This window comes from Salmo trutta, chromosome 20 (genome assembly GCF_901001165.1).
Source record: "Salmo trutta chromosome 20, fSalTru1.1, whole genome shotgun sequence".
NCBI classification, from domain to species: domain Eukaryota; kingdom Metazoa; phylum Chordata; class Actinopteri; order Salmoniformes; family Salmonidae; genus Salmo; species Salmo trutta.
The window spans coordinates 27,982,073-28,270,430 of record NC_042976.1 but is presented as its reverse complement, the minus strand read 5'-3'; the positions used below and the strand labels follow the sequence as shown (position 1 = coordinate 28,270,430).

At 43.4% G+C, this 288,358-nt stretch overlaps 3 protein-coding genes across 4 annotated transcripts; 1 reads left to right on the top strand and 2 right to left on the bottom strand.

The window, feature by feature from the left end:
• Positions 1–25,553: 25,553 nt before the first annotated feature.
• Positions 25,554–31,621, bottom strand: tnfsf13b (TNF superfamily member 13b). Of its 2 annotated transcripts, none has more exons than XM_029702804.1 (7): positions 31,216–31,621; positions 30,546–30,829; positions 27,962–28,085; positions 27,346–27,402; positions 27,070–27,194; positions 26,846–26,996; positions 25,554–26,748 (listed from the first exon to the last, which is right to left on the bottom strand). In XM_029702804.1, the coding sequence occupies exons 2-7, from the start codon at positions 30,774–30,776 to the stop codon at positions 26,636–26,638; spliced, it is 801 nt and encodes a 266-aa protein (XP_029558664.1). In that variant the 5' UTR covers positions 30,777–30,829; positions 31,216–31,621; the 3' UTR covers positions 25,554–26,635. The 2 variants fall into 2 exon arrangements, with proteins under 2 accessions (XP_029558664.1, XP_029558665.1); XM_029702805.1 differs by having other exon boundaries at positions 30,546–30,826.
• Positions 31,622–34,159: 2,538 nt separating this feature from the next.
• On the bottom strand, positions 34,160–37,276 carry LOC115155828 (protein ABHD13). The gene is made up of 2 exons (XM_029702803.1): positions 37,077–37,276; positions 34,160–35,993 (listed from the first exon to the last, which is right to left on the bottom strand). The coding sequence occupies exon 2, from the start codon at positions 35,950–35,952 to the stop codon at positions 34,891–34,893; it is 1,062 nt and encodes a 353-aa protein (XP_029558663.1). The 5' UTR covers positions 35,953–35,993; positions 37,077–37,276; the 3' UTR covers positions 34,160–34,890.
• Positions 37,277–108,321: 71,045 nt separating this feature from the next.
• On the top strand, positions 108,322–276,730 carry LOC115155827 (transmembrane protein FAM155A-like). The gene is made up of 3 exons (XM_029702802.1): positions 108,322–109,567; positions 272,463–272,634; positions 273,924–276,730. Exons 1-3 carry the CDS (start codon positions 108,848–108,850, stop codon positions 274,238–274,240), a joined length of 1,209 nt encoding a protein of 402 aa, XP_029558662.1. The 5' UTR covers positions 108,322–108,847; the 3' UTR covers positions 274,241–276,730.
• Positions 276,731–288,358: the final 11,628 nt, after the last annotated feature.

The window sequence follows — 288,358 nt, the reverse complement described above, 5'->3', positions numbered from 1 at the left end:
CAATTACCTCGACTAACCGGTGCCCCCGCACATTGACTCTGTACCGGTACCCCCTGTATATAGCCTCGGTGTTGTTATTTTACTGCTCTTTAATTATGTTACTTTTATTTCTTTTTTTTCTTAAGGTATTTTTCTTGAAACTGCATTGTTGGTTAAGGGCTTGTAAGTAAACATTTCACTGTAAGGTCTGTTGTATTCGGCGCATTTGACAAATACAGTTTGATTTGATTTGATTAAAAAGCCCTCTGAAAAAGCCCCTTGTGAATCCAATCCATCAACATAATCATCATCATCACTCCTGGATAATGTGCTAATGTGAATTCCCAGTCCAAACACAGGGTAAGGTGCAGGTTTTCCTGGCAGTATTCCAGACACATTATTCCCCTTCTTATTTCATCTGTCTGTCTGTCCCCTCAGCTGTCAGCCCTCTGACATCAGCCACATGAAATGGATCCATCTCTCTTGTGTGTGTGTGTGTGTGCATGTGTGTCTTTGCAGAGATTCTAGACAAGCCTCTCAGGAAATCCAATAAGTAGGTTAACCCTGCCAGCCGTGTGATCTAAGAATAAACTATAGACTGGGCAGGCTTAAGATACAGTAGACCCAGACTTAGGCTTGGGTGGTATACCGCATACTGGGATATTTGGAAATAGCCACAGGATGGTTTTTCAATACTGGTAACTATCTCTTTGAAGTTTTTCAATAAATTGTCATATTTGTAGCTACTTTTTAAGTAAATACCTGCAGTCAACATGTGCAATATGTTAGGATGTAAAGCAGATCGTGTTCTTAATTTCACCTGCTACATTATTTTACATTATGAAGCTTACTGTAGTTCCCCAGAACAGTTGAGCCAGTCAAGTGTTTGTTTGGAAATAGCACAACGGAAGAAAGTGGGAGCAGGTGAGTCCAGCTGTGTATCGACAGGGGTCACATTTTAGGTTGAAAGTCAACAGTGTTTTTTTGATACAATAGAGTTATCAGGGGCGTGTAACTATAGTTTTTTTCCACAGAAAGTAAATTAGCGCAACATATTATGCAGAAAAAAGCTTAATTTACATCAGATGACAACAGAAGTGCAAAGCTATTTGGCTGGCAGCCACACAAGTAAATGAGAGTACAATGAAAAAGCAAGGTATTTTTTTGCAAAAACAATGCATGGACATCATATTTCTAATGTTTATCATAGGAAATGTAGCTGGTTACATTATTTCTAATGTTTTGCTTAAAGGTAATCTTGCATTTTACCAGAGAAAATAGTAGGCTATAGGGCTGTTACGGTGACCATATTACCACAACACCAGAGTCATGACGGCAGTCAAATTCCACGTGACCGTTTAATCACGGTAATTTGGCTTTTCCAAGCTCTGATGCTGCTGATGATCATTAGTAGCCTATCAAACTTGCTAACTGCCCACACTCTATTGTCCCTCTAACCACTCTGACATCAATTCAAATGTAATCAAAAATCTGTTTCCAGACAGGTGCATGATAATGGTCCATTCTAAATCAAAACTAATTTTACACATATACGATTTAGTACATGTAAAGACAAGATTAAATCAAGAATAGTGTGATGAGTGGCAATATTATCCTATCACTTGTGAATGATATATAATCACTTGTGAATGATGCCCAGCTTAAGAAAAACAGCGCATTCTTTTTTTGCGTTTTTTTCAAATCATAGTCTCACACCTCATGTAGCCTAGCCCGTAGGCCTATATGTTTTGATAAGGTTCATATCACAACTAAAGTGGCCAAAAAACTTCTTAAAATTATGTACATTCATCTGCTTTACAAGGTGTGTAGAGCCTAACTGGCATACATAAGCAGCGCGTGAGTTTCAAGTTTGGGGAATATTATTTACACCACAAAAATACACCTTTATAATAAAAGCAATACATGCATAATCACATTTGTGGTCACTTTTGAGAATGGTGTTTTCCTGCTAATGGAACATTCGCGCTTACAGCGTGCTGTGTGTGCATTGCTGTGCTTATAATGTGAAGAAACAGCCAAATAGCTTATCAATATTTTAAGCTAAACGTTCTCATCTGTTGAGGCCGGCTCATTGCTTAAAATAGGTTTTTTGATGCTAGTGGTTGTATTAATTTGGGATCGATTGCATCCCACAACTGTCCTAGACTATGTTTGGAATATTTATTTCTCACACAGGTCAATAGGTTAACTTTGTACTATGGGGGATAGTAGATTGACATAGAATAGTGCTTTTGCTGTTCAGTAAGCCTACTCATCTTGTTGGCTGATGAAAAGTAAATGTGGACTGTTCTTCCAATATCTTAAAAATGCACCTCAGAATTGGATAAGGAAGAGCATGTGTCTGATATGTCTGTCTTCACTTGTAGCCTGTGACAGAAAGGTGCGTCAGCACACAGCCGGGAGAATTGAAATATAATTATTATATTCAGCCCAAGGCCTCAATGGCCACTGGCCACAATAGGTATAGATCTTTTTAGGGGGCATTACGACCACACAAAGGGGATGCAGCCAGGTAATTCGAGGCATTATCAGGTGCTTGTCAAACTGTGAATGAGAGACCGATGACGTGTGTACAGAATGCGCAAACACAAAGCAGAGCTCATGCCTTTCATGCAACTTTTTTGAAATTATTATTAGTTGCATCATGCAGCCTTAGAATGTATAAAACATCTAAACATATAGCCCAACATTTGTATCACACTGAAAGATTCATAAATAACTCTAAATTAAGCATATAAAGTTGATGTCGGAAGTTTACATACACTTAGGTTGGAGTCATAAAAACTCATTTTTCAACCACTCCACACATTTCTTGTTAACAAACTATAGTTTGGCAAGTCGATTAGGACATCTACTTCGTGCATGACACAAGTCATTTTTCCAAAAATTGTTTACAGACAGATTATTTCACTTATAATTCACTGTATTACAATTCCAGTGGGTCAGAAGTTTACATACACTAAGTTGACTGTGCCTTTAAACAGCTTGAAAAATTCCAGAAAATGATGTCATGGCTTTAGAAGCTTCTGATAGGCTAATTGACATCATTTGAGTCAATTTGAGGTATAGCTGTGGATGTATTTCAAGGCCTATCTTCGAACGCAGTGCCTCTTTGCTTGACATCATGGGAAAATCTAAAGAAATCAGCCAAGACCCCAGAAAAAAAATTGTAGACCTTCACAAATCTGGTTCATCCTTGGGAGCAATTTCCAAACACCCGAAGGTACCACGTTCATCTGTACAAACGATAGTATGCAAGTATAAACACCATGGGACCATGCAGCCGTCAGACCGCTCAGGAAGGAGACGCGTTCTGTCTCCTAGAGATGAACGTACTTTGGTGAGAAAAGTGCAAATCAAACCCAGAACAACAACAAAGGACCTTGTGAAGATTCTGGAGGAAACAGGTACAAAAGTATCTACATCCACGGTTAAACGAGTCCTATATCGACATAACCTGAACGGCCCCTCAGCAAGGAAGAAGCCACTGCTCCAAAACCGCCATAAAAAAGCCAGACTACGTTTTGCAACTGCACATGGGGTCAAAGATCATACTTTTTGGAGAAATTACCTCTGGTCTGATGAAACAAAAATAGAACTGTTTGGCCATAATGACCATCGTTATGTTTGGAGGGAAAAGGGGGAGGCTTGCAAGCTGAAGAACACCATCCCAACCGTGAAGCACGGGGGTGGCAGCATCATGTTGTGGGGGTGCTTTGCTGCAGGAGGGACTGGTGCATTTCACAAAATAGATGGAAAATGATGTGGATATATTGAAGCAACATCTCAAGCCATCAGTCAGGAAGTTAAAGCTTGGTCGCAAATGGGTCTTCCATATGGACAATGACCCCAAGCATACTGTCAAAGTTCTAGCAAAATGGCTTAAGCACAACAAATTCAAGGTATTGGAGTGGCCATCACAAAGCCCTGACCTCAATCCCATACAAATATTTGTGGGCAGAACTGAAAAAGCGTGTGTGAGCAAGGAGGCCTACAAACCTGACTCAGTTACACCAGCTCTGTCAGGATTCACCCAACTTATTGTGGGAAGCTTGTGGAAGGCTTCCCGAAATGTTTGACCCAAGTTAAACAATTTAAAGGAAATGCTACCAAATACTAATTGAGTGTATGTAAACGTCTGACCCACTGGGAATGTGATGAAAGAAATAAAAGCTGAAAGAAATCATTCTCTCTACTATTATTCTGACATTTCACATTCTTAAAATAAAGTGGTGATCCTAACTGACCTAAGACGGAATTTTTATTTGGATTAAATGTCAGGAATTGTGAAAAACAGAGTTTAAATGTATTTGGCTAAGGTGTATGTAAACTTCCGACTTCAACTATAGGTGTACCTGTTTCTTTGTTAACTGTTCAAAACAGAATAGCCGCATGTGCGCACTCCCTCAAATAGTTTGGAGAAAATATCCTTTCTATTTTATTCAGCTATGTTCATTTGTATTCTTCGTACTATAAAATAATATAAAATACTGACTCAGAATTCTAAGCAAATCTTGTCTGCTAAATGAACTAGTGTAGCCCACAACCATATGGCATTGCCAAATCAGGGCCTAACATAAGGACAACTCAGAATATGCTATTTTGTTCTTTTGAAATAGACTACATTTTCTTCATATCATGTTTCTTTAGACCTGTCTAAAATAAATGTATTAATTGTGATGGTGTAGGCTATATTATATGGATTTATTAGACTTCTTAAAATGTAGATGTTCCAAAGGTCTGCATCAGTGGCTTGTAGGCTATTCACGGAAGCCAGGAGATGCTAAATGTGTTTGTGTTAATTAACGGTCAAATCCATGACACCGGCAGTTATTTGCTTGACAAAATCTGCAATGTCTGCTGAATTCCCATCTGAGTGGAGAAGTGCAACTGAAGTACAAAATGTGTCTGTGCCGAGCAGAAATTACCGCAAGAAGCATTTTAGATCTGCGTTTACAAAACGCAGAAAGACATTTCTTATGCGTTTTATCTTTTTTCTCTGCTAGTTATCTAAGTAAGTGGCTGAATTCTGGATATCACCCAACCCTACCCAGAATATCTTGACCCAGACTAGTTAGATCAGAGAAATACGCAGCAAGAGTCAGAGGCCAAATACTGTAGATCCAAGCCACATCCATCCATCCAAAAGTATCATACTTCTGAACACTTTTCTCATATCCTTCAAAAACTGCTGCCGTAATCAATCATGAAAAAAGGAGCTAATTTATACTGATCATTAACTGTGGTAGGTGAACATCTCAACATGGGAGAACTACTTTACATTAATGTCACAACGGGGGAATTATTTTAAGTGAACACCTCTGGAGTTCCAATGGCAGCCAATCCATCAAGCTTTCCTCTGGGGAACCCTTGTCACATATCCGTCCCTATCTATCCGGTTTCCAGGACAGCCAACAGCATAAATCATCCCATAATTATCATAGGGGGTTGAGACTTGGCAACATGTGTCCCAACATCTGACCTAAGCCAGGGTCTAAGAGGGCCTAGGAACAATGTGGACTGAGAGGGAGCGGTCTACAGCTCTCACCATTAGCCTCAAGCTGGCTATACTCGGACCTCATCAGTTGGCACAGACTTTTGGGCGGAAACATCTATAGAAATTCAGAATAAAAATGGAATATTAGAAGAAACGTATTAGGAAATATATGGTATGGGATCACTCAAAATGCAGACAGGGAAAAAATAAGAAGCTTTTCCCTTGCTTTCTTACCACTTCTAAAAACAAACAAACTATTCCTCTGGGGGTAGACTACACGTGACAAGGGAACAGAGAAACAAAGATGGGTGTCAAAGAGAGAGAGGAAGATAAAGAGAATGTGATGAAAAGAGAGTCAGACGGAAGGAAGGAGAGTAAGTGAGTGGAGCTGGTGATGACTCCCTGGTGACAAGGAGGCTCCATGCTGTGCTGCTAGTGCCACAAGCCCACACCCTCTACCACCCTCAACCAATCTGGACTGAGCAAGCAGCCAGATGGGTACACACACCCAACACACATGCACACAGACGCACAAGCACGCACGCACCCACATGCAAGGACACACGGACACACACACACACGGACACACACACACACACACACACACACACACACACACACACACACACACACACTGAAGAAGGGGAGTTCCCTGTTGAAAGGAGGCAACAGGGAGACAGCAGAAGGGAGCTGTCAGTGAAAGAGGACCTCTTAAATCAAGTTACCATGATGGATCAGTTACTGAAACTTCTCCAAGACCAGCCCACATTATACAGCCCATTCTAATCAGGTTAAACGCCAGCAACCTCAAATCTATACACACACAAATATGCATGCACTCGCACACATCTGAGCAAGCCCTCACACAAACTAGTGTTGTCTCAATACCAGAATTTGGACTTCAATACTGATACCAGGTTAAGTAATACAAAACTCAATACCAAAAACATAAAGATGGGAAAAAAATGTGTCTCTATATTTAGTGAGTTTTCAGACCCATCCAGAAACTTTTATTGGTAAAAGAGGCTAGTGACAAATTTAGTTACTTTTCAGGCTGCCTTTGGGGAGTTTTGACATCTATGGTTTTGATAGCATTTAGGGACTTTTCCCACTCAATTCTGCTGCAAACTAGAGTGGGAGAAGCTGTCCGTGCAACGGAAGTCACAGCAAAGGTGCACAAACAGGCAGAGAATGACAAGGGGAGATGGTGTGCGGCTGGGGAGGGGGCCAAAACGCTACTTCGGGGACCGCAGTTGTGCTGCAGCAAGCAAATTAGTGCTATGACATCATCGTGGCAATGGCAAAACGTCTTCTAGTGACAAATCAAGGAGCCAACAGCGATTCTCACTGGAATAGTTGGCAACACTGCCAGAGTGGTGTCTGAATGAGAGACAAGAATTTCAGACGTCTCTCCACTAGCAGTTGCTTCCAACTCAAACATTGAAAAACAACCTAACGTGTGAACAAAATTGTGTAAATAGCCAAGAAACATCAGGACAAAGTCACACTTCAGTAGAGTTTCGGGTTAATTTGACCAACTTCTATGCCTGTGAGCTTCTAAAAATGAATCTTTCAGCACTTCACTCATAGCGCGCAGAGCCAAGCACTGCATCCAGAGAGGGTACACACACACACACACACACACACACACACACACACACACACACACACACACACACACACACACACACACACACACACACACACACACACACACACACACACACACACACACACACTCTCAGCATCTGGGTGGGAGCAGCCCAAGGACCTCTGAAAATGGGATGATTCCCAAATGTTGTACCGCCAGAGGGGTGTGTCTGTGTGTGTGTGTGTGTGTGTGTGTGTGTGTGTGTGTGTGTGTGTGTGTGTGTGTGTGTGTGTGCCAATAAACCTGGTTTCCCTTGTGCCTGGTGCCGCGGGCATGGTCTCAGAGCAAACAACAGCACACAGCAACAACAAAACGTCTGAAACAAGAGAGAAAAACCCTCCCTTTGAAAAGAAAACAACAAAAACGGTCTCAACATACTGGAAATACTAGATGATTTTCATAGAGATATGCAGAACAACGATTAACAAATAGATTTCCTATTTCTACAAAATCATGTTCCATAAACTCTTAACAATTATGTTCACTACATTCAGGCATGATTTTCATTTTTATTTCACCTTTATTTAGCCAGGTAGGCAAGTTGACAACAAGTTCTCATTTACAACTGCGACCTGGCCAAGATAAAGCAAAGCAGTGTGACAAACAACAACACAGAGTTACACATGGGATAAACAAGCGTACAGTCAATAACACAATAGAAAAAAAAGAAAGTCTATATACAGTGTGTCCAAATGGCATGAGGAGGTAGGCAATAAATAGGCCATAGTAGCGAAGGAATTACAATTTAGCAAATTAACACTGGAGTGATAGATGAGCAGATGGTGATGTGCAAGTAGAAATACTGGTGTGCAAAAGAGCAGAAAAGTAAATTAAAAACAATATGGGGATGAGGTAGGTAGATTGGGTGGGCTATTTACAGATGGGCTATGTACAGCTGCAGCGATCGGTTAGCTGCTCAGATAGCTGATGAAGGGACCATCTAGTACACTTCATGAAGTTAACAAATGAAGTGAGCCTACATTCTTACACACACTGACACACACACACACAATCTTGAGCGGTGAACGCTGACATACCTCATAGTGACAGATCCGTGCGCTGCTCGATGCTTCTCTCCAGGTGGGAAGTACAATCCAGGAACTAGCTGGTAGCTTCTCCCAAGAGATGAACACGGTGAGAGAGCGATAGAGCTAGAGAGCAAGAGCGAGAGAGAGAGTGCGTGAGAGAGTGAGTGAAATAGAGTGTGAGTGAGTGAGAGAGCGAGAGAGCGAGAGAGAGTGCAACTCCCTCTGTAACAGCTCTCTCTGCATCTACTCCCATAGGCTAAGAACCTCCACTACTAACCCATCAGAGTCCCTCGCTCAGCAGAGAGAGAGATAGAGACAGAGCGAGAGAGAGAGCGAAGCCGTAAGCATGTGGGTGAGTGTGGAAGATGGGGGCATAGACAGAAGGAGAGAGCACCAGAAGGGTGTACCAAAGAGAGAGAGAGGCATATCATATCAAATATAAATTCATGCAGAAAATCTGAGAAATGGTTTGATGAAGAATGCAAAAACCTTAGAACGAAATCGAGCAACCTTCCCAACCAAAACACAGACACCCAGAAAACCTGAGCTTTTACTATGTGGAAACATTAAATCAATACAGGAATACAGTAAGAAAAAGAACAGAAAAAATATGGAACCGCACGTCAAAAAACAGCTCAATGTGATTGAAGAATCCATAGAATCTAATCACTTCTGAGAAAATTGGAACACAACAAACAACAACACAAAAAGATACCTGTCCAAAATGTAGATGTATGGATAAACCACTTCTCCAACATTTTTAGCCATAGAACAAAGAACCAAGAACAAAAACATATACATGATCATTTACTAAATGGGGGGCTCCCGAATGGCACAGCGGTCTAAGATACTGCATCTCAGTGCTAGATGCGTCACTACAGAACCCCATAGGGCAGCGCACAATTTGCCCAGCGTCGTTAGGGTTTGGCCGGGGTAGGCCATCAGTGTAAATAAGAATTTGTTCTTAACTGACTTGCCTTGTAAAATAATGGTTAAATCAATAAAAAACTTAAAGTCAGTTATTAAAGACTACCAGAACCCATTAGATTATCCAATTACATTGGATGAGCTTCGGAAAAAAATACAAACCCTCCATCCCAAAAAGGCCTGTGGTGTTGATGGTCATATTAAACAAAATTATAAAATATACAGACCACAAATTCAAATGGGCTATTCTTAAACTCTTCAACATTATACCTTAGCTCTACGATCTCTAGGACCCAATATTTGGAACCAAGGTCTGGTCACCCAAATCCACAAAAGTGGAGACAAACTTGACCCCAATAATTACTGTGGAATCTGTGTCAACAGCAATCTCTGGAAAATCTTCTTCAGTATCATCAACACTAGACGCCAACATTTCCTCAGTGAAAACAATGTCAAATTGAGCAAGTATCAAATTGGCTTCATAGCAAAATACCATATGAGAGACCACGTATACACCCTTATTGACAAACAAATGAATCAAAACAAAAACAGTCTTTTCATGCTTTGTTTACTTCAAAAAGCTTTTGTCTCAATTTGGCATGAGGGTCTGCTATACAAATTGATTGAAATTGGTGCTGGAGGAAAAACATTATAAAATCAATGTACACAAACAACAAGTGTGCAGTTCAAATTGGCAATAAACACAATATTTCTATCCTCAGGGCCGTGGGGTGAGACAGGGATGCAGCTTGAGCCTCACCCTCTTCAACGTTTATATCAATGAATTGGTGAGGGCCCTATAACAGTCTGCAGCACACGGCCTCACCCTACTGCACCAGAAAATAAAATGTCTACTGTTTGCTGATGATCTGGTGCTTCTGTCCCCAACCAAGCAGCACCTAGATCTTTTGTACAGATTCTGTCAGATTTGGACCCTGACAGTGCATCTCAGTAAGAAATAAAATAATGGTGTCCCAAAAAAGGTCAAGCTGCCAGAACAACAAATACAAATTCTAGACACTGTTGCCCTAGAGCACACAAATAATTATACCTATCTCGGCCTAAACATCAACACCACAGTTAATTTCCAAAAGGCTGTGAACAATCTAAGAGACAAGGCAAGAAGGGCCTTCTATGCCATCAAAAGGAACATAAAACTGGACATCTCATTTAGGATATGGCAAAAAATACTTGAATCAGTTATATAACCCATTGCCCTCTATGGTCTGGGGTCCACTCACCAACCAAGAATTCACAAAATGGAATTGAGACTCTGCATACAGAATTCTGCTAAAATATGCTTTGTGTACAATAAATTCAAAACAATACATGCAGAGCAGAATTAGGTATATACCCGCTAGTTATCAAAATCAAGAAAAGAGCTGTTAAATTCTACAACCACCTAACAGGAAGCGATGCCCAGACATTCATTTACATTACATTTACATTTACATTTTAGTCATTTAGCAGACGCTCTTATCCAGAGCGACTTACAGTAGTGAATGCATACATTTCATACATGGCCCCCTGTGGGAATCGAACCCACAACCCTGGCATTGCAAACACCATGCATTGCAAATACCATGCTCTACCAACTGAGCTACAGGGAAGGCTGTAGCTCAGCACATTCCATCATAAAGCCCTCGTTACAGAGAGATGAACCTAGAGAAGAGTCCCCTCAACCAACTGGTTCCGGGGCTCTGATCACAAACACAAACAGACCCCAAAAGCCCCAGGCCAACAACACAATTAGACCACCAAATTATGAGAAAGCAAAAAGATAACTATTTGACACACTGGAAAGAATCAACGGAGCAAATTGGAATTCTATCTGGCCCTAAACAGAGAGTACACAGTGGCAGAATACCTGACCACTGTGACTGACCCTAAATTAAGAAAATCCTTGACTATGTACAAACTCTTGAAAGAAGTCGCTATAGGCAGACATTGCTCTCAAGAGAAGACAGGATACGTGCCCACTGTCCACAAAACGAGGTGGAAACTGAGCTGCACTTCCTAACTTCCTGCCAAATATATGACCACATTAGAGAGACATATTTCCCACAGACCCACAAATAATTTGAAAACAAATCCAACATTGATAAACTCCCATATCTGTTAGGTGAAATACCACAATCTGCGATCGCAGCAAGACGTATGGCCCATTGCGATGAGAAAAGGGCAACCAATGGAGCGCAAAAAAAATTGTAAATACCACCAATACTTAACTGTTTATTCATCTTTCCCCGCTAACATACTAGAACTATTTGCATATTGCTGAAACACAGTACATACAGTTGAAGTCGGAAGTTTACTTACACCTTAGCCAAATACGTTTAAACTCAGTTTTTCACATTTCCTGACATTTAATGCTAGTAAAAATTCCCTGTCTTAGGTCAGTTAGGATGACCACTTCATTTTAAGAATGTGAAATGTTAAAATAATAGTAGAGAGAATTATTTATTTCAGCTTTTATTTCTTTCATCACATTCCCAGTGGGTCAGAAGTTTACATACACTCAATTAGTATTTGGTAGCATTGCCTTTAAATTGTTTAACTTGGGTCAAATGTTTCAAGTAGCCTTCCACAAGGTTCCCACAATAAGTTGGGTGAAATTTGGCCCATTCCTGACAGAGCTGGTGTAACTGAGTCAGGTTTGTAGGCCTCCTTGCTTACACACGCCTTTTCAGTTCTGCCTACACATTTTCTATAGGATTGACAGCCGAGGCTTTGTGATGGCCACTCCAATACCTTGACTTTGTTGTCCTTAAGCCATTTTGCCACAACTTTGGAAGTATGCTTGGGGTCATTGTCCATTTGGAAGACCCATTTGCAACCAAGCTTTAACTTCCTAACTGATGTCTTGAGATGTTGCTTCAATATATCCACATAATTGTCTTCCCTCATGATGCCATCTATTTTGTGAAGTACACCAGTCCCTCCTGCAGCAAAGCACCCCCACAACATGATGCTGCCACCCCCGTGCTTCACGGTTGGGATGGTGTTCTTCGGCTTGCAAGCATCCCCCTTTTTCCTCCGAACATAAAGATGGTCATTATGGCCAAACAGTTTCATCAGACCAGAGGACATTTCTCCAAAAAGTATGATCTTTGTCCCCATGTGCAGTTGCAAACCGTAGTTTGGCTTTTTTAATGGCGGTTTTGGAGCAGTGGCTTCTTCCTTACTGAGCGGCCTTTCAGGTTATGTCGACATAGGACAAATTTTACTGTGGATATAGATACTTTTGTACCTGTTTCCTCCAGCATCTTCACAATGTCCTTTGCTGTTGTTCTGGGATTGATTTTCACTTTTCGCACAAGAGTATGTTCATCTCTAGGAGACAGAACGCGTCTCCTTCCTGAGCGGTATGACGGCTGCGTGGTCTGATGGTGTTTATACTTGCGTACTATTGCTTGTACAGATGAACGTGGTACCTTCAGGCGTTTGGAAATTGCTCCCAAGGATGAACCAGACTTGTGGAGGTCTACAATTTTTTTTCTGAAATCTTGGCTGATTTCTTTTGATTTTCCCATGATGTCAAGCAAAGAGGCACTGAGTTTGAAGGTAGGCCTTGAAATACATCCACAGGTACACCTCCAATTGACTCAAATTATGTCAATTAGCCAATCAGAAGCTTCTAAAGCCATGACATCATTTTCTGGAATTTTCCAAGCTGTTTAAAGGCACAGTCAACTTAGTGTATTTAAACTTCTGACCCACTGGAATTGTGATACAGTGAATTATAAGTGAAATAATTTGTCTGTAAACAATTGTTGGATGTTGTCATGCACAAAGTAGATGTCCTAACCGACTTGCCAAAACTATAGTTTGTTAACAAGAAATTTGTGGAGTGGTTGAAAAACGAGTTTTAATGACTCCAACCTAAGTGTATGTAAACTTCCGACTTCAACTGCAGCTAATAACATAAAACTTGGAACAGTCTTTATCTTTTTGAAACCTTTGAGTGCAATGTTTACTGTTCATTTCTGATAGTTTTTGTTGATTTCACTTGCTTTGGCAATGTAAACATATGTTTCCCATGCCAATAAAGCCTCTTTGAATTGACTTGAATGAGAGAGAGAGAGCTAAATAGAGAGTGTCTGTTTGAGTCTGTGTGAGTCTGTGTGTGAGAGACAGAAAAACAGGAGTCTAAATCTAAAGCCCACAAGCAGCTGGTGAGAGTGAGTGACACAGAACTTCCCGACATTCTGTGTTTGTGTGAGTGTGTGAGCGTGTGTGTGTATGCTTAAGTACGTCTGGAGGCTCAGGGGTTGTCATTAATATTGCGTCTCTGATCTGCCTCTAACACTCTCAGAAAATCTTCATACAAAATAACACACACATACGCACACACACAGCAATAGACACAGGAACTGAGGCAGTTAGGGACTGAACTAATGATGAAAAGCACAACATAGGAGAACAAAAGGTGTGTGCAACAGAGGTAATGAGCCAAAGGAACCTTCATCATGCCATCCTCCCCTCACGCTCTCCTCCCTTCTGCTCTCTCCCCTCCTCTTTTTACTCCCTCCTTTCAGGGGCCTTGTCTCTTTCTCCTCCTCTCTCTGTTGGTTCTGCCCTCCCTGGTCTTCATCAACATGACAAAGACTGCTGGCTGACCTGCAGAGAGAGAGGGGGGGGGGGGGGTTAAATAGAGAGAAGGCAGGAGTGAGAGAGCGGGGGGTTAAGAGAGAGAGATGACGGAAGGAGGAGAGGAGTTTGGAGGAGGAGAGGAGAGAGATATACACCAGTTTAAAACTTGTGTGAGTAAAACTAAACATAGCAACATCAATTCAATCTAAGTACCAAACACAACGTTTGTGAACTATCTCCAGCTGTCTCTCTCAGAATGTTCAGTTTGAGCTGGTCAGACACTGCCCTATTATCGACTCTACCATGAAAAATCCAACCCCAGTTCCTCTCAGGGGGGAACTCTTTCAATGTGACACCAGCAACTAAACTATACACAGACCACTAGCTTTTATGTGTTTACTGTATATCTGCCAGTTCTCTAGTGTAGACCCTTAAAACAGAACTACAGAAACCAGAGGATGTAGAGAGGGGAGAGAGGGAAAGAGAGGGGAGAGGAAGAGAGGGGGATTGAGGGATACAGCTAGAAGGGGGGAAGAGAGGGAGAGAAGGTATGAGCGGGGAAGAGAGCAGACGAGAAGAAGGAGGAGGAGCAGATAGAAGAAGAGAAGAGAGGGATGGGGGAGCAGATGTGGAGATGTTCATACCACAAAAAAAGCTGAGGGCCTTGAAGGAAGGCCAGAATATAAAGCATTATTTATCAAACGGACATAATCTGGTTCCACTTTTCTGTCACACACACACACAGTCGCAGACAGAGACACACACAGCTTGTCTTGTTTCTCCAGCTCCACAGTTGGATTCCAGGCAAATGCAGCTAGCGCCATATGAATTATAGATCACCTTATTTGAACAGATCCCAACATGCAGTTAGTCTGGAGAAAAAAACGACTCTATGAAATGGTAATGTTACAAATAGCTCCTAAATAAACAAACAACCATATCAGTCACATGCTGTGGCGAGTATCAATTAGTATCCATACTATCAAATTAAATCACAACAGAAGAGGCAATGTTAATGGCACTATAATGATGATAGTAAGAGTTGCCGGACAGTCCCACAGTGTTTAGACTTGCAATCAGACTAGTTCTAACCGGTCTGGTTGGTAACAAGTCAAAGCCCCACTTGCATCAAAAATCCACACTCCACTCTGCCAGTTCTGCTAGAGGCTCTTTGGATCAACCTGATTATGGTGATTTGCTTCGGATCAAAGTAAAGCTGCCTAAATACAAGTGTAGTGCAGATTGAGTGTGTGTGGTGTTGTAGGGAGGCGTTTGTGTACTGTAGGTGTGTAGATCTATGTGTGTGTGCATGCTTGCGTGCGCTTGTATGTCATGCATGATGCATGGTGGAGTGTGTGTGATAGCATGATGGCGAAAGAGAGAGCGTGCTGGAGTATGATCCAGATTCAGGAATCAACTTTAGCCCCTATCATCAGCCAGACATGACCAATAGGAGAAGGGGGGGAATTAGAGGGGGAGTGGTGGGTGGGAAACATGGAAATGGTGGTAGAGAGGGAGATGGAATTGGAAAGACCATAGATAGATTGGGTACGGAAGGGGCTGTGGAAGAGAATTTGGCCAATCTCAGACACTTGTGTTTTTGAAACTGTGTGAGATTAGATGATTAGTCACATCAGCAGGGTAGCAGATGTAGTCGCAGATGTAGTCGCAGGGTACATCAGTGAGATTCTTATGCTCCGAGCTGCAACAGTGGAGGTCAAAAAGAGAAGTGAATTAGAATGTCCCGAAGGAAATGTCCATAGGGGGAGCAGCAGGGGGGAGAAATGGATGAATAATACATATTTACAACTTTAGCAATTATAAATATCTCCACGGCAGGGGGCGTGTCCAGGCTGGTTCCTCCTGAAATCCACAATCGGCTCCTTTGTTTTGTTGACGTTGAGGGAGAGGATCGGTGTGGAGGTGGTAAATTTGCCTACCTTCACCACCTGGGGACGACCCGTCGGTAAGTCCAGGATCCAGATGCATAGGAAAGAGTTCAGTCCCTTGGCTGTGAGCTTTGTGGTGAGCTTGGAGGGCACTATGGTATTGAGCTGTAGTCAATGAACAGCATTCTCACGTAGGTGTTATTTTTTTCCAAGTGGGAAAGGGCAGTGCAATAGATATTGCATCATCTGTGGCTCTGTTGGGGTGGTATTCGATTTGGAGTGGGTCCAGGGTGTTTGGGATGATGATAACCAGCCTTTCAAAGCATAGAAGGCATTTAGCTGGTATGGTAGGCTAGTGTCACTAGACAGCTTGTGGCTGGATTTCCCTTTGTAATCTGTGATAGTTGCCACATCCGACGAGAGTCAGAGCCGGTGTAGTAGGATTGGTCCCGTATTGACACTTTGTCTTTTTGATGGTTCGTCGGAGGGTGTAGCAGGATTTCTTATAAGTGTCCGGATTGGTGTCCCGCTCCTTGAAAGTGGCAGCTCTAGCCTTTAGCTCAGTGCGGATATTGCCTGTAATCCATGGTTTCTGGTTGGGATATGTACGTACAGTCACTGTGGGGACAATGTAGTCGATGGACTTACTAATGAAGCCATTGACTGAATGCCATCGGATGAATCCTGGAACATATTCCAGTCTGTGCTAGCAAAACAGCCCTGTAGCTTAGCATCATCTTCATCTGGCCACTTCCGAATTGAGCGTGACACTGATACTTCCTGTTTGAGTTTTGCTTGTAAGCAGGAAGATAGAGTTATGGTCAGATTTGCCAAATGGAGGGTGAGGGAAAGCTTTTGTATGCGTCTCTGTGTTTGGGGTAAAGGTGATCTAGAGTTTTTTCCCCTCTAGTTGCACAGGTAACATGCTATTAGAAATTAGGTAAAACTGATTTCAATGTATGTGTTTGTGTACACAGTCTCAGCAAGTACACAGCAGGTTTCATTTCCTGATTTCCACCCTGCCACTCATTTCTCTTTGAAAATCGGCTTCCGCCAACACACCAGCCGTTGCCATGGCGCTACAGAAATATATTTTTGGGGAGAGGGAGGGGGAGCATCTTGCTTGACACATTCGCCCATTAGGAGGACCGATCCCCCTCTCCCCTTCTCTTCCTCCTCCATTGGTGTTTGCACAGCCGGTTGGTGTTTGTAAAGCCATCAAAGAGCTTTAGCTCTCCTTATTTGTTTGAGCTTTGCCTCCACCACTCTCTCTCTAGCTCTCCCTCTCGCACACTCCTTACTAACCGCCATTGCTCTGTTTATCTAAAATGGTGAATCTCTCTCTCAGTAGTAGTAGCTGGGCGCGATGCCAATGGTCTGATGGGGAGGGGAGCGGGAGACACAGGGCCCAGACTCTAGGGGCAGGACGCCCAGTTAAAAAGTGACTAACCAGGGTGCTTTGTGTCTCTCTCCCTGGTGCCCTCACAGACAGAGGGAGGGCAACATTAGTTGGAACTGGAAAGGGACAAAATCATTGCAGATATATCACGGTTACAACACAAATCCAAAACACTATGATACAATGCTAGAACCAGGGAAGAGAACACAGTTATACAACCCGTGTGTCCCTTTTTCTGATCCCTGAGGAGGACTTAGTGAGCCGTGTTTGTTACAATGGCTTCTACAATCAACACGTAAAACAACAATACAGCACATTCTGTAAGTATAATTCTGACACGTCTCTTTGCTTCTGTATTTCTCTCTCTTTCTCTCTCTGTGGCCATCTGCCACACAGAAAATGATGTCACTGTCCTCTTCTCTACCTGTAATATCCTAACTCTCAACCCTCTCCTCTCCCTAGGGGTATGTCTCCTCTCTCTCCTCTCTCTCAGACACTGGAACCGAGTTTACGATTTGCCTGGCAGGCACGCACGCTGCACATCTCTCCTTCTCCAGACAGTCTGTGAAAGTGAAAAATAATGACTCTGAGAAACATTATACTGAGAAAAAGATATATATATATTTTGCATACAGAGGAAACAGATAAGGTCAGTTAGATTAATCTAAACCAGTAAAAGTATTGACTCTATAACAACCAGAAATGACCAATATCATACTGATATTACTAATGATACATGGCGCATGACTCATCATCACACCATCATTATCAGTATAATCAGGCCAGTTGGCCCAAACCATTGACATAATTCCTGTCACATATATCTGGCTGAGGGTATAAGGAAGAGAAGAGTTTAAATGTCACCCAATTCTTCTGACAAACCAGGGTGGCGTATAAAGTATGATGATACAGTCTCAGAGGAGAAAACTGTGGCATTTTGATACTTCTATGAGAGAAAACCATTGAACGCTTTAGGGCTGTGGCGGTCACGAAATTTCGTCAGCAAATAACTGCTGGTCTCAAGGTAATTTACTGCAAATTAACACAAACACATTTAGCATCTGCTGGCTTCCACACACAGGCTACAAGCCACTGATGCTGACCTTTGGAACATCTACATTTTAAAAAGCATAATAAATCCATGTAATATAGCCTACACCTTCACAATAAATCCAGTATTTATTTTAGACAGGTCTAAAGAAGCATGATATGAAGAAAATGTAGTCTATTTCAGAAGCAAAGAATAGCATACTCTGAGTTGTCCTTATGTTAGGTCCTGATCTGGCTATGCCACATGGCTGTGAGCTACACTAGGTCATTTAGCAAACAAGATTTGCTTAGAATTCCATGGCATTATTTTATAGTATGAAGAACAGAATTGAACAAAGCTGAAAAAATATAATTTTCTCAAAACAATGAGGGAGTGTACACATGCGGATATTCTGTGTTGAGCAGTTGACAAAGAAATAGGTATTCCTATATGCTTAATTTAGAGTTATTAATGTAACTTTAGTTGTTCTACAAACGTTGGGCTATATATGTTTTGGTATTTAATACAGTATCTCACAAAGGTGAGTACACGCCTCACATTTATGTAAATATTTGAGTATATCTTTTCATGTGACAACACTGAAGAAATGACACTTTGCTACAATGTAAAGTAGTGAGTGTACAGTTTGTGTAACAGTGTAAATTTGCTGTCCCCCCAAAATAACACAACACACAGCCATTAATGTCTAAACCGCTGGCAACAAAAGTGAGTACACCCCTAAGTGGAAAAATCCAAATTGGGCCCAAAGTGTCAATATTTTGTGTGGCCACCATCCTTTTCCAGCACTGCCTTAACCCCCTTGGGCATGGAGTTCACCAGAGCCTCACAGGTTGCCACTGGAGTCCTCTTCCACTCCCCCTATACGACATCACGGAGCTGGTGGATGTTAGAGACCTTGCGCTCCCCCACCTTCCGTTTGAGGATGCCCCACAGATGCTCAATAGGGTTTAGGTCTGGAAACATGATTGGCCAGTCCATCACTTTACCCTCAGCTTCTTTAGCAAGGCAGTTGTTGTCTTGGAGGTGTGTTCGGGGTCGTTATCATGTTGGAATACTGCCCTGCGGCCCAGTCTCTGAAGGGAGGGGATCATGCTCTGCTTCAGTATGTCACAGTACAAGTTGGCAGTCATGGTACCCTCAATGAACTGTAGCTCCCCAATGCCGGCAGCACTCATGCAGCCCCAGACCATGACACTCCCACCAACATGCTTGACTGTAGGCAAGACACACTTGTCTTTGTACTCCTCACCTGGTTGCCGCCACACACGCTTGACACCATCTGAACCAAATACGTTTATCTTGGTCTCATCAGACCACAGGACATGGTTCCAGTAATCCATGTTCATAGTCTGCTTGTCTTCAGCAAACTATTTGCAGGCTTTCTTGTACATCATCTTTAGAAAAGGCTTCCTTCTGGGACGACAGCCATGCAGACCAATTTGGTGCAGTGTGCGGCATATGGTCTGAGCACTGACAGGCTGACCCCCCACCCCTTCAACCTCTGCAGCAATGCTGGCAGCACTCATACGTCTATTTCCCAAAGACAACATCTGGATATGACGCTGAGCACGTGCACTCAACTTCTTTGGTCGACCATGGCGAGGCCTGTTCTGAGTGGAACCTGTCCTGTTAAACCGCTGTATGGTCTTGGCCACCGTGCTGCAGCTCAGTTTCAGGGTCTTGGCAATCTTCTTATAGCCCAGGCCATCTTTATGTAGAGCAACAATTATTTTTTTCAGATCCTCAGAGAGTTCTTTGCCATGAGGTGCCATGTTGAACTTCCAGTGACCAGTCAGTATGAGGGAGTGTGAGAGCGATTACACCAAATTTAACACACCTGCTCCCCATTCACACCTGAGACCTTGTAACACTAACGAGTCACATGACACCGGGGTGGGAAAATGGCTAATTGGGCACAATTTGGACATTTTCACTTAGGGGTGTACTCACTTTTGTTGCCAGCGGTTTAGACATTAATGGCTGTATGTTGTGTTATTTTGAGGGGACAGCAAATTTACACTGTTATACAAGCTGTACACGCACTACTTTACATTGTAGCAAAGTGCCATTTCTTCAGTGTTGTCACATGAAAAGATATACTCAAATATTTACAAAAATGTGAGGGGTGTACTCACTTTTGTGAGATACGGTACATTGTAAGGATGCATGATGCAACTCTAATGATGATTTGAAAAAAGCTGCTTGAAAGGCATGAGCTCTGCTTTGTTTTTTGCGCAGGCTGTACACAGTTTATTAGTCTCTGATTCACAATTTGACAAGTACTTGATAATCCCTCAAATTTCCCAGTGGCATCCCCTTTGTGGCCGTAATGCATCCTAAAAACAATCCATGTCTTTTTCCATTCCTTTTGCGGCCGTTGGTCATTATGCCCTGGGCCCGGATTGCTGCGTTGTGATCTTCTCCCAGAGTGCTGCACGCTTCTAAGCACCTCTCACTCACTCTCCATCACTTCTCACTCACATGGCTCTCCATCACGTGATCGGGTCTTTCTCACAGGCTACAAGTGAAGTCAGACACACCAGGGACGCAACTGCCCGCCTCCTTATCCAATTCCCAGGTGCATATTGAAAATATTGAAAGAACTGCCCACATTTACTTTTCTTCAGCCAACAAGATGAGTAGGCCTTAACAAACAGCAAAAACAATAGCCTATGTCAATCTACTATCCCCCATAGTAAAAAAGTTTACCTATTCTATTCTGTGCAATAAATAAATATTCCAAACAGTCTGGGACAGTGGTGGGATGCAATAGATCCCAAACTAATACAACCACTAGCATCAAAAAAACATTTTTATGCGATGTGGCTGACACAACAGATCAGAACATTTAAAATTTTGATAAACTATTAGGCTATTTCTTCACATTATAAGCAGAGTAATGCGCACATGGTAGTAGGTTAGGAGCGCGAATGTTCCATTAGTGGGAAAATGCCATTATAAAAAGTGACCGTAAATGCAATTATGCATGTAATGTTTTTATTATAAAGGTGCAGTTTTATGGTGAAAATTATCTTCCCCAAACTCGAAACTCACACGCTGATTATGTTAGGCTGTAAATCCCTTGTAAAGCGGATTAATGTGCTTCATTTGAAGAAGTTATTTGGTCACTTCAGTTGTGATACAACCGCCTAGTGGTTAGAGTGTTGGACTAGTAACCGAAAGGTTACAAGTTCAAATCCCGAGCTGACAAGGTACAAATCTGTTGTTCTGCCCCTGAACAAGGCAGTTAACCCACTGTTCCTAGGCCATCATTGAAAACAAGAATATGTTCTTAACTCACTTGCTTAGTTAAATAAAATGTAAAAAAATATAAACATACAGGCCTATAAGTGATAATATATCATTCACAAGTGATAGGCTAATATTGTCACCCATCACACTATTCTTGATGTAATCTTGTCTTTAAATATACTAAATAATATATTCATGACATTTATTTATTTAGAATGGACCATTATCATGCACCTGTCTGGAAACAGGGGCAGCGGGAAAAAATACATGTCATCTATGCACTTAAATAGCGAATGGAGGATGCTTTTCCCGTGGTTCATTTTCATGCCAGCCAGGTAGGCTATACTCCTGTTGTAAATATAAAGAATGTGCTTAACATTAGGAAAGTTACAAAATAAATGTAGTAGGCCTAACATCAGAGCTTGGAGAAGCCTAATTACCGTGACTAAACGGTCAAGTGGAATTTGACTGCCTTCATGACCGCTGTTGTGGCGGTAATACGGTCACCACAACAGCCCTATGTATGATCGATAGATAATGCTACAAGGGCCTATATTTTACAGAAAGTTTAACATTTTATAAGTGGCCGATATTAAAAGAAAATGCCTCGACACATCTCCAGTGACTGAAGATGATAGTGCAGCTATTCAGACTGCAACACTGTTAATATGTTTGAAATTGCAATTTTTTTGCATAGTGAACTTACACACAGCACTGACACACACACTTATGCCACCAGTGGTCTTTTCACATTCCCAGGTCCAGAACAAATTCAAGGAAATGAACAGTATTATACAGAGAAACGAGAGCTTGGAACTCCCATCTTATACAGTGCATTCGGAAAGTATTCAGACCCCTTGATTATTTCCACATTTTGTTACGTTACAGCCTTATTCTAAAATCCTCAATCTACACACAATACCCCATAATGATGAAGTGAAAACAGGTTTTTAGAAATTCGTTGCAAATGTATTAAAAATAAAAAACAGAAATAGCTTATTTACATCAGTGTTCAGACCGTTTGCTCTGAGACTCGAAATTGAGCTCAGGTGCATCCTGTCTTCATTGATCATCCTGAGACGTTTCTACAACTTGGAGTTCAACTGTGGTAAATTCAATTGATTGGACATGATTTGGAAAGGCACACACCTGTCTATATAAGATCCCACAGTTAAAGTGCATGTCAGAGCAAAAACCAAGCCGAGGTCGAAGGAATTGTCCGTAGAGAGCCGAGACAGAATTGTGTCAAGGCAGCATTGAAGGTCCCCAAGAACACAGTGGCCTACATCATTCTTAAATGGAACAAGTTTGGAACCACCAAAACGTTTCCTAAAGCTGGCTGCCTGGCCAAACTGAGCAATCGGGTGAGAAGAGCCGTCAGGGAGGTGACCAAGAACCTGATGGTCACTAAGAGAGCTCCAGAGTTCCTCTGTGGAGATGGGAGAAACTTCCAGAAGGACAACCATCTCTGCAGCATTCCACCAATCAGGCCTTTATGGTAGAGTGGCCAGACGGAAGCCACTCCTCAGTAAAAGGCACATGACAGCCCGCTTGGAGTTTGCCAAAAGGCCCCTAAAGGACTCTCAGACCATGAGAAGCAACATTCTCTGGTCTGATGAAATCAAGATTGAAGTCTCTGGCCAGAATGCCAAGCGTCACGTCTGGAAGAAACTTGTCTAAACCTGTTTTTGCTTCGTCATTATGTGGTATTGTGTGTAGATTGATGAGGGGGGAAAGCTATTTTAATCAATTTTAGAATAAGGCTGTAACATAACAAAATGTGGAAAAAGTCAAGGGGTCTGAATACTTTCCAAATGCACTGTATTGCACAAGTGAACAGCAAACCTGGTTTCAAAACAAATAAAGCAACACCTCACTGCACAACACCTCTCACCCAGGTGACCTACTTGTTGTGTGGATGTACTGCGTGTGTAACTAATAGATGCGCGCACACACACTACATGTTTTTAAATGTATGGGAATTGTAAAGCCTTTTATCTGTAATGTATTTTTGTTGTGTCGGATCCCAGTAAGACTAGTTGTCGCCATTGGCGTCGGCTAATGGGGATCCAAAAAAATCCAAATGAAATCTCTCAAGGTCTTTTCAGAGGCTTTTCAGACACATACTGTAACTTACAGACATTAATTAATGAGTCACTCAGTGTCACAATCCTCTGTTAGGAATTGCGTTATCTGAACAAACAACTTTATCATACACTAGCTGTATACATGGTAGTTCAGTGGTAGATACAGGATGTCCTATCCAAATGACTGTATGAATTATGGGGGGTGAAAGACTCCCTCTCTTATTTGGAAAGGGTAGCCTCATGTCTGTTTGGGCTGTTTAGCTAGACCCACATTATTTATTTGCAAACAGGTACAAACAGGTGCTGTGAATGAAACAAATAGGCATACCACTGTATCCTCTGAACATAACATTCCACCAACAGGTCCAGTCTTTCCTGTGCATCTTGTGTATCTTATTCTCCCACTCTCAGGATGTCCTGACAACATTCTCTCTTTTAGAATAAGACTACAACTCCCCCTGTTTTCAACAGAACCTGTGGTGCTTTGGGATTTCACAGCAGCCATTTCCCTTCCTGTACAGCTACAGTCATTCAGTTTCTATTGAGAGTCAAAACTATTTTTACACCTGTACAAAAATTCAGACTTCATCAGAATTAAGGCCAGTCCAATTCAACATAAAGCAGTATGGATATTCCAAAGATAATGTGATGTTTGTGAATCAAGTCTCCCCAAAGACCGCAGAACTAGGCCACATGGAAACGCCTAGGAGCATTGTGTTGTGTAATCCACTAGGGGGCACAACAGCACAGTGAGCAAGCGTCTCCTTCCCTCCTGGTTCTAGGATGTTGTTATTCCTTATCGTTGTGTGTATGTCAGATTATGTAAAACACCAAATGAGGTTCCTCATCTCTTATACACTGCAGCATAATTATAAATTTTTTTTTACATTATTATAGACACACTGCTGCTACATCTAGAGGGTATAACCTTGCCCCCATCTTTTTCTATATTGATCTGATAGCTATTTTAAATGGTAATCTCTCCATCTGTGTCTTGCCATTGCAGTTGAGGAAATTGCTAGCTAGATTGAAGGTTATTGGAGTGTGGTAGCCTACCTCTACATTCATAGTTAAAGTGCTTTAGTTTCTCCTTGCACATCATAATACAGCCATAGCGGGCTAACATAACTGGCAGCACCATGTGCAGGCATACGTCCTTTCATGTCAATTTGTTTCACTCTAACTACACACGGTGGATACAGCACTACTTTTGGGAGTGTTCTATTAGATACAGACCTGCATCCTGCCTACACGTGTCAAAGAAGTGCCCTATAAGCTAATTACAAAGCTCACGGCCCTGGGTCTGAACTCCTCCCTATGCAACTGGGTCCTGGACTTCCTGACGGGCCGCCCCCAGGGGGGGAATGTAAACAACATCACCTCCTCGACACTAATCCTCAACACGGAGCACCCACAACGGTGCTTCCTCAGTCCCCTCCTTTATTCCCACAACTGCGTGGCCTCACATAGTTCCAAATCCATCATCAAGTTCGCTGACGACAGTACAGTAGTAGGCCTGATTACCAACAACGAGACAGCCTACAGAGAGGAGGTGGCGTCGAGAGCATACTGTCGGGCTGCATCACAGCCTGGTACGGCAACTCCCTCAACAGTCTTTACTCTGCCTCCACCCCAATGGAAATGTATTTAATCATCACTGCCTCAGTTAATATGCATATACATATTTTTTTATTTATTTAACTAGGCAAGTCAGAACAAATTCTTATTTACATGAACGGCCTACTCCGGCCAAACCCAAACGATGCTGGGCCAATTGTGCGCCGCCCTATGGGACTACCAATCACAGCCGGATGTGATACAGCCTGGATTCGAACCAGGGACTGTAGTGACGCCTCTTGCACTGAGATGCAGTGCCTTGACCGCTGCGCCTCTCGGGAGCGCTAGAATATAGTGCTGTTTCTAGTTTTTTTATTACAATTTTAGTTATTTTATTTCACTTAGGCTTGGAGCTCCAACATGCAGGACTAAGACAATCACAACTGCAACCCTGTACATGTGACTATTAAACACTGAATCTGAGCGAGAAGCACCATAGAAGCACCAGTACTGTACTGTGCTACACTGCTGTTTCCTGTGGGAACGTTTCCCTCTGGTGGTCACAAGGGGTACAACTAACCCCATCTCAGGATGGGATAATATCACTATCATTACCACCAGCCATAGTGATTAACTGCATTTATTGTAATACATGGTCAGGTGCTGCTTGGGAAACCAATTAATTGAGTGTTGCTGCTCCCTTCTGGTAGAATGATGACAACTCACTCTGCACCATTCAATAACATTGTTATAGACAGGATACAACACAATGAAATACAACAGGGCCTATTTTACTAGTATGCAGGTGGTCAAAATGATCATCAAGGCATCAAAGTGTAGTCATGGCTGGGGACTGTGTAGTCATGGCTGGGGACTGTGTAGTCATGGCTGGGGACTGTGTAGTCATGGCTGGGGACTGTGTAGTCATGGCTGGGGACTGTGTAGTCATGGCTGGGGACTGTGTAGTCATGGCTGGGGACTGTGTAGTCATGGCTGGGGACTGTGTAGTCATGGCTGGGGACTGTGTAGTCATGGCTGGGGCCTGTGTAGTCATGGCTGGGGCCTGTGTAGTCATGGCTGGGGCCTGTGTAGTCATGGCTGGGGCTGTGTAGTCATGGCTGGGGCTGTGTAGTCATGGCTGGGGCTGTGTAGTCATGGCTGGGGCTGTGTAGTCATGGCTGGGACTGTGTAGTCATGGCTGGGACTGTGTAGTCATGGCTGGGACTGTGTAGTCATGGCTGGGACTGTGTAGTCATGGCTGGGACTGTATAGTCATGGCTGGGACTGTGTCTTGACTGTATGTATTGTATATGATCATAACATTTAAGAAGTTTATAAGTGAATGGTGAGACATCTGACAGTATAAGCATCAAACATTTCAGATCACACACACAGTGACAGAGGCTGACACTGCCGTCATCATCATCATCATCATCACTGGCATCATCAGCCAGGCTCTCCAGTAATAGGCCATGATTCTGAGTCTGTCTGTCCATCCCTCAGTCTCACTGTAAAGCAGATGGCATCATAGTAGAATAGATCATGCAGCTATCAGACCCACAAGCCATAGTTCATTTAAAATAATTATCTTGTACACCACCACCAGTATCTCCAAGATCAAAACTTCTAGTACCAGCAGTGTCCATTTCCACATGATGGCAATTGTATCTCCTAGTCCCCCCAGTCCAACTCCCCTGGTCAGGGTCAGGCCAGTCTGACAGCGCCCAGGAAAGTGGAGTCTCCATCCAGAGAAACTTTGGCTGTAGAGCGAGGGATCAACAGCTCCACACTGTCCCCGACCTCCAGCTTCACTATACCTACAGAGAACACAGTTAACACACTCAGAAACAGCACACCATCACACGCATGCACACACACACACACATGTGCATGCACCCACAAAGACAGACTCACCCCCTGTGTAACAGGTGTTGTATGGGTAGACAGGGTTCATGTTCTGGATACAGCGGAACAATGTGACATGCTGAGCTTCATCTCCCACCACGTTCCTCTTCTTCCTGATCACCACATGACCCATGGCAAAGGTCGTATCCATGTAGTACACCTGCATGGGGGGGGGGGGCTTGTGAGCTGTCTGTGATACACCTATTTTCCACGTGAAAGAAACTAGCTCTCACCTGACTGTAGACAAAGTAGTATCCCTCCTCTCTGACCAGGATGCTGTCGCTCTCTGCCTCCAGGGCGGAGCCTCTTCTAAGCCCCGCCTGCCAGGGGATCCCTGTGTAAGGCTCCAACGCAAACTCTGCACAACACCAGAACACACACACCATGCATCAGTCAATCTTAACATGATGAACTACCTAGCCTCAGACTGTATGTCCTTCAATCAACTTAAGTATTTCTGGTAAAAAACATAAAAAAAATGTGTCTGACTGCATTTCCAGGTTCAGTACCTTTCTGGAATGTTTTCCTGTTGCTATCTGCCAGCATCTGTAGACAAGGCTGAGACACTAGCGGGAAGGGAGGACAGAGGGATAGTTTTGCATTGATTCAATAACCTCACCACGTACAAGATTAGTTATTTCTAGTCAGAGAGAGAGAGGAAAGAAGAGAGGAGAGGAGAGAAGGGAGGAGAGAGTGAGCGAGAGAGTGCACAAGATTATAAACATGAAACTTTGCAGCTTGCCAGAAATAACTCAGTTCAGTGTTCAAATGTTCAAAGCAACAGACCCGTTTCACAGAATATGAGCTAAAAATAGCACAGCATTGACACTGACAAAGTGTTATATGAGAGAAAAGTAATATCCACAACTCTAGTATGGTCCCATGGTGATCTAATCAAACGCACAATAAGACAACGTTTTGATACGAGGTGGATCTTCGTCAGGTTAAATCACCATGGGATCATACCAGAGTTGCGGACATTACTTTTTTATTTGAGATGTTCTTCTGTCATGCACCAGATAAGTTTGATGTGCATATTTTTCTTTTTTCTAACGTGCTATATGACCCACTTCAACATGTCAAACAGACACAAACAGTCCCACTGAATAGTATTGGAAGTCTTGCCTGAGTTCTCAGTTCCTGTGCCCACACTCCTCTTCCTGACGAAAGACAGCCCAGGCTGGGGGTCAGGGGGGTGTGGAGGGTCTGGGCTGCTCCTTCTGGCTCTGCTGCTCATCTGCTGCAGTGTCTGGGTAATGCATCAGAAACTGAAGGTTACTTTCGTAACCCGGGATCTCTGATAATGAGTGATATGTCTTACAATGAGGGAGTTCGATTAAATGCAACAAGCTATCGGCCTGTGACAAAAACAAGCAAAAGCAGTGAGGGAGGAACACCCTTCTCAAATCACAACAAGCTCGTACAGTCTCATGTCAGAAGACATTTATCCATGTTTCTAAAAGTCAAATTTCGAAGTTTCTCCAGTCAAATTTCTAAATGTTTGGATACTTCTCTGTATCGTTCCAAGGTTAAGTTTAGGCATTAACTCAGAATTCTTACGGTTAGGCATGAACTCTGATTGGTAAGGGTAATGGTTAAGGTTTGGGATAAGCTTAAAACAAAATTATCAAAAACAACTCTCTAGCACTGGATTCAAACATGCAACCTTTGGAACCAAAGATAGATGCTTGCAATCATCCACAACACCCAGGCCAGGGCAATTCCAGTCCTCGGGGGCCCGATTGGTGTCACACTTTCCCCCCACACCCAGCAAACACACCTGATTTAAGCTAATTGCATTTTTTAACTGAAGATCAGTGCAGTTAACTCTAATGAACTCATCCTCTGCAACAGAGGTAACTCTGGGTGTTCCTTCCCTGTGGCGGTCCTCTTGAAAGCCAGTTTCATCATAGCACTTAATGGTTTTTGCGACTGAACTTGAAGAAACTTTCAAAGTTTTTGAAATTTTCCGCATCGAAATACCTTCATGTCTTGACGTAATGATGGACTGTCGTTTCTCTTTGCTTATTTGAGCTGTTCTTGCCATAATATGGATTTGGTCTTTTACCAAAAAGGCTATCTTCTGCATACCACCCCTACCTTGTCACAACACAACTGATTGGCTGAAAAGCATTACGAAGCAAATAAATTCCACAAATTAACTTTTAACAAGGCACACCTGTTAATTTAAATGCATTCCAGGTTACTACCTCATGTAGCTGGTTGAGATAATGCTAAGAGTCGTACAAAGTGTCATCAAGGCAAAGGGTGGCTAATTTGAAGAATCTCAAATATAAAATATATTTTAATTTGTTTAACAGTTTTTGGGGTGAATTTTGGCCCATTCCTCCTTACAGAGCTGGTGTAACCGAGTCAAGTTTGTAGGCCTCCTTGCTCGCACACGCTTTTTCAGTTCTGCCCACACATTTTCTATGGGATTGAGGTCAGGGCTTAGTGATGGCCACTCCAATACCTTTACTTTGTTGTCCTTTAGCCATTTTGCCACAACTTTGGAAGTATGCCACAACTTTGGAAGACCCATTTGCGACCAAGCTTTAACTTCCTGACTGATGTCTTGAGATGTTGCTTCAATATATCCTCATAATTTTCCTACCTCATGATGCCATCTATTTTGTGAAGTGCACCAGTCCCTCCTGCAGCAAAGCACCCCAACAACATGACACTGCCAACCCATGCTTCACGGTTGGGATGGTGTTCTTCGGCTTGCAAGCGTCCCCCTTTTTCCTCCAAACATAACGATGGTCATTATGGCCAAACAGTTCTATTTTTGTTTCATCAGACCAGAGGACATTTCTCCAAAAAGTATGATCTTTGTCCCCATGTGCAGTTGCAAACCGTAGTCTGGCTTTTTTTAATGGCGGTTTTGAAGCAGCGGCTTCTTCCTTGCCGAACGGCCTTTCAGGTTATGTCGATATAGAACATGTTTTACTGTGGATATAGATACTTTTGTACCTGTTTCCTCCAGTATCTTCACAAGGTCCTTTGCTGTTGTTCTGGGATTTGATTTGCACTTTTCACACCAAAGTTCTTTCATCTCTAGGAGACAGAACGCGTCTCCTTCCTGAGCGGTATGACGGCTGCGTGGTCCCATGGTGTTTATACTTGCGTATCATTGTTTGTACAGACGAATGTGGTACCTTCAGGCGTTTGTAAATTGCACCCAAGGATGAGCCAGAATTGTGGAGGTCTACAATTTTTTTTATGAGGTCTTGGCTGATTTCTTTAGATTTTCCCATGATGTCAAGCAAAGAGGCACTGAGTTTGAAGGTAGGCCTTGAAATACATCCACAGGTACACCTCCAATTGACTCAAATTATGTTAATTAGCCTATCAGAAGCTTCTAAAGCCATTACATAATTTTCTGGAATTTTCCAAGCTGTTTAAAGGCACAGTCAACTTAGTGTTTGTAAACTTCTGACCCACTGGAATTGTGATACAGTGAATTATAAGTGAAATAATCTGTCAATTGTTGGAAAAATGACTTGTGTCATGCACAAAGTAGATGTACTAACCGACTTGCCAAAACTATAGTTTGTTAAAAATACATTTGTGGAGTGGTTGAAAAACTAGTTTTAACGACTCCAAACTAAGTGTATGTAAACTTCCGACTTCAACTGTATATTATGTATGTATATATGCATGTATGTTACAGACCACAGCATCAGATATGAACATGTAAACATCTTACCTCTCCATGCCTAGCCTCTTGTTGCTCCTCTCTCCTGCGGAAGACCTCTGACCGGAGCTCCTCAACCTCGGCCCTAAGGGCCAGCAGGTGGTACAGAGACAGAGCAGAGAGAGACGAGGAGGTGACCGCTGCCAGAGTCAGCAGCAGGACCAGCCAGGACAGCCTCCGACCCCCAGACTCCTGCCCAGAAGCAGGTCCACCACCCTCGGGATTTGGACCTGCAGACGCCATCACAGGGCCCAGACAGCCTCCTCTGTAGTCAAACAGGCTGCATGACCTGCCTTCTGAATCAAATCACATTTATTTGTCACATGTGCTGAATAGAACAGATGTAGACCTTACCGTGAAATGCTTACTTACAAGCCCTTAACCAACAATGTAGTTGAAGAAATAAGACAGAAAAAAATATTTACTAAATAAACGAAAGTAAAAAAACGTATAAAAAAGTAACAAGAACATTACCTAACAATAACGAGGCTATATACAGGGGGTACTGGTACCGAGTCAATGTACGGGGGTACAGGTTAGTCGAGGTCATTTGTAAAGTGACTACGCATATATAAACAGCGAGTAGCAGCAATGTAAAAACAAAAAGGGGGGGGGGCTCCTCTTGGGTTAGTAATGCTGGATCTTTAGCCTTTAGTTAATGTTACTCTCTCTCCGGTCTTACCTTCTCTCCTGTCTCAGTGTCTGCACCCTGTACTGTAATGTTGTATAAGGAAGGGTAGATCAGCAGCTTCCCTCCTCTGTTCCGCTTGATTAACCACACTCAGAACTTCCTGCTCTGATGACGGCCCAGCCAAACAACTCTCCCTCACTTTTTACCCGTCTACGCGCTGTCCATCCTCCTCACTCTAAACGACAAACTCTGCTTGCTCCATCCACATTAGTCTGAAAGGGCACAGCAGGGGAGAGACATCTGATCCAGATTAAAGTCACAGCTGATATGCCAAGCTTTTAAACGTGTCAAATCACACAATGTGGCGTGGAAGAGGAAAGGGTACAAATATGATGACTCTTAGACGGCTAAGTAAAAAAGGAAGTGCAGAAATCACCCTTGCCTCTTAAAAACCTGCATAGCAAAACTAAACTGCATTACCAAAAAGTATTTGCAGCCAACTTCTTTCAGGGAATATGGAACCATAAATTTTACAGACAAAATAATTTGTCTAAACATTACACAGACAGTTTAGCAGAATCTTGGGTTTATTCAGTTATTGCACGTTACTGTACAGAGAATAGAAAGTGAGATTGTGTACTTAGAAAAGATGAATGAATATAAAAAAAAACATCAACACTAGAGTAGGGAAATGAGTGCAATGGTTATTTTCCTAAACAGAATGGATGAACAGTACAAATTCACTTAATGAAAAGGTACAGAGCGCTCAACTACAATACCCATAAGCCTCCGGTTCAGAGAAGAGTGAACATTCATCATCACCATCATGCATTTAGTGCTTCAACATATCAGTATGTTAACATATGAACACTTCAGTTCATCAATAATACCCATGCATCCTTCTCTCCTGCATATTGTCAGCTCCCACAACATTCTGAGAAGCATTAATAATCAAATAACTGTACAAAGGCTATTTTACACAATGCCAGTGCAAACATGTAGAATAGAAATTGCTTTGAGACAAAACATTCAGTTCGATTTTAAATGATTTCACATTGGGACCTCGTCGGTGGTTGGTAATTGGGCAGGGCCAAAGATTCTATCAGCAAAGTATTTGGAAAAAAAGTCCCGCACCTATCAACTCGATCAACAACTTTGGTGGGAGTCTGAGCCAATTCCAGCCAATTCAGAAATTGCATTGCACTCTTCGAATGTCTAACCATGTCCAAGTTATCTTACAGTAATTTAAATGAAATGGGTATTGACTCCCACTGTTTATGGCACATTGCCAGGTCATTGTCTACAGGTAGTGGTGTGTGTAACTGACAGGGTCTGATTGTGACAGCACAGCACACACTCCACTCACACACACTTTGATATGGCAGCAAGCCAGTCAGTTCCTGCCATTGAAATATTTTGGCAGTCTACTCTCAGAGAGGGTAGACTGGTACTATGAGGTCTATAAACACGAATGCATCAACACAGACTCAGTAAAAGTGTATGTCCATCATACACACACAAGCCAACCACTGCAGACAAAGCATGCACCCCTTGTTGGGTTACAAAATGTCCCACATAACGCTGTATAATGCTGGGGATCTCACTGTACAGAGCTTCTCTTCATGTAAAGCACACTGGTCAACTCACATCCACACTGACTGCACATTCAGTAGGTAATTGCCAATATATTGTAAAATAAGTGCGCTATATAAAAGTTAAAACAGTTAAAAACAGAAACGTCACCAACACTGAGACTGTTTCATCTCACGGTGATGGAAAGAGTTGTCTGAAGTTAGACTCTAGAGCCAACATGTCTGCTGATGCTGAGTGTGTCTCTGTTTGGTGTGTCAGAATGGCTTTGATACTGTACAACTGCACTGCAGCATGCTGCACTGAGGCTGAGAGCAGGGTCATATTCATTAGGGCACACCGTAGCAAAACATTTTACAATGGACAACTAAACATTAGCATTTCTTTTTGGACATGTTTCATTACCTTTCCTTTTGTTTGGTGCCTAATGAACAGTACCCAGCACAGTAAGAGTTTATTTTTGTCGAGCTCACAAGCACACCTGATTCAACTTGTCAACTAATCATGAAGCCCTCAATGAGCAGTGTTTTCCAAGGCTACAACAAAAATGTGTACTGTTGGGGGTACTCAAGGACCAGGGTTGGAAACACCGGTCTAGCTCACCTTCAGTCCCTGGGAGACATGCCAGAAAGGTTAATTAGCTTGTGGAAAGCACTCCAAGAGGATAAAGCCATTTCTCCACAAGAGCCATGGGGTGAGATGAGACAATGGCCTACTTGACATAACAATTATGTTGAGAAGAATAGATTAACAAAAATAATAATACAACTTAGTCCCACTCAAGTCTCAAGGCAATAACACAGGGATCAGAATTCAATCATTACATACCCAACACACACTCCATCTAACCAAAGCCTGTGTGTACCTGGCTCACAGGAAGTATAAAGTACAGCCAGGTGTTTTTTCAGGCCATGGTATTTGGGAGAGTACTTTGATTTTTAATAGTGTGCGGAACATTGCAGATAGATGTGTATTGTACAGACAGACACGGCTCACGTCAGAACCTGAAGTTTACATCCAACTGAAAGCCCTAGTGTTGCCGAACAAGATAAACGGTCATGGGTAAACTATGCAGAGTTGACAAACAGTTCCGGCCACATCTGAGTTTATATTTTTTGTCAGAGAACATAAGAACGGGACCTTTGCGAAAAAGGAATATAATCTGGGGATTTATAACAATAAAACAGTTTGGGAGTGAAACTTGCAGTTTGTGCATGCAGCTTTTCAATGTGCCACACAGTCTACAGAGAACCAATATGATACAGCCCATATGGTAATCTACCGGCTGATATGAACATGATTTTATATTACAAAGCCTTTAAGAGCCTCACACATTTAACTTCAAACAGCGTGTCCTGAAATAGCATAGATTATATCATTTAAAAAAATGCCAAGATCTGGGGTCTTACGTCCTTACAACAGGCAAAACTTTTATTGAATTAGTGAAAAGCTATCATATTTGTCAAACATTTCTTATTGAGTTACTGAAATGCTATTACGCTTATCAAACATTTGTATTGATTTACTGAAATTCTGTTATGTTCTTTGTAAAAACTGTGGTTGTGTTGTGTCTGACAGTATGAACATGGTTGTGTGTATAAGCCATTCAAAGAAGGCCATAACAAGTACATATTCACCCATGCATTCATAGTTAAAACACAAAAGCATATCCATGTTAATCATCCCCCCACATCAAACACGGTCCCCCTCTAAAAAAACTCCCCAATTGTTTGATCTGGTACAATTACACCAACGGAAAAAGATAATAAAAACCAAACCCCCAAAAAACATAGAAATGTACATTCTCTCCAACCTGACCCTAGTAGTTGAGCCCAGTTTAGTTACTCCTGTTCATTCAAATGGAGGAGTCAATACCCACTCTCCTGTATCCTACTAATCACACTAACTCCATGACCTGGTCCAGGAACAACCCATAACCCACCATAGGTACTTAAAGTAGATCATACAGAACTGGACAGGTATAAGCAATATGGTAGTGGTTGGCTGCACTTTGCCCTAGCTTTTCCATTTTGCTTATTACACTTATTCAATCGTTTTCGATCTACACAACTGCCTAGGGAGTATGGAATGCAGGGGTTTCTCTAGACCAGACAGTCTTCCTCCCTCCCCACTAGACTAGATGATGGTAACGCTGGCAGTGGACTGGACGCTCTCCTCGTGGGCGTGGCTCTTCATCAGGTCCTTGACAAACTGCTCAAGGGCGGCGAAGTAGCCCTGGCACTGCCATGTGTCGTTGTGCGTGCCCTCTGGGAAGATGGCCAGCCGTTTAGTCCGCGCCGGCGACAGCTCGTACAGCTGCTTCATCATGACGGGTGGGATGAGCTGGTCTGACAGGCCTGACACGAACAGCGAGGGCATCCGGCACAGCGCCACCTGTCTGTAGGACAAGAACTGGTTCCGGTAGCACAATAGAGGCAGTAGCCTCATGGGCAAGAAGGAGAAGAGTGTGGCGGCCATGTGGGGGATGCTGAGGAAGGTGTTCTCCACCACGATGGCCGCCACGCGGTGAGGGTTGGCTGAGGCCAGGCGTACCGCCACCGCCCCCCCCAGAGAGCGGCCGAACAGCATCACCTTGGTCTTGTCTAGGTCGGGCCGGGTCATCACGTAGTCCAGAGTCGCCTGGGCGTCCAGGTACAGGCCATCCTCACTGGGCTCACCTTCGCTCTTCCCATACCCCCGGTAGTCCACCAGCACCACATTGGCCTTCAGGTTCACCAGCATCAGGAGCGCGTTGGGCACCCGGTGCCCAATGTTGCCCGCATTGCCGTGGAAATAGAGGATGGTGGGTGGAGCCGTGGAGCAGGGGTTAGATGCATTGCCGGGGGCGACCCCAGGGTTGCCCAGGCTGTCTCCACCGGTGTAGCGGAGCAGGATCAGATTGAGCCGCACGCCGTCCTTGGTGTGGATGTAGACGTTCTCATGGGGGATGCCTGTAGGCATGGGCACGTATAGACGGGAGGAGGAGGGCTGGTCAGGGAAGTAGAGCAGCACATCCTGGAACTTGTAAAGGATGCCAGCCACCGAGGCCAGGATGAGAGCCAGGAGGAAGAAGCCTCCATAGAGGTGGAAGGTGAGGATGAGGGCCAGGAGGGAGATGCGACAGGCACCCCAGGACCAGGAGGCCAAGGCCAGGGCACAGCGCTCCACTGAGCCCCACAGCCTCCACGGCTTCTCCATGGCACAGAGAAGACACACAGGATCACACCACCACACACACTCTGTGCAGAGAGAGAGGAGGAAGTGGATTGGGGGAGAAGAGATTGAAAGTCGTGACACATGCACTGCACTAGACGACACCACTTGAGGTTCTTCACCTTCTCTCACAATTTACAGCTCAGCCAGCCTACCACAGGTGGTAACAAAGTCGTTAAATAAATAATGTAAACCTTAGAGATGAGAGACACCAGTAGAGAAAAACACACAAAAAAATGGCACTATCAATCAGCCGATATGCTGCCTGGCCTCAATGTTAAAGTATTCGTGTCTTTGGAATAACTCCAGTCTCAGTGGTGGTTAAACTGGAGAATTAGGCTGACGGCTTTTCGCCCTTGGGTCATTAACATTGGACTATATGAGAGCAGAGAGTACTTTCCCTGCATCATTCCAACGTTTGGCCTTAATCTGCCAGGCCATTAAACGGATTAGAACCAAACATGCCTCAGTTACACAAAACCTGGTTGCTACTGCGAATCATCACCACTGTGAATTGGTTAGCAAATCTTTCACCATACAAAATATGGTATGGATGGTTCTAATGCACATCTGAATAAATAATTGTAATAGAACATAGATTTGCTGATAAATTCCCTCCATGTCACATAACAGATGGTGTTTTAGAGCTGAAAACACTCGAGGCATGACATGCCAAACTGCCAAATAGATCAAATAAGGAATGCAGCTTTGTCAACATCATCATTGTCAGACAAGTTGTCAACATAAACAATTCATGACATGTAGTTGTCAACAACAAAGATTATTTGAACAATTAGTTAACTATTTACTACACTAAGTTAACTTGAAAAGGGGTGGCTAGTGGTAGCCAGGCAGTGCATGCAGAAACATTAGCTAACGCGTTAGCTAGCTAACATTAACTATGTAAAAGTCACCATGTTGACAAGTTTGCAAATGTGTATGCACCGAAATGCTACATTACCTTGGCTAGCAAGCAAGCATGCAGCTCATCTCTGTGTGAACATCAATTTGCAATTCACAGTGGAAAATGCCAGTTAGCTAGCCACCTTGTTGTTGGCTAACAAGCTAGCAACAATTTCGCACGTATAGCTGTCGAGTTACACACTTACCTCTCTCTCATAATTTTTCGATTCAACTGCATGCAGCGAGGTAAGCAATTTGCACAGTAAACGCAGTCAATATCATTCGGTCCAGAAGCTCACACAAAATGTATATTCAGATATGAGCAGCTATAAATAAACAACCCGGCAGACAACCTAATGCAGCTATGTAGCTAGCTACTTCCTGTATAGTGTTTCTTCACTCATGTCACTTTGATAAATTCCGTGTAGAACGTGGCAAACAAAGAACAGGGTTCCACATTAACTTAAACGTGTAAAAAACAGATGTATCTCCACTGGTCTCCACTAGATGGTAATGTGTGAATATGGCTTTTGCTGGCCAAGGCCCCCTGAGTGATGCAAAACTGGAGCGTCTCACAATAATCCATGGTCCATTGTAACAGGCATAAGAAGAACAAATGAGCAGACATGTATTTAGAAAAATGCAAAACCTCTAAATTATGGCAAAGTAAGTGAAAACCTCTGTTCAGTTATTCTTTTCATAAAACATTGTAGAAAAGCAGTAGTGCTATCAACTGCAAGGTTGAGAAACAATTAAAATATCTAGTGACTGATGGTGATAAAGCAGAATCATGGGACCCCCGTGGAAGTTGAAAATATTTTAAGCAGAATGTGTCAGCACTAAAACGTTGTCAGAATATCTCATGATAGAACAGCATACAGTGAAAGGTTTTAACACACCTACTCATTGCAGGGTTTTTCTTTATTTGTACAATTTTCTACATTGTAGAAAAATAGTGAAGACATCAAAACGATGAAATAACACATATAGAATCATGTAGTAACCAAAGAAGTGTTAAACAATTTAAAATATATTTTATATTTGAGATTCTTCAAAGTACACGGTCTTTGCCTTGACGACAGCTTTGCACACGCTTGACATTCTCTCAATCAGCTTCATGAGGTAGTCACCTGGAATTCATTTAAATTAACAGGTGTGCCTTGTCAAAAGTGAATTTGTGGAATTTCTTTCCTTCTTAATGCATTTGAGCCAATCAGTTGTGTTGTGACAAAGTAGGAGTAGTATACAGAAGATAGCCCTATTTGGTAAAAGACCATGTCCATACTATGACAAGAACAGCTCAAATAAGCAAAGAATAATGATAGTCCATCATTACATGGAAAATCTCAAGAACTTTGAAAGTTTCTTCAAGTGCAGTCACAAAAACCATCAAGCACTATGATGAAACTGGCTCTCATGAGGACCGCCACAGGAAAGGAAGACCCAGAGTTACTTCTGCTGCAGAGGATACGTTCATTAGAGTTAACTGCATGTCAGATTGCTACCCAAATAAATGCTTCACAGAGTTCAAGTAACAGACACATCTCAACGTCAACTGTTCAGAGGAGACTGCATGGTCGAATTACTGCAAAGAAACCCCTACTAAAAGACACCAATAATAAGAAGAGACTTGCTTGGGCCAAGAAACACAAGCAATGGACATTTTTTATAAAAAAAACAACATTTAACCTTATAGGCAAGTCAGTTAAGAAGAAATTCTTATTTACAATGACGGCCTAGGAACAGTGGGTTAACTGCATTGTTCAGGGGCAGAACGACAGATTTTTACCTAGAACGGTGGAAATCTGTCCTTTGGTATGATGAGTCCAAATTTGAAATTTTTGGTTCCAACTGCAGTGTCTTTGTGAGACGCAGAGTAGGTGAATGGATGATCTCTGCATGTGTGGTTCCCACCGTGAAGCATGGAGGAGGTGCTTTGCTGGTGACACTGTCTGTGATTTATTTAGAATTCAAGGCACACTTAACCAGCATGGCAACCACAACATTCTGCAGCGATACGCCATCCCATCTGGTTTGAGCTTAGTCGGACTATCATTTGTTTTTCAACAGGACAATGACCCAAACCACACCACCAGGCTGTCTAAGGGCTATTTGACCAGAAGGAGAGTGATGGAGTGCTGCATCAGATGACTTGGCCTCCACAATCACCCGACCTCAACCCAATTGAGATGGTTTGGGATGAGTTGGACTGCAGAGTGAAGGAAAGCAGACAAATAGTGCACAGCATATGTGAGAACTCCTTCAAGACTGTTGGAAAATCATTCCTCAGAAGCTGGTTGAAAGAATGCCAAGTGTGCAAAGGGTGGCTACTTTGAAGAATCTCAAATATAAAATATATTTTGATTTGTTTAACACTTTTTTGGTTACTACATGATTCAAGATGTGTTATTTCATAGTTTTGATGTCTTCACTATTATTCTACAATTTAGAAAATAGTAAAAATAAAGAAAAACCCTTGAATGAGTAGGTGTGTCCAAACTTTTGACTGGTAGTGTACATCATGACCACTTAATTCTCAATCCACCTCAAAAACAGTGACACTGAGGAAATTCGATAGGGTCGCGGTGTGTGTGTGTGTCTAACGACATATACTGTACAAACAAAAACAAACATGCAACTACATGGTTATGTCAGCACGTATTTGAGTACACAAACAGCGGTATCATACACAGGGTATCAATTTCTATCCAACATAATTATTTAAAATGATGGTGATGGATGAGAAACAGCACAGTGTTGTTTACTGCTGACATCAATTGCTCCATCTCTCGACTCCCACCCCAGTGACCTTGTAATGAAAGGCAGAGCTACAGAAGAATAAACTGCATCCCCACAGCATACACATCTCACCCCATATTCCGCTGATCAACAAGAACGCTAGCGAGAGTGACTCTGCTGCTTTTATACCAGAGGTTTAGGTTAGCCACAGAGAGCTCAATAAACCAAACATATAAATAGGCTACCGTTCTACAGCTGAATGTATGTAACAATAAAAGCAGGACTTATAATAAAACAACCATACAGCATTTTGTTTCCCCCCCCAAAAAACACACAGGGTGACTCTGAGGGTAGGTTCTGGTGTGTTTAATGTTACTAACTTGTCCTCCTCCGCAGGAGGACCTTGATAGGAAGGAACAGACAGACAGACAGACAGACAGACAGACAGACAGACAGACAGACAGACAGACAGACAGACAGACAGACAGACAGACAGACAGACAGACAGAGACAGACAGAGACAGACAGACAGACAGACAGACAGACAGACAGACAGACAGACAGACAGACAGACAGACAGACAGACAGACAGACAGACAGACAGACAGACAGATAGACAGACAGAGACTGAGACACAGCTCTTGACCACTCTGCTCCTCAGTCCTTCAACTTGATTTATCTGATTATCTGATTCACAGATGTTAACTCACAACAGAATCCTTGAGAAGGAGTCGGTTTTCTCTGGATCTTGTAAGACAAATTGAATAGAATGTGAGACAGAAAGAGAGAAATTTAAGGTATAGTATTGAGTAAATCAATAAAACAGGTAAATTAGATATGTGCATGTTCAATAACACGTGACATTGTTGATACTGAGGTGTGTGAAGAGCATGATACCAGACAGTCATAGAAGTTAATCATAGAGAGACAGACAATCACCCCTGTCAACAAGATTCCCTGCTGTCGTTCACGCTCTATAGGCCCCAGCTGTGTCTAAGAGGTGGGGTCACCAGTGGTCAGGAGCTGTCACTCCAGGATGACAGCTAGGGGGTCAAAGATCAGTGTTCACAGCAACATTAACTTCCTGGAAACGGTGTGTCTGTTCATGTCGACATTACCCTATTGGAAGTCCTTTATCCACAGGACTGAAAGACAGTCTCATGTCTAGATCGTTTACTGAAATGGACTCGTGGGAAGAGCTAAGCTGCTTGCTGTGTGTTTCTGCCCGATCGGCATCAAGGGTAGAGTAGCGATGGATCCAAGCATATCTTCACTTCTGTCAATGGGTAATGAGTAATGTATAAGCTATAAAGATATATTCAAGATAGCCCTCACTGTTAGGCAAAGAAAAGTAATTAACATGAGTAAGCCAACAATACAACATAAATGCATATGAGGACACACCCAATCCCAGCGAAGTATGCGCAGGCTTGCACATGCACGCATGCATGCACGCTCAAGCGCATATATGCACAACACACACATGTTTGTCTTGGGTTATAGGAGACTGACATTGTGTTGGGTGCAGTTTATAAAAGATTGACAGCTGGCAAGTTTACTTTTTCTACCTACGACTCAATTACCTTAATCATGCCAGTCAAAACAGCTATTATACGTACGTACGCATGCACGCACGCACGCGCACACGCACACACACACACACACACACACACACACACACACACACACACACACACACTCTCTCTCTCTTCTGGGCACTTTCCCCAATCCCACGACTCAATTACTTTAGATGTGGCAGCAGTCTAAACAGCCGGCGGCCCCCTGCTCAATAACAGTTAATATAACACAGAGGCACTGGGACGGGCTGGCTGGGGATATGATAGCATCACACCAAGAGACACGCTTGTCATTCACCTCACGTCACTCAGAGGAGTGCTTGGACCATACAGTAGGACGCAATGAATGAGATAAAATGTCAGCCTCTTGAATCAAGTGAGTGAAAAATATTTCAAGCAAAGAAATACTCTCTATTTCTTTTCAAGTAATGGAATGTGCTTAGCATCCCCTCTATCCATTTTTGTCACACGTCACACAATTTCGGCTTAAATTTTATGGTATTGGTCTTGATTGCTGTTGCTTATTTGTATAGATGACTATATGTTGAATATTGTGTTATTGATGTGATACTGCCCAGCCATTGGTTGTGATACTCAAGGTGACAGATTTGAAGTCTGTGACTCTAGTACAGTAGACAAGTGGTCACCTTGGAGACGAGCATGGCATTGAGTCAGAGAGTACAGCTATAGCAACAACTCATTTAGAAATTTCATCCACTACTGCCCACACCTAGCCCCAGGCCCAGTACGTGTGTGTGAGACAACCTGCGGATGACACAGAACTCACCTGACAGAGACATCAGAGCGGTAAAGTGCGTCCTCCATTTTCTCCAGATTCATAATTAACAGAAGCTGCTGCTCAACTCTGCTCTGATGTCTTTGTTCTCAACGCCAATCACTGAGGGCTAACGCCAGTGTGTCCAGTACAGTGAGGGCCTAATAGCTAAGAGTAATAGCTGGTCCTATCTGGGCCCACTAGGCTGCTCCACACCATGCCTGCCAGGAATAAATTGGGTGGAAATTGCTGCATGTCTCAGGCGGCAATTAGAGGGCCTCCTGTGGCGAAGAGGCAGACATTAACTAATAAAGGCTACATTTCCCTTGCAAATGAGCATCCCAGCATCCAGCTCTCTCTCTCGCCCGCCTCACCCACCCGAGCAGATGAATGCATATCATTCCCTTAACCCGAGGATGGGGGAAGGAGAGATGGGGGGGCATGGGTGACCTCAAGGTAGATAAAAGGGACGCCCCATACCGAACCTTTAAAGTCATCTGAAGAATAACATAGAAAGTCTAAGTCGCAGCACACTACACTCTCTGTGTGATCCATACACAGCACCATCATCATCCTCTCCATCTAACTAAATCCTCTCTGTGTTACTGTAACTGCACCTGATTGTAACTATGGTGATGGCTAATGTGGTAATAGCTCAGTGCTGAAAATGCGTCACAACAGGTAGGCGGTGGGCCAGAGCCTTGTATCTGCTTTAGTTTTCGAGATGAGCGGTCTCTGGTGAGGGAAATTCAAAAAGCCTGTTTTTGCTTTGTCATTATGGGGTATTGTGTGTAGATTGATGAGTACAAAGAAATGTGTAATACATTTTAAAATAAGGCTGTAACGTTACAAAATTTGGAAAAGGTCAAGGGGTCTGAATACTTTAGATGGTAAAGCTCTCATTTATAGACTACAACATTGTACGATTTTCCGACCCACGGCACTTCTCTCTATACAGTGCATTCGGAAAGTATTCAGACCCTTAGACTTTTTCCACATTTTGTTAATATATATGCATGAAACATACATTATGGGAAACGTCTCACTCAGTCAGTAGTAGAATAATGGATTGACAATCATTTGGCACTGTCAACTTTTAGAATGTTAGTAGGAAAGTTAGCCTGTTCTTTAAACCACCTAAATATATCACATTCACTGAACATTTAGTATTTTGAAACTCAAACATGAATTTCTATAATTCTGCAGGCTCTTTATCATTCTCCTTATATTCCAATGCATCCAACATTATACATGCCCACCATGGTATTGGGCAGCTGCTAACATTTGAGAACTCATCTGGTTTAGAAATCAAACTGTGGTCATCTTATTGCAGAGCACATTGTATACATTTTGCCCAGCTGTTTTTAGAGAATATTGTATTTCAAGGTACAGTATATGTGTAGGATATGCCGTGCCAGCTAATACGTATATGCAGCTGTAGTTTTTAAACCTCCATTGTAGCATACATTCACATATTACCATCTACAAGCTTTTGTTTGGGTTTCTACGCCAATTATATGATTGAATGTTTACTTTATGCCTGCAGCTAGTTACTTGAAATGAGACATATAACCATGCTAAGACATGATTCAAAAATGTATTTATACAACAAATTGTATGCTAATGAAACACTAGTTTTCTGAGCAAGCAAATTTACATTTACAGTAGCTGGCTAGCCTAGTCAAACTGTAACATTGGCTAGCTTTCAATAAATTGGCTAAGTGGTCAATGGAGTTACCGCTTCATAGTTAAGGCTGTGTTAACATCTTAGATAGAAGCAGGCCATTGGCTGCCTTCATCATGAGGTTTATGTAGGGTAGTTCTGATTGGTTCCAAGTTTAGTAGTTCGGCAATTGAAGGTACCAACAAATGTTATAGCCATCATTAGAATGTTTTACTGTCATATACAAAAAAATCAGCTCTTCCCTCGATGGGGATCAATCAACTTCACATTCTTCAGATTCGGCCTACCACTTAAATAAATATGGAATTCACAAGAGCATGCATGTGCGGTCTGGTACTTTTCAGTCACTAAACATCTTGGACTCAGTCCCACTCTCGTCTGGACTGGAGCCTAGCTTTGTTTACATTCCCAAGCATCATTATCAATAGTGCCATCACAGTTGTTGTCATTACCATCATTATCATCTCTTTACTCCCATGCACTATTAGAGATGACCTCGTTACACGTTGACCTTTCGAGTCGTGATCGCTCCGGTGCTCTATAGTCCACACTAGAGTTTAGGATGTTTATTAAAGGATAAGATATGGTACTGTTTTGTAGGTTTTTGTGATACTCTCTTTTTGAAGGGGACACTCAGTGTGCTAAGGGCATTGTTAATTACTGTGTGGAGAGTGGACTCTGTGGAGAATTATACTCACTCTAATAAGAGTGTTTGGAGGACACTGTACTTGCGAAGGGCACATCCACTCACTTCATGAAAGGTATGCACTTTGTGAAAAATCCATACGCTTTTGTAAAATCCATACTGTTTTTATGGTATACTGTACTTATGATTAGCTTTGTGTTACAAAGTTAACACTTTCATTCTGTAGAACATAATCTCTTTGTGTGTAGTTGGGATGGTAATCTCATACAATGCACAGTCTACTGTCATGTAAATGGAACATAGAGTCACTTTGTTGAGGACACAGTGGCTGTGGCCACGTCTGTCTTGCCTACTACTTATTAAAACTACATACTGTGTACTAATCATACTACATACTATTTAGAACGTACTGTTTAGTAAAAAATAATGCAGTAAGCAGCACATATCAACATAGTAGGCTTAACCATACTTAGAATGTGTTATCTAATAAACAATTGCATTGATTCCCACCATTCTTTCATTTTGATACAGTGCATCTGTAACTGCTGTCTGAGGAAGTGGACCAAAATGCGGCGGAGTTAGTGTTCAACATGTTTTAATAAACGGAACACTATGCAATTTACAAAAACAAGAAAAAACTGACAGCCAACACAGTCCTGTCAGGTGCAACCACAATGACAAGAACAATTACCCACGAAACACAAAGGAAACGTAGGCAACTTATGTGTGACTCCCAATCAACCACAACCCTCTACAGCTGTGCCTGATTGGAAGTCACACGGCCAAAATCAATGAAACAATAAAAAAGACACACTCCCTTCTGCCATGTCCTGACCCAACTACACCCTCTACTGGTCAGGACGTGACAGTACCCTCCCCCCTCAAAGGTGCATACCCCGAAATGCACCTACACAAAACACAGAAACCCCCCCCCCCAAAACGACAAAAAATAATAAAAATCCCCTAAACAAAAAGGGAGGGAAGGGAGGGTGGCTGCCGTCAACGACGGCACAGTGCTACACCCTCCCTCCCCAACCCACCTATCCTGGAGGTGGCTCAGGTGCAGGACGTGGACCTCGCTCCACCTTCGGCGTCGCCCACTTTGGTGGCGCCGATAGCTGCGCCGGGCAGACGGGCCACTCGGGCTGGGCCGGAGGACAGGCGGGCCACTCGGGCTGGGCCGGAGGACAAGCGGGCCACTCGGGCTGGGCCGGAGGACAGGCGGGCCACTCGGGCTGGGCCGGAGGACAGGCGGGCCACTCGGGCTGGGCCGGAGGACAGGCGGGCCACTCGGGCTGGACCGGAGGACAGGCGGGCCACTCGGGCTGGACCGGAGGACAAGCGGGCCACTCGGGCTGGACCGGAGGACAGGCGGGCCACTCGGGCCACTCGGGCTGGACCGGAGGACAGGCGGGCCACTCAGGCCACTCGGGCTGGGCCGGAGGACAGGCGGGCCACTCGGGCTGGGCCGGAGGACAGGCAGGCCACTCGGGCTGGGCCGGAGGACATGCGGGCCACTCGGGCTGGGCCGGAGGACAGGCGGGCCACTCGGGCTGGGCCGGAGGACAGGAGGGCCACTCGGGCTGGGCCGGAGGACATGCGGGGCACTCTGGCAGCTCCGGGCAGTCGGGCCACTCTGGCAGCTCCGGGCAGTCGGGCCACTCTGGCAGCTCCGGGCAGTCGGGCCGCTCTGGCAGCTCCTGACTAGCGGGCGGCTCTGGCAGCTCCTGACTAGCGGGCGGCTCTGGCAGCTCCTGACTAGCGGGCGGCTCTGGCGACTCATGACTGGCGGGCTGCTCTGGCGACTCATGACTGGCGGGCAGCTCTGGCGACTCATGACTGGCGGGCAGCTCTGGCGACTCATGACTGGCGGGCAGCTCTGGCGACTCATGACTGGCGGGCAGCTCTGGCGACTCATGACTGGCGGGCAGCTCTGGCGACTCTTGACTGGCGGACAGCTCTGGCGACTCTTGACTGGCGGGCAGCTCTGTCGACTCTTGACTGGCGGGCAGCTCTGGTGACTCTTGACTGGCGAGGCTAGGCTGACGCACTAGATGCCTGATGCGTGGGGCTGGTACTGGACATGCCAGCCTGGAGACACGCACCTCCATGCTAGTGCGTATAGCGGGAAACACCGGACCTTCAAGGCGCACTGGCGGTCTTGAGCGCAGGGTTGGCATCACCCCTTCCGGCTCGATGCTCACCTCACCCTGGCACATGCGGGGCGCTGGTACAGGGCGGACTGGCCTGTGCGTCCGTATCGGCGAGATGGTGCGTACCTCAGCGTAACATGGCGCCCTCCACCTCATACGCGCCTCCCTGTAATCACGGGTAGCTGGCTTACGGCTCTTCCCTGGCCTGGCCAAACTACCCATGTGCCCCCCCCCAAAAAAATCTTGGGGCTGCCTCTCGGGTTCCCTTAGTTTGTCCTCCCAGAATCGTCTTTCGTTCAGCCAAGTCCATTCCTTTCGTTCCTCCTGGCGCTGCTCCCTCCTCTTCCGCTGCTTGGTCCTGGTTTGGTGGTGGGTAATTCTGTAACGGCTGTCTGAGGAAGTGGACCAAAATGCGGCGGAGTTAGTGTTCAACATGTTTTAATAAACGGAACACTATGCAATTTACAAAAACAAGAAAAAACTGACAACCAACACAGTCCTGTCAGGTGCAACCACAATGACAAGAACAATTACCCACAAAACACAAAGGAAACGTAGGCAACTTATGTGTGACTCCCAATCAACCACAACCCTCTACAGCTGTGCCTGATTGGAAGTCACACGGCCAAAATCAATGAAACAATAAAAAAGACATACTCCCTTCTGCCACGTCCTGACCCAACTACACCCTCTACTGGTCAGGACGTGACAGCATCACCTTCTCTCTCTCTGATTATCAGCTGTTGTCAAACACACATGGGTCTGGAAATCCTCTTCCTCAATAGTGTGCAGCGAACTATACTAGATGAAAACCCTAAATTAGTGTAACATCTTGTCATTAAACATGCACTATGCAGAAATCGCTCCGTGACTTCCTGGTGGCAAAAATGTGAATAGTTCGCAAATTTGAGTTTATGTTACAAAATCATTGTACCATCTAAACCGCTATGAAATATTTTATAATATAATATTGCATTTTCAGATGTTTGAAGCTGATGTACAAAAATGAAAGTAAAAGACGCGAAAACAAAACTTAAAAATGGGAAGAATAGAAATTGCACACATAGAACAGATCTACATCTTCTTAGATTTGCTTTCAATGAAAATGATAGCTCTATAACTCACATTTCTATGTGAATTGTGTTTGATCTCCCAAAAAGATAAATATTGCAGCTTTAAAAGCATACTACATTTTTGAAATTTCATACAACTTTTTATTTTCGAAAACCCAAAATGCCTACTACTTAGAACACAATTATGGTTATTTGGACAAAGCAAGTCACTTTGTGAAGGTCACTCAGCCCGATAATAAGTGATGGATGGAGTTGTTTTGTGTTTTTCTCCTCTGATTGACTTGATGTCTGGGGACACACAGACTCTGGTCTCCAGTAGTAACGGACAGGCCTGCAGTCCACACTAAAGGTTACTGAGCTACCCTGTGGAATAAAATGCCATCTCGCATCACTCATCACTATGTATGCGTGTGTGCGTTTGCGTGTGTGTGCGCATGTGTGCAAAATGGACGATGCCCCACAGTCTATGACATGCAAACTGTCTTGTGTCTATATGTTATATATTGTATGTGTTGCTGTACATTCTTATGAATGTGAGTTTGAGCATTTTCACCTCACATTCTGTGTTTTGTGATATTGGATTTCCCCACTCCTTTCATGTTGATGAGATATAATCCATTTATCTGAATGAAATAATTGACCACAGTATAATTGCTGTTCTGCATGTGTTCTGCGCAGTTCCACTCAAAGGCTTTTTACAGAAATTACGGAGGGAAAAAACACAGCTCAGATCATTACTCACACACACACACACACACACACACACACACACAAACACACATCAGACACATGCACAGGCAGGGAAACACTCAGACAGGCAGGGACACACACATGCACACGCATGGACACATACACAAACCCACAGACACACACAGACCATGGCATTTTGCTTTAATGGTAGAGGACAATCCAGAGCAGAGCAGCAGTGTGTGGCAGTGTGTGTGTGCATCAGAGCTGTGGTCTGTGTTCTGTGTTCTTTAGCTGATCATAGCCATTAATTCATTTAGACTGGTGCTTCATTTGGTGCCATGGGAGAGGAGAGGAGCATTTTATCACTAAGTGTTACCAGGCCACACTATAATGCAGGATGGCATTGCCCTGGCTCATGGTTTTGACTGAAAACAGATAGAAACACAGCTTGGCAAAATTCCCACCTGAAAGATGGGTTCAACCACAGTTGAAGTCGGAAGTCTACATACACTTTGGTTGGAATCATTAAAACTCATTTTTCAACCACTCCACACATTTTTTGTTAAGAAGCTATAGTTTTGCCAAGTCGGTTAGGACATCTACTTTGTGCATGACACAAGTAATTTTTCCAACAATTGTTCACAGACAGATTATTTCACGTATAATTCACTGTATCACAATTCCAGTGAGTTAGAAGTTTACATACACCAAGTTGACTGTGCCTTTAAACAGCTTGGAATATCCCAGAAAATTTTGTCATTGCTTTAGAAGCTTCTGATAGGCTAATTGACATAATTTGAGTCAATTGGAGGTGTACCTGTGGATGTATTTCAAGGTCTACATTAAAACTCAGTGCCTCTTTGCTTCACATCGTGGGAAAATCTAAATAAATCAGCCAAGACCTCAGAAAAAATATTGTAGACCTCCACAAGTCTGGTTCATCCTTGGGAGCAATTTCCAAATGCCTGAAGGTACCACGTTCATCTGTACAAGCAATATTACGCAAGTATAAACACCATGGGACCACGCAGCCGTCATACCGCTCAGGAACGAGACGCGTTCTGTCCACCTAGAGAGGAACGTACTTTGGTGCGAAAAGTACAAATCAATCCCAGAGCAACAGCAAAGGACATGTTAAGGTGTTGGAGGAAACAGGTACAAAAGTATCTACATCCACAGTAAAACGAGTCCTATATCGACATAACCTGAAAGGCCGCTCAGTGTAACCGATGTGAAATGGCTAGTTAGTTAGCGGTGGTGCGCGCTAATAGCGTTTCAATTGGGTGACGTATCTCACTCTGAGACCTGAAGTAGTTGTTCCCCGCGGCTTTTGTGGGGCGATGGGTAAAGATGCTTCATGGGTGTCAGTTGTTGATGTGTGTAGAGGGTCCCTGGTTCAAGCCCAGGTTGGGGCGAGGAGAGGGACGGAAGCTATACTGTTACATCAGCAAGGAGAAGCCACTGCTCCAAAATCGGCATAAAAAAGCAAGACTACGGTTTGCAACTGCACATGGACAAAGATCGTACTTTTTGGAGAAATGTCCTCTGGTTTGATGAAACAAAAATAGAACTGTTTGGCCAGTATGGCCATCGTTATATTTGGAGGAAAAAGGAGGAGACTTGCAAGCTGAAGAACACCCATCCCAACCGTGAAGCACGGGGGTGGCAGCATCATGTTGTGGGGGTGCTTTGCTGCAGGAGGGACTGGTGCACTTCACAAGATACATGGCATCATGAGGAAGGACAATTTTGTGGATATATTGAAGCAACATCTCAAGCGATCAGTCAGGAAGTTAAAGCTTGGTCTCAAATGGGTATTCCAAATGGACAATTACCCCAAGCATATTCACCCAACTTATTGTGGGAAGCTTGTGGATGGCTACCTGAAACGTTTGACCCAAGTTAAACTATTTAAAATGCTACCAAATTCTAATTGAGTGTATGTAAACTTCTGACCCACTGGGAATGTGATGAAAGAAATAAAAGCTGAAAGAAATAATTCTCTCTACTATTTTTCTGACATTTCACATTCTTAAAATAAAGTGGTGATCCTAACTGACTGAAGACAGGGAATTTTTACTAGGATTTAATGTCAGGAATTGTGAAAAACTGAGTTTAAATGTATTTGGCTAAGATGTTGTATTTGGCTAAATTGCTAAGAAGTTCGTAAACTTCCGACTTCAACTATATGTAATAGCATAGAATTAAGGCAGGCTATAAAGGCTATAAAGGCATACGATACCATGGTTGTTAAACTTTACTGTAAAGGACAATTCTGTCAATCACATATCTATTTGGTTAACCGTTAGCCACGTAACCGGTAAAACAAATCACTAGGGACACTAGATAAGCAATTCAAAAGTTCCCAAACCAAACTAGGGAAGCTGATTGATCAGTTACTCATCCAAACAAATCAATAAGACATTCAATCACCTGCCCAACATACCAATCACCTGCCCAACAGACCAATCACCCGACCCGCTGACCAGCGTAAACAAGTCATATCAACCATTCAATATGGCCCATTCACTACACACTACACAGAGAATGACAGAAAGCTCTTACTTACCAACTGACCAGCCAGTGAGCCACCTAGCTAGTCAACCCTGGAATACTACTCATCAGATGGGGAAGAACATGTAGTGAGGGGGTTATTCAAGTAAATATCATGTTTATGTAAAAATCTATATAGGCTAATAATGCAGGCATGATCTCATCAGAAGAGAGGGTAATATGATAAAGTCAAAGAAAGGTGTGTGGGGGGTAAAGAATGAGAAAGGGGAAGGAAAACGAGGGAAGGGAGAGGAGAGAAAAATAGAAAGAATACACAGAGAGAGAAAGAGAGAGTGTGGTAGGTCAAGAAAAAAGAGAGAGAGAGAGAGAGAGAGAGAGAGAGAGAAAGACAGAGTGGGTGTAGAGCTATGGAGACAGATCAGCATGCAGGCTTTGCGTAGCTGTTTGTCTGCCCCCCATATCTCACCACCCCCTGCAGACCCCATGACCTGGCAGTAAGTCAGTGGAATGGCTACTGCCCAGGGAGCCCTGCGATTAAAAGACAAGAATTTAAACCTATACATCAGAGTTGTATATCACTCCCCTCCCTCTGTTGCTCCCTCTCTCCCGTCTCACTCTTTCCCCTGACTCTCTCGCTCTCTCTCTCTCTCACACACACACACACACACACACACACACACACACACACACACACACACACACACACACACACACACACACACACACACACGCACACTGCCCCCTGAGGCCGGCACAGTAAGAGCTTAATGAAAAGGCACTTTACACTAGCCGATGTGAGCCAGGGAGACATCTTTTAATGTCACTGTTAAAAGGGGGGACTCAACACAGAGGACGCTGATGATGAACGAACGCTCTATGTGAAGAAGTATGTGTGTACAGTGCATTCAGAAAGTATTCAGACCCCTTAACTTTTTCCACATTTTGATACATTACAGCATTATTCTAAAATTCATACAATTATTTTTTCCCTCATCAATCTACACACAATACCCCATAATGACAATGCAAAAACAGTTTTTTTAACATTTCACATTTACATACGCATTGGGGAGAGTTGCGCTGCGAGCCGGCAACACAGCAACACAGGGCACAGTGTGTCTTTCGTTCCTGCTTGCCGACTATTGCCGAGCGCTGTCCTGCAGTAAGGAGAGGAATGTAGCTAGATTATGGAGCCAATATCAGGCCAGAGTGACCGCTACAGCACATTTATTGTAGTGATTTTCACTGAAAATGTACAACTTTGGCATTAATGTGTACATTTTTGTAAAAATGTTAAAATATCAGATAAAAAATGAATACATCTGGAGACTCTCCCAAGTCCCAGCTTCGCCAGACAAGTTTCAAATTCTCGTTGAAATATCTAGCCACAAGCATAAACTAGCTAGCTGGGAAGGGCTCATTAGGATGACGGACTGAACTGACTGAACTGACTGAACTGACTGAACCTAATCTGTTCAGCTCCACTGTTATAAACTAGCTAGCTGGGAAGGGCTTATTAGGACGACAGACTGAACTGACTGAACTGACTGAACTGACTGAACCCAATCTGTTCAGCTCCACTGTTATAAACTAGCTAGCTGGGAAGGGCTCATTAGGACGACAGACTGAACTGACTGAACCGAATCCGTTTGTCCCCACTCAACTCTCTCTACATGACATACTGTACGTCATCAATTTTGGGCACCAGGCATGTCCGTATAGCTTCTCACGTACATGTCACACTTGGGGAAAAGCGGAACTGGGCGTACGAGCTCCGTACAGGGCAGATCAACAGGCGTAACCAACGGACCGGGTGGGGGGTAGCAAACGCTTTTTTAAAAATTATACCACCACCCAAAAGGGCACTTTGGAGACATTAAGGGCAAAGGGGCATGTGTTCTGCACAGGTAGAGCCCTATCTGCGTCTGTCTGTCTGTCTGTCTGTCTGTCTGTCTGTCTGTCTGTGTGTCTGTCTGTGTGTCTGTCTGTCTGTCTGTCAGTCTGTCTGTCTGTCTGTCTGTCTGTCTGTCTGTCTGTCTGTCTGTGCTCACCTGTTTGTATCTATGTGTGTAGGACTCTCTTACTGTTCAAATCAAATCAAATCAAATCAAATGTTATTTGTCACATGCGCCGTATACAACAGGTGTACTGTAGACCTTACCGTGAAATGCTTACTTACAAGCCCTTAACCAGCAATGCTTTAAGAAGTTTTAAGAAAAAATAACCACCGGTTAGTCGAGGTAATTGAGGTAATATGTACATGTAGGTAGAGTGTATAAATAGTGTGTATGAGAAGGTACAGTATGTGTGATGGTCACTGTTGTTTAGGTGTCTCCTGAAGGTAAAAGAGAGAAGTGTGTATAGGTGTGTGTATGGTAGTGTGTGTATACCCAAGGGTGCTTACATGCATGCCTGTGTATGTGTCTGTAAACTATCACATATATTCAGCAGTATATGACTGCAAGTGGTCGATTTACATCCCCCTGCACCCCTCCCTCTGAAGGACCCTGGCTGATTAGAGTCTCTCAGCACACATAGTCATGACCCCGCCGTGACCCCATCAATCAGCACAATTGTCTGATGGAAGCTTCTAAGGTCAGATGATGGGCAACCACAGGGACAGAGGTGTGCACGTGACTCCCTCCCTGACTGCAGAGTACTGTGTCTGCCAAGTCATCTGAGGTCACCAACCCAGCTAGTCCTCGACTGATGATGTCACAGATGCAGAGGCCTGCCTGTGGTGCCTAGTACCAATGCCACTGAGGCTCGCACCAAGAACACACTCTGCATGTATATATGAGCACACACACAAATGCACATGCAGCTATACTCACACACGCCCATGTGCACACAAGCACACTCGGTCTGCATATGTGAGTGGCTAGGTATTGAGCCCCTGCGCTGTCAACACACACAGCACACACACCAAGAAGAAGAATGTTCCTGGATCATCTAAATGCTGATGTAACCTACATGCCTCCAGCCAAGGAGCTAACCGCTCTCTTCAGGTGTCAGGCCAAGAGAATGGGAACATTGAGATGTGGGGAGAGGAGATTGTGATGTGTGTTGTTGGGTAAAGTGCAGCCTTGGGGAAGATGTTTTAATTCATAGCCAGAGTCACCATATACTATTTCTACTCTGACCGAATTTGTTGTCAGCTCACGTCCACTCCTGCTCTTTTGTAGTTTAGTTGGCTTTGCGAGCAGGAATAGGAAAATGAAGAAGTTAGCGAGCGAAAGAGAAAGAGAGACAGAACAGAGAGAGATGGAGAGGGAATGGTGGTGGAGCTCTGCCAGTACCCCTGCTGGCTGCCTTGCGGGTAAAGGGAGATGCGGGAATAGGGGGCGACGGGGGAGATTGCGGGGGTAAGAGAATCGTCTGTAGTGTTCTGAAGCTCAGCAAGGCACTCCGGCTGGGACAGACATAGCATCGGAGCGGAGCTGAGCTGGCCTCTTTCCAGCCACCACAGCCCCGGGCGAGATCTGGGAATTAGTTGCGTGTTTATTCCGGTGGCAGTGACTGCCACTCTACCACTGGGACTGGATGAGAGGTGAATCCTAGTGTAGCATCCTAGTGTAGCTCGGCGGCAGCTAGCTAAGCCAGGCTAGCAACATGGGGACTTGACTGAGCTCCCAGTCCTTCGAAGACAGTGCTGTGGGGTTTCCTGTGTTGGTTCCAGGGGCAGGCAAACATCTCCCTTTCATCAGAGCAGGCTTTTCTCTGACAGAGCAGATTAGCAAGGGAGAGGGGAATGCATTTAGAACAGACTGGCCCATCATCTCTACCCACACTAAGCACTCACTCACTATACTCTGTTTAAATGGCTCATTGAATGTAATGCTATACTGCTGTTGTTGTTTTAACTTTAATTGAATCACGACGATAGAAATCTACCTCTTAATTGCTGCATTGGTAGAATCTACTGTAACAGTGATAAGGACAAGAATTCAAATTACAGCATGCTCATGGAAAAAGTAAAGACCACTGAAAAAGGTTGTGGGAAGTCAAACAAGTCTAAACATGATCAGTTGTCTTCAGCATACATTGACAAAATACTGTATTTTGTAGTTGATTACACGCTAGAAGCTGAAATACTGTTCCCCTTCCTTCCATCTCTTCCTGATTCTTGCCTCACTGGTCATGTATTGTGGATGCACTCTATTTGTATTATCCAGGTGACCTCTCCAGAGAGCCACCAGGCTAGAGGTCGGGGGATATGAGGGGGGCAGGTTGAGAGCTCTGGGCTGGGCTCCAGCTATCTCTGCTGGGGTATGGAGGCTCAGTCTCAGCCTGGGGCCCCTGGAGCGCCAGCCTTCTGCTGTTTACACTGGGGCTAACGCTACCGCTAGCAAGGGCCTGCTCCTTCCATCTGGACCTGGGAGTGGAGGTGGGAGGGGGAAGGGACGATGGGAATCAGACGTCAGACCACCGCCTCAGGGGGGCTGGCGTCCTGGGGAATATTGGCAGAGAAGGACGTGTGTTGAGTGGTATGGTGTGGTATGTGTGGGCGAATGTTGGGTGGTGGGGTGTTTGTGTTTGTGTGTGTGTGCGTGTGTGTGTGTGTGTGTGTGTGTGTGTGTGTGTGTGTGTGTGTGTGTGTGTGTGTGTGTGTGTGTGTGTGTGTGTGTGTGTGTGTGTGTGTGTATGTGTGTATGTGTGTGTGTGTGTGCGTGTGTGTGTGGTTGTTTGGGGGCTAAGGAGAGTGGGAATAGGCAGCCTTCATGTTTGTGGTCATGGTGATGTTCAAGAGACCGTTTGAATTGAAGACCTCTTCACACGAACAAAGGAAGCTCTGATCTAACTAATGGAAGATCATTGAGCTGATTAAATAACTTTTTTGATCAAGCTTTTATAATATGTTCTGAAGCCAACTCTGAAAGGAATATTCCAACGATCATTGACATCATCATTGTTCTCCTCATCATCATAATCACACGTACGTACACATTTTAGTACACCTTTGTTCTAACCTGTCTACTCCAGCTCCTGTGCTGAGGACTAGCTGAGACCGAGGGAGTGGGAGGAGGATGCACAGATTCAAGCAGTCATGATGAAACACTAAGGCAAGACCTTTGCTCGTATATTGATTGATAGAGAGAGAGAGAGAGAGAGAGAGAGAGAGAGAGAGAGAGAGAGAGAGAGAGAGAGAGAGAGAGAGAGAGAGAACATGGGCACATTTGGCTTTCAGTAGGCATTCAGTGCTGTATTTCCACATGCTTTTGCAAACATTGGTATATTGTGGATGTACATATGTGAGGGAGTAGGCCTACTTCAAAGCAGAGTGTTTTCCGAGTCTCTCTATATTCTGTGTAAGACAGTGAGCCAAGAGGCCATGATACTTCCTGACAGAAAAAAACATGAATCAATAAACACAAGGCATATCAGAACCAAACAGCACATACCCCAACACTATTAAAATAATTCAAATTACTTTCATTCAAACGTTGATAGGACTGAAATCAATATTTCGAAAAACATGACATGGAAGAATTCCCATTTTAGATACAATACTGCATTGTTTGTTGTGGGATATTAGTTGCAGTAACACAAAGCAATTCTGGTAAAATACTGGTTGGAAGATTCCAAGAATCAGAAGGGAATAAGTAGCATATCCAGGAAATCCAGGAATCCTCCAATCAGGTTACTGGAATGTTGCAAACCTTGTGCATGATTGAGTCAGAGTGTGAATTAATTAATTGACCTAAAGAATCCATGTCATACCTATAGGGCAGAGAGATTCCCACATGGATATCTACAAATCCAAATCCTTCCCGGTATTGATATTCCGGATGTTTCCTGGGAAGCAGGGGAGTCTGGTGGGAAGAGCTATAGGAGGATTGGCTCATTGTAATGGCTGGTGGAACAAATGGAACGGAATCAAACATGTGGTTTCCATATGTTTCATGTGTTTCCCACTGTTCCATTTAATTCCATTCCAGGCATTACAATAACCATATCCTTCTATAGTTCCTCCCACCAGCCTCCTCTGCTGGGAAGCTTCCCCGGAATGGGAACATGCTAATGAGATGGATTCTTGGAATTCTCGGAATGGGAACGTGGCCAGTATATCTCCTCTGAATTTCTGAATCGGATAACCATATTACAACATGCAATAAAATACAATACTAGATAGTTCATTTCACTATTATAGGAGACAAAATATTATGCATCAGCTGTCACAGACATAGCCTAGTGGGGAAAAAGGGGGAGGAAAGAGGACAGAGCATTATAGAGAGAGAAAGAGAGAGAGAAAGTGAGAGAGAGATTTGCCATCCTCCGTGGGAGCTCAGTTAATGAGGAGTCGGCCAGTAAACCCCTCTTCCATGTCGCTTCCTGACGGGAGGAGGCCGGAGGGTGTCGGCTCTCACCGACCAATCCTGAGAGAGACACTGGCAAGCCTGGTCCCGCCCCTCCAGCAATGTCAGTCAGATAAGAGGAACAGAGTGAGAGAGAGAGAGAGAGAGAGAGAGAGAGAGAGGGAGGGAGAGAGAGAGAGTCTGGTCAGGTGAGTGGGAGACAAGTAGTGAGAGAGAAAGAGTGAGCGGGGAGATAATGAGCATGAGAGAGAGGCAGTGAGAGAAATAGAGAGAGGAAAAGACAGAGACAATGGGGGTGGCATGGCTGAGAGGGGGGTTCAGGTGAAAAAAGGAGGAGAAATAGCAGAGAGAGGGAGGGGGAAATGCTGAGAAAGTGAGGCGAACAGCAGAGTGCTACCTATATCCCCCCACTAGAACCATACTTTAATGAAGACAGCTTCTCATCCTGGAGGAGGAAATCAATCATTTCCAGGCCCAGGGACATGTACATGTAATCTGTGGCGACCTAAATGCCACAACTGGACAAGAACTTAACACCCTCAGCGCACAGGGGGACAAACACCTACCTGGAGGTGACAGCATTCCCTCCCCCCAACTACGACAACATAACCAATAAAAACGGGTCACAACTGCAGCTCTGTCGCACGCTGGGTATGTGTCACGGTTCCGTAAGGCAGGAGGAAAAGGCAGAGTCAAATGCAGGAGACGTAGTCCAGTTGTGCCGTAGAACGGTATATTTATTTCACCGGAAAAAAACACTCGGCGTAACACAAGGGCATAGGGTGTGCCCAGAGACCACCCGGGAAGACAGTTAACCCCGAGAAAACAAAGATACGCACGGGGCGCAGCCCGGCAAATATAACATTCCTCTAGCGAGAAGCCGCTGGGGAAAAATGTGCAAAAAACACAAACGTTCACAGACCTGCCCGCTGACGAATAAACAATCCCGCACAAAACACAAACCACAAGGAACAAACTAAATACCCCCCCACTAATTACAGATTGGAAACAGGTGCGGACTTAAACAGACAAAACACAACGAACACAGAACATAGATCGGTGGCAGCTAGTAGACCGGCGACGACGACCGCCGAGCGCCGCCCGGCCAAGGAGGGGCACCATTTTCTGTGGATACTGTGACAGTACCCCTCCCCTGACGCGCGGCTTCCGCAGCGCGCCGACACCGGCCTTGGGGACGGCCCGGAGGGCGAGGCGCCGGCCGGTCCGGACGGAGACGATGGAACTCCTGGAGCATAGTGGGATCCAAAATGTCCCTCACCGGAACCCAGCACCTCTCCTCCAGACCGTACCCCTCCCAGTCCACGAGGTACTGCAGGCCCCCTACCCGATGCCGGGAGTCTAGGATGGCCCGGACTGTGTACGCCGGGGCCCCCCCGATGTCCAGGGGGGGCGGAGGGACCTCCCGCACCTCAGCGTCCTGTAGTGGACCAGCTACCACCGGCCTGAGGAGAGACACATGAAACGAGGGGTTAATATGGTAGTATGATGGGAGTTGCAACCTATAACACACCTCGTTTATTCTCCTCAGGACTTTGAACGGCCCCACAAATCGCGGACCCAGCTTCCGGCAGGGCAGGCGGAGGGGCAGGTTCCGGATCGAGAGCCAGACTCTGTCCCCCGGATTATAAACGGAAGCCTCACTGCGGTGGCGGTCAGCGCTCTCTTTCTGTTGACCTATCGCTCGCCTCAGGCATTCCTGGACAGCATTCCAGGTCTCTTGAGAGCGCTGTACCCATTCCTCCACCGCAGGAGCCTCCGTCTGGCTCTGCTGCCAGGGCACCAGGACCGGCTGATAACCTAACACTACTTGGAAAGGTGACAGGTTAGTAGAGGAGTGGCGCTGAGAGTTCTGGGCCATCTCGGCCCATGGCACGAACCTCGCCCACTCCCCTGGCCGGTCCTGGCAATACGACCGCAGGAACCTGCCCACATCCTGGTTAATGCGCTCCTGCCCATTACTCTCGGGGTGAAAACCCGAGGTCAGGCTGACCGAGACCCCCAGCCTCTCCATAAACGACCTCCACACCCTGGAAGTAAACTGGGGACCCCGATCAGATACGATGTCCTCGGGCACCCCGTAGTGCCGGAAGACATGGGTGAATAGGGCCTCCGCGATCTGTAGGGCCGTAGGAAGACCGGGTAATGGGAGCAGATGGCAGGACTTCGAGAACCGATCCACAACAACCAGGATGGTAGTGTTCCCCTGAGATGGTGGGAGATCCGTAAGGAAATCCACCGAGAGGTGAGACCAAGGTCGTTGTGGAACGGGGAGGGGCTGTAATTTCCCCCGAGGCAGGTGCCTAGGAGCCTTGCACTGGGCACACACCGAACAGGAAGAGACATAGTGTCTTACATCCTCAGCCAAGGTGGGCCACCAGTACTTTCCTTTCAGGCCTCGCACTGTCCGTTCCACTCCAGGATGACCCGAGGAGGGTAGAGTGTGAGCCCATCGGATCAGGCGATCGCGAACACCAAGCGGAACGAACTTCAGACCCGCGGGACATTGAGGGGGAGTGGGTTCCGCCTGAACCGCCCGCTCGATGTCCGCATCCACCTCCCATACCACCGGTGCCACTAGACAGGACGCCGGGAGTATGGGAGTCGGATCGATGGTCCGCTCCTCGGAGTCGTAGAGACGCGACAGTGAGTCGGCCTTCCGGTTCCGAGACCCCGGAATGTAGGAAAGGGTGAATTGGAACCTCATAAAGAACATGGCCCACCTGGCCTGATGAGGATTAAGTCTCCTCGCTGCTCGGATGTACTCCAGGTTACGGTGGTCGGTCCAGATGAGAAAAGGGTGACGTGCCCCCTCAAGCCAATGTCTCCACACTGTCAAAGCCTTGACCACGGCCAACAACTCCCTGTCCCCCACGTCATAGTTGCGCTCCGCCGGACTCAGCTTCTTAGAAAAGAATGCACAGGGGCAGAGCTTCGGAGGAGCGCCCGAGCGCTGCAACAGCACTGCTCCGACCCCAGCCTCGGACGCGTCCACCTCTACTATGAATGACAAAGAGGGATCCGGATGCGCCATCACCGGAGCGTCGGTAAACAGAACCTTCAGACGACGGAAGGCTCTGTCCACCTCTGCCGACCAACGCAGTCGCACCGGACCCCCCTTCATCAGTGAGGTAATGGGAGCTGCCACCTGACCAAAACCCCGGATAAACCTCCGGTAATAATTGGCGAACCCCAAGAACCGCTGCACCTCCTTCACCGTGGTAAGGGTCGGCCAATTACGCATGGCCGTAACGCGATCACATTCCATCACCACCCCTGTGGTGGAAATGCGATATCCTAGGAAAGAGACGGCTTGTTTGGAGAACTCACATTTCTCAGCCTTGACGTATAGGTTATGCTCCAGCAGCCGCCCAAGCACTTTGCGCACCAGAGCCACATGCCTTGGCGCGTGTGGCGGAGTAGATCAGAATGTCATCGATGTACACCACCACACCCTGTCCGAGCATGTCTCTGAGAACCTCGTCCACAAAGGATTGGAAGACAGCAGGAGCATTTTTCAACCCATACGGCATGACGAGGTACTCATAATGGCCAGATGTGGTACTAAATGCGGTTTTCCACTCGTCTCCCCCTCGGATACGCACCAGGTTATACGCGCTCCGGAGATCTAGTTTGGTGAAGAAGCACGCCCCGTGAAATGACTCCACCGCCGTAGCAATGAGAGGTAGCGGGTAACTGAACCCCACTGTGATCGCATTTAGACCTCTATAGTCAATGCACGGGCGCAGACCTCCCTCCTTCTTCTTCACAAAAAAGAAGCTTGAGGAGACAGGGGATTTAGATGGCCGAATGTATCCCTGTCTCAAGGACTCAGCGACATATGTTTCCATAGCCACTGTCTCCTCCTGAGACAGAGGATACACGTGGCATTTAGGAAGGACCGCCGCGTCAGCCTGGAGGTTTATCGCACAATCCCCCTGTCGATGGGGTGGTAATTGGGTCGCTTTCGTCTTACTGAAGGTGATAGCCAAATCGGCATATTCAGAGGGAATGTGCACAGTAGAGACTTGGTCTGGACTCTCCACCGTGGTTGCACCGATGGAATCTCCTATACATCTACCTGAGCACTCCCTCGACCACCCCTTAAGAGCCCTCTGTCCCCACGAAATCTGAGGGTTGTGAGTGGCTAGCCAGGGGATACCCAGTACCACTGGAAACGCCGGGGAGTCAATGAGGAAGAGGCTGATACGTTCCACATGACCCCCCACGTCGCCATAACCAGTGGTACAGTAGCCTCCCCCACTTGGCCGGACCCTAGTGGTCGACTGTCTAAGGCGTGCACAGGGAAAGGGTGGTCCAGCTGAACCAGGGGAATCCCTAACCGTTTAGCGACCCCACGGTCCATAAAACTCCCAGCTGCACCTGAATCGACTAGTGCCTTATACTGGAAGTGAGGGGAAAAATCAGGAAAACAAACTGAAATGTACAGATGGTCGACAGGGGGCTCTGGGTGTGGCTGGTGCTGACTCACCTGGGGGGTCGATGACGTGCTCTGCCTGCCATCCGAACTCCCGGGGGGATCTCTCCAGCACCGGTCCGCAGTGTGTCCTCTGCGCCCGCAGTGGGTGCAGGAGAGGCCCCTCCCCCCGGTCCTCCTTGATGCAGCTCCTCCTATCTCCATGGGCTGTGGAGCAGGAGGGCTGGGAGGTGGAACGAACAGGCCATGACTGGAACGTCCCCGGGCAGCCAGCAGGTTGTCCAGTCTGATGGATAAATCCACCAGCTGGTCCAGTGTGATGGCGTGGTCCCTGCAGGCCAGCTCCCGGCGGACATCCTCTCGGAGACTGCAGCGATAAGAATCCATCAGGGCCCGCTCATTCCACCCCGACCCCGCGGCGAGAGTCCTGAACTCCAGAGCGAAGTCCTGAGTGCTCCTCGTCCCCTGTCTTAAGTGAAACAATCGCTCACCCGCCGCCCTGCCCTCCGGGGGATGATTGAATACCGCCCGGAAGCGGCGGGTGAACTCTGGGTAGTCACCCCGAGCCGAGTCTGGGCCATCCCAAACCGCGTTGGCCCATTCCAGGGCTCTACCCGTAAGACAAGAGACGAGGGCGCTCACCTTTTCTTCGTCGGAGGGAGAGGGGCGAACGGTCGCCAGGTAGAGTTCAATCTGTAGTAAAAACCCCTTACATCTCGTGGCTGTCCCGTCAAACTCCTTGGGTGGCGTAATCCGGATGCCGCTCGCGCCCGCTTCAGGTGGGGTTTGTAGAGGCGCCGGCTGAGGAACCGGAGCTGGTCTGGTGATTGAAGTCCCTCTCTCCTAGTTCTCCAATCTGGCCAGCACTTGGTCCATCGCCGAGCCCAGGCGGTGGAGGAGGTTGGAGTGCTGTGACACCTGTTCGGCCACTGACGGTGCTTCCGCTCCTGCTGACTCCATATTTATTTTGGTGCGGGATTCTGTCACGGTTCCGTAAGGCAGGAGGAAAAGGCAGATTCAAACGTAGGAGACGTAGTCCAGTTGTTCCGTAGAACGGTATATTTATTTCACCGGAAAAACCACTCGGCGTAACACAAGGGCATAGGGTGTGCCCAGAGACCACCCGGGAACAAAGTTAACCCCGAGAAAACAAAGATACGCACGGGGCGCAGCCCAGCAAATATAACATTCCTCTAGCGAGAAGCCGCTGGGGAAAAATGTGCAAAAAACACAAACGTTCACAGACCTGCCCGCTGACGAATAAACAATCCCGCACAAAACACAAACCACAAGGAACAAACTAAATACCCCCCCACTAATTACAGAAACGGAAACAGGTGCGGACTTAAACAGACAAAACACAACGAACATAGAACATAGATCGGTGGCAGCTAGTAGACCGGCGACGACAACCGCCGAGCGCCGCCCAGCCGAGGAGGGGCACCATTTTCTGTGGATAATGTGACAGTATGTATATAGTTAATGGTAGGCTTTGAGGGGACTCCTATGGTAGGTACACCTATAGCTCATCTCTTGGCAGTGATACTGTAGACTACTTTATCACTGACCTCAACCCAGAGTCTCTCAGAGCCTTCACAGTCAGCCCACTGACACCCCTATCAGACCACAGCAAAATCAGTCTACTTGAACAGAGCAATACTCAATCGTGAGGCGTCAAAGCCAAAGGAACCTAAATGCTATAGATGTAAGGAAATTAGTGTGGAAACCTACCAAAAAACAATTAGTCAACAACAAATTCAATCCCTTTTAGACAACTTCCTGGACAAAACGTTCCACTGTAATAGTGAAAGTGTAAACTTGGCAGTAGAAAACCTAAACAGTATATTTGACCTCTCAGCTTCCCTATCAAATCTAAAAATGTGAAACAGAAAACCGAAGAAAATGAACAACAATGACAAATGGTTTGATGAAGAACGTAAAACCTAAGAAGAAAATTGAGAAACCTATCCAACCAAAAACATAGAGAGCTAGAAAACCTGAGCCTACACTTTCAATATAGTGAATCAATAAAACAATACAGAAATACACTACGGAAAAAGAAGGAACAGCACGTCAGAAATCAGCTCAATGTAATTGACGAATCAATAGACTCTAAGCACTTCTGGGAAAATTGGAAAACACTAAACAAACAACAACACGAAAAGTTATCTATCCAAAACAGAGATGTATGGGTAAGCCACTTCTCCAATTTTCTTGGCCCTATAACAAAGAACAAACAGCAAAAATATATACATGATCAAATACAAATCTTAGAATCAACTATTAAAGACTACCAGAACCCACTGGATTCTCCAATTACAATAAATTAAGTACAGGACAAAATACAAACCCTAAAACCCAAAGAGGCCTGGGGTGTTGATTGTATCCTCAATAAAATGATAAAATATACAGACCACAAATTGGCTCTACTTAAACTCTTTAACATCATCCTTAGCTCTGGCATCTTCCCCAATACTTGGATCCAAAAACTGATCACCCCAATCCACAGAAGTGTAGACAAATTTGACCCCAATCACCACCATGTGATATGTGTCAACAACAACCTTGGAAAAACATACAACATTATAAAATCCATGTACACAAACACCAAGTGTGCGGTTAAAATTGGCAAAAAACACACACATTTCTTTCCACAGGGCCGTGGGGTGAGACAGGGATGCAGCTTGAGCCCCACCCTCTTGAGCCCCACCCTCTTCAACTGTTCAAGGGCACTTGAACTCAAATGTCTCAAATGTCTACTGTTTGCTGATGACCTGGTGTCCCAAACCAAGGAGGGCCTACAGCAGCAGATAGATTTTCTGCACATATTCTGTCAGACCTGGGACCGGACAGTAAATCTCAGTGAGACAAAAAAATGGTGTTCAAAAGGTTCCAGCAGCCAGGACCCCAAATACAGACACCACAATCTATACACCGTTGCCCTAGTGCAGGTATTTCCAGGGGTACGCGCAAATGCCGGAGTAGCCTCGTTTCACTGCCAAAAATAAAATTAAACCATCTAGTGTTCAGTGAAATAACAACACAATGTCAAATACAGGTAGCCTAGTCAAATAATTAACATCCAATCACATTAACTGATACTCTCTCACGGGAATTCCACTAACGGTCTGTATGTAGCCAAACGTAGCTGCTGCTCATTCCGTTTGCTCGAAAATTGATAAATGGAAAAAAGGTAAGGCCCGCGTCTGTAGGGACGCATACCAGCTCTACTGGTAGTGCTGCTACTATCAGCAGTACTACACCTGCATCTGTCAATGACACAAGTCATTCTGCTTCCACGAGCACATCCAACGCTAGCATCAGTAATTCTTCATTTGTTGTTTGCTCAGCTAGCATGAACACTGACAGTTGTAAATGACTTAAATGTTAAATGTGAATCTGATGCAGCCGAAGAGCTACTGCCCCATTACCCAGGAAAGCACCGAACAACAGACAGGGAAGTTGGACCATCAAAGAGGCGCAAATATGATGAGAACTACATTGATTTGGGGTTCACTTAAATTGGGAGTAGTGCCTTTCCTCAGCCACAGTGTGTTATATGTGCAAAAGTACTATCTCACAACTCGATGAAACCTTCAGTCTTGCGCAGACATTTATAAACAAAACATGCCAATTTGAAAAATAAGCCACAGGAGTTTTTTGAGCAAGAATTAAGATGCCTTTCAAGTAGTAAGACATGTATAAAGCAACAGATACCATTAATAAGAAGGGGCTAGAAGCGTTTTATATGGTGAGCTATCGAGTGGCTAGCACAGGCAAGCCCCATACTATTGTGGAGGAAATTGTCCCAGCCATACCACGGATATGGCTGGGACAATGCTGGGGAAAAGGTAAAAAAAATAATACAGACAATGCCTTCATCAAACAACACTGTTTCACGACGCATTAGTGATATGGCAGAAGGTGTTTTTAAACAATTACTGCTTCGCATACAAGCCTGTGAATTCTATGCGTTACAGCTGGATGAGTCAACAGACGTGGCGGACCTGGCACAGCTCCTGGTATATGTCCGTAACATTTATGGGGGTCAATTAAGGAAGAATCCTCTTCTGCAAACCACAGGAAACCAGGACAACAGGAGAGAATATTTTTAAAGTACTGGACATCTTTGTGACATCAAATGGACTTTGGTGGTCAAGATGTGTTAGTATCTGCACTGATGGCGCAAAAGCCATGACAGGGAGACATAGTGGAGTGGTAGCGCGCATTCAAGCAGTTGCTCCCGACACCACTTGGGTACACTGCAGCATCCACCAAGAGGCTCTTACTGCCAAAGGAATGCCTGACAGCTTGAAAGACGTTTTGGACACTAGAGTGAAAATGGTCTTTAACTTTGTTAAAGCAAGACCCCAAAACTCTTGTGTATTTTCTGCACTATGCAATGATATGGGCAGCGGCCATGGAACCCTTTTTCAACACACAGAAATGCGCTGCTTATCAAGGGGCAAAGTACTGACATGTTTTTTTGTTGCGAGACGAGCTTAAAGTTTTCTTTACTGACAATAATTTTCACTTGTCTGACCGCTTGCATGATGACGAGTTTCTCACATGACTGGCCTATCTGGGGGATGTTTTTTCCAGCCTGAATGATCTGAATCTAGAATTACAGGGACTCTCTGCAACTATTTTTAATGTGCGGTACAAAACTGAGGCTATGATTAAGACGTTGGAGCTCTTCTTTGTCTGCATTAACAAGGACAACACAAAGGTCTTTCCATAATTATATGATTTTTTGTGTGAATTTGAACTCAAGCTTACAGACAATGTCAAATGTGGTATAGCGAAGCACCTGAGTGAGTTAGGTGCGCAATTACGCAGGTACTTTCCCGAAACGGATGACACAAACAACTGGATTCGTTATTCCTTTTCATGCCTGCTTCCAGTCCACTTACTGATATGTGAACAAGAGAGCCTCATCGAAATTGCAACAAGCAGTTCTGTGAAAATTTAATTTAATCAGAAGCCATTGCCAGATTTCTGGATTGGGCTGCGCTCAGAGTATCCTGCCTTGGCAAATCACGCTGTTAAGACACTGATGCCCTTTGCAACCACGTACCTATGTGAAAATTGATTCTCTGCCCTCACTAGCATGAAAACTAAATACAGGCACAGACTGTGTGTGGAAAATGATTTAAGACTGAGACTCTCCAATACAACCCAACATTGCAGAGTTATGTGCATCCTTTGACACACCATTCTCATTAACCTGTGGTGAGTTATTCACAATTTTTGATGAACAAATAAAGTTTTATATGTAAGATGGCTAAATAAAGAGCAAAATTATTGATTATTATTATATTATTATTTGTGCCCTGGTCCAATAAGAGCTCTTTGTCATTTCCCATGAGCAGGGTTGTGACAAAAACTCACTCTCATTCCTATGTTTAATAAACATATCGTATAGTGTGTGTGTGGCAAGGTTTAACATTATAGCAACGTTAAATATGCGCTGACCCTGTTTCTAGAGGGATTACACAGCTGGAGGTTGAATGTTTGAAGGGGTAGGGGACTACCCTACCCTAGAGCACACAAAAAATATACATACCTCGGCCTAAACATCAGTGCCACAGGTAACTTCCACAAAACGATGAACAATCTGAGAGACAAGGCAAGAAGGGCCTTTTACGCCATCAAAAGGAACATAGAATTCGACATACCAATTAGGATCTGGGTAAAAATAGTTGAATCATTTATGGAATGCATTGCCATTTATGGTTGTGAGGTCTGGGGTCTGCTCACCAAGCAAGAATTCACAAAATGGGACAAACACCAATTTGAGACTCCTCAAGCAGATATCTGCAAAAATATCCTCTGTGTACATCGTAAAACACAAAATAATGCATGCAAAGCAGAATTAGGCTGATACCAGCTAATGATCAAAATCCAGAAAAGAGCCGTTAAATTCCACAACCACCTAAAAGGAAGCGATTCCCAAACATTTCATAACAAAGCCATCACCTACAGAGAGATAAACCTGGAGAAGAGTCCCCTAAGCAAGCTGATCCCGGGGCTCTATTCACAAACACAAACAGACCCCACAGAGCCCCAGGACAGCAACACAATTAGACCTGTCACGTCCTGACCAGTAAAAGAGGTTTGTTTGTTATTTGTTATTATAGTTTGGTCAGGACGTGGCAGGGGTGTGTTTGTTTTGTGTTGTCGGGGTTTTTGGGTTGTGTTCTATGTTTTGTATTTCTATGTTCTATTTTCTAGTTCTTCTATTTCTATGTCTAGTTTATTGTTTTGACCTTCAATTGGAGGCAGCTGTTCCTCGTTGACTCTAATTGAAGGTCCTATTTAGTAGGGGTGTTTTTTCTATGGGATTTGTGGGTAGTTGTTTCCTGTTTAGTGTTTGTTGCACCTGACAAGACTGTTTTTGTCGTTCTTTTTGTTCAGTGTTCATTTTTGTTTAATAAAGAAGAAAATGAGCATACACATTCCCGCTGCATTTTGGTCCAATTCATACGACGCCCGTGACAAGACCCAACCAAATTATGAGAAAACTAAAAGATAACTACTTGACACATTGGAAAGAACTAACAAAAAAACTGAGCAAACTAGAATGCTATCTGGCTCTAAACAGAGAGTACACAGTGACAGAATACCTGACCACTGTGACTGACCCAAAATTAAGGAAAGCTTTGACTATATACAGACTCAGTGAGCATAGCTTTGCAATTGAGTGAGGCCACCTTAGGCAGACCTGGCTCTCAAGAGAAGACAGGCTATGTGTACACTGTCCACAAAATGAAGTGGAAACTGAGCTGCACTTCCTAACCTCCTTCCAAATGTATGACCATATCAGAGACACATATTTCCCTCAGATTACACAGACCAACAAAGAATTTGAAAACAACTCCAATTTTGATAAACTCCCATATCTATTGGGTGCCATCACAGCAGCAATATTTGTGACCTGTTACCACAAGAAAAGGGCAACCAGTGAAGAACGAACACCATTGTAAATACAACCCATATTTATGTTTATTTATTTTCCCTTTTGTACCTTAACTAAGCCCTTTGAATTTTATTTAATTGAATAGAGAGAGAGAGAGAGCTGCTGGATAGGGAGAGACAGACTGAGAGGATAGGTCTAAGTGTTGGGGCCCTAAGCTAACCATTTCCATACTGACACACTGTGTCAGAGGTGTGAAGTTTGTGGACTAACACAATTTTGCAAATGGTAATATATGCAGAGGAGTGATGTCATCTCATCCCCTCTCCCCTCCTCCACCTCCTCCCTCAGGCCAGTTGAAGGGTACAGACAGGGACACACTGAGCTGTGTGGGAGGTAGTCTACAGTAAGTGAGGCTGAGTGGAGTGTAGTGGGTAAGAGGCCATGGCAGATACATGCTGCTCTTGGCCATACCAAATAAGAGCTAAGCACCAGAAAAGCACTCTAGAGAAGTTAGCCGGACTGGTTCTAGCTAATAGGGGCAACAGCATACCTGAGATTGGGACGCAAAGACAGTGGGCTATGAAAATAGAGAAAGCCGAGGCCACAGAGACCTTCAGTGACTGAGACAGTAATGTTATGCTGTTGCCCTACAAATGTGACCTACAAATGGGAAGCTTTTGTTTGACTCACATTGTGTGGAAACGTGGCTGTTGCTATTGTATAATAATGAAGTTTTGTCACTTCCATCCTGTGCATGGGCAGAAGGCTAATGCCAGAACACGGGAGTGGTATAGAAGGAGAGATATATCCTATTATTCAGATGCACATAGACAGTGTGAAAAACCTTTCATTTAGCATCTGTCATCTTTAGGGCTGTTGAAGTGACCATATTACCACGACACTGGCAGTCATGACCGCAGTACAATTCCACGTGACTGTTGAGTCACGGTAATCTCCTATTATGCACTCTGGACATGCTTTGGTAGAACCCAACTTGCTAACGACCATCAGGTCCTAATGGCCTGGTGATCAGGACTCTATTGTCCCTCTAACCACTCTGACATCAATGCAAATGCAATCAAAAATCACAACACATCATCAGAACAGTATGATGCTTTTAAATCTCATCTCACTATGATGATCAATTTGAAGAAAGAAGTAAAACAGCAGGTTACTATAGTGTAAAACATGGTAATTGTGGATGTTGTTTCAAAGCCTAACACAACGAAATGGACAGGGCTTTCTAAGGTGATGATTAATTCCAAACACCCATACGCATATTAGAGCTTATGCATAAGCTTACGAGGCCAAACCCGGAAAAAAAACCTGAACCGAAATGATGATTGTGCAGTCATACAATACATAGCCTACCGCATATTACGCATGACAGAAAAAAACACAACAAAACTGATTTTAAATTTCTTTGGTACATCATTTGTCTAGCCTATAATGCAAAATTATACTATTTTTAGTAATCGCCTTTGAGTGTGGACTGTATTATTATGCATAATCGATGGACTGGTTACCTTGTGCGATGCTCCAAAATTTCAATCCATGAGTCTGGGAGAGAACGTATAGCCCTAGGCAATGCAGTTGGTTAATTGATTGTGCAAGGTGATTTTGAATAGTCTAGTAATAGGGAAATGTTATATTTTCATAATTAATTGGGTGACACATTACCTTTACCTATACAGAATATCTCACCACCATGTGTTTCCATCTCCTCCTCTCTCTCCTTTATTGCTTTCTGGAACACACAGAGGGGCTGTCGACAGTTTAATGAAATTGAGCTTTTTGGCCATCAAGGAAAACGCTATCTCTAGCACAAAACCCAACAAATCAAATCAAATCAAATTTATTTATATAGCCCTTCGTACATCAGCTGAAATCTCAAAGTGCTGTACAGAAACCCAGCCTAAAACCCCAAACAGCAAGCAATGCATGTGAAAGAAGCACGGTGGCTGGGAAAAACTCCCTAGGAAAAACTCCTGAGAAAGGCCAAAAACCTAGGAAGAAACCTAGAGAGGAACCAGGCTATGAGGGGTGGCCAGTCCTCTTCTGGCTGTGCCGGGTGGATATTATAACAGAACATGGTCAAGATGTTAAAATGTTCGTAAATGACCAGCATGGTCAAATAATAATAATCATAGTAATTGTCGAGGGTGCAACAAGCACGTCCGGTGAACAGGTCAGGGTTCCGTAGCCGCAGGCAGAACAGTTGAAACTGGAGCAGCAGCATGGCCAGGTGGACTGGGGACAGCAAGGAGTCATCATGCCAGGTAGTCCTAGGGCTCAGGTCCTCCGAGAGAAAGAAAGAAAGAGAGAATTAGAGAGAGCATATTTACATTCACACAGGACACCGGATAAGACAAGAGAATACTCCAGATGTAACAGACTGACCCTAGCCCCCCGACACATAAACTACTGCAGCATAAATACTGGAGGCTGAGACAGGAGGGATCAGAAGACACTGTGGCCCCATCCGATGATACCCCCGGACAGGGCCAAACAGGCAGGATATAACCCCACCCACTTTGCCAAAGCACAGCCCCCACACCACTAGAGGGATATCTACAACCACCAACTTACCGTCCGAAGACAAGGCCGAGTATAGCCCACAAAGATGTCCGCCACGGCACAACCCAAGGGGGGGGCGCCAACCCAGACAGGAAGACCACGTCAGTGGTTCAACCTACTCAAGTGACGCACCCCTCCCATGGACGGCATGGAAGAACACCAGTAAGTCAGTGACTCAGCCCCTGTAAAAGGGTTAGAGGCAGAGAATCCCAGTGGGAAGAGGGGAACCGACAAGGCAGAGACAGCAAGGGCGGTTCGTTGCTCCAGCCTTTCCGTTCACCTTCACACTCCTGGGCCAGACTATACTTAATCATAGGACCTACTGAAGAGATAAGTCTTCAGTAAAGACTTAAAGGTTGAGACTGAGTCTGCGTCTCTCACATGGGTAGGCAGACCATTCCATAAAAATGGAGCTCTATAGGAGAAAGCCCTACCTCCAGCCGTTTGCTTAGAAATTCTAGGGACAATTAGGAGGCCTGCGTCTTGTGACCGTAGCGTACGTGTAGGTATGTACGGCAGGACCAAATCGGAAAGATAGGTAGGAGCAAGCCCATGTAATGCTTTGTAGGTTAGCAGTAAAACCTTGAAATCAGCCCTTGCCTTAACAGGAAGCCAGTGTAGGGAAGCTAGCACTGGAGTAATATGATCAAATTTTTTGGTTCTAGTCAGGATTCTAGCAGCCGTATTTAGCACTAACTGAAGTTTGTTTAGTGCTTTATCCGGGTAGCCGGAAAGTAGAGCATTGCAGTAGTCGAGCCTAGAAGTAACAAAAGCATGGATTAATTTTTCTGCGTCATTTTTGGACAGAAAGTTTCTGATTTTTGCAATGTTACGTAGATGGAAAAAAGCTGTCCTTGAAGCAGTCTTGATATGTTCTTCAAAAGAGAGATCAGGGTCCAGAGTAACGCCGAGGTCCTTCACAGTTTTATTTGAGACGACTGTACAACCATCCAGATTAATTGTCAGATTCAACAGAAGATCTCTTTGTTTCTTGGGACCTAGGACAAGCATCTCTGTTTTGTCCGAGTTTAAAAGTAGAAAATTTGCAGCCATCCACTTCCTTATGTCTGAAACACAGGCTTCTAGCGAGAGCAATTTTGGGGCTTCACCATGTTTCATTGAAATGTACAGCTGTGTGTCGTCCGCATAGCAGTGAAATTTAACATTATGTTTTCGAATGACATCCCCAAGAGGTAAAATATATAGTGAAAACAATAGTGGTCCTAGAACGGAACCTTGAGGAACACCGAAATTTACAATTGATTTGTCAGAGGACGAACCATTCACAGAGACAAACTGATATCTTTCCGACAGATAAGATCTAAACCAGGCCAGAACTTGTCCATGTAGACCAATTTGGGTTTCCAATCTCTCCAAAAGAATGTGGTGATCGATGGTATCAAAAGCGGCACTAAGATCTAGGAGCATGAGGACAGATGCAGAGCCTCGGTCTGACGTCATTAAAAGGTCATTTACCACCTTCACAAGTGCAGTCTCAGTGCTATGATGGGGTCTAAAACCAGACTGAAGCGTTTCGTATACATTGTTTGTCTTCAGGAAGGCAGTGAGTTGCTGCGCAACAACTTTTTCTAAAATTTTTGAGAGGAATGGAAGATTCGATATAGGCCGATAGTTTTTTATAATTTCTGGGTCAAGATTCGGCTTTTTCAAGAGAGGCTTTATTACTGCCACTTTTAGTGAGCTTGGTACACATCCGGTGGATAGAGAGCCGTTTATTATGTTCAACATAGGAGGGCCAAGCACAGGAAGCAGCTCTTTCAGTAGTTTAGTTGGAATAGGGTCCAGTATGCAGCTTGAGGGTTTGGAGGCCATGATTATTTTCATCATTGTGTCAAGAGATATAGTACTAAAACACTTTAGTATCTCCCTTGAGCCAAGGTCCTGGCAGAGTTGTGCAGACTCTGGACAATGAAGCCCTGGAGGAATACCCAGATTTAAAGAGGAGTCCGTAATTTGCTTTCTAATGATCATGATCTTTTCCTCAAAAAAGTTCATAAATTTATTACTGCTGAAGTGAAAGCCATCCTCCATTTGCGAATGCTGCTTTTTAGTTAGCTTTGCGACAGTGTCAAAAAGAAATTTCGGATTGTTCTTATTTTCCTCAATTAAGTTGGAAAAATAGGATGATCACCTTTCATCACCCCAAGAACACCATCCCCACAGTGAAGCATGGTAGTGGCAGCAGCTGTGGGGATGTTTTTCATCGGCAGGGACTGGGAAACTGGTCAGAATTTAAGGAATGATGGATGGCACTAAGTACAGGGAAATTCTGGAGGGAAACCGGTTTCAGTCTTCCAGAGATTTGAGACTGGGATGGAGGTTCACCTTCCAGCAGGACAATGACCCTAAGCATACTGCTAAAGCAACACTTGAGTGGTTTAATGTGAAACATTCAAATGTCTTGAAGTGGCCTAGTCAAAGCCCAGAACTCAATCAATTGAGAATCTGTGGTATGACTTAATTATTGCTGTACCACAGCAGAACCCATCCAACTTGAAGGAGCTGGAGCAGTTTTGCCTTGAAGAATGGGCAAAATTCCCATTGGCTTGATGTGCCAAGCTTATAGAGACATACCCCAAGAGACTTGCAGCTGTAATTGCTGCAAAAGGTGACTCTACGAAGTATTGACTTTGGGGGGGCTGAATAGTTATGCACACTCAAGTTTTCAGTTTTTTGTCTTATTTCTTGTTTGTTTCACAATAAAAAAAATGTCATCTTCAAAGTGGTAGGCATGTTGTGTAAATCAAATGATACAAACCCCCCAAAAATCGACTTTAATTCCAGGTTGTAAGGCAACAAAATAGGAAAAATGCCAAGGAGGGTGAAAACTTTTGCAAGCCACTGTATACTTCCATTCATTTTTTCAAATGGTACAGGGGGACCTTCATACGTGTGTTGTGTTTTGTGAGAAGACCAATTTTCAGGATATCTCATGGTTTGACAAACACCGCTCTACCTCTGTCACCTTTCACCTTTAAAAAAACATATCTCTAGCTTAAACTGACAGAGTTTTATGGGGATTTTTATAATTCAATGGCGAAACATGGCATTACCTCATGAGGAGCTACGAACATGGGAGGAGGGACCATTGTACTTGGCCAATGGAGAACCTACCACCCCCTTGGGCTGGATTGGTATAACAATAAAACTGCATGATGAGACTATTAACCTGCCTGTGGCTATTCTTGCAGTGTTGAGCCTTGCATTTTCTGTAGTCCTTGGCCTGGACTTCCTGTTCTTCAGTGGACTCACCATCTCGATGTCCGAACCATCTTATCGGCTGCACTCTGACTATTCCCAGCCTCATCCATTTCAACCTGGAAATGCACTGATGTCAGGCTGGAGCCTGCTACATTATGCAGAGTCCGGACTAGGTCAAGTCGGAGACAGAGAAAATACAAAGAAACAAAGACAAAACACGTTCCCTCAGTGAAGTCAGAGAACCCAACTATCACCCTGATTACCGCCGTACCCCCCATTCTATCTGAGAGCAAAAGCAAACCTGATGCTGATTTCTACATCAAACAAGCAGTGGAACAGGCATGTCTGTCGGATGATGAAAGGTGGCAGCTCTCCCAAATGTTGGACATGAACAGTGAGGTCTGTACTCTTACACTCGGCCGTACAACCGTCTTCAAACACAAAATCTATACCCGGCATGATGTCCCCACTAAGCAGCGTCCCTACAGGCTGTCCCCCGCCAAACAGAAAATTCTCAATGAACAGCTCAAAAGCATGTTGGAGAATGGAATTGTGGAACCTTCTTTTTCCGGATGGGCTTCTCCGGTTGTCCTGATTCCAAAGAAAGATGGTGGATATCGATTCTGTGTGGACTACAGGAAGCCGAATGCCATAACAGAAAGCGATGCCTACCCTCTACCAAACATAAATGACATACTGGAATCTCTGGCAGGAGCATCCATCTTTAGTAATCTGGATCTGAACAGTGGCTATTGGCAGGTGGCAATGGATTCCGCTAGTCAGGACAAGACTGCTTTTGTCACCCCTGCTTGTTTGTACTCCTTCAAAGTCATGCCTTTTGGTTTGAAGAATGATCCAGCAACCTTCCAAAGGTTGATGGAGACTGTCCTGGGAGAACTGAGGGGTAGAAATTGTCTTGTGTATCTGGATAACATCATAATCTACTCCTCCTCTGTCACAGATCATCTGCAAGACATACAGTCCGTCTTCAACAGACTAAAGGCTGCAGGTTTGACCTTGAACTTGAAGAAGTGTTGTTTCTGTTTGCCAGAACTCAAGTTCCTTGGTCATGTGGGTAATGCTGAAGGTATCCATGCAGATATCCATGCAGAATTCCCAATTCCCACATCCCTCAAGGCTGTTCAGCGATTTCTGGGTATGGCTGGATGGTACCACAGCTTTGTGCCTTACTTTTCAAAGGTCGCCGAACCCCTCAACCAGCTTAAGAAGAAGGGTGTGAAATTCCAATGGACCCCTGCATGCCAAAGTGCATTTGAAGCACTCAAAAACAATCTCATTACTCCTCCAGTGCTTGGACATCCTAACCTGAATGCTCATTTCATTGTGTACATGGATGCAAGTCAAACAGGACTTGGAGCAGTCTTGGCTCAACAAACAGGACTTGGAACAGAAGACGTTCTTGCCTATGCAAGTCGCACCCTTATTCAGCCGAGAGGAATTATTCAACGACTGAAAGGGAGTGCCTCGCAGTGGTCTGGGCTTTGGAGAAATGGAGCTACTACTTGGAGGCGAAGGTCTTCACCATTGTTACAGACCACGCTGCTCTGCAGTGGGTTCTGGCATCAGGCAAGACCAACAGCCGTCTTATTCGCTGGTCTATCAGACTGCAGAAGTTTGACTTCGTCATTGAGTATCGCAAAGGAAAACTGAACGTTGTACCAGATGCCCTTTCTCGGATTACAGAGACTGCCAATGTTTGTCCTCCCTTTTGCAGCACTTACACTACCGCTAAGTGTCTGGATGATTCCTTTCCTCTGGAGGATGAGAGTGTATGGAGAGCACAGTAGAAGGATGCTGCCATCATGGCGATCCACAAGAGTCTGTCTGAAGAAGACTCGAAGAGTCGCTTCAATGATAAATTCAGCATAATTCAGGATAAAGTGTATCGAAAAACTCCAAGAGGAGATGGAATACACAGCACCCATTACCGAGCCTTCATTCCCTCTACATTGAGTGACCAGATAATCCAAGTTTATCATAGCAATCCCATGAGTGGCCATCTTGGAGTTTTTAAGACTTACCGAAGACTACAAGAGGTGGTTTACTGGCCTGGCATGTGGGTTGATACCCGGAAGTTTGTACAGCAGTGTGAAGTCTGCCAGAAATACAAACCAGACATTGGCAGACCTGCCGGGAAAATACAGCAGACCGTGGTGAACCATCCAAATGAAATGTTGGGAATTGACCTCATGGGACCTTTTCCTCCCAGCCGGGGGACCCGGAATGAATTTTTATTGGTGGTAGTGGACTACTACACACACTGGGTGGAGTTGTTTTCCTCCGCAAAGCCACTGCATCAGCCATTGCTCTAATTCTGCAAAGGGAGGTCTTTACCAGATTCGGGATTCCAGACCAAATCCTCTCTGACCGAGGTCCGCAGTTCATCTCAGGAATTTACAAAGAGCTTTGTACATACTGGGGTGTAGTTGCCAAGCTGACCACAGCCTACCATCCTCAGACCAACCTGACCGAGAGGGTAAACCGAACCCTAAAGGTGGGATCAGCATCTTCCTGAATTTTGCTTTGCACTGAACTCTGCGGTGCAGGAGACTTCTGGGGTCACTCCTGCCGAACTCCACCTGGGAAGACCACTAAAAGGTCCGATGGACAGAGTCTTGCAAAGTTCCAATGTTTCACCGGACTGCCCAGCGTTTGATGCCGTCCAACACCACCACACCTTGCTAGCCAGAGTGGAGGCCAGCAAAATCAAAGCCAAACAACAGCAGCTCAGTACTACTGCAAGTCAGAAGTCAACAGCTAAGATCTCTCTCTCTCTCTCTCTCTCTCTCTCTCTCTCTCTCTCTCTCTCTCTCTCTCTCTCTCTCTCTTCCCTCTATCATTCCAGTGCTTTACACTGCAGCAGACGTTCTATTTTTCAACTGCACTTCCCATTGATGTTCATTAGAGCTGGACTATTATTGCCCTGCCAGAAGTATTGGGGTGGACATTTTAGTTAAAAGGGAGGTGGTTGCTTGCAAGTTGTGTATTGTATTTGAACTGTATTGAGGTGGGGTGTACTAATGACATGTGACCGAGAAGATTGTGGACATTTTTAGGGCATTTGTTTTTTCTATGAACACCCACCACATTCATACCCTCTGCACTCCTCCACTGGAAGATAATACAGATTATTGCAAATCCTCTGATGTTGAGTGTAAAACAGGCTACACTCTAGGCAGTCTCTTCTGCTGATGTGTGTGGGTCTGGTAGCGGTACTCTCTCTATTCTACTCTTTTCCTTTCGGCATAGTTAATACCTGCCTGGCGCCCAAACAAAATCTATATATTTACCCCTCTAATAAATACCGCTACAAGTGTTTAACATTTTCTGGGTCAAGGTTTGACCTTTTCAAGAGAGGCTTTATTACTGCCACTTTTACTGAGTTTGGAACACATCCGGTGGATAGGGAGCCATTTATTATGTTCAACATAGGAAAGCCAAGCACAGGAAGTAGCTCTTTCAGTAGTTTAGTTGGAATAGGGTCAAGTACGCAGCTTAATGGTTTAGAGGCCACGACTATTTTCAGGAATGTGTCAAGAGATACAGAAAAAAAAACTTGAGTGTCTCCATTGATCTTAGGCCCTGGCAGTTCTGTGCAGACTCAGGACAACTGAGCTTTGGAAAAATAAGCAGATTCAAAGAGGAGTCAGTAATTTGCTTTCTAATGATCGTGATCTTTTCATCGAAGAAGTTCATGAATTTATCACTGCTGGTGAAAGCTATCCTCTCTTGTTGAATGCTGCTTTTTAGTTAGCTTTGCGACAGTATACATTTTTTGGGGGGGGATTGTTCTTATTCTCCTCAATTAGGTTGGAAAAATTGGATGATCGAGTAGCAGTGAGGGCTCTTCGATATTGCACAGTCTTTCCAAGCTAGTCGGAAGACTTCCAGTCCAGCGTAATTTCCGTTCCAATTTTCTGGAATCTTGCTTCAGGTCTTGGGTATTTTCTGTGTACAAGGGAGCAGATTTCTTGTGATGAATGTTTTTTTGTTTTTAGGAGTGCGACTGCATCTAGGGTAATACGCAAGGTTACATTTAGATCCTCAGTTAGGTGGTTAACTGATTTTTGTATTCTGACGGCCTTGGGTAGGTAGAGGGATTCTGATAGGGCGTCTAGGAATCTTTGGGTTGTCTGAGAATTTATAGCACGGCTTTTGATGATCCTTGGTTGGGGTCTGAGCAGATTACTTGTTGCGATTGCAAACACAATAAGATGGTGGTCCGATAGTCCAGGATTATGAGGAAAAACATTTCGATTTACAATATTTATTCTACGGGACAAGACTAGATCCTGTGTAAGACTGTGGCAATGAGTAGGTCCGGAGACATGTTGGACAAAACCCACTGAGTCGACGATGGCTCCGAAAGCCTTCTGGGGTGGGTCTGTGGACTTTTCCATGAGAATATTAAAGTCACCAAAAATGTGAATATTATCTGCCATGACTACAAGGTCCAATAGGAATTCAGGGAACTCAGTGAGGAACGCTGTATACGGCCTAGGAGCCATGTAAATAGTAGCTATAAAAAGTGATTGAGTAGGCTGCGTAGATTTCATGACTAGAAGCTCAAAAGACGAAAACACAGTCAGTTTTCTTTCTGTAAATTGAAATTTGCTGTCATAAATGTTAGCAACACCTCCGCCTTTGCGGGATGCGCGGGGGATATGATCACTAGTGATTCCAGGAGATGAGGCCTCATTTAACACAGTAAATTCATCAAGCTTAAGCCATGTTTCAATCAGGCCAATCACATCAAGATTATGATCAGTGATTAGTTCATTGACTGTCTTGGAAGTGAGGGATCTAACATTAAGTAACCCTATTTTGAGATGTGAGATATCACAATCTCTTTCAATAATGACAGGAATGGAGGTGGTCTTTATTCCAGTGAAATTGTTAAGGCGAACACTGGCATGTTTTGTTTTGCTCAACCTAGATCGAGGCACAGACAAGGTCTCAATGGAGATAGCTGAGCTGATAACACTGACTGTGCTAGTGGTAGACTCCTCTAAGCTGGCATGCTGGCTAACAGCCTGCTGCCTGGCCTGCACCCTATCTTATTGTGGAGCTAGAGGAGTTGGAGCCCTGTCCATGTTCATAGATAAGATGAGAGTCCCTCCTCAGTAGACCAGGCTTAGTCATGTTTGTGGGTGAGTCCCAGAAAGAGGAACAATTATCTACAAATTATATATTTTGGGAGGGGCAGAAAACAGTCTTCAACCATCACTCCCCCTAACTGGGATGGGGCCAGAGACAATTACTCAATACTGACACATATTTCCAGCTGATTTACATACTGAAGCACGGTCAGGTTGGATGGGAAGCGTCGCTACACAGCTATTTTCAGGTGAAGGTCAAAGATGATGGCACAAAAAAATGCTAAATAAATGTACACTGCTCAAAAAAATAAAGGGAACACTTACACAACACAATGTAACTCCAAGTCAATCACACTTCTGTGAAATCAAACTGTCCACTTAGGAAGCAACACTGATTGACAATACATTTCACATGCTGTTGTGCAAATGGAATAGACAACAGGTGGAAATTATAGGCAATTAGCAAGACACCCCCAATAAAGGAGTGGTTCTGCAGGTAGGGACCACAGACCACTTCTCAGCTCCTATGCTTCCTGGCTGATGTTTTGGTCACTTTTGAATGCTGGCGGTGCTTTCACTCTAGTGGTAGCATGAGACGAAGTCTACAACCCACACAAGTGGCTCAGGTAGTGCAGCTCATCCAGGATGGCACATCAATGCGAGCTGTGGCAAGAAGGTTTGCTGTGTCTGTCAGCGTAGTGTCCAGAGCATGGAGGTGCTACCAGGAGACAGGCCAGTACATCAGGAGACGTGGAGGAGGTCGTAGGAGGGCAACAACCCAGCAGCAGGACCGCTACCTCCGCCTTTGTGCAAGGAGGAGCCGGAGGAGCACTGCCAGAGCCCTGCAAAATGACCTCCAGCAGGCCACAAATGTGCATGTGTCTGCTCAAACGGTCAGAAACAGACTCCATGGGGGTGGTATGAGGGCCCGACATCCACAGGTGGGGGTTGTGCTTACAGCCCAACACCGTGCAGGACGTTTGGCATTTGCCAGAGAACACCAAGATTGGCAAATTCGCCACTGGCGCCCTGTGCTCTTCACAGATGAAAGCAGGTTCACACTGAGCACGTGACAGACGTGACAGAGTCTGGAGACGCCGTGGAGAACGTTCTGCTGCCGGCAACATCCTCCAGCATGACCGGTTTGGCGGTGGGTCAGTCATGGTGTGGGGTGGCATTTCTTTGGGGGGGCCGCACAGCCCTCCATGTGTTCGCCAGAGGTAGCCTGACTGCCATTAGGTACCGAGATGAGATCCTCAGACCCCTTGTGAGACTATATGCTGGTGCGGTTGGCCCTGGGTTCCTCCTAATGCAAGACAATGCTAGACCTCATGTGGCTGGAGTGTGTCAGCAGTTCCTGCAAGAGGAAGGCATTGATGCTATGGACTGGCCCGCCCGTTCCCCAGACCTGAATCCAATTGAGCACATCTGGGACATCATGTCTCGCTCCATCCACCAACGCCACGTTGCACCACAGACTGTCCAGGAGTTGGCGGATGCTTTAGTCCAGGTCTGGGAGGAGATCCCTCAGGAGACCATCCGCCACCTCATCAGGAGCATGCCCAAGCGTTGTAGGGAGGTCGTACAGGCACGTGGAGGCCACACACACTACTGAGCCTCATTTTGACTTGTTTTAAGGACATTACATCAAAGTTGGATCAGCCTGTAGTGTGGTTTTCCACTTTAATTTTGAGTGTGACTCCAAATCCAGACCTCCATGGGTTGATAAATTGGATTTCCATTGATTATTTTTGTGTGATTTTGTTGTCAGCACATTCAACTATGTAAAGAAAAAAGTATTTAATAAGATTATTTATTTCATTCAGATCTAGGATGTGTTGTTTAAGTGTTCCCTTTATTTTTTTGAGCAGTATACTTTTCTTTCTTGGTATTATCTTTTACCAGATCTATTGTGTTATATTCTCCTACATTCCTTTCACATTTCCACAAACTTCAAAGTGTTTCCTTTCAAATGGTATTAAGAATATGCATATCCTTGCTTCAGGTCCTGAGCTACATGAAGTTAGATTTGGGTATGTCATTTTAGGTGAAAATTGAAAAAAAGGGGTTAATCAATTTTATAAGAAGGTTGTATCATAAGAAAATCAGGAAAAAGTCAAGGGGTCTGCATACTTTCCGAAGGCACTGTATGTTTAGATTTTAAGACATTCTAAGGTTTGTATCATTCACCACTAACGTTGCCAAATAACTCTAAATCTAGCTTATAGGACCTGTTTCAAATGATCAGTTTTACACTCAACATAGCCACTTCTGATACAGTTGAAGTCGGAAGTTTACATACACTTAGGTTGGATTCATTAAAACTCATATTTCAACCACTCCACAAATTTCTTGTTAACAAACTATTGTTTTGGTAAGTCAGTTAGGACATCTACTTTGTGCATGACACAAGTACTTTTTCCAACAATTGTTTATAGACAGATTATTTCACTTATAATTCACTGTATCACAATTCCAGTGGGTCAGGAGATTTCCAAACGCCTGAAGGTACCACGTTCATCTGTACAAACAATAGTACGCAAGTATAAACACCATGGGCCACGCAGCCGTCATACCGCTCAGGAATGAGACACATTCTGTCTCCTAGACATGAAAGTACTTTGGTGCAAAAAGTGCAAATCAATCCCAGAACAACAGCAAAGGCCCCTCTGACGATGCTGGAGGAAACAGGTACAAAAGCATCTATATCCACAATAAAACAAGTCCTATATGGACATATCCTGAAAGGCCGCTCAGCAAGGAAGAAGCCACTGCTTCAAAACCACCATAAAAAAGCCAGACTACGGTTTGCAACTGCACATGGGGACCAAGATTGTACTTTTTCGAGAAATGTCCTCTGGTCTGATGAAACAAAAATATAACTACTTGGCCATAATGACCATCATTATGTTTGGAGGAAAAAGGGGGAGGCTTGCAAGCCGAAGAACACCATTCCATCCGGGAAGCATTGGGGTGGCAGCATCATGTTGTGGGGGTGCTTTGCTGCAGGAGGGACTGGTGCACTTCACAAAATAGATGGCATCATGAGGGAAGGAAAATTATGTGGATATATTGAAGTAACATCTCAACACATCAGTAAGGAATTTAAAGCTTGGTTGCAAATGGGTCTTCCAAATGGACAATGACCCCAAGCATACTTCCAATGACCCAAGTTAAACAATTTGAAGGCAATGCTACCAAATACTAATTGAGTGTATGTAAACTTCTGACCCACTGGGAAGGTGATGAAATAAATAAAAGCTGAAATAAATCATTCTCTCTACTATTATTCTGTCATTTACCATTCTTAAAATTAAGTGGTGATCCTAACTGACCTAAGAGAGGGGATTTGTACTAGGATTAAATGTCAGGAATTGTAAAAATGGAGTTTAAATGTATTTGGCTAAGGTGTATGTAAACTTCCGACTTCAACTGTATGCATTATTATTTTTACTGTAAAATCATATAATATGAGATATCTGGTCAGCTAAACAAACAAGTCTATTTCTTTAGACTGAAATAAATAACTGATGTATCATGATTGTGTACAGTACCAGTCAAAAGTTTGGACACACCTACTCATTCAAGGGTTTTCTTTATTTTTACTATTTTCTACATTATATACTAATAGTGAAGACATCAAAACTATGAAATAACACACATGGAATCATGTAGTATTCAAAAAAGTGTTAAACAGATCAAAATATATTTTAGATTTGAGATTCTTCAATGCAGCCACCATTTGCCTTGATGACAGCTTTGCACACTGTCGACATTCTCTCAACCAGTTCACGAGGAATGCTTTTACAACAGTCTTGAAGGAGTTCCCACATAAGCTGAGAACTTGTTGGCTGCTTTTCCTTCACTCTGCGGTCCAACTCATGCCAAACCATCTCAATTGGGTTGAGGTCGGGTGATTGTGGAGGCCAAGTCATCTGATGCAGCACACCATCACTTCCCTTCTTGGTCAAATAGCCCTTATACAGCCTGGAGGTGTGTTTTGGGTCATTGTCCCAAAAAATTATAATCACACTAAGCTCAAACCAGATGGGATGGCGAATCACTGCAGAATGCTGTGGTAGCCATGCTGGTTAAGTGTGCCTTGAATTCCAAATAAATCACAGACAGTGTCATGAGCAAAGCACCTCCTCCATGCTTCCCGGTGGGAACCACACATGCAGAGGTCATCCGTTCACCTACTCTGCATCTCACAAAAACATAGCGGTTGGAACCAAAAATCTCAAATTTGGACTCATCATACCAAAGGACAGATTTCCACCGGTCTAATGTCCATTGTTCGTGTTTCTTGGCCCAAGCAAGTCTCTTCTTATTATTGGTGTCCTTTAGTAGTGGTTTCTTTGCAGCAATTCGACCATGAAGGCATGATTCATGCACTCCTCTAAACAGTTGATTTTGAGGTGTCTGTTATTTGAACTCAATGAAGCATTCATGCCATAATATGGACTTGGTCTTTTCCATATTGGGCTATCTTCTGTATACCACCCATAACTTGTCACAACCCAACTGATTGGCTTAAACTTACTTGCTATATTGTATTTACTTTGCCACCATGGCCTTTTTTTGCCTTACCTCCCTTATCTCACCTCATTTGCTCACATTGTATATAGACTTATTTTTCTACTATATTATTGACTGTATGTTTGTTTTTCTCCATGTGTGACTCTGTGTTGTTGTATGTGTCGAACTGCTTTGCTTTATCTTGGCCAGGTCGCAATTGTAAATGAGAACTTGTTCTCAACTTGCCTACCTGGTTAAATAAAGGTGAAATAAAAAAATGTAAATAAAAAAAACGCATTAAGAAGGAAAGAAATTCCACAAATTAACTTTTAACAAGGCACACCTGTTAATTGAAATGCATTCCAGGTGACTACCTCATGAAGCTGGTTGAGAGATTGCCAAGAGTGTACAAAGCTGTCATCAAGGCAAATAGTGGCTACTTTGAAGAATCTCAAATGTAAAATATATTTTTATTTGTTTAACACTTTTTTTGTTAGTACATGATTCCATATGTGTTATTTCATAGTTTTGATGTGTTCACTATTATTCTACTATGTAGAAAATAGTAAAAGTAAAGAAAAACCCTTGAATGAGTAGGTTTGTCTAAACTTTTGACTGGTACTGTATATTCAATTGACTTATTATACTTTTTTAAATGTTGCATCGGCTTGTATGCTTGAGGCCTGGAGATACTAAATGTGTTCATATTAATTAACAGGCAATTACCGTGAGATCAGCAGTCTTTTGCATGACAATAATTGTCTTTTACAATTTCCTGACCGCCACAGTCCTCGTCCTCTCTAGGCCTGAGATTGATTTGATTTTATTTGATTTTATTAGGATATCTTTTAGTCCTCATTAGGACTAATCTTCCAAGAGTCCTTAAATATTAAAATACAATGAATAATACAATCACATTTTCACATATTACACACTGTTACAAAAAGACAGAATACAATGACATATTGACCAGATAAATACTCTAACAGTCTGAAATTATAGATTGATTCCTTCATCAACTGAAGTCCAGCACAACCTTCCAATTTATTATATTTAAATGGTTCTAAAGTTTTTTTGAATTTATATATTGAAAGGTTTCTGGTTTACCCAGATAAATTATTCAATTTCTTTATTGCTCTGAATCGAAATGTTATTTTGCCTATTTCTCTTTTCCTAGTATTGACTGAATGTCTGTCCCTTACCAACTGAATACAGTTGTGAATGGAGTTTGGCTGCTTTAAATGGTGTACATTGTGAAATAAAATAAGCATGTTTTTTTCAATTATCTTGTTGATTGATGACCAACCAAGAGCATTGTGCATGACTACAACAGAAGAATCATATCTCCACCTTAAAACAATCCTTGCTGCTTTGTTCTGTGCAATCTGCAGCCTCCTAATTTCCCTTGCTGATGCATTTCCCCAGATCACAGAACTCCCAATTAATGCTTGGGTTGTTTGCTTAAGAATATTTCCTGGTACATATTTAGCTATCCTCCTGATCATGCATGTAGTTGTAATATATTTTTTACATAAATATTTGAGACAACAATGATAAGCAGCTGCACCCCGACTAATTTGGTTTCTGCCACTTCCTCAATTTGTACTCCCCTCATACTTAATTGCATCCCATGCTGTGTTGGCCTTTTCCTGGTGGAACAGACCAACATAACCTTGGTATTCTTGGTGTTCAAAACAAGTTTGTTCCGACAAACCCACTCCCTGATATTTCCAGGATCTACTTGTAGAGCTTGTTGTACCTGTTGAACCGATTGTCTTGCTGTATAAATTGTAGTATCATCTGCAAATATAGTAGCTTGAGTTTCAGACAAGGCATAAGGAAGGTTGTTGGTATATATTAAGTACAGAAGTGGCCCAAGGCAGCTGTCCTGTGGTATTCCACAGTTTAAAGCATGAGGGGAAGAAAACAACCCACTGATATAGATGGACTGTTTCCTGTCAGTTAGATAAGACTGTCCCCAATTCAATGCTGCCTCCTTAAACCCAGAATCCAGTAATTTTGTCAAAATGATTTCATGATCCACTAAATCAAATGCTGCACTAAAAACAAAAAATAGTACACCCACCAACCTGCCATTATCCATAGCATTGAGCCACTGGTCAGTCATGTGGTAGTGGAATGTTCTTTGCGATAAACATGCTGATTGGCTGTGATCAGATCATTCTTTTCCATATACTTCCATATATATCTACTCACAATACACTCCAATATCTTACTGAGTGAAGGGAGTAGGCTAATTGTTTGACTACTGGCAGGAGTAATGGGTTCTTTGCTGTCTTTCTGGATTGGACACAGTTTAGCATGTTTCCATACATTTGGAAAGGTCCCCTTTTCCAGTGACCAATTAAATATGTATTTCAGTGGAGCTGCAATCTTGGGAGCAGCATAAATGATTAACTTCTACGGGCTAGGGGGCAGTATTGAGAATTTTGGAAAAAATATGTGCCCATTTTTAACTGCCTCCTACACCAACTCAGAAGCTAGAATATGCATATTATTGTTCAGGTTTGGATAGAAAACACCCTAAAGTTTCTAAAACTGTTTGAATGGTGTCTGTGAGTATAACAGAACTCCTATGGCAGGCAAAAACCTGAGAAGGTTTCATGCAGGAAGTACCCTGTCTGACAAGGTGTTGTTGTTCTTGCTTCTGTTTATTGAAGAGTCAGGATCTTAGCTGTAACGTGACAATTCCTAGGGCTCCAATAGGCTCTCAGAACCCGGGAAAAACCTGAACGATGACGAGGCAGCCTCAGGCTGAAACCCAGAATCCCCTTTTCCAAGTGGCCCATCAGAGGACAATGGAATTAGGCGCGTGCCCGATTCGACCCCGTGCAGTATTTTCCTTCGGCTGTTTAGCTAATTGCAGATTCCCGGTCGGAATATTATTGCTTTTCTACGAGATAAATTGCATAAAAATTGATTTTAAACAGCGGTTGACATGCTTCGAAGTACGGTAATGGAATATTTAGAATTTTTTTGTCACGTTCTGCGCCATGCTCACGACCGTGATTTACCATTCTGATAGTGTCTAGAACGCACGAACAAAACGTCGCTGATGGAACATAACGATGGATTATTTGGGACCAAACCTACATTTGTTATTGAAGTAGAAGTCCTGGGAGTGCATTCTGACGAATAACAGGAAAGGTAAGACCATTTTTCTTATAGGAAATGGGATTTTGGTGAAGGCTAAACTGGGTGGGTGTCTAAATAGCTAGCCCGTGATGGCTGGGCTATGTACTTAGAATATTGCAAAATGTGCTTCATCCGAAAAGCTATTTTAAAATCGGACATATCGAGTGCATAGAGGAGTAATGTATCTATAATTCTTAAAATAATTGTTGTGCTTTTTGTGAACATTTATCGTGAGTAATTTAGTAAATTGTTAGTAAATTCCCTGGAAGTTTGCGGGGGGTATGCTTTTTCTGAACGTCACATGCTAATGTAAAAAGCTGGTTTTTGAATCTAATGTTTTGCTTTCGTTGTAAAGCCTTTTTGAAATCGGACAGTGTGGTTAGATTAACGAGTGTCTTGTCTTTAAATAGCTGTAAAATAGTCATATGTTTGAGAAATTGAAGTAATAGCGTTTTAAAAATCGCGCCACAGGATTCAACTGGCTGTTACGTAGGTGGGACGAATTCGTCCCGCCGGTCCCATAGAGGTTAAAGAATTTACCATAAGATCATAACTTGTAGATTTACCATTGGGTAATGACTTCAATATGTTTAACCACTCCTCTACTGACACCAATTGTAGACTAAAATAGCTTTCTTTACTTATAATATGATCATCACTCCATTGAACAATAGTTTGTTTGAAAGAATGGGTGTTAAGATTATTGCTCAGTAAATTCGTTTTCTTTGTAAAAAAATCAGCAAAATGATTGGCAATATCAGCTGGTTTTGTTATTGTTCTCCTGTCAACCGCCACACTAGATGGACATGACTCGATAGATGTACCAAGTAAGCCCTTAACTGTATTCCATACCTTTTTTGAATCATTTTTACAATCAATAAACGTTTTTTTCTTAGGATTTAATTTAACGGAATAATTACATAGTGTTGAATAATTCTGTTCACCAATTTCTTGTTTTCGGCTGCTAAGACTTTTGCTATATTTCTTTGAGAAACTGCCTCACCCAGTTCCTCATCAATCCATGGTTATGGATGGTCCCCAACTGTACTCCTTCTTACTGAGAGAACAGTAGAGTTATTCAGGTACACACACAATCGCTTGCGCACACACACATATACACACACACACACATATATATACACACACACACACACACACGTTTGTTTTTCTATCCTTGTGGGGTCCAAAAAATGGACTCCCATTCAAAATCATATTTTCCCTACCCCCTAAACCTAACCCTAACCCTTAACCTAACCTTAACCCTAACCCCAAACCCCTAATCCTAACCCCTAACTCTAATTCTAACCCTAAACCTCACCCCTAAACCTAAAATAGCCTTTTTTCCTTGTGGGGACCAGCGAAATGTCCCCACTTGTCCTAATTGTCCTTGTTTTACTCTCCTTGTGAGAACTTCTGGTCCCCACAATGATAGTAAAACGAAACACACACACACTCACTATGGCTCCTGCTCATACAAATGACACAGTGTCCCATCGTGTTAGTGGCAGTACAGTGAGTATGTGTCTCAGGGAGAGTGTGAAAGGTGACAGCAGGGAGAGAGAAGTGACAGACTCACACCGTCTTTCTCCCTAGAGCTGTCTCTTTACTCTAGCCATAAGAGGTAACATGTAGTTACTGATCTCTCAGGGTTTGAGCTGATAGTGACTGCAGCACCAGGCCTGTCATTGAGTATCACAGCCCACTGAATAGTTTTCACCCAGCAGCACTGGTCTTTCCAATCAATAACACTGAGAGATGCTGGGTATGGCAATCAGCCTGCTCAACACACTGCCTAGAACTAGAAGGAGATACACTACAACATGGGAGGGAGGTAGAGGGGAGACGTGGAGAGATGGAGGAGGAAATTGGATGTAAGAGCATTAAAGCTATCATTGTTTATTCACAAGCTTATACTTATGTTCAACATTTGTTATTATTGCGCAAGGATCAGTGGACATACATGATCAATTTAAAAGTAACAAAAAATGGATGCATCAATCCAAGATCTCCCCTTTCATATCTGTTATAGGAAGCCTATAGACTTAAATGTTAATGTCATAATTCAGGTAGTTTGTTTGCTTCGAGAATAGGCCTATAAAAAACTCTGACTGTTAGAGTGACGATGTGGTGTAGTGGTGTCTGGAGAAGTGGGTATACTTAAATTATGCCCAAAAAATCCCAAACAGCTGCCCGACGAAGGAGATGCGCCCTGTGGGAAAGATTCTATGAGAAGCAGAGTGTATGTCCTAAAATCATGAATCCCATTTTGGTCTTTCACAGTCCAACCCAAGCTGTACTGTGCAAGTAGGCTAATAGTAGGCCTACTATAGAGCCCCACAGAGAAGGTGTCATAATAACCATAAAACATAGAGGTCAAACAAGGAAATGGTTCCAATCATTTTTCCACCAGAAACACTTAACCCTTGTGTAGTCTTAAAATGCTGTATACTCACTCCTCATGTCCTAAGGGTGAAAAATGACCCGCATTCACTAAACCCCTCAAATAAAGCAGCTTAATTGAATTTCAAACCCCAAATCTATTTTGCACGAAGAAACAACCTGTCATTCATCACAAACTGTGTGAATTTCTGGGTTTTCCCTCTTCACAATGCAGAAAGACTGCATTTAATGAGTGGACACCACTCCTGTCATAATTGTTTTCTTTACTAAAGTGGAGGTTTATTATTATTATTATTATTATTGCTAAAGGTACTGCATAGGTGTAAGCATAAATTTTTTAGCAAGAGATAGCACCTGTATAGCCTAAGAAAGTAGCAGAAATGTGCAGAAAGTAGTTTTGAATGCATTTTACTGAACGGAAACAATAACAATCTTTAACTTTTTTGGCAACATAGTGATATATTCTTAAATACTGTACAATGAGGAATTCAACGACAAAAATACTCGTTTTCTCACATTTTTTAACCATTGCCCCCACCCACAAGGTGTATAAACAACAACAATAAATAAGAATAAAATAAGATAATAGATACAAAACAAAAATGTGAAGAACATAAATCAATCAACTCTAATTAGCACATGTAGGACAGTATGCAAGTGTGTGTGCATGGACTTTGCAGATGTATTTCTCACATGTGCGGCACATAGTATTTCTTTTACAGTCCTTCTTTGGGGGGCAGAATTGGGATCTCTTCATCTTGCCTGCCCCAGCTGCAGCCTCAGGTGGATCAGGACAAGATTCAGCCCCCTGAACAGCTTTCACAAGCGCTGCAGAGTCTGTTGTGTGGGGCAGGCGCTCCCTTCTTTGAATGTGTGGGGTTACAAGTGCCTTTCCCCCCTGCTGCTCCAGGAACACCCTCCTCTTGTTCCGCTTATCAGGCATCCAGGTAAGGTTAATCTTGTTCCATATCATGAAGGCATTGTATAAGGACACATCAATGATGTTATGGAAGATGACCAAGGGCCAGCGGGCAGTCATCCTCCTGCAGCTGTACGTTCCAATCACTTTGTCCAGATTGTCCACGCCTCCTTTGTTGTGGTTGAAATCCATGATGATGGCTGGCTTCCTGTCCTCACGATCACTGATCTCAGCCATTTTGTGCAGTGTGCTCAGGATAACCACATTCTTGTTCCCCTTCGGGAGGTAAGAAACTAGAGTGGTGTTGGGGCTGAAGGCAAACTTTGATGATAAGGCCTCTCTCCCCCTTGTTGTGAGGAGTGCAGGGGGAGCTCAGGCATGTTCTTTCTAACTGTGCCAACCATTGTGATCTTCCTCTTCAGGAGCTGCTGACTGAGTTCATAAGAGGTGAAGAAATTGTCACACGCGACATTGTGACCCCTCAGTCCATCTGTCACATCAAGCACAACCCGCATCCCCTGGTTCTTCTCCAGGCCTCCACTGGTCTGCTTCCCTGTGTAGACTTGCATCTTCCAAGCATAGCTGGATTGTGCATCACAGGCCACCCATATCTTGATGCCATACTTTGCTGGCTTGCTGGGCATATACTGCAGGAAAGGACAGCGACCTTTTCACAAAAGAGATAACTATCAGTAATTAGTATCAGTGTCACAGAAAACAATCACATAAATCAATGATATTACAGCATTACATAATACAATTAACAGTGAAAATCACTTACATTACAGATAAAATATAAATGTACCTATGAATGGAACCAGTTGCTCAACCACTGTTACTTCAGGCCCAGGGTTGTGTAGGTATAGCAGACGCTCCACCCACTTTTCCCAGACCTCTCTTATGGACGCCAGTTTGTCTCGCACACGTCTTGCAGTTCTTGACTCACGGTTATCAAATCGTAGTATTTTTTAGAAAGTGTGAAAGACTTTCAGTGGCATCGTGGCACGGAAAATCGCAATTCCACTCTCTGCATCCCAGAGACTACATGTAGCCTCGCCTCGGGACCTATACACACACGCTAAGATTAGCAGCCCTATATACGTACGCAGGTCAATCTCATCCACCATTTTCCAGCTGTCTCGATATTTACAGAAACCCTCCAAATTTGTAATTTCCAGGATGATTTTTTCGATGGCCGGTGTGATGAACATGTAGAATGTTGAGGCGATGTCCTGGGCAACTGCATGTCTCGTGGGCCCTGGGGTCATCCTTATGACATTTTCTCTGCCATCCTGCCCTGGTTGTCATATGGTGATAAGGACCATGTTATTTTGCTGTTCCTTGAAAAAAATGTCTCCCTTTCATCTTGGTGGATTTCTTCTTCATCTGAAGATGATGCATCATGCTCTGGGTTGTATTCTTCCCCATCTTCTTCTTCAGATACCTCCTCCTCTTCTAAATCATTGTTCTCTTGTTCCTCCTGGACATCTGAAATAAATCTGATAAATGACCTGTTGGGCACTGAAACGTGCACTCATGGCTTCAGCAAATAGAGAACTAGGGGGACTGTCATCTGCAGCACCTTTATAGCCTCTGACTGCATTCCCCATTAGTTAACAATGCTTTCAAGAAATGTTTATTTAGTCAGAAATGTTGTTTATTTTGTCTGAAATGTTGTTTATTTTGTCTGTGAACTTGAGTCATGTTTGGGGTCGTGGAGGGGAGATGCTGCACATGCACAAGAACGTTTTAATTTTGTCTGAGTTCAATCAGTAGCACACAACCTCAATTTCTCGTGTGTGTGTGTGTGTGTGTGTGTGTGTGTGTGTGTGTGTGTGTGTGTGTGTGTGTGTGTGTGTGTGTGTGTGTGTGTGTGTGTGTGTGTGTGTGTGTGTGTGTGTGTGTGTGGTTTTTGTTGAGTGTAAACGATTTTATAACTGCTGGGTCAAAAATGACCCTAAGACAATCTTTGTACCCTGGTGGTGTACAGCTGTCATGGAAATATGAACAAAGGTGATGTTTCACTTTTTCTAATGTTGGGGTCACTCTAGAAAAGTCAGAAAATGTCAAATTGAAAAATATTATTTAGGGGGTTTTCTCTGCTGTTAAACATAGTGGTGGGTAATTTTTTATCCTTAAGACAACACAAGGGTAAAAATATAGGCTGTGTTTCGTGTAGGCTTACCATGGTGTAACGCTTTGATGAAACGGAGGTTGGTCACTTGTCGATATGTAGGGAGATGGCAGCTGAACTGTATTTTGTCGGTAAACATACAACAACAAACTGTATTCAGGAAGCACACAGAAATAGCAATTCTAATTTTATAAATTAAATACTGGAAAATTAGGAATTGAGTTTACTCTCTGAATTGACAGGAACTTAAATGGAATTGACCTCAACATTGGATAGCACACAACCACACCTGGGATTTTAACTTACATCTTAGATGACTGCAGCCTAATTTCCTGGTTCGCCACCAGGCCATGACAGAGCTTGGCCACAAATTTATTGTCAAGAATACATTTCAGAAATGTGTTGCCAAAAGTTCCCCGGAATCAAGTCAATAATTGTGTGATTATCTGACAACACCAACTTTATTTATTTATTTATTTCACCTTTATTTAACCAGGAAGGCTAGTTGAGAACAAGTTCTCATTTACAACTGCGACCTGGCCAAGATAAAGCAAAGCTGTTCGACACATACAACAACACACATGCAATAAACAAACATACAGTCAATAATACAGTAGAAAGAATCTATACACAGTGTGTGCAAATGAGGTAAGATTAGGGAGGTAAGGCAATAAATAGGCCATGGTGGCGAAGTAATTACAATATACCAATTAAACACTGGAGTGATAGATGTGCAAAAGGTAAATGTGCAAGTAGTAATAAATACAGTATGGGGATGAGGTAGTTGGATGGGCTATTTACAGATGGGCTATGTACAGGTGCAGTGATCTGTGAGCTGCTCTGACAGCTGGTGCTTAAAGTTAGTGAGGGAGATATAAGTCTCCAGCTTCAGTGATGTTTGCAGTTCGTTCCAGTCATTGGCAGCAGAGAACTGGATGGAAAGGCGGCCAAAGTAGGAATTGGCTTTGGAGGTGACCAGTGAAATATACCTGCTGGAGCGCGTGCTATGGGTGGGTGCTGCTACGGTGACCAGTGAGCTGAGATAAAGCGGGGCTTTACCTAGCAAAGACTTGTAGATGACCTGGAGCCAGTGGGTTTGACTACTAAAAACTAAAAAGTAACTCAGGGACATTAAGGCTTAGATTCAATCAGATCAAGCATAAACACACGATAAATTACACCGACACAGCTATAAATAACACCCACAGCTATGTGTTTTGGCAATGTCAAAGTTGAATTCCCCCCCAAAGACACACATACTGAAAACAGTACACACACAAAAAAACACACACTTTTACTGGTATTGTAAATAGGTCATGTTTTACATAAAGGCATGTGATTCTTCATGCATTTATGTAACCTGTCTTTGGGACAAATATGACAAATATAAGCACGCACCACACACACACAGGTCCGATAAGTTACAGCAAATATTTTATGGGTTGCACAGTCTTTCTATTTCTATCTCTCTCTCTCTCTCTCTCACTCTCTCACACTTTCTTTCTCTCTCTCTCTCTCTCACTCACTCTCACTCACTCACTCACTCACTCACTCACTCACTCACTCACACTCTCTCTCTCTCTCTCACTCTCTCTCTCTCTCTCACTCACTCTCTCTCTCTCTTTCTCTGCCACACATTCACTCACACACTTGGCTTTAATACACTAGCTAGCTAGTCAGTGTTCTTGTGCCTCATCACGCATACATAAACAGACACTGACAGATAGACACAGAAACACGTACACTGTACACATTACTCACTCACAGCGAACTAAACTTGACTAGTAATTGAATGGCAAGCACTTACCATTAGTGAGTTAATTAATCTGGTCACATCTCTTGACCATCTCCTCTGGGGTAAAAAGCAAATTGCAGGGTTCCCTTCGTTGAACTTGCAAGTGCACCTTAACTCGCAAGCCTTTTCAATTTATTGCCCAGTCGCCAATAAGTTGACGCCACTGTCACGACTCTCCTGGGTGAGGATCAAAGGCCTAGATCAGCTTGGTAAATAGCTGAAAACAACCAGACCCTCTAACCCACAGAAGAGGGGAAGGGGGGGGTGGGCTGGTTTTGACACCTTAACACTCAGTTGTAAATTAGGCAGGAGGGGAATCTCTCCCTTTGCTCCTTAGTATTGGGAAAGAAATGAGCTTTGTCCCCCAAAAGATTATTGCCACCAAAACTATAACACCCACAAAGTGAATGTTGGAACAATATTTCTAAGATAGGAATGTTAAGAATGTTCAGTGGGGATCTAAAGAATAATCATGTCATATTTCTATTTCATTTTGTGATGTTATAAAAACTGTATGAATCAAATACTGTAACTTAGGAAGGAAACACATTCTAGCTTTCAAGTTTCCATCCAATATTGTCACGTATACTCCTTTTCCGGCCTCTAGGTCATCAGGCTGCTGATTATCCCGCATACCTGTCACCATCGTCATGCGCACCAGCACCTCATGACACTCACCTGGACTCCATCACCTCCTTGATTATCTTCCCTATATCTGTCCCTCCCCTTGGTTCTTTCCTCAAGTGTTATTGACTCTGTTTCATGTCGGTGCATTGTTTGTGTTTCGTGCTTATTGTTTTGTTTATTTATTAAAACTCTCACTCCCTGTACTTGCTTCCCAACTCTCAGCGCATTCATTACAAATAGGTTCCCTGTGGCTCCATTGGTAGAGCATGGTGTTTGCAACGCCAGGGTTGTGGGTTCGATTCCCACGAGGGGCCAGTACAAAGAAAAAAAAATACATGAAATTAAATGTATGAAATGTATGTATTCACTACTGTAAGTCGCTCTGGATAAGGGTGTCTACTAAAATGTAAATGTAATATGATGTTAATACAATATGAAGAACGATGAAACAATTTTTGTTAAGATATTAACGTGATTTTGGTTTTCTAAAGAGATAGTGTTTTTTCATGTCCATTGCACATTAGCTAAGCCACAAACCTAGTGACGTCAGAAGAGAGTGTCAGTGTGATGGAACTGCCCTTTCCGACCAGAGTGCTAAAAATGACTCGCTAAGAATGAATATATTCAGACCAGAAAAGCGTGGAGCGTTAGGTACATGTGTGAAATGGTTGAAATGTGGAAACAACACGAGGTGAGAAGATAAACTCACCTACCAGACCAGCTGACGTTACAAATGGTTGGAAACTCTGAAACTCGACACGAGGGGAAGAAGATAAGTTCACTAGATGAAAACATTGACAGTCTGCAGCTGTGCATGTAAAGTGGTCTATAACTTTGACTGTCTAACCGAGAAAGAAAGGAGAAGGTCCCATCTCAGACAATCATTGGTGCATCTAAAGAAACATCCACTCCAAGACAGAACAATTAAGAAGGACATTGTGACCTCTGGTGGACAACCAGAGCCTTACACCCATCGAGTCCTTCCCATAGAAGGATTGATTGGTTTCAGAGAGACGACGGATAAAGACATCTACACGTAAATACATTACATTCCTTACCCAAACGGGCGACGGCTCGTGTGCAAGGTTTATGGTTACTGTGAGCATAGTTACCAAATGTGTGATAAATGTCCCTTTTTCCCTTTCTCTCTATTTTTCCCACCCCCTTCTCCATCTCTGTGTAATAAGTGGTCATATCTTGTCTGTCCACTAGGGGCTTTTGTCTCATAGTTAGTAAATAAATAATTACATCTTTTTTTTGTAGAACTGAATAATCAGAAAAGGCTGGGGTTCTTGTGGATTCAAGAAGTCTGCGACATTCTGAATGAGACTGATATGAGGTAATGATTAATAAGTGACTGTTATCGATATATAACATACATTTATATATCTTTAGAGTTTAATTCAGGAAATGGTAACTCTATAAAACAACTTCTTTGGTGCCCCAAATTCAAAATGTGTTAATTGCTGCATGATTAATTAAATCGGGTAACAATTAAACATAGTTAGTTGATAAGATAAATAACAGTCATCACATTAATGCAAGTCACGTCACAACACAACTGATCATCTGAACCAGCTCCAAGCACAAAATTATTATTTAAAAATCTAGCAAAAAAATCTAGAGAAGAAATTACAATGGCTTCATCAATAAGTGCATTGATGACGTTGGTTAAGGGCTTGTAAGTAAGCATTTCGCTGTAAGGTCTACAGTTGTTGTATTTGGCGCATATGACAAATACGATTTGATTTGATTTCTCTCTCCCAGGAATCCATCGATTCAGTACAAGCTATGCTAGCTACCTAGCTAGTTAAGGTGTAGGTAGTAGTGACAGTGTGACTATGTATGATGGGTTTTTGACAGATATGAAGTGCAAAAGAGACAGTGTAACCTGGGGTAGAGTTTTTGATATTTGGGCTTTGATTAGGCAAACAGGAAAATCATCTGATATAATAGCTTATTGTATGCTGATTCAATATATATAGCTAGCTAGATTCTTTTTAATTCATTCATGATTTCAGAAAAGGGGAAGGTTTTGATACTACAGATAACATAGTACTGCGAAAGTCTGATGTGATGTGTTACAAGCTAGCATCCACCGAACTGATGTGAAAGTGCTGTGTTGCTATGTTTTATCCTACATTTATAAGACAAAAAATTATATCTATACTCTGAATTTGACAATAATACATACAGATTATGAAAGAGATGAATCCCCCAAACAACAGCGAAAATCTACATTTTGACCAAAACACAATTTATATGCAAATTATCCAAAGCGACTTCTGACTGATTATGAAAAAGTACGTCACATATTTGGTGGCATGGTCTAAAATATGTTGTATTTGTGCCAATTGTCAGTGGAAACGTTGTACCAGTTTGTGGTTTTATCAGTATGTTGATCTGGTAGGAAAGTGAGTATTACAATTACATGGTGACTAGATATAAATAAAATACAATGTGGTTCTTTGCTATCACATGCACTCTTTTTTCTTTTGGAAAAGCTGTATTGTTACATTTCCTTTAAAAGCAGCTCATTTATATTTGTACAACATTTATACACATAAAAACGGCATAAAAGAATAAAAAACAGCATTTGAATATTACATTTAAATTTGTTAAAAAGTACATGTTGCTCATTTAAAATAAATAGAAACAACCATGAATAAAAGCATTTTTTCATTTAAAACATCCAATCTGTAAAATCCATTTAAAATGTGTACAAATGATTTAACAAAAGTAAAACATTTTTAAGACATGAAAACGTGTTAAAAAGTAACTTTGTTAAAAAGCTGTCTTCGGTCCTTTGTACAGGAACGGGGTGAGTCCTTATCAAGCTCGCCTCCTCCTGCTCTTCCGAATCAATAACCATCCTATCCTTCGGGACCCAGAGGAGATCCCTCCCCAGGTGCATCGCCCTAGGCGCCGCAGCGCTGTCAGGCCGTGGCCGCCGGGACCTTGGGTATTGTGGGGGATCCTTTGCCTGGGGTCGAGGCCCCCTTTCTTCTGTACCACCCCAGGGCTTCCGTGGCTACCATGGCCACTGCCTGGGGGGTGGTCTCTACTCGTTTCGCTACCAGCAGTTTGCGGGAGGACCAAAGTGCATCCTTCAGACACGTGAGGGTGGGCCAGAGCTTGGTGAAGGCCTTTGGTGGAATTGGCCTTCAGACCACCGCATACAGCACGAGCTGGAGCGTTAGGTCCTCCCCTGCTGGCAAATACGGGGAGATTGGGGGGCTGCTTCCTTCCACAGGTCCCTGGCGGCTCTGCACTCCCAGAACAAGTGCCTCACTGACTCATCATGGCCGCAGCCTGGTTGGGGGCATGCGGGTATCCTCGCCATGTCCCGGGAGTGCATAATGGCCCCTGACCGGAAGTGCTATCACATGCACTTATGTCAGCCTTTAACAAGGCTACAGTACTGACAGTGTATAAGCTTAATGTTCATGAACAGAGCACATTAACTGGGATGGCATTCCCCCTCATGGGAGACCAAAAAGAGCTAGCTCCTGAAAGCCAGGCCTCAAATAAGCCATGCCTGTAATCTTCTGATACACTACTGCTGTTACAGTATGCTGCCAATCAGCAAGTGATGTGCATGTTGTCGACAGAAGAGTAAGTGAAGGAACTGTAGGTTACTGGAAAGATTGCTAGTGGCAGTAAGTGTCCTGTATGTTACCAGCAACATTTTGCCAGTAAGTTATTGTGACATTTACAATACTGACAAGTGCTTTCCAATTAAGAAACGACAAATTCACAGAAACTTCTGGCAACAAGATACCGTCCTTTAACAGCATACTGTCCTTTAACATTAAACACCTGTATTTAGCTGTAAAATACAGTAACTAATTGTATATTTACCGTATTTTCACCACAACTAGACAAAAACTGCCAGGGGACAATGACACAACATTTTAAGAACGTCCTAAAATGTCTTTGGGGACATCCCTGGAACAATGCGTGAACTAGAAAAACCTAGCAGGGGACCATGACTGTTAAACCCTCTTAAATCTAACTGAATGTAATATAAAATGTAATCTATGTAATTCCCAAAATATATATATATTTAACCTTTATTTAACTAGGCATGTCAATTAAGGAAAAATTCCTATTTACAATGACGGCCTACACCGGCCAACGCTGGGCCAATTGAGTGCCGCTGTAACCGGTGTCGTAATGATTGGACCAAGGTGCAGCGGCAACGTGTATACTCATCTTCTTTAATAGGTTAAAAGAAGGAAAACCAAACACAATGACCGACACTAACAGTCCTGTCAGGTGCAGACACAAAACAGGAGACAACTACCCACAATTCCCATTACCAAAACACCCCTATACATAGGACCTTCAATCAGAGGCAACGAGGAACAGATGCCTTCAATTGAAGGCCAAATCAATAAACTAAACATAGAACTAGAAAGACTAGAACATAGAAATATACTAACATAGAACATTAACCAAAACCCCGGAACACTCTAAACCAACACTCCTTTACAAAAACACATAGCCCAACAAACCCCGAAACACTCTAAACAAATACCCCCTGCCACGTCCTGACCAAACTAATATAACAAATAACCCCTTTACTGGTCAGGACGTGACAGCCGCTCTATGGGACTCCCAATCACGGCCGGGGCCATAAACAATAACTAGTAGTGCTGCATATTCCAAGAAAGGGTAAAATCTCACCTTTCTGCTAAAAATAGTTATACATTGCTGAGGTGTAGTCACTTTTGAGGACACAAGCTCATGTTCACAGTACAAATATTAAAACATTAAATATGAAATATTTTATGTTAAATTACATATTTATCTAAATACTGTGTAATCAATTTATAAAACGACTAACTAAAAGATTTCACCTTCCTTATGACTGTAAAATACGTATTTGTATATTTAGGGTGGGTTGTACCAACATGGATTAACTCTTAAACTGGGTTAAATCAAGGTTTATCTATTAGTCTTGCTGCACCCAATGTTTAAATTAGCTTTAAATGAATCCTAGTTAAATGAAATCCTTACTCTAATCTAAGTTTAGTTTTAGTGGAGATATCAAAACGACAGAGATCCTCAGAAAATAATGGTTGAATCCTGTTGAGTTTTATGATAATGATGAGTTTTCAAGGAGATACCGCTACTCCAAGGACTCTGTAATGCAACTGGAAAGAAAGGTTGGACCAACCATTAAGTATGAGAGTGATAGGAACGTGGCTGTATCTCCACTACTTCAGCTCTTAGTGGCCCTACGGTTCTACGCAACTGGATGTTTCCAGATGGTGGATAGGGACCTTTTTGGACTCCACAAGTCAACCGTCTGCAGGATTGTAGTCAGAGTGTCCAGTGCTATTGCCAGTCTGAAGAATCAGTACATAAGTTTCAAGCCTACAGAGGAAACAGCAGCTGGATTTTACAGGAGAGCTAGATTCCCAGGTGTACTCGGGGCAATAGACTGTATACACATTCCTATTCCCAAACCTGGTGGTGAGAATGGAGAACTATACCATAATCGGAAAGGTTACTGCTCCATCAACGTGCAGGCTGTCTGTGATGACAAAGGTCAGCTCACCTTTGGCTTTTTTCCCTCACATCGGCTATTTACAGTGAGGGAAAAAAGTATTTGATCCCCTGCTGATTTTGTACGTTTTCCCACTGACAAAGAAATTATCAGTCTATAATTTGAATGATAGGTTTATTTGAACAGTGAGAGACAGAATAACAACAACAAAAAATCCAGAAAAACGCATGTCAAAAATGTTATAAATTGATTTGCATTTTAAGGAGGGAAATAAATATTTGACCCCCTCTCAATCAGAAAGATTTCTGGCTCCCAGGTGTCTTTTATATAGGTAACGAGCTGAGATTAGGAGCACACTCTTAAAGGGAGTGCTCCTAATCTCAGTTTGTTACCTGTATAAAAGACACCTGTCCACAGAAGCAATCAATCAGATTCCAAACTCTCCACCATGGCCAAGACCAAAGAGCTCTCCAAGGATGTCAGGGACAAGATTGTAGACCAACACAAGGCTGGAATGGGCTACAAGACCAGCGCCAAGCAGCTTGGTGAGAAGGTGACAACAGTCGGTGCGATTATTCGCAAATGGAAGAAACACAAAAGAACTGTCAATCTCCCTCGGCCTGGGGCTCCATGCAAGATCTCATCTCGTGGAGTTGCAATGATCATGAGAACGGTGAGGAATCAGCCCAGAACCACACGGGAGGATCTTGTCAATGATCTCAAGGCAGCTGGGACCATAGTCACCAAGAAAACAATTGGTAACACACTACACCGTGAAGGACTGAAATTATGCAGCGCCCGCAACGTCCCCCTGCTCAAGAAAGCACATATACATGCCCATCAGAAGTTTGCCAATGAACATCTGAATGATTCAGAGGACAACTGGGTGAAAGTGTTATGGTCAGATGAGACCAAAATGGAGCTCTTTGGCATCAACTCAACTCACCGTGTTTGCAGGAGGAGGAATGCTACCTATGACCCCAAGAACACCATCCCCACCGTCAAACATGGAGGTGGAAACATTATGCTTTGGGGGTGTTTTTCTGCTAAGGGGACAGGACAACTTCACCTCATCAACGGGACGATGGACGGGGCCATGTACCGTCAAATCTTGGGTGAGAACCTCCTTCCCTCAGCCAGGGCATTGAAAATGGGTCGTGGATGGGTATTCCAGCATGACAATGACCCAAAACACACGGCCAAGGCAACAAAGGAGTGGCTCAAGAAGAAGCACATTAAGGTCCTGGAGTGGCCTAGCCAGTCTCCAGACCTTAATCCCATAGAAAATCTGTGGAGGGAGCTGAAGGTTTGAGTTGCCAAACGTCAGCCTCGAAACCTTAATGACTTGGAGAAGATCTGCAAAGAGGAGTGGGACAAAATCCCTCCTGAGATGTGTGCAAACCTGGTGGCCAACTACAAGAAACGTCTGACCTCTGTGATTGCCAACAAGGGTTTTGCCACCAAGTACTAAGTCATGTTTTGCAGAGGGGTCAAATACTTTTTTCCCTCATTAAAATGCAAATCATTTTATAACATTTTTGACACTTGACATTATTTTTTTCATTGTTATACTGTCTCTCACTGTACAAATAAACCTACCATTAGAATTATAGACGGATCATTTCTTTGTCACCGGGCAAACATACAACATCAGCAGGGGATCAAATATTTTTTTCCCTCACTGTACAGCCCATCTGTAAATAGCCCATCCATCTACCTACCTCATCCCCATATTGTTTTTATTAATTTTTTTTTGCTCTTTTGCACACCTGTGTTTTTATTTGCACATCATCATCTGCACATATATCACTCTAGTGTTCATTTTCTAAATTGTAATTACTTCGCTACTATGGCCTATTTATTGCCTTACCTCCTTACGCCATTTGCACACACTGTATATAGACTTTTTCTATTGTGTTATTGACTGTACGTTTGTTTATTCCATGTGCAACACTGTGTTGTTGTTTGTGTCACACTGCTTTGCTTTATCTTGGTCAGGTCGCAGTTGTAAATGAGAACTTGTTCTCAACTGGCCTACCTGGTTAAATAAAGGTGAAATAAAAAATTTCAAAATTAAAATCGTAGCTACAGTAGATGGTTAGGATCCATCCATGACAGAAGAATCTTTTACAATAGTCATCTGTGTGCAATGCTAGAAAGAGGGGCATATGAAGGCCACCTACTAGGTGACAATGGATATGCCTGTCATGGGTACCCTGTGACTCCCCATTTAAACCCCCAGACACCTGAAGAGAGAGAATACAACACCTCTCATATCCTGGCAAGAGGTTTCATAGAGAGAGTTTTTGGAGTGTGGAAAAAAAGATTCCAGTGCCTAAAGGAGGCGCTCTGCACGAAGATGGACACTACACTGACAATCATTATTGCAGTGGCAGTTCTGTATAACTTTTGCAAGAGACAAGTAGACGAGCTAACTGAGGAGGCTGAAGAGGACCTACCTGAGGAGAATGCAGAAGATGGCCAGTTGCAACACGCTGCCAATGCAAATGGGAATGCTGTCAGGAGAACCTTGATTGAGAACCATTTTGCAGCCTAACATGCTGACCACACCGCTCTCGTCACGTGCACGAACGTTGCAAAATAAATGTACACATACATGTTGTTCAATCATTGCACCTACGCTGCCTGCGCGCGTCAACGTGCGTCTGCGTAGCCAGGTGCTAAAATAGAACTTTGTTCTATTAGAACTTAAGTCCCGCCTCTCCCATCTCTTCATTGGTTTTTAGGAGTATATACCCGCGTGCCATCTCCTCATTGGTTTTTAGGAGCATATACCCACGTGTGTGATTGTAAGACTAACTGATGCTCACCCATCAGTTCAGTTGGTGGTAGTAATGCACCTTAAAGTTGGTTGCCAACCGCCATATAGAGTCCAAAGAAGAAGAAGAAGAAGCAGGAAGTAGGAGAGATTACTAGAAACAAACTCTGTTTACCATTTTATCTGTGGATTAATTGTTGGAGTAGAGGACCTTGTGCATTTCAGGTAAAATAACAACCCAATGTTTATATCCTAGGACTAATTAGCTAGAAACAGCAAGCTAGCTAGCTAAATTGCGATAAATGTTTAATGCTTTTCGACCTTTCCCCAAATTAATATAGTTGGTTCAGAGTTTGTTTTGATATTTCAACCTACGTGTCCTGATCGCATCTGGTGTGGGTGGACAAAATCATTAATGCGTGCGATGGCGCACATGGACTCACGCGCGAGCGTTCTGTTCAGCATGTAAGGTGTGTATAATGTAACATTGGTAACATGTAAAAAGCAATATTATATTTTGATCGAAATGTACAATTCCTAATTATGCTATCTGTATTCAAATGTATTATTAAGAATTTGTTATTCCCAATACCATACAGGGTGGAACTGGAAGCACCAGAACACAAGAATGGGGACAAGACTGGAGGACACCAAGTTTCTTGGGAAAGCATTGTTTTAATAAATAATTGTTTAAATAAATAAAAACATTAGCATGCTTTACACAGTGGGCATTTGTTTCCCTGAAGTAGTTTCTGAATTTGCTCTAGCTCTTTTTGTAAATTCAGAACCTCAATCTGCAGTAGATTTTTCTCTCTCTCCAGCCCCAAAACATCAATATGAGCTTGGTTCATGTCAGTTCTGGGGTGTTTGCTTGGCCAATCTAGTGTTTTTGCTGAGGTGCAAGATCCAGGCACTGCTGTTTCTCCATGGCACAGGGTGTCAGCTCAACTAAAGGAAAGGAAAGAAAGAAGGCTATTAGTAGGCTATTTACGTGCCCATTTTGTACAACATTTGAATTGGGGCTTATGATTTGCCCAGTCTTGGTGCAAATGATGATGTTATGCAACATGCTTAAACGGGCCTGATAACAGTCACATTGTAGTGAAGTAGCATTAATGTTAGTTATTCTTACTAAATATTGGTGGGTCAAGTTGTCCGTTGTCATCATAGGGGTTAAGGAGAAGGGCAAACTGCTGGGGAATCATCTTGCATATCTTCTGGGAGAGAGGATCAATTCCCTTGGACGGAGGCCCCCCTCCAGTCTGAAATAGCCCCTGCCTCTCCTCTGCCACACCCTTTCTGGATTTTGCTTTTAAGTTTTTCCAGCACGCCTTCATCCGATTTGGGTCCCTCTTCTCTTTAATCCATGTTGATCCATTCAATCTGTTGCATAAAATGGCCCAGGTGTCTTCATTCTTTTTGACAGAATATACTGGTGTAACATGTCACTAATCATAGTTTAAAACCGTTAATCATAGATTAACTGATCCAGATTTAAAAATGAGTGGTGCAACACATCTCTGATTAATTATCAAGCTAGTTTTACAAAACCTAGATTAATTTATACCATGTTGGTGCAACCCACCCTTGGTGTTAGAGAAAATGTGCATATTTTCCATCGCTGTGAACATCTCACAGAGCTCTATCTTGGCTTCCTGAACTTGTTAGGAACTCACCTTTCACCTCATGTGAATATCTTCTATCTATGACAAACAGAAAGTGTTTTTTTTGTTTAAAATCTATGAATTATTTTAGATTACTGGCTATAAATCGATCACTGAATGAGCTACAGCCACAAAGCGACTCTCTCCTGCTACGTTACAATGTAAGGAGTTCAGGCATATGCATTGTTAGTGGCTGTGAATTAGGGTTCAGCCAGGAGTTGATGGACAGATCCCAGCTTCAAGTTGTGTCAGATTTCACAACCTGCTTCACATATGCAGAAGAGACATACTCCTGTGACCGCTCAATGCAAGCCATTTCGATCTACGTGTCCACAGATCGATTTCTAAGAAAAAATGACAGTCAGAACAAGTACCAGAACCACACAGGTCCTCTAAACAGTGTACTTTACACCGAAGAGGTTTTTAAATTAAATTAATGTAAATTATGCCTTTCAAAGTAAAATATTCTAAATAACATGTTGACATTTTGCATCCCCATGTTGTCACATTTAATTCATATTAATTTGATGTGCTCACATGTTGCCAAGTGTAGTTTTGTTATCACATGTTGCTTCACACATTATCATATATTATCACATTTTCTTCCCATTAAATCACGTTTTCACATGAGATGACACGAGATCATGTGTTCACATGTGTTCACATGTGAAATTCATGTGGTTTCTCCGTAAGGGATAGGCTTATTTTATGGTAAAGAGATGTTTCTGAACAATGCATGATGCTGCACTGTTGACAATATGACCGAGCAGCGCAGATTAGGCTGCTGTTTGATATGAGCAGGGCACGCCTCCCTCACAGGTTTTGTCCGGTCATGTGCTGTGCCATAGCCCGGTGCAACCCGGGCAGCTTTATCGAATCCCCTCAGTGAGAGCGAGGAGAGCGTGCAACTGGTGACACTACATTGCAACTTAAATGACATGTTTTCCTCTCACAGTTAGGCAGTGTTCAGGTGAATTATTTAGTCCTCTAAAAACAGTTTTTTGAAGGGCCTTTTGATTTAGGCTTAGGCCTATTAGTACTGTGAGTAGTCCTGAAATGATCGAGCAGGTGCACATTGTTTAGCAGTGAGTTTACTAGCTCTGGATAAGAGCGTCTGCTAAATGACTTAAATGTAAATGCCATCAAACAAATTGCGTGTGTTTGTGTGTGTGAGTTGACTGCCTTGGTCACTCTAGCAAGCTCATTTCCATCGAATTTGCCTCGCCTAACTGCGTGAGTGTCTACATGCCTGGGTGCCTGTGCGTGCGTGAGTGAGTGTTTCGTTGCAGATGCTGGGTTTAGTTAGATATAAAAAGACATTAGGCAACAATGCCTCCAGTCCTAGTGATGGCTCCACCTAACATAGAGACAAAATACCACGCTGAAAAATACATTTGTTTTTTTCTCTATCAGAGCCAAGGCATATAATTGGTTTAATTTTAGATGCCGTTCACATGTTTTATGTTCTGTTCTTCGCCATTGTTTCACGTGACATCAGAGATGAGCTGAATATGCGCCTTCCACCCCGACTCAGTCCCAAATTAATTCAGATAATCATCTCTTGGCTTCTCCAATATGAGCCCCATTAACATTAAGCAACACTCTCTCGTCTCCTTTGTAGCACTCCAAGCAATTCAAACTGACAATGATTTGGCAGCTTTAAGGATGCGGATAAATACTGTCATTTACATTCAACACGCTAACCAGAACCTCTCTCTCTCCTTATCTCTATCGCTCTCACACACACGCACACACACATAGACACACACACACAAGTGAGTCTGATTACGCATAGAAGTCGTGTGTTTGTTTTAAATCCATTGACCAAACACTGCAATGCTGATAAGACACCATGGACGGTGCAAGGTTACGGGACACACACACACACTCACTCACTCACTCACTCACTCACTCACACACACACACACACTCACACTCACACTCACACTCACACTCACACTCACACGCACACTCTCACACACACACGCACAGTAACCTATATCACTTGGCAGAATAGTCTATACACAAATCTCATGTTTCCACACCTGCCGATAAAACATGCAGCCATGCGAATCAGACAGCCTTGGTTTCTTAGCAATGCCGGTGTTGCCAAAGCCCATCTTTCCCCCTGCATAATACACTCCGGGTTCATACCCAATCCCTGGGGGTAAGGGGCGGGAGAGCAGGGCTATGTTGTCTCCACTGGTCCTGGGGCCCTTGGCCTCCCTGTGGCTCAGTTGGTAGAGCATGGTGTTTGCAATGGTGTTTGCAACGCCAGGGTTGTGGGTTCGATTCCCACGGGGGGCCAGTACGAGAAAAAAAAAATGTATGAAATGAATTGAAATGTATGCATTCACTACTGTAAGTCGCTCTGGATAAGAGCGTCTGCTAAATGACTAAAATGTAAGGTCAACGGCATCATAAACTTTACCATGTACCAGGACATTTTAGCCCAAAACTGCCTTTGGCAGCAGGCTGAAACTTAGCTTTACATTGACCATCCAGCAAGACAATAACCCAAATCACACATCAAATTCCACAAAGAAAATCTAGATTTTGCTATTGCTATCTCATTAAAAACCTGTGGTTTGAATTGAATAGGGCAGTCCATAGTACAGACCGAAGGATATCAAGGATCTGGAAAGTGGAATTCTGTATGAAGGAATGGTCTAAGATCTCACCCAACTCCTCCAAGGGGAGTTGCACAAAGTATTGAAAACAGGGCTGCCAATAACTATGACACCTATCTTTTTGAGAGAAAAAAGTTTTACTTGTTAAACATTTATTTCTCTGAGTAATTGTATTAGCATAAAATAATATAATGTTCATATTTTTTTAGCATTCAATATAGCTCAGTAAGGTATTTGTATTATTACCTTTATACAGTCTTTTTTGCTCATCTTTATCAAGGGTGCCAATAATTTTGGAGGTGACTGTGCATGTCATTTAGCTGAATGCCATGCTCATTGCATGCCAGGCATAAGGGGGTTTTATGCACGTTGTTTGTAAAGGCTGTTATCGTACCATAGGACCAGCTGTACATTCCTCATGAACTGTCATTCATGGCATCGAAATAATGTGGCAAATGATTTGTTGATCAACTTGCACCATACATATTTAGCACTGAGACATTTCGTGACATTTACTTTTTACTGCCATACTTCTCCCCAATGTCTGAACTGCATATATAGTAGCAACTGTGCTGAATATATATATATATATATATATATATATATATATATATATATATATATATATATATATATATAGCCAATCTTTTCCCAACCCAGATGGTAACAGGTATAAGACCTCACATTTCATGACAGCGTCCTGTAGTCCAGAGTGGTGGAATAGTGCCGTTAAATGCCTGCATGTATCTGAGTGTGTAATAGGTAGTAAGCTGCTCCGCCACTGCGCAACGATGGAGCTATCGTAGCGATGGAGATGACGCAAACGGACCCCGCTCCCCCCAAAAGTGTTCAAGACGAACATGGCGGCAACTTAACCCAGGTCCAAGATGACTGTGGCCATCGGGAGAAAAGATCCAAGGCATTCAACCCAGATACGAACCGGAAAAAATCAACTGGGGCACAATCAAACGGATTTTGCTTTCTCATAATTGAATCCGGGAAACTGCAGCAGTAACGGCAACAGCACTGATAAGCTGGCCACAGCTGGTCTCTCTGCGCGCGAGCACCACCCCGGAGAGCAGAAGAGAGGGAGCGAGGCGCGAGGCATGCGGTTACAGAGAACGTGGTTTCCCCCCGGAGAGCCATGGAGAACGGGGATGCGGCAGCGCGAGGCTTAATCTGTGCGGGCGCGCTAATTGGATCGAAATAACACACCGACGGCGTCGGGCGCGAGAGAGGAGAGCCCAGGACCGGCGGCGGCACGGCAGCCCACCGTTACCGAGGATAAATAACCAGAGTCCATCTCCCAAAGTCAATGAGTATAGTGGCAGAGGAGCCCCCGCGGTGGAGTCGGCCAGAGCTGCGCTTTTCCTAAAATATGACCAGGGGTGCTTGGATGTGTCGGAAGCAAGATGACGGCTTAAAAATCTGGTTTGCACCCCGAGAGAACGAGAAGCCATTTACCGAGTCGGAGCGGGCCCAGAGATGGCGCCTATCGCTGGCCTCTCTTCTCTTCATCACCGTCCTGCTCTCTGATCACTTGTGGTTCTGCGCCGAGGCCAAACTGACGCGGACTCGAGACAAGCGGCTCGCCTTTACGGACATGGTCGAGTACCCAAACTCCACTCACCACCACACCCCCTCCTCTGACCCCCATTCCCCCCACGGCCCCCTTGCCAGAAAGCCAGATGTTATTTTTATAGGGAATTCTACCAAACCTCTGTGGCGACTGGACACCTGTCACCCGGACAGCTTGTCAAAAGACTGCTTCACTTTCACGGACGCAGAGCCCGTGTGCCTGGGCCTCTCCGGGGGCGGGGAGAGGACGCAGTCGGCGGACTTGAATCTGAGCGATTTGTATCTTTCTTTTTGTAATTCCTACTCTCTTTTGGATTTGTTTAACGGGTTTACAAGTCCGGACAATATAAACTGCAGCCTGTACGTGGCTGAGGGTGACACGCTGGGATGCAGCGAGTGTGTCCGGGTTTACCAGCGCTTTGACCGGCAAGCTCAGGAGGACTACCGGGAGTTTGAGCTGTTGGTTGAGAAATATGAGACTGATGAATACTCGGTCAGGACATGTATGGAGGAATGCAAGGTAGGATGTGAATGGCTTGCACATATCAACGCACTATAGGTAGGCTACTGTATTTTAGCCTATATAGGGGGCTTGGATTGATTGGGCTTGAATTGATTCCCAGTCGTCATGGTAACCGATATCTATCACGATGTGGGAATGATTTCAAAGAGTTTGTGAGACGCATCACCCCACTTGTCCTGCCTACAATGTATGCGTGCGTGTGTATGTTTGTGCGAGAACGAGCGTGCATGGACGCGCACTTGTAGATTTTTTTTAATGCAGGAGTTAATGTGTGATGATTGTGTCACATAGCCTATAGCAAACAGAAAGAGTGAGAGAGAGTTTGATTCTAATAGGGTATTGAGTATAACTGGCATGTATGGTGTTACTTCAAAGGCTGCAGCCACAGAATCACAAGCCTAAACTACAAAGGAAGCATCTTAATACAGAAATAGGTTGTGCCCCTGATTAGGTTCTCTCCTCAGATATAATCTTTGCATAACAAACGGTGTCAAAACCCAAGGGATTGGTTCTCCAACTAACCAGAGAGAGAGCGACAGAGGTGCTCTCTATGGTTCTGAAAGCATCAGACCTAGAGCTCGACCCTCTCTCTCTCTCTCTCTCTCTCTCTCTCTCTCTCTCTCTCTCTCTCTCTCTCTCCGTGTGTGTTTGTGTTAGGGGGATGTAGCCTTATAGGTCTGTATCTTCACCACTGTTGAGAAAAGCCAGGCCTCGGCAGTGTGGTGATGTGATCATCTGTTACCGTGTTGGAGGCTATCAGAGGAGAGGGTGTACTAGAGGGGGAGGCCTAGTGCCTAGCTCAGCCAGAGCTTGGAGGTGCTAGCATTTCAATAACATTAATAGCGTACCAGTGATTTCTGTACCTAATCCACCGGAAGGCTTTTTCATTGTTCCCGGTTTGTTGTTGTACCGATGACATATCTCTCTGTAGCATAGAGCAGTACACCGCTGCCTCAGTTGGTCAACACACGTCAACAAACGGGTCTTTCAGAGGAATGATGCAGATTGTATCAAGTTGTGTTGTGGGCTCAGCATGACTGAAACCAACAGGTTTTGCTAATATTGCACCAACATGGAATAGATGACACTATCGTTCACCCCCCCACCACACACACACACACACACACACACACACACACACACACACACACACACACACACACACACACACACACACACACACACACACACACACACATATTTAATCGCAGGTGTCACTGGCAATGTATTGTAGCCCCAAATGTTATGTGCAGTCATGGTTGTGCAGTCATGGTTGTGCAGTCATGGTTGTGCAGTCATGGTTGTGCAGTCATGGTTGTGCAGTCATGGTTGTGCAGTCATGTTGCAGAAAACAGCAATGCTACACAGGTTAGAGACATTGGCTAGATTACACTTGTTATTTTTTCATTTGTTGTGCAGTAGACTGTTAAGGCTGCTCTCTCTCTCTCTCTCTCTCTCTCTCTCTCGCTCTTTCTCTCTCTCTCTCTCTCTCTCTCTCTCCGTGGTGGTCTCGGTCTCAGCTTGTGGGTCACTGTCACTGGTCCTGGTGTGTTCTCTGTCCATGGTGCTGAAGTATATAGAACCACGCGAGGCCTCTGGTTAAAATCCTGCTGAAATAAGCAGCAACCATCAGTTTTCCTCCTTCAGCTGATCATACTGGAATCAGAAACCCCAATCTAGAATCATTCAGTCTATGCCTAGCATTACAAATATGCTTATCTCAGTCGGTCTAATGTCAGTGTGTAAAAGCTTCATGGCTAGTGTGATTTTCTGTCAGCAGTAGTAATGGAGTTGACCTTGGCTGGTAGATATGCTGTCCCAGATGTGCTAGGGATACAGGGGTGGAATGAGTGGGAAGAGAGAGAGAAAGAGACAGAGAGAGAGAGAGAGAGGGAAAGAGAGAGCGAGAGTGTGTGTATGTGTGAGTGAATGAATGTGTTCTATGGGTATTAGCTAATCCAAGTTTATCGTTTTAAAAGGCTAATTGATCATTAGAAAACCCTTTTGCAATTATGTTAGCACAGCTGAAAACTGTTGTTCTAATTAAATAAGCAATACAACTGGCCTTCTTTAGAATAGTTGAGTATCTGGAGCATCAGCATTTGTGGGTTCGATAACAGGCTCAAGATAGCCAGAAACAAAAACCTTTCTTCTGAAATTCATCATTCTATTCTTGATCTAAGAAATGAAGGCTATTCCATGTGAGAAATTGCCAAGAAACTGAAGATCTTGTACAACGCTGTGTACTACTCCCTTCACAGAACAGCGCAAACTGGCTCTAACCAGAATAGAAAGAGGAGTGGGAGGCCCCGGTGCACAACTGAGCAAGAGGACAAGTACATTAGAGTGTCTAGTTTGAGAAACAGACGCCTCACAAGTCCTCAACTGGCAGCTTCATTAAATAGTACCCGTAAAACACTAGTCTCAACATCAACAGTGAAAAGGCGACTCCGGGATGCTGGCCTTCTAGACAGAGTTCGTCTGTCCGGTGTCTGTGTTCTTTTGCCCATCTTAATCTTTTATTTTTATTGGCCAGTCTGAGATATGGCTTTTTCTTTGCAACTCTGCCTAGAAGGCCAGCATCCCGGAGTCGCCTCTTCTCTGATGACGTTGAGACTGGTGTTTTACGGGTACTATTTAATGAAGCTGCCAGTTGAGGACTTGTGAGGCGTCTGTTTCTCAAACTAGACACTCTAATGTACTTGTCCTCTTGCTCAGTTGTGCACCGGGGCCTCCCACTCCTCTTTCTATTCTGATTAGAGACAGTTTGCGCTGTTCTGTGAAGGGAGTAGTACACAGCGTTGTACAAGATCTTCAGTTTCTTGGCAATGTATCACATGCAATAGCCTTCATTTCTCAGGACAAGAATAGACTGACAAGTTTCAGAAGAAAGTTCTTTACTTCTGGCCATTTTGAGCCTGTAATTGAACCCACAAATGCTGATGTTCCAGATACTCAACTAGACTAAAGAAGGCCAGTTTTATTGCTTCTTTAATCAGGACAACAGTTTTCAGCTGTGCTAACATAATTGCAAAAGGGTTTTCTAATGATTAGTTAGCATTTTAAAATGATTAACTTGGATTAGCTAACACAATGTGCCATTGGAACACAGGAGTGATGGTTGTTGATAATGGGCTGCTGTACGCCTATGTAGATATTCCATTAAAAATCAGCTGTTTTCAGCTACGATAGTCATTTACAACATTATCAATGTCTACACTGTATTTCTGATCCATTTGATGTCATTTTAATGGCTCAAAAATGTTCTTTTCTTTCAAAAACAAGGACATTTCTAAGTGACTCCAAACTTTTGAACGGTAGTGTGTTACATAACAGATACATAACATCTCTCCTCCCCTTTTTGTCACATAATCAGTGTTGAGCATGCTAGCTGCCGGTATACTCCCTGATAATGCAATAAGGGCCAGGCAGGCAGCAGGCACTGGGACCAGTGCAGCCTCTTACCCTCTTAGCCACATCTGAATTGCTAATGGGCTCCTGTGTTAGTGTGACCTTTAGACAAGCATAGCACTCTAAGCCTGAATCACATACTGTCACCGCCTAGAGAACCCACTCCACTAAGCTGGACAAACAGCAGAATTAGCAAAACGGATATTATCCTCTCTTTTCTTCTCCGCACTCCTTTCTCTTTCCGAGGCCCTTTGCCCTGAGCGATATCCGGTATGGGTGAGAATATAGGGGTTAATAGGGCAGGACAGGGGAGGGAGAGAGCTGAGGTAAGGGGTAGCTAATATATTGTTCAATGTCCCTTCTGTAGTTGTTGAATATAGTTTAGAGAGAACGAAAGAGAGAAAGAGAGCGAGAGAGAAAGAGAGAGAGAGAGAAAGAGAAAGAGAGAGAGAGAAAGAGACAGAGAGAGAGAGATGTAATAGGCCAACAGGCCTGCGTCAGGAGAGCCAATAAGAGGCGATGGTTACTCTGACCACTAATCTTCTCTCTCACACACTGGCAGCTAGTGAGTATCAGGTGTCAAAGGGCTGCTTTTGTGTTCCGCTGGGTGCTCTATGTGGCACAACAAACCCGCACACTATGTGTTAGTGGGTGTGTGTGTGAGTTTTACCATATTACATTCAGGCATGCTTTCTCCCTCTCTCTCTCTTTCTGTCCTGTCCATGTGTGATCTTTACAACCTTTGATCTCTGTGTGAACCTGGCTCATCACATATCAGATAGCGTCTCAGTCTGTTTGTCCGTGTCTCTGTGTGTGTTTTCATAATGTGCATAACAAATAGCACACACACACACACACACACACACACACACACACACACACACACACACACACACACACACACACACACACACACACACACACACACACACACACACACACACACACACACACACACACACACACACACACACACACACACACACACACACAGAGCCCAGTGTTTCCTGCAGGTCCATGCCTGCCTCTCTCTTCCGGTGTAATTTAATTTGCACTTGCATAATTCTCCTCCTCTCAGATGACCATGTCTCGAGGGTTCTGTCTGTCTCAACATGCTGATCTCTTCTGAGCTCTGTCTGCCTGCCTGTGTGTGTGTGTGTGTGTGTGTGAGTGAGTAAGGGCAGTGTACCCACAGCGGCCAGGGTTTCTCAGAGAAGTAATCTTTGCAATCAGCAGTATCTGTCGCTACATCATCCCCTCCCTCTCCCTCTCTCTCTCCCTCCACTCTCTCTCCTCTTCCCTCTGTCCTCATCTGTCGCCCTCTCAGGAAATCTGCGGGTGTTGAGCTCTTTCTTCCTGCCGGAGAGTGATAGATACTGATCTGGGTTAAGGTCTTTTTCCTTCGCTTCAATTACAGGCCTGTCCTCACAGGGCCCACTGCCTCCCTATCCATCCCTGCTGCTGCTGCCCACCATCTCATTTACTCTTTCTCTCCAATTCTTGACCTATCTCTCTCATAAGCCTTTCCTCTCTCATTCATTTCTCTCATTCCCTCTACTTCTATTGTCTTGAACTTCCATTCTGTGTGTCACTCACTTTCAGTTTCCCATTCCCTCTCTTCTACCTTTCTTTTCCGCTGTCCTTTTCTCTGGGACCGTGTCTCTCTCTTTTTTTGCCTTTGCTGAATTCATGTAATCATGTCTTTTGCCCACTTGATGAGGTTTCATAGTAAAATGAATATATTTGGAAGTAATTTCTCTTCAAATTCAGCTCTTGGAAAAAACAGGCGCGACGGCAAGGCTTATCCAGAAGGAGGGATGTTTATACGGTATGTAATGTCAGTTGTCAAGGTGATTCTGACCGTTTTCAGCTGGTAAACATGTCATTTCCTACAGTTCAGATTATAATGCACATAATATAGAGGGAACCTCTGAATGTCACACAGTTCACTCACTGTTGGATAATATCAGCACACATATACAGCATGCCCCCTGTAATTTCCTCCCTCTCTCCCTCTCTTCCCTCCCTCCCTCTCTCTGATGGTGGCTTTGGGTAAAATTCAATTACAGTTATGTGCGTTTTCTCCCAGCAGCAGCAGCTAGCAACAGGCCTATGGAAACAGGGAAACTCCCCTCCATATGAGCTGACACTGTTTGTTTCTCCCCAGGCACACAGATAAGGAAATGTGTCTCTTAGACAAGTGCTCTATCTCTGCCTCCACTCCCATGGAAACGCGTCTTTCCACAGACACAATGTTTCTCTCCCTCTCCACCTGCGTTCTCAGACCTAGTCCAGGAGAAACCTGTCAATATCCCACCTCGCTTCTTGACTTTCTGTCAATATTCCGGTTTATTCCTGTTTTCTTTCCCACAGCTATAATTGACTACTGCTATGTGTGTGTGTGTGTGTGTGTGTGTGTGTGTGTGTGTGTGTGTACGTACTTGTCGCACCCAGGAAGTAGCTCCATTTACCAGGCCATTCAGTGCAGCACAGAGCACAGCTTTGCAGCTAATGATATAATGGTCTGCTGTGTGAATTCTTTATTGCACCCAATCAGATCTATGACTGGAGCTCCAATAAATTATTCACATTGTTTGTGCATTTACATTATGTGTGTGTGCTTTTTAAATGATGTTTATGTGTGAGAGGAAGGTGGTGTAAATGGTTTTGTGTTTATGTACCAGCGTTGCTTTCATCCCTCATCCTGGGCTCGAACCAGGAACTCTCTGCACACGTCGACAACAGTCACCCACGAAGCATCGTTACCTATCGCTCCACAAGAGCTGCGACCCTTGCAGAGCATGGGAAACAACTACTTCAAGGTCTCAGAGCGAGTGAAACGCCCTTAGAGTGCTCCGCTAACTATCTAGCCATTTCATACTGGTCGCACGTAGCTGTACAGTATGTATGCTTTCTTTTGTTCGGAGAGAGTGAAAGGGAGTGAGAGAAACACATACACTTAGCATAATGATTCCTAAACTCTCCGTTTATCTCTCTGTTTATATTTCTGCATGCCTATTGCTCGCAGCATCCCTCTATCCCCTCGCTCTCTCTCTCACTCAGTGCTTCAGGCTTCTCTCTAGCGCAGGGGAGCCCAGTTATCAGCTGAGTTCAACAGTAATGCCTGCTAGTAGCTAATTAACGACTCAGGGAGACAAAGCTTGCAGAAGGCTTCTGGAGAAATTGTACAGAGCTACCCCGTGAAATCACGGTGACCCCTGACCTGCCTGGCCGTCATGATGGGAAGGAAGGTGGAGTAGCATCATAACACACAGCAGGAGAGCAGAGTTACTGCAAAATAGAGGAATCACACAGTGAATATGGAAGTCGATATCAATTGTGTTCCTGGTTGATTTGCTTTTCTTACTACACAGGAAGCCTTGTTTGTTGTGTTGTATTCTCTATCATCTAAAAATATCCATACCTCAAAGCGGTGCCTGCAGTTCTACATTCTCCCCTGTATGATTTGTAGCATCACCTTCTCCCCCATGGTTAATGCAGTGCAGTGTCATATTACAAATGACTTGGCATACAAGTGAAATCTAATAAAATGGAATTGAACTAAGCATAGTGTTAAAGTCAGAAGTTTACATACACCTTAGCCAATTACATTTAAACTCAGTTTGTCACAATTCCTGACATTTAATCCTAGTAAAAATTCCCTGTCTTAGGTCAGTTAGGATCACCACTTTATTTGTGTCAGAATAATAGTAGAGAGAATTATTTATTTCAGCTTTTACTTCTTTCATCACATTCCCAGTGGGTCAGAAGTTTACATACACTCAATTAATATTTAGTAGAATTGCCTTTAAATTGTTTAACTTGGGTCAAACATTTCGGGTAGTCTTCCACAAGCATCCCACAATAAGTTGGGTGAATTTTGGCCCATTCCTCCTGACAGAGCTGGTGTAACTGAGTCAGGTTTGTATGCCTCCTTGCTTGCACACGCTTTTTCAGTTCTGCCCACAAAACACATTTTCTATAGGATTGAAGTCAGGGCTTTGTGATGGCCACTCCAATACCTTGACTTTGTTCTTAAGCCATTTTGCCACAACTTTGGAAGTATGCTTGCGGTCATTGTCCATTTGGAAGACCCATTTGCGACCAAGCTTTAACTTCCTGACTGATGTCTTGAGATGTTACTTCAATATATCCACATCATTTTCCTGCCTCATGATGCCATCTATTCTGTGAAGTGCACCAGTCACTCCTGCAGCAAAGCACCCCCACAACATGCTGCCACCCCCATGCTTCACGGTTGGGATGGTGTTATTTGGCTATCAAGCCTCCCCCTTTTCCTCCAAACATAACGAGGGTCATTATGGCCAAACAGTTATATTTTTGTTTCATCAGACCAGAGGGCATTTCTCCAAAAAGTACGATCGATTTGCACTTTTCGCACCGAAGTACGTTCATCTGTAGGATGATCAAATCAAATCAAATTTATTTATATAGCCCTTCGTGCATCAGCTGATATCTCATAGTGCTGTACAGAAACCCAGCCTAAAACCCCAAACAGCATGCAATGCATGTGAAAGAAGCACGGTGGCTAGGAAAAACTCCCTAGGAAAAACTCCCTAGAAAGGCCAAAAACCTAGGAAGAAACCTAGAGAGGAACCAGGCTATGAGGGGTGGCCAGTCCTCTTCTGGCTGTGCCGGGTGGATATTATAACAGAACATGGTCAAGATGTTAAAATGTTCATAAATGACCAGCATGGTCAAATAATAATAATCATAGTAATTGTCGAGGGTGCAACAAGCACGTCCGGTGAACAGGTCAGGGTTCCATAGCCGCAGGCAGAACAGTTGAAACTGGAGCAGCAGCACGGCCAGGTGGACTGGGGACAGCAAGGAGTCATCATGCCAGGTAGTCCTGAGGCATGGTCCTAGGGCTCAGGTCCTCCGAGAGAAAGAGAGAATTAGAGAGAGCATATTTAAATTCACACAGGACATGTCTCCTTCCTGAGTGGTATGACAGCTGCATGGTCCCATGGTGTTTATACTTGCATACTATTGTTTGTACAGATGAACGTGGTACCTTCAGGTGTTTGGAAATTGCTCACAAGGATGAACCAGACTTGTGGAGGTCTACAATTATTTTTCTGAGGTCTTGGCTGATTTTGTTTGATTTTCCCATGATGTCAAGCAAAGAGGCACTGAGTTTGAAGGTAGGCCTTGAAATACATCCACTGTTACACCTCCAATTGACTGAAATTATGTCAATCAGAAGCTCCTAAAGCCATTACATAATTTTCTGGAATTTTCCAATCTGTTTAAAGGCACAGTTAACTTAGTGTTTGTGAACTTCTGACCCACTGGAATTGTGATACAGTGAATTGTAAGTGAAATAATCTGTCTGTAAACAATTGTTAGAAAAATTACTTGTGTCATGCACAAAGTAGATGTCCTAACCAACTTGGCAAAAATATAGTTTGTTAACAAGAAATTTGTGGAGTGGTTGACTCCAACTCCAACCTAAGTGTATGTAAACTTCTGACTTTAACTGTATGTAAAGCTACTCACACTACCTTTGACAGAGTCTAACCAACAGAGATACTCACACTTCTTCACTCCCTCTCTCTCCCTCTGTTCCTCTCTCTCTCTGTTCCCTTCTCTCTCCCTGTCTCTCCTTGTCTGTCCCTGTGTCTCTCTATCTCACAGCTGTTTGATGAGATTCTTCCATTGTTGAGTCATCTTGTGCTCACACCAGACAGCAGAAACTAGCACAGCAAATTGACCAGTGTTACCTAGTGTTGATTTTTCAGTGTAACATTCCTAGTGTTGATTCAAGTGTTAAATTAACTCTGTAAGTGTTTCATTAACACTCATTGGTGTAAAATAACACCAGTGTTTGTGTTATATAACCAGTGTAAAACCACGCCCCTCATTTTCATATTTCCTAGCATGCTCTTTTTCAGGTAGATTTGTAATTTTTATTGTTTGTTTCAATATCTTTGTTTTTGCATCTACATTAGGTAGCACTTTCCTTTATTCAAATGACCTAGTGTCCTCATGGATGGAATGTTATTATTTTTCATAATTTCATAATTATTAAACAGACTTTTATTTACACCGAAAATCCAATGTTTTTATGTCAAACAGTATTGTTATATTTCAGTTTTCTGTGATGTATATAAAGTGTCATATTGGGATGTAAACACAAAATTTAATGCATTTCAACTCTATATCAAATCAACTCAAATTTTATTTGTCACATGCGCCGAATACAACAGGTGTAGACCTTACCATGAAATGCTTACTTATAAGCCTTTAACCAACAATGCAGTTTTAAGAAAATAGAGTTTAGAAACTATTTAGTAAAAAATAAAACAAGAAAATAACAATAATGAGGCTGTAAAAAGTGGGTACTGAGTCAATGTGCTGGGGTACAGGTTAATCGAGGTAATTTGTAGTTAGGGGTGAAGTGACTAGATAATAAACAGCGAGTAGCTGGCCCCAGTGATGTATTGGGCTGTATGCACTACCCTCTGTGGTGCCTTACGGCCAGATGCCGAGCAGTTGCCATACCAGTTGGTGATGCAACCTGTCAGAATGCTCTCGATGGTGCAGCTGTATAACTTTTATGGATCTGGGGACCCATGACAAATCTTTTCAGTCTCCTGAGGGGGAAAAGGAGTTGTTGTGCCCTCTTCACGACTTTCTTGGTGTGTTTGGACCATTATAGTTTGTTGGTGATGTGGACGCCAAGGAACTTGAAACTTTTGACCCACTCCACTACAGCCCTGTCGATGTGAATGGGGGTGTGTTCGGCCTTCCTTTTCCTGTAGTCCACAATCATCTCCTTTGTCTTGCTCACGTTGAGGGAAAGGCTGTGTATTGGCACCACACTGCCAGGTCTCTGACCTCCTGCCTATAGGCTGTCTCATCGTTGTCGGTGATCAGGCCTACCACCGTTGTGTCGTCAGCAAACTTAATGATGGTGTTGGAGTCATGCTTGGCCACGCATTTGTGGGTGAACAGGGAGTACAGGAGGGGCCTCTGTGTTGAGGGTCAGCGTAGCAGATGCTTTGTTGCCTACCCTTACCACCTGGGGGTGGCCCGTCAGGAAATTCAGGATCCAGTTGCAGAGGGAAGTGTTTAGTCCCAGGGTCCTTAGCTTAGTGATGAGCTTTGTGGGCACTATGGTGTCGAATGCTGAGCTGTAGTCAATGAAAAGCATTCTCATATAGGTGTTTTTTTGTCCAGGTGGGAAAGGGCAGTGTGGAGTGCGATTGAGTCATCTGTGGATCTGTTGGGGTAGATATGCAAATTGGAGTGGGTCTAGGGTTTTCGGGATGATGGTGTTGATGTGAGCCATGACCAGTCTTTCAAATCACTTAATGGCTACCGACGTGAGTGCTACTGGGCGGTAGTCATTTAGGCAGGTTACCGTTGCTTTCTAGGACACAGGGACTATGGTGGTCTACTTTAAACATGTAGACTCGGTCAGGGAGAGGTTGAAAATGTCAGTGAAGACATGGTACAGGTGTCTTCACACCGGACAGAAATCTTGTTGTTAGTTATTTTGGTCATATTGCTACAGACGTGACCCCGCCATTAAATCTTTTTGCATAGTTGCTATGCAAAAGGTCTGGCCGTCCACTCTGGTTTGCTAGGCAGGCTGAATAACTTTTTTGTCACTTGCTAGTTTGCTAGCCAACTTCAGCTAACTCAGTCATGTCAAACATTGAACCTGATTGGACAGTACACTAGCTGCATTTTCGTTTGTTGGAGTTTTTTTTTCTATTTTCATTTACATGGATATGTCCATGATAATGAAGTTGATGCGTTGTCTCGTCTCGTCTGGGCACAGTTCACTCTATGTATGGTACACAGATGGAAATTCTATATTGAAACATTGCTTCCGAGGTTGGACAGGCAGCCAGCGATGCTTATATTAACCTCCTCAGTACCAAACTAAATGCTAGGCTGGAAGTGAGGGGAAATAATGTGCTAGTTGAGTACAAGAGATGATTCAATAACATGAGCATGATATTCTTGTGGAGGCACAGTGATCCCTTTCAGGTGGAACCGTTAGCAGGCATAGTGTGTCTGTGACGGCCAATACAGCATGGCTTGGAATGCTGCTAGTCCAATCAGCATGCAGGATGCAAGCAACCAGTTTTATTATTAATTTTATGCAGGTCAAATATAAATAAAATATATGTTTCTAAGCTAATCCAACCCGTTACTGAAATGGTTGTTCCAGTTTAGATGCTTTAGGTAGTCTCATATCTTAGTCTTCCCAACCTGGAAGTCATTCTGAATGCAAATTGAACACAAATGGCAAATGTTGGATATCCCCACTCTGGTTGGATTCCAATAGGAATTACACATCACTTTACATCCAGCATAATGTGACTTGCAGGCCTGATTTTGCCTGTAAACCATGATTTTCAGCCCACAGTATTAGGGTAAAACTAGGCCCTCAAAGGTCTTTATGTAATATGTATTGTATTGTGTTAAATAATTTTATTTGAATGATGACATATTCAGTCAGGATCTCACTTGGTGAAGGCCACAGGGCTGAACAGTTAAAATTGCAACAGTGATGTCTCTGTCACTAACATATACAGTCATGGGCGGTAAGTCTACAATTCACTCGAAAGGCAAGGCTGTCTGGGAAATATGCAGGGTGGTGAAAGTGCAAGGTGACGAGTTGATGCTCCTTTCCAATAATTATCGAGGGCCTTTTTCTGTGACATGATGATCGATGCTTTACTGCCGTTTGACAAATAAAAAGAATCTTGCTCTTGTCCATAGTAATCTCATCATGTAGACTATACCCGCATTGTATCTGCAAGCTGTTGGCTGGAGCGCACATGCCAGTACCAGAGTGGACACACTCCCTATATAACGTAAATATTTTTCTGAGAAAACCATCAGCATAGGTGAGAATGCGGTGGAAACCCTTTTGACTTTTCTTTTTCATTCGGTACATGGGAATATAACCATGTAATGTATTTTTATGTGCACTACGTCTTCACGCACAGCCTTTTATCCGCAACAAGTACATTTTATCTGGTGGAAAAATGTGTTTTTAAGTTGATTTTAGAATATTCACATGAAAGTCTGTCACCAATTGGATGGAAACTTAACTACTTACACATTTTCTCACCTTTTAATAACAGACGATTCATTTGAGCACCTGAGCCTAACTAACCCCATCCATTTTAATCAGATGACCCAGTGGCTGCCATTTGACCATGGTGTGTGTGTGTGTGTGTGTGTGTGTGTGTATGTGGTGTGTTTTGTGTGTGTGTGTATTACAAACCATTACAGCCGTATGATAGAGGAGAAAGAATGGCTTTTGTTTGTTTTTGACCAAGCAAGTTTTCTAACCCTGTATGAACAGAGCGAGCCAGGGTCAAACATGTTGGTCAGGGCACGGTCATTGGACATCTACTGTAGCCCATAATAGGGGTTATTAAACTCTTACCCTACAAAGTCCAGAGCCTGCTGGTTTTCTGTTCTACCTGATAATTAATTGCATACACCTGGTGTCCCAGGTCTAAATCAGTCCCTGATTAGAGGGGAACAATGTAAAAATGCAGTAGAACTGGCTTCGAGGTCCAGAGTTGAGTTTGAAGGGCAAATAGCATGGTTCCAATAGGGATGTTGTTGCTTGTACAGTCAGACATACAAGTCATAATTTAATGATCAGCCAACAGTAAAAGAGCATTGAAGTCAATAGTGTGTAAAGGCCTAACCAGCCCCTGTATCTCTTACCCAATCCTCTGATGTATGGGCTGTAGAACAGAGAGCAGCAAGCGAGCAACAGCCAGTGTGTGTGTGTGTGTGTGTGCATCCTGTGCTGTGCTAATGAAGTCATGTGTGAGCTGAAGCTAAGCACATCCTTATGCCCATGTGTCCCTCAGTCGCAGAGAATAATCTGATTGTTTAGAGGATGAAAACACAGATAATGTTATGTCAGTGTGTGTGTGTTTGTGTTTGTGTTTCTGTTTCTGTGTGTGTGTGAGAGAGAGAGAGAGAGAGAGAGAGAGAGAGAGAGAGAGAGAGAGAGAGAGAGAGAGAGAGAGAGAGAGAGAGAGAGAGAGAGAGAGAGAGAGAGAGAGAGAGAGAGAGAGAGAGAGAGAGAGAGAGAGAGAGAGAGAGAGAGAGAGAGAGAGAGAGAGAGAGAGAGAGAGAGAGAGGCTGTGTAGCTCTGATGGAAAGCGATGGAAAGAGATGATATCTAAGCCCCCTCTGTGTGTGTGTGTTCCCTAGTGAAATACAGTCTCTCTCTCTCTCTCTTTCGCTCTGTTTTCTCTCAAGCTTCTCTCCTCTCTCTCCATCTCTTTATCATTTATTTTTTTCTCTCTCTTTGCCCCAAGTGCTGTATAGAATATTTTCTGTGTGTGTTGAGAGTTATGCAGAATGTTTTATAGCTTGTTTTGTCTGTTATATATGACTTTATCTGTCTCTGTTGTGTGTTGTGTTGACATCTTATGCTATCTTGTTTTTATCTTTAAAGCAAGCTGTTGGTGTGTGTGTGTTTGCTTGTGTGCGTGCGCGTGTGTGTCAGCCTATATGTGTGTGGAACTCTATGCATCTCTGTGGTGTGTTTTTATAGGTCTCTGTTGTGTGTGCATTGTAGTGTTTTGTAGCAGTGTATCAGCCTATTACTGTAACGATGTGCGCTGAGAGTCGGGAAGCAAGCTCAGGGAGTGAGTGTTTTAATAAAATAAACTGAACAAAATACAAAACAAGAACCTCGAACAACGCACAGACATGAAACAGAAACAATAATGTCTGGGGAAGGAACCAAAGGGAGTGACATATATAGGGAAGGTAATCAAGGAAGTGATGGAGTCCAGGTGAGTCTGACGACGCGCATGTGCACACAACGATGGTGACAGGTGTGCGCCATAACGAGCAGCCTGGTGACCTAGAGGCCGGAGAGGGAGCACACGTGACAATTACCATCAAGTAGGCTTGGGTTTTGCTAGGGCGTTGTGGATGGGGGTGTAATGGGTTTAGCTAGGGCGTTGTGGATGGGGGTGTAATGGGTTTAGCTAGGGCCTTGTGGATGGGGGTGTAATGGGTTTTGCTAGGGCGTTGTGGATGGGGGTGTAATGGGTTTTGCTAGGGCGTTGTGGATGGGGGTGTAATGGGTTTTGCTAGGGCGTTGTGGATGGGGGTGTAATGTGTTTTGCTAGGGCGTTGTGGATGGTGGTGTAATGGGTTTTGCTAGGGCGTTGTGGATGGGGGTGTAATGGGTTTTGCTAGGGCGTTGTGGATGGGGGTGTAATGGGTTTTGCTAGGGCGTTGTGGATGGGGGTGTAATGGGTTTTGCTAGGGCGTTGTGGATGGGGGTGTAATGGGTTTTGCTAGGGCGTTGTGGATGGGGGTGTAATGGGTTTTGCTAGGGCGTTGTGGATGGGGGTGTAATGGGTTTTGCTAGGGCTTTGTGGATGGGGGTGTAATGGGTTTTGCTAGGGCGTTGTGGATGGTGGTGTAATGGGTTTTGCTAGGGCGTTGTGGATGGGGGTGTAATGGATTTTGCTAGGGCATTGTGGATGGGGGTGTAATGGGTTTTGCTAGGGCGTTGTGGATGGGGGTGGTGGATGGACATACAGTAAGCTGCAAGGTCCGGTTCAGAGGGTCGGATGTTCAATCCCAGTGATAGGGCTCGTTTTGTATTAACCCTATCCCAAACCTTAGCCCTTCGGAATAAATTCCTAAACCTAAGCATGGACTTGTTTTTGTTTAACCCTATTAATGCCTAAATTTAACCAGCAGCGAGGCACTGGCGAAAGCAGCGGAGCAACCCAGGGTGCAGCTGCAGCAGGAGGAGCAACCCAGGTATTGAAAACACCTCGAAGTTTGACGTTTGGAGCGACTTCGAAGTCGGAATCTGAAGTGAAATTGGTCAAACCGTGATATCTTTTTTCTCTTATGCTCTCTCTCTGTCCATTAGAAGCACTGCTCTCTACCTCAGCTGCTCAGCTACAACCCATCAGCACTACCAGATAGGAGAGGCCTTGGGGATTACAGAGCAACTGAGCTCCATATCTTCAGATCTTAGCAAACAGCCTAAGCACCTGAAGGATGAAGGCGAACATACCTAACAGAACTACATTCACGCTCTCCATTTAACTCTACTTGATCCTTATTCGTATACCTGAAACCAAACATAATACTGTACTTTTGTACATTACCCTTAGCGATCCCAATCCAAATAATGGCTTTGGCTTATGTGTGTGTGTGTGTGTGTGTGTGTACTATCTCTGTTTGGCTTTTCTCTGGCCTAGGGGGTGGGGGATTGTGGGGTGTAGATAACGACTCCCAACGTTAATACTACCAGTTCGACCTCAGAAATGACCCCACTCTCGGAGAATCCACATTCATCCTTCCATCTAACCCCCTCTCCATCCCTCTCTCTCATGCAGCGCTTTCCCTCTCTCTTTTCTCTCTCTTTTTCTTACTCTATATCCCTCTCCTTTCCACCTCTCTCTGTTTCTCATTCACCCTCTTACATCCCATTATCTCTACCCCTCTTTGTCTTTCTGCTCTCTTTCCCTCTCTCCATCCCTCCTCCCCTCACCCTCTCTTCCTCCCGTCTTTCTGTAGGGCTAATCCTCCTGTGTGGTCTCTTAGCTGGATAAACTGTTCTCCATCCGTCCTCTTTATTATAGGATTTACACTACCACCCGTTCACATCCCCCCCTCCTCTCCCTTCAGCCCTCTCAGGTTCCAGCTGCTAAAGGACTAAAGGGCCCTTCACTCAGAGGACATCAAATGTGGTCGCTCGCTGAACAAGTGCTGCTCATTTGGTTGGGGAGAGGGGAGGTGGGGAGTAGATTCTCGTTCTTCAAATGGATTATAGCCAGATGTATTCCAAAAGAACAGAAGCGTTCAACCATTTATTGCACTGAATACTTTGTGTGATGGCTTCTGGGTGTGTGTTTGTGTCAGACCTGTGTCAAGTACAAATTTGCCCTCTCTTCATTTTTAGGATGTTTTGTGTGTGTGTGTGTGTGTGTGTGTGTGTGTGTGTGTACCTCCGCGAAGAGGGTGGAAACGCCACTATTGATTTCCAATTTTGAAAAGAGGGGTGAGGTGTTGGGCAAAGAGGTCAGTAGAGGGGGAGGAAAGGAGAGATGGAGGAGAGCAAGCTAGATATGAGGCAATGAAAAAGAGTCAGAGAGGAGGGAGAGATTTGGAAAGGTGGGAGAGATAGATAGCAAAATAGATATGGAGAACAGGAAAGAGAAGAGAGTGGACAATTAAGAGAAGGTTGAAAGAGAGAGGAGTGAATGGAACCTGGGGGTAGGGGAATTTCACCTGTGATTAATAGAATCCCAAATATATAAGCCTAAACACACACACACACACTCCTATTGTGTTATCCTGAGATTGATGCAGTCAGTTAACAGCACATAGCTACTGATAGCAATGCTCTGGCACAGGAAGTGATGGAGATTGATTGACATAAGTGATCAGGGTCATATCCTGTACAGAGGACATGAGAGCTGTTACACTGACAAAACCACTTTACCTCCCTCCCTCACCCCTCCTTCTCACCCTGTCCCTCCATCACTCCCCCTCAGTCCACAAGTTACTCATTCCTTCCTTGTACAACCCCACATCACCCTACTCTGTGTGTTTGTGTCTGTCTCTCTCTCTCTCCCTCTCTCACTTTCATTGTTGCACTCTATCTCTCCTTCACTGTCTCTTTCTCTCTCTGTCTCTCAGTGCATGGATGATTGAACTAAGCAACAGTACAGGTACAGCCAGTGTTTGTGTGTGTGCCTTTTTGTGTTGCTGTATTTCTCGTTCTCTGTGTATCTGTCACAGAATAATATACATACATTCATTACACAGAGATTTATTCCCCAAAACACATTGGTTTGATTCCTGGCATCTGGTATTCCACAATATTAAATGATTTAATGAAGAAAATGAATTATATTCTCCCTCTCTTCCTCATTACGGGAGAGTGCTCTTTTCCACTCACTCTAAACGGTGTGAGGCTGGAAGAGAGAATGAGTGAGGGAGACAGGAGGTAAGGAGAAGAAAAAGAGATGGAGTTATAGCATGTTTCAGAGAGCGAGGAGGGTAGGTAAGGAGGGAGGGTGAGTTGGGTTACTATGGTAACAGGAAACAGGCGCCAGATTGGAGAGAGGGAAAGAGAGGGAGAGAGCGAGGGGTCGGTGAGTCTGCTGTATTGAGTGTAGCCTGGAATGAATGGGAAGTCTCTATCTTGTTATTCCTTCCTTAACTTACAAACCATGTTAGCCTTCCTATCCATGCCCAATCCTTTTAGCTTGTTATCTTTACCAATCCTTACCAGCTCATTGTCCTATCCTTACCAAACCACCTTTTGTCCACTGCTTACCCTGTGGTTGCTTTGCTGCTTTCACATTGAACAGCTAGCATTTACATTTTGAAGTAGACTTTTTGCTGCTAAAACACTACTCCCAGGTACATGTGGGTAGTGCTAAGGGTTTCTGCTTGCACACTGAGTTACAGTTGGATGTAGAGTGTTTTTGCAAACACAAAAAGCAAAGGTACATTTGGCTGTAGTTTGCTGCTAGCACACAAAGCGCAGCTACTTTTGGGTACAGATGTTTGCTATTAGTACACACAGGTGCGTTATGGCCCGAGTGTTTGTGCTGTAAATGAGAGATGAAAAAAAGAAAGAGAGAATGATAGAAGGAAAGAGATCTGTGGGGCAGGGGATGATAGGAGTGTCTGTATCCAGGCCTCCACTGTCCGAATTCACACCTTTCAGTCCCAGCACCTCACATTAGCACCTGGGCTACATCTAGCCTAGCATGCTACAGTAACACACAGCCAGACTAGTCTACTGTTTAACATGGGACTGGGCTACAGCTAGCCTAGTATGCTAAAACTCAGCGGCACTACTCTACTGTTCAAATCTAATTTTATCACATTTTACTGGTCACATACACATATTTAGCAGATGGTATTGCGGGTGTAGTGAAATGCTTGTGTTCCTAGCTCCAACAGTGCAGTAGTATCTAACAATTCACAACAATACAAACAAATCTAAAAGTAAAATCATGGAATTAAGAAATATATAAATATTAGGACGAGCAATGTCGGAGTGGTATTGACTAAAATGCAGTAGAATAGAATACATTATATACATTTGAAATGAGTACAGCAGTATGTAAACATTATTAAAGTGACTAGCTTTCCATTATTAAAGTGACCAGTGATTCCATGTCTATGTTTATAGGGCAGCAGCCTCTAAGAGCAGGATTAAGTAACCGGTGGTAGCCAGCTAGTAATGGCTATTTAACACTCTGATGGCCTTGAGATAGAGACTGAAAAACACGTTCTCATTCCAGCTTTGATGCACCTGTTCTGACCTCGCCTTCTGGATGATAGCGGGGTGAACAGGCCGTGGCTCTGGTGATTGATGTCCTTGATAATCTTTTTGGCCTTCCTGTGACATTGGGTGCTGTAGCTGTCCTGGAGGGCAGGCAGTGTGCCCCTGGTGATGCGTTAGGCAGACCGCACCACCCTCTGTAGAGCCCTGTGGTTGTGGACGGTATAGTTGCTGTACCAGGTCGGTGATACAGCCCGACAGGATGCTCTCAATTGTGCATATGTAAAAGTTTGTGAGGGTCTTAGGGGCCAAGCCGAATTTATTCAGCCTCCTGAGGTTGAAGAGGCGATGTTTCTCTTCTTCACCACACTGTCTGTGTGGGTGGACCATTTCAGATCATCAGTGATGTGTACGCCGAGGAACTTGAAGCTTTCCACCTTCTCCACTGCTGTTCCGTCAATGTGGATAGGGGCGTGCTCCCTCTGCTGTCTCCTGAAGTCCACGATCAGCTCCTTCATTTTGCTGACGTTGAGGTAGAGGTTATTTTCCTAGCACCACTCCACCAGGGCCCTCACCTCCTCCCTGTAGGCTGTCTCGTCATTGTTGGTAATCAGGCCTACTATGGTTGTGTCGTATGCAAACTGGATGATTGGAGGCATGTGTGGCCACGCAGTCATGGATGAACAGGGAGTACAGGAGGGGGCTGAGCACGCACCCTTGTGGGTCCCCTGTGTTGATGATCAGTGAAGTGGAGGTGTTGTTTCCTACCTTCACCACCTGGGGACGGCCCGACAGGAAGTCCAGGACCCAGTTGCACAGGGCGGGTTTCAGACCCAGGGCCCTGAGCTTGATGATGAGCTTGGAGGGTACTATGGTGTTGAAGGCTGAGCTATAGTCAATGAACAGCATTCTTACTTAGGTATTCTTCTTGTCCAGATGGGATAGGTCAGTGTGCCGTGCAATGGTGAATGCATCGTCTGTGGATCTATTGGGGAGGTAAGCAAATGGAAGTGGGTCATGGTGTGAGGTGATATGATCCTTAACTAGCCTCTCAAATCACTTCATGATTACAGAAGCGAGTGCTACGGGGCGATAGTCATTTAATGGTTGACATCCTAAAGCAAGTGGGGACAGCAGACTGGGATAGGGAGAGATTGAATATGTCTGTAAACACTCCAGTCAGCTGGTCTGTGCATGCCCTGAGGACGCAGCTAGGGATGCTGTCTGGGCTGGCAGACTTGCGAGGGTTAACGCGCTTAAATGTCTTACTCACGTCGGCCGAGAGCCCACAGTCCTTGGGAGCCGGCCGCGGCGATGGCACTGGGTTATACTCAAAGAGGGTGAAGAAGGTGTTTATCTTGTCCGGGAGTAAGACATCAGTGTCCGCGACGTGTCTGGTTTTCCCTTTGTAATCTGTGATTATCTGTAGACCCTGCCACATACGTCTCGTTTCTGAGCCATTAAATTGCGACTCCACTTTGTCTTTGTACTGACGTTTTGCCTGTTTCATTGCCTTACTGAGGGAATAACTACACTGTTTGTATTCAACCATATTTATTCGTGCTTTCAGTTTACCGCGAATGCTGTCATCTATCCATGGTTTCAGATTTGGGTAGGTTTTAATAGTCACAGTGGGAACAACATCCCCTATACACTTCCTGATGAACTCAGTCAATGTGTCTGTGTATACATCAATGTTATTCTCCGAGACTACCTGAAACATATCCCAGGTCGCCTGATCAAAACAATCTTGGAGCATGGATTCCGATTGATCAGACCAGCGTTGAATAGACCTTAGCATGGGCACTTCCTGTTTGAGTTTCTGCCTGTTGGAAGAGAGGAGAAAAATTGATTTGTGATCTGATTTGCCGAAGGGAGGGCGGGGGAGGGCCTTGTAGGCATCCCGGAAGAGAGAATAGCAGTGGTCGAGTGTTTTCCCAGCGCGAGTACTACAGTCAATGTGTTGATAGAACTTTTTCCTCAAATTTGCTTTGTTAAAGTCCCCAGCTACAATAAATGCAGCCTCAGGATATGTGGTTTTAAGTTTTCATAAAATCCAGTGTTGTTCCGTGAGGGCCGTCGTGGTATCGGCTTGAGGGGGAAAATACATGGCTGTGACTATAACCGAAGAGAATTCTCTTGGGAGGTAATACAGTCGGCATTTGATTGTGAGGTATTCTAGGTCCAGTGAACAAAAGGACTTGAGTTTCTGTACATTATCACAATCACACCATGAGTAGTTAATCATGAAACATACACCACCGCCCTTCTTCTTCCTGTAAAGTTTTTTATTCCTTTCTGCGCAATCTACTGAGAACCCAGCTGGTTGTATGTACGGGGACAGTATATCCAGAGAGAGACATGATTCTGTGAAACAGAGAATGTTATAGTCCCTGATGTCTCTCTGGAAGGAGATCCTCGCCCTGAGCTCGTCTACTTTATTGTCCAGAGACTTAACATTAGCGAGTAATATATTTGGAAGCGGTGGATGGTGTGCCCGCCTCCGGAGTCGAACTAGAAGTCCACTCCAAATACCTCTTCTCCGCTGGCGGTGTCTTGGAGCATCCTATGGGGTACGTTCAATTGCCCTGGAGGTTGTGAACAAAGGATCCAAGTCATATTCCTGGTCGTAATGCTGGGGAGTTACCGCCACTCTGATATCCCAAAGTTATTTCTGGCTGTATATAGTAACACAAATAACATTCTCGGCTAATAATGTAAGAAATAACACACACAAAAAACCTAAATACTGCAAAGTTACTTAGGAGCTCAAAGCAGGGCTTCCATGTCAGACCCATCTTTTAACATGGGTCTGGGCATCACCTAGCCTAACATGCTAACACACATGCTAACACACAGCCACACTACTATTCTGTTTAACATTGGACTGGGCTACAGCTAATCTAGCATGCTAACACACAGCCACACTACTCTACTGTTGAACATGGGACTGGGATACATCTAGCTTAGCATGCTAACACACAGCCACATTACTATTCTGTTTAACATGAGACTGGGCGGCAGGTAACCTAGTGGTTAGAGCATTGGGCCAGTAACCAAAAGGCAGTTAACCCACTATTCCCCAGGCAACGAAGACGTGGATGTGCATTAAGGCAGCCCCCAGCACCTCTCTGATTCAGAGGGGTTGGGTTAAATGTGGAAGACACATTTCAGTTGAAGGCATTCAGTTGTACAACTGACTAGGTTGTCCTTTCCCTTTCCATTGTTTAACATGGGACTGGGCTAACGCTAGCCTAGCATGCTGACACACAACCACACTACTCTACTGTTGAACATGGGATTGGGCTACAGTTAGCCTAGCATGCTATCACACAGCCGCATATAGCTATACTATAGCTACACTACTATACTGCACTACTAAGACTTCACGGTTAGTTGTGGTTGGTGTATGTCTATGTTTTTGTGTTTCTTGAAAGAGAAAGAGAGTGAGAAAGGTAGAGCGATTGTAAGAGAGGGAGAACAGCAAGGGAACGTGAGTGAAAAAAGAGGGACGAAGGTAGAAAGTGGTTGAGGGTGTGATGGAAAGATAGAGGGAAAGAGAGAACAGAACGGGAGGGAGAGAAACAGAAAGAGAGAGAGAGAGAGAGAGCGAGAGAGTGATGTTACAGAACAGATCCATCAGGCTTGTCTGTAGTGTCCTTGGTGACGCAGATCGTCTGTTTTTCTGCAGCAGGAAAATTGTGAGAAGAGCAGAAAGAGAGAGAGAAGGAGAGACAGGGAGAGAGAGAGTCAGCCATCCTCCCTGTCTAGGGTCAGTGGCTGGGGCTCAGACTGGAATTTAGGGACATTTGGGATTGGGACTTGTGAAAAGTTGTTTCAATTGCTTAGTGAAATTGGGTCTCTGATTTGCATATGCTGCATCCTATCTGCAGTGCCTGTTCTGCTGTAAGGTAGAGCGTTGCAAAATATAAATAAATGTGTGTGTGTGGGGGGGGGGGGCTGATGGCTAACGGCAGAGTTTGATGGCTGGAGCTGGGACTGTGCTGTTGTGACTGGAGGTTGGGTGTTTGGAGTCTTTGGCTGGATCTGAAGATAAGGATTGGGATTAAAGCTGGCAACCTGGAATAATGGGTCTCATGGGGATTTGGGAATGAGGGTTAGGGGTAGAAGTTTGGGCTGAGGCTGGCACACAGGGATCAGGTGAGAAGAGACCCATGGACCATTAGCTGACATTTTGAGTTCACACTCTCCAGGGCTTTGTCTCTCTCTCTCTCTCTCTCTCTCTCTCTCTCTCTCTCTCTCCATCTCTCTCTCTCTCTCTCTCTCTCTCTCTCTCTCTCTCTCTCTCTCTCTCTCTCTCTCTCATAAACAGACACAATAGGAGGCCTGTAGCATTCTGGGCTGTTTTCCAACTGGTTGTTTTCTCTCTGGTGGCTGTTTTTTATTAGCCCAGCTCTACTGTAGCTAAAGAAGCAATGCTACTGAAACATGGCCAGCTTAATGGTAGGAAATAAGTGTATTGTCCTCTTGTAACACAAAATGAGCAAGCTCACTCAGTCATAGTCAGATTGATATTCAAGTCGCTCCCTCTCTCCACCAGGATATATTCTGTTTTACAGTAATGATGAATGTTTTTATGTATTTATTGCCTGTTACATGATCATGAATACAGCTATGACCAATGGGGTATCAAACCCAGGTTGTCTGCATGCCTTCTTAGCCCACTGATCATCCTAGTTATTAGCTCCCAGTGCAAACGCAAGTCTTCAGGTCTAAAGCAAAGTTGCTCATCATAAAATCATAGTTTACTGAATCACAACCGCTACACAAACAAATTACCTTGGTGCTTGGGATAAGGAAGCATGAAGTTGCTATTCTATTTAGGTCCAATTCAAACTCAATGTTTGTATTTAATTGATGTCTTTCATACGCAATTCTCAGTATTTGGTATTCAGATGTAACTTTTTCACAACTGCTGAAAACCCTCCCACTTGCTGGCATACAAATTGTATCATGGAGTTTTCATTCAACAGGGTTTTCTGTACATTTATCTTAAGCCGTCCCTTTAAATAAGGTGTACCTTTTAGTTTGGATTTTGTCGAAAGACTCACTAGAATATATTGAGATAACAGGTTCAGATTGTTAGGGATCAATGAAAGAAGCCATCTAAATACAGTATATGCATATTCATCTCTGTTTCAGCCCCAATTGGTAGATTTAAAAATTATCGAGATTATTAGAGAGATTAGATTATTTCGGTTTAGGAAAGTATTTATTAATCATAAATAACAGGTTTGGAGAGCCTTTACGCATGAAAGAAAGAAAACAGTGGTTTGATTCATTCTGAAAATTGCCCCAATCAGTTCTTCAACACATGGTAATGTTGAATATAATTAGTTAAATATAATTATGTTAATTATGTTAAATATAATTAGTTTAAATATATGAAATATTAGTTTAAATATAATTATAATAGGGAGAATAGTGTACAATAGTAGGCTATACCCTAGTCTATTGCCTGCACTAACCATACGTGATGAAATGGCCAAGTATTGTGCCATGCTTCAAACTGTTAAGGTTTGATCTGCGGTCTGCTCCATAACGATTTAATTAGCCTACATGTCTTTTTTTTATATTATCAACTGTTACTAATGATCCTCAGCAACAACCAGACAGCCATGAGGAAGCACATGAAGATAAACGAAACAATGTAATTATCTACATTATCATAATTGGAATGATAATGTAGGCAACCCAAGCAAGAAAGCATGTTTATTTTGATATATTAATTTTAATATTCTAAAGTATACTTAAATGTAGTAAAAATGTAAATAATATACTTCAAATACGAGATGTATTTTTCTAGTATTTCTTAAGTATAGTATAAATATAATATCATTACACTTCAACACACTTATTGAAAGTGTACTTTAAATTAATTGTTTTTCAATCTTTCAGTATACTATAAATATACTATCATAAACCTTCAATACACTTATTAAAAGTGTATTTTATATTCCTTGTTTTTCAGTCTTTAAGTATACTATATGTTCACTGTAATTAAACTTAAACACAGTCATTAAAACTGTACTTCAATTTCAAACACTTTAATTGTAATTTAGTATATTCATTCAAAATACACTTGGAGTTGTTTTTAAGTTGAGAACGTGATTTTTTTCATGAAACTCTGCTTGTGTGTGATCAAGTACACTATAAGTATACCGTGCCTTGCAAAGGTATTCATACCCCTTGTATTTCTTCAAATTTTCTTGTGTAAAAAAGTGGGATTAAAATTGAATTAATTGTCATTTGATGTCAACAGTGAGCTCAAAACACTATGGAATGTCAAAGTAAAAAAAAGAAAGAAAGAAGATTAATAAAAATGTGATAACTTAGTTCAGGAGTAAAATTATTATGTATTAAACCACCCAGACACATCAAAGATACTGTCGTCCTTCCGAACTGAGCTGCAGGACAGGAATGAAACTGCTCAGGGATGTTGCCATGATGATGGTAAAACAGTTACGGAGTTTAATGGCTGTGATAGGAGAAAGCTGAGGATGGATCAACAACATTGTAGTTACTCCACAATAATGATTAAAATTACAGAGTGATAATAATAATACCAATATACAGAATACCAATATTACAAAACATACATCTTGTATGCAACATGGCACTAAAGTAATACTGCAAAAAAAACTTTTGGGCCTAAATGCAAAGCTTTATGTTTGGGACAAATCCAACACAACACATCACTGAGCAACTGCTGCCTTATTTTCAAGCATGGTGGTGGCTGCATCATGGTATGGGTATGCTTGACATCGGCAAATACTGGGGAGTTTTTCTGGATAAAAATAAATGGGATGGAGCAAAATCCTAGAGGAAAACCTGCTTCAGTCTGCTTTACAATAGATACTGGTAGAGGAATTCACCTTTCAGCAGGACAATAACCTACAACACAAGGACAAATCTACACTGGAGTTGCTTACCAATAAGACAGTGGATGTTCCTGAGTGGAGAAGTTACAGTTCTGACTTAAATCTGTGTGAAAATCTAGGGCAAGATTTGAAAATTGCTGTGTAGCCATGAGCACCTACATCTTAACAGAGCTTGCAGAATTATGAAAATAATAAAGGGCTAATACTGCACAATAAAAAGCTGTTAGAGACTTACCCGAGAAGACTCACCGCTGTAATTGCTGCCAACAGTGTTTCTAGCATGTATTGACCCAGGGAGCTGAATACTTATGCAACAACTAAATTTTAGTTATTTATTCCTATCAACTGTTTTATTTATTTTTTAAATAGAACTCTTCTACTTTGACATTCAAGTATTTTGTGTAGATTGTTGACAAAAAATACAGTTAAGTCAATTTTAATCCCACAAAATGTGAATAAATTCAAGGGGTATGAATACTTTTGCAAGGCACTGTAGGTTCAGTGCCAATAATTCGTTTTGAAATACTATTCATGTTCAGAAGAGCGCAGAGAAAGTTGACAATGATAATGATTGTTTATTGCACAGCTGAGGAACATGCCTCCTGAGAGCATACTTTCTCATACTGTAACTTAAGAAAATATAAATAAGTATACTTTCAAAAAAGTATATTTAACTTAATAAATGTCCACAAAATAGATTTAAAGTATATATATTCCACACCATCCTTTTCTTCAGTTGAAGTTTTGATTCATAATAACATACTGTTCATCATATTTAGTTTATTCAAATGATTTGATGTTCATTTTCAAACTGAATAATGGAGTACTTTTAATTGCCAATGGTGCACACTTCTTCAACTGCTTGGTAAATAGCATGTTATCATTGGCTGAGACGATGCCTTGGTTAAAATTAGGGATAGGCGTCCCGTCAACAAGACAGTTGTAAATCATGCAGCACCGTGTGTCACGATCGCAGATTTTAGAGAAACAACAAATGTCGGTACATATAAGTGTCTTATATCGGCTGAAGCTTAAATTCTTGTTAATATAACTGCACTGTCCAATTTACAGTAGCTATTATGATAAAATGCCATGCTATTGTTTTAGGAGAGCTCCTAACAACAAAACACTTTTTTCACTGCGATAGGTTTGATAAATTCACTTCTGAAGGTGAAATGTGTACTTACATTCTGAAATCTTGCTCTGATTTATCATCAAAAGCGTCCCAGAGATAACATGAAGTGTCGTTTTGTTAGATAAAACAATTTTTCATATCCTAAAAAGATCCATATAGCATGCTCGATCGATTTTGTATTTCCACTCGTTCAATTTGCAAAGAAAGGAATCTGTGAAAATCTAACCCTGAATGTTGTTTCAACCAGTCAAATCACGTTTGTATGTATTCCTCAGAGATCCAGACTCACTATATTATTAGGGGTGTAGTATATCCTATAGGACACCATATGTGGTCAGAGAGCGACGCCTTCATAGCACGCCGATGACGCGGGTGGTCTTCACTTGAACAACTCCAACTTTGTCAAATAATCACCAATCGGGGTCAAACAAAGCTAGCTAGATAGCCAATGAGCTGGGCTTGTCTGGAAACCCTATATCTGTCGTAAAATGTAGCTACTAACCTTGTACGACAGCATGCCTTTTCCTTTTGGACAAAAATTATAAGAATATTCAAAGTTATGAAGTTATTAAAACGGGTTGTTTTTCAAGTGTTGAACTTATAATATGGCTACTAATACTGGAAAGCTAAATCAAACTCCAAGTATACAGATTTGACGATGTTCTTGCAGAAAAATGTAACATGAACGCAAATGTGTCCTTCACGATTTGCCCAAATGTACCTGGGTGACTTCACACTAAATGTCATGTAGTTCACTCATTCTTCAAGTTATCCGTATGAAACTTTTCACATACACTGCTGCCATCGTGTGGACACCATCGGAATTACAACCAGAGCGATGGCTAGAACTGGGACCTTTCTGTTGCATTTCAAAGATGCTGGTAGAAAAAAACGGTTGTTCTTTTTCTTTGTATTTTCTTCTACCAGATCTATTGTGTTATATTCTCCTACATTCAATTCACATTTCCACAAATGTCAAAGTGTTTCCTTTCAAATGGTACCAAGAATATGTATATCCTTGCTTCAGGGCCTGAGCTACAGGCAGTTAGATTTGGGTATGTCATTTTAGGCAAAAATTGAAAAAAAAGGGGGCTATCCCTAAGAATATTTATAATTTATTTTAATGGCACAGGATTTCATAAACTTTACTGTGGAAATCTTGATTGTGTATGACTGGTTTTACATTTGCCTCCAGCGATTATAAGGTAAAATATAGCTTAAATAAGTGTAATTTATATTTACAATTCTCTTATCTAAATGGATTACTAATTTACCTAGCTTTGATCATTAGCTCTTACCAAGTTGTAAATTACAGTGCAGGGAGAATGGTGTTATGTTCAAGGTCAGAATACGAGTAAAGAGAAACGTGTATAGAAAGGGAATTAGGTTCCATTTACACGCTCTTAACTCGGGTCAGAATTCCCCCTTTGTGTGCCTGCCCTTCTTTTTCTGTCTTCATTCTCTCGGTGGAGTCCTCTTTGATAACCATAAAGGACTAATGAATTATGCAAACATTATAATACTTCAGTTACTATGGCAATAAATGACAGTGTGAGAGTGTTTTCCTGATTGGGTAACTGGGAGTGGTGTGGTGAGGGTGTGTGAGGAAAGAGGTGTCTGTGAAGAAAGGAGGGTGTGTGAGAGAGAGAAAGCGTGTGTGTGTGTGCGGGTGGGTGTGGACGTGCATGTGTACGTGCGAGTGTGTATGTGTATATGTATGTATGTGTGTGTGTATGTGTGAGAGGCAATGAGTAAGGACATGACGGAAGGACTTTATGGTGCAGCCAAGGGCACTCTGAGAGCTCATTACAATGCAGACTCACTGAGAAGAGAACTCTCTGTCTTCCTCCCTCCCCCTCTTTCTCTCTCGCTCTCCGGAATGTCCTACTTACATATCTGCAGCTACAGTAATTAGTGCATTCCTCTCAGTGTGCAGTCTACTGCTGGGCAACAGTTAGAGGAGCAGGGAGGTCAACTCAGAAATGACCACTAAGATGACGGACAGCTCTCCTGAGCTCTATGTTTCTCCAGCACATTACTGTGTGAGTGTGCGAGAGAGCGTGTGATAGCTTGTGAGAGAGAGAGAAATGGAGAGAGAGAGAGAGGCGGGGAGAGAGGGAGGGATACAGTGAGTGTGTACGTACATATGTGTGTGTGTGTGTGGGTGGGTGGGTGGGTGGGTGGGTGGGTGGGTGTGGGTGGGTGGGTGTGAGGTGAGGTGAATGCATATATGATGTATGGAAGATAATAAAGCCTGGGATTTAGAGTCCAGTACGAGGCCAGTGACCCTGGCAGTCAGCTCTCTGAGTGTGTGTGTGTGTGTGTGTGTGTGTGTGTGTGTGTGTGTGTGTGTGTGTGTGATAGCTCCAGGATGGCAAGCAGATGGAATATTACTGGCAGATATGTAATATCGCTGTGGAAATAGATGGTCGTATGAATACATGAGAACCTGAACCTCTGAATATCATTTACAATGTTGGGATTTAATATCACACCCTTTACTATCAATATTTGGTTTATTTACAGTATTTAAAGTGTTATTTGTTACCATGAGTCCCTTAATGTAAATTAAAGGTAAGGTAGAGGAAAACCACAACATAGAATATTAGCTATTTTTGAATGTTTTGATCTTTGCACTATATCTGTAATGTCCCTGTAAAAATAACAGGTGAACTTCTACACAGGTGCAAACGCTTCATAAATATGGCCTTGATGTTTCTCACTGACTTGTGATCAGGTGGGATGTGAAGCACAGTGCAAAGGGTTAGTATATACAGCTAATTTTCCAGTGTTAAATCAACAATGAAAGAGTGGGACCATATACACACTGGAACCAGTGTTAAAATAACACACTGCTTAGTGTAAAACCTTAATCAAATATTTCCCAAAATGCCTTACCTTTCTAGTAAATTGTAGAGTTACCACACATGACTATGTTTGTTAGTGACAGAGACATGGTTGTTGCATTCATACATTTTCGGTCTTATGGGCTTCACCGAGTGAGATTCCAAGTGCATTTGTTATCATAAAAAAAAGACTACTATACGCATTTCATAAGGTCAGATTTTTTTGTGATGGGAAACAGAGGCTTTCTGAAGGCTTCAGCACTTTCACCATTGTGCTGAAAAATGGTTCACTCTGAACTTCATTATCTGTTCACAATGCACATTAGTGACATCTGCTGGTCATCAATAAATAGCAAAGTGTGATTATTCTACTTATTTATTATCCACTGTTTTCAGTGGCGCAGTGGTAAGTCGTAGGCTTTAGTAGCCTATAATCAGTTGGAATACCAGGTTTACATCATGCTTTACTATTATTCAACGGAATCCAATGCATTATTTAGGATGCTTAAGACAGAAGAATATTGAACAACAGTGCAGAAAGTGTGGTTTCACATAAAATCATTTTCAAATAGCATGCCTTTAACGCAAATCGAGGTCATACCCTTACGTACCTGACTGTTCCATAGTTCCATACTCTACCTGTTAAGCTACTGGTCAGGACAAACTTTTAGCACAAAAATCGAACTATATTTGTAAATACGGTGTCTAGTAGAGGTCGGTGTTTGAAAGCGGCTTGGAACCGAAGAAAGCACCGAAACGACGGCGAAATCAGTGGGATCTCGCATTTTGCAACACATGCTTTGAAAATGCACATGATCAAACGAAGCTTCAGATGTCATTAGTGACGTACTTCTGATAACGGGATACACACATCGGCACTGTCACAGTATCTAACGAAGGTGGCGCCCCTCCTCGGTCGGGCGGCGCTCGCCGGTCGTCGTCGCCGGCCTATTAGCTGCCACCGATCGTTGTTTCTGTGTCTTTTGGTTTTGTCTGTCTATCCCGCACCTGTTTTGTGTTTGTCATTAGTGGGGGGTTATTTAGTGTGTATTTTCAGTTGGGGTTCTCGTGCGGGATTGTTTATTGTTCACTCAGGACAGTTGTGATTGTATCCTGATAGTATCCATTATATTGCCGGGCTGTTTTTCAGTGCGCTTATTTTGGGAAAAGTGTTTTCCCCTGGCGGACTTCGCCACGCGCCCTGTGCCCTACGGCTATTGCATTTTTCTATTATTATTAAAACACAGTTGCTCCGGCCCTCTGTCTCCTGCTCCTGATTCCACATCTCCACTGGTCCTAGACAACCGTGACAGGCACACTGTTTTGAAGTTAGCTGCTTAGTGATTTCGAGGCATGCCTCGAGCTTTGGGACTCCGGTATCAAACGAAACATCACTACTTATTTTGAGGGCTTAGTTTTACCCTATACAGGGGCCTGAAACTCACACGCATCACTGTGAACCAAAACCACAACCATTATTATCATATGGATAGATAATAAACAGCAAGTGGCAGCAGTGTAAAAACAAAGGGCTGGGGTGGGTGTGTCAATGTAAATAGTCCGGGTGGCCATTTTATTAATTGTTCAGCAGTCTTATGGCTGGGGGGTAGAAGCTGTTAGGGAGCCTTTTGGTCCTAGACTTGGCGCTCCGGTAACGCTTGCCGTGCGGTAGCAGAGAAAACGGTCTATGACTAGGGTGACTGGAGTCTTTGACAATTTTTTGGGCCTTCCTCTGACACTGCCAAGTATATAGGTCCTGGATGGAAGGAAGCTTGGCCCCAGTGATGTACTGTGCTGAACATACTACCTTCTATAGCAACTTACAGTCGGATGCCGATCAGTTGCCGAACCAGGCGGTGATGCAACCGGTCAGGATGCTCTCGAATGGTGCAGCTGTGGAACTTTTTGGGGATCTGGGGACCATTGCCAAATCTTTTCAGTCTTCCTAAGGGGAAAAGGTCTTGTCGTGCCCTCTTCACAACTTTCTTGGTGTTTTTGGATCATGATCATTTGTTGGTGATGTGGACACCAAGGAACTTGAATCTCTTGACCCGCTCCACTACAGCCCCGTTGATATGGATGGGGGCGTGTTCGGCCCTGCTTTTCCTGTAGTCCACAATCAGCTCCTTTGTCTTGCTCACGTTGAGGGAGAAATTGTTGTCCTGGCACCACACTGCCAGGTCTCTGACGTCCTGCCTATAGGCTGTCTCGTCGCTGTCGGTGATCAAGCCTACCACTGTGGTGTCGTCAGCAAACTTAATGATGGTGTTGGAGTTGTGCTTGGCCACGTAGCCATGGGTGAACAGGGAGTACAGGAGGGGACTAAGCACGCACCCTTGAGGGGCCCCTGTGTTGAGGATCAGCGTGGTAGATGTGTTGTTGCTTACCCTTACCACCTGGGGGTGGCCCGTCAGGAAGTTCAGGATCCAGTTGCAGAGGGAGGTGTTTAGTCCCAGGGTCCTTAGCTTAGTGATGAGATTTGTGGGCACTATGGTGTCGAATGCTGAGCTGTTGTCAATGAACAACATTCTCACATAGGTGTTAATCTTGTCCAGGTGGGAAAGGGCAGTGTGGAGTGCGATTGAGATGTGGTCATTTGATGATCTGTTGGGGCGGTATGCAAATTGGAGTGGGTCTAGGATTTCTGGGACGATGGTTTTGATGTTAGACATGACCAGCCTTTCAAAGCACTTCATGGCTACCGACGTGAATGCTATGGGGCGGTAGTAATTTAGGCTGTTTACCTTCGCTTTCTTGGGCACAGGGACTATGGTGGTCTGCTTGAGGTAGGTACAGCGAGAGGTTGAACATGTCAGTGAAGACACTTGCCAGTTGCTCCACGCATGCTCTGAGTACACGTCCTGGTAATCTTTCTGGCTCCGCGGCCATTTGAATATTGACCTGTTTAAAGACCTTTCTCACATCGGCTACGGAGAGCATGATCACAAAGTCGTCTGGAACAGCTGGTGCTCTCATGCATGCTTCAGTGTTGCTTGCCTCAAAGCGGGCATAAAAGGCATTTAGCCTGTCTGGTAGGCTCGTGCCACTGGGCCTATGAGCATCAAAGCTTGTGTAGTAGGATTCAATCTTAGTCCTGTCTGATGCCTTGCCTGATTGATTGTTCTTATGAGGGCATAGCAGGATTTCTTCTATGCGTCCAGATTGGTGTCCCGCTCCTTGAAAGGGGCAGCTCTAGCCTTTAGCTCGGTGCGGATATTGTCTGTAATCCATGGCTTCTGGTTGGGATATGTATATACGGTCACTGTGGGGATGATGTCATTGATGCACTAATTGATGAAGCCGGTGACTGAGGTGGTATACTCCTCAATGCCATTGGATGAATCCTGTAACATATTCCAGTCTGTGCTAGCAATACAGTGCTGTAGCGTAGCATCCATGTCATCTGACCACTTCTGTATTGAGCGAGTCACTGGTACTTCCTGCTTTAGTTTTTGCTTGTAAGCAGGGATTAGGAGGATAGAATAATGGTCAGATTTGCCAAATGAAGGGTGATGGAGAGCTTTGTATGCGTCTCTCTGTGTGGAGTAAAAGTGGTCTAGAGTTTTTTTCCTCTGGTTGCACATGTGACATGCTGGTAGAAATGAGGTAAAAAGTATTCAAGTTTGCCTGCATTAAAGTCCCCGGCCAGTAGGAGCGCTACTTCTGGATGAGTATTTTCTTGTTTGCTTATGGCCTTATACATCTCGTTGAGTGCGGTCTTAGTGCCAGCATCGGTTTGTGGTGGTAAATAGACAGCTATGAAAAACATAGATGAAAACTCTCTTGGTATATAGTGTGGTCTACATAAGTATTCAGACCCTATGCTATGAGACTCGAAATTGAGCTCAGGTGCATCCTTTTTCCATTGATCATCCTTGAGATATTTCTACAACTGTGGTAAATGAGTCCACCTGTGGTAAATTCAATTGAATGGACATGATTTGGAAAGGCACACACCTGTCTATATAAGGTCCCACAGTTGACAGTGCATGTCAGAAGAAAAACCAAGCCATGAGGTCGAAGGAATTGTCCGTAGAGCTCAGAGACAGGAATGTGTCGAGACACAGATCTGGGGAAGTGTACCAAAACATTTCGAAAGCATTGGTCCCCAAGAACACAGTGGCCTCCATCATTCTTAAATGGAAGGCTCTTCCTAGAGCTGGCCGCCCGGCCATACTGAGCAATCGGGGGAGAAGGGCCTTAGTCAGGGAGATGACCAAGAACCCGATGGTCACTGTGACAGAGCTCCAGAGTTCCTCTGTGGAGATGGGAGAACCTTTCAGAAGGACAGCCATCTCTGCAGCACTCCACCAATTAGGCCTTTATTATAAAGTGGCCAGACGGAAGCCATTCCTCGGTAAAAGTCACATGACTACCCGCTTGGAGTTTGCCAAAAGGCACCTGAAGACTCTCAGACCATGAGAAACAAGATTCTCTGGTCTGATGAAACCAGGATTGAACTCTTTGGCCTGAATGCCAAACATCACGTCTGGAGGAAACCTGGCACCATCCCTACGGTGAAGTTGGTGGTGGCAACATCATGCTGTGGGGATGATTTTCAGTTGCAGGGACTTGGAGACTAGTCAGGATTAAGGGAAAAAATGGAGCAAAGTACAGAGAGATCCTTGATGAAAACCTGATCCAGAACGCTCAGGACCTCATACTGGGTCAATGCTTCACCTTCTAACAGGACAACAACCCTAAGCACACAATCAAGACAACGCAGGATTGGCTTTGGGACGAGTCTCTGAATGTCATTGAGTGGCCCAGCCAGAGCCCGGACTTGAACCCGATCAAACATCTCTGGAGAGACCTGAAAATCGACCTGAAAATAGCTGTGCAGCAATGCTTCCCATTCAACCTGACAGAGCTTGAGAGGATCTGCAGAGAAGAATCAGAGAAACTCCCCAAATACAGGTGTGCCAAGTTTGTAGCGTCATACCCAAATAGACTTGAGACTGTAATCGTTGCCAAAGGTGCTTCAACAAAGTACTGAGTAAAAGGTCTGAATACTTATGTAAATGTGATATTTCAGTTTTACATTTTTTTAAATTTCTAAATGTAAATGTAACCAAAAAATTATTAAACAAATGTAAATATGTTTTATATTTGAGATTCCTCAAAGTAGCCACCTTTTGCCATGATGACAATATAGTATTTAGATTTTTGGATTGACGATAAACTGTCCTTTAAAACAGCCATTGATAAGCTGACTAAAAGGTTGCGAGCCAAGATCTGTTTCCTGTATAGAAATATATCCTGTATCACTTGCAAAAATTGGACTAAAATTGTTCAATCAACACTCCTCTCAGTAATTGATTGTGTGGACTCAATCTTTCTGCACGCGGCAGCCTCTGTGTTAAAACATCTAGATTCAGTCTACCACTCAATCTTGCGTTTTATCACTGGTGATCATTTCCGTATGCATCATTGTCTCTAATATAGTTCAGTTGGATGGGAGTCTCTGACTACCAGAATGGCCTACCATTTGCTTATATTTGTATATAAGGCACTTCTCCAGAAACTCCCATACTACCTCACCTCACTTCTAAATTGGTAGTCTAGTAACTATAAGACTCGCTCTCAAGACTGGTTGGTAGAAGAGCTTCCAAGGGTCTCCTCTTACTCTGCCCCTCAGTCCTGGAATCATTCTAAAACTTGAATAATGTGTCCCAAAAGGTGAATTTAGGGCTCTGATAATTTTTTGGGGATTGATTGTATATAACACCAATTCTGTGGGTCACATTTTGTTAAAGGTCCCCAAAGCACACACATCCCTGGGTCGCTCCTCTTTGCAGGTCGCTGCAGCTAGCGACTGGAACGGGCTGCAAAAAACACTCAAACTGGACCGTTTTATCTCCATCTCTCCATTCAAAGACTCAATCATGGACACTCTTACTGACAGTTGTGGCTGCTTCGTGTGATGTATTGTTGTCTCTACTATCTTGCCCTTTGTGCTGTTGTCTGTGCCCAATAATGTTTGTATCATGTTTTGTGCTGCCACCAGGTTGTGCTGCTGCCATGTTGTGTTGCTACCATGTTGTTGTCATGTTGTGTTCCTACCATGCTGTGTTTTCATGTGTTGCTGCCATGCTATGTTGTTGTCTTTAGGTCTCTCTTTATGTAGTGTTGTGGTGTCTCTCTTGTCGTGATGTGTGTTTTGTCCTATATTTTTTTATAATTAAAATGTTTAATCCCAGCCCCCGTCCCCACAGGAGGCCTTTTGTCTTTTGGTAGGCCACCATTGTAAATAAGAATTTGTTCTTAACTGACTTCCCTAGTTAAATAAAGGTTAATAAAAAACATTTAAAACAGGGGTGTCAATAGTTTCCCACCTATCTTTTTTAGAAAAAAAATATGACTTGGTAAACAAATCTCTTTCTCTGAGCAATTTCATGAGTATAAAATGCATTTTTTTGTGCATAAAATATAGCTCAGTATTTGTGTTATTTATTTTAATGTCTTTCTTCTCATTTTATCAAGGGTGCCAATAATTTTGGAGGTAACTGTATGTCTTAGAGTGTTTGTTGTCACATGTCAGTGCAGGCTCTTTGAAGCCCCTCATCACACACAGATGAAAGGCTGGGTCTGCCCTCACCAGGTGGTCCTTTCTTCTTGACTGACACTGAGGTGAGGTGTCAGGGGTTACAGGTGAGAGTGTTGGTGAAGAAGCCATCTGTGCCTCACTGACTCTCGCTCAGGTGTCAGGACTGCTCTCATAAAAGCATTATGTAGTCTAGTGTGTGTGTGTGTGTCAAATCAAATCAAATTGTATTGGTCGCGTACATATTTGTTGCAGATGTTATCGCACAGGTGCAGTGAAATGCTTACGTTTCTAGCTCCAACAGTGCAGTAATACTTAAAATACACACAAATCGGCAAAATGTAAATACAAAAATTAAGAAATATCAGAACTAGCAATGTCAGAGTCCGGAATACAGTGCATTCAGAAAATATTCAGTTCCTTGACGTTTTCCACATTTTGTTACGTTACAGCTTTATTATAAAATTAATTAAATTGTTTTTTTCCTCATCAATCTACACACAATAGCCCATAATGAGAAAGCACATTTGTTAATTTTTTTTATTTTGCAGAAAAATACATGATAAATAACTGAAATATCACATTTACATAAGTATTCAGATCCTTTACTCAGTACTTTGTTGAAGCACCTTTGGCAGAGATTACAGCTTTGAGTCCTCTTGGCACACCTGTATTTGAGGAGTTTCTCCCATTCTTCTCTGCAGATCCTCTCAAGCTCTGTCAGGTTGGATGGGGAGCATTGCTGCACAGCTATTTTCAAGTCTCTCCAGAGATGTTCGATCGGCTTCAAGTCCGGGCTCTGGCTGGGCCACTCAAAGACATTCAGAGACTTGTTCCGAAGCCTGCTTTGTCTTGGCTGGAAGGTGAACCTCAAATCAAATTAAATGATATTGGTCACATACACATATTTAGCAGATGTTATTGCGGGTGTAGCGAAATGCTTGTGTTCCTAGCTCCAACAGTGCAGCGGTATCTAACAGTGCAGTAGTATCTAAAAACAATTCACAACAATACACACAAAACTAAAAGTAAAATAATGAAATTAAGAAATAAAGCAGTGTCTAAACATTATTTAAACATTATTAAAATGTGTGTTATTAAAAGTATCCCATTATTAACCTCTCTGGCGCATGTGGGACGAATTCGTCCCACCTACGTAACAGCCACCTGAATTCAGTGGCGCGATTTTTGAATCGTTTGAAATACTATTACTTCAATTTCTCAAACATATGACTATTTTACAGCTATTTAAAGACAAGACTCTCCTTAATCTAACCACACTGTCCGATTTCAAAAAGGCTTTACAACGAAAGCAAAACATTAGATTATGTCAGGAGAGTGCCCAGCCAGAAATAATCAGACACCCATTTTTCAAGCTAGCATATGATGTCACAAAAACCCAAACCACAGCTAAATGCAGCACTAACCTTTTATGATCTTCATCAGATGACACACCTAGGACATTATGTTATACAATACATGCATGTCTGTTCAATCAAGTTCATATTTATATCAAAAAACAGCTTTTTACATTAGCATGTGACGTTCAGAAAAAGCATACCCCCCGCAAACTTCCGGGGAATTTACTAACAGTTTGCTATATTACTCACGATAAACGTTCACAAAAAGCATAACAATTATTTTAAGAATTATAGATACATTACTCCTCTATGCACTCGATATGTCCGATTTTAAAATAGCTTTTCGGATGAAGCACATTTTGCAATATTCTAAGTACATAGCCCAGCCATCACGGGCTAGCTATTTGGACACCCACCCAGTTCAGCCTTCACCAAAAACACATTTCCTATAAGAAAAATGTTCTTACCTTTCCTGTTCTTCGTCAGAATGCACTCCCAGGACTTCTACTTCAATAACAAATGTAGGTTTGGTCCCAAATAATCCATCGTTATATCCAAACAGCGACGTTTTGTTCGTGAGTTCTAGACACTATCAGAATGCTACATCACGGTCACGAGCATGGCGCATGGCGTGACAAAAAATGTCTAAATATTCCATTACCGTACTTCAAAGCATGTCAACCGCTGTTTAAAACCAATTTTTATGCCATTTATCTCGTAGAAAAGCGATAATATTCCGACCGGGAATCTGCAATGAGTCTAAACAGCCGAATGAAATTTCTCCACGGGGGCGAATCATGCACGCGCCTCATTCAATGGTCCTCTGATCGGCCACTTGGAAAAGGCGATAATCTGTTTCAGCCAGAGGCCGCCTCGTCATCGTTCAGGTTTTTCCGGGTTCTGAGAGCCTATTGGAGCCCTAGGAATTGTCACGTTACAGCTAAGATCCTTACTCTTCAATAAACAGATGCAAGACGCACAACTCCTTGTCAGACAGGCCACTTCCTGCATGAAACCTTGTCAGGTTTTTGCCTGCCATAGGAGTTCTGTTATACTCACAGACACCATTCAAACAGTTTTAGAAACTTTAGGGTGTTTTCTATCCAAACCTGAACAATAATATGCATATTCTAGCTTCTGAGTTGGTGTAGGAGGCAGTTAAAAATGGGCACATATTTTTTCCAAAATTCTCAATACTGCCCCCTATCCCAAACAGGTTAAAGTAGCCAGTGATTCCAAGTCTATGTATATAGGGCAGCAACCTCTAAGGTGCAGGGTTGCGTAAATGGGTGGAAGCCGGCTAGTGATGGCTATTTAACAGTCTGAAGGCCATAAGATAGAAGCTGTTTTTCAGTCCCAGCTTTGATGCACCTGTACTGACCTCACCTTCTGGATGATAGCGGTGTGAACAGACCATGGCTCGGAATGTTGATGTCCTTGGGTGCTGTAGGTGTCCTGGAGGGCAGGTAGTTTACCCCCGGTGATTTGTTGGGTAGACTGTACCACCCTCTGGAGAGCCCTGCAGTTGTGGGCGGTTCAGTTGCCGTACAAGGCGGGGATACAGCCCGACAGGTTGCTCTCAATTGTGCATCTGTAAAAGTTTGTGAGGGCTATAGGGGCTAAGCCAAATTTCTGTCTGTGTGAGTGGACCTCCTGAGGTTGAAGTGGCGCTGTTGCGCCTTCTTCGCCACACTGTCTGTGTGGGTGGACCATTTCAGATCGTCAGTGATGTGTACGCCGAGGAACTTGAAGCTTTACAACTTCTGCACTGCGGTCGATATGTATAGGGGCGTGCTCCTTCTGCTGTTTCCTGAAGTTACGATCAGCTCCTTTTTTTTGTTGACGTTGAGTGAAGAGTTAATTTCCTGGCACCACTCTCCCAGGGACCTCACCTCCTCCCTGAAGGCTGTCTCGTCATTGTTGGTAATCAGGCCCGCTACTGTTGTGTCATCTGCAAACTTGATGATTGAGAAAATTATTGAGAACATTTTCTTTCAAAAACAAGGACATTTCTAAGTGACCCCAAACTTTTGAACGGTAGTGTATATACAGTTGAAGTCGGAAGTTTACATACACTTAGGTTGGAGTCATTAAAACATGTTTTTCAACCACTCCACAAATTTATTGTTAACAAACTATAGTTTTTGCAAGTCGGGTAGGACATCTACTTTGTGCATGACACACGTAATTTTTCCAACAATTGTTTACAGACAGATAATTTCACGTATAATTCACTGTATCACATTTCCAGTGGGTCAGAAGTTTGCATACATTAAGTTGACTGTGCCTTTAAACAGCTTGGAAAATTCCAGAAAATTATGTTATGACTTTAGGAGCTTCTGATAGGCTAATTGACATCATTTGAGTCAATTGGAGGTGTACCTGTGGCTGTATTTCAAGGCCAACCTTCAAACTCAGTGCCTCTTTCTTTGACATCATGGGAAAATCAAAAGAAATCAGCCAAGACCTCAAAATTATTTTTTTAGACCTAAAATTGTAGACCTCAACAAGTCTGGTTCATCCTTGGGAGCAATTTCCAAACGCCTGAAGGTACCACATTCATCTGTACAAACAATAGTACGCAAGTATAAACACCATGGGACCACGCAGCCGTCATACCACTCAGGAAGGAGACGCGTTCTGTCTCCTAGAGATGAACGTACTTTGGTGCGAAAAGTGCAAATCAATCCCAGAACAACAGCAAAATACCTTGAGTAGATGCTGGAGGAAACAGCTACAAAAGTATCTATATCCACAGTAAAACGAGTCCTATATCGACATAACCTGAAAGGCCGCTCAGTAAGGAAGGAGCCACTGCTCCAAAACCGCCATAAAAAAGCCAGACTACGGTTTGCAACTGATCCTACTTTTTGGAGAAATGTCCTCTGGTCTGATGAAACAAAAATAGAACTGTTTGGCCATAATGACCATCATTATGTTTGAAAGAAAAGGGGGGGCTTGCAAGCCGAATAACACCATCCGAACTGTGAAGCACGGGGGTGGCAGCATCATGTTGTAGGGGTGCTTTGCTGCAGGAGGGTCTGGTGCACTTCACAAAATAGATGGCATCATGAGGCAGGAAAATGATGTGGATATATTGAAGCAACATCTCAAGACATTAGTCAGGAAGTTAAAGCTTGGTTGCAAATGGGTCTTCCAAATGGACAATGACCCCAAACATACTTCCAAAGTTGTGGCAAAATGGCTTAAGGACAACAAAATCAAGGTATTGGAGTGGCCCACACAGCCCTGACCTCAATCCTATAGAACATTTGTGGGCGTAACTGAAAAAGTGTGTGCGAGCAAGGAGGCCTACAAACCTGACTCAGTTACACCATGTCTGTCAGGAGGAATGAGCCAAAACTCACCCAACTTATTGTGGGAAGCTTGTGGAAGGCTCCCTGAAATGTTTGACCCAAGTTAAACAATTTAAAGGCAATGCTACTAAATACTAATTGAGTGTATGTAAACTTCTGACCCACTGGGAATGTAATGAAAGAAATAAAAGCTGAAAGAAATAATTCTCTCTACTATTATTCTGACATTTCAGTCTTAAAATAAAGTGGTCATCCTAACTGACCTAAGACAGGGCATTTTTACTAGGATTAAAAGTCAGGAATTGTGAAAAACTGAGTTTAAATGTATTTGGCTAAGGTAAACTTCTGACTTCAACTGTATATATAATGGTGTGAATAGACAGTATGGACGTAAAAGGTGAATAGGTGAATAGAAAAGGTGTGTACAGCAGAAGTTACAGTATATAAAATGAGCCTAGACTAGAATACAGGATATACATATGATGTGGGTTAAACAGTATGAAAATATTATTCAGATGACCTGTGTTCAATGACTATATACATAGGGCATCAGTCTCTAAGGTGCAGGGTGGAGTACCGAGAGATAGCCGGCTAGTAACAGTGACTAATTAATAGGGCAGGGCACTGGCCGGAGGCCGGCTAGTGGTGACTATCTTCTGGTCTGATGGCCTGGAGACAGAAGTCGTTTTTCAGTCTCTCTGTCCCAGCTTTGATGCACCTGTACTGTCTCCGCCTTCTCGATGATTGCGGTGTGAACAGGCTGTGGCTCGGGTGGCTGAGGTCCTTGATGATCTTTTTGACCTTCCTGTGACTCTGGGTGCTGTGTGCAGTGTGCTCCTGTTGATGCGTTGGGCTGACTGCACCACCCTCTGGAGAGCCATGCGGTTGTGTGTGTGTGCGTGTGCGCCGGTGTTTGCGTGCTCGAGTGTGTTACATTATCTGTACCTGCTCTTCGTGTTCTGTGGTATGGCTCTGATTTGATCTTATCCCTTATCCTCAACTGCTCTCTCTCTCTCTCTCTCTCTCTCTCTCTCTCTCTCTCACTCTCTCATCATACTTTTTTTCTTCTCTACTCTGTCTGTGTTCATATGCACTGTATCCTCAACTTCCCCCCTCTCTTTTTCATACCTTCTCTTTCATTTGATCATCTGACCCTTTTCTCCAATCTCTTTCTCTTTCCATCTGTGTTGATGTGAATTCATAAGGGTATTATCCCGAGCTGCTCTCTGTCTCAGTGTGTATTAGCTATGAGCTGACTGCCTCTAGGTTCAGGCCAGGTGACTCAGGACAATAGGGCCCTGTCCATCTCTGTTTGGTTACCATGGTGATGAAGCTGTTTTAGATGATGAAGCTTCTCATGTTGACTTGCCATGATGGTCTATAGTCTCCATACTTATGTGTGTCAGAGCGCTTGTATCTTTGTGTGTTTATTGTGGGGATGTTGGTGTGGATGGTGACAACTTTTCCCTTAGGCTCAGAAGGCCTTCTATGAGACATGTGAGATATGTGTCACCCCCCCCCCCCCCCCCCCCCGAGGTGCCCCCTACTGGCTCAGACAGGGGGTTGACAGACCCAAATATAGATCAGGCACCTGGGTGAACAGCATGTGGGTCCTGGCCCTGTGGCAGAGGCTTTTTGACAGGCTCTGTGCAAGCCTCTCTTTTCAACTCCTTTTCTCCCTTCCCCTCTGTGCAGGGGGAGTGAATATTCTAGGCCTATTGAAACCTGTTCTCCTCTGCCAAGGGACTCATGTCACACACACCAGTGTGAAAAAGAGAGAGAGACACACACACACACAGAGAGACAGAGAGCGAGAGAGAGAGCTGGTGTCTAATGTATTTCACTGACTCACTAGTATGTACTTTGTGTGTGAGTGTGTACACTGAAGTGTGTTTTACTGTACTGTCCTATTAAGGTAAAGGTGTAGCTGTTACTGGGCATTCTATAAACCTAACCAGTCTGTGTGGGGTTCTGGAATCCTGACAACAACTCAAAATGTCAAATAGCAGGTTTTGAGATCCCAGGCAAGGTTATACAGGTTTCAAGGGTTTTTAATTTACAATAATCTCGGGTTCACACCACTCACACATGCAATCACACCAACCATACATTCAGTCCCAGAGATAGTCCATGCTGCTGGAGGGCTGTTACGATGGCTGCTGACAACACCCGTCAGTTGCTAATCTGTCTTTGGTACATTTCTTAGTTTGTTCCTTCGTCGTTAGTCGTTCCTCATTGTCCTTTGTCAATAATCGCTGCGGCAGCTAGCCCATGGTCCGGTCCAGTGCAGGCGATAGAGGGGGGAGAAACATGCGTGAGCATGGAGCCATTCTGAGTGGACGTATTCGACCACACCCACACATGTATGGTCCTCCTTGTGTTGCAAGGTTATCGGCGGCTGGGTGTATCGTGGTCCCAGCGATGGTAGCGGCAGTGGCGACAGCCGTTCGACAGGGTCTTCCTCCTCCAGCAGCAGCAGCAAAAGACGTGAACTGAAAGCTCTATTTTAAGGAGCTCAAGCAGCTCGTTTGTCAATGAGGCCTAGGTGTGGCAGACCTGGGCCAATTCTTCTCCCCAAGGAGACTTGCCAAGGGGGAGGAGTCTACAACAAATCAGTTAACCTCTCTGGTATCATTGGGACGCTAGCGTCCCACCTCGACAACAGCCAGTGAAGTTGCAGGGCGAATTCAAACAACAGAAATCCCATAATTAAAATTTCTCAAACATACAAGTATTATACACCACTTTAAAGATAAACATTCTTGTTAATCCAACCACAGTGTCCGATTTCTAAAAGGCTTTACGGTGAAAGCACACCATGCGATTATGTTAGGACAGCGCCTAGCCACAAGAAACCATACAGACATTTTCCAGCCAAGGAGAGGACTCACAAAAGTCAGAAATAGCGATTCAATTAATCACTTACCTTTGATGATCTTCATCTGGTGGCACTCCCAGGACTCCATGTTACACAATAAATGTTTGTTTTGTTCGATAATGTCCCTCTTTATGTCCAAAAACCTCTGTTTTGTTGGTGCGATTAATTCAGTAATCCAAAGGCACAATGCGCGTTCTCAACATCCAGACGAAAAGTAAAAAAAGACCAATAAAAGTTCGTAGAAACATGTCAAACGATGTTTAAAATCAATCCTCAGGTTGTTTTTGTCATAAATAATCAATAATATTTCAACCGGACAAAAGCTTCGTCAATAGAAAAGTAGAAACAAGAAAGGCATGCTCCCGATCATGCGCTGGCTTCATGTCTGGAAATTTCCACTGTCCACTCATTGAAAGTGCTGTATCTGTAACGGCTGTCTTCATAAATGGACCAAGGCGCAGCAGGTATGTGAATACTCATCTTTAATTACCCAACAAAAGGAGTAAAGCATCCACAGGAAACAATAAACAAGACAGCAGCAACAGTTTGCAGGCTAGAAAACGCAGTGCAAAACAACCACCCACAAACCCCAGTGACAAACATACATATATGACTCCCAATCAGGAACAACGATCCCCAGCTGTTCCTGATCAGGAGTCACAAGACACACAGAACAATCAAACACACACACAAGACTGCCACGTCCTGACCCCAAACTACTACAACAGCTCCATCTGCTGGTCAGGACGTGACAGTATCTCCCTAATTTTTCAGAGTAAAAGCCTGAAACAATGCCTAAAGACTGGCCACATGTAGAAGAAGCCATAGAGATCGTGAACTGGGTCCTAAGTTTGTATGGTGGATAGGCTTTCTATAGAAAAACAGCCTTTCAAAATAATAGTACTTCCTGGATGGATTTTCCTCAGGTTTTCACCTGCCATATCAGTTCTGTTATACTCACAGAAAATATTTTAACAGTTTTGGAACCTTTAGATTGTTTTCTATCCAAATCTACTCCTTAAATGCATATCCTAGCTTCTGGGCCTGAGTAGCAGGCAGTTTCATTTGGGCATGCTTTTCATCCAAAATTCGGAATGCTGCCCCCTACCCTAGTGAAATTAAGAAAATCATGACATGAATCTGTTTATCCGCTTGTCCTTCAGAGAAGGAGGTGACAGAACATTTTTATTGTGTTGTTTGATGCAAGAAACCACTTTACAAAATACAATGTATTATTATTCCCAAACCATTTATACAGAGAATCAGACAAATTATGCTACCCTCTGCCGATTGGCTACTAAGCTTATTCAAGCCTGTCTCAAAATACAACACTGCTCCTTTAAAATATTTTTTAAAAATCTCCTTGCCTGACTTGCTTTTCAGAGATGCCTAGAAATGTACACATTTTGTGCTCTTGTAGGAAGCAATCACTCCCTTATTGCTGACTATAAATTATCTATAACTAATAACTCACTAACTATTAAAGGATATGAACAAAATGTGCACACGTGGCTACATGCAGCTCTTGCTTTGATCTCAAAACAAGCACATCTACTCACGACCGCTCACGCTGTAAACACAGTCCAGTTCAAAGTGAATAGCACAAATCCATATATGGCCATGGTCTATTTGCATATAGGCCTATTGCAGCTCTGATTGGTTATGGTGCACCGGTCTGTGTAGATTATGGTCCTGAGTCGTGCATATCAATGCAAATCCTACTCCGACACGTTGCTTACAACAACATATCTTACATAGTTTGTTTTGCATACTAAGTCATAGTTTGTTTTGTTTTGGTATGTTGCATTGAAAGTGGCTAATACTAATATTGCGTTGATTCAATCACAACCACCCCCCCCCCCCCCCAAGCCCTACTGGCTCAGAAGGGGCGTGAATGGGCCCAAATATAGATCAGGCCCCTGGGTGAACAGCACGGGGTCCTGGCCGTGTGGCCTGCAGCGGAGGCTTTATTGACAGGTACTTTGCCGGCCTGCCAATATCCCAGCATCACCCAGGGACCTAGTGGCTGTCATTTAACCACAGAGTTTTTGTAAATTTGGTGTGTGTATATGTGTGTTTGTGTGTATGTGTGTGTGACAGAGAGAGTGAATTTGTCCTCTCCCACTCACTTCCATTATACACTTCCTGCCCTCCCTTTCTTTTTCAACTACTTTCTCTTTTTCACTCCTGCTCTCCTTGTCTCCCTTCCCCTGTGTGCGGGTAGAGTGAATTGTCTAGGCCTGTTAGGAAACCTCTCATGTCGTTCACACACACACATACTGTATCAGTGTGTGTGTGTGTGTGTGTGTGTGTGTGTGTGTGTGTGTGTGTGTGTGTGTGTGTGAGAGAGAGAGAGAGAGAGAGAGAGAGAGAGAGAGAGAGAGAGAGAGAGAGAGAGAGAGAGAGAGAGAGAGAGAGAGAGAGGAGAGAGAGAGAGAGAGAGAGAGAGAGAGAGAGAGAGAGAGAGAGAGAGAGAGAGAGAGAGAGAGAGACAGAGAGAGACAGAGAGAGAGACTCTGTTCACAAACACCAACAGACCGTACAGAGCCCCAGGACAGCAACACAATTAGACCCAACCAAATCATGAGAAAACAAAAAGATTATTACTTGACACATTGGAAAGAATTAACAAAAAAACTGAGCAAACTAGAATGCTATTTGGCCCTAAACAGAGAGTACACAGTGGCAAAATACCTGACCACTGTGACTGACCCAAACTTAAAGAAAGCTTTGACTATGTACATACTCAGTGAGCATAGCCTTGCTATTGAGAAATTTCCCATGCCAATAAAGCCATTTGAATTGAAATTGAGAAAGAAAGAGAGAAAGATAGTTCCCTGAAGTGTGTGAGTGGAGTGTTTGCTGGTGTCTAATGGATTTCACTGGTTCACTGTAGTGTGTACTGTACACTGGATTGTTCTTTGTAAGTATTCTACTGTAGTGTATTGCCTTATTAATGTAAAGGTTTGCAATTACTGTCTAGCTGTTTCAACGAAATATTTGACGTGTGTTTCCAGGAATGTGAGGCAGAGTGACACGTGAGATACAGTTAGTGTCAATTGTGGGTCGACAGGACAGGAAGGTCTTTTGTTTTTCCTTTCTGTCCCTCAATATGTTTGTGGAAGCATAAGGATCCTATTCTAGAGGCTTCCTTCTGTCCAGATATGAATAATTATAGGGATCAGTGCTGTTTTACATCCTGAGACCACAATGTGTGTGTATGTTTATGTGTGCATCAGTGTGTGCTGTAGTTTGCGTGTGTGTGTGTGTGTGTGTGTGTGTGTGTGTGTGTGTGTGTGTGTGTGTGTGTGTGTATGTGTGTGTGTGTGTGTGTGTGTGTGTCAGGAGGTCTCATCATTCAGATTCCTGTAAAAGTCAAAGATAAATGCCAGGCATTATGGAGCTGTGTGTGTGTCATGACCCAGCACATTGGCATACATTAACATTCTCTCCCTCTGTGTGTCTGGGAAATAAGAATTGTCATCTCTAAGTGTGGGGTAAATAAGAGCTGTCGGTGTGTCTAAACAAACAATATCATCTCTGTTTACAGCCAGACACCAACAGTGGCAGGCATCACAGGTTCACTGGGTTTCTGTGTGAAAGAACAGATAACACATCGAGAGAGAGAGAGAGAGAGAGAGAGAGAGAGGAGTGGCCACAAACTGGGAAAGATACAGATACAAGGAGAGAGAGGAAAATGCAGAAAGACAGCGACAGAAAGAGAGTGAAACAGACAGAAATACAGTGATAAAAAGAGTTGTTGATGAATGTAAAAGTCTAAATATATGTCATTTGAGTTTGACATCGGAAGACTAAAGAAAGAGAACAGCATAGAGTACAGAAAGGAGACAGGAGAAGTGACGTGATGGCCAGAGAATATAGGGTGCTGATGGACTGTTTAGTGAGCAGAAAAGGACAGAATGTGCAGCGTGTCAGAGGGAAGAGTGGAAGAGGGAAGAGACAAGGAGGAGGAGGAAGGGGGAGGAAAGCTAGGGAAAGGAGCTGGAAAAAAAGTGGAAGGCAGGGAGGAGGAAAGGGAGAAAGAAGAAGATGAGTTGGAGGAAGTGAGGAGGGGAAGAAAATGAGTATGGAGGAGAGGAGATAGGGGAGATGAGTAGGAGTCTTCTCCTTTCAGCGTGGGGAGGAAGAGGGAACAAGGAAGAATAAAAAAGTCAGGTATGAATTAGACGAGGGTGAGAAAAGACAAAAAGAGAAGGAGAAGGAGGAGTAGGAGGATGTGGAAGAAGGATAAAGAAAGGGAAGAGGGAAGGGGAGGAGGATTAGAGGACGAGGGGAGAGAAAGGGAAGAGGGAAGGGGAGGAGGATTAGAGGACGAGGGGAGAGAAAGGGAAGTGGGAAGGGGAGGAGGATTAGAGGACGAGGGGAGAGAAAGGGAAGAGGGAAGGGGAGGAGGATTAGAGGACGAGGGGAGAGAAAGGGAAGTGGGAAGGGGAGGAGGATTAGAGGACGAGGGGAGAGAAAGGGAAGGGGGAAGGGGAGGAGGATTAGAGTCTAGCAGTGTTCTGTAGGTGAATGCTACAGAAACAGGGAAGGAGAGAAAGGGAAGGAAAGGGAGGAGAGAGAGAGGGGAGATAGGGGTAGAGAAACAGGGAAGGAGAGAGAGAGAAGGATAGAAAGGGAAGGAAAGGGAGGAGAGATTGAGGGGAGATGGGGTAGAGAAACAGGGAAGGAGAGAGAGAGAAGGATAGAAAGGGAAGGAAGGGGAGGAGAGAGAGAGGGGAGATAGGGGTAGAGAAACAGGGAAGGAGAGAGAGGAGAGAGAGAGAAAGATAGAAAGGGAAGGTAGGGGAGGAGAGAGAGAGGGCAGGGTCTGTACTAGCAGGCATGTGGATCCCCAGAGAGGGAGAGAAAATACAAGGGATATCCCTGTGGAGAGAGAGACTGGGTATTTTTCACATTTAAAAAACACACAGTCATTGTAGGTGTCTTTCAGTGGTGTGTGTGTTTGCATGTTTGTGTTTGCGTAAGCAAGCAATATACCATTGATTTGGTGTTGTTGTGTCTGTATGTACTGTACCTGAATGTGCATGAATCTAGACGGTATCATCTTTGTCGATGCTTTGGAGCAAGTAAATGTGCTGTGTTCGTCTGTCTGTCTGTCTGTCTGTCTGTCTGTCTGTCTGTCTGTCTGTCTGTCTGTCTGTCTGTCTGTCTGTCTGTCTGTCTGTCTGTCTGTCTGTCTGTCTGTCTGTCTGTCTGTCTGTCTGTCTGTCTGTCTATTATCTTGTCACAATGTCGTTCTAGATTTCATTTGAATGTAGGTGTCGTTATTAAGCATGCAGAGGTGTTAATGCGTGTGTGTGTGTTAGACTGAGTGAGTTTAGGTGTTAATGTGTGTGTTAGACTGAGTGAGTTTAGGTGTTAATGTGTGTGTTAGACTGAGTGAGTTTAGGTGTTAATGTGTGTGTTAGACTGAGTGAGTTTAGGTGTTAATGTGTGTGTTAGACTGAGTGAGTTTAGGTGTTAATGTGTGTGTTAGACTGAGTGAGTTTAGGTGTTAATGTGTGTGTTAGACTGAGTGAGTTTAGGTGTTAATGATGGCTTGACCTGCTCTCTCTCTACAGGTGTTTTTTTCAGCAGTAAACACTGGTAATGGGGCACGAACAAACAAACACTCACTCACACGCACACACACACACACACACACACACACACATACACACATACACAGCACTCTGCAGTTTTTTGTGCATCACTTGTGTAATATCTCTTGTTATGAGGAATACAGTTTTCACCAGAGGATTGAAAAAATACTACTCTACAGACGCAAAGCAAAGCAGCAGAGCGGGGTGATTTTACTGGGCCAGTGACACCCAGAGGGGAACAGTCAACTGTTCTGTTGCTACATGGACCCGAGAAAAACACAATGGAAGACCAGGGACCTCTGTGAATGAATTAAAACTGTCAAAGATAAACAGTTCTTCAACTGGAGTATTGTGTGTGTGTGTGTGTGTGTGTGTGTGTGTGTGTGTGTGTGGTGTGTGTGTGTGTGTGTGTGTGTGTGTGTGTGTGTGTGTGTGTGTGTTTGTGTGTGTGTTTGTGATTTCCCTGGTTTTATAATTACCTTTGTGACTGTATCTGTGCCAGTCTTTACTGCTATAAGCAGAGAGGAGACTACAGGAGAGGAGAGGAGGCTGTGATGCTTCACACAGAATAAGGAGACATACATGTAGCTCTCCTGTGGAGAAACACTACAAGGTTATTTTAGATCTCCTCGTTCTGTGGTGATACACTTACATAGTGAATTTGGAGCTTTAATTGCTCTGCTCAGGATGCCTATGTGTTCTTTATGTGTGATGAACAACTTGAGACCTAAAACATCAGCTGGACTGGTAGCTAGCTCTAAGTCTTGTTCTTGTAGGTACAGTTGACTGCTGAGTGCAGATTGCTGCCAATCAGGGTTGGATGAGTTGTTGTTGTCCTATTGGAACTCTAGCCTACACTACGGAAGACTTGATCAGTGTTTTCCACTTGCGCCGGCTGTCGGCTATACAGCCGATTACAGACACATTTTCAGTCAAAATACACTTAAGCTATTGTTTTCTGGCACATTTATTTATTTTATTTTGCATGCAGGATCCAACATTAACAGGCTAATGGCTCTCGTCAGTCACTGGCCCGAGAAGGCCAGTAACTTATCAACACATTTTTGCATAACAGTTCAACATTTACCTGCTCTGTCGCAGTCTACAATTGAAAACCATTGAAGACTACACGTGTAAATGTCATGCGATTTATATTTGAGCAATATGATTGGCTGTTCAGTCTAGCACCACCACGCTCCCGCAAGTCCCAACTTCTGGAGCACTCGAGCAGTACATGAGCTGATGCCTTCACACAGCACGCGATTATCTGCAGATAAATGAGGAAAACATTCGAGGAAGATGGTGAATCCTCCTCACTGCAGGAACAATAGGTATAGGCAGGTCGAGATATAGCCTCACTCTGGTCCAAGATATGATAAAAGAAAAACATATTGAATTGTTTTAAAAGCTAATCATACTTATATGGTATTCTCAAAGATATTGATCTTGGTCTAGAAATTCAGCTAATGAAACTCAAAAATTAATCAGGGTCATTTCCTGATAGAGGCAACCAAAATAGAGCTTGTACGGCAAACATTTATTGCCCTCCGGGATCCCCCCAGCTAAGTGGAGCCTGACTGGGTATTTTTTCTATTTGGCTGGCTACTCTATGTGCTTGTGTAAAACACTGCTTGATCAGCAGCTCTTGCAGCAGTGTGATTGCTAACTGTAACAGTAGCTTTGTCCTGTTAGCTGTCACTCTCACATCAGGGGGTTGCGCTGCTGTTTCCAGTCGTTTTTCACTTCCACAGAGTCTGTTTTAACCTAAGGACTGATTATGCTGTTCAGGGAAACCAGCCTCAGAAGATATCTCTCTCTGTGTGTGTGTGTGTGTGTGTGTGTGTGTGTGTGTGTGTGTGTGTGTGTGTGTGTGTGTGTGTGTGTGTGTGTACATTTTGGGAATGTGTATTGTGTGTGTGTGCGCTCAGAATAAGTAGCAACCACATACACACAGAGTGGTTGGGGTGTTGACATGGGCTGCTTCTCTGTGGTGTACTACAGTAGGAGTGATGACCTGGCAGTCCTGCTCCTTGGCTGGGTGGTGGTGGAGGAGCGTGTCCAGCATATTCTACTGACCTCTGACTCCTGGCACGTACACTACAGCCCTCACAAATACACAGGCTACTCTACAGCCCTCTGTAGGCCAGGCCCCTTCCCCATAATACACTATTGATAACAGATAATCCACTTTAGAGGAAAACCATCTTGTCTTTGGCAATACAAGACACATGGCATGCAGCAACAAGATGCATTTGCAGAGGCATGCATTAAAGGTGTGTGTGTGTGTGTGTTTCTTCTCACCTACTGTTGTACAGTGTTGCTGATATCTCCTCCCAGAGAGGTAGCCAGCTTGTACAGGTGTCTGACATGACTCTGTCTGTTCTGGTGAACTGTCTGTTCAACTGGAGCTTAGCCTGGCTCATGCATGCATCATACGTGTGTGTGTGTGTGTGTGTGTGTGTGTGTGTGTGTGTGTACATTGTTGCATGTTCACAAACCTAAGCATGTGTAACAAAGTTCAATTGGTAACCTCATTTCTCAGCTTGAAATGTCAACACCCGCCAAATCGAAGTTGCTAGCTTTTCGTTGGCATAACTGACTGGAGCCTTGTCAAGAGGGCAGTCACGTGTGTTTGCGAGACAGAGGATAGTAGATCAAGTACCAGTAAGGAATATGTAGTATACTGTTAAGCAAGCATAGTGATGTCCATCAAACATGCATACAGTATGTGTGTGTTCTGTATGTACAGATGTAGGATCTTAATTTGAGCCAGTTTGTTGAAATTAACAGGAAATGTGGATTATAATTAATGGACATTTTTGAAGGGGTTGATACTTTTTTTGTAAGGGAAAATCAAGTCTGAAATGTTCAAGTGGAAACTACAAACTTCAGAAGCCTTTAAATATCTCAAATACACTACAAGTTTTAGTTCTCCTGCAACAGGGTGATCAAATGAAGATCCTACATATGTATGCCTGTGTGCAAGAGTAGAGCAGTAAGTATTGAGTTCTCTCTGTATTGATGGGCCAGGCAGCTCTCTCTGGCTAGGTACCCTGTGGTAATATAATGTAATGTATGTGATTCATCATATATCAACACGTTTAATGTCTCTTTCCTCTTCTGTTTTCCTCCTCACATGACAGGCTGCTGCAGAGAAGGGATCAGATGTTGCAAGAAAGAGAGAGAGAGTGAGAGAGAGAGAGAGAGAGAGAACAGAAAACTGTAATGTTATTTGGCCCTACACAGCGAGTACACAGTAGCAGAATACCTGACCACTGTGACTGACCCAAAATCAAGGAAAGCTTTTACTATGTACAGACGCAGTGAGCATAGCCTTGCTATTGAGAGAGGCCGCCTGGCTCTTAACCTAATGCCAAATATATCACCATATTAGAGACACATATTTCCTTCAGATAACACAGACCCAAAAATAATTAGAAAACAAATCCAATCTTGATGAATTCCCCTATCAGTTAGGTGAAATACCACAGTGTGCCACCACAGCAGTAAGATGTGTGACCTGTTGCCACAAGATAAGAGAAACCAGTGGAGCACAAACAACATTGTAAATACAACCTTTATCTGTTTATTTATTTTCCCTTTCATACTACAACTATTTGCACGTTTCTACAACACTGTACATAGCCAATAATATAACATTTAAAATGTCTATATTCTTTAAATACTTTTGTTAACTGTTCATTTCTGATTGTTTATTTCCTTTGTTTATCTCCCTTTGGTTTATTGTCTATTCCACTTGCTTTGGCAACGTAAACACGTTTCCCATACCAATAAAGCCCTTTGAATAGAGAGAGGAGAGAGAGAGAGAGAGAGAGAGAGAGAGAGAGAGAGAGAGAGAGAGAGAGAGAGAGAGAGAGAGAGAGAGAGAGAGAGAGAGAGAGAGAGAGAGAGAGAGAGAGAGAGAGAGAGAGAGAGAGAGAGAGAGAGAGAGAGAGAGAGACAGAGAGACAGAGAGACAGAGAGACAGAGAGAGAGACAGAGAGACAGAGAGAGAGAGAGAGAGACAGAGAGAGACAGAGAGAGACAGAGACAGAGACAGAGAGAGACAGAGACAGAGACAGAGACAGAGACAGAGAGAGAGAGAGAGAGAGGATCCTGTGGCCTGGGGTGGGGCAGTACTTTATGTAGATCCTGTGGCCTGGGGTGGGGCAGTACTTTATGTAGATCCTGTGGCCTGGGGTGTGGCAGTACTTTATGTAGATCCTGTGGCCTGGGGTGTGGCAGTACTTTATGTAGATCCTGTGGCCTGGGGTGGGGCAGTACTTTATGTAGATCCTGTGGCCTGGGGTGTGGCAGTACTTTATGTAGATCCTGTGGCCTGGGGTGGGGCAGTACTTTATGTAGATCCTGTGGCCTGGGGTGTGGCAGTACTTTATGTAGATCCTGTGGCCTGGGGTGTGGCAGTACTTTATGTAGATCCTGTGGCCTGGGGTGTGGCAGTACTTTATGTAGATCCTGTGGCCTGGGGTGTGGCAGTACTTTATGTAGATCCTGTGGCCTGGGGTGTGGCAGTACTTTATGTAGATCCTGTGGCCTGGGGTGGGGCAGTACTTTATGTAGATCCTGTGGCCTGGGGTGTGGCAGTACTTTATGTAGATCCTGTGGCCTGGGGTGTGGCAGTACTTTATGTAGATCCTGTGACCTGGGGTGTGGCAGTACTTTATGTAGATCCTGGGGTGTGGCAGTACTTTATGTAGATCCTGTGGCCTGGAATAATAGTGTGGAATAATAGTGTGAAATTGCGTAAATTATGATCATGCCCTTTTAGTATAAGAGCTGTTTGAAAAGACAGCCTGGAATTTCAGCCTGTTTTGGTGGGATGGAGTTTTGGCCTGCCTGGTGACATCACCCGGCAGTAAATTAGTTAATAGACCAATAATATATAGAGTTCGAAACATCTCTGTCAATAACAGCTAGTTTTCAGTTTTCCCCTCTACAGTCAGACCACTCCCAGACTGTCATAGCAAAATTCGTGCTTGAGAAATTGCTCTTTGACCATTTGGATTGAAAACAATCACAGTAAGGTACTTATGTTAACCCAGAAATGATTGAATTGTGAGATAAAAACAGCTGCATTGGACTGTAAAAAAAAATGGAAACAAAAAAACATTATATAAATCCGCTCAGGCTTCATTCCTGTTCCGAAGGTAGATGTTGATCGTGCACCCGCCGCTTATTCCAGCCTGCTCGTGCCGGGCTTGTAACTGCGCTTTCATGTTGCCTATGGCTAGTCGAACGGCGAACGCTTCGTTGAGACGATGCTGAAACATCAATCCATGGGCAGGTCAGTCCCACATTCAACGTTTAAAAAATCCAAGGAAAATGAAAGAAATCAAATCAAAATTGAGGAAAAGTTAACAACAGACCATGGTGTGAAATGGGCTGTTGGAGGTGCCGTCTTTCTTACGCACATCATTTCTTTGGTGTGCTAATCAACGTCCCCTTTTCCCCATTCCTATCGATAAAATCATTTTATTAGCGTACTCCACGTCCTTCCCATCTCTCAGTGGAGACACGAGGCAGAAATAATAATACATTTTATTTGCCATGGGAGGTAACATGGGTCTGGATTGATTGGACTGCCTTACAGTAGAGCACTGCAGGGGCCTGACTCCCTCTCGCTCACCTGCAATGCACCAGTCACCTCCAACTCTACAGCTCTCTTTCAGTCCTATCTCTAACTCTCTTACTATCACACTGAGTCTCTCACTCTCTCTCTCTCTGTCTCTCTCTCTCACACACACACACTGAGTCTCTCTCTCTCTCTCTCTCTCTCTCTTACTATCACAGTCTTTCTCTCTCTCTCGCTATCACACTGTCTCGCTCTCACACTGAGTCTCCCTCTGTCCCTCTCTCTATCACACGGAGTCTTTCTCTCTCTCTCTCCCTCTTACTATCACACTGAGCCTCCCTCTCTCCCTCTCTCTTACTATCAGACTGTCTCTATCTTTCCCTCTATCTTACTATCACACTGAGTCTCCCTCTCTCCCTCTCTCTTACTATCACACTGAGTATCTCTCCCTCTCTCTTACTATCACACTGAGTCTCCCTCTCTCCCTCTCTCTTACTATCACACTGAGTATCTCTCCCTCTCTCTTACTATCAGACTGTCTCTATCTTTCCCTCTATCTTACTATCACACTGAGTCTCCCTCTCTCCCTCTCTCTTACTATCAGACTGTCTCTATCTCTCCCTCTATCTTACTATCACACTGAGTCTCCCTCTCTCCCTCTATCTTACTATCACACTGAGTCTCCCTCTCTCCCTCTCTCTTACTATCACACCGAGTCTCCCTCTCTCCCTCTCTCTTACTATCACACTGAGTCTCCCTCTCTCCCTCTCTCTTACTATCACACCGAGTCTCCCTCTCTCCCTCTCTCTTACTATCACACTGAGTCTCTATCTTTCCCTCTATCTTACTATCACACTGAGTCTCCCTCTCTCCCTCTCTCTTACTATCAGACTGTCTCTATCTCTCCCTCTATCTTACTATCACACTGAGTCTCCCTCTCTCCCTCTCTCTTACTATCACACCGAGTCTCCCTCTCTCCCTCTCTCTTACTATCACACTGAGTCTCCCTCTCTCCCTCTCTCTTACTATCACACCGAGTCTCCCTCTCTCTTACTATCACACTGAGTCTCTATCTTTCCCTCTATCTTACTATCACACTGAGTCTCCCTCTCTCCCTCTCTCTTACTATCACACTGAGTATCTCTCCCTCTCTCTTACTATCACACTGAGTCTCCCTCTCTCCCTCTCTCTTACTATCAGACTGAGTCTCCCTCTCTCCCTCTCTCTTACTATCACACTGAGTCTCCCTCTCTCCCTCTCTCTTACTATCACACTGAGTATCTCTCCCTCTCTCTTACTATCACACTGAGTCTCCCTCTCTCCCTCTCTCTTACTATCAGACTGAGTCTCCCTCTCTCCCTCTCTCTTACTATCTCACTGAGTATCTCTCCCTCTCTCTTACTATCAGACTGTCTCTATCTTTCCCTCTCTCTTACTATCAGACTGAGTCTCCCTCTCTCCCTCTCTCTTACTATCTCACTGAGTATCTCTCCCTCTCTCTTACTATCAGACTGTCTCTATCTCTCCCTCTATCTTACTATCACACTGAGTATCTCTCCCTCTCTCTTACTATCAGACTGTCTCTATCTCTCCCTCTATCTTACTATCACACTGAGTCTCCCTCTCTCCCTCTATCTTACTATCACACTGAGTCTCCCTCTCTCCCTCTCTCTTACTATCACACTGAGTCTCCCTCTCTCCCTCTCTCTTACTATCACGCTGAGTCTCTCTCTCTCTCTCTCTCTCTTACTATCAGACTGAGTCTCCCTCTCTCCCTCTCTCTTACTATCACACTGAGTCTCCCTCTCTCTCTCTCTCTTACTATCACACTGAGCATCTCTCCCTCTCTCTTACTATCACACTGAGTCTCCATCTCTCCCTCTCTCTTACTATCACACTGAGTCTCTCTCTCTCTCTCTTCCTTACTATCACACTAAGACTCTCTCTCTCCCTCTCTCTTACTATCACACTGAGTCTCTCTCTCTCTCTCGCTCTTCCTTACTATCACACTGAGTCTCTCTCTCTCTCTCTCTCTTACTATCACACTGAGTCTCTCTCTTTCTCTCTAGGCATTTTTGGTAATTCCTTTTTTTGTTTTTATTATTTTATTTAACCATTATTTAACCAGGTAAATCATTGAGAACACATTCTCTTTCACAATAACGACATGACCAATATAGGAAAATAACTGCGCCGCAAAGCAGTCAAGTGACAACATACAGACAAAGCAGACATTTCTTAAAAAGTCCATGCAAGAACATACTGTATTTACAACACATATCATTAAAATGCAGGGGACACAAATAGCAGCTACTGACTCTAAAAGCAGTCACAGGGGTGGATAAAAGGAGTCCCCTTTTCCCCATTCCTATCGATAAAATCATTTTATTAGCGTACTCCACGTCCTTCCCATCTCTCAGTGGAGACACGAGGCAGAAATAATAATACATTTTATTTGCCATGGGAGGTAACATGGGTCTGGATTGATTGGACTGCCTTACAGTAGAGCACTGCAGGGGCCTGACTCCCTCTCGCTCACCTGCAATGCACCAGTCACCTCCAACTCTACAGCTCTCTTTCAGTCCTATCTCTAACTCTCTTACTATCACACTGAGTCTCTCACTCTCTCTATCACATTGAATCTCTCGCTCCCTCACTATCACACTGAGTCTCTCTCTAGCTCTCTCTCTCTCTCACACATTGAATCTCTCTGTCCCTCACTATCACATTGAGTCTCTAAGTTTCAATGGCCAAGGTGCATAAAGATGGAGGAATTCAGAGGAATTTTTGGTAAGTACTTTTTTTGTTTTTATTTAACCATTATTTAACCTCTTACATCTAGGGGGCAGTAATTTCACGGCTGGATAAAAAACGTACCCGATTTAATCTGATTATTAGTCCTGCCCAGAAACTGGAATATGCATATAATTATTAGCTTTGGAGAGAAAACACTCCAAAGTTTCTGAAACTGTTTGAATGGTGTCTGTGAGTATAACAGAACTCCTATGGCAGGCAAAAACCTGAGATGCTTCTGTTCAGGAAGTACCCTGTCTGAACATTTCTTGCCCTTCTTGATTATCTCTATCGTTTACAAAGGATCTCTGCTCTTACGTGACACTTCTCACGTCAACAATGGAGTCTCACAGCCCGGGAAAAACAGGAATGATGTAATTCAAAGCCCTGGCTGAAGCACACGAGAGCAAAAGCTGAGTGGTCAGTCAATGGACTAAGCCTTAGGCGCGTGACACGCCCCGCCCCCGGCTTTCGGTTTTTTCCTCAGTTTACAGACAGGCAGATTCCCGGTCGGAATATTATCGCTTCTCTACGAGATAAATTGCATAAATATTGGTTTTAAACAGCGGTTGACATGCTTCGAAGTACGGTAATGGAATATTTAGAAATTTTTTGTCATATTTTGCGTCATGCTCGTGGCCGAGATTTAGCGTTGGGATAGTGTCTAGAACGCACGAACAAAACGTCGCTGTTTGGATATAACGATGGATTATTTGGGACCAAACCTACATTTGTTATTGAAGTAGAAGTCCTGGCAGTGTATTCTGATGAAGAACAAGCAAGGTAAGAACATTTTTCTTATAGGAAATGTGATTTTGGTGAAGGCTAAACTTGCAGGGTGTCTAAATAGCTAGCCCTGTAACGCCGGGCTATGTACTTACATTATTGCAAAATGTGCTTCATCCGAAAAGCTATTTTAAAATCGGACATATCGAGTGCATAGAGGAGTTCTGTATCTATAATTCTTAAAATAATTGTTATGCTTTTTGTGAACGTTTATCGTGAGTAATTTAGTAAAATCACCGGAAGTGTTCGGTGGGAATGCTAGTTCTGAACGTCACATGCTAATGTAAAAAGCTGGTTTTTGATATAAATATGAACTTGATTGAACAGACATGCATGTATTGTATAACACAATGTCCTAGGTGTGTCATCTGATGAAGATCATCAAAGGTTAGTGCTGCATTTAGATATGGTTTGGGTTTATGTGACATGATATGCTAGCTTGAAAAATGGCTGTGTGATTATTCCTGGCTGGGTACTCTGCTGACATAATCTAATGTTTTGCTTTCGCTGTAAAGCCTTTTTGAAATCGGACAGTTTGGTTAGATAAAGGAGAGTCTTGTCTTTAAATAGCTGTAAAATAGTCATATGTTTGAAAAGTGTAAGTTTTCGGATTTAGAGGAGTTTGAATTTCGCGCCCCGCCCATCATTGGATATTGGAGCAGACGTTCCGCTAGCGGAACGTGTAGATGTAAGAGTTAACCAGGTAAATCATTGAGAACACATTCTCTTTCACAATAACGACATGACCAATATAGGGAAAAAACTGCGCCGCAAAGCAGTCAAGTGACAACATACAGACAAAGCAGACATTTCTTAAAAAGTCCACGTCAAAACATACTGTATTTACAACACATATCATTAAAAGGCAGGGAACATAGCAGCTACTGACTCTAAAAGCAGTCACAGGGGTGGATAACCAGGCCATGTAAACTGTTAAAGAAACTAGGAATGGAGATTATTGGTGGAGTTTTAAATCCTGTTGGAGTTTATTCCTGTCAGTAGCAGCAGAGTGTTAAGGATTTGGAGAGCCATTTTGGAGTGGGATATGCATGTCCGCAATTGTTTTATTGATGTAACAATGTACATTGCCAAAGCGTACTTTGGAATTGAAGTGATTCAGTATGGGGGATTGGGTTCTATTAGAAGTGGAAATCAGTAAATAAGGACATGAGGACAAAGGCTATTTTAAGCTTACGGGTTTGGTTTAAGGGTTACAATTAGGGTTAGGGTCAGAATCAAGGTTAGGGTAAAGGTAAGGGGTTAGTGGTTAGGTTTAGGGTTTGTGTTAGGATTACAGGTTAAGGTAAGTGTAAGGGTTACAGGTTAAGGTTAAGGTTAGGGTTACAGGTTAAGGTTAAGGTTAGAGTAAGGGTTAAGGTAAATAGGATTTTGAGGAAATTAATTGTAGGTCCCCACAAGAATAGAATAACATAAAACACACACACATGTACACACACACACACACATATACAGTAACACCTTACAGATGCTTAGCCCCGAAACAGCTGAGTGTTCAAACCACTGAGTGAGCCACTCTGTAACTGTAGCTGAGTGGTACAATTGAGGTCAGAGAGTCGTCCTGAGGGACCTCTAAACATACACCATGGACGCTCTCTGGGCTTGGCTTTTGTGTATGTATGTGTGTGTGTGTGTGTGTGTGTGTGTGTGTGTGTGTGTGTGTGTGTGTGTGTGTGTGTGTGTGTGTGTGTGTGTGTGTGTGAGTGTTACTGTAAATTTCACAGGTAGCATGACAGCTTTCTTACCGAATGTTCAACCCTATGTTATCATTGTTATTTATTCTAATACACTGGAGCACACACACACACACACACACACACACACACACACACACACACACACACACACACACACACACACACACACACACACACACACACACACACACACACACACCTCTGTCACATCTTCTTGAGTACGTCTTCTGTTTAACCTTTAGCCTATTACCTCTGGCCTCCAGCCACACAGATTCCAGTGGTGCTGCTGTAACCATGGCAACATGGCGGTGTCACTAGGTTACTGTCAGTTATAAAAGCTTCCAGCATTGAGGATGAATCCTGGGCAACACATATATGTACTGTGATGCATACACACAGGTGCTAACTCACATTATTCACACATAAGTACGCACTCACATTATTACAGACAGAAATACTCATCCATTTCATCAGCTGTCCGGGTGGCTGGTCTCAGATGATCGCGCAGATGAAGAATGTGGAGGTCCTGGGCGGGCGTGGTTACACGTGGTCCGCGGTTGTGAGGCCGGTTGGACGAACTGCCAACATCTCTAAAATGATGTTGGAGCCGGGTTATGGTAGATAAAATAGCATTACATTTTCTGGCAACAGCTCTTGTGGACATTCCTGCAGTCAGCATGCCAATTGTATGCTCCCTCAAAACTTGAGACATCTGTGGCATTGTGTTGTGTGACAAAACTGCACATTACATTTTGCTTTTATATATTTTTTCAGTATTCAGTAGTAGTCACAGTTAATCCCCACAATTCACCCAGTAATCTACAATGTTTGGTTATGCTCATTTCTGTTCAGTTATTAAATACAGTAACGACAGGTCAAGGCAGGCAGGGGTCGATAATCCAGGGCAGAGGCCAAGGTACAGGATGGCAGGCAGGCTCAGGGTCAGGCAGAGTGGTCAGGCAGGCTCACGGTCAGAGACCGGCAGTGGTCAGGCGGGCAGGTACAGGGTCAGGACAGGTAAAGGTCAAAAACCAGGATGACAAGAAAAAGCGAGACTAGGGAAAACTAGGAGCTGAGCGAAACCACTGGTAGGCTTGAACAAACAAGACAGACTGGCAACAGACAGACAGAAAATACAGGTAGAAATACACAGGGGATAATGGGGAAGATGGGCGACACTTGGAGGGGGGTGGAGACAAGCACAATTACAGGTGAAACAGATCAGGGCGTGACAGAAATAGTAAGCATCATGTAAAACCATTCAACTAAAGTTGAAAATCATCGATAAGACAACATTTTCAGAACTGCTTACTTCTAATTAGGCTGCATTGGATTTGCTGGATTATTAAATTGCGTGGTCTAAAGGCAATGTCCGCAATAAGGCAATGCAAGGAGCCTCTTGTGGATTTGACAGCTCTAAAGCTTACCGTATGCCTCCCAGTCGAAACAGTTTTGCATATATACTATAATGACATTTGGTGAGATTTTGGTGTTTGGTAGCGTTCAGCAGAATTTTTTCAGCTGTTAGAGCGCACAAGCCAAAGTTTGTAGACAAAGTCTACACCCCTTCGTCAGGGATTGGTCAAAAGTAGGAAGTCTTCAATAAAGCCTTTGTTGAGATATGACTAGTTTTCATGCAATTTTTTCCAATTTGACAGTCCCCAATGCCTAGATCTTTCCATATATTGTACATGGTATGACACAGATGGGGTGATTTAGAATTGTGTGCAATAGTATGTACTGCTTGCAGGAAACAGTGCACACAATTGCACACATTTCTCTTCTGATGAAAACAATGAGTTAATATTCTGTGAACAAAATATTTAACCCTTTGACACACACAGAACATGGGTGTGATCATTCTACAGTGGTTCCTGCAGCGTACGCTCAAACCGGTGTGATCATTCTACAGTGGTTCCTGCAGTGTACGCTCAAACCGGTGTGATCATTCTACAGTGGTTCCTGCAGTGTACGCTCAAACCGGTGTGATCATTCTACAGTGGTTCCTGCAGCATACGCTCAAATCGGTGTGATTACAACACTTACTTAGAACATCCAGTTAAGATTAACGCAACAGTCAATGTTTGAGCTGGCCACACTGTTTTTCCATAGAAACATTTTGCACAAACACAGTCGTTACAACATTATGTCCTCAATGTGAGCAGTTGACATTTGGATGCAATGTTCAGACTTTCACAGAATTAGCAACAGCATAAGACAATATTCATCCAAACCAGTAAATGTAGGCTACATTAGTCATAGCGCTAACTGAGGAAAGTGTGACCTAACACAAGCGGTCATATTTAGCTTACTCTTGGCTGATGGAAACCATAGTATGAATTAGCTAATAGCAATTACTATTTACAATTCATTACATCACGGGTGACCTCACCAGTGATCAAAATAATTGAGGAAAATACTTTAAAAAAATCTATATTCATCTGATGATGGGTAGTTTATGCGATCCGCCATGCTTGTTTTTTCGCATCAACAAAAAAATAAGAGGGTACAAGATGAGTTGGTTCTGCTTGCAGTATGCATGTTGAAGGGAGTGTGTTGTCTACCATCATTCACTTCCATCAGTCACTTCCAGAACCATCCTTTCACCTAATTTTGGTATAACATCTTTGGTCTGACAGACATTTAATTGACAACCAGTACACATTGCATGATGGCAACAAACATGGTGCCACACAAAGCTGGCAATTAGCTTAGCATCAGCTCATCATATTCAGTACAACCTTCAAAAAAAGTATTATGTGTCAATTACGATCTATGGAAGAATCAGTACGCATGATGTCACCAGTACTTGAAAACGTGAATAAAACAGTAAATACATTATGCTCAATACATTTATAAATACTGTGTGCTACAGTAGAAACAACAACACGATAGGAACGCACACATGTCCCAAGTTACAGTGGAAGTCGGAAGTTTACATACACCTTAGCCAAATACATTTAAACTCAGTTTTTCACAATTCCTGACGTTTAATGCTAGTAAAAATTCCATGTCTTAGGTCAATTAGGATCACCAATTTATTTTAAGAATGTGAAATGTCAGAATAATAGTGGAGAGAATGATTTATTTCAGCTTTTATGTCTTTCATCACATTCCCAGTGGGTCAGAAGTTTACATACACTCAATTAGTATTTGGTAGCATTGCCTTTAAATTGTTTAACTTTGGTCAAATGTTTTGAGTAGCCTTCCACAAGCTTCCCAAAATAAATTGGGTGAATTTTGTCCCATTCCTCCTGACAGAGCTGGTGTAACTGAGTGAGGTTTGTAGGCCTCCTTGCTAACACACGCTTTTTCAATTCTGCCCACACATTTTCTATGGGATTGAGGTTAGGGCTTTGTGATGGCCACTCCAATACCTTGACTTTGTTGTCCTTAAGTCATTTTGCCACAACTTTGGAAGTATGCTTGGGGTCATTGTCCATTTGGAAGACCCATTTCTGACCAAGCTTTAATTTCCTGACTGATGTCTTGAGATGTTGCTTCAATATATCCACATAATTTTCCTGCCTCATGATGCCATCTATTTTGTGAAGTGCACCAGTCCCTCCTGCAGCAAAGCAGCCCCACAACATGCTGCCACCCCCATGCTTCACGGTTGGGATGGTGATATTTCTCTTGCAAGCCTCCCCCTTTTTCCTCCAAACATAACGATGGTCATTATGGCCAAACAGTTCTATTTTTCTTTCATCAGACCAGAGGACATTTCTCCAAAAAGTAAAATTTTTGTACCCATGTGCAGTTGCAAACCGTAGTCTGGCTTTTTATGGTGGTTTTGGAGCAGTGGCTTCTTCCTTGCTGTGCGGCCTTTCAGGTTATGTCAATATACGACTCGTTTGACTGTGGATATAGATACTTTTGTACCTGTTTCCTCCAGCATCTTCACAAGGTCCATTTCTGTTGTTCTGGGATTGATTTTCACTTTTTGCACCAAGGTACGTTCATCTCTAGGAGACAGAACGAGTCTCCTTCCTGAGCGGTATGACGGCTGAATGGTCCCATGGTGTTTATACTTGCATACTATTGTTTGTACTGATGAACGTGGTACCTTCAGGCCTTTGGAAATTGCTCCCAAGGATGAACCAGACTTGTTGAGGTCAACAATATTTTTCTGAGGTCTTGGCTGATTTCTTTTGATTTTCCCATGATATCAAGCAAAGAGGCAATGAGTTTGAAGGTAGGCCTTGAAATACATCCACAGGTACACCTCCAATTGACTCAAATGATGTCAATTAGCCTATCAGAAGCTTCTAAAGCCATGACATCATTTTCTGGAATTTTCCAAGCTGTTTAAAGGCACAGTCAACTTACTGTATGTAAACTTCTGACCCACTGGAATTGTGATACAGTGAATTATAAGTGAAATAATCTGTCTGTAAACAATTGTTGGATAAATGACTTGTGTCATACACAAAGTAGATGTCCTAACCGAGTTGCCAAAACTATAGTTTGTTAACAATCGATTTTTGAAGTGGTTGAAAAACGAGTTTTAATGACTCTAACCTAAGTGTATGTAAACTTATAACTTCAATTATACACGAAGGTACAGTTATTAAAGTGTCTTTGCATATATGATAACAACAGAGAGTAGTTGGCCGTTCGCACTACCCTCTGTAGTGCCTTGCGGTGGGAGGCCGAGCAGTTGCCATACCAGGCAGTGATGCAACCAGTCAGGATGCTCTTGATGGTGCAGCTGTAGCACCTTTTGAGGATCTGAGGACCCATGCCAAATCTTTTCAGTCTCTTGAGGGGAAATAGGTTTTGTCGTGCCCTCTTCACGACTGTCTTGGTGTGCTTGGATCATGTTGGTGATGTGGACACCAAGGAACTTGAAGCTCTGAACCTGCTCCACTGCAGCCCTGTTGATGAGAATTGGGGCGTCCTCGGTCCTCTTTTTCCTGTAGTTCACAATCATCTCCTTTGTCGTGATCACGTTGAGGCAGAGGTTGTTTTCCTGGCACCACATGGCCAAGTCTCTGACATCCTTAGGCTCCTACAGCCATCCTATAGGCTGTCTCATCATTGTCGGTGATCAGGCCTACCACTGTTGTGTCATCGGCCAACTTAATGATGGTGTTGGAGTCGTGCCTGGCCATGCAGTCATGAGTGAACAGGGAGTACAGGAGGGGATTGAGCACGCACCCATGAGGGGCACCTGTGTTGAGGATCAGTGTGGCAGATGTGTTGTTACCTACCCTTACCACCTTGGTGTGGCCCGTCAGGAAGTCCAGGATCCAGTTGCAGAGGGAGGTGATTAGTCCCAGGGACCTTAGTTTATTGATGAGCTTCGAGGGTACTATGGTGTTGAACGTTGAGCTGTAGTCAATGAGTAGCATTCTCACATAGGTGTTCCTTTTGTCCAGGTAGGAAAGGGCAGTGTGGTGCAATAGAGATTGCATCATCTGTGGATCTGTTGGGGAGGTATGCAAATTGGAGTGGTTCTAGGGTTTCTGGGATAATGGTGTTGATGTGAGCAATGGCCAGCCTTTCAAAGTACTTAATGGCTACAGACATGAGTGCTTCGGGTCGGTAGTCATTTTGGCAGGTTACCTTAGTGTTCTTGGGCACAGGCACTATGGTGGTCTGCTTGAAACATGTTGGTATTAGAGACTTGGACAGGGAGAGGTTGAAAATGTCAGTGAAGACACTTGCCAGTTGGTCAGCGCGTTGCTGTTCTACTATAGATACATTTCAACACAGATCAAAAAACATCTTGCACGCCATTGAGAAAAACTTTAAGTACCCATTTGGGTATGTTCTAGTCAGTTCACGTTTGTTAACTCAATGGGGAGGCTGCATATGAGCCTGTTAAACCCTACCTGTGCCTTTATTCTTATTACAGGTTTTGCCTGATTGGAGGCTTTTTCTTTTTGAATACTGGTATTTTAAAGTTAAAAGTTTGTATATATATATATACCTGTAAATGTATCAAAGTCATCTTGAAACAGCAGCGCTGTGTAAAAAAACAACATCCGCCTATTTCACCTCTACCTGCCTGCCTCCTGCTGAATCCTGGTCCTTACGACTGTTTCAAGGTCCCCATTTTACAGTATGTGTGTGTGTTTATGTGTGTGTGTGTGTGTGTGTGTGTGTTTGTACGTGTGTGTACGTGTATACGTGTTTCCTGTGTGCGTACGTGCATGGGTGTGTTTTTCCTGTGTGCGGATGTGCATGGGTGTGTGTGCATGTGCGTGCGCCTGTGTTACAGTGAGGAAATGTGTTATCTTGTGCTTGATAATCTATTGATAATTTGTTCATGTGTATCTCTGTGTTCATTTGTCAATGAGAGAGAACCAGATCAGCTGGGCTGTGTTTGCCTGTCTGTTGTTCCAATGCAATAGACCTGTCTAAGATACACCCAGTTATTGTCACTCAGCACCCTGACTGTGGAACACTACAATGGTGTTTCCTGTCTTACACTACAGTAGGGGCCTGGGCCCAGTTACAACCGGCCCCTGAGCTGTAGATCCAATTGGCTTTTGCCTATAGAGACTTCACTGACATTCATGCTATGGGTCTGGGAAATACACTATCAGGAAGATGGCTGGTTAAGTTTGGCTTTGGTTGAGCTATCTACAATTTATTTGAGGAATGGGGAGGTGTTCAGGTATGGCTTACATCCCCTCTTACCCCATAATCTTTAACCATATCTAACTCTGAATGTGTCTGAGCGTGTCTCAAATTACACCCACATAGTGCACCATTTCTGTCCAAAAAAACCTTATGTCTTTATGGTTCTGTCCCAAAGTAGCACCTTACATAGAGAGTAGGGATTCATGCGTGCCCTCCATGTGTCACTTTGTCCTCATAACATCACAGATCAATGCTCCTGTCTCCTGCACTTACCTCTGCATGCATAACTATGTCTGTGGTTTACGTCGGTACGGGTGTATTTATGCTAGTGATGTACGATGTATCCCTCCCTGCTCTCTCAATCTCCCTACGGGCCTGTCGGCCCAATCGCATGGAAAATGGCTGTAAAACAAAAATAGAGTCAGTGCTTCAGCTAGTGAACAGGGAGACATTCAGATGGCTGTTTGACTGGTTTCTGACTGCTCCTTTATCTGCAGTTGACAGTAGGTAAACATTTTGTAATGTACACAGTGAATTAGTAAATGCTAATAGTATTATTTTACTAATGTGACTGGTACAATTAGACAAATTATATTGTTGCTTATTACGTCATGGTTATATTGGTTAGTTACAATTATAAGGGTTTGTGCAATCAGTATTTTGTTTGCTTGTAAATTATCCATTCTCCATAAGGCTGTTTACATACACACCATTCTTCTCCACAACCGACTGTATAAGTGACAGCTGTTGTGCTTCTGTTGAGTCTGAATGGAGATCATTCTATATATCCCATTCCCTCAGGAAACACACTGCTGTATCCTTGTGTATTCATCTAGCCTCCTGGGAGATGCTGTAACTGCTTTACATCTCTCACACTGGGGGATAAAATGGGTTTAGAACACCATTGTATTCACTTCAATGCAAATGGAATTAGAATCCAAATCAATACCCTTTTTAACTGTATATTGCATTTTGGTTCTTGTAATCAACTTATAAAACTCTATGGATTGTAACCCCTCCATTACTTGGTTTCTCCTGACCTCCAGGACCCCCTATATCGTGGTGTTAACTTCCGGAAGATCTCAAGGAGAGTAGAGAGAACGCAAGGAGTATGCAATTGAGATCTTCCCTAAGTCTCTCGTCTCTGTCCAATGATTAATCATGATCTGTCGCTCCAGGTCAAATCCTGGGACCTGACCCCTGACTCCTCCCTGGGGGCTGTGGTCCAATCACAGAGAAACAGGAAGAACATTGCTTTTGACAGCAGGCTTTATGAGAGGCCTCCTGGGAAATAGTGTTGGTGCTCAAAGAGAAGTATAAGTCACCATCTGTCTCCCTCACTCAGCCACTACACAATGGTGTGTGTGTGCGTGTGTGTGTGCATGTGTTCATCTGCCTGTGTGTACCTACAGTACGCTGTGTGTATATACAGTACACAGGGCCTTGCCCTTGTTGGGTTATGAGACATCCAGCCTCTCTCTCTCTCTGATTTTGTCAGGCTTCTGCGTGTGTGTGAGTGTGTGTAGTTGTGTGTCTTCTTCATGAGTGAGGTATCTAGCTCTTTGGACACCTGTGTAGAGGGAACACAACAAACAGAAACACACACACACAGCAGCTCAAGGTTGAGCCTGGCCTTCCCTGTCCCGGGCTCTACAGGCTGTTTAAGTATTCCTGGCGATGTTCCGAAGCCACATTGACATTCCGGTCTTGCCACACGTTCCATTGTGCATTCAGAGGGAGAGGGAGAGAGAGAGAGAGAGGACCCCTCCTCCTCCTGCTCTCCTCCTCTACAAAACGCTGGATTCATTATCCTCAGTCACACTGCTTTGGAGCACAGGAAGACCACATACACAGGCATGCACACCTCACATAAACGTGTGTAACACACAAAAACATGTACACAAGCACAATCTTACACATTTCAGAGAGCTAGAGCCCATGTACAAAAGACCTGTGCTGTCTGAAATGCACTTAGACACACTCAAATACTGGGTTATGCAAACCTGCACAGTTCCTGGACATCCACACATAAAGTGCCTCAGACATGTTGGCACCAGGGGGAAATTCGATTATGGAGGCGGAATCTTGGGTGAAAACGTATTTGGCCAGAGTACAATTGTAGTGCGTAGTGGTTTTCTGTAGTGTGGTTTCTCTCATGCTGTTTATGCTGTGTTGGAGGTGTCAGTCCTCAACACACACAGACTGTCTTGTTTAAGAGCTGGCCAAATGAAACACTGTAAGCTGTTTACTGTCATCTAGGCCGAGGGGTTTATCCTACTCTCTCTATGTCAGGGCTTTTTGAGATATAACACCCTGGCAACACACACACACATGTACACACGTACACACACACACACACGTACACACAGTCTATCATTCTGTTTCTTTCAGACGTTACTTTCTGTCAAGTAGCAATGCACACACATTCTGTACAATCACTCTCTGATATGGGGATGCTGTCTGTTTGATGCTACCCTGTGCTGTGTCTGTGTGTTTTGGGAGCGATAACCAGGCTACAGCTCTCCTAGCGTTAGTAAAGAGCCACTCTGAGAAGATGAATGGAGGATGGGAGTGGTGGAAAGAGATGGCTGTATCTCACTGCGAGAGGTTTACAGCATGTACATCCCTTAGTTTCAACATCAGTGGAGATTGGCGCTATCCATGCGGCTGAAAGTATCAAGTGTGTGTGTGTGTGTGTGTGTGTGTGTGTGTGTGTGTGTGTGTGTGTGTGTGTGTGTGTGTGTGTGTGTGAGAGAGAGAGATAGCAGGATTAGTCAGCAACAAGGCCTTTTTCCAACTTTGACCTTTAAACCTTGAATTACATTATAATAGTGATTAAAGGAACAATCTGGGATTGGTACATTTGTTGACTTTTAAATTAATGATATACTGCATAACGTATTCTTTCCTTAAGAATATAACTGATACATGTCTCATGAGTCCCTTTATGCTTTGGATTTAAAAAATGGATAGCAATGCATTTAAAAATATCGGAAACATAATTATTATTTTTAAATGGAGCAACTCCCAAAAAACAAAAAAATACGTTAGAAACAGCTTTGTTCATGCTTAAGGATTTGAAAGAGCCTGGAAATAGCATAGATGGGAGCCGTTGGCTCGTCCTAGAAAGCAGAGAGAGAGAGATGAAAACATAAACTCTAACACTGTCTCTTGAGGGAAGGATACAGGCCTGTTAAAAGAGGAGGAAAGGAAATGGAGAGAGAAAAGAGATGAGATGAAAAAATGAGGGAGAGGAAACGGGAAGAGTGTGGTACTGTAGAGAGAACAGGAGGATTTAGACAGGTTACATTGAGAAACACTCTAAGACAGGGAGAGGAAATATATCCACAGTAGGACCATAATATAACACTGTGTAATGTCAGACCGATCCAGCATCTCATGCCTCTACTGTTAATGAGGATACCTAGTTTACAGTAAAAGCATGCACGCACACACAGATACGTACAGTGCACAGCTTGTGTAGGTCTTCGATTCAGACTGAATTAAATAGTGACCCCGCTTATGGTCATGGGCTGGTCTTAACCTTAGACATGAACACACACACACACACACACACACACACACACACACACACACACACACACACACTTCTTGGGGGTTCAGCATTGATCAGCACCCATGATGAGACCGGGCCTCTTAGCTCTCTCATTAATAAGTGATCCTGGGTAAGAGAGCAGTGGGGCGCCCATCCTCACTTAGCATATTAAGACGGGAAGAGAAACGTTGGATATGAAAAGGCTTGGAGGCAGAACCACTTAGTGGGAGGAATGCGGACAGACCTGGGGAGCTCACAGACAGCCTTTAGCTCCTGAAGACATCTCTAACAAGACTGTACAGTACGTTTAGCTTTCTAGGCCTACAGCCATATCACAGGGATTCAGTTCAGTTAAATTCAATGCATTTACATAGACTATTAAAAAGATGCACCTACATTTCCATTCAAATTTCCTATAAAATCAATGCATGATTAATGTGACTAAGTTGTGGGAGAGTATCTTAATTTGGGCGTCAGCTCCTAGATTTGATTTATATTCAAAAAGCACAGCTGTGATCTATTTCAACAGTGTTGCATGTATGTTTGGTATGGTCGATATAAGCTAATGGAATCTTTTAAATTACTTTTTAGATGTACTTTCATTGTGTTTAGAGCGGCGGCTGTGTTGTAGTGTCGAAGAGGTGACTTGACTCCCACTTTCACCACCCCCCAACTCCACACACATACAGACACACACTCCACACAGAAACACACTCCACACTCACCCTAAGGTCAAGGTACATATTGAGCCAAGGCACGTTTTGACAATCTGCAAATCACAGACTGTCAAATGTGCAGTTTTGTCAGAGGACCTTAACCTTTGTCATACATATTGAGCTCTGATATAAAAAAATCAGCCTTGACCAATGATTGTGTGGCTAGAGAGTGTTGTGGTTCTGACCAGGGATGTTATTCAACACCAGCCTTGGTCAGAGTAGATATTTGTTGACACTCCCTAGCGGGGTTCGAACACCAATACTAACAATCTGTATCCTAGATACTTAATGAGTATGTACTACATACAACTGCCTATTAGTTCATTTTAGGTCGCTGTAAATGAACGGTATCCTTTCAGCGTACTAGCGCTTTGCCTGTCTACCGGAAGTTGATGCTGTTGCTATGCAACTTCTTGCTAGCTTGATAGCATTGCAACACATTACTAGCTAGACATTTTATGACTTCATTAACAATGTCCATTGAGAAGGTACAACAACTATGCCACTTAGCTAAGCTAAGAATGACGTGAATAATCAAGTCAATAAACGTTGAGTAGTTAGTTAGATAGCATATAGTTCATATACTGGCAAGTTTGATGTATTAGTACCCAACTAACATTAGTTAGGTAGCTAGCTAACATGCCGGTACATACAGTGCATTCAGAACGCTTTACTTTTTCCACATTTTATTACGTTACAGCCTTATTTGAAAATGGATTCAATTGTTTTTTCCCCTCATCAATCTACACACAATACCCTATAATGACAAAGCAAAAACAGGTTTTACATTTTTTGGGGAAATTTATAAACAATAAATAACTGATTACATTTACATAAGTATTCAGACCCTTTACTCAGTATTTTGTTCAAGCACCTTTGGCAGTGATTACAGCCTCAAGTCTTCTTGGGTATGACGTTACAAGCTTGGTACACCTGTATCCCAGTCTGCTGTCCCCACATGCTTCAAGATGGCCACCATTGTTCCTGTACCAAAGAAGGCAAAGATAACCGAACTAAATGACTATCGCCCTGTAGCACTCACTTCTGTCATCATGAAGTGCTTTGAGAGACTAGTCAAGGATCATATCACCTCTACCTTACCTGCCACCCTAGACCAACTTCAGTTTGCATACCGCCCCAATAGGTCCACAGACGATGCAATCGCCATCACACTGCACACTGCCCTATCCCATCTGGACATGAGGAATACCTATGTAAGAATGCTGTTCATTGACTACAGCTCAGCATTCAACACCATAGTACCCTCCAAGCTCATCATTAAGCTCAAGACCCTGGGTCTCAACCCCGCCCTGTGCAATTGGGTCCTGGACTTTCTGACGTTCCACGCCCAGGTGGTGAAGGTAGGAAACAAAATCTCCACTTCACAACGGTGTGTGCTCAGCCCCTCCTGTACTCCCTGTTCACCCATGACTGTGTGGCCATGCACGCCTACAACTCAATCATTAAGTTTGCAGACAACATTTACATTTACATTTACGTCATTTAGCAGACGCTCTTATCCAGAGCGACTTACAAATTGGTGCATTCACCTTATGATATCCAGTGGAACAACCACTTTACACTAGTACATCTAAATATTTTTTTGGGGGGTGGTTAGAAGGATTACTTTATCCTATCCCAGGTATTCCTTAAAGAGGTGGGGTTTCAGGTGTCTACGGAAGGTGGTGATTGACTCCGCTGTCCTGGCGTCGTGAGGGAGCTTATTCCACCATTGGGGTGCCAGAGCAGCGAACAGTTTTGACTGGGCTGAGCGGGAACTGTGCTTCCGCAGAGGTAGGGAGGCGAGCAGGCCAGAGGTGGATGAACGCAGTGCCCTTGTTTGGGTGTAGGGCCTGAGAGCAGTTCCGTCTTGCCGAGGTTCAGCTTGAGGTGGTGATCCGTCATCCACACTGATATGTCTGCCAGACATGCAGAGATGCGATCGCCACCTGGTTATCAGAAGGGGGAAAGGAGAAGATTAATTGTGTGTCGTCTGCGTAGCAATGATAGGAGAGACCATGTGAGGATATGACAGAGCCAAGTGACTTGGTGTATAGCGAGAATAGGAGAGGGCCTGGAACTGAGCCCTGGGGGACACCAGTGGTGAGAGCACGTGGTGCGGAGACGGATTCTCGCCACGCCACCTGGTAGGAGCGACCTGTCAGGTAGGACGCAATCCAAGAGTGAGCCGCGCCGGAGATACCCAACTCGGAGAGGGTGGAGAGGAGGATCTGATGGTTCACAGTATCAAAGGCAGCAGATAGGTCTAGAAGGATGAGAGCAGAGGAGAAAGAGTTAGCTTTAACAGTGCGGAGAGCCTCCGTGACACAGCGAAGAGCAGAGTTGAATGATCAGCCTTGAAACCTGACTGATTTGGATCAAGAAGGTCATTCTGAGAGAGATAGCAGGAGAGCTGGCCAAGGACGGCACGTTCAAGAGTTTTGGAGAGAAAATAATGAAGGGATACTGGTCTGTAGTTGTTGACATCGGAGGGATTGAGTGTAGGTTTTTTGAGAAGGGGTGCAACTCTCGCTCTCTTGAAGATGGAAGGGATGTAGCCAGCGGTCAAGGATGAGTTGATGAGCGAGGTGAGGTAAGGGAGAAGGTCTCCGGAAATGGTCTGGAGAAGAGAGGAGGGGATAGGGTCAAGCGGGCAGGTTGTTGGGCGGCCGGCCATCACAAGATGCAAGATTTCATCTGGAGAGAGAGGGGAGAAAGAGGTAAAAGCATAGGGTAGGGCAATGTAAGCAGGACCAGCGGTGTCGTTTGACTTAACAAATGAGGATCGGATGTCGTCGACCTTCTTTTCAAAATGGTTGAAAAATTCATCCGCAGAGAGGGAGGAGGGGGGAGGGGGAGGAGGATTCAGGAGGGAGGAGAAGGTGGCAAAGAGCTTCCTAGGGTTAGAGGCAGATGCTTGGAAGTTAGAGTGGTAGAAAGTGGCTTTAGCAGCAGAAACAAAGGAGGAAAATGTAGAGAGGAGGGAGTGAAAAGATGCCAGGTCCGCAGGGAGGCTAGTTTTCCTCCATTTCCGCTCGGCAGCCCGGAGCCCTGTTCTGTGAGCTCGCAATGAGTCGTCAAGCCACGGAGCAGGAGGGGAGGACCGAGCCGGTCGGGAGGATAGGGGACATAGAGAGTCAAAGGATGCAGAAAGGGAGGAGAGTAGGGTTGAGGAGGCAGAATCAGGAGATTGGTTGGAGAATGATTGAGCAGAGGGAAGGGATGATAGGATGGAAGAGGAGAGAGTAGCAGGAGAGAGAGAGAGAAGGTTGCGACGGCGCAATACCATCTGAGTAGGGGCAGAGTGAGTAGTGTTGGAGGAGAGCGAGAGGGAAAAGGATACAAGGTAGTGATCGGAGACTTGGAGGGGAGTTGCAGTGAGATTAGTAGAAGAACAGCATCTAGTGAAGATGAGGTCAATCGTATTGCCTGCCTTGTGAGTAGGGGGGACGGTGAGAGGGTGAGGTCAAAAGAGGAGAGGAGTGGAAAGAAAGAGGCAGAGAGAAATGAGTCAAAGGTAGACGTAGGGAGGTTAAAGTCACCCAGAACTGTGAGGGGTGAGCCATCCTCAGGAAAGGAACTTATCAAGGCGTCAAGCTCATTGATGAACTCTCCAAGGGAACCTGGAGGGCGATAAATGGTAAGGATGTTAACCTCTCTCGGGTATGTGGGACGATTTCGTCCCACCTACGTAACAGCTACTGAAATTCCAGTGGCGCGATTTTTGAATCGTTAGAAATACTATTACTTCAATTTCTCAAACATATGACTATTTTACAGCTATTTAAAGACAAGAATCTCGTTAATCTAACCCCACTGTCCGATTTCAAAAAGGCTTTACAACGAAAGCAAAACATTAGATTATGTCAGCAGAGTGCCCAGCCAGAAAAAATCAGACAGCCATTTTTCAAGCTAGCATATAATGTCACAAAAACCCAAACCACAGCTAAATGCAGCACTAACCTTTGATGATCTTCATCAGATGACACACCTAGGACATTGTGTTATACAATACATGCATGTCTGTTCAATCAAGTTCATATTTATATCAAAAAACAGCTTTTTGCATTAGCATGTGACGTTCAGAAAACGCATAACCCCCGGCAAACTTCCGTTGAATTTACTAACAGTTTGCTAAATTACTCACGATAAACGTTCACAAAAAGCATAACAATTATTTTAAGAATTATAGATACATTACTCCTCTATGCACTCGATATGTCCGATTTTAAAATAGCTTTTCGGATGAAGCACATTTTGCAATAATCTAAGTACATAGCCCGGCATTACAGGGCTAGCTATTTAGATACCCACCCAGGTCAGCATCCACCAAAATCACATTTCCTATAAGAAAAATGTTCTTACCTTGCTTGTTCTTCATCAGAATACACTGCCAGGACTTCTACTTCAATAACAAATGTTGGTTTGGTCCCAAATAATCCATCGTTATATCCAAACAGCGACGTTTTGTTCGTGAGTTCTAGAATGCTTCTTCGCGGTCCCGCGCATGGTGCATTGGCGTGTCAAAAATGTCTAACTATTCCATTACCGTACTTCGAAGCATGTCAACCGCTGTTTAAAACCAATTTTTATGCCATTCAACTCGTAGATTAGTGATAATATTCCGACCGGGAGTATGCATTGAGCCTAAACAGCCGAATAAAATTTCTCCTCAGAAGCGACTCATGCACGCGCATCATTCAAAGGTCCTCGGAGCATCCACTTACAAAAGGCGATAATCTGTTTCAACCTGAGGCTCCCTCGTAAACCTTCAGTTATTTCGCGGGCTCTGAGAGCCTATTGGAGCCCTGGGAATTGTCACGTTACAGCTAAGATCCTTACTTTTCAATAAAAAGATGCAAGACGCACGACTCCTTGTCAGACAGGGTACTTCCTGCTTGAAACCTTGTCAGGTTTTTGCCTGCCATAGGAGTTCTGTTATACTCACAGACACCATTCAAACAGTTTTAGAAAATTCAGAGTGTTTTCTATCCAAACCTGAACAATAATATGCATATTCTAGCTTCTGAGTTGGTGTAGGAGGCAGTTAAAAATGGGAACATATTTTTTCCAAAATTCTCAATACTGCCCCCTACCCCAAACAGGTTAAGCTTGAATGGGCTAGTGATTGTGACAGCATGGAATTCAAAGGAGGAGATAGACAGATGGGTCAGGGGAGAAAGAGAGAATGTCCACTTGGGAGAGATGAGGATTCCAGTGCCACCACCCCGCTGACCAGATGCTCTCGGGGTGTGCGAGAACATGTGGTCAGACGAGGAGAGAGCAGTAGGAGTAGCAGTGTTTTCTGTGGTAATCCATGTTTCCGTCAGCGCCAAGAAGTCGAGGGACTGGAGGGTAGCATAGGCTGAGATGAACTCTGCCTTGTTGGCCACAGACCGGCAGTTCCAGAGGCTGCCGGAGACCTGGAACTCCACGTGGGTCGTGTGCGCTAGGACCACCAGGTTAGAGTGGCAGCGGCCACGCGATGTGAAGCGTTTGTATGGCCTGTGCAGAGAGGAGAGAACAGGGATAGACCGACACATAGTTGATAGGCTACAGGAGAGGCTACGCTAATGCAAAGGAGATTGGCATGAAAATTAACTAAACAACTGGGGAAGCTAGAGAGCAGGGCCTCCCTCACTAACAATTCACTGAAACACTAAAACGCTAAAAAATAACTTTTCTAGCTACCACTAGAAATTAAAATTGATGTAAACTACAGTGGTTCAATGTTTCCAGGAATAGGCCCAAACTTAGTTTATTCCGCTAGATAACTTGGTACAGTATTCTTCCGTGAAAACCCACCTAGTGCACCGTGTCCTATGACGCCGTAGCTAACTAGCTAACTAGCATGCAAGCATCCTATAACACACGGTTAGCACCAATACTTGGTGACAACAAGCTACCAATGGATCATTCGTGTCCGTGTCTAGTTCATAACGCAGAAATAATTAAACGTTGGCTACCTAACACAACAGTAGTGGGCTTGATTACCAACAACGACGAAACAACCTACAGGGAGGAGGTGAGAGCACTCAGTGTGGTGTCAGGAAAACAACCTCTCACTCAATGTCATCAAAACAAAGGAGATGATCATGGACTTCAGGAAACAGCAGAGGGAGCACCCCCCCTATCCACATTGACGGGACAGTAGTGGAGAAGGTGGAAAGTTTTAAGTTCCTCGGCGTACACATCACGGACAAACTGAAATGGTCCACCCACACAGACAGTGTGGTGAAGAAGGTGCAACAGCGTCTCTTCAACCTCAGGAGGCTGAAGAAATTTGGCTTGTCACCTAAAACCATCTATTGCATCTTGCCTATGCCGCTTGGCCATTGCTCATCCATATATTTATATGTACATATTCTTATTCTATCCCTTTAAATCTGTGTGTATATGGTAGTTGTTGTGGAATTATTAGATGACTTCTTAGATATTACTGCACTGTCGGAACTAGACGCAAAAGCATTTCGCTACACTTGCATTAACATCTGCTAACCATGTGTATGTGACCAATAAAATTGTATTTTATTTTATTTGTGGAGCTTCTCCCATTCTTCTCTCAAGATCCTCTCAAGCTCTGTCAGGTTGGATGGGGAGCATCGCTGCACAGCTATTTTCAGGTCTCTCCAGAGATGTTCGACCGGGATCAAGTCCAGGCTCTGGCTGGGTCACTCAAGGACATTCAGAGACTTGTCACTAAGCCACTCCTGCGTTGAGGGAAAAACAGAAAGGCGGGGGCGGCCAGTGCCTTTGTCCTCTGATAGACCACTTAGCAAAAGCGCTAGTGTGTTTCAGCCAGGGCTTTGAATTACGTCATTCAGGTTTTTCCCGGGCTCTGAGAGCCCATTGGAGACGTGGGAAGTGTCACGTAACAGCAGAGATCCTTAGTTTTTGGAAGAGATGTCAAAGAAAGCAAATAAATGGTCAGACAGGCCACTTCCTGAAAAGGAATCTCTCAGGTTTTTGCCTGCCAAATGAGTTCTGTTATACTCACCGACACCATTCAAACAGTTTTAGAAACTTTAGGGTGTTTTCTATCCATATGTAATAAGTATATGCATATTCTAGATACTGGGTAGGAGTGGTAACCAGATTAAATCGGGTACATTTTTTATCCAGCAGTGGAAAAACTGCCCCCTAGCCATAAGAGGTTAAGGCTAGCGTAGCTAACAAATTGTCAGCCAACATAACGTGTAATGTAACTTATTTAAAAAGTCATAACTTTATTACATTGCTTAAAACCTCTTATGGACAGGCGTTCCGCTACTCTCCTGACATTAGATTATGTCAGGAGAGTACCCAGCCAGAAATAATCACACACCCATTTTTCAAGCTAGCATATATGTTACAAAAACAAAACCACAGCTAAATGCAGCACTAACCTTTGATGATCTTGATCAGATGACACTCCTTGGACATTATGTTATACAATACATGCATGTTTTGTTCAATCAAGTTCATATTTATATCAAAAACCAGCTTTTTACATTAGCATGTGACGTTCAGAACTAGCATACCGCCCGCAAACTTCCGGCGAATTTACTAACAATTTACCAAATTACTCACGATAAACGTTCACAAAAAGCATAACAATATTTTAAGAATTATTGATACAGAACTCCTCTATGCACTCGATATGTCCGATTTTAAAATAGCTTTTCGGTGAAAGCACATTTTGCAATATTCTAAGTAGATAGCCCGGCATCACAGGGCTAGCTATTTAGACACCCAGCAAGTTTAGCCTTCACCAAACTCCGATTTACTATTAGAAAAGTTTGATTACCTTTGGTGTTCTTCGTCAGAATGCACTCCCAGGACTTCTACTTCAATAACAAATGTTGGTTTGGTCCAAAATAATCCATAGTTTTGTCCAAACAGCGGTGTTTTGTTCGTGCGTTCAAGACACTATCCGAAGTGTAAATAAGGGTCACGCGCACGACGCATTTCGTGGAAAAAATTCTAAATATTTCATTACCGTACTTTGAAGCATGTCAACCGCTGTTTAAAATACATTTTTATGCCATTTTTCTCGTAAAAAAGCGATAATATTCCGACTGGGAATCTGCAATTAGGTAAACAGACGAAAGAAAATAAAGCATGGGGTCGACTCGGGCATGCGCCTAAGCCTATTGTCCTCTGATCGGCCACTTGGCAAAGGCGATAATGTGTTTCAGCCAGAGGCTGCCTCGATATCGTTCAGCTTTTTCCCGGGCTCTGAGAGCCTATGGGAGCCGTAGGAAGTGTCACGTTATAGCAAAGATCCTCAGTCTTCAATAAAAAGAGCCAAGATGAAACACAACTTGTCAGACAGGCCACTTCCTGCATGGAATCTTCTCAGGTTTTGGCCTGCCATATGAGTTCTGTTATACTCACAGACACCATTCAAACATTTTTAGAAACTTTAGGGTGTTTTCTATCCAAAGCCAATAATTATATGCATATTCTAGTTACTGGGCAGGAGTAGTAACCAGATTAAATCGGGTACGTTTTTTATCCGGCCGTGTCAATACTGCCCCCTAGCCCTAACAGGTTTTAAGGACAACAAAGTAAAGTTATTGGAGTGGCCATCACAAAGCCCTGACCTCAATCCCTTAGAATATTTGTGGGAAGAACTGAAAAAGCATGTGTGAGCAAGGAGGCCTACAAACCTGTCTCAGTTACACTAGCTCTGTCAGGAGGAATAGGCCAAAATTCACCCAACTTATTGTGGGAAGCTTGTGGAAGGCTACCCGACACGTTTCACCAAAGTTAAACAATTTAAAGGCAATGCTACCAAATACTAATTGAGTGTATGTAAACGTCTGACCCACTGGGAATGTGATGAAATAAATAAAAGCTGAAATAAATCATTCTCTCTACAATTATTCTGACATTTCACATTCTGAAAATAAAGTGGTGATCATAACCGACCTAAAACAGGGAATTTTTACTAGGATTAAATATCAGGAATTGTAAAAAACTGAGTTAAATTTATTTGGCTAAGGTGTATGTAAACTTCCGACTTCAACTGTATCTGATCAGGTCCAAACGATTATGACATTGTTGCCGCCTGTAACATTTAAGACAAGGGAAACCAGCAAGCATCTGTCCTCCCTTGACCAAAAAATTATAAAAAGCTAGCCAATCAGCATTGATCTAAACTGAGCAGGCTCAACTGTGAATGATCCTGACACACCAAAAAGCCATGAGAGCATACGTCATTGACAAAAAAATTGAATTGTTGCATCTTGTTGTGTTGTTGTCCTATGGTGGCTAGCTAGCCAGCTATCTAAAATTGTCCCTCTCCTAAATTAGCCATAGATGGAGATAGGGATTTGGACTTGTGGTTTTACTTAATTCTCCGTACTGGCCAATAATTATGAAGGCGATTCTGATCCAACCATTAATTCATACATTGTTGCCAATGTTGGGGAGTACGGATTACATGTAATTACAAAAACCTGTTACTGTAATCAGTTACGTTACCATAAAATTGTAATCAGATGACAGATACTTTTGAAAAACTAGATGATTACTTTTTTTAACCTTTATTTAACTAGGCAAGTCAGTTAAGAACAAATTCTTATTTTCAATGACGGCTTAGGAACAGTAGGTTAACTTCCTTGTGCAGGGGCAGAACAATAGATTTTTACATTGTCAGCTCGGGGATTTGATATTGCAACCTTTCGGTTACTAGTCCAACACTCTAACCACTAGGCTACACCTTAGAGGATTACTTTTAAATTCAGAAAGGATATTGTGAAAAAAAATATTTGACACTTCTCTGTTTTCTCACTGACATTCAAATCAGCATTGAAAAAAGGCGCAAGTTTAAGTTTGTTCCACCTGAGCGAGTCTGACCACAAGTCAGAGACCACTATGATGACACACCAAATGTGTTTGATGGATCATGGGAAAAGAGCAGGAATAGGCTTTTGTAGGCTACAATCCAAGCTATGGCTTCCAATGGTACGACTGCTGTTGGCATCCAAAGATTTTCCAACTTGAATAATCTCTTGGAGGTAAGGATGAGAGCAGTGGTGTAGTCTACGGCGATACAGATATCACTTATTATTGATATCTACATTTCACATTGATGTGAATCCCACTGCTACTCTCTCATTTAGCTATTTGCGCCTTACGGATTGTGGTTGTTGTGGATGGATATTCACAAATCTACATGTGTATTTGAACCTAATAATGGTTGAATTCAAGAAGTTTAAGCTGCCTATCAATCATTGTTTTTGAAACCAGTGGACAGACAGGGAAAAATGCGCTCTTGCAACAGCTGCGTAGTCTATGGAATAAACGTGGGGCTTTTATTGCTCAATCTAATTCATGCTGATAGAAAAAAAATGTAAACAAGCACTGTATAGCCTCATAACATGGTTGAAACAATAATTTTGATATCATGGATGGTCAGTCCTTGCATCCATAGCTCTGTCTGAGAGCGGTTATATTTCTCCAGGCCCATCCCTCAGCTTTTTACCAAAACAGAGGTGGAGCATCTGCTTTGTTATTGTTTAATCTGTGGATTTGCCCTTTAAACAGCTGCATATTATCAAGATATCAAAGTGTCACCAACAAAAAGGTAAACAATAGGCCTATAGCAAATGCAGCATATGACATAAATTTTTCACATGTAAATAGCACTTTTCAGTAGTGCTCAAAGCATGCCATTCCATAAGAACAGAATTTATTTTTAAACTCAAATCAATGAGCCCAATCAGTCCTTCCTGACAACAAAATCATAAACAAAAGAGTAGGGCTGGCTAATAAATCCTTAGTTTTGGGGTCATGCTTAGGTAGAACAATTTGGCTAATCTATACTTCCATATTTCCAAGTCCTATTCTTGAAGATCAAGGGGTATAACATTTATTGGAATGACTGGAATTCTGATAGACTTTGGTTTTTAATGTAAAGATATAATTGAATTGTATTATTATATGTTGTAGAAAGCGATGGGTTAGAAGAAGCCTACATAACCAACCCATAAAGTAAAATGTATCATCCATGTATGGCCAGCTATGTAAACTTTAACATAAATTTATCCTGCAATACATGTAATTCAATTGATAACATACATTTTTGTCTTCTTCTAATGCCTCTTAAGGGGAAAGTAGTCATCCATTTGTAGTCCTCCATTTGCTCACTAACATGGGGTGAACAGCTGCGGTGATTGCTCTCTATCTAATAGCATAGACAGTGAGACGACTTTGTTTACATAAGATAACACTTTACACATTTTTTAACTTGAGAAATACTGCACCAAACACCTGAGTAAGGTGTAAAATTGTTCAACTAAAATATCCTCAGCAAAAACGTCTAAATTAATTACAGATTTATTGAGTTATCTTAGATTCATTCTGGGGATTTTGAGGAAGTGAATTAGGATTCCACGTCTACAGTGTCTCATGGGGGACAAACATCATTAACCAAGCTCTGAATCGGTCATGAAACACACCTTCAAGTCTGAAATCTCATTTTACTAATGAGAAACAGAAAAACACACTTGCCAATCAGCATGTTCAAATGATCTTTAGGATAGGGGACCCGGCAGCCTATTTAGTTGGTGTGGAGCAGCAACAGTTGAGTCAGAGGTTTCAGGTAAAAGATAGGTGGAATTTAATTTAACATTGCAGGTGATTTAGATATTTACAAAATATACAAGCATTAAAAAGTTGTTGTCAAAAATATTAACTTGACAACAATGAACTTACTTGGTCAAAATAGCAATAGCAAAATTACCTAAATACAAGGGTTAAGTCAAAATACCTCAAACAAAGGGCAAAACGCCCATAAACTCACATATCTGAGAACAGAGACGGTATAGAAACCGAGACATCTCATTGGCACATTTTTGGGGTTGAGGCAGGGCGGGCGGGGCGAAAGGGGGGACAAAGTAGACCAGATCCAGCTGTTATTGCGTTGGTGCCTATGGGATAGCCACAGGATTTGACCGAATATTATCGATTTTCCCTACACACAGTAACTGAGTCAATTTTGGGGTGATTTTCGGACATTCTGAACCCAAATTGACATTTTACCAGCAGGCTAAGTAGATTAGGAGAAAAACAACCTGTGATAATTGTTGGGAAAATGTGGTCAGTGTGTCATCTTCATTATCTTTGTCCTGAACTTGACCGGGGCGGGCTCACCGAGGAAGCCTGTCTGACAGTTGTGGTGAGTAACAACAGGTTGGTGATAGAACACAAATACGAAGGCTAAATATTTCGAAAATAAATTCTTTCATAACCAGACTCTGGCATTTGTGTTTTACATATTACAATGCACAATGTTAGAATGCACAATTAGCAAATGTGTGTACCAAACAACCAGTTCGTTTTTGTGGGGAGAAATGGAGGGAAATATCCCAACGTGGCTATGGCTCACAGGCATATTGTCACATAGTGTATGCGACGACTTGAGACTGCTGTGTATGTTTGCGCTAATGAAATATATGCTTGTCTGGAGCAAGTACACATACTGAAATTGGGAGTTGTTGATTAAAGTTGAAATAGTATTAAAGACTGTTTGATCAGATGATTGTTGAGATGTTGATATGTGATGTTATTTGGTAATGTAGTGAATGTGAACAGGATGTAGCATGCTGTTTGTCAGCAGGCACTCTGGGCTCAGGCTTTCCATTCAGTGCTGTTGAGGGAAATAAACGCCTGCCATGTCACACAGCAGGGGTGCATGGGTATCAGCCAGTGTGTGTCCCTGACAGATATCTGACACACTTCCTCTAACTGTGACGTCATCACGTCTCCACTAACACAGACATGATGCCACATAAGCAGTGTTGGAGTGGGAGCTGTCATCCATCAACACAATACAAGCCCACACAACCACCCACGCTCATCCAATTGGGACTTCCTGTTTGCTGACCAATCAGTCACAGCATAATAAAGCTCCCCTTCTCTCCAACCAAGGCTGATGGCTTCCCACATAATTTTGTCATTACATGACAAGTGGTGTGCTCGGAGCAGTGCGACGGTCATTGTGCTCCCCGGCCTCACAGGGTTTTCACACCACACGCACTTCCGCTTGCCCAGCGTGGCCACTGTGTGTGTGTGTGTGTGTGTGTGTGTGTGAGAGAGAGAGCCTGAGTGGGAAGCAGCCACACTGTGACTTCCAGGAAAAGGCTCTCCTCTCCGCTGCTTGTAGATGTGTGTGGGAGTCAACAGCAGGGAATTGTCACGTGAGATACACAGAGACAGTGGTCCTCAGCAGGGAATAGTCACGTGGGATACACAGAGACAGTGGTCCTCAGCAGGGAATAGTCACGTGGGATACACAGAGACAGTGGTCCTCAGCAGGGAATAGTCACGTGGGATACACAGAGACAGTGGTCCTCAGCAAGGAATAGTCACGTGGGATACACAGAGACAGTGGTCCTCAGCAAGGAATAGTCATGTGGGATACACAGAGACAGTGGTCCTCAGCAGGGAATAGTCACGTGGGATACACAGAGACAGTGGTCCTCAGCAGGGAATAGTCACGTGGGATACACAGAGACAGTGGTCCTCAGCAAGGAATAGTCACGTGGGATACACAGAGACAGTGGTCCTCAGCAGGGAATAGTCACGTGGGATACACAGAAACAGTGGTCCTCAGTAGGGAATAGTCATGTGGGATACACAGAGACAGTGGTCCTCAGCAGGGAATAGTCACGTGGGATACACAGAGACAGTGGTCCTCAACAGGGAACAGTCAGGTGGGATACACAGAGACAGTGGTCCTCAGCAGGGAATAGTCACGTGGTATACACAGAGACAGTGGTCCTCAGCAGGGAATAGTCACGTGGGATACACAGAGACAGTGGTCCTCAGCAGGGAATAGTCACGTGGGATACACAGAGACAGTGGTCCTCAGCAGGGAATAGTCACGTGGGATACACAGAGACAGTGGTCCTCAGCAGGGAATAGTCACGTGGGATACACAGAGACAGTGGATACTCACTGGGAATTAAGGAATTAACCAATGGGCACACCACATCATTTCAACATGAAAATGTGGGTAATTTTCGGTTGAGAAGTTGATCAATGAGATGTCAACCTTTATTCACATACTCAAAAAGACAACCAGAAGTTTGTTGAATTTTCATTGTGGTATCACTATGCTTTCAACCATCTAATACCACAACCAAATTCCAATGTCAGATTTTTGGTTTAGTTGTCATTTAAATGTGTTATCACAGCGCTTTCAACCATGTAAAAGCGCAAAGATCAAATGTCAAATAAATTTTTTTGAACATAGCTTTATTTTTGAAGTTCAAAAAGTTCAAATATACAGTACCAGTCAAAAGTCTGGACACACCTACTCATTCAAGAGGTTTTCTTTATTTTTACTATTTTCTACATTGTAGAATAATAGTGAAGACATTAAAACTATTAAATAACACATATAGTAACCAAAAAAGTGTTAAACAAATGAAAATATATTTTAGATTGTTCAAAGTAGCCCCCCTTTGCATTGATGAGAGCTTTTCACACTCTTGGCATTCTCTCAACCAGCTTCACTGGAAAATATTTTTCAAAAGTCTTGAAGGAGTTGCCACATATAATGAGCACTTGCTGGCTGCTTTTCCTTCACTCTGCGGTTCAACTCATCTCAAACTATCTCAATTGGGTTGAGGTCGGGTGATTGTGAGGCCAGGTCATCAGATGCAGCACTTCATGACTCTCCTTCTTGGTCAAATAGCCCTTACACAGTCTGGAGGGATTTTTTTTGGTCATTGTCCTGCCTGAAAACAAAGGCCTGGCAGTGTGGTGCCAGGACAACAACCTCTCCCTCAATGTGAGCAAGTCAAAAGAGCTGATCGTGGACTACAGGAAAAGGTGGGCCGAACAGGCAACTGCTCGGCATCTGACCGGAAGGCGCTACAGAGGGTGGTGCGTACGGCCCAGTACATCACTGGGGCCAAGATTCCTGCAATCCAGGACCTATATAAAAGGCGCTGTCAGAGGAAAGCACAAAACATTCAGTGCTACCTTATGGCTAGGGGAACCAGAGCACCAAGTCTAGGACCAAAAGGCTCCTTAACAGCTTCTACCCCCAAGCCATAAGACTGCGGAATAATGAATCAAATGGCCACCTGACTATTACATTGACCCCCCCATTTGTTTTGTACACTGCTGCTACTCGCTGTTTGTTATCTATGCACAGTCACCTGCAAAGCCACCATTCACCTTTTTGCCGCCTTCTGAGAGCCCATGGGAGCCGTAGGAAGTGTCACGTTACAGCAGAGATCCCCTGTTTTGGATAGAGATGATCAAGAAGGCCAAGAAATGGTCAGAGAGGGTGCTTCCTGTTTGGAATCTTCTCAGGTTTTGGCCTGCCAAATGAGTTCTGTTATACTCACAGACACCATTGAAACAGTTTTAGAAACTTTGGAGTGTTTTCTATCCAAAGCTAATAATTATATGCATATTCTAGTTTCTGTGCAGGAGTAATAATCAGATTAAATTGGGTACGTTTTTTATCCGGCCGTGAAAACTACTGCCCCCTATCCATAACAGGTTAAACAGCGGTTGACATGCTTCGAAGTACGGTAATGGAATATTTAGAATTTTTTTGTCACGAAACGTGTCGGGCGCGTCATCCTTCTTTACCCATCGGATAGTGTCTTGAACGCACAAACAAAACGCCGCTATTTGGATATAACTATGGATTATTTGGAACCAAACCAACATTTGGTATTGAAGTAGAAGTCCTGGGAGTGCATTCTGACGAAGACAGCAAAGGTAATCAAACTTTTCTAATAGTAAATCGGAGTTTGGTGAGTACCACACTTGGTGGGTGTCAAAATAGCTAGCCTGTGATGGCCGGGCTATCTACCCAGAATATTGCAAAATGTGCTTTCACCGAAAAGCTATTTTAAAATCGGACATAGCGAGTGCATAAAGGAGTTCTGTATCTATAATTCTTAAAATAATTGTTCTGTTTTTTGTGAACGTTTATCGTGAGTAATTTAATAAATTCACCGGAAGTGTTCGGTGTGAATGCTAGTCACATGCTAGTCACATGCTAATGTAAAAAGCTTTTTTTTGATATAAATATGAACTTGATTGAACAGAACATGCATGTATTGTATAACATAATGTCCTAGGATTGTCATCTGATGAAGATCATCAAAGGTTAGTGCTGCATTTAGCTGTGGTTTGTTTTTATGTGACATTATATGCTAGCTTGAAAAATGGTTGTCTGATTATTTCTGGCTGGGTACTCTGCTGACATAATCTAATGTTTTGCTTTCGTTGTAAAGCCTTTTTGAAATCGCACAGTGTGGTTAGATTAATTAGAGTCTTGTCTTTAAAATGGTGTAAAATAGTCATATGTTTGAGAAATTGAAGTAATAGCATTTCTAAGGTATTTGAATATTGCGCCACGGGATTACACTGGCTGTTGAGTAGGTGGGACACAAGCGTCCCACTGGCCCAGAGAGGTTAAAAAGGAAAGAAAGTCCACAAACTTTTAACTGAAATGCATTCCAGCTGACTACCTCATGAAACTGGTTGAAAGAATGCCAAGAGTGTGCAATCTGTCATCAAGGCATAGGGTAGCTACTTTGAAGAATCTCAAATATAAAATATAGTTTGATTTGTTTAACACTTTTTTGGTTACTACTGTACATGATTCAATATGTGTTATTTCATCGTTTTTATGTCTTCACTATTATTCTACGATGTATAAAATAGTAAAAACAAAGAAAACCCCTGGAATGAGTAGGTGAGTACCAACTATTGACTGGTATTGTATATATTTTATATATTTTTTATATCTTTTATCTCCTAGATTTAAGACAGACACTTCAAAACTTTGTTTGAATTTTTTTTTTTCTTTGTCCTTTTTGCCATTTATGAATGTGTTATTCAATGCTCTAAATGAGCCATAGTATGACCATCTTAAAACAATTCCATATGTCAGCTTAGCACCCCCCAACATCTTAGAATCAAAATAATTAAATAAAGTTAGATTTGATTTAGTTCTGTTCTTCAACTTAGATATTTAGTTGAGATGGAGATGTGAATCCAACAAATGAACGATTAACTTGAAGATTAAATATGAAATCAGCCAAAGCTTGAAAGCCTAGGCCTATATGTATTGTCAATTTTTGTTGAACGCTGGGTTGAATGACTTTGCAAATACTACATATGCTTAAAAAGTATAATAGATTATATACTGTACACTTTGTGTACAAAACATTAAGAACAGTAGTGTCAAGTTAGCTGGATGTCCTTTGGGTGGTGGATCGTTCTTGATACGCACAGGAAATTGTTGAGTGTGAAAAACCAAGCAGCGTTGCAGTTCTTGACACAAATTTGTGCACCTGGCACTTACTACCATACCCCATTCAAAGGCACTTAAATCTTTTGTCTTGCCCATTCTCCCTTTGAATGGCACACATACACAATCCATATCTTAATTGTCTCAAGGCTTAAAAATCCGTCTAACCTGTCTCCTCCCCTTAATCTACACTGATTGAAGTGGATTTAACAGGTGCTATCAATAAGGGATCATAAGGGTTCTGGCCTTTCTAGGGAGGTTTTCCTAGCCACCGTGCTTCTACAACTGCATTGCTTGCTGTTTGGGGTTTTAGGCTGGGTTTCTGTACAGCACTTTGAGATATCAGTTGATGTAAGAAGGGCTTTTTAAATACATTTGATTTGATCATAGCTTCCACCTGGAATCACCAGGTCAGTCTATGTCATGGAAAGAGCAGGTGTTATTAACCTTTTCACGCATGAGTTCCAAATATCGGTCACCCCAGAGTGAGTTTTTTTTATGCATGTGATGTCAGAATGCAATCACTGTGCCAAAATGTGATTGTTACGCAACAGGACAGTTAACTGCCCTCAAACTAAGGCACGCCTGATCATTATCTTTAGGCTATGCTTCAACTTGTCAATTTCAAATTATTTTCGAACAAGTTTTATTTTCGAACGACATTTTGATTTGAGGTGTGTTTTACCACCTCATTAATTCACATAGAATTAGCCCATTTCAATCTTGTGGACAGTTTGCCTTTGATGTATTACTGAGCGGGACAAACCTCTCTTCCACAAGGGCCCAAGCATATTGCCTTCGCTACTAATAATAACTTTGGACATGTGTGCGTTCTTTTCGAAGTATGTGCCTTATTACATTATCATTATAGTTTCTGTATATCGTGTTGTCATTTCTGCTGTAGCACACCATACGGAGCATAATGTCCTGGTTACAAATCATGCGTTCCCGATTTTTGCATATATTGAAATGGACACCTGCAGTATGATGTGTGTAAAATACTTTTTAGAAGGTTGTACCAGTGAAGGCACATCAGAAGAGGAAGGGGAGGACCATCCTCCTTAGTGAATAAAATGTATCCGTTTTAGATAAAATTGTACTAAATATAATCACGTCACAAAATAGTCATGTCACAAAATAATTGATTAAAACACACTATTTTGTGAAGAAGGTCTACAGTAGCCTCAACCGCACTTTGTAGGGTAGCACCATGGTGTAGCCGGAGGACAGCTAGCTTCCGTCCTTCTTTGGGTACATTGACTTCAATGCAAAACTTAGGAGGCTCATGGTTCTCACCCCCTTCCATAGAATTATGACAACTTCCGGAGGACGTCCTCCGATCTATCAGAACTCTTGCAGCATGAACTGACATGTTGTCCACCCAATCAAAGGATCAGAGAATGAATCTGGTACTAAAAGCATAAACTACAGCTAGCTAGCACTGCAGTGCATAAATTGTGGTGAGTAGTTGACTCAAAGCGAGAAAGAAAGTAGTTGATAGGTTTTGAACAAATGAATGCCTTACGAAATGAAGGAGAAGTAAGAGATAGAGAGAGAGAGTCATTTTTTTCAGTTTCACTTACTTAGCAAGCAAATGCAGCTAGCTAGTTTAGCCTATTGAAACACCCAAGCTAACATAGGGATTCTATGTTAGCTAGCTGGCTATGACTTTCCAACACAACACTGGAACTCTTCCAAGTCAATGGTTTTCCTTTGGTTTTCCTAATTTATTGCAACTGGGGCCCGCCGGTGTAACTGCTTACTGACTGTACTGCATGATTGTAGAGGGTTTACTAACACGTAAGTTCTATTAGCTATGCTGACTATGACGTTACTTAAACTAATATGGTGACAATGATGTAGCGGTTTGGCTTGGATTATTATTATTTTTGATCGCATACAGCTGATGTGTTGTGCATTGAAGTCCAAAAGCAAAGTTAAGAGGTGAGAGAAGGAGAGCGCATAGATGCGAGAAGGAATACAACGTGGCTGCTATGAAAGTGAATTGTGTTTACGTGTGATCAGGGCTGTATTCATTCCGCCGATTCTGTTGAAAAACATTTCTTAAATAGAAGCAACCGGAACAAAACGGGGATAAACATATCTGAATTTCTCCACTAGAAACTCTAATTTGCAACTGTTGGACTAATGATTACACCATACATCAGCAAGATGCAGGCAAGAGAATTTGTCTCTCGACCTCTGTGCACCTAAGTTGTAAACTGTCATTCATAGGCTAGGTTGTAGTAAACTCATGATGGGTATAGGGAAAATTTGAGTATCAAATAGTAGCCTAAACCTATCTCTGTAACATTGAACTGGGAGAATAGAATATGAATGACAGTCATCCAATATGCTGTAATAGAAATAACGCCATGCCCATGAAAAATAAATCGTGCTCCCTAATCTTAAATGGCACTGACTGCCACTTGTTGTACTGATTATGAGCTAATGTTAAGCTAATTGCCAGCTATCTGGCGCCATGTTTATTGACATCATGCAATACAATCTGGTTGTCATGTAAACGTCTGTCAGACCAAAGATGTTATAACAAAAGGAGGTGAATGGATGGTTCACTCGTCTTTCGAATAAACTTCCGGAAGTGAATGATAGTAGACGGCACACCCAATATGCATACTGCAAACAGACCCAACTCATCTTGTAACCTCTTATCTTTGGTTGACGCAAAAGTGTTGAAAGTGTTTTACTCAGTTATTTTGATTACTGGTAAGGTCACCCGTGATTTGATGAATTGTAAATAGTAATTGCTATTAGCTAATTCATACTATGGATTCTGTCAGCCAAGAGTAAGCTAAATATGACCGCTTGTGTTAGGTCACTTTTTTCTCAGTTAGCGCTATGACTAATGTAGCCTACATTTTCCGATTTGGATAATACTTGTGTTATGCTGTTGCTACTTCTGTGAATGTCTGAACATTGCATCCAACAATAAACTACTCACATTGAGGACATAACATTGTAAAGACTGTTTGTCCAAAACGTTTCTGTGAAAAAAGCTCAAACGCTGACTGTTGCGTCAATCGTAAATGGACGTTCTAAAAAAAGTGTTCTAATCACACCAATTACAGAAGTGAAACCAGTAAACAACAATTGACCAGTCCAATTGATGTTTACTGGTTTTACTTCTGTATTTCATCACTATGTGGAGACATTGACCACAGCACACCACACCCTGAGTACCAACCTGTATGTTATTAGCACCACCAGCTGAAGAGAGTTTTCTCCCTAATTGCCTTCCCCATGCCCTATATGAACTTGTCCATTGCCTTTGGGATTACTCTGAAGAAGGCCATTGATAGCCAAAACGTCAATCTTTTAGACCTGTCTAATAAACCCCCCCAAAAATTAATGGTGAGCGAGTGCCTTTTCCTGTCCAATGATGAACACACACAATATCAAATAAAATCTATGTTTATTTGTCTCATGGACAGGATACAGAAGGTGGAATCGGTACAGTGAAATGGTTGCTTGCATAGTAGAGTCTTTTGTTTAGACATTTAGCTAGCTAGCTTTATAATGAACCATAATCCCAACTCATAACATTACTACCATGCATGAATCTGCAGGTAGATAAAGCTAATCAACTAGGCTCAATGTTAGCTAGCTAGCTAACATTAGGCTATACAGTGCTTTCGGAAAGTATTCTGACCCCTTCATTTTTTCCATATTTTATGACACTACAGCCTTGTTTTAAAATGGATTGCATTGTTTTTTACATCGTTTTTTTCCAATCATCAATCTACACAATACCCTACAATGACAAAGCAAAAACAGGTTTAGAAATTAATAATAATAACACTAATAATGAAATAGCACATTTACATAAGTATTCAGACCCTTTACTCAGTACTTTTGTTGAAGCACCTTTGGCAGTGATTACAGCCTCGAGTCTTCTTGGGTATGAAGCTACAAGCTTGGCACACCTGTTTTTGGGGAGTTTCACCCATTCTCTTCTCTGCAGATCCTTTCAAGCTCTGTCAGGTTGGATGGGGAGCATTGCTGCACAGCTATTTTCAGGTCTCCAGAGATTTTCGATCGGGTTCAAGTCCGGGCTCTGGCTGGGCCCCTCAAGGACATTCAGAGACTTGTCCCAAAGCCACTCCTGCGTTGTCTTGAGTGTGTCATTGTCCTTTTGGAAGGTGAACCTTTGCCCCAGTCTGAGGTCCTGAGCACTGCAGAGCAGATTTTCATCATGGATCTCTCTTTACTTTGCTCCGTTCATCTTTCCCTTGATCCTGACTAGTCTCCCAGTCCCAGCTGCTGAAAAACAGCATGATGCTGCCACCACCATGCTTCACTGTATGGATGGTATTGGCCAGGTGTTGAGCGGTGCCTGGTTTCCTCCAGACATGATTCAGGCCAAAGAGATCAATCTTGGTTTCATCAGACAAGAAAATCTTGTTTCACATGGCCTGAGAGTCCTTTAGGTGCCTTTTGGAAAACTCCAAGTGGGCTGTCATCTGCCTTTTACTTTGGAGTGGCTTCCGTCTGGCCACTCTACCATAAAGGCCTGATTGGTGGAGTGCTACAGAGATGTTTGTCCTTCTGGAAGGTTCTCCCATCTCCACAGAGGAACTCTGGAGCTCTGTCAGAGTGACCATAGGGTTCTTGGTCACCTCCCTGAACCAAGCCCTTCTCCAAAATTGCTCATTTTGCCAGGTGGCAAGCTCTGGGAAGGTTATTGGTGGTTCCAAACTTCTTCCATTTAAGAATGATGGAGGCCACTGTTCTTGGGGACCTTCAATGCTGCAGACATTTGTTGGTACCCTTCCCCAGGTCTGTGCCTCCACACAATCCTATCTCTGAGCTCTACTTCGATCTCATGGCTTGGTTTTTGCTCTGACATTGTTAACCGTTAACTGTTGGACCTTACCTAGACAGGTGTGTGCCTTTCCAAATCATGTCCAATCATTTGAATTTACCACAAGTGGACTCCAATCAAGTTGTAGAAACATCAAGGATGATCAATGGAATCAGGATTCACCTGAGCTCAATTTCAATTCTCATAGAAAAGGGTCTGAATACTTATTTACAGAAGGTATTTATGTTTTTATTTTTAATACATTTGCAAATATTATTGGATATTATGTGCAGATTGATGAGGAAAACATTTAATTTAATCAATTTTAGAATTAGGTTGTAATGTAACAAAATGTGGAATAAGTGAAGGGTTCTGAGTACTATCTGAATGCACTGTAACTAGAAATGCAAATGGTTTCTGAGGTACGAATAATATTACTACACCGATCATATGTTAGCTAGCGAGCCAGCCAGCTAGCTATCGTTAGCTAGCTAACAGTATGCTTTAACTTGCAATGAACATGTCTTTCTGACAAAATTAGAAACGTATAATATCTGAAAATGTAGCTTGCTAGACTCTTACCCGTATACATGGATGAACACCACCCTCTCTGTCACAGATGCCATGCTTGGCCTTAGTTTGAAGATGTAATCCAGAGACAGGTGTTTTAAACAACAGCCTTCTGTGTGTTCTCTTTTCGACTCCCTCTGAATATTTGCAATCAAACGCCAGCATTTCCTCCATCTCCTTAGCTATCATACTCTGCTTCCGCCGGGTATTCCACCATATTTAAAACTCTGTCCTCCAGAAAGTGGAGCGCATTATCAACACTTTTGCAGTTCTTTGTGATATCTTTCAAAAAAGCCATGTTAGAAAGGATTACCTACAGATACTGAGCAGCTCATGTTATAGACAGAAGCATGCTAAATGGCAGACCAATCCGAACTCATCTCTTGGCATGTCCAGGCCATCCAATATCTCAGCCAATCATGGCTAGCGTGCAGGTTCCTGACTTTTTCCGTGGCTAAACCAACTAAACTCATAACAGTGTATTCATTACTGATGGCATCCAAGTTTGTTATTAAGGTACATGAAAGCTCACATGTTCCAGAAGGCATTTCTACCAAAAACGCATTTTGATTACGTTCAAATGCCTCTGCTGTGAAATAATGACGTGCGACATACGCCTAGTTTCCCAAAATGAGTCAGAGTGAGTATTTAGTATTTAGTTGCTAAAAGATCTCTTTATAAGCATTCTCTTTATTGCACATTGGTAGTAGTCAGTGACAAATATCAAAGCTAATCAGTGCTGGGCTTGGTTAAAACCATGGATGGGAGACCAAATGAATAGCTGTAGATAAATTAACTCTCCAGTAGGAGGTGCTGCCTAGCCTATAGTTTTTTTTATGATAGTGGATATAACATCTAGATCTGACATTGTTTCAAAGGTACAAATTCAACATATTTATATAAGGTTTGTCTATGTTGAAAATTGTTTACAATGATGACACAATCCGGTGGTTTAAATTTCATAACTTTTTTCAAATCCAATGTATTTTCCAGGTAGACTCCACATCACAAAACGTTAACAAATTACATTGAAACAACGTTTATTCAACTAGTTTGTGCCCAGTGGGTACTTACTCTGCTTTTCAATTTAAATGTAAATGCTGATAACGGAAGCTCCTATATGAGAAAGAGGGATCGAGGGAAATAGAGAGGAGACAACAGGAGAAGGAGGGAGTGGAGGGAGGTGTTGAGGGTTTCTGGGTAGTGTGGAAGAGTGCCTTGGCGTGCGTCACACTCCCTATTGGCTATCGTCAATCACATCTCCAGGGGCAACACCTGGGGGTGATCATTACTACTGCTGCACACTGACCGAAGGAAGGTCAAAACACTCCACTTCACACAGGAATTGGGTGTGTGAATGTGTCAATGTCAATGACGATGTTATTTATTCAGGGAAGCCCAATTGAGACAAGGGTTTCATTCTTAATGATGCCCTGAGAACAAACAATTCAGAAACCAATATGATAATTCATTAAAACTGCAAAAATAAACTAGAAGATACAGCTGTTACAGATACAATATACAGTATATTAAGGGTAAAGGACAGATCTAACCCATGGTTCATGCATTAACTGTCTGAAGGATTTAATGAAAGAAACTTAGCTTGGGCTAAGACTAAATTGACTGATTTTACCTTTGACAGGCAGTCTTTCAGACATTTGAAAAATAGATGTCTTACTCTGGTTAGAAAAGTAAAGTCAACATAATTCTTGAATTGTGGATCTGAGAATGGTGGAATTCCAGATACATTCTGGAAAGTGGTCAAATCTTTGAAACATAACCCCACCCCTCTTGCCCCTTATGACAGCCCATAACAGACAAAAATCAAACGTGTGGTGCTTTTAATAACCATTTGCCTCAGCTGGCCACCTATTTGAAAGAATATTTTCCGAAAATACCTCAAGTTCACTCAGATCTAGAATGACTGTAAGCTCCCAAGTGATGTCACTGATGTAAATAAGTGTCATGCACTTATTTGAGCCATTTTATGTCAATAATGTACTAAGTGCCTTGCAAAAAAATATGTAAAAACAATACACAGGAGCTGATTTTGCTTTATCCCTTTTTACTGCAGCTTTCTGCCCTTCTCAACATAGAACCTTTGACCTACATGTTTTATTTAACATATTGCTTCTGGTGCTTTCCCTAAGATCTGGAAGGTGGCTTATGTCCTCCACCTACACAAAGTTGGGGATCCTTCTGACCTAGATAACTACCGCCCAATTTCTAAATGATCGTGCCTTGCAAAAATGTGAGAATCACTGGCAAACTCTCTGCTAAGAACTTTTGAAACTTTAGACCTGGACATAGCATTGTTTCAGCAGCTACGCTGAAATGATGTGTTAAACTGCTAAGATCATAGAATTCACTGTGCTGACATATTTATAGACCTATCCAAGGCCTTTGATACTGTTGACCATCCCCCACTCATTCAAAGGTTGTCTGAAATTGGCCTCGACCAGACATTTTGCAAGTGGTTTGGGAACTGTGTGTCAGACAGGACAAAAGGTGTGCTTTCAAATGGTGTTTTCACACTTGGTCCCTTTCTGACAATTTTTGTGAACTCAGTGCGGTTCGTTACATTTTTGTGCTGTGTGAATGCTCCAAAGGAACTCAGGCCCCTCATAAGAGCCCACAAAGCAAACTGAACTGAGACCATGTCAAGAGGTGGTCTGAGTTTGGTTCGCTTGAATTTTGTGATCCGGTTATCTTTTTTAGGGCAATGTGAACACAAAGCTCTCCAGGTTCTCTTGTCATTATTCCCACACCACACACTAGGCTACTGCAACAACATCACCCCTACAATAAACCCTCACATTGATGCCACAAAAGAGAAAATGATGACGTGCACTTTCGCGTAAAAAACGTGTGCTGTTTTTGGATATTGATTAGTGATCGTCAATAATGCACAGATATTCTTAATGTGTGCAGTTTTGTAGCGACATGTTTGGATTATTTGTTTGCAATTTGTGATCTATAGGCTAAGAGAGCTTCATAAGCTGTTTATTTGATTGTGGGCTTTGAATAGTGTGAGAAGACAACATTTGGTGAGAATCACAACATGCAGTACGGTTCAAAATAAATGCTAGCTCTTAAAGGAGAAGTAGCCTACATTGGGTGTTTAAATTTCAATTACATCATTTGAAATCTGCAGTTATTCTTCCACTATTTATTCTGTTACCAATACTATTTAAATGTTAATATTATCTTTTGATTATAATTATTATGTCTCATCTTTTAACTAAATGCAATCTATTAGCTTCCAATATGTAATTAGGTATATCTAGCTGTGCGATAACATGAAATGGCTTGTCCTGCTCTTTGTAAAAACCTAGTGAAGTGAGTGAATGTTGAAAAAAGATCTTGGTTTCTTTCTAAACATAGCAATGCAAATGCAAAGAGGACTCAGACCACAAAATAGGTGAAGTGAAGTGGCAAAAGAGTTGAGTTCTCATTCAAAGGAATGGGTAGTGTGAATACAAAGGGAACTGAGTTATTTTCTGCTTTTTTTGCCCCAGAGTTCACTTTAAAGAGGACTGAGATTGCTTATTTTAAAGAGGGCAATATGTGAAAACATCCTAAGACATGGACTGCGTATGCATGCCATTCAGAGGGTTAATGGGTAAGACACAAAATGTAAATGCCTTTGAACGGGGTATGGTAGTAGGTACCAGACACACCAGTTTGTGTCAAGAACTGCAACGCTGCTGTTTTTTTCTTCCATGCCAAACAGTTTCCAATGTGTACCAAGAATGGTCCACCACCCAAAGGACATCCAGCCAACGTGACACAACTATGGAAAGCATGAGGAGTCAACATGGGCCAGCATCCCTGTGGAATGCTTGACACCTTGTAGAGTCCATGCCCCGACACATTGAGTCTGTTCTGAGAACAAAGGAGGGGAGGGGGGTGCATTAGAAAGGTGGGGGCAACTCAATATTAGGAAGGTGTTCCTAACGTTTGGTATACTCGGTGTACATAAATAATGTTATTATTTTATAGAAATAGATCATGGCTCTCCCTAAACAGCAGGAAGCAAACTTTCTGCCAGCTCTTAATAAGTAAATGCCACTCTGACATTGCTCGTCATAATATTTATATATTTCTTAATTCCATTATTTCACTTTTAGATTTGTGTGTATTGTTGTGATTTTTGAGATATTACTGCACTGTTGGAGCTAGGAACACAAGCATTTCGCTACACACGCAATAACATCCGCTAAAATTATGTGTAGGTGACCAATACAATTTGATTTGACCATTTATCAGAAGGCAGAATACTTGAAAACCCCTGTATGCAGTGGATCATGGCACGCTTCACTTTATCACAGGTAACAGGTTTTAATATTCATCACTGCATCCTTTATCAGAAGGTCGGCTGACCCTCTAAATTCCCATAGATCACTTAATGTATCCCTTTTTGTTGACAAAGCTCTGCTGCACAAGCTTCCAACATATCTCAGTTCTCTGTTAAAGTACAGAAATACGGGGCACTAAACCCGCTCATTGGGTTGGTTAACCTTTCTCGTGTCTTTACCAACCTAGGTAAATAAGCTTTTAGTTTTAATGCCCCCCATGTCTGAATAAAATTACAATCCTCATTAAATCTTGAATCTGTGGTGAAAATTGGACTCCTGAGTGGCGCAGTGGTCTAAGGCACTGCATCTCAGTGCACAAGGCAGTCCCTGGTTTGAATCCAGGCTGTATCACATCTGGCCATGATTGGGAGTCCCATAGGGTGGTGCACAATTGTGTGGGGTTGGCTGTCATTGTAAATAAGAATTTGTTTTGCATAGTTAAATAAATAAAAGGGCAGTTTAGAACACTGATGATGGATGAATTCACTGATGTTTGCAAGTGTTTAGTTTGATTGTAATAGTTTATTTGTATTGTTGAAATACACTGCTCAAAAAAATAAGGGTAACACTAAAATAACACATCCTAGATCTGAATGAATGAAATAATCTTATTAAATACTTTTTTCTTTACATAGTTGAATGTGCTGACAACAAAATCACACACAGAAAATCAATGGAAATCCAATTTATTAACCCATGGAGGTCTTGATTTGGAGTCACACTCAAAATTAAAGTGGAAAACCACACTACAGGCTGATCCAACTTTGATGTAATGTCCTTAAAACAAGTCAAAATGAGGCTCAGTAGTGTGTGTGGCCTCCACGTGCCTGTATGACCTCCCTACAATGCCTGGGCATGCTCCTGATGAGGTGGCGGATGGTCTCCTGAGGGATCTCCTCCCAGACCTGGACTAAAGCATCCGCCAACTCCTGGACAGTCTGGTGCAACGTGGTGTTTTTGGATGGAGCGAGACAGGATGTCCCAGATGTGCTCAATTGGATTCAGGTCTGGAGAACGGGCGGGCCAGTCCATAGCATCAATGCCTTCCTCTTGCAGGAACTGCTGACACACTCCAGCCACATGAGGTCTAGCATTGTCTTGCATTAGGAGGAACCCAGGGCCAACCACACCAGCATATGGTCTCACAAGTGGTCTGAGGATCTCATCTCGGTACCTAATGGCAGTCAGGCTACCTCTGGCGAGCACATGGAGGGCTGTGCGGCCCCCCAAAGAAATGCCACCCCACACCATGACTGACCCACCGCCAAACCGGTCATGCTGGAGGATGTTGCAGGCAGCAGAACGTTCTCCATGGCGTCTCCAGACTCTGTCACATGTGCTCAGTGTGAACCTGCTTTCATCTGTGAAGAGCACAGGGCGCCAGTGGCGAATTTGCCAATCTTGGTGTTCTCTGGCAAATGCCAAACGTCCTGCACGGTGTTGGGCTGTAAGCACAACCCCCACCTGTGGACGTTGGGCCCTCATACCACCCTCATGGAGTCTGTTTCTGACCGTTTGAGCAGACACATGCACATTTGTGGCCTGCTGGAGGTCATTTTGCAGGGCTCTGGCAGTGCTCCTCCTGCTCCTCCTTGCACAAAGGCGGAGGTAGCGGTCCTGCTGCTGGATTGTTGCCCTCCTACGGCCTCCTCCACATCTCCTGATGTACTGGCCTGTCTCCTGGTAGTGCCTCCATGCTCTGGACAATACGCTGACAGACACAGCAAACCTTCTTGCCACAGCTCTCATTGATGTGCCATCCTGGATGAGCTGCACTACCTGAGCCACTTGTGTGGGTTGTAGACTCCGTCACATGCTACTACTAGACTGAAAGCACCGCCAGCATTCAAAAGTGACCAAAACATCAGCCAGGAAGCATAGGAACTGAGAAGTGGTCTGTGGTCACCACCTGCAGAACCACTCTTTTATTGGGGGTGTCTTGCTAATTGCCTATAATTTCCACCTGTTTTCTATTCTATTTGCACAACAGCATGTGAAATGTATTGTCAATCAGTGTTGCTTCCTAAGTGGACAGTTTGATTTCACAGAAGTGTGATTGACTTGGAGTTACAAAGTGTTCCCTTTATTTTTTTGAACAGTATATTATATGGGGCATACTTATCTGCAACAGAGGTAAACAGAGAGTTAACACATTTAAGGACCCGAATCAGGGATAGAAGACACTTACTCCCTATCATACAACCCCAGGTCATACGGGAAATGTTGCTCATTGAAAGTTCTAAAATCTGTCATTGTAATAATGTGCAGATGTGATTTAGGTAGCTTAGTATCTCTAATGCAGGCAATGGGACATTGGTTACTTAGCTCATGAGCAAAGATTCCATTGGCTGTATACTTATGATGGGCGTTTGTCATAATGATATCCAAAATAGTAGATTTTTCAGGGTGTTTTAAGTTGGGGCGGGTTGGTTGAGTTAAATTTAGCTCAGTAAAAATAATAAGATACATTTTCTTAATCAAACTTCTGACGTACATGAATCAGTCCAAGGCCACAGCTGCGGGATTTCAGATCAGACATAGTCTCTATCACAAACATGCTATGGTCAGTAGGTAACTCTTTATATGAAATAGTGATGGGGTTGGCTTGACATGTTATAGATACAAGATGGCTTAGAACTGTGCCATTTGGTCTATGCCTCAAATGAGAACGTGAATTAAAACAAGACTCAATAAGGGTTACCTGTTGCGAAGTCTTGTCTCAACTCAGCCCATTGCCGCAGCTTGATGTCATTTTTACCAGCATGCACAATCACCGTGTGCAGCGCCGGGTTTTGGTCTAGAATGACTGTAAGCTCCCAAATGATGTCATGCACTCTGGCACCAGGGAAGCAGAATGTCTTTGGACCATCAACCATCACATCTATGATTCTGAGGGCTTGGGTTAAATGCGGAAGACGCATTCAGTTGTACAAATGAATAGGTATCCCCCCTTCCCTTTCCAGTACAATGGAACTTCCAACAATGGCTATCGTGGGAGTGAGGGGCTGTCATGGGGGCCACGAGGGCCTCCTTTGACTCGGCGGTCCGAAATCATGGTAGTCTGGCAGATGGCATGGTCTGGCTGCCAACTGAAGGCGGACCAGGCAGGTGAACATGGGTAGAGGACCAGGAGCCCAATCAGAGCGGGCTACTGGGGCAGGACAGTCCACTTCCAGCAGTGCAAAGCTGTTTGCCAGGCGGAGCGGGTCCTCCAAAGCATGAAAGTACTGCCCAGGTTGTGGCTCCCTCGGGTCCTTTAGCCTAACCACCTCGGCCAGTCTTTGTGGTGAAGTGGTGTCGAACAAGCCACCTGCTCCGAGAAGTGGGACAGGTCAACTTCGCCCAACTCTGGACGAGAGAGATGTTCAGCGCCGAGATACTGTATGTTTAGCCTGGGCTATAGCTAAATTGGTGAACTCGACAACAAGGCTCTCCATATTCTTCAGCTCATATTATAGCTGGCGAACGTCCCTCTGCAGCCGCCCAATGTCATTCATCAGCCGGTCACACCAAAGGCACTTTTTACAGACAAACTGTATACTGTTCCGTATGCACTCAGTCTTCCACTCTGTTCCTCTGGTTAGTGAACATTTCAAGGGGTAGTATTGGACAGTCAATGGTTTGCCATTGATTCCCATTGGATATCCATCGGTAGCCGAAATGCTAAAAACAAAGCATGTTAGCCACAGCTAGCAGCTCTAGCTTAAAGTTGAAGAAGTCCAGTAAGGTGGTGTGTTCCGTGAAAAGCTAACATAGGCTACAAAAACAATCAAAAAGATGAGTGCATCGGTCCGGACCTGTACAGGCCCGCGGTCGATACACTCAAGTAAGTAAAATATAAAATAGCCTATAAATAAAGATGAATAGCTCAGAGAATTTTATCAACACTACTTGATACACATCCTCCCAGAATATGGACCAGCCGGCAGCGTATGTTAGTTAAAACGTCTGTGGCATATTGACCAAATTACCAGGGTAGAGAGCTATAGCAGCAGGCAGTGTATAGTCTAGAGCAGAGTAGAAAGCTATAGCAGCAGGCAGTGGATTAGTTTAGAAAAATGTATGTTATGTATATTTGAGTTGCTTAACATTAATTAATCAATGTACATGCAAAAACATAGATATTGAAAGAAGCAATTCTACAAATCTACCTGCAATAGAACATGCTAGCAAATATGACGGGCTGTTAGGTGCCTCCTAAGAAGAGGTAGGTGCAGGAGTCAGGAGCAGGAGAGCAAGGAATTTCCAGTAGCACAATCGTTTATTGAACGTCCCAAAACACGACAACTACAGGTGGGGAAACACACCCAACGAAGTCGCCACACACAGGGAAATAAACGTAACACACGGTGGAGAAACCTCTACTCTTAAATACACTACAAACGGTACAGCGCGACAGTGAGAAAAAAAAACCCTGTGGCGCAAACACGCACACCTATTGTAGCAACAACAGCAAAATAATCCCGCACAAAGAATAGCAGGCTGCGGGGGTTAATAAACCCACCGAAATTAACTAATAGGACACAGGTGTAAACAAAACAGACAGACACAAACGAAAAGGAAAAAAGGATCGGTGGCAGCTAGTAGGCCGCGACGACGACTGCCGAGCACCGCCCGAACAGGGAGAGGAGCCACCTTCAGTGGAAGTCGTGACACAGGCGTGGTTTTTGTTTAACACTGGTTATTAACACCAACACTGTGGTTCTTTAACACCGCTGAGTGTTAATACTTAATACTTGAATCAACACTAGGTAACACTGGTCAATTCTTCGAAAAACGGTCCTCATTTGCCTTATAAAGAATCTTCGTCTTCCATAAAGGGTTCTTTAGATGAAAACAGTTCTTGGTAGAACCCTATCCCTCCACAAATAACCTTTTTGGAACACTTTTTTTCTAATAGTGTAGCAGCCTATAGTCCAGAGTAGAGTAGAGGGCTATAGGAGCAGGGGGCGGATGCTAGTTATAATGTCTGTGGCATATGGACCTAACAGCGTGTAGAGAGCAGTGCAGAGGGCTGAGAAGCAGTACGTTAGTTAAAAATGTCTGCCTCGCAGCTATAAATCTACAGGACTGACACGTACAGAGAGACAGGCGCATTAGCATAATGGGATAGAACAGACTCATTGGGGATTGTGACTCTGCAGATTTATGCTCCACATTTTCAATTTTCTAAAACATATTGTTGTGGCTCAGTGAGGCTGGCCCTCTGTACCTAGAGCACAGACAGTGCCCTGCCACAAAGAATCCATCACACATATGCACACGTTTTTTGTGAGTTTGTATGAGGCGATGGAGGAGAGGAAAGGAGGAAGTAGAGGGAGGCAGAGAGAGGGGAGGGAGGAGATGGGGAGACTGCTGAGAAAGTGAGAGAGTGGGAGAGAATGATGAGAGGAGATTGAGAGAGAAATGGAGAGGAAGTGAATAATAGAGGACAGAAAGCAAGAATAGAGTGTGAGAGAGAGAGAGAGAGTTAGAACCTGGTGGCCAAACGGAAGTGGAAAACACACTGCTTGGCTACAGTCTGTCAGCCCATATACAGTAGCTTCAACAGAGATAATACAGTGAGGGAAAAAAGTATTTGATCCCCTGCTGATTTTGTACGTTTGCCCACTGACAAAGAAATGATCAGTCTATAATTTTAATGGTAGGTTTATTTGAACAGTGAGAGACAGAATAACAACAAAAAAATCCAGAAAAACGCATGTCAGAAATGTTATAAAATAATTTTCATTTTATGAGGGAAATAAGTATTTGACCCCTCTGCAAAACATGACTTAGTACTTGGTGGCAAAACCCTTGTTGGCAATCACAGAGCTCAGACGTATCTTGTAGTTCGCCACCAGGTTTGTACACATCTCAGGAGGGATTTTGTCCTACTCCTCTTTGCAGATCTTCTCCAAGTCATTAAGGTTTTGAGGCTGACGTTTGGCAACTCGAACCTTCAGCTCCCTCCACATATTTTCTATAGGATTAAGGTCTGGAGACTGGCTAGGCCACTCCAGGACCTTAATGTGCTTCTTCTTGAGCCACTTTTTTGTTGCCTTGGCCGTGTGTTTTGGGTCATTGTCATGCTGGAATACCCATCCCCGACCCATATTCAATGCCCTGGCTGAGGGAAGGAGGTTCTCACCCAAGATTTGACGGTACATGGCCCCGTCCATCGTCCCTTTGATGCGGTGAAGTTGTCCTGTCCCCTTAGCATAAAAACACCCTCAAAGCATAATGTTTCCACCTCCATGTTTGACGGTGGGGATGGTGTTCTTAGGGTCATAGGCAGCATTCCTCCTCCTCCAAACACGGCGAGTTGAGTTGATGCCAAAGAGCTCCATTTTGGTCTCATCTGACCACAACACTTTCACCCAGTTGTCCTCTGACCTTGCGGGAACTGCAGGATTTCAGTCCTTTACGGTGTAGTGTGTTACCAATTGTTTTCTTGGTGACTATGGTCCCAGCTGCCTTGAGATCATTGACAAGATCCTCCCGTGTAGTTCTGGGCTGATTCCTCACCGTTCTCATGATCATTGCAACTCCACGAGGTGAGATCTTGCATGGAGCCCCAGGCCGAGGGAGATTGAAAGTTCTTTTGTGTTTCTTCCATTTGCGAATATTCACACCAACTGTTGTCACCTTCTCACCAAGCTGCTTGGCGATGGTCTTGTAGCCCATTCCAGCCTTGTGTAGGTCTACAATCTTGTCCCTGGCATCCTTGGAGAGCTCTTTGGTCTTGGCCATGGTGGAGAATTTAGAATCTGATTGATTGATTGCTTCTGTGGACAGGTGTATTTTATACAGGTAACAAACTGAGATTAGGAGCACTCCCTTTAAGCGTGTGCTCCTAATCTCAGCTCGTTACCTGTAAAAATGTCACGTCCTGACCAGTATAAGGGGTTATTTGTTATTGTAGTTTGGTCAGGACGTGGCAGGGGGTGTTTGTTTAGAGTGTTTCGGGAGTTGTTGGGCTATGTTCTTATGTAAGAGGGGTGTTTGTTTTATGTGTTTCGGGGTTTGTGGTTAATGTTCTATGTTAGTATATTTCTATGTTCATTCTAGTCTTTATATTTCTATGTTTAGTTAATGGGGTTGACCTTCAATTGGAAGCAGCTCCTCCTCGTTGCTTCTAATTGAAGGTCCTATTTAAGAGGGGTGTTTTCCTGTGGGATTTTGTGGGTAGTTGTTCCTTGTTTAGTGTTTGTGCACCTGACAGGACTGTTTCGTTTTGTTCTTTTTTTGTATACTTATTTGTTTCTCCTTGTTCAGAATAAAAAGAAGATGAGTATACATATTCCCGCTGCGTTTTGGTCCAATCCTTGTGACAATAAAAGACACCTGGGAGCCAGAAATCTTTCTGATTGAGAGGGGGTCAAATACTTATTTCCCTCATTAAAATGCAAATCAATTTAACATTTTTGACATGCGTTTTTCTGGATTTCTTTTGTTGTTATTCTGTCTCTCACTGTTCAAATAAACCAACCATTTAAATTATAGACTGATCATTTCTTTGTCAGTGGGCAAACGTACAAAATCAGCAGGGGATCAAATACTTTTTTCCCTCCCTGTAGCATATTGTAAAAAATATACCCTTCTATTATGCAGTTGCATCACTACCCCAAACATGTACTGTACACTAAAAGGCAGCTCTAGTGCAGGGGTCTCCAACCATTTCTACCATTAGAGATACTAATGTTTTTGTAGCTTTCAAATAGGCACATTCTTCTCTCCTCCTCATGGCAAATTTGGAAAATAACAAATAGATACAAATGATGTACTTACTCATGATATGCTTCTGCCAGGTATTTAATTGAAAAGGTTTGGGGGAAAATATTTCTGTCAACCCACAAGACGGTTATCGCATCGACTGGCTACACGGGGAGTGATGAACAAAAGCATGCACCACACAGACAGACGGGCAATATTGCAAACAGGGGCAAAAATTGGCAGATATTATTTTAGATTTAGCTTTTTAAGCCAATAGTTGCTAACCAGGGGTGGGATAATGCCAATGTTGTGTTGATTAGATTTTTCCACATTTTATTACGTTCCAGCCTTATTCAAAAATATATTAAATTAAAAATGTTCCTCATCAATCTACACACAATAACTCATAATGAAAAAGTGAAAACAGGTTTTTAGAAATGTTGACAATGTATAAAAAATTAAAAACAGAAATACCTTATTTAGATAAGTATTCAGATCTGTCACACCTGCTCCCGCTTTCCCCCCTGGTGCTTGAGGGCGCCAGGCTGCCCTGCATCACACACTCCTGCCATCATCAATTACGCACACCTGTCTTCCCTCGTCACGCGCATCAGTGATATTGGATTCACCTGGACTCACTCATCACCTGTTTATTACCTCCCCTATATTTGTCAGTTCGCCTGTTCTGTTCCCTGCTGATGCATTAATTGTTTTTGTCGTTGTTACCCTTGTGCTGACGCTGTTCCTTTCTCGTTCCATGTCCGTTCCTTATTAAATGTTTGACTCCCCGTACCTGCTTCGTCTCTCCAGCATCAATTATTGTGACAGAATGCATCAGTCAACATATGAAGCATCGGGGAGTACTGACATTCCGGTTGGTGGTGACGTCGGTTCTGGGTCTCCGTCGATGGAACCGGGGGAGCCTAGCCAGCTCGTCGGGCTTCCACACCCTAGCTGGCTCGAGAGGTTTCCTTGCCCCGGTTGGCTCGGAAGGCGCCCATCCCACATTGGGCCTCAGCTGGATCGTCAGGTCTTGTTCGCCCAGCTGGCCCAGAAGTTTTTTTTGTTGTTGTTTGTTTTGTTGGTGACGTCGGGGTGGATTCCGCTGCCGATGGAACCAGGGGTGCCTAAGCCAGCCCGTCAGGCTTCCACGCCCTGGCTGGCTCGAGAGGTTTACTTGCCTCGGTTGGCTCGGCATGTTTCCATTCCACGTCAAGCTCCACCCGCTCATCGGGCTCCCTTGTTGCAGCGGGATTGACAGGCGTCCTTGCCTCAGCCGGATCGTCAGGCTCCCATGCCTCAGCCGGCTCGCCCAGGAGGGACGCCGGGTGGCGCCCCTAGAGGGGGGGTACTGTCACGCCTGCTCCTGCTCTTCCCCCTGGCGCTTGAGGGCACCAGGCTGCCCTGCATCACTCAGTCCTGCCATCATAAATTACACACACCTGCCTTCCCTTGTCATGCGCATCAGCGATATTGGATTCACCTGGACTCACTCATCACCTGTTTATTACCTCCCCTATATTTGTCAGTTCCCCTGCTCTGTTCAATGCTGAAGCATTAATTGTTTTTGTCGTTGTTATCCTTGTGCTGACGCTGTTCCTGTCTCGTTCAATGTCCGTTCCTTATTAAATGTTTGACTCCTCGTACCTGCTTCGTCTCTCCAGCGTCAATTTATGTGACAAGATCCATTGCTTTGAGATTCAAAATTGAGCTCAGGTGCATGCTGCTTCCATTGGTCATCTTTGAGATGTTTCTACAAATTGATTGGAGTCCGCCTGTGGTAAATTCAATTGATTGGACATGATTTGGAAAAGCACATACCTGTCTGTATAAGGTTCCACAGTTGACAGTGCATGTCAGAGCAAAAACCAAGGCATGAGGTCAAAGGAATTGTCCATAGAGCGCCAAGACAGGTTTGTGTCACAGATCTGGGGAAGGGTACTAAAACATTTTTGCAGCATTGAAGGTCACCTAGAACAAAGTGGCCTCCGTCATTCTTAAATGGAAGAAGTTTGGAACCATCAAGACTCTTCCTAGAGCTGGTCGCCCAGTCAAACTGAGTAATCGGGGGGAGAAGGGCCTTGGTCAAGGAGGTGACCAAGAACCCGATGGTCACTCTGAGAGAGCTCCAGAGTTCCTCTGTGGAGATGGGAGAACCTTCCAGAAGGACAACCATCTTTGCAGCACTCCACCAATCAGGCCTTTATGGGTGAGTGGCCAGACTGAAGCCCTCCCTCAATAAAAGACACATGACAGCCCGCTTGGAGTTTGCCAAAAGGCACCTAAAAAGACTAACCATGAGAAACAAGATTCTCTGTTCTGATGAAACCAAGATTGAACTCTTTGGCCTGAATGCCAAGCGTCACTTCTGGAGGAAACCTGGCACGATCCCTACAGTGAAGCATGGTGGTGGCAGCATCATGCTGTGGGGATGTTTTTCAGAAGTAGGGACTGGGAGACTAAACAGGATCGAGACTGGGGCGAAGGTTCACCTTCCAACAGGACAACGTCCCTAAGCACACAGCCATGACAACACAGGAGTGGCTTTGGGACAAGTTTCTGAATGTTCTTGAGTTGCCCAGCCAGACCCCGAACTTGAACCCAATCGAACATCTCTGGAGAGACCTGAAAATCGCTGTGCAGCGATGCTCCCGTTCCAACCTGACAGAGCTTGAGAGGATCTGCACAGAAAAATAGGAGAAACTCCCCAAATACAGGTGTGCCAAGCTGTAATTGCTGCCAAAGGTGCTTCAACAAAGTACTGAGTAAATGGACAGAATACTTATGTGAATGTGATATTTGCAAAAATGTCTACATTGTTTTTGCTTTGTCATTATGGGGTATTGTGTGTTGGTTGATAAGGGGAAAAAATATTTAATACATTTCAATCAAGAATAAGGCTGTAACTTAACAAAATGTGGAAAACGTCAAGGGGTCTGAATACTTTCTGAACGCACTGTATATTGGAGCTGGCAGTGTCTGATACTTGTGATGTTTGTTTACGACAGTTTGCAGTGGAACAGGTGAAAATTGCATGTACTTTGAGAATTGTTTAGCGAGCTGCTCGTAGGTGGGCTGCGAGCTACTGGTAGCTCGCTATCGACCTGTTGGAGACCCCTGCTCTAGTGAGATAAGGAAAGGAATGAAGGTGTATTGACATAGGTGTATACATTAGAGTTCATGTTAATCACACATATAGGTTTTTCTGATAAGCATCTTCAGGTATAATCAGAGTTATTGGTTTGAAGCTTTAAAATTAGGCCCATGGGAATTACACATATCAAGGTTAAATGGAGTCTGAAAGGTGCCAGTTAGTAACACAAATCTGTCATATTAGACTGAAGTAGCTAGGGTATTAGTGTTATAGTGTTTGATATACAGGGGTTGGGTTGGGAAGTAGAGGAGTGTGAGAGCAGTAGTCTGTTCCTGTCTTTTCTCCTGCTAACAATGGAAGCAGCAGAGTGGAAAATCTCTGGATTATAGAGAGGAGAGGCTGACCTGAGGGAACAACCACACACACATACATACACGTGCGTGCAGGCACATTCATCCGTACACATGCACGCGGACACACATACGCACGCATAAGCACACACATAGATCAGGGCTAATGCATGGTGGGCAGAGTTGAGGAGGAGACTAAGAGCACCTGTTTCAGACCTAAAGCCTTCCCCTAATGTTACCTCTACTAACTCTCCTCTCTATCGCTCCTCTCTTTACTTCTCTCTCTCATCTCAAATCAAAAACAATTGTATTTGTCACATGCGCTGAAAACAACAGGTGTGGACCTTTCCGTGAAATGCTTACTTACAAGCTCTTAACCAACAATGCAGTTCAAATAGAGTTAAGAAAATATTTACTAAATAAACTAAAGTAATAAAATAGTAACACATTAAAATACCAATAATGAGGCTGTATACAGGGGGTACCAGTACAGAGTCAATGTGCGGGGGTACAGGTTAGTCGAGGTAATGTGTACAGGTAGGTAGGGGTAAAGTGACTATGCGTAGATAATAAACAGCGAGTAGCAGAAGTGTTAAAACAAAGGGGGGGTCGTCAATGTAAATAGTCCAGGTGGCCATTTTTGATTAATTGTTCAGCAGTCTTATGGCTGGAGGGTAGAAACTGTTAAGGAGCCTAGACTTGTCCTGGACTTGGCGCTCTGGTACCGCTTGCTGTGTGGTAGCAGAGAGAATAGTCTATGACTTGTGTGACTGGAGTCTTTTGGGGCCTTCCTCTGACACTGCCTAGTAAACTCAGCAAAAACAAAAAACGTCCCTTTTTCAGGGCCCTGTCTTTCAAAGATAATTCGTAAAAATCAAAATAACTTCACAGATCTTCATTGTAAAGGGTTTAAACACTGTTTCCCATGCATGTTCAATGAACCATAAACAAGTAATGAACATGCACCTGTGCAATGGTCGTGAAGACACTAACAGCTTACAGATGGTAGGCAATTAAGGTCACAGTTATGAAAACTTAGGACACTAAAGAGGCCTTTTTACTGACTGAAAAACACCAAAAGAAAGATGCCCAGTGTCCCTGCTCATCTGTATGAACATGTCTTAGGCATGCTGCAAGGAGGCATGAGGACTGCAGATGTGGCCAGGACAATTAGACAGCAATACAGGGAGACAGGACGGACAGCTGATCGTCCTCACAGTGGCAGACCACGTGTAACAACACCTGCACAGAATCGGTACATCCGAACATCACACCTGTGGGACAGGTACAGGATGCTAACAACTGCCCGAGTTACACCAGGAACGCACAATCCCTCCATCAGTGCTCAGACTGTCCGCAATAGGCTGAGAGAGGCTGGACTGAGGGCTTGTAGGCCTGTTGTAAGGCAGGTCCCCACCAGACATCACCGGCAACAACGTCGCCTATGGGCACAAAGCCACCGTCGCTGGACCAGACAGGACTGGCAAAAAGTGCTCTTCACTGACGAATCGCGGTTTTGTCTCACCAGGGGTGATGGTCGGATTCGCGTTTATCGTCGAAGGAATGAGTGTTACACCGAGGCCTGTACTCTGTAGCGGGGTCGATTTGGAGGTGGAGGGTCCGTCATGGTCTGGGGCGATGTGTCACAGCCTCATCGGACTGAGCGTATTGTCATTGCAGGCAATCTCAACTCTGTGTGTTACGAGGAAGACATCCTCCTCCCTCATGTGGTACCCTTCCTGCAGGCTCGTCCTGACATGACCCTCCAGCATGACAATGCCACCAGCCATACTGCTCGTTCTGTGCGTGATTTCCTGCAAGACAGGAATGTCCGTGTTATGCCATGGTCAGCGAAGAGCCCGGATCTCAATCCCATTGAGCACGTCTGGGACCTGTTGGATCGGAGGGGGAGGGCTAGGGCCATTCCCCTCCAGAAATGTCCGGGAACTTGCAGGTGCCTTGGTGGAAGAGTGGGGTAACATCTCACAGCAAGAACTGGCAAATCTGGTGCATTCCATGAGGAGATGCACTGCAGTACTTAATGCAGCTAGTGGCCACACCAGATACTGACTGTTACTTTTGATTTTGACCCCCCCTTTGTTCAGGGACACATTATTCAATTTCTGTTAGTCACATGTCTGTGGAACTTGTTCAGTTTATTTCTCAGTTGTTGAATCTTGTTATGTTCATTCAAATATTTACACATGTTAAACCTGTTGGGGCTAGGGGGCAGTTTTTTCACGGCCGGATGAAAAACGTACCCAATTTGAACAGGTTACTACTCTGGCACAGAAACTAGAATATGCATATTATTAGTAGATTTGGATAGAAAACACTCTGAAGTTTTTAAAACTGTTTGAATGGTGTCTGTGAGTATAACAGAACTCATATGGCAGGCAAAAATCTGAGAAAAAGTCAAGCAGGAAGTGAAAAATCTGAGGTTGTAGTTTTTTCAAGTGATTGCCTTGACTGTATACAGTGACTTAGGGTTCATTTTGCACTTCCTAAAGCTTCCACTACATGTCAACAGTCTTTAGAATGGTGTTTGAAGATTCGATGGTGAATTTGATGGGAATAACAGCACAAGGAAGTAGGTGTCCCATTATAAGGCATGGGCTCAGTCACGCGCAAGGACTTGGGAGCGAGCTGAGTTCATATTCACTCCTAAAGAGAACGGATAAGTCTGGTTGGAATTTTATTCAAGATATATGATAAAAACCAATGAAGACCTGTACAATGAAGACCAACATTGGTTGGTTAAATCTATCCCACCCACACAGGGTATATCAGTGACACGCTTTCGAAGTTGAGTTTAAGTAGGAGATGCTTGGTTAGGGGCGAGGTAGCTTAAGTGAAACCTCGAAGATTCATGTCGCAACGTTCCGTTTTCAACCAACATTTTGCTGGGTCCACTGCTCTTTTAAGTTCATCCAGCAAAGTTTCAGATATGAGGGAAATTGTCAAACACAAGTCTATCAGAGCCTGACAGGTCAAACAGTCCACCAGGACTGCTTTAAGGTATGGCCTGTTCAAGTTGGTTTTTCTCATTATATCCCCAACAAAATGGAGTGGGTTGGGAGAACAGAGCGGTTTGTAATCTGTGTCGATTTCCAAGAAAGATAACTCACCTTGGTGACCCAGTGGGTCCTCTATTGGAATGGGAGAGGAATCATCTGTTGCAACGCTGCTTAAAACTTCTTATGGCTTGGGGGCAGTATTTCGACGTCTGGATGAGAAGCGTGCCCAAAGTAACCTGCCTGTTACTCAGACCCAGAATCTAGGATATGCATATGATTGGTAGATCTGGATAGAAAACACTCTAATGTTTCCAATGTTTGTGAGTATAACAGAACTGATATGGTAGGTGAAAATCTGAGGAAAATCCATCCAGGAAGTGGGATTTTTTTGATGTGGGTATTTTCAATTGAATGCCTATAGAGTTTCTAATGGGTTAAGACCCAGATTGTAGTTCCTATGGCTTGCACTAGATGTCTACAGTCTTTAGACATTGTTTCAGGCTTGTTTTCTGAAAAATGAAGAAGAATGAGACCTTTCTCTCAGTGGACTGTAGAATCACGCTGAGCTGGTTTGCGTGCGTGACCGATTGCACACCCTTTGTTGTTTTTTCCTTTCTATAATACGCTATTGTCCGGTTGAAATATTATCGATTATTTAGACAATTGACAACCTGAGGATTAATTATAAACATCGTTTGACATGTTTTGACGAACTTTACCGGTACCATTAGGATGTATTCATCTGCATGTTTTGACCGCCTTGGAGCCAGTGGATTACTGAACAAAACGCGCCAACAAAACTGAGTTTTTGGGATATAGAGGGACTTTATCGAACAAAACAAACATTTATTGTATAGCTGGGACTCGTGACTACAACGGTATGAAGATCTTCAAAGGTAAGTGATTAATTTTATAGCTATTTATGACTTTTGTAATTCCTTTACTTGGTTGTAAAATGTTTGTATGCTTTTGTAAGCGGGCGCTGTCCTCAGATAATCGCATGGTATGCTTTCGCCGTAAAGCCTTTTTGAAATCTGACAAAGCGGCTGGATTAACAAGAAGTTCTTCTTTAAGCCATTGTATAACACTGGTATTTTTTATGAATATTTATTATGACTATTTCTGTATTTTGAATTTGGCGCTCTGCAATTTCACCGGATGTTGTCGAGGTGGGTCGTTAGCGGAATGCCTGCGCCAGAAAGGTTAACTTGTGCATTTCCACATCCATATCCAAGTCTGTAGACAAAACCTGAGGGCTTGTGTCTGGAACGAGCGGTCCCTGAACAGGAGGTTGGGGGTAATGGGAATGTTGACGTCCTCTCGAATTGCATGAGTTTCGGCGGACTTGGTCTCCAACAATTTTATGCCTAGTCATGATGACGTATCCTTGTACTCTTTCTCAAATTTCTTCCGATGCAGTGCGTCTCTTATCAGAGCTTCTATATCTTCTCGGGTTAGCGTTTAGATCATTTTTGAACACTTTGTTGCCCTTGTTATGCGTGTTACCCTTGTGTCCTGACCCATTGTGAGGTTTAGGTGCGGGGACGTAGTGCCCAGGTTTAGGTACGGGACCTGTTAGGTTGGGGACGTTCATCATAGCTACTGTTACTGCGGTGATTATCGGCGTCGTGGTTACTTGGTAGACACCCCCTTTGAGTCATCTTTTACCGCCCCTGTCCCTGATGCTGCACCTTCTAATTGAAGTGATAGTTCCCGCCCAAGCTTGAAAATCGAGGTGTCCGGGCTCTTAGCCCGGCTTGCTTTTGATGCTTCAAAAGCGGTCCTTGCAAGTTCTCGGAGCGTCGAGATCGGCAACCAATGTGGGCAGTAGGGCCCAAGTAGTTGATGAAGTTGGGAGACATGTTTGACAGAAACAGTTGTTTGAATGGTAATAGGTCTTCCATTCCTGTTTCAGTGTCAATGCCAAAGTAAGCTGAACGAAGCCTATGGTAGTAGGCTTGTGGGTGTTCATTTCGAGCTTGTTTGAAATTGTTAGCCAACGAGCTGTCGTGTTTGCGAGTCACAGAACCACGGAATTCTATTTTCAAAACCGTGGCAAGTTTAGCGTAGTCGTTTTGCACGTGTTGCTATTGTTGATAGATGAACCTTGTCACCTGTCTGTTGGACATTCGCTTCAATAGGTAGAGCCTGTCGGCATTTGTAGCATTTGGGTAGCCATCCAAGGCGTCCTCAATGTCTGCTAAGAATTTCTGTGTCGTTTGGCTTTCCTGGAACGGGGTCAAAGAGGCAGAAGTTTTTGACGATTTTGTGAAGGCGATCCTTGCCAAGTGTGTGGGGAGCATCTGCACTCTCCCTTGGAGAATTGTGGGCCGAAAGGCCAAGAGGAAAAGTCAAGCTGTGGTTGTGTTGACGAGGAGGCGCCATGTCGCTGTGGGTCGTATGGCCAAGAGAAAAGGCTGAAATCTCCTGTCGTCTACATTCCCTTGTTCCCTGAGCTCCAGATGTGAGCTAGGTTGCTTGGTTCAGTTGTCCCGCGAGAGCGCGTGACTGTTTTGGAGTTCCTCCAGATGATACCTAAGGGTGGTATTCTACTGCGTCGCAGAGACCACCTGGGAGTTGAGGGTGTTTATTTTAGACACGTAGGTGTCGTACTTGCTCCGCTTGGCCTCATACTTATCTGTCATGGTTTGCAGGGAGAGGTCTCGAGTGTGGGTCGAGAGATCCAGTGATGAGATGTCCTCCTTTTGTTTAGAGGTCACATTTTCCGACTTTCACACATAGTCTTTCTCATTCTTCATTAAATCAGCGACTTCAAGGAGTTCTGTTGTTTGATCATCCAATTTGGTCATTGTGTTCATTAACTGCTCGTCTTTGGTCTGCACCTTTTGAAATAGAACATTATTGCTTTGAGTAGTTTCATTCACAACCGTTTGCAGGGAATCAAGTTGCTCGCACCTGTTTCTAGCTATCTCATCAGCTTCATCTAGTTTTGCATGGACTTCATCTTAATTAGTTTTGGTAAAACCAAGTAGTTCCTTTAGAATACGGACTTGGTCAAGAGTTTGTTCGCATTATTTGTTATAAGTGTTAGCCAGATCTTCCAATTTATCTGTTCTCACACACAGTTCCTGGGCTAGCAGTAGCTTATCTTTTTCGGCTTTCAACACCAACTCCCTGGTTCTCTCCACCTGTGCCTTGAACTTCCCAGCTTCCTGCTCGTGCCTCTGTTGGGCACTGAGATATTGGGCCACTGTCCATCTCTACTGGTGGGCATAGTTGAGGGCTAAACTGGAGAAAACCTTCACAAAGCCTATGCCTGATGCCTAGTCCACTTGTTGAATCCCCTCTTATTCTCTCCCCAGTCACAGTAGAAGCATGAAACAAGGTTCTAAACTGTTGACATCCAGTGGAAGCCTTGGGAAGTGCAAAATGACCCCACAGACACTGTAGTTTAGATAGGCAATCACTTGAAAAACTACAAACCTCAGATTTCCCACTTCTTGGTTGGATTCTTCTCAGGTTTTTGCCTGCCATATGAGTTATGTTATATTCACAGACATCATTCAAACAGTTTTAGAAATTTCAGAGTGTTTTCTATCCAAATCTACTAATAATATGCAGATATTTGACTCTGGGCCCAAGTAGCAGGCAGTTTACTATGGGCACGTTTTTCATCCGAAAGTGAAAATACTGTCCCCTGTCCCAAACAGGTTAACGCAGAGGTTGTAGAGGGCTTTACCTCTCACCCCTTCAAACTCCCCCAGGCTCAGAGTGTTAAAATCTAGCAAGTCCTCCAGACCCCCTTGCTAGTCTCCAGTCTCTGCCGTCACCTGCAGTGGCGGAAACATTGGTGGCCCCTCCCCCTTTGGCCGCTCAAACAACCCCCTTACCGGCTCAGACAGTGCCTCCTGGACCTCCTCCAGGAATTTCTCCAGCAGCCTAAGAGATGTTATTCCTGTTTATTGTGCCATGACTTCCGGGGTTTTCCACCCCTCCTCTCCCAGTAGTTGCAGGTCACCCAACCTTTGTAAACTCGCTGCCATCAGTTGCCTCTGCAGGGTGGCCGACTGAACCGATCTCAAAGGGATGGCTGGGTTGTGGAAAATAGGCTCCTCCCACACCCACAGCCCAGGCTGCACACCCCCTTCTAGTGTGGGCCTTAGCAGCTGCCAGGCCCTCAGCACTGCAGAGTAAAAATCTGAGAGACCTGCTGTACTCAGCCTCTCCAGCTTCATGAGGAACAGCTGCCGGTCCAACCCTAATCCGCCAGCTCTCCTCAGCAGCCGCATGCTGGTTCCCTCCAGCCAACATCATTATGGTGGAGCAGTCTCTGCACTGCCTTTAGCCGGAAAGCAGCCATCCTGCTCTCCAGTTCCACCAGGCCCTGTCCTCCTTTGTGGACGGTCATGTACAACACTGCCGCCCTCAGCCAGTGATGGCCTGACCAGAAAAAGTCCACCAGCATGCATTGCAGGTCTGCGAGCAGACCAGTGAGGGGGGTTGAGGACAGCCAGTTTATGCCACAGGGAAGATGCCACCAGGTTGTTGATTATCAGCACCCTCCCTCTATATGCCACCTCCACCTGGCCAGTCTTGACACCACTGCCTGTAACAGCCCCTCCCAGTTCTTCCTGACCCACCTCTCCGAGCCCAGGTACACCCCCAACACTTTAAGCCCTTCACAACCCCACTGCAAACCCCCTGGAAGCAGAGGAGGGGCCCTATCCCCCATGCCCCACATAACAGAGCATTGCTCTTGCCCCAGTTTACCTTAGCTGATGAAGCTCCCTCGTACACCTTCAGACTGGTCTCTAGTGCCTGCATATCCTGACCATCCTTGACCTTCACAGAAACGTCATCTGCATATGCTGACACTGCTATGCCTGTCACCACATCTATGCCTGTCCAGCACACTCCCTGCAGTCTCCTGCGTAGCAGTCCCAAAAAAGCTAAATGTCTAGTGTATATAACTGCCCAGATAGAGGCCATCCTTGTCTAATGCCCGTCTCACCCAGACTGGCCTACTGAGCCCCCCTCCCACCTTGACCATACCTGACGCCCCAGCATACACAGCTTCACACAGGTCAAAAAACTCTTCCCAAACCCAAACACAGACATAACAATAAACAAATACTCATGGTCCACTCTGTCAAAAGCCTTCTCTTGATCTAAAGAGACCAGTCCAGAGTTCACATTAGAACCTCTCAAAGTCCAACATGTCCCTGATTAAGTTCTTGTGGATTAGTGGGACTCTAACTTCCGGTGAAATTGCAGAGCGCCAAGTTCAAATTAAATTACTATAAATATTAACCTCTCTAGGGTAGGGGGCAGTATTTGCACGGCCGGATCAAAAACGTACCCGATTTAATCTGGTTATTACTACTGCCCAGAAACTAGAATATGCATATAATTGTTTGATTTGGATAGAAAACACCCTAAAGTTTCTAAAACTGTTTGAATGGTGTCTGTGAGTATAACAGAACTCATATGGCAGGCAAAAACCTGAGAAGATTCCTTACAGGAAGTGCCCTCTCTGACCATTTCTTGGCCTTCTACACTCTCTTTACTGAAAACTGAGGATCTCTGCTGTAACGTGACACTTCCTACAGCTCCCATAGGCTCTCAGAAGGTGGCAGAACGTTGAATGATGACTTTGCAGGCCATGGCTGAAAAACAGTAGCGCATTTGGTAAGTGGTCGATCAGAGAACAATGAGACGGGGGCGCGCGTGCATGTGAAGAGTCCATTTTAGATTTTCAGTCTTCAGGGTTTCCCGGTCGGAATATTATCGCTTTTTTACGAGAAAAATCGCATAACAATTGATTTTAAACAGCGGTTGACATGCTTCGAAGTACGGTAATGGAATATTTAGACATTTTATGTCACGAAACGCGCCGGGCGCATCACCCTTCGTTACCCTTCGGATAGTGTCTTGAACGCACGAACAAAACAGAGGATATTTGAACATAACTATGGATTATTTTGAACCAAACTAACATTTGTTATTGAAGTAGAAGTCCTGGGAGTGCATTCTGACGAAGAACAGCAAAGGTAATCCAATTTTTCTTATAGTAAATCTGAGTTTGGTGAGTGCCAAACTTGGTGGGTGTCAAAATAGCTAGCCGTGATGGCGAGCTATCTACTCAGAATATTGCAAATTGTGCTTTTGCCGAAAAGCTATTTTAAAATCGGACATAGCGATTGCATAAAGGAGTTCTGTTTCTATAATTCTTAAAATAATTGTTATGTTTTTTGTGAACGTTTATTGTGAGTAATTTAGTAAATTCACCGGAAGTTTGCGGTGGGAATGCTAGTTCTGAACGTCACATGCTAATGTAAAAAGCTGGTTTTTGATATAAATATGAACTTGATTGAACAAAACATGCATGTATTGTATAACATAATGTCCTAGGAGTGTCATCTGATGAAGATCATCAAAGGTTTGTGCTGCATTTAGCTGTGGTTTTGATTTATGTGACATTATATGCTAGCTTGAAAAATGGGTGTCTGATTATTTCTGGCTGGGTACTCTGCTGACATAATCTAATGTTTTGCTTTCGTTGTAAAGCCTTTTTGAAATCGGACAGTGTGGTTAGATAAAGGAGAGTCTTGTCTTTAAAATGGTGTAAAATAGTCATATGTTTGAAAAATTGAAGTTTTTGTATTTTTGAGGAATTTGTAATTCGCGCCACGCCCATCATTGGCTATTGGAGCAGGTGTTCCGCTAGCGGAACGTCTAGATGTAAGAGGTTCTTCTTTGGGATAGGGGGCGGTATTTTGACATACGGATGAAAAGAGTGCCCAAAGTAAACTGCCTGCTACTCAGGCCCAGAAGCTAGGATATGCATACAATTGGTAGATTTGGATAGAAAACACTCTAAAGTTTCTACAACTGTTAAAATAATGTCTGTGAGTATAACAGAACTGAAATGGCAGGCAAAACCCCGAGGACAAACCATCCCCCACCAAAAAAAGAATTCATCCTACCACTGATTTCAATGGCTGGCACTTTTATAATAGGGCAAAATCGTGCCCGATTACAGTTCCTAGGGCTTCCACTAGATGTCAAGGCTGGTTTTTGGAAAAATTTGCCAGAAATTGTAGTTTTTGTAGGTGGCTCCCATTTTGGCTGTAGTGTTTCCAAGCACGTGAATGAGAGCGAGTTCGTTGGTATTTTTCTCCGGTAAAGAAAATAACGATTCTCCATCTTAAATTTGATTGTTTATTTGCATATTAGGGTACCTAAGGTTTGATTATGAACGTTGATTGACTTGTTTGGATAAGTTTATTGGTAACGTTTGGGATTAATTTTGTATGCATTTTGAAGGAGGGAAAATGAGTGGATTATTGACTGAAGCGTGCCAGCTAAACTGAGTTTTTATGGATATAAAAAAGGACTTTATCGAACAAAAGGACCATTTGTCATGTAACTGGGACCTTTTGGAGTGCCAACAGAAGAAGATCTTCAAAGGTAAGGCATATATTATATCGCAACTCCCTGGTTGAAAATGATTTGTTATGCATTTGTGTGCTGGGCGCTGTCCTCAGATAATCACATGGTTTGCTTTCGCCGTAAAGCCTTTTTGAAATCTGACATGGCGGCTGGATTAACAACAAGTTAAGCTTTATTTTGATGTATTGCACTTGTGATTTCATGAAAGTTTAACCTCTCTAGGGTATGTGGGACGAAATCGTCCCACCTACTCAACGGCCAGTGGAATCCCATGGCGCGATATTCAAATACCTTAGAAATGCTATTACTTCAATTTCTCAAACATATGACTATTTTACACCATTTTAAAGACAAGACTCTCGTTAATCTAACCACACTATCCGATTTCAAAAAGGCTTTACAACGAAAGAAAACTTCCATTTTTCAAACATATGACTATTTTACACCATTTTAAGAACAAGTTGTCCGTGATTGAGCGTCCCGGTACACAATATGTTTGGTCCTTATGTACTATCGAGTCCAGATGGAACTTCAGTCTGTTAGAGAGGACCTTGGCAAATATATTGTAGTCCACACAGAGCAATGCCACAGGCCTCCAGTTCTTATTACAGTTTTTCTCAATTGCTAAAACACAATTTCTGAAACCTTGCTCCATTTCCTGAAAACATTAAACACAAAACCTCATCTTCAAGCACTATTTACATAACCTCTGACTCCTCTCGCAAAATGAAACATTCGCCTCAAAACAGTTTTACCTGTGTTCAAAATCAAACACTGCTCTCAAATCATAAACAAAGTGATCAAAATGATATACACTCTCAAGCAGTCAGTAAACAATACACCGAAAAATAGAAAACACATTTTTCAAAACATACAATTCTCAGGGAGAAGTACATTTTTATTCTAAAAAAAGATTCATATTTTTCCGTCATTGTCTTTTGATGAACGAAAACATGTTCTATCATAGTAGCTCAAAATTGATCAGAAATTACTATACGGCTTTGCTCTTTGCAATTTTGTTTTTTGTTCTTCCTCCTCCTTGTACCCCTATTTTTACAGTACTGTACCCTGCATCTCACAAACTTGTCCTTTATCTCTGTGATACTGTAATTCTTGTTCTTTGTTGATATGAACCTGCAACCAGTCAAAATCTATTAAGCAGTCAGTACTGTTAATAAATGGAAAGCACAATGTTCAGGGCCATACAATTTGTCCATTGTACAGTATACAGCGTACAATGCACTGTACTACAGTATACAATACTAAAAGGGACAAAAATCAAAGGAGTAAACATGTGACCAATGTGATTCTTCTTGTCTTTGGGCTGGGTCAGGCCAGAGCACTTCGTCGACATCACAAGCAATATTGTCCCTCCTGAGGCAACGGGGGAAGAAGCCTCGTGCCGTATCCAGCCCTGACATGATTCCTCACCTATATCACCACAGGCTAAATCCCTGGCTTGCAGCAGATTTACTCTGGTGTAGGGTTGTCTATCATACACTTTCCATCTCCAAGAGGAGAAGAACTCCTCAATCGGATTCAGGAAAGGCGAGTATGGAGGGAGGTACAAATTCATAAACTGCCCATTGATGTTTAAACCATTCCCTTGCCTGAGCAGCTCGGTGGAAACTGACATTGTCCCACACTATCACATAGGTGGGAATGGGATTCTCATTTAGCTCTTGACCCTGCTGCTCTTGAACCTGCTGCTCAAATAAAATATCTCTTAGATTGGCAATAAATCTCAGAAGGTGCTGGGTGTTATATGGCCCGAGTGTAACATGGTGATGTAGAACACCATGGCTGCTGATAGCAGCACAGATTGTGGCATTGCCACCTCGTTGACCAGGGACTTCAACAATGGCCCGCTGTCCAATCATGTTTCGGCCTCTCCTTCTCCTCTTTGTTAGATTGAAGCCTGCTTCATCGACAAAGATGAACTCATGGGGCCTGTCCAAGGATTCCAAGTCAAATATTGTCTGTGTAGAAATACAATATGCTGTATGTAGGATTTTGTAAGTCGTACAGAGACAGTACTATACTGTAGAGTACAATTAGGCCTACTGTATGCACTTCTGATTCACATACATTGCATGTACTGAAGAGTAATGTCATTCACATAGTATGTGTTAGTATTGTAGACAATCTGGATTACAGTAAATGTTTCTGAATGTACACTTACTTCCACATACTGAGCTCGCAGTTCTTTCACCCTTGGTGAGTTGCGCTCAAAAGGTACTCTGTATACTTGTTTCATTCGCATCCTGTTATGATGGAGGACACGGTCAATTGTGGAAATGCTCACACTGTCGATTCCCTGGAAGTGTGTGTTGTCTTGTATCACTCGTTCCTGGATTTTTCTGAGTTGTATTGCATTATCTTGAAGGACCATGGCAACTATAACGGCCTCTTGCTCCCAAGTGAATATAACTGTCCTTCCACCTGCATGTGGCAGCCTTGCAATTCTACAAAAAGTAGTTGTGCAGTTACAAAACATATTCATGCAGTACAATACATAAAGTGATTAACTTTACAAATGTCTATTGAAACAGGTGCATATAGTGTAGTACAGTAAATTTGCAATTACAAAAATACAGTAGTATACTGTACCTGTTCTCTTCTCTGAATGTCCTTACTATGGTGGACACAGAAAATCGGCTCAAATTGGGTTCCACTCTAAGTCCTGCTTTCCTCATTGTCAGTCCATGGACAAAAACATGGTCTATAACTGTTGCTCGAATTTCATCAGATATTTCCACTCTTTGTCTTCCTCTTCGTCCTCCTCTTCCTCTTTCTTGCCCTCCTCCTCCTCGTCGCCCACCTCGCATACGCACTCGTCCTCGTCCTCTCACATTGTTTCTTCTATCCATTCTCAGACTTTCTCCTTCCCACCTTCAACAACCTGTTTGCTCTCTGAACTGGCTTATATTGGTTGTGTCGCATCATTTCAAACAGGTTAAATCAATTTTGAGTGGTTGTGTTCAATCAATGACATGTGTTCTCTATTTGTATTTGATTGTTGCCACTTGTGTTTACCAGTATGGATGACATGTGCATTACAGTGCAGAATGTGTTTTGAGAATGTGTTTAGAGTTTTGCTGAAAAGTCTAAGTGAGATCTGCAAATTGTGTTTTACCATGTGAAATGGTTTAAGGTATTGACAACAGACTGCATAATTAGCTAAATGAGTCCAGGCAACTGAGAACTTTGTTCAGCCAATGGGTTTTAGTGTTTTAGCAATTGAGAAAAACTGTAAGTTCACACAAGTCCCCTTTTTTGGGCATGAGAGTCAGAGCCGCCCGACGGCAGCTCATCGGCAACTCTCCTACCCCAACGCCTTCACGCAACACGCAAAAGAAGTCAGGTCCAATTATTCCCCAGAATTTTTTATAAAACTCCACTGGGAGTCCATCAACCCCCGGTGCACGACCGGGGGACATCTGGGTTACGGCCTCTGCCAGTTCATGGGACAACAGAGGAATGCCAATTTCATCCCTCTGTGCCAGAGGGAGCTTAGGGAGATCTGCGAACAAGACCTGAGCACACATAGGATCACACATTTCTGCCCTATACAACTCAGTATAAAACTCCACAGTTCGCTCCCGCATCTCTCCCACCACAGAGGTCACCCGCCCATCAGACAGCCGTAGACAATGCATACCCTTGGCTTCACTGCTCTGTCTTTCCAAACCAAATAAGAAGAAGCTGGGAGCGTCCATCTCCTTGAGCATGGAGAACCTAGCTCTTACAAGTGCTCCCTTTTGCTTTAACCTGGAAAAAAATACCCAAGTCCCTACGTAATTCAGATAAATTAGCCTGGAGGCCTACATTGCCTTGCCCCACCATTTCTACCTCCATCTCACTAATACAACGCTCTAGTTCCCCCAATACTCTCCTAGCCTCTGATGTTGAGAGAGCTATATACTGTTGACAGAAAAGCTGCATTTGGACTTTTCCAACATCCCACCATTGACTCAGAGACTCATACTCCTCTCTTCGCTGCCCCAACCTTTCCCAAAAGATCTGGAAACCTGAGCAAAAAGTGGCATCTTGTAAGAGCTTTACATTAAACTTCCAATAGGATGCCTGCCAGGGCCCTGGTGAAATAGACAGCCGAGCCATGGTTATGTGGTGATCTGAAAACTCCACCAGGAGAATGGTAGCGCCCAACAGACTATTGCTCCGATTCCTGGACATATAAAAACGATCAAGTCGGGCTGCACTCACCCTAGCCCCAAAAAGCTTCACCCATGTATACTGTCTTGTGTTGGGGTGTTTAGTTCTCCAAACATCCACTAGGGCAAACTGATTAATGATGTCCCTTAACACTCCCACTGACACTGAATGAGGCTCTTCCCCATTTCAGTCTTTCGTAAAATCCATTGTACAGTTCCACACCCCGCCGACCACCAGCATCTCCTCAGGCGCTACCAGTGAGAGTTCCTGTCTAAGACTCCCAAATAGAACCCCCCTCTCTCTCCCTGTGTTAGGCGCATACATATTTATATAGACAAAACCCGTGTTGTTAATTTCTGCTTTTACAAGCAGCCTACCCCTACACACCTCCTTTGAGGAGCACATTTTTACAGACAGACCCTGTACAAAAAGGACTGCCACCCCTGCACAAAAATTTGTCCCGTGGCTCAACACACTTGCCCCTTTCCACCAGAACCCCTAATCAACTTCATTCACTACATCACTATGCGTCTCCTGCAGAAACAACACATATTCACCCAACACACTCCTCTTTCCCGCATCTCTGGCGCCATTTATATTGAGCGATCCTACCCGAAGAGTCTCCATAAGAAGTGGGAGAAGAACCAGCAAAGAAAGAGACCAATAGCAAAGCTCAAAAAGCCCCAGTGCCAGAAAAAAACTATACATCTAAACAGTGTCTGAAGGTAGACCCTTACACACTGTTGTGACCCACTTCCTCAGCCTAAACCGTTTCCTGGGTGAGAGGACACCATGCCCCTCATTTTTCATAGCATGTTGTACTGATCTTACAAACTTGCTCGGTTCAGAAAAAAGATTAAGATCAAGATTAACTTTTTTCCTCTTGGTCTCATTCAGGAACCTTGTCAGTTCACTCAATGTGTACTTTGACCCCTCTGCTTGACTGGCTGTCAGCTCCGGACCCATTGAAGAGGAGTCTGAAAAAAAACCTCCTCATCATCCTCTTCCTCAGACTCACTTTCCTCCTCATCTCCATCTCCCATCCTGGCCACCTGCCCTTCCTCTCTGGTCAGGGCCCCTCCCCCAGCACCAGGCAAAGGTTCCATGTTGCCTTTGACCACACCAGCCTCTCCCCTCCCACCTCCTTTCTTTTCCCCCTTTTTCCTTTTCTGCTTGACACCCCCCTCCTCCCCCCCAGTCTCTTACAATTCCCCACTATACTCTCCTCATCCACTAGCATAACCTGACTAGGCCCAGCCTCAGCTACCCCACCATCTCTAGCATGACTAAACCCAGCCTCCGCTATACCACTATCCATAGCATGACTAGACCCAGCCTCAGCTACCCCACCATCTCTAGCCTGACTATCCCAGCCTCATCTACACCACCATCTCTGGTATGACTAGGCCCAGCATCATCTACACCACCAGCTTCTGCTGTCTGCATCTCATTGCCCCCTGCACGTTGACCTCGATTTCCCCCACTGGCGCTTGTGCCCTCACCTGGTCTACGGCCTTTATGTGGGCAAGCAAAACTCTTTTGCCCCAAATCCCCACACAAACCCTGCGTAGAGCCCCTCCCCATGCCTCACTTTAAAATGCACATTTAGCTGTTGCTCATTGTTATTCAGAAACATAAACACTTGCCTCCAGAACAAAACAACGTGCTTAACGGCATCTGCTTGAAAACCTGGCAAAAGTACACGAAACCCACTAGCAAACTTACCAAAACGACTCCTGATTTGATCATCCGTAATAAACGGAGGCAAATTTGCAACTACTACCCTTGTTGGAGGGGTAGAAAGAAGCGAAATCAGCACCAACACACCCCTTACAAATATTCCACGAGCAATTAGCCTACCAACCAAATTTCAGTACTTTGACTCTGTATCTGTAATATAATTTGACATGTGTCTGTAGCTGTAGTTCCTTAATCCAAGATGGTTGAAATCCAAGATGGCGTAGCAATCAGGCGTCTTTTGTCTTCATCTTGTCGTGTCCCGTGGATATATCTTTTAATATATTTTTTCTTGGTATATATTATTATAATTTTTATTTTTAAAAAAATATATAAAAAAAAAATTCTTAACCCCAACTTCAACATACTCTCCTGCATCTCGCCTCGCCCAATGTGGTATGAATCTGCTATTTTATTTACTTCAGAACCGGAACCCCCAGCAGAAGATAACCAGTTAACTAGCTAGTAGTTAGCTAGCCACTGCTAACCTTTAGCCCAGACAACACCTGCCAGTCTGCACAATGCGATTCAACCCAGAGCGTATCGGAATTCTTATTCTCCATATCCCCAGATTCCTACCACAAGCTCTGAACCTCTTCACTTGGATTATCACAGCTAGCTAGCTGCTATACGATTGGCTTCTCCTGGCTAACGTCTCTGTCCCGATGCAAGCCCATCTCCCAGCTAGCTGAAGAGGTCCATCAGCCACTCCTTGGGCTACAACATCTATTTTGCCAATTGGCCTGGACCCCTTTTATTGCCGATACGGAGCCCCGCCGTTCCATCACGACTGGACTACCGACGTCCGAGGGGGTTTTTCAACTGGCTCCCCCCTTGCGATGTCCCCTGAATGCCCATCTACTACCCTGCTAGCCGCGGCCCGCTAGCTGTCTAGAGCACACCGGACTGTTAGCTGAAGAAGTCCATCAGCCATTTTTTTATGGGCTACTATACCTATTTTGCCAATTGGCCAGGACCCTTTTACTACACGGAGCCCTGCTGATCCATCACGACTGATCTGCTGACGTAACCGCACGCAGGGGCTACAACTGACTTCTTCGGTCGCAACGTCACTGAATCGCCGTGTCTCCAGCTCGCCCAGCTACTCACTGGACCCAGTGATCACTCGGCTACACATGCGGTGACCTCACTTGGTTTGAATAATGTTTCTAGAGACAATATCTCTATCATCGTCACTCAATGCATAGGTTTACCTCCACTGTATTCACATCCTACCATACCTTCGTCTGTACATTTACCCTTGAATCTATTCTACCATGCCCAGAAACCTGCTCCTTTTACTCTCTGTTCCGAACGTACTAGACGACCAGTTCTTATAGCCTTTAGCCGTACCCTTAACCTACTCCTCCTCTGTTCCTCTGGTGATGTAGAGATTAATCCAGGCCCTTCAGTGCGTAGCTCCACTCCCATTCCCCAGGCGCTCTCTTTTGTTGACTTCTGTAACCGCAAAAGCCTTGGTTTCATGCATGTTAACATTAGAAGCCTCCTTCACAAGTTTGTTTTATTCACTGCTTTAGCACACTCTGCCAACCCGGATGTCTTAGCCGTGTCTGAATCCTGGTTTAGGAAGACCACCAAAAATCCATCCCTAACTATAGATAGAACTGCCAAAGGGGGCGGTGTTGCAATCTACTGCAGAGATAGCCTGCAGAGTTCTGTCTTACTATCCAGGTCTGTGCCCAAAAAAATTGAGCTTCTACTTTTAAAAACCCACCTTTCCAGAAACAAGTCTCTCACCATTGCCGCTTGCTATAGACCACCGTCTGCCCCCAGCTGTGCCCTGAACACCATATGTGAATTGATTGCCCCCCATCTATCTTCAAAGCTTGTGCTGTTTGGTGACTTAAACTGGGACATGCTTAACACCCCGGCCATCCTACAATCTAAGCTTGATGCCCTCAGTCTCACACAAATTATCGATGAACCTACCAGGTACAACCCCAAATCCGTAAACATGAGCACCCTTATAGATATCATCCTAACCAACCTGCCCTCCAAATACACCTCTGCTGTCTTCAACCAGCATCTCAGCGATCACTGCCTCATTGCCTGCGTCCATAATGGGTCTGCGGTCAAACGACCACCCCTCATCACTGTCAAACGCGCACTAAAACACTTCAGCAAGCAGGCCTTTCTAATCGACCTGGCCCAGGTATCCTGGAAGGATATTGACCTCATTCTGGCAGTAGAGGATGCCTGGTTGTTCTTTAAAAGTGCTTTCCTCGCCATCTTAAATAAGCATGCCCCATCCAAAAAATTTAGAACCAGGAACATATATAGCCCTTGGTTCACTCCAGACCTGACTGCCCTTGACCAGCACAAAAACATCCTGTGGCGTACTGCATTAACATCGAATAGCCCCCGTGATATGCAACTTTTCAGTGAAGTTAGGAACCAATATACACAGGCAGTTAGGAAAGCAAAGGCTAGCTTTTTCAAACAGAAATTTGCATCCTGTAGCACAAACTCCAAAAAGTTCTGGGACACTATAAAGTCCTTGGAGAATAAGAGCACCTCCTCCCAGCTGCCACTGCACTGAGGCTAGGAAACACTGTCACCACTGATAAATCCATGATAATTGAGAATTTCAATAAGCATTTTTCTAAGGCTGGCCACAGCAACTTGCCCAAGCCTCCCCCACTTCTCTTTCACCCAAATCCAATGTTCTGAAAGAGCTGCAAAATCTGGATCCCTACAAATCAGCCGGGCTAGACAATCTGGACCCTCTCTTTCTAAAATGATCAGCTGAAATTGTTGCAACCCCTATTACTAGCCTGTTCAACCTCTCTTTTGTATCATCTGAGATCCCCAAAGATTGGAAAGCTGCAGCAGTCATCCCCTTCTTCAAAGGGGGAGACACTCTAGACCCAAGCTGCTACAGACCTATATCTATCCTACCCTGCCTTTCTAAGGTCTTCGAAAGCCAAGTTAACAAACAGATCACCGACCATTTCAAATCCCACCGTATCTACTCTGCTATGCAATCTGGTTTCCGAGCTGGTCATGGGTGCACCTCAGCCACGCTCCAGGTCCAAAACGATATCATAACCGCCATCGATAAGAGACAGTACTGTGCAGCTGTATTCATCAACCTGGTCAAGGCTTTCGACTCTGTCAATCACCACATTCTTATCGGTAGACTCAACAGCTTTAGTTTCTCAAATGACTGCCTCGCCTGGTTCACCAACTACTTCTCAGACAGAGTTCAGTGTGTCAAATCGGAGGGTCTGTTGTCCGAACCTCTGGCAGTCTCTATGGGGTTGACACAGGGTTCAATTCTCGGGCCGACTCTTTTCTCTGTATACATCAATGATGTCGCTCTTGCTGCTGGCGATTCTCTGATCCACCTCTATGCAGACTACATCATTTTGTATACTCCTGGCCCTTCATTGGACACTGTGTTAACTAACCTCCATATGAGCTTCAATGTCATACAACTCTCCTTCCGTGGCCTCCAACTGCTCTTAAATGCAAGTAAAACTAAATGCATGCTCTTCAACCGATCACTGCCCACCCCTGCCCGCATCACTACTCTGGACGGTTCTGACTTAGAGTATGTGGACAACTACAAATACCTAGGTGTCTGGTTAGACTGTAAACTCTTCTTCCAGACTCACATTAAGCATCTCCAATCCAAAATTAAATCTAGAATCGGCTTCCTATTTCGCAACAAAGCATCCTTCACTCATGCTGTCAAACATACCCTCATAAATCTGACTATCCTACCAATACTTGACTTCGGCGATGTCATTTACAAAATTGCCTCCAACACTCTACTCAGCAAATTGGATGCAGTCTATCACAGTGCCATCCGTTTTGTCACCAAAGCCCCATATACTACCCACCACTGCCACCTGTATGCTCTCGTTGGCTGGCCCTGGCTTCATATTCGGCGCCAATCCCACTGGCTCCAGGTCATCTATAAGTCTTTGTTAGGTAAAGCCCCGCCTTATCTCAGCTCACTGGTCACCAAAGCAGCACCCACTCGTAGCACGCACTCCAGCAGGTATATCTCACTGGTTACCACCAAAGCCAATTTCACCTTTGGCCACCTTTCCTTCCAGCTTTCTGCTGCCTATGACTGGAACTAACTGCAAAAATCACTGTTATCTCCCTCACTAACTTTAAGCACCAGCTGTCAGAGCAGCTCACAGATCACTGCACCTGTACATAGCCCATCTGTAAATAGCACATCCAAATACCTCATCCCCCATACTGTTATTTATTTAATTTATTTTGCTCCTTTGCACCCCAGTATCTCTACTTGCACACTCATCTTCTGCACATCTATCACTCCAGTGTTTAATTGCTATATTGTCATTATTTTGTGGTCCCATGTGGCTCAGTTGGTAGAGCATGGTGTTTGCAACAACAGGGTTGTGGGTTCGATTCCCACGGGGGACCAGTATGGAAAATGTATGAAATGTATGCATTCACTACTGTAAGTCGCTCTGGATAAGAGCGTCTGCTAAATGACTAAAATGTAAATGTATGTAAACATTTTGCCACTTTGGCCTATTTATTGCCTTACCTCCCTTATCCTACCTCATTTGCATACACTGAATATATACTTTTTCTATTGTATTATTGACTGCATGTTTGTTTATTCCATGTGTAACTCTGTGTTGTTGTTTGTGTCCCATTGCTTTGCTTTATCTTGGCCAGGTCGCAGTTGTAAATGAGAACTTGTTCTCAACTAGCCTACCTGGTTAAATAAATTGAAATAAATACAAATAAAAATCCTGACACAGGCACACACATGCACGCAAGCACAAACACTCAGCATACTGGCTGGCTGGCCTACTTTGCTTGTTGTGTCTGTGTGCTTAGGTATGGAATGTAGGAGCAGACAGGAGGATGAGAATGGAGCAACGGTAGGAAATTACGTGTAACTAGATGCTATGAGCTATACAGTGCATTTGGAAAGTATACAGACCCCTTGACTTTTTCCACATTTTGTTAATATACAGCCTTATTTTAAATTGATGAAATCATTTCCCCCCCTCCTCGTCAAACTACACACAATACCCATAATGAAAAAGCAAAAACAGGTTTATAGAACATTTTGCACATTTTCAGCAAACTTAACGTGTAAATATTTGTATGAACATAACAAGATTCAACAACTGAGACATAAACTGAACAAGTTCCACAGACATGTGACTAACAGAAATTGAATAATGATTCCCTGAACAAAGGGGTTGTCAAAATCAAAAGTAACAGTCAGTATCTGGTGTGGCCACTAGCTGCATTAAGTCCTCAGTGCATCTCCTCCTCATGGACTGCACCAGATTTGCCAGTTCTTGCTGTGAGATGTTACCCCACTCTTCCACCAAGGCACCTGCAAGTTCCCGGACATTTCTGGGGGGAATGGCCCATGCACTCACCTACCGATCCAACAGGTCCCAGACGTGCTCAATGGAATTGAGATCTGGGCTCTTCGCTGGCCATGGCATAACACGGACATTCCTGTCTTGCAGGAAATCACGCACAGAACGAGCAGTATGGCTGGTGGCATTGTCATGCTGGAGGGTCATGTCAGGACGAGCCTGCAGGAAGGGTACCACATGAGGGAGGAGGATGTCTTCCCCGTAATGCACAGCGTTGAGATTGCCTGCAATGACAACAAGCTCAGTCCGATGATGCTGTGACACACCGCCCAAGACCATGACGGACCCTCCACCTCCAAATCGTTCCCGCTCCAAAGTACAGGCCTCGTGTAATGCTCATTCCTTCGATGATAAACGCGAATTCGACCATCACCCCTGGTGAGACAAAACTGCGACTCGTCAGAGAAGAGCATTTTTTGCCAGTCCTGTTTGGTCCAGCGACGGTGGCTTTGTGCCGATAGGCGACGTTGTTGCCGGTGATGTCTGGTGAGGACCTGCCTTACAACAAGCCTACAAGCCCTCTGTCCGCAATAGGCTGAGAGAGGCTGGACTGTCTGAGCAGTGATGGAGGAATTGTGCGTTCGTGGTGTAACTCAGGCAGTTGTTGTTGCTATCCTGTACCTGTCCGGCAGGTGTGATGTTCGGATGTACCGATCCTGTGCAGGTGGTGTTACACGTGGTCTGCCACTGAGGATGATCAGCTGTCCGTCCTGTCTCTCTGTAGCGATGTCTTAGGCGTCTCACAGTACGGACGTTGCAATTTATTGCCCTGTTCACATCTGAGGTCCTCATGCCTCCTTGAAGCATGCCTAAGGCACGTTCATGCAGATGAGCAGGGATCCTGGGCATCTTTCTTTTTAGTGTTTTTCAGAGTCAGTAGAAAGGCCTTTTTAGTGTCCTACGTTTTCATAACTTAATTGCCTACCATCTGTAAGCTGTTAGTGTCTTAATGACCGTTCCACAGGTGCATGTTCATTAATTATTTATGGTTCATTGAACACACATTGGAAACAGTGTTTAAACCCTTTAAATCAAATCAAATCAAAGTTTATTTGTCACATGCGCCGAATACAACAAGTGTAGACCTTACAGTGAAATGCTTACTTACAGGCACTAACCAATAGTGCAAAAAAGGTATTAGGTGAATAATAGGTAAGTAAAGAAATAAAACAACAGTAAAAAGACAGGCTATATACAGTAGCGAGACTATAAAAGTAGCGAGGCTGCATACAGACACCGGTTAGTCAGGCTGATTGAGGTAGTATGTACATGTAGATATGGTTAAAGTGACTATGCATATACGATGAACAGAGAGTAGCAGTAGTGTAAAAGAGGGGTTGGCGGGTGGTGGGTGGCAGGACACAATGCAGATAGCCCAAATAGCCAATGTGCAGGAGCACTGGTTGGTCGGCCCAATTGAGGTAGTATGTACATGAATGTATAGTTAAAGTGACTATGCATGCATGATAAACAGAGAGTAGCAGCAGCATAAAAAGAGTGTTTGGGTTGGTTGGGGGGGCACATAATGCAAATAGTCCGGGTAGCCATTTGATTACCTGTTCAGGAGTCTTATGGCTTGGGGTAAAAACTGTTGAGAAGCCTTTTTGTCCTAGACTTGACACTCTGGTACCACTTGCCATGTGGTAGTAGAGAGAACAGTCTATGACTGGGGTGGCTGGGGTCTTTACAGTGAAGATCTGTGAAGTTATTTGGATTTTTATGAATTATCTTTGAAAGACAGGGTCCTGAAAAAGGGCCGTTTCTTTTTTTGCTGAGTTTATAACCCTTTACTCAGTACTTTGTTGAAGCACCTTTGGCAGTGAATACAGCCTTGAATCTTCTTTGGTATGACGCTACTAACTTGGCACACCTGTATTTGGGGAGTTTCTCCCATTCTTCTCTGCAGATCCTGTCAAGATCTGTCAGGTTAGATGGGGAGCATCACCTCTCAGCTATTTTCAGGTCTCTCCAAAGATGTTCGATCAGGTTCAAGTCTGGGCTCTGGCTGGACCACTTAAGGACATTCAGAGACTTGTCCCGTAAGGCACTCATGCGTTGTCTTGGCTGTTTGCTTAGGGTCGTTGTCCTGTTGGAAGGGTGAACCATTGCCCCAGTCTAAGGTCCTGAGCCCTCTGGAGCTGGTTTTCATAAAGGATCTCACTGTACTTTGCTCTGTTAACTTTTCCTTTGATCCTGACTGGTCTCCCAGTCCCTGCTGCTGAAAAACATCCCCACAGCATGAGGCTGCCACCACCATGCTTAACCGTAGGGATGGTGCCAGGTTTTCTTTGGCATTCAGGCCAAAGAGTTCTGTCTTGGTTTCATCCATCCAGAGAAACTTGTTTCTCATGGTCTGAGAGTCCTTTATGTGCCGTTTGTCATGTGCCTTTTACTGAGAAGTGGCTTCTATCCAGCCACTCTACCATAAAGGCCTGATTGGTGGAATGCTGCAGAGATTGTTGTCCTTCTGGAAGGTTCTCCCATCTCCACAGAGGAACTCTGGAGCCCTTTCAGAGTGACCATCAGGGTCTTGGTTACCTCCCTGACCAAGGCCCTTCTCCCCCATTGCTCAGTTTGGCCTGGCGGTCAAAAAGGGAAGAGGTCTGAATACTTTTTGAATGCACTGTATATGCTGTGAGGGAACTGTAATATCCTGAAATATCCTGGCAGAGACATCAGCACCATGGACAGCTCACACTCAGCACACAGTGTGTGTGTGTATGAGTATTACAGTGTGTGTGTGAGACTGTTATGTTGGAGAGGAGGAGGGTTGATATGTCATGTTGAGTAGTCATGTTGGTGCAGCAACAGCCTGCATGGACCAGAGAACCACAGCAGCACTGTGTTTCCATCCCCAGGGAAAATATATATGGTCCTACAGGAGACAAGGCTTTAAACCCACATGGAATTATGCTGTAATCCTGGAAGGAGGGGAATAGGGGAGAGGAGGAGAGAGGAGGGTAGGGGAGAGGAGTGGACTCTGTCTGACTCCTTGGAAGACAGCAGGGTCATGACTCAATCTGCACTAACCCCGCTCAGCAGAACAGAACTGGGTTAGACAGACAGAGCGAGAGATGGGTGAGAGAGAGCAGCTGTAATGTGCCCCAGATACTGTGTGCTTCATTTCAGGAAGTGTGTGTGTGTGTGTGTGTGTGTGTGTGTGTGTGTGTGTGTGTGTGTGTGTGTGTGTGTGTGTGTGTGTGTGTGTGTGTGTGTGTGTGTGTTGAGGGGGGTCTAGATACAAGCTGCTGACACACACTTACACAGACGCACACCCTCGCACACACAGATGTGACCGCACGCACACACAGACATCTGCTTCACAAAATATTTAAGGGCCTAAATCCAGTTGAATTTTTAACACGTTTCATCTGTTCTCAGAGGGAGAGTGGAGAGGCAGAGAGAGACAGAACTAGAGAAAGAAGGAGAGCGGTATCCTCAGAAGACCAATATCTCATTAAGAGCCCTTCTGTAGTCACTGTGTGCTGTGAGAGAGCAGTATTGGGGAGAGAGAGAGGTAGGAACAGACCTGCCATTATAAATAAAACTAGCTCACCTCACAACTCTATTAAAGAGATACATTAGTGCAGGGCCTGGGAGCCCGCAGTCTACCAGCTAACAAAGAATATTCCCAAAATCTAAGGAAATGTTTTCATTTAGATTCTACTGTTTGATAACATTACACTCACCAACCTGTTAGACTATTATATAATCAGCCATTATGTTCCAGAAATACTGGGATAATATCAAAGGAAAACATTGATATTTAATTCTAATAAGAGTTCAAGGAAAGCCCCCCTGGAGAGCTACACGTTTACACCCTAGAATGTTTTTCAGAGGTAACGTTCTCACAAAATCTAGGTTAGCTTGTCTAGTCTTCCAGCCTTCTTTAGTCTGGCCTCGTCTGCTTCTAATACACATCCTTCAAACACAAGCTTTCACATGACTACCTAATCCATCAGTAACTCTCTGGGAAATAAAAAGCATTAGCTGGCATTGAAGAAGATGAAGATTGCTGCAGCACAGTATCCTGCAGAAAACTGGTCTGCAGCCTAAAGTCCCTTTATGCTGTAGCCTATTATCAATACAAACTCCTCTCCAGCTATAGAACACATTCATCTAGTAATTAAACACAGAGCTGGTATTGATTTTCTCTTTTTCCCTCACTGCAAGGGGCTGTGTGTGTAGGAGTGTGTGTGTGTAGGACATGTGTACACAGGCTCTAGCCACGTGCTCCCACAGGGAGAACAACATGTCTCTGAGTTTATAAGCTGCATGGTCTGCTCATGTCTCTGAGATTGTATCTAGCAGTACTCTGCTTCTCTTTGTTTGAGAGGCACCAGGACTTACCTACATGCAGACAGACAGACAGACAGACAGACGGACAGACGGACAGACGGACAGACGGACAGACACAGACAGACAGACACTACTCTCTTGCCTGTAAGCTCGGCCTTGTGCGACCCACTGCTGTTTGTTATTTTGCTGTTCTGCCCTCTGTACTGTTGTACTGCTGAGTGGTTTCACCTCAGAGCTTAGAGAGCTTAGAGAATGTTGCCGCAGCTTTCAACGTGTCACACAGACTTGTTTTCTTTCAGATTTCCATCTGTGAACTCTATGCTCTCTGGCTCTCTGTTGTTCCTTCTCCCTTCCTTCATCTCCTGATCTCCATCTCTCTCTTCTTTCCTCTTCCTTTATCCTCTCTGGGACATGTGGGACGCTAGCACCCGCGGGACACACTATTCAACAGCCAGTGAAATAGCAGGGCGGCAAATTCAAAACAACAAAAATCTCATAATTCAAATTTCTCACACATACAAGTATTATACACCATTTTAACTTCTTTGGGATAGGGGGCAGTATTTTCACGGCCGGATAAAAAACATACCCGATTTAATCTGGTTACTACTCCTGCCCAGAAACTATAATATGCATATAATTAGTAGATTTTGATAGAAAACACTCTAAAGTTTCTAAAACTGTTTGAATGGTGTCTGTGAGTATAACAGACCACTCACAAAAACCTCTGCTGTTTTTTCCCCAGAGACTGCAGAGCTCTCATTCCACTGTCTGGCGCCTTCTGAGAGTCAATGGAAGCCTTAGAAAATGTCACGTTACAGCAGAGATGCTGTATTTTTGATGGAGATGCCCTAGAAGGACAACAAATTGTCAGACAGGGCACTTCCTGCATGGAATCTTCTCAGGTTTTGGCCTGCCATATGAGTTCTGTTATACTCACAGACACCATTCAAACAGTTTTAGAAACTTTCGAGTGTTTTCTATCCAAATCTACTAATTATATGCATATTCTCGTTTCTGGGTAAGAGTAGTAACCAGTTTAAATCGGGTACGTTTTTTATCCGGCCGAGAAAATACTGCCCCCTAGCCCCAACAGGTTAATGCGACCGCTGTGTCAGATTTCAAAATAGCTTTACGGCGAAAGCACATTGTTTAATATTCTGAGTACCGAGCTCAGCCATCAAAGCAAGCTATACAGTTACCCGCCAAGTTCTGGAGTCAACAAAACTCAGAAATAGTATTATAAATCTTCACTTACCTTTGCTGATCTTTGTCAGAATGCACTCCCAGGACTCCCACTTCCACAAGAAATGTTCGTTTTGTTCGATAAACTCCATATTTATGTCCAAATAACTCCGTTTTGTTCGCGCGTTCAGATCACTAATCCAAAGGCATAATGCGTGAGCGCAAAACCCAAGACGAAAAGTCAAATAGTTCCATTACCGTTCATAGAAACATGTCAAACGATGTTTACAATCAAGCCTTAGGGTCTTTTTAACATAAATCGTCGATAATATTCCAACCGGATAATACCGTATTCATTACAGAGGAAAAAGAAGGAGCGGTGTGCCTGCGTGACCGCGCAGTAAACAACTCGTTGGTCCCAGGCTTGAGACAGCTCTTATTCTCTGCCCAGTAACAGTAGAAGCATGAAACAAGGTTCTAAAGACTGTTGACATCTAGTGGAAGCCTTATAGGAAGTGCAAAATGACCCCACAGACACTGTAGTTTGGAAAGACAATCAATTGAAAAACTACAAACCACTTCCTGGTTGGATTTTTTTTTCTGGTCTTTGCCTGCCATATGAGTTCTGTTATACTCACAGACATCATTGAAACAGTTTTAGAAACGTCAGAGTGTTTTCTATCCAAATCTACTAATAACATGCATATCCTACCTTCTGGGCCCGAGTAGCAGGCAGTTTAATTTGGGCACGTTATTCATCTAAATTTCCGAATACTGCCCCCTGTCACCAAGAAGTTATTGTCACTCGTTATATCTCTTGGCTCCTTCCTTCCTTCCCTCCCTCTCGTCTCTCACTTTAGCTTGCACACCATGTTATAGTATCTGTAATCCCTCTCTCTCTCTCTCTCTCTTTCTCTCTCTCTCTCTCTCTCTTTCTCTGTCTCTCTCTTTGTCATTCTGTCTGTCTGTCTCTCTCTCACCCTCCCTTTCTCTCTCCCTCCCGCTCTATTTCACTTTGTTAGAGTTCTAGTCTGTAGACCTGTTTGAGTTGTATTCTATTTCCGGCGCTGTTGGGAGCAGGAATATGTGCATATTTAGACTACTGCATGTATTTGTCTGTCTGACCTCCATCCTGTTCCATATTCATGCTGCCTGTTTCCAACCCTCTGCCATCTCACCACTGAATAACCATCTTCCCAACGTAACTCCATTATTGTGTGATCTGTACATATCATTACCACCACAGCTGGCTAATAGAGGATAATAATCATAATGTGGCTTGGTAGTCTGGCAGGGAAATGCTTTTTCTCTTCCACTCTTTTAATTTGAGACTGTTTTTTTGTATTATTTTTTTCCTGTTACTTTTTCCGCTGCAGTGCAGAGTCAGGATTCGTATGTTTTCAATGAGCTTTTAAAGAACGTGGATTCATCCACACCTCTGTTCCATTAAAGAACAGCTATCTTTGATTTCTCCTCCCATTGCTCCCTACATCCCTCCTTCTTCCCCCCACTCCCTAACACAGCGATAAACTTCTGTGACATCCTTGAATTCCTCCTTTCTATTAGACTTTATTTGGTGTAACTGTGTCATTGATCACCATGTCAGATGAACATCAATGCCAATGTGTTCCAGATCATGAGTAAACTAAACATGTCAAGGGAAGAGTCTGTCAAGGTGTGTGGGGTGGAGGGCTTCTGTGACAAACAGTCCAGGTTTTGATTATGACCATTATATGAGTGAAGCAGGCCAACTTACAAGCATTTTCTCTTGTCTCATTACAGCAGAGTGGAGCAGAGTGATATACAGTCACTGTTATATCCAAGTATGTAAGTGATATTGTTTTTTGATGAGTGGTACTGCATCGGTGTAGTGCTTGTTGCAGTGTTGAGTGCAGTAGTAATACCACAGAGTAAGTATATGGATTTCTGCTGCTGCTGCTATTGTTTAGTGTGACTTCAGGCCCAGAAATGCAAATAGCATCTCATGGATTAATGTAGAGGAGTATAGGAGTTATTTGAGAGTTAGATAACTAGTCGATTACTATGTGACTGTGCAATGTGTTTGTGTGTGTGTGTTTCAGTGGTTTAGTGTATGTGTGTGCTTGCATGTAGGGGATGTGTTTGTACGAGACTAATTGTCCTTCAAGTGATGTTGAAATTTAATACACACACACCTAAATACATCATTCTATTGCCTGTAAGATACACTCAGCCTTGTGCGAACCACTGGCAGAGAAATGCAGTGGAGCATGGAGCTACACCCAGGAGGCCCAATGAGACCAAGGGCTCCATTACTAATCCCTCCCTCCAAAAGACTCCACTGGGGCAGCGGGCTGAAAGGCAGCTGGTTGGCTCAAATGCACCAGTTTCAGGATAACATTTCTAAAACGCCTCTAATGTAAATAGACAAAGTCAAAGATAGAATGTGTTAAACATATACAGTTGAAGTCAGAAGTTTACATACACTTAGGTTGGAGTCATTAAAAATCGTTTTTCAACCACTCCACAAATTTCTTGTAAACAAAACTATAGTTTTGGCAAGTCGGTTAGGACATCTACTTTGTGCATGACACAAGTCATTTTTCAAACAATTGTTTACAGACAGATTACTTGACTTATAATTCACTGTATCACAATTCCAGTGAGTTAGAAGTTTACATACACTAAGTTGACTGTGCCTTTAAGCAGCTTGGAAATTCCAGAAAATTATGTCATGGCTTTAGAAGCTCCTGATAGGCTAATTGACATCATTTGAGTCAATTGGAGGTGTACCTGTGGATGTATTTCAAGGCCTAAAGTGAGGGGGAAAAAGTATTTGATCCCCTGCTGATTTTGTACGTTTGCCGCACTGACAAAGAAATGATCAGTCTATATTTTTTATGGTAGGTTTATTTAAACAATGAGAGACAGAATAACAACAACAAAAATCCAGAAAAACGCATGTCAAAAATGTTATAAATTGATTTGCATTTTAATGAGGGAAATAAGTATTTGACCCCTCTGCAAAACATGACTTAGTACTTGGTGGCAAAACCCTTGTTGGCAATCACAGAGGTCAGACGTTTCTTGTTGTTGGCCACCAGGTTTGTACACATCTCAGGAGGGATTTTGTCCCACTCCTCTTTGCAGATCTTCTCCAAGTCATTAAGGTTTCGAGGCTGACGTTTAGCAACTCGAACCTTCAGCTCCCTCCACAGATTTTCTATGGGATTAAGGTCTGGAGACTGGCTAGGCCACTCCAGGACCTTAATGTGCTTCTTCTTGAGCCACTCCTTTGTTGCCTTGGCCGTGTGTTTTGGGTCATTGTCATGCTGGAATACCCATCCATGACCCATTTTCAATGCCCTGGCTGAGGGAAGGAGGTTCTCACCCAAGATTTGACGGAACAAGGCCCCGTCCATCGTCCCTTTGATGCGGTGAAGTTGTCCTGTCCCCTTAGCAGAAAAACACCTCCAAAGCATAATGTTTCCACCTCCATGTTTGACGGTGGGGATGGTGTTCTTGGGGTCATAGGCAGTATTCCTCCTCCTCCAAACACAGCGAGTTGAGTTGATGCCAAAGAGCTCCATTTTGGTCTCATCTGACCACAACACTTTCACCCAGTTGCCCTCTGAATCATTCAGATGTTCATTGGCAAACTTCAGACGGGCATGTGTATGTGCTTTCTTGAGCAGGGGGACCTTGTGGGTGATGCAGGATTTCAGTCCTTCACGGCGTATTGTGTTACCAATTGTTTTCTAGGTGACTATGGTCCCAGCTGCCTTGATATCATTGACAAGATCCTCCCATGTAGTTCTGGGCTGATTCCTCACCATTCTCATGATCATTGCAACTCCACGAGGTGAGATCTTGCATGGAGCCCCAGGCCGAGGGAGACTGACAGTTCTTTTGTGTTTCTTCCATTTGCGAATAATCACACCAACTGTTGTCACCTTCTCACCAAGCTGCTTGGCGATGGTCTTGTAGCCCATTCCAGCCTTGTGTAGGTCTACAACCTTGTCCCTGACATCCTTGGAGAGCTCTTTGGTCTTGGCCATGGTGGAGAGTTTGGAATCTGATTGATTGATTGCTTCTGTGGACAGGTGTCTTTGATACAGATAACAAGCTGAGATTAGGAGCACTCCCTTTAACTTCCCTGGGCTAGCGTCCCACCCTAGTCAACAGCCAGTGGAATCGCATAGCGCGAAATACAAATACCTCAAAAATGCTATAACTTTAATTTCTCAAACATATTACTATTTTACAGCATTTTAAAGACAAGACTCTCGTTAATCTAACCACATTGTCCGATTTCAAAAAGGCTTTACAGCGAAAGCAAAACATTAGATTATGTCAGGAGAGTACCCTGCCAAAAATAATCACACAGCCATTTTCAAAGCAAGCATATATGTCACAAAAACCAAAACCACAGCTAAATGCAGCACTAACCTTTGATGATCTTCATCAGATGACACTCCTAGGACATTATGTTATACAATACATGCATGTTTTGTTCAATCAAGTTCATATTTATATCAAAAACCAGCTTTTTACATTAGCATGTGATGTTCAGAACTAGCATACCCACCGCAAACTTCCGGTGAATTTACTAAATTACTCATGATAAACGTTGACAGAATACATAACAATTATTTTAAGAATTATAGATACAGAACTCCTTTATGCAATCGCGGTGTCAGATTTTAAAATAGCTTTTCGGCGAAAGCACATTTTGCAATATTCTGAGTACATAGCCCGGCCATCACGGCTAGCTATTTTGACACCCACCAAGTTTGGGACAACCTAAATTCTGAATTACTATTAGAGAAATTGGATTACCTTTGCTGTTCTTCATCAGAATGCACTCCCAGGACTTCTATTTCAACAACAAATGCTGTTTTGGTTCCAAATAATGCATAGTTATATTCAAATAGCTCCGTTTTGTTCGTGCGTTCAGATCACTATCCGAAGGGTGACGCGCGAGTGCATTTTGTGACCAAAAATTAAAAATATTCCATTACTGTACTTAGAAGCATGTCAAACGCTGTTTAAAATCAATTTTTATGCTATTTTTCTCGTAAAATAGCGATAATATTCCAACCGGGCGACGTTGCATTCATTCAAAGGCTGAAAGAAAAAAATGGAGAATTCTCATGAATTCGCATCTCCAGTGTCACCGTCCCCAGGCTGACCACTCACAAATTCTCCCGCTGTTCTTCGCCCAGAGACAGCAGACACCCCATTACACTTTATGGTGGCTTTAGAGAGCCAATGGGAGCCTTAGAAAGTGTCACGTTACAGCACAGATGCTGTATTTTCGATAGAGATGTAACAGAAGGACAAGAAATTGTCAGACAGGGCACTTCCTGTATGGAATCTTCTCAGGTTTTGGCCTGCCATATGAGTTCTGTTATACTCACAGACACCATTCAAACAGTTTTAGAAACTTTAGAGTGTTTTCTATCCAAATCTACTAATTATATGCATATTCTAGTTTCTTGGCAGGAGTAGTAACCAGATTAAATCGGGTACGTTTTTTATCCGGCCGTGCATATACTGCCCCCTAGACCCACCAGGTTAAAGCTTGGTCTCAAATGTGTCTTCCAAATGGACAATGTTGTGGTAAAATGGCTTAAGGACAACAAAGTCAAGGTATTGGAGTGGCCATCACAACGCCCTGACCTCTATCCTATAGAAAATCTGTGGGCAGAACTGAAAAAGTGTGTGCGAGCAAGGAGGCCAACAAACTTGACTCAGTTACACCAGCTCTGTAAGGAGGAATGGGCCAAAATTCACCCAACGTATTGTGGGAAGCTTGTGGAAGGCTACCCAAAACGTTTGACCAATGTTAAACAATTTAAAGGCAATGCTACCAAATACTAATTGAGTCTATGTAAACTTCTGGCCCACTGGGAATGTGATGAAATAAATAACAGCTGAAATAAATCATTCTCTCTACTATTATTCTGACATTTCACATTTCTAAAATAAAGTGGTGATCCTAACTGACCTAAGACAGGCAATTTTTACTAGGATTAAATGTTAGGAATTGTGAAAAACTGAGTTGAAATGTATTTGGCTAAGGTGTATGTAAACCTCAACTGTATCTTCACTCTGGACTGTGGTGAGACAACATCAACAGGAGAAAGAGCAGGAGAAGAACAGAGCACTAGAGGAGAGGATCAGACTGCTGGAGGAGAGGGTGAGGGGATGCGTGTGACAGAGAACAACCTATTAGAGGGGTGCCCACCCCCGCAGAGAAGCCAGCAGAACAGCCCACCCCAGACCCTGACCATAGTGTCGACATCACAGCAGGACAGACAAATGAAGATTCCCAAGCCCAGGGGATCCAACCCCCTCTAAGTACCCCCCCATCCCCGTCAGCCACACTGATAGCCCCCCCCCCACACACACACACACACACATTGTACTCCTTATGGACTCAAACAGGAAATATATTGTATACAAGAAAATACACTTTTTCCCAAACACAGATCGTCTAAACTCTGGTGTCCTACCCCAGCACGCCTTCTTTCTGAGGACCAACTAGGGTCACCCAGCCACATAATAATACACACAGGCACAAACAACCTGAGAGCACAGCAGGAAAGGGTGGCCACAGCACTCAAGGGAGTGATTGAAAAAGCTTCTTCTACTTTCTTCTACTCACAAGTGGTTATCTCCACCTTGCTACCACGAAAATACTTCCACCCTGCTACTATACAATGGGTAAACACAAGTATTTCCCGTGACTGTGCCTCAAAACCAAATGTTTACCTGGCCCACCACTCCACCCTGGACTTGAACAGCCTATACGACCAGGTCCACCTATACAAGGCAGCAGTGCCCACCTTCACCCGGACCCTAAAGGACATCGCCCTCAAACGCAGTCAAAACACTTCACACAGGAGCAACAGATCAAAAGACACGCCGCCCAGAGATGCGGGACCCCCCCTTCAGACCTACACATAGAGGACCCACGCCTAGAGGACCTACATCCAGACCACAGCAGCACCATCCACACCCCATTTAGACTCCCTCAGATCACACCTATGCTCCTCCTGCCCCCCCCCCCACCCCCCTGGCCCCCACTCCCGCAAAGAGGGCCTCAACATGGAAGTCACACTTACGCCCAGGCCGTAAGCAGGCAAACAGGCCCAACTCCCACTCTTACACTAGCCCAAGCCAATGGCATGTACCAGATGCTCTGCTCACACTTATTGGTCTGATGCTAAACCACACGACCAACAACATTGGACACTTTATGGAAAACAAAGCCTTCACTATCTCATCCTGGAATATTCAAGGCCTGAGGTCATCTGCCTTTGGCCTAAAGAGCAGGAACCTGGACTTCACCAAAGAAATCGGAAATACAGACATTGTCATCCTGCAAGAAACATGGCATAGAGGAGACGGACACACTGGTTGCCCTCTAGGTTACAGAGAGCTGGCAGTCCCATCCACCAAACTACCAGGTGTGAAACAGAGAAGGGAATCAGGTGGTATGCTAATTTCGCATAGAGCAGACCTAAAGCGCCGGAGAGAGCATACATGATAGTACTCCTCCCCGGGGCGTTCGGCTCCAGCCGCAGGACGCCAACTCAAGGGACGATCCCGGGGACCGGTCACCCCTGCTGATGCGCAGGAACCTGTCGTCAGCTGGGACGCGGTAACCTGACAGACCAACTGAGGCAGGGGAGCCTGGCGATCTGGCTGAGGCATGAGAGCCTGACGAGCCGGCGGAGGCAGGGAAGCCTGGCATTCTGGCTGAGTCATAAAAGCCTGTAGCGGCTCCAGACCCAACGTCATTCCACCTGACACAAAAAAAACACTCCCTGTTGCTTCCCTTAGGTGAGGCGTCATTTTGTAATGATGTGCCCTGAGAGTCGGGAAGCAAGTTCATGGAGTGAGTGTTTTAATAAATAAATGAAACATAATACAAAACAAGACACATGAACAACGCACAGACAGGAAAAATAAACAATGATGCCTGGGGAAGGAACCAAAGGGAGTGACATATATAGGGCAGGTAATCAAGGAAGTGATGGAGTCCAGGTGAGTGATGACGCGCAGGTGCGTGTAACGATGCTGACAGGTGTGCTCCATAACGAGCAGCCTGGTGACCTAGAGGCGAGAGAGGGAGCACACGTGACACTATCCAAAATGGAGATCTATGGGTAAACCACTTCTCCAATCTGTTTGGCCCTATAAAAAAGAGGAAAACATATTCATGATCAAATACAAATCTTAGAATCAAGTATTAAAGACTACGAGAACCCACTGGATTCTCCAATTACATTGAATGAACTACAGGACAAAATACAAAACGTCCAACCCAAAAAGGCCTGTGGTGTTGATGGTATCCTCAGTGAAATGTCCAGACGCTGTTCTTGTTCTGTTTCATGTTCGTTGTTTATTAAATGTTCTCCCTGTACCTGCTTCTCGTCTCCAGCATCGATCCTCACAGAATGCTGACATCACTAAAGGAAGCATCAGGGAGTTTCGATTTTTGTTTTGGTTGGCGGCGTCGGGTCCGTGTGCTGTCGCCGATGGAACCGGGGGTGCCTCAGCTAGCTCGTCGGGCCTCCACAACTTAGTTGGCTCGAGGTCTTCTTGCCTCGGTTTGCTCGGCAGGCGGCCGGCCTGTCAGGCTCACCCAGGTGGGACGCCGTGTGGTGCCCCTACAGTCACGCCTGCTCCCGCTACCCCTTTCTGGCATGCAAGGGCGCCAGGCTGCCCTTCATTACCCACACCTGTCACCAACATTACGCACAGCTGCGCAATATTGGATTCACCTGGACTCCATGACTTTGTTGGTTACACCCTCTATATCTGTCTGCTCCTCAGTTTGTTCCATGTGTCAGCATTGATGTTGTTATTTTTCCCCTTTCCAGATGCTGTTCCTGTTCTGTTTCATGTCCATTGTTTATTAAATGTTCTCCCTGTACCTGCTTTTTGTCTCCAGCGTTGATCCTCACAGTGGGATATGTGTCAACAGCAACCTTGGGAATTGACATGCAAACAAACCAAAAGAAAGGCAAAGTTTTCTCACGCTTTGTTGATTTCAAAAAAGCCTTTGACTCAATTTGGCATTAGGGTCTGCTATACAAATTGATGGAAAGTGGTGTTGTGGGAAAAACATACGACATTATAAAATCCATCTACACAAACAACAAGTGTGTGGTTAAAATTGGCAAAAAAGACACATTTCTTTTTACAAGGCCATGGGGTGAGACAGGGATATAGCTTAAGCCCCACCCTCTTCAACATATATCAACGAATTGACGAGGGCACTAGAACAGTCTACTAGAATCCGAAGTCAAATGTCTACTATTTGCTGATGACCTGGTGTTTCTGTCAGCAAACAAGGAGGGCCTACAGCAGCACCTAGATATTCTGCACAGACCTGGGCCCTGACAGTAAATCTCAGTAAAACAAAAATAATGGTGTTCCGAAAAGTTCCAGTCTCCAGGACCACAAATACACATTTCATCTAGACACCGTTGCCCTAGAGCACACAAAAAACTATACATACATGGGCCTAAACATCAGCGCCACATGTAACTTCCACTGCAAACGAGCTAAGGCAAGAAGGGCCTTCTATGCCATCAAAAGGAACATAAAATTTGACATACCAATTAGGATCTGGCAAAAAATACTTCAATTAGTTATAGAACCCATTGCCCTTTATTGTTATGAAGTCTGGGATCCGCTCACCAACCAAGAATTCACAAAATGGGACAAACACCAAATTGCTGAATTCTGCAAAAAATATCCTCCATTTACAACGTAAAACACAAAATAATACATGCAGAGCAGAATTAGGCTTTTACCCGCTAATTATCAACATCCAGAAAAGAGACGTTAAATTCTACAATCACCTAAAAAGAACCGATTCCCAAACCTTCCATAACAAAGCCATCATCTACAGAGAGATTAACCTGGAGAAGAGTCCCCTAAGCAAGCTGGTCCTTGGGCTCTGTTCACAAACACAAACAGACCCCACAGAGCCCCAGGGCAGCAACATAATTAAACCAAACCAAATCATGAGAAAACAAAAAGACAATTACTTGACACATTGGAAATAATTAACAAAAAAACTGAGCAAACTAGAATGCTATTTGGCCCTAAACAGAGAGTACATAGTGGCAGAATACTTGACCACTGTGACTGACCCAAACTTAAGGAAAGCTTTGACTATGTACAGACTCAGTGAGCATAGCCTTAGGCAGACCTGGCTCGCAAGAGAAGACAGGCTATGTGCACACTGCCCACAAAATGAGGTGGAAACTGAGCTGCACTTCCTTACCTCCTTCCAAATGTATGACCATATTAGAGACACATATTTCCCTCAGATTACACAGATCCACAAAGAATTCAAAAACAAACCCAATTTTGATAAAAACTGGGTGAAATACCAGCGTGCCATCACAGCAGCAATATTTGTGACCTGTTGAGTGAGAGAGAGAGAGATCTTTCATTCATTCAGTTTTTTCATCACCATGATGTTTTGTGTAGTATTTTAGCGTTGTTTGCTTTCAGGCCTAGTAAAGTGGAATCAGAAATGTAGGGTGTGTGTTATTAGTCCAATATTCCCCTGCTACCTGCAATGGGGATGGGTGAAAAAAATCTATGGACAATTTCTGCAGATGAGCACATGAATACAAAACTTGCATTGAACCCTGCTGGGAAAGCAGGGTAAACAAACACCCAAGCACACACACATCACACCCAAGCACACACCCCATCCTTGAAGCCATGGGCTTAACCAGTGTTGTTTTGTGAATAAGCTGTTAAATTATATAGACAAATGATTTACTTCCCCCCCAGATGGTAGTAAACTTTGGAAAAGTGTCGTTAAGCTAGATACTGCCTGTGCCGCTGAGGTGAATATTGATTTATCACTCTTACTCACAGTAGGTTCTTCCTGATAATTATCTTTGTCAAATTAATTATATTTGTTAGTGTCAGCATGAAAACACTATATAAGAATAACATCACATAACCTTGATTAATCATACAGAATTCATTGTTGTTTGTGCATGCGTGTCTGCGTGTATGTTCAGTTATGTGCAGACTATAGTCTCCATACTGTCGAGTTCTCTACCCTCTTTTCTGTTTCTCTCTCTCTCTCTCTCTCTCTCTCTCAGTGTGTGTGTGACTGGATCACAGGGTGGTTTTCTCTTATCTTGTCAGTCTAAAGGCTCATGTCTATTGATCTCTATGGTACAGTGAGCCAGTATAGGCAGAGTGACTGACAGAAACCTGGCTGAGCCTATTGCTACTGTACCGTATGCTCTATATTAGTGTCTACAGTAGGGTCTTTGTTGCTTTATTAAGCACACTGACCTGACATGACATCGACGCTGACTGGACTGACCATACTGCTGAAGCATTTCAGAGCACGTCTGATAAAGTCACAGTCACCTGAATGAACTTAGGGATATATACTAAACATAAATCTAAACGCAACATGTAAAGTGTTGGTCCCATGTTTCATGAGCTGAAATAAAAGATCCCAGAAAAATGTTGTGCTCAAATTTGTTTACATCCCTGTTAGTGAGCATTTCAACTGGTTAAAAAACATGATCATTACACAGACGTACGTTGTGCTGGGGACACTAAAAGGCCACTCTAAGATGTGTCTCACAATTGCAGACCACATGTAACCACGCCAGCCCAGGACCTCCACATCCGGCTTCTTCACCTGCGGGATCGTCTGAGGACGGGGAGGGGGAGGGGGGTGCTGAGGAGTATTATGTCTGTAATAAAGCCCTTTTGTAGGGAAAAATTAATTCTGATTGACTGGGCCTGGCTCCCCAGTGGGTGGACCTGGCTCCCAAGTGGGTGGGTCTATGCCCTCCCAGTCCCACCAATGGCTGTGTCCCTGCCCAGTCATGACAAATCCATAGATTAGCGCCTCATTTATTTATTTCAATTGATTTCCTTTTGTGAACTGTAACTCAGTAAAATCTTTGAAATTGTTGCATGTTGCGTTTATATTTTTGTTCAGTATAGTTCAGTAATACATTGGTGATGCAGTTTTGTGCTGAGCTGGCGCTGTCCGGGTTACTGAAAGCATCAGATGTGTGTGTGTGTGTGTGTGTGTGTGTGTGTGTGTGTGTGTGTGTGTGTGTGTGTGTGTGTGTGTGTGTGTGTGTGTGTGTGTGTGTGTGTGTGTGTGTGTGTGTGTGTGTGTGTGTGTGTGTGTGTGTGTGTTTGTTTGTGTGTGTGTGTTCTTGTATTTAATAAACCCACTCTGTATAATGTGGCCCTTGCTGTGCAGTAATAACATTAGCATGGTTTACACTGACAAATGAGCTGCTCTTATTAAAAGAGGTGAGGATGTGTGTGCGTGCTTCAGGGTTTTGTGTTCCAATAGAAGCAATAGGTGAATCTATTCTCAGTTCAGATTTGAAAAATAGCCCTTCCTGGGTTGTCATACCCATTCAAATGTAACATGACTGTAATTGAATATGTCCCAGTCAGGCAGTGTATATTGTAGGGCTCTCTGCTTCACTTCCATTCCAATCAATGTTGTTTCCTTCTGTGTTGCAGTCAGCCTGCCTGCATGCCTGCCTGCAGCCTGGCTAGCTACTCCCTTTGTTACTCTATTGTGTTCACATTGGCTTTGCTGACCACTTTGACTTAATCTGCCCATTAATTCCCTATACACTGGTCCTTTCCTTGAGATGATTAGTTATGCTACATTTACTGTACACATGTCTTGTGTCTACAGGCTATGTGCTAGACTGCTAGCCAGTCTTCTCTGACTAAGCTAGTTAGCTCATCTGGCTAAGCTAGCTCATTGCAGGCTGCTCAATACATACACTGTGTTATTGGTTTGTCTAACCTTGCTTTGTGTATGTGATAGTGTCAGTTGATTTGAGGGAGTCAGGTGATTTTATAATGCCAAAAGAACAATGGGATTGCAATGTTTGTTTACGTATAATCTAACTAGCAAAACTATTGGTTTTCAGGTTAATGCTTGCAAAGACATCTCATTGGTCTTTGCTGGTTGTTTACATTCATGCTTGATTACTTTCATTGAGCGTATCCTTCTCCTTGGTTGTCCGTGTGTGTGTGTGTGTGTGTGTGTGTGTGTGTGTGTGTGTGTGTGTGTGTGTGTGTGTGTGTGTGTGTGTGTGTGTGTGTGTGTGTGTGTGTGTGTGTGTGTGTGTGTGTTTTTGTATGTACACTACTGTTCAAAAGTTTGGGGTCACTTAGACATTTCCTTGTTTTTGAAAGAAAAGCACATTTCTTGTCAATTATAATAACATCAAATTGATCAGAAATACAGTGTAGACATTGTTAATGTTGTAAATGACTATTGTAGCTGGAAACTGCAGATTTTTTTATGGAGTAACTACATAGGCGTACTAAGGCCCATTATCAGCAACCATCACTCCTGTCTACCAATGGCACGTTGTGTTAGCTAATCCAAATGTATTATTTTAAAAGGCTAATTGATCATTAGGACACCCTTTTGCAATTATGTTAGCACAGCTGAAAACTGTTGTTCTGATTAAAGAAGCAATAAAACTGGCCTTCTTTAGACTTGTGAGTATCTGGAGCATCAGCATTTGTGGGTTCGATTACAGGCTCAAAATGGCCAGAAACAAAGACACTTTCTTTTGAAACGCATCAGTCTATTCTTGTTCTGAGAAATGAAGGCTATTCCATGTGAGAAAATGCCAAGAAACTGAACATCTCATACAACGCTGTGTACTACTCCCTTCACAGAACAGCACAAACTGGCTCTAACCAGAATAGAAAGAGGAGTGGAAGGCCCTGGTGCACAACTGAGCAAGAGGACAAGTACATTAGAGTGTTACTTGTGATGGTTGCTGATAATGGGCCTCTGTATGCTTATGTAGATATTCCATTAAAAAAATCTGCCGTTTCCAGCTACAATAGTCATTTACCACATTAACAATGTCTACACTGTATTTCTGATCAATTTGATGTTATTATAATGGACAAAAAATGTGCTATTCTTTAAATAACAACGACATTTCTAAATGACCCCAAACTTTTGAATGGTAGTGTATTTATCTTTGAGTGTATTGGATTGTGCGTGTTGGTGTGGTTAGCCATCCGTGAGGTTGGAAATTGCTATGCGACCCCTCACCCAAAGCTTGTACTAGAGCTCTGAGGGGGCATTGCTGCTAGTGCCCAGAGAGCCCTGTGGGAAATTAGTTGCTGGTTTACATGCTTCCTCCTGCAGTAGAGTAACCTCCATCTGACTATTCACCCTTTACATTTCAAATTGCCTCGACTGCTAGTCTGCTCAACTCACCTCAGAAATGGTACGCTATAAGAAAGAGTTTTGTTTTCTCTGGTCTAGTATTTCACAATATGTTCCTCTGGGATCAATAGGGTTGCATATGTTGTTGCAACTCAGCAGTAGCACACCTTATTCAACTAGTCAACTAATCATCATGCCCTTCACTACACAGCAAATTTGTTTTAAATCGTTTTAAATCAACACTAACAGTGTTCAATTTAACACCGGGCCAGTGTCTATACGGTCCACACTTTTGAGTGTTAAATTAACACCATGCCTAGTGCTGACACTGTTACACTTTGTCAGTGTTATTCAATAACACCTTATATTGTATTTTTAACACTAGGAAGTGTATATAGTTTGTACCAATGGTGTTATGCAATAAAACCTCATATATTATTTTTTATCATCACACCAAGAGGTCCGTCACTCAGTGTTGAGTTAAAGGTCAGTCAAAATCATGTTTTTCATGAAATTTGATGATATTTGAATCAAAGTATGATGACCAAAGTATGAAAAATGACTTGTGCTTTGACATTGATAAAGTTTGATCATAAAGTTACTCGTCCCCTCCCCATGTCAAACACTTGGATTCATTATTAAGGGGACAAGATGACATCACCTTAACTCTCATTTTAAAACCTCTTAAGGATCTGCCACTTTTTTTCTTCTTCAATTTTTGCCTAAAATGACATAGCCAAATCATCTAACTGCCTGTAACTCAGGCCCTGAAGCAATGATATGCATATTCTTGGTACCGTTTGAAAGGAAACACTTTTAAGTTTGTGGAAATGTGAAAGGAATGTAGGAGAATACAACACAATAGATCTGGTAAAAGATAATACAAAGAAAAAACCAACGGTTCTTTTGTATTTTTTGTACCATCATCTTTGAAATGCAAGAGAAAGGCCATCATGTATTATTCCAGCCCAGCTGCAATTTAGATTTTGGCCACTAGTTGTCAGCAGTGTATGGGAAAAGTTTTGGACAGATCCAATGAATCATTGTATTTCTGTTAAAAATGTTGTATCAAGACTGCCCACATGTGCCAAATTTGTTTATTAATAACTTTTCATGTTCAAAACTGTTCACTCTCACCAAATAATAGCATGGTATTATTTCACTGTAATAGCTACTGTAAATTGAACAGTGCAGTTAGATTAAAAAGAATTTAAGCTTTCTGCCAATATCAGATATGTATATGTCCTGGGAAATGTTCTTGTTACTTACAACCTCATGCTAATCGCATTAGCCTACATTAGCTAATGCGATCCCGAAGAAGTTTTAATACACCAATACACATGATATTCTCTTACCTCATTTAAATAAGTACTGCCTTGTAACCAACATCGGAGAAGGCGTGTTTTCAGAGGTGCGTGTTTATATACTAGCTAGATAGCTACTCTACTGGTGGCACTCAGTATGAAGACATCTTAAATAAAGAACTCAATTGCCGCACAGCAAATTGGTCAGTGTTACCTAGAGCATGTTGTAATTGACATTTGTTTGGTAAAAACAGTAGGATAAATACACATGTAGGTGGAGTATAATCTAATTTTTTCTCTTTTTCTTTTTACAGGTTTGTCACAACGGACCAGTTTGTCAATTCGATTTATATATTAGATGCAATTTCAATGTTTGAGTTGCTTTATGTATCACCAAATTAGCTTGAGATGATTTTACTTCAACACTGCATCCAAGTTAATTGACATAAGTGTTTCAAAGAGCTGTAGTTAGCCATGAGAGAAACATTGCTTTTCTGAATCACTGTTCAGGACATTGCAATAATATTTTCAAGTCTTTATTGCCATGTGCTCTTATGTAAGCATTATAAAAGACCTGATATCTGGCACCAAACATGCTCAAGCTTAACTTAACAGAACAATTGAACTGGTACAACACTTCCACTCACGGGTGGCCAAAATTAACGAATTTAATGCCAGGTCTTAACTAAGCCACACCTCCAACATAATTGCCCAGTGTACCTTGCCTTTTCTAGTGAATTGTAGAGTTACCGAACATGACTATATTTGTTAGTCACTAAGTGAGGTCCTACTGTACGTGAACGTTACTACAATATAACTGTTTATGATAATATATTACATATATCATAAAGCCTTACTTTGATGGCCATGTTTTACCCCAACCCAGTGGTGCTGGGAACCTACTGGTTTACAGACCACATCAGGCCTGAAAGTTATATTATGCTGGCTTGCAAAGTGATATGTAATTCATATTGGAATCCAGCCAGTGTTAGGACATCCGACAGTTGGAATTTTATTCACCCACAACCTGTTAGGAACATTAAATCTGGAATAAATCTAAGTAACTGATTGGATTCATTTAGAAAAATCTATGCTATTTATCTTTGTGTAGCATAAGACACAGATATTAAAAGCAAACCCCCCAAAATCACAGATATTAAAAGCAATCCCCCCCAAAAATCTAATTTTGGTAGAGCGTGATGGGAGAAATGTAATAATGGGCGTGGTTTTTATGGGAACATTTTACTCTCCACAGAGTAAAAGTGACACAGTCACACTCTTACACTCAACACTGGTTATTAAAACCAACACTGGGATAATTTTACACCACTTTCACTCTTAGAAAGCTAATTTAACTCCTGAATCAACACTAGAAATGTTACACTGAAAAATCAACACTAGCCTCTCTGGCGCAGGTGGGACGAATTCGTCCCACCTACGTAACAGCCACTTGAATCCAGTGGCGCGATTTTTGAAACGTTTGAAATACTATTACTTCAATTTCTCAAACATATGACTATTTTACAGCTATTTAAAGACAAGACTCTCGTTAATCTAACCACACTGTCCGATTTCAAAAAGGCTTTACAACGAAAGCAAAACATTAGATTATGTCAGGAGAGTGCCCAGCCAGAAATAATCAGACACCCATTTTTCAAGCTAGCATATAATGTCACAAAAACCCAAACCACAGCTAAATGCAGCACTAACCTTTTATGATCTTCATCAGATGACACACCTAGGACATTATGTTATACAATACATGCATGTCTGTTCAATCAAGTTCATATTTATATCAAAAACCAGCTTTTTACATTAGCATGTGACGTTCAGAAAAAGCATACCCCCCCGCAAACTTCCGGGGAATTTACTAACAGTTTGCTAAATTACTCACGATAAACGTTCACAAAAAGCATAACAATTATTTTAAGAATTATAGATACATTACTCCTCTATGCACTCGATATGTCCGATTTTAAAATAGCTTTTCGGATGAAGCACATTTTGCAATATTCTAAGTACATAGCCCAGCCATCACGGGCTAGCTATTTAGACACCCGGCAAGATTAGCCTTCACCAAAATCATATTTCCTATAAGAAAAATGGTCTTACCTTTCCTGTTCTTCGTCAGAATGCACTCCCAGGACTTCTACTTCAATAACAAATGTAGGTTTGGTCCCAAATAATCCATCGTTATGTTCCATCAGCGACGTTTTGTTCTTGCGTTCTAGACACTATCAGAATTGTAAATCACGGTTGTGCGCATGGCACAGAACGTGACAAAAAAATTCTAAATATTCCATTACCGTACTTCGAAGCATGTCAACCGCTGTTTAAAATCAATTTTTATGCAATTTATCTCGTAGAAAAGCGATAATATTCCGACCGGGAATCTGCAATAAGCTAAACAGCCAAATGAAAATACTCCACGGGGGCGAATCGCGCACGCGCCTAGTTCTATTGTCACCTAATGGGACACTTGGAAGAGGCGATAATGTGTTTCAGCCTGAGGCTGCCTCGTCATCGTTCAGGTTTTTCCCGGGTTCTGAGAGCCTATTGGAGCCCTAGGAATTGTCACGTTACAGCTAAGATCCTTACTCTTCAATAAACAGAGGCAAGAAGAACGACTCCTTGTCAGACAGGCCACTTCCTGCATGAAACCTTGTCAGGTTTTTGCCTGCCATAGGAGTTCTGTTATACTCACAGACACCATTCAAACAGTTTTAGAAACTTTAGGGTGTTTTCTATCCAAACCTGAACAATAATATGCATATTCTAGCTTCTGAGTTGGTGTAGGAGGCAGTTAAAAATGGGCACATATTTTTTCCAAAATTCTCAATACTGCCCCCTAGCCTCAACAGGCTAGGTAACACTGACCAATTTGCTGTGTGGTAATTCAGAGGGAAAATTGAAATAGTGTCACTGTTTCAGTTCTTTATTGAAGATGTCTTCACACTTTTCAAAATATTTTAACTTTCTTCTCTCTCCTCGTTTCCGATTTGGTCTCACATTAAAGCAAACACATTAAATATTCTCTGCTCTCGCTTCAGCTGCAGAAACCTTTCGAAACCACTGAAAAATCAATACTAGGTCATTTGCTGTGTAGCAGCATCAGGTGTGCTAATGCTGGGCTGGACCAAAAATGTGTAAACCTGAGGCTCCCTGGGGTACTGATGAAAACCACTGCAGACTGAACTGAAGATGCTTGAGGGTTTATTCCAAATTACTGTACTGTAGATGATTGAGGGATTATTCAAAATGACTGTACTGTAGATGATTGAGGGATTATTCAAAATGACTGTACTGTAGATGATTGAGGGTTTATTACAAATTACTGTACTGTAGATGATTGAGGGTTTATTCCAACACTACTGTAGATGCTTAAATCAAAGGGATAGCAGAAAAAGAGGAGGAGATAAATGAAAAGTGAATGTAATGAAGCAGTAAATTACTATGTTTTACAGTAAGCTGTGGTGGTGGGGTGCGTGAGAAGTGTAAGACCTTAGAAATAGAATGAATAGAACAGGCTTGGAACCTCTAACCCTGGCAATTTGACTGGTAAACTCATGGGTACACTCACAAAGGCTACCTGGTATTGTGATGCAATAATTTCCATGGTATTTTGGAATGTTCTAGAAAGTGATGCTGGATTGCCATGGTAATATATAATGTTCATTCAAATGATGCTAACTGATGTGGCTAATGCAAATCAATTAATTTTTTGTAATGTCAGTTGAGTTGACTCAACAAATCACAGCACAGATTGAAAGATACACTTCCTGCTTTTACTTCCAGGCATGGGTACACGCAAAATGGCTGCAAGTCCACCCATTATGCCATTATTTACTTGAATGGAGACACCCTTTCTATTCATTTTATTTCTATGTGTAAGGTTGTAGTAATCCGGTGTGTTCCCGTGCACTCCCTCCCTCCCTCCAGCCCTACCTCAGTCAGCAGTTTGCCCTGCGTACAGGGGAAGCAGGAGCACAGATAAGACATCAAAGACAAAGCTGACCATGCAGGGCCACCCGAGGCCTTGTAAAACCAATACTATAGGGCGCTGAAAGGCCCTCCGACAATTACAACCTTATTAGGCTAATCATAATGGATAATACAATCCAGGAGGACAGCTTAGCTATAACACTGTAGCTCGCCAAGGAGACGAGACACTAACGTATATGGATAAGACAGGATGAGGGGAAGAGAAGAGAAAAAAGAGAGAAAAATAGAAGTTTGAGAAAGATGCAACGGCGAATATGACTAAAAATGAGAAGAAAGTGAAGAAAGAGTTCAGTGAGGACAGAAAGAAAAAATGCTGACCTTGCATGCTAGTGGGGTTGATTGAAGTAGAGTACCAGATTTGTTTGTATTGCTCTCTTCTTCTTCCAATGTTTCCAGTGTTCTATACGTATCTCCATTCATCCGACCCCTTTCACCCCATCCCCCCTCCCCCAAGGAGCGAAAGAGAGAGAGCTAGGTAGCGAGAGCGAGAAAGAGAGAGAGGCAGGCGCAGATAGAGGACCCTACATTGCACCGCGGCCCCATGCAAGGCTAGCCCTGCTGCAGCACTACAGTAATCCGCAGTGCTCACAGCAGCAACAACACTGCAAACCTGAACCATGTTGCTAGCTAATAGCTCTAATACTGGCCTTAGGATATGCTTTAGGTTTCATCCAATCTCTGCCTTTTCTTCTTCATTTTAAAGGATATATTTAGCCTAAATCCTGAGCGTTTAGAGTTTTGGTTGGAGGAGGGTTAAGTTTCCACAGAGGCGTGTTGTTGGGTTAATCTCCCTGAGTGTGATGTTATTGATTATCTAGCATGATTCTTTATCCACTAAGCCCTGGGGGTAGGGACATGATCAGATTTGACTTTGGAATATGAGATACTGCTGAGTGAGAGAAATCATAGGCCTTTGCCAAGTCTTTGTCTCCCTAACGCCACCCTATGGTCAGGCATAGACATAGCAGGGGTCTATGCGTAAGGTCACAGACACACACACAAACACACACACACAATGCTGTGATAATGTGTGGATGAGGATGTGACATTAATGTAATGATGTGATCGTGTTTACTGCTGTGACATACACACACTGCCCAGCGCAGAGTGAAGGGCAATATGTGTCTGTTAAATTCACTCTCATTTCACATCCATCTGGAATTCTATTATTATACTGAACAAAAATATAAACACAACATATAAAGTGTTCGTCCCATGTTTCATGAGCTGAAATAAAATATCCCAGGACCTCCACATCTGGCTTCTTCACCTGCAGGATGGTCTGAGACCAGTCACCCAGACAGCTGATGAAATTGTGGGTTTACATAACCGAAAAATGTCTGCACAAACTAGCAGAAACCGTCTCAGGGAAGCTCATCTGCATACTCATCGTCCTCACCAGGGTCTTGACCTGACTGCAGTTTGGTGTCGTAACCGACTTCAATGGGCAAATGCTCACTTTCGATGAGGCAAATGGTGGTCACACCAAATACTGACTGGTTTTCTGATCCACGCCGATAGCTTGTTTATAAGGTATCTGTGACCAACACATGCAAATCTGTATTCCCAGTCATGTGAAATCTATAGATTAGGGCCTAATGAATTAATTTCAATTGACTGATTTCCTTATACACTGACTATATACAACATTAAGAACACCTGCTCTTTCCATGACATATACTGACCAGGTGAACAAGGTAAAGCTATGATCCTGTAACGATTGTCGTCAGGAGACGATAAAGCGGACCAAAACGCAGCTGGGAGCGAATACATGTTTATTTAACACACTAGAATTAAACATGTACACAAAATCAAGGAAAAACTGCCAATACCTTACGTGCTCAAATAACGAGACAACCCACAAACATCGTGGGGGAAAAGGAACTTAAATGTGATTCCCAATCAGACTTCACAAGCGACAGATGTCTGATTGGGAAATCACCCCCGAGCCCAACATAGAAATAAAACACAAAGAAAGGCTATAACCAAAACATAGAAAATAAAGCATAGAAATGCCACACCCTGACCAAAATAGCAGAGTTCACCTGGTCAGGGCATGACAGTACCCCCCCTCCAACGGTGCGTACTCCCGGCGCACCAACCTAAAGTCTATTAGGGGGGGGACCCGGGTGGGCGCCTCACCCTCGGTGGAGGCTCTGGCCCCGGGCGTGTTTCTCCCCCTGCCTCCACCCTAGCTCTACCCCTCTGGCCCGGACTGGACCACTGTGGAGCGGCATGCTCAGGCTCCGGAGCGGAGCCGTCGACCGGAACAGGATTGGGCACCGGTGGACCAGACACGGGCCGTGCCGGACTGTGGACACGCACCGTGGGCTTGGTGCGGGGAACAGGAACGGGCCGGACAGGACTGTGGACACGCACCGTGGGCTTGGTGCGGGGAACAGGGACGGGCCGGACAGGACTGTGGACACGCACCGTGGGCTTGGTGCGGGGAACAGGGACGGGCCGGACAGGACTGTGGACACGCACCGTGGGCTTGGTGCGGGGAACATGGATGGGCCGGACAGGACTGGGGACACGCACCACTAACCTGGTGCGGGGAGCAGGGACGGGCCGGACAGGACTGGGGACACGCACCACTAACCTGGTGCGGGGAGCAGGGACGGGCCGGGACGGACTGGGGACACGCACCACTAACCTGGTGCGGGGAGCAGGGACGGGCCGGACAGGACTGGGGACACGCACCACTAACCTGGTGCGGGGAGCAGGGACGGGCCGGACAGGACTGGGGACACGCACCACTAACCTGGTGCGGGGAGTAGGGACGGGCCAGACAAGACTGTGAACACGTACTGGTGACCTGAAGTGTGGAGCCGGTTTAGCCACTCGTCCTGGCTGGATGCCCATCCTAGCACGGCATGTGCTGGGCATGTCCACCGGACGCACCGGGCTGTGCGGGCGCACTGGCGACACAGCGCGCAACTCCGCTTCCCATGGCTTGGTGCGGGGAGCAGGGAAGGGCCGGGCAGGACTGTGGACACACACCGTGGGCTTGGTGCGGGGAACAGGAACGGGCCAGACAGGACTGTGAACACGCACTAGTGACCTGAAGCGTGGAGCCGGTTTAGCCACTCGTCCTGGCTGGATGCCCATCCTAGCACGGCATGTGCTGGGCATGTCCACCGGACGCACCGGGCTGTGCGGGCGCACTGGCGACACAGCGCGCAACTCCGCATACCATGGCTCCTCCTCCAGATCTTCCCTCTGCAGGTCCTCAATCAACTGCCTCCTCTCCGTCTCTTCCTCCGCCGTCATCCCCCACGAGAGCAGTGGTCTGGGCTCTTCCTCTGCCCTTCCGGACCACCCCATTAGCCCCCCCCAAAAAAAAATTATTGGGGGTGTTTTCCGGGCCTCCTCGACCGCCGCCTGCGACTCCGTCTACCGGCTGGCTTTTCCTCCTCGACCTGGGAATCCGTCCGCCAGGGTCCTTTCCCCGACATGATCTCCTCCCAGGTCCAGAACTCCTTCCCCTCGCGAGCCCATCTCTCGCGCTCCTTTTCCTCCCGCTGCTTGGTCCTGGTTCGGTGGGTTGTTCTGTAACGATTGTCGTCGGGAGACGAGGAAGCGGACCAAAACGCAGCTGGGAGCGAATACATGTTTATTTAACACACTAGAATTAAACATGTACACAAAATCAAGGAAAAACTGCCAATACGTTACGTGCTCAAATAACGAGACAACAACCCACAAACATCGTGGGGGAAAAGGAACTTAAATGTGATTCCCAATCAGACTTCACAAGCGACAGCTGTCTGATTGGGAAATCACCCCGAGCCCAACATAGAAATAAAACACAAAAAAAGGCTATAACCAAAACATAGAAAATAAAGCATAGAAATGCCACACCCTGACCAAAATAGCAGAGTTCACCTGGTCAGGGCGTGACAGATCCCTTATTGATGTCACTTGTTAAATCTACTTCAATCAGTGTAGCTTAAGAGGAGGAGACAGGTTAAAGAAGGATTTTTAAGCCTTGAACCAACTGAGAAATTAATTGTGTATGTGTGCCATTCAGTGGGTGACAATTGAAGAGCCTTTGAACAGGGTATGGTAGTAGGTGCCAGGCGCACTGGTTTGTTTCAAGAACTGCAACTCTGCTGGGGTTTTCATGCTCAACAATTTCCATTGTGTATCAAGAATTGTCCAGTGTATGAACTGTAACTCAGTAAAATCTTTGAAATTATTACACGTTGCGTTTATACAGTATTTTTGTTCAGTGTAGTTAGAGCTGTCCATGGTGCTGAAAGAATAAGCTTCCTGTGTGTGTGACTGAGGAAATAATAGATTCACTTTTTTTTTACGTGCTAATGCCTGGCTTACTGTTCATCATCAAATGCCGCTCAAAGATGTATCTAATAAAGAGCACATTGAGTCACATCATTTGAGCAAGAGCCTTACACACACGCACGCACACACACACACACACACACACACACACACACACACACACACACACACACACACACACACACACACACACACACACACACACACAGCATAAATATCTCATCTGCGGAGGGGATTGACAAGATCTATGATTGGGTGCAGTGTGTTGAGCCGTGACAGTTAGCCTGCGGCGGGCACTAACGTGCCTAGCGCTCCCCACTTCCCCAAACAAGCTTTGAGTGATTCACCGGAACCACCGGCTAATTACCGTAGCCGGGGACCAGGAGCGGCGTGGAGAACTAGGAGACACACTCGCTAACAGGTGTCAGCTCCACAATACACCATATAGCGACAGCGGGTTTATCGTAAATCTGTTGAGACGAGGAGCCCAGGGAATATATGGAGACCTAGGAAATATGTGTGCAAGAATAGGAAGGCCTCTGGAATATGTCTGAGACAATAGGTCAATGGAATACATTGTGTACTGTATGAAGGGTTGCGTAGGTACAGTAGGTGTACAGTACCATTCAAAGGTTTGGAGACACCTATTCTTTCAAGGGTTTTTCTTTATTTTTACTATTTTCAACATTGTAGAATAATAGTGAAGACATAAAAACTATGAAATAACACATTTGGAATTATGTAGTAACCAAAAAAGTGTTAAACAAATCAAAATATATTTTAGATTTTAGAGTAGCCACTCTTTGCCTTGATGACAGCTTTGCACACTCTTGGCATTCTCTCAACCAGCTTCACAGGGAATTATTTTCCAACAGTCTTGTTGGCTGCTTTTCCTTCAATCTGCAGTTCAATTCATCCCAAACCATCTCAATTGGGTTCAGGTCGGGTGATTGTGGAGGCCAGGACATCTGATGCACCACTCCATCACTCTCCTTCTTGGTCAAATAGCCTTAACACCGCCTGGAGGTGTGTTGGGTCATTGTCCTGTTGAAAAACAAATGATAGTCCTACTAAGCCCAAACCAGATTGGATGGCGTATCGCTGCAGAATTCTGTGGTAGCCATGCTGGTTAAGTGTGCCTTGAATTCTAAATAAATCAAGGACAGTGTCACCAGTAAAACACCCCCACACCATAAAACCTTTTCCTCTATGCTTCACGGTGGGAACCACACATGCAGAGATCCTCCGTTCACCTACTCTGAGTCTCACAAAGACACGGCAGTTTGAACCAAAATCTCAAATTTGGACTCAGCAGACCAAAGGACCGATTTCCACCAGTCTAATGTTCATTGCTCGTGTTTCTTGGCCCAAGCAAGTCTCTTCATATTATTGATGTCCTTTAGTAGTGGTTTCTTTGCAGCAATTCAACCATTAAGGCCTGATTCACGCAGTCCTCTGAACAGTTGATGTTGAGATGTGTCTTTTACTTGAACATTTTGAAGCATTTATTTGGGCTGCAATCTGAGGTGCAGTTAACTCTAATGAACTTATCCTCTGCAGCAGAAGTAACTCTGGGTCTTTCCTTTCCTGCGGTGGTCCTCATGAGAGCCAGTTTCATCATAGAGCTTGATGGTTTTTGCGACTGCACTTGAAGAAACTTTCAAAGTTCTTGATATTTTCAGAATTGACTGACCTTTATGTCTTAAAGTAATGATGGAATGTCATTTCTATTTGCTTATTTGACCTGTTCTTGCCATAATATAGACTTGTTTTTTTTTACCAAATAAGGCTATCTTCTGTATATCACCCCTACCGTGTCTCAACACAACTGATTGGCTCAAATGCATTAAGTAAGAAAGAAATTCCACAAATGGACTTTTACCATGGCACACCTGTTAATTGAAATGCATTCCAGGTGACTACCTCATGAAGCTGGTTGAGAGAATGCCAAAAGTGTGCGAAGTTGTCATCAAGGCAAAGGGTGGCTACTTACCTACTTATGAAATTATATTTTGATATAATATTTATATAATATTTTGATTTAACACTTTTTTGTTTACTACATGATTCCATATGTGTTATTTCATAGTTTTGATGTCTTGACTATTATTCTACAATGTAGAAAATTGTCAAAATTAAGATAAACCCTGGAATGAGCAGGTGTGTCCAAACTTTTGGCTGGTACTGTATGTGTGGAATACATTTAAGACAATAGGAAGGTCTATGGAATATGTGAGAGACAATATGTACAGTAGAACTGAGGAATATGTGAGAGAGAATAGGAAGGCTTATAGAATACAAGAGAGGCCTGTGGCATACTGTACTTTACGTCTTAGAGAGAGGACCTCACCCACCGACACCCTTATTAATTGGAAGCTGGATACAAGGAAATCTGATCAATTCAAGTAAATCAATTGCAATAGAGGTCAAGGATGGTGTGTGTGTGTGCGTGAGCGTGCGTTTGTGTGTGCATCGATACATTATTGTGTGTGCGTGTGCGTGTGTGTGCGTGTGCGCCATCAATGGCAACCCAATTTTAACCCATCAATATGCTCTCTCCCTCCACCTTCTCCATCCCATCCCTCTCCGACTCCCTACTAGACGGTATATAAGCCTTGGCTGTGCTCACAGTACTTCCAGACCACACAGATGCACTGCAGTAAGAGGATCCCGTGTGGCCAGTACTGTCTGGAGGTGCAGCAGAGGTGTCCCTTCATCCTTCCCGACAACGACGATCTCATCCACGGAGGGAGCCCCAGTTTTATATGCACAGGTACAGCCTGTTATACTGTATGATACACAGGTTATATGCACAGGGAAATAATATGAAGATATTGGAGAATACTCCCAGTTAAAGATGGAGTACAACCACAGCACTGATCTGTTACAACTAGCTCATAGAACTAAAATGCCAACATGTATTTGCTGTGGTGTGAGATATGCCGTATAGCACAAATGATTGTGTCTAGAGGCTACTTCCCCTTTAAGGTCTGCACTAGAATGATGGCTTCCACCTCAAAGCTATTGAATGCATCCCCAGCTGTCCATGAGAAGAGTGACAATGGTGTGAGTTTACTGTATGTCACCACCTGGCGGTCAGCAGCCAGCCAAAGTCAACAACACCACCAGACAGGAGTTTTCGCATGGCATAGACCACATGGAGAATGAGGTTTTTTTTCTTTTGGGGCAGTTAGAGGTCAGCTCTAGTAATCCATGTTGATATATGTGTCAAAAAGAGAATAATGTCATCCCCTTTTCTTGCCTTCTGAAGCGTATGCATTTTGTTTTGTGCTGAGTTGGTGCAGTCCTTGATGCTGAATACATCCAATTTGTTTGCCTGTGTGTGTTCCTGTGTGCCCCTGTGTGTGTGTGTGTGTGTGTGTGTGTGTGTGTGTGTGTGTGTGTGTGTGTGTGTGTGTGTGTGTGTTTGTGCGCGCCTGTGTGTGCCTCGTGTGTGCACCCGTGAAAGTGTGGCCTGTCAGATCAGAGCTGCAACCGTTATTAAGTCTTTAATTACGTAGAGCCTCTCATCAGGCTTAAGCTCTTCGATGTCAAACAGTCCAGAGTGGGAGACGACTTAGCCCTCCTCACAAGTTCACCCACTCACATTAGTATGCAGATCGCTCACTGACACACAGAGACACTCACAGCCGGCATGGAGGGAGCAACCGTTGTTGTTGTACAGAAGACAATCCGTTGCCCAATCCAAAATTAACCTATAGCCTATACCACTAGACCCTTCTTGATTTGAGGTGATCGGATGCTTGTAAGTAATGGTGGAAACAAGATGTTGGAGTGATTAGGATATTTTTTACATCCATATTATATTTTATATTGAGAAGGAGTGTCAAAACAACAACAACAAAAATGTATTTTTACTGCTCAAATTACGTTGGTAACCAGTTTATAATAGCAATGGCCAATTTACCACTGCTGAAGGCTATGTCCAGGCACTCCATGATACATTGTGCATAAGAACAGCCCTTAGCCTTGGTATATTGGCCATATACCACACCACCTCGGGCTTTATTGTTCATGTAAATATGTGTCCCTCATCTGCAGGGCTGTTGGAGGAGTACCATGGGGGCGTGGATGCAGACGCGGAGTGCTGTGATGTTCGGTGGGACTTCCAGACAGAAGCGGACAACAACCATTCCCGGGGGACCCTCAAAAGAACTCACCCATCCTGTCACCACCGTACCTCTCTCAGTTCCTCGGCCGTGTGCAGAGTGTGCAACAGCCGGCTCAAACTCTGCCTGCTAGTCCTTGTCCTCCTGCACACTGTCGCCTCCCTAACCGCATCCCACAATGCAACGGGACTGGTCCTCCCTGCCTCACTCGCCCCTCTGGAGGAGAGCTCCCCCGCCAACGAGGAGTGATGGGATGGCCGATGATATAGGTTGTCACGGCAATATGAAACATCTCCGCCTCAGTCGGGAATGCTATGTGCTGTTGGCTAGACGTCTGCAGCTGCTGTGCTTTCTGGGTAATTGAGTCTTTGCAGAGGTGTTGGACTACTTATAGATGGAAGACATGCAAATCAATCAAAACAAACAGACTTACAAACAAAGAGATGAAAACATGACAGTGTCGGGAACGTGGGACAATGCAGCAGCCTTTGTTGAGTAGGAAGGCCTCCTCACTGCTGAGTTTCTCTCACTGCGCTTTTTTACACTGTTTCCCTGTTCTGGCTTTCTGTTGCACTGGCTGACTACGGGATAACACTCACTGTCCTTTTAGAATGTTCATCCTTTATGTTGTTCCTTTATGGGTCTCTTGTGCAGGAAGGAAATGTCTCATCGATATAGGATAGATAACATCAAAAAGCAAAGTTCTGAGTGTGTGCATACTTGTGTGTGTGTGATTGTCTGTGGGTGTCTACTCTGAAGTCTCCACTTATTTGGGTTCCCATTCCTAAAGCGGCTTTAGATGTAGGAAAGGACACTAAAATGTTAGATTAGTAGTTTGTTCTCATGGTTCCGTGTGGCTAAATTGGTAGAGAATGGTGCTTACACCGCCATGGTTGTGGGTTTGATTCCCACGGGGGACCAGTATGAAAATGTATGCACTTACTACTGTAAATTGCTTTGGATAAGAGCATCTGCTAAAATGTAAACAAATTATCCTTGGTAAAATTAATGTACACCCAGACTACACTACTGGCCAGTGATACATTGGTAATGCTTCTCAATATAGAAGACAACCCCTTGATATAGAAGTATCCCACTAGCCTTTCTCTGTCCCTACCACATGCTCTGTGTCTTCTCAGCCCAGCACTCCACACATGGAAGGTCTACTGTTTGTCTAATCAAAATGTCTTAACTCTATTCTGTACTTGCATGTGGAGGCTCTCTTAATGATGTGAAATTCACAGCCTTGTTGGTTTGCTTTACATAGCCTTAGCCCCCCTCTGTGGTAGAGAACACTACTGCACCCCCAAAAGACCACCAGTAAGGTAGCATGTCCTCTGCTTTCTTCAACTAATGTTAGTTATCTCACATTATGTAAAGGGCTTATTTCTATATACAAACACAGACAAAAATGTGCTTGAGGTATGGCTTCAGGTATCTCAGTTCACACTGCATGCTTAGAGGTATACCTTCAAAGGTAAGCATTTGCTTAAGAGGTGTTTAATGTGTTGCTATAGAGAGCGGGCAGGTGTAGGACCCAGTATGCAGTATGTTTGAGGAGAAACGTTGGGCGGCACAGTAAGGCTGAGAAGCTCAATGGCATTATGCTAACATTACTGTTAGCATTATGGTTAGTGTGAGCTGGAAGAAAAGGCAATATTTAAGGGCTGTTTTAATCATTTCTTGTCCCTTTGTTTTCTAGCTGATTAACTGAAATGATAGATAGTGGTGTCAGGTTTTTTAGGCCTAACAAATGTATGCTGAATGCAGAATTCTCCACTTTCATGTCTGTTGAATATATATGTTAGCTGCATATTGCTAGGTCCGGCTTGTCAGATTCTACTAGTCAACTACAGGTCCCACAAATTGAGAAACAAATAGAAACCTGGTTCTCTGCTCATTCATTGTTGCATTCTCCATTGTGAGATCTGTCTGTTTACTTGTTGTCTCACTCATAGTCATGCTGCATTCACGACCCTCGGAGTGTTGGGAAATGCAACCTGTAGACTCAGAGCAATGGACTTGTGTGCATTCACATGCTTTGAACTCCTTGAGAACACCAACAGGCTAACGTCAAACTAGCAACTTGAACCATAAACATACGATCATGCTCAAAAACAATGATAGTGTTCAAAAACCGTACAAATTGATTGTTTTTGATAAATAATGTTTTGTTGTTGCATTTAACTGCTGAAAAGTATTTTCCTTAGGTGATGTCAGAGTTCAGCATGTCAGAGAAGTTGGGGACCAGAGATGATACCTGAGTTGCAAGGTTGTAATTAGGACTTGGAAGTTTAGATTACCCCGATAGGTTGTGAATGTAGGATCTGTTCATTTGACGCCATCATCCCATCATTCCTGTTCCTTCTCTGGTTCCATCACCCCATCATTCCTGTTTCCTCTCTAGTTCCATCACCCCATCCTTCCTGTTTCCTCTCTAGTTCCATCACCCCATCATTCCTGTTTCCTCTCTAGTTCCATCACCCCATCCTTCCTGTTTCCTCTCTAGTTCCATCACCCCATCATTCCTGTTTCCTCTCTAGTTCCATCACCCCATCATTCCTGTTTCCTCTCTAAGTCCATCACCCCATCCTTCCTGTTTCCTCTCTAGTTCCATCACCCCATCCTTCATGTTTCCTCTCTAGTTCCATCACCCCATCCTTCCTGTTTCCTCTCTAGTTCCATCACCCCATCATTCCTGTTTCCTCTCTAGTTCCATCACCCCATCATTCCTGTTTCCTCTCTAGGTCCATCACCCCATCCTTCCTGTTTCCTCTCTAGTTCCATCACCCCATCCTTCCTGTTTCCTCTCTAGTTCCATCACCCCATCATTCCTGTTTCCTCTCTAGTTCCATCACCCCATCCTTCCTGTTTCCTCTCTAGGTCCATCACCCCATCATTCCTGTTTCCTCTCTAGTTCCATCACCCCATCATTCCTGTTTCCTCTCTAGGTCCATCACCCCATCCTTCCTGTTTCCTCTCTAGTTCCATCACCCCATCCTTCCTGTTTCCTCTCTAGTTCCATCACCCCATCCTTCCTGTTTCCTCTCTAGTTCCATCACCCCATCCTTCCTGTTTCCTCTCTAGTTCCATCACCCCATCATTCCCTTTTCCTCTCTAGTTCCATCACCCGATCCTTCCTGTTTCCTCTCTAGTTCCATCACCCCATCCTTCCTGTTTCCTCTCTAGTTCCATCACCCCATCATTCCTGTTTCCTCTCTAGTTCCATCACCCCATCCTTCCTGTTTCCTCTCTAGTTCCATCACCCCATCATTCCTGTTTCCTCTCTAGGTCCATCACCCCATTCTTCCTGTTTCCTCTCTAGGTTCATCACCCCATCATTCCTGTTTCCTCTCTAGTTCCATCACCCCATCATTCCTGTTTCCTCTCTAGTTCCATCACCCCATCCTTCCTGTTTCCTCTCTAGGTCCATCACCCCATCCTTCCTGTTTCCTCTCTAGTTCCATCACCCCATCATTCCTGTTTCCTCTCTAGGTTCATCACCCCATCCTTCCTGTTTCCTCTCTAGTTCCATCACCCCATCATTCCCTTTTCCTCTCTAGTTCCATCACCCCATCCTTCCTGTTTCCTCTCTAGTTCCATCACCCCATCCTTCCTGTTTCCTCTCTAGTTCCATCATCCCATCCTTCCTGTTTCCTCTCTAGTTCCATCACCCCATCCTTCCTGTTTCCTCTCTAGGTTCATCACCCCATCCTTCCTGTTTCCTCTCTAGTTCCATCACCCCATCCTTCCTGTTTCCGCTCTAGTTCCATCACCCCATCCTTCATGTTTCCTCTCTAGTTCCATCACCCCATCATTCCTGTTTCCTCTCTAGTTCCATCACCCCATCATTCCTGTTTCCTCTCTAGTTCCATCACCCCATCATTGCCGTTTCCTCTCTGGTTCCATTACCCAGTCATTGCCGTTTCCTCTCTGGTTCCATCACCCCATCATTCCTGTTTCCTCCCTGGTTCCATCACCCCGTCATTGCCGTTTCCTCTCTAGTTCCATCACCCTGTCATTGCCGTTTCCTCTCTGGTTCCATCACCCCATCATTCCTGTTTCCTCTCTGGTTCCATGGCCTGTAATTCCATAGGCCAACAGTAGATGGGGCTCTCGAATAGGTTTATTTCAAGCATGTAATATAAATGATGAATTAAGGGTAGAATGTCAAAGAAAATCCTAGCAATATTGGACCACTGGAAGATGGGGTCAAAGATAATCAAAGCAGATGCGTAAGGATACAGGAGGCTGAGGTCTTCGGAACCTAGTGATGGTTGGAAGTGTGTGTGTGTGTGTGTGTGTGTGTGTGTGTGTGTGTGTGTGTGTGTGTGTGTGTGTGTGTGTGTGTGTGTATGTGTGTGTGTGTGTGTGTGTGTGTGTATGTGTTCGAGGGGCTTCTGGTGGCTCACTAATTAGTCAGGTTCAGCACAGAGCCAGTCTTCTCTGGAGACCTCATTAGCATGGCTGTGCCTAGGGGCCTGCAGGTGTGGCGGAAATGTCCTGTTTTTAGAGCCCTCAGGAGACACAACATTAACTAGCCCCATTAATCACTTCTTCCTCTTCATCAGCACCTAACACCTATTGTACGTCAGCACACAGCATACATACAACTTCATCAGCATTACACCTCTATCAGCCTCTCATCTAGACCTTCATCAGCATTACACCTCTATCAGCCTCTCATCTAGACCTTCATCAGCATTACACCTCTATCAGCCTCTCATCTAGACCTTCATCAGCATTACACCTCTATCAGCCTCTCATCTAGACCTTCATCAGCATTACACCTCTATCAGCCTCTCATCTAGACCTTCATCAGCATTACACCTCTATCAGCCTCTCATCTAGACCTTCATCAGCATTACACCTCTATCAGCCCCTCATCTAGACCTTCATCAGCATTACACCTCTATCAGCCTCTCATCTAGACCTTCATCAGCATTACACCTCTATCAGCCTCTCATCTAGACCTTCATCAGCATTACACCTCTATCAGCCTCTCATCTAGACCTTCATCAGCATTACACCTCTATCAGCCTCTCATCTAGACCTTCATCAGCATTACACCTCTATCAGCCTCTCATCTAGACCTTCATCAGCATTACACCTCTATCAGTCTCTCATCTAGACCTTCATCAGCATTAAACCTCTATCAGCCTCTCATCTAGACCTTCAACAGCATTACACCTCTATCAGCCTCTCATCTAGACCTTCAACAGCATTACACCTCTATCAGCCTCTCATCTAGACCTTCATCAGCATTACACCTCTATCAGCCTCTCATCTAGACCTTCATCAGCATTACACCTCTATCAGCCTCTCATCTAGACCTTCATCATTATTACACCTCTATCAGCCTCTCATCTAGACCTTCATCAGCATTACACCTCTATCAGCCTCTCATCTAGACCTTCATCAGCATTACACCTCTCAGTCTCTCATCTAGACCTTCATCAGCATTACACCTCTATCAGCCTCTCATCTAGACCTTCATCAGCATTACACCTCTATCAGCCCCTCATCTAGACCTTCATCAGCATTACACCTCTATCAGCCTCTCATCTAGACCTTCATCAGCATTACACCTCTATCAGCCTCTCATCTAGACCTTCATCAGTATTACACCTCTATCAGCCTCTCATCTAGACCTTCATCAGCATTATACCTCTATCAGCCCCCCATCTAGACCTTCATCAGCATTACACCTCTATCAGCCTCTCATCTAGACCTTCATCAGCATTACACCTCTATCAGCCTCTCATCTAGACCTTCATCAGCATTACACCTCTATCAGCCTCTCATCTAGACCTTCATCAGCATTACACCTCTATCAGCCTCTCATCTAGACCTTCATCAGCATTACACCTCTATCAGCCTCTCATCTAGACCTTCATCAGCATTACACCTCTATCAGCCTCTCATCTAGACCTTCATCAGCATTAAACCTCTATCAGCCTCTCATCTAGACCTTCAACAGCATTACACCTCTATCAGCCTCTCATCTAGACCTTCAACAGCATTACACCTCTATCAGCCTCTCATCTAGACCTTCATCAGCATTACACCTCTATCAGCCTCTCATCTAGACCTTCATCAGCATTACACCTCTATCAGCCTCTCATCTAGACCTTCATCAGCATTACACCTACAATAGATCTTTATTTTATTTTTATTTTTATTTTACCGTTATTTAACCAGGTAAGTTGACTGAGAACACATTCTCATTTACAGCAACGACCTGGGGAATAGTTTCAGGGGAGAGGAGGGGGATGAATGAGCCAATTGTAAGCTGGGGATGATTAGACAGATCTGAACGTCATCTTCTAGTAAACAGACTCATTCTATCCATCTGAGAGATGAGTGAAAAAGAGGTTGACAGAGATTCAGTGGGAAGGTAGGGATATGGAGAAAAAATATTAACGCAGGATGAAATGAGAAAGAGAGGGAGAGGGAGTCACAGAGTGAGAGAGGGGAGAGAATGGATGGTTGACAAATCAAAATTAACAAAAGTGACCCTAGGCCAAACCCTAAATCAGCGAGTATGTGATATTACAGTATGCAAGAGAATTCCACACATGGCCAGAATAAAGCCATGGCCCTTTTGGAGAGCTCTAAATAGTATGTCCTGAGAGAAAAGAGATATTATCACCAAATATAAGACTATTCTCAGCAGCTACAATACCATTTAATAAAAGTGCCCTAAAAAGGCTTATGTTAGCATGTTAGCTTCAGTGCTATCCTACTGCATCAAGACAATCCTTATACTGTATCTCCTGACTCTCACTCTGATGTGTGACCCATACCTTGTAGGAGTCTAACACGTTAGTAGGCTACTCCACCAAAATGAGGCCCACGAATATTCTAGGAAAATTGCATCTTGTCTTGCTCTTGATTTTTCCATGTTCCATATCTGATATAAGGTTGAGATCCAATGACCTTATGGAACTTGTTGTGATCTGACCCTGAACCAGTATACATAATATAGCTTTACATCAACACACTAAGTCATGCGCATGTAAAAGTCCCTTTTACATGCAGTAATGCATCATGTACTACCAATGGCTGTCCTGGCTGATGACTACAGTATGTGTTCTCCATGCCATCTCTCACTGACAATCCTGTGCCATAGACTCACCATAGGCATTACTGTACACAAGCTTTCTCCAAATAAAGATAGACTTTATGAAATTCCATGAATATACGTTTTCCTAATTTCGATATGGTCAATGCTGTGATTTGCTAGGTTTGATTCCATATTATGCTAATGTGGTCCTATCAATTCAATCTAGATCACAATGACCTTGATGTTGTACTGTATGTACTATAGACCTCCAAATGAGTACCATGACCCAATCTAAAGACATCACATTTATAGTGTTGTGTTCATTACACATAATTATGTGTTCTTATCCTGTCCCACTCTCCCGCTTGTGCAGCTGCCTGATATACAGTTGAAGTTGGAAGATTAGATACACTTAAGTTGAAGTCATTAAAACTCATTTTCAACCACTCCACACATTTCTTGTTAACAAACTATAGTTATGGCAAGTCGGTTAGGACATCTACTTTTTGCATGACACAAGTCATTTTTCCAACAATTTTTTACAGACAGATTATTTCACTTATAACTCACTGTATGACAATTCCAGTGGGTCAGAAGTTTACATACACTAAGTTGACTGTGCCTTTAAACAGCTTGGAAAATTCCAGAAAATGATGTCATGGCTTTAGAAGCTTCTGATAGGCTAATTGACATAATTTGAGTCAATTGGAGGTGTACCTGTGGATGTATTTCAAGGCCTACCTTCAAACGCTGTGCCTCTTTGCTTGACATCATGGGAAAAAGAAATCATCCAAGACCTCAAAATTATTTTTTTAGACCTCAACAAGTCTGGTTCATCCTTGGGAGCAATTTCCAAATGCCTGAATGTACCACGTTCATCTGTACAAACAATAGTACGCAAGTATAAACACCATCGGACCACGCAGCCGTCATACCGCTCAGGAAGGAGAAGCGTTCTGTCTCCTAGAGATGAACGTACTTTGGTGCGAAAAGTGCAAATCAATCCCAGAACAACAGCAAAGGACTTTGTGAAGATGCTGGAGGAAACAGGTACAAAAGTATCTATATCCACAGTCAAACGAGTCCTATATCGACATAACCTGAAAGGCCGCTCAGCAAGGAAGATGCCACTGCTCCAAAACCGCCATAAAAAAGCCAGACTACGGTTTGCAACTGCACATGGGGACAAAGATCGTACTTTTTGGAGAAATGTCCTCTGGTCTGATGAAACAAAAATAGAACTGTTTGGCCATAATGACCATCGTTATGTTTGGAGGAAAAATGGGAGGCTTGCAAGCCAAATAACACCATCCCAACCATGAAGCATGGGGGTGGCAGCATCATGTTGTGGGGGTGCTTTGCTGCAGGAGGGACTGGTGCACTTCACAAAATAGATGGCATCATGAGGCAGGAAAATGACGTGGATATATTGAAGCAACATCTCAAGACATCAGTCAGGAAGTTAAAGCTTGGTCGCAAATGGGTCTTCCAAATGGACAATGACCCCAAGCATACTTCCAAAGTTGTGGCAAAATGGCTTAAGGACAGCAAAGTCAAGGTATTGGAGTGGCCATCACATAGCCCTGACCTCAATCCAATAGAACATTTGTGGGCAGAACTGAAAACATGTGTGCTAGCAAGGAGGCCTACAAACCTGACTCCGTTACACCAGCTCTGTCAGGAGGAATGTGCCAAAATTCATCCAACTTATTGTGGGAAGCTTGTGGAAGGCTACCCAAAACATTTGACCCAAGTTAAACAATTTAAAGGCAATGCTACCAAATACTAATTGAGTGTATGTAAACGTCTGACCCACTGGGAATGTGATGAAATAAATAAAAGCTGAAATAAATAATTCTCTCTACTATTATTCTGACATTTCACATTCTTAAAATGAAGTGGTGATCCTAACTGACCCAAGACAGGGAATTGTTACTAGGATTAAATGTTAGGAATTGTGAAAAAACTGAGTTTAAATGTATTTGGCTAAGGTGTATGTAAACTTCCGACTTCAACTGTAAATGTCTCTTTTTCTTTTTCTTTCTCTCCCTCTCTCTTTTTAGCCATGTTCTTGTTCTGTCCTGTGGATCTATGCAGAAGCCCATTCCTTTATTTGGTTGTAAATATGTTCCCTTGAATGCTGAATGAAGTATCAATTATGTCTTTGCTTCCAGGTTATCTTGCGTTTTGAGTTGATGTCATATTTCTTTACTCTGCTTCTTTTATTTTTTCCCCCTTGAGCGTTTGAAATCATTGGTTGCGTTTTTGTTGAAGTAGGAAGAGAATGCGGTGGGGCTTAACCAATAGAATTGTCCTCAGATTCACACCCTTATTGAGAGAGGTTATGGAACTGTGTGTGTGTGTGTGTGAGAGAGAGAGAGAGAAAGCTATATGATTATAAAAAAGGTTCAAAGGCATGTAGAAGTATCATTACAGTTATGGTTATTATGATTACTATTATACTACCGGTATATTGTAATATTATAGATGCTTTAGTTCAGTAACTTCTTTAATTTTTTTACAAGCGACTTTGATGAAATGATTTATAAAACAATCTCACAAGTCATGATCTTTTGGAAAAGTATCAAAACTACTGCTACAATGATGAAATTGTCTTCTGATTAAAATAAATGCAGACATATAATATGTTCCTCTGTGGTGGTTTCAGTGTGTTCTAGTACTGTTCTAGAAACACACTACACATGTAGCGTAATGCACAATGACGCATTTTGGAACAAGGCAGATGGTACGTCTGTATGAGGTAGCGGAATGGTTTTAGGAAATAACCCCTGTCTTTTTCTTTGATAATGCAGGGCCGTTTTCTTACATTTGAGCGCATGCAGTGCACTCCTGTATTCACTAGATGGTAGTATAGACCTAGTAAATGGTGTAGAGAGAGCCTTGATTATTACGGGTTCACATCCAGGCCTCGACACACAACAGCCAATGAAAGAGAATGGGGATACCACAACCGCTGCAGGAGCACTCGAGAATTTTGCCTTGACAACTGTACAGTGAGGCAGGCTGGTGACAGAGTTGGCCAGACCTCTGTGGTGATGTTTGAGGGTGACAACAGGGTGACAATAGTTGTCCTGTCCTGTCATGATATGATAACAACACAGACACAAATGATCCCTCTGCCTCTTGCTTCCACTCCCTCCAGCCCTTCTTAGTTTAGTCTGACTTGACTCCAGCTCCACCATTACAGAGAGCAGATACAAGCTGGGTCATAACATACTGATCCTGATAATCCTGCTGGACCATACCATGGCCTGGCTTGTAGCCTGCTAGCGTTGGACAATAAAAGGGTGTTGGACAATACGTCTTCTACCACCCAAAAGTCTGATTAATCGGTTTAGTCAAATGCCAAATCCGAGAGCTTTTACTGTAAGACATTCCCTCAAATGCATTCCAGCCATCCTGAAAGTTTACAATGTGACGTTCAAAGAAATTCTTCAACACTAGTTTTGGGGAGTTTTTTCCCTGATGTGAAATCGGAACACTATGTTGCGTCACAACCTCCTCACCCCTGACGGAATAAACCGGTGACGTTTCCACCTGTCGACTGGCTTCCGGTATGTAGGCCTCTGAAGTGTAGGCTAACTGTTGGACATTTTTGAGCTCAGATATTCTATAGTGAGCTGAGATATGCAATAGAAGCCAATCATCCATTCTGAAAACGCTGAGCAGGACCTGGTGGCGCCAGATGGGTCAGAGCCCACACACGCTTGGATTATTCATATTTCATGACTCTAGATGTACTGTACAGTACTGGACATACATTTATTCATCTGTTTATTAACCAGAATCCTCTGTGTGTGTCATGAACTGAGTCAATAATTCTTACTCATATGAAACTTTAGAAAAGGGGTGAATTTCTCTTTTCTTTCACATTTTTGTAACTACACAGTGAATTGCCCAGTGTTACCTAGTGTTGAATTTTAATTGTAACATTTCTAGTGTTGATTCTGGTGTCATATTAACTCTGTAAGTGTTACATTCATACTCATTTGTGTAAAATAACCTCAGTGTTGGTGTTAATAACCAGTGTTGAGTGTGAGAGTGTGATTGTGTCAGTTTTACTCTGTGGAGAGTAAAACGTTCCCATCAAAACCAAAACAATCATTATCATATTTCCCAGCATGCTCTATTACAGCAAAACATTTTGTGGATTGTTTTTAAAGTCTGTGTGTTTGCATTTACTTTGATTGATTGATTGTCTTATGTTACACAAAGATAAAAAGCATACATCTTTCTACACTATTAAAGTCCGTTAGTTATATTTATTGCACCGTTACTGGAATCGTTGTTCCATTAAAAATGGTTTAAGTTGTCACCTTCATCAGAAATTCTGACGATTATTGTGAGTGCAGGTACTAATAACTGGATTCCAATAGAAATTACACATCATTTTGAAAGCCAGCATAATGCGACTTGCTAGCCTGATGTGGCCTATAAATCAGGTGGTTCCTAACGCCACTATGTTGGGGTAGAACTTGGCCATCAAAGTAAGGCTTTAAAATACATGTATTATATAGTCATAAACAGTTCAATTTTGATGATACCATTTACCTAGAGTTGGAACTCACTTGAAGAGCACAGGACTGAAAATGAGCAAATTCAACAACCAAGTCTCTGTCATTAACAACATAGTCATAGGTGGTAACTCTACAATTCACTTGAAAAAGCAAGGCACACTGGGAAATTATATTAGTTGCATGGGTTACTGGGGGCGTGGCTTTGAATTCGTTATCTTTGGCCACCCATGATCTGAAGTTGTACCAGTTGAAGTGGTCTATGGTTATGTTTATCAAAGCCTGAACATAACAGTTATGAAGTTGTTGAAAATTATTATATAAGAGCATGTAGTAATAAAGTTTTTTTGAAATGTGTTGTAACGTCTAAAACTGAACAATGAATGACATTGTAAAGTGATACAGATCTCTTGGTGTAATGGTAAAGCTACTATGTGAGGTGTAGTGATAGGAAACTGAGAATTTCTGAAGGCTTTGGCGCTTTAACCAAATTGTGCTGGAAAATTGTTCATTTCTCAAAGCTTCATTATGTGTTCACAATGCACATTAGTGACATCTGCTGGTCAGCAATAAATGTGTGATTACCAGATAGATGGTTTTAATAAAAATCAAAACTCTGTTATGTAACGGTAAATTGTTGGCTTTAGTAGCCTATAATCAGTTGGAATATCAACCAGGTTTATATCTTACATCATGCTTCCCTTTATTGCCTTCCAGTTTACTATTTTTCAAAAACTCGAACTATGGCATTATTTAGGATGCTTAAAACCTTTCTGGGCTAGGGGGCAGTATTTTTACGCCGGATGAAAAACATTACTACTCTGGCCCAGAAACTAGAATATGCATATTATTAGTATGGATAGATTTGGATAGAAAACACTCTGAAGTTTCTAAAACTGTTTGAATGGTGTCTGTGAGTATAACAGAACCTATATGGCAGGCAAAAACCTGAGAAAAATACAACCAGGAAATGAAAATCTGGTGCCAGTAGTTTTTTCAAGTCATTTTCAAGTCACGTTTGACATGTTTGAACGAACGTAAATAGATTTTTTTTTTTTACTTTTCGTCGTGACATTTTGAGTAGCTTACTGAACGCGCTAACACCATGGAGTTATTTGGACATAAATTATGAACTTTATCGAACAAAACAACATTTATTGTGGACCTGGGATTCCTGGAAGTGCCTTCTGATGAAGATTATTAAAGGTAAGTGAATATTTCTAATGCTATTTATGCATTTAGATGACTCCAAAATGGCGGGTATCTGTGTTGCCTAGTGTATTTTTCTGAGCGCAGTACTCAGATTATTGCAAAGTGTGCTTTCCCAGTAAAGTTATTTTGAAATCTGTCAATGCGGTTGCATTCAGGAGATGTTAATCTATAATTCTTTGAATAACAGTTTAATATTTTATCAACGTTTATAATGAGTATTTTTGTAAATTGTTATGCTGATCCACCGGCAGTTTTGGGGGAAATACATTTTCTGAACGTCACGCGCCAATGTAAAATGCTGTTTTTGGATATAAATATGAACTTGACAGAACAAAAAATGCATGTATTGTCTAACATAATGTCCTAGGAGTGTCATCTGATGAAGATTGTCAAAGGTTAGTGCATAATTTTAGCTGTTTTTCTGCTTTTGGTGACGCCTGTCCATGCATTGAAAATGGCTGTGTGTCATTTTTTGTCTATGTACTGTCCTAACATAATCTAACTTTATGCTTTCGCCGTAAGCCTCTTTGAAATCGGACAATGTGGTTGGATTAAGGAGATGTTTATCTTTCAAATGGTGTAAAATAGTTGATTGTTTGAGAAATTGAAATTATTAGATTTTTGCTGTTTTGAATTTCACGCCATGCTATCTTGTCAAGCAATCCCGTTACCGGGATCCTATCTCGAAAGGGTCCCCAACAGGTTTTAAGACAGAAGCTTATACTGTACTAAATAAAACAATTATTTGAACAACAGTGTAGAAAGTGTGGCTTCACATAAAATAATGTTCAAAATAGTGTGCCTTTAACGCTATTCAACCTCATACCCTCAGATCCCTGAATGTTCCATTGTTCCCTAATGTACCTGCTACGCTACTGGTCAGGTAAAACTATATTTGCAAATACAGTGTCCAGTTGAGGTTGGTGTTTGAAAGCAGCTTGGAATCGAAGGAAGCACTAGAACTACAGCAAAATCACTAGGATTTAGCATTTTGCAAAACACAGTTTGAAAAAGCATGTGATCAAACAAAGCTTCAGACGTCACTGATGACATGCTGTACTTCTGATTAAGTGATACACACATCGGCACACTGTTTGGAAGTTAGCTGCTTAGCAATTTCAATGCATGCCTCGGAGTTCCGCTATCAAAAGCAACATAACTAATGACGTGTTATTGCATAACGCCATTGGTAAAAACTATATACACTTCCTAATGTTAAAGGTCCCGAACAGTCATTCTGATTCCCATGTAAAATATCCTTTTGAGTGAATAAATATCAAGAAACTTGGATAAAGTGAACAGTGTTGCAGTAAAATCTCCTCAAGCTAGTTTGGTGAGATACAAAGCAATTGGTTTCATCCAAATATCATCCAATTTCATGAAAAACATGATTTTGACTGTTCATGAACTTTAAAAATACTATATGAGGTGTAACAGTGTCAGCACTAAGCACTGTGTTAATTTAACACTCAAAAGTGTGTACCCATATAAACTCTAGCTCATTCTTAAATTTAACATTGTCAGTGTTGATTTAACACGGGAGAATTTGATGTT

What these genes read in the sequence shown, in the direction of transcription:
- LOC115155827 (XM_029702802.1), top strand. Translation starts at nt 108,848, where the DNA reads ATGACCAGGGGTGCTTGGATGTGTCGGAAGCAAGATGACGGCTTAAAA. An exon ending in CATGTATGGAGGAATGCAAG is followed by an intron (nt 109,568 to 272,462) that starts GTAGGATGTGAA and finishes ACTCCCTACTAG; the next exon opens with ACGGTATATAAGCCTTGGCT. An exon ending in CCCCAGTTTTATATGCACAG is followed by an intron (nt 272,635 to 273,923) that starts GTACAGCCTGTT and finishes CCTCATCTGCAG; the next exon opens with GGCTGTTGGAGGAGTACCAT.
- LOC115155828 (XM_029702803.1), bottom strand. Translation starts at nt 35,952, where the DNA reads ATGGAGAAGCCGTGGAGGCTGTGGGGCTCAGTGGAGCGCTGTGCCCTG.
- tnfsf13b (XM_029702804.1), bottom strand. Translation starts at nt 30,776, where the DNA reads ATGGCGTCTGCAGGTCCAAATCCCGAGGGTGGTGGACCTGCTTCTGGG. An exon ending in CACAGGAACTGAGAACTCAG is followed by an intron (nt 27,403 to 27,961) that starts GCAAGACTTCCA and finishes CCTTCCCGCTAG; the next exon opens with TGTCTCAGCCTTGTCTACAG. An exon ending in ACTACTTTGTCTACAGTCAG is followed by an intron (nt 26,997 to 27,069) that starts GTGAGAGCTAGT and finishes CCCCCCATGCAG; the next exon opens with GTGTACTACATGGATACGAC.